The 260,662-nt window shown below is 40.5% G+C and overlaps 29 protein-coding genes and 3 long non-coding RNA genes across 71 annotated transcripts; 20 read left to right on the forward strand and 12 right to left on the reverse strand.

The window, feature by feature from the left end:
* Positions 1-1,463: 1,463 nt before the first annotated feature.
* LOC120321018 lies at positions 1,464-5,420 on the forward strand. Its single transcript, XR_005560573.2, has 2 exons — positions 1,464-4,751; positions 5,133-5,420. It is a non-coding gene; the product is annotated as an uncharacterized LOC120321018 (long non-coding RNA).
* An 18,078-nt stretch (positions 5,421-23,498) lies between these two features.
* On the forward strand, positions 23,499-24,929 carry LOC6529446 (casein kinase I). Its single transcript, XM_002090412.4, has one exon. The coding sequence runs from the start codon at positions 23,649-23,651 to the stop codon at positions 24,819-24,821; it is 1,173 nt and encodes a 390-aa protein (XP_002090448.1). The 5' UTR covers positions 23,499-23,648; the 3' UTR covers positions 24,822-24,929.
* A 21,101-nt stretch (positions 24,930-46,030) lies between these two features.
* Positions 46,031-49,055, forward strand: LOC6529447 (cilia- and flagella-associated protein 91). Its single transcript, XM_002090413.4, has 3 exons — positions 46,031-46,352; positions 46,414-46,651; positions 46,704-49,055. Exons 1-3 carry the CDS (start codon positions 46,130-46,132, stop codon positions 48,901-48,903), a joined length of 2,661 nt encoding a protein of 886 aa, XP_002090449.1. The 5' UTR covers positions 46,031-46,129; the 3' UTR covers positions 48,904-49,055.
* Positions 49,056-49,212: 157 nt separating this feature from the next.
* Positions 49,213-52,707, forward strand: LOC6529448. Its single transcript, XM_002090414.3, has 4 exons — positions 49,213-49,604; positions 49,668-49,748; positions 49,811-50,045; positions 50,104-52,707. The coding sequence occupies exons 1-4, from the start codon at positions 49,328-49,330 to the stop codon at positions 52,607-52,609; spliced, it is 3,099 nt and encodes a 1,032-aa protein (XP_002090450.2). The 5' UTR covers positions 49,213-49,327; the 3' UTR covers positions 52,610-52,707.
* On the reverse strand, positions 52,693-77,220 carry LOC6529449 (dynein axonemal heavy chain 7). 2 transcript variants are annotated; one of them, XM_039373037.1, is made up of 25 exons: positions 76,614-77,220; positions 76,329-76,553; positions 74,346-74,508; positions 73,969-74,202; positions 72,339-73,918; positions 72,149-72,271; positions 71,735-71,888; positions 70,332-71,627; positions 69,826-70,272; positions 69,650-69,763; positions 68,076-69,589; positions 67,171-67,957; positions 66,911-67,093; positions 66,313-66,659; positions 65,364-66,203; positions 64,947-65,312; positions 61,527-61,814; positions 61,049-61,464; positions 60,781-60,959; positions 58,369-59,745; positions 58,247-58,255; positions 58,155-58,172; positions 57,701-58,073; positions 53,383-53,534; positions 52,693-53,318 (listed from the first exon to the last, which is right to left on the reverse strand). In XM_039373037.1, the coding sequence occupies exons 1-25, from the start codon at positions 77,144-77,146 to the stop codon at positions 52,812-52,814; spliced, it is 12,225 nt and encodes a 4,074-aa protein (XP_039228971.1). In that variant the 5' UTR covers positions 77,147-77,220; the 3' UTR covers positions 52,693-52,811. The 2 variants fall into 2 exon arrangements, with proteins under 2 accessions (XP_039228971.1, XP_002090451.2); XM_002090415.4 differs by lacking the exons at positions 58,155-58,172; positions 58,247-58,255 and having other exon boundaries at positions 57,701-57,950; positions 76,614-77,219.
* LOC6529450 lies at positions 53,608-57,316 on the forward strand. The gene is made up of 3 exons (XM_002090416.3): positions 53,608-53,990; positions 54,051-54,288; positions 54,340-57,316. Exons 1-3 carry the CDS (start codon positions 53,786-53,788, stop codon positions 57,149-57,151), a joined length of 3,255 nt encoding a protein of 1,084 aa, XP_002090452.1. The 5' UTR covers positions 53,608-53,785; the 3' UTR covers positions 57,152-57,316.
* Positions 77,221-77,488: 268 nt separating the features above from the next.
* On the forward strand, positions 77,489-79,214 carry LOC6529451 (elongation factor Ts, mitochondrial). Its single transcript, XM_002090417.4, has 3 exons — positions 77,489-78,074; positions 78,196-78,444; positions 78,549-79,214. Exons 1-3 carry the CDS (start codon positions 77,898-77,900, stop codon positions 79,077-79,079), a joined length of 957 nt encoding a protein of 318 aa, XP_002090453.1. The 5' UTR covers positions 77,489-77,897; the 3' UTR covers positions 79,080-79,214.
* Positions 79,215-79,366: 152 nt separating this feature from the next.
* Positions 79,367-80,861, forward strand: LOC6529452. The gene is made up of 2 exons (XM_002090418.4): positions 79,367-80,189; positions 80,311-80,861. Exons 1-2 carry the CDS (start codon positions 79,646-79,648, stop codon positions 80,541-80,543), a joined length of 777 nt encoding a protein of 258 aa, XP_002090454.2. The 5' UTR covers positions 79,367-79,645; the 3' UTR covers positions 80,544-80,861.
* Positions 80,862-81,320: 459 nt separating this feature from the next.
* LOC6529453 (villin-like protein quail) lies at positions 81,321-91,957 on the forward strand. Of its 2 annotated transcripts, none has more exons than XM_002090419.4 (7): positions 81,321-81,813; positions 88,656-88,865; positions 88,923-89,125; positions 89,189-90,101; positions 90,165-91,163; positions 91,250-91,447; positions 91,507-91,957. In XM_002090419.4, the coding sequence occupies exons 1-7, from the start codon at positions 81,787-81,789 to the stop codon at positions 91,618-91,620; spliced, it is 2,664 nt and encodes an 887-aa protein (XP_002090455.1). In that variant the 5' UTR covers positions 81,321-81,786; the 3' UTR covers positions 91,621-91,957. The 2 variants fall into 2 exon arrangements, with proteins under 2 accessions (XP_002090455.1, XP_015052357.1); XM_015196871.3 differs by lacking the exon at positions 81,321-81,813 and adding an exon at positions 86,367-86,679.
* On the reverse strand, positions 91,699-92,753 carry LOC120321185. Its single transcript, XM_039373038.2, has 2 exons — positions 92,682-92,753; positions 91,699-92,567 (listed from the first exon to the last, which is right to left on the reverse strand). Exons 1-2 carry the CDS (start codon positions 92,740-92,742, stop codon positions 92,524-92,526), a joined length of 105 nt encoding a protein of 34 aa, XP_039228972.1. The 5' UTR covers positions 92,743-92,753; the 3' UTR covers positions 91,699-92,523.
* A 173-nt stretch (positions 92,754-92,926) lies between these two features.
* LOC6529454 (mitochondrial inner membrane protease ATP23 homolog) lies at positions 92,927-93,977 on the reverse strand. Its single transcript, XM_002090420.4, has 2 exons — positions 93,260-93,977; positions 92,927-93,205 (listed from the first exon to the last, which is right to left on the reverse strand). Exons 1-2 carry the CDS (start codon positions 93,905-93,907, stop codon positions 93,005-93,007), a joined length of 849 nt encoding a protein of 282 aa, XP_002090456.1. The 5' UTR covers positions 93,908-93,977; the 3' UTR covers positions 92,927-93,004.
* Positions 93,978-94,195: 218 nt separating this feature from the next.
* Positions 94,196-96,310, forward strand: LOC6529455 (glucosidase 2 subunit beta). Its single transcript, XM_002090421.3, has 2 exons — positions 94,196-95,321; positions 95,391-96,310. Exons 1-2 carry the CDS (start codon positions 94,319-94,321, stop codon positions 96,032-96,034), a joined length of 1,647 nt encoding a protein of 548 aa, XP_002090457.1. The 5' UTR covers positions 94,196-94,318; the 3' UTR covers positions 96,035-96,310.
* A 332-nt stretch (positions 96,311-96,642) lies between these two features.
* LOC6529456 (ragulator complex protein LAMTOR3 homolog) lies at positions 96,643-97,246 on the reverse strand. The gene is made up of 2 exons (XM_002090422.3): positions 97,086-97,246; positions 96,643-97,026 (listed from the first exon to the last, which is right to left on the reverse strand). The coding sequence occupies exons 1-2, from the start codon at positions 97,127-97,129 to the stop codon at positions 96,696-96,698; spliced, it is 375 nt and encodes a 124-aa protein (XP_002090458.1). The 5' UTR covers positions 97,130-97,246; the 3' UTR covers positions 96,643-96,695.
* A 52-nt stretch (positions 97,247-97,298) lies between these two features.
* LOC6529457 (conserved oligomeric Golgi complex subunit 5) lies at positions 97,299-100,012 on the forward strand. Of its 2 annotated transcripts, XM_015196872.3 has the most exons (5): positions 97,299-97,317; positions 97,399-97,481; positions 97,546-98,169; positions 98,223-99,293; positions 99,352-100,012. In XM_015196872.3, the coding sequence occupies exons 3-5, from the start codon at positions 97,564-97,566 to the stop codon at positions 99,928-99,930; spliced, it is 2,256 nt and encodes a 751-aa protein (XP_015052358.1). In that variant the 5' UTR covers positions 97,299-97,317; positions 97,399-97,481; positions 97,546-97,563; the 3' UTR covers positions 99,931-100,012. The 2 variants fall into 2 exon arrangements, with proteins under 2 accessions (XP_015052358.1, XP_002090459.1); XM_002090423.4 differs by lacking the exon at positions 97,299-97,317 and having other exon boundaries at positions 97,394-97,486.
* A 391-nt stretch (positions 100,013-100,403) lies between these two features.
* Positions 100,404-103,579, forward strand: LOC6529458 (apoptosis inhibitor 5 homolog). 2 transcript variants are annotated; one of them, XM_015196873.2, is made up of 8 exons: positions 100,404-100,612; positions 100,700-100,861; positions 101,176-101,709; positions 101,785-101,985; positions 102,049-102,251; positions 102,320-102,506; positions 102,571-102,831; positions 102,893-103,579. In XM_015196873.2, the coding sequence occupies exons 1-7, from the start codon at positions 100,544-100,546 to the stop codon at positions 102,829-102,831; spliced, it is 1,617 nt and encodes a 538-aa protein (XP_015052359.1). In that variant the 5' UTR covers positions 100,404-100,543; the 3' UTR covers positions 102,893-103,579. The 2 variants fall into 2 exon arrangements, with proteins under 2 accessions (XP_015052359.1, XP_002090460.1); XM_002090424.3 differs by having other exon boundaries at positions 102,571-103,579.
* Positions 103,580-103,735: 156 nt separating this feature from the next.
* On the reverse strand, positions 103,736-105,015 carry LOC6529459 (small glutamine-rich tetratricopeptide repeat-containing protein beta). Its single transcript, XM_002090425.4, has one exon. The coding sequence runs from the start codon at positions 104,903-104,905 to the stop codon at positions 103,907-103,909; it is 999 nt and encodes a 332-aa protein (XP_002090461.1). The 5' UTR covers positions 104,906-105,015; the 3' UTR covers positions 103,736-103,906.
* Positions 105,016-105,286: 271 nt separating this feature from the next.
* On the forward strand, positions 105,287-117,876 carry LOC6529460 (protein bicaudal D). Its single transcript, XM_002090426.4, has 8 exons — positions 105,287-106,380; positions 114,224-114,589; positions 114,652-114,789; positions 114,873-115,723; positions 115,798-116,015; positions 116,070-116,324; positions 116,395-116,569; positions 116,881-117,876. The coding sequence occupies exons 1-8, from the start codon at positions 106,147-106,149 to the stop codon at positions 116,996-116,998; spliced, it is 2,355 nt and encodes a 784-aa protein (XP_002090462.3). The 5' UTR covers positions 105,287-106,146; the 3' UTR covers positions 116,999-117,876.
* LOC6529461 (myosin heavy chain) lies at positions 112,113-127,917 on the reverse strand. 5 transcript variants are annotated; one of them, XM_039373144.1, is made up of 6 exons: positions 127,861-127,875; positions 127,539-127,763; positions 127,266-127,475; positions 126,840-127,129; positions 119,990-120,270; positions 119,856-119,929 (listed from the first exon to the last, which is right to left on the reverse strand). In XM_039373144.1, the coding sequence occupies exons 2-5, from the start codon at positions 127,749-127,751 to the stop codon at positions 119,991-119,993; spliced, it is 993 nt and encodes a 330-aa protein (XP_039229078.1). In that variant the 5' UTR covers positions 127,752-127,763; positions 127,861-127,875; the 3' UTR covers positions 119,856-119,929; position 119,990. The 5 variants fall into 5 exon arrangements, with proteins under 5 accessions (XP_015052166.2, XP_002090463.1, XP_015052165.1 ...); XM_015196680.2 differs by lacking the exons at positions 119,856-119,929; positions 119,990-120,270 and adding exons at positions 112,113-112,378; positions 112,439-112,494 and having other exon boundaries at positions 127,539-127,917; XM_002090427.4 differs by lacking the exon at positions 119,856-119,929 and adding an exon at positions 116,800-117,072 and having other exon boundaries at positions 127,539-127,910.
* On the forward strand, positions 122,271-123,910 carry LOC6529462 (phenoloxidase-activating factor 2). Of its 2 annotated transcripts, none has more exons than XM_015196874.3 (3): positions 122,271-122,496; positions 122,550-122,813; positions 122,907-123,910. In XM_015196874.3, the coding sequence occupies exons 1-3, from the start codon at positions 122,344-122,346 to the stop codon at positions 123,852-123,854; spliced, it is 1,365 nt and encodes a 454-aa protein (XP_015052360.1). In that variant the 5' UTR covers positions 122,271-122,343; the 3' UTR covers positions 123,855-123,910. The 2 variants fall into 2 exon arrangements, with proteins under 2 accessions (XP_015052360.1, XP_002090464.2); XM_002090428.4 differs by having other exon boundaries at positions 122,273-122,490.
* Positions 125,055-126,671, forward strand: LOC6529463 (phenoloxidase-activating factor 2). Its single transcript, XM_002090429.4, has 2 exons — positions 125,055-125,253; positions 125,314-126,671. The coding sequence occupies exons 1-2, from the start codon at positions 125,083-125,085 to the stop codon at positions 126,619-126,621; spliced, it is 1,479 nt and encodes a 492-aa protein (XP_002090465.2). The 5' UTR covers positions 125,055-125,082; the 3' UTR covers positions 126,622-126,671.
* Positions 127,918-131,721: 3,804 nt separating the features above from the next.
* On the forward strand, positions 131,722-144,747 carry LOC6529464 (embryonic polarity protein dorsal). Of its 4 annotated transcripts, XM_002090430.4 has the most exons (9): positions 131,722-131,791; positions 138,648-139,004; positions 139,087-139,265; positions 139,330-139,724; positions 139,787-139,865; positions 142,330-142,437; positions 143,363-143,425; positions 143,566-144,131; positions 144,240-144,747. In XM_002090430.4, the coding sequence occupies exons 2-9, from the start codon at positions 138,667-138,669 to the stop codon at positions 144,528-144,530; spliced, it is 2,019 nt and encodes a 672-aa protein (XP_002090466.1). In that variant the 5' UTR covers positions 131,722-131,791; positions 138,648-138,666; the 3' UTR covers positions 144,531-144,747. The 4 variants fall into 4 exon arrangements, with proteins under 4 accessions (XP_002090466.1, XP_015052361.1, XP_015052363.1 ...); XM_015196875.2 differs by lacking the exons at positions 143,363-143,425; positions 143,566-144,131; positions 144,240-144,747 and having other exon boundaries at positions 139,787-142,438; XM_015196877.2 differs by lacking the exons at positions 131,722-131,791; positions 143,363-143,425; positions 143,566-144,131; positions 144,240-144,747 and adding an exon at positions 133,110-133,325 and having other exon boundaries at positions 139,787-142,438.
* On the reverse strand, positions 132,568-133,062 carry LOC120321192. The gene is made up of 2 exons (XR_005560782.1): positions 132,728-133,062; positions 132,568-132,669 (listed from the first exon to the last, which is right to left on the reverse strand). It is a non-coding gene; the product is annotated as an uncharacterized LOC120321192 (long non-coding RNA).
* A 95-nt stretch (positions 144,748-144,842) lies between the features above and the next one.
* On the forward strand, positions 144,843-145,784 carry LOC6529465. The gene is made up of 4 exons (XM_002090431.2): positions 144,843-145,026; positions 145,077-145,235; positions 145,293-145,457; positions 145,513-145,784. Exons 1-4 carry the CDS (start codon positions 144,964-144,966, stop codon positions 145,666-145,668), a joined length of 543 nt encoding a protein of 180 aa, XP_002090467.1. The 5' UTR covers positions 144,843-144,963; the 3' UTR covers positions 145,669-145,784.
* On the reverse strand, positions 145,692-147,672 carry LOC6529466 (golgin subfamily A member 3). Its single transcript, XM_002090432.4, has 4 exons — positions 147,373-147,672; positions 146,765-147,311; positions 146,240-146,706; positions 145,692-146,180 (listed from the first exon to the last, which is right to left on the reverse strand). Exons 1-4 carry the CDS (start codon positions 147,531-147,533, stop codon positions 145,841-145,843), a joined length of 1,515 nt encoding a protein of 504 aa, XP_002090468.1. The 5' UTR covers positions 147,534-147,672; the 3' UTR covers positions 145,692-145,840.
* Positions 147,673-148,356: 684 nt separating this feature from the next.
* Positions 148,357-168,301, forward strand: LOC6529467 (dorsal-related immunity factor Dif). Of its 6 annotated transcripts, XM_002090433.3 has the most exons (7): positions 153,095-153,649; positions 161,550-161,603; positions 162,522-163,085; positions 163,228-163,610; positions 163,903-163,978; positions 166,276-166,395; positions 167,320-168,301. In XM_002090433.3, the coding sequence occupies exons 2-7, from the start codon at positions 161,576-161,578 to the stop codon at positions 168,015-168,017; spliced, it is 1,869 nt and encodes a 622-aa protein (XP_002090469.1). In that variant the 5' UTR covers positions 153,095-153,649; positions 161,550-161,575; the 3' UTR covers positions 168,018-168,301. The 6 variants fall into 6 exon arrangements, with proteins under 6 accessions (XP_015052364.1, XP_015052365.1, XP_015052366.1 ...); XM_015196878.3 differs by lacking the exons at positions 153,095-153,649; positions 167,320-168,301 and adding an exon at positions 148,357-148,674 and having other exon boundaries at positions 163,903-166,307; XM_015196879.3 differs by lacking the exons at positions 153,095-153,649; positions 167,320-168,301 and adding an exon at positions 148,357-148,674 and having other exon boundaries at positions 161,556-161,603; positions 163,903-166,307.
* On the reverse strand, positions 168,029-170,909 carry LOC6529468 (putative E3 ubiquitin-protein ligase UBR7). Its single transcript, XM_002090434.4, has 2 exons — positions 169,943-170,909; positions 168,029-168,753 (listed from the first exon to the last, which is right to left on the reverse strand). The coding sequence occupies exons 1-2, from the start codon at positions 170,778-170,780 to the stop codon at positions 168,377-168,379; spliced, it is 1,215 nt and encodes a 404-aa protein (XP_002090470.1). The 5' UTR covers positions 170,781-170,909; the 3' UTR covers positions 168,029-168,376.
* On the forward strand, positions 168,866-169,912 carry LOC6529469 (radial spoke head protein 9 homolog). The gene is made up of 2 exons (XM_002090435.4): positions 168,866-169,316; positions 169,371-169,912. The coding sequence occupies exons 1-2, from the start codon at positions 168,969-168,971 to the stop codon at positions 169,866-169,868; spliced, it is 846 nt and encodes a 281-aa protein (XP_002090471.1). The 5' UTR covers positions 168,866-168,968; the 3' UTR covers positions 169,869-169,912.
* Positions 170,910-171,172: 263 nt separating the features above from the next.
* LOC6529470 (DNA-directed RNA polymerase II subunit RPB11) lies at positions 171,173-171,884 on the forward strand. Its single transcript, XM_002090436.4, has 4 exons — positions 171,173-171,331; positions 171,406-171,495; positions 171,550-171,724; positions 171,781-171,884. Exons 1-4 carry the CDS (start codon positions 171,279-171,281, stop codon positions 171,814-171,816), a joined length of 354 nt encoding a protein of 117 aa, XP_002090472.1. The 5' UTR covers positions 171,173-171,278; the 3' UTR covers positions 171,817-171,884.
* On the reverse strand, positions 171,874-197,549 carry LOC6529471 (restin homolog). Of its 20 annotated transcripts, none has more exons than XM_015196675.2 (18): positions 196,791-197,548; positions 196,394-196,688; positions 187,577-187,639; positions 183,405-183,524; positions 183,233-183,274; positions 181,289-181,444; positions 181,010-181,225; positions 180,781-180,946; positions 180,549-180,726; positions 180,262-180,327; positions 179,418-179,528; positions 177,141-177,251; positions 176,465-176,531; positions 174,937-176,393; positions 172,882-174,879; positions 172,686-172,816; positions 172,296-172,504; positions 171,874-172,228 (listed from the first exon to the last, which is right to left on the reverse strand). In XM_015196675.2, exons 2-18 carry the CDS (start codon positions 196,656-196,658, stop codon positions 172,182-172,184), a joined length of 5,403 nt encoding a protein of 1,800 aa, XP_015052161.1. In that variant the 5' UTR covers positions 196,659-196,688; positions 196,791-197,548; the 3' UTR covers positions 171,874-172,181. The 20 variants fall into 20 exon arrangements, with proteins under 20 accessions (XP_015052161.1, XP_015052160.1, XP_039229068.1 ...); XM_015196674.2 differs by having other exon boundaries at positions 180,262-180,324; positions 196,394-196,726; XM_039373134.1 differs by having other exon boundaries at positions 196,394-196,726.
* A 437-nt stretch (positions 197,550-197,986) lies between these two features.
* LOC6529472 (leucine-rich repeat and calponin homology domain-containing protein) lies at positions 197,987-214,901 on the forward strand. 4 transcript variants are annotated; one of them, XM_002090438.4, is made up of 8 exons: positions 197,987-198,642; positions 207,508-208,025; positions 208,095-208,672; positions 208,745-209,354; positions 209,413-209,550; positions 209,614-209,691; positions 210,468-211,430; positions 214,028-214,901. In XM_002090438.4, the coding sequence occupies exons 1-8, from the start codon at positions 198,324-198,326 to the stop codon at positions 214,217-214,219; spliced, it is 3,396 nt and encodes a 1,131-aa protein (XP_002090474.1). In that variant the 5' UTR covers positions 197,987-198,323; the 3' UTR covers positions 214,220-214,901. The 4 variants fall into 4 exon arrangements, with proteins under 4 accessions (XP_002090474.1, XP_039229075.1, XP_015052368.1 ...); XM_039373141.2 differs by lacking the exon at positions 214,028-214,901 and having other exon boundaries at positions 210,468-213,590; XM_015196882.3 differs by lacking the exon at positions 210,468-211,430 and having other exon boundaries at positions 197,991-198,642.
* A 3,115-nt stretch (positions 214,902-218,016) lies between these two features.
* Positions 218,017-218,822, reverse strand: LOC26534885. The gene is given in 1 exon segment (XM_015197363.3): positions 218,017-218,822. A coding segment is annotated over 1 exon segment (636 nt). The 5' UTR covers positions 218,710-218,822; the 3' UTR covers positions 218,017-218,073.
* Positions 218,823-226,539: 7,717 nt separating this feature from the next.
* On the reverse strand, positions 226,540-227,261 carry LOC120321175. Its single transcript, XR_005560765.1, has 2 exons — positions 227,040-227,261; positions 226,540-226,950 (listed from the first exon to the last, which is right to left on the reverse strand). It is a non-coding gene; the product is annotated as an uncharacterized LOC120321175 (long non-coding RNA).
* Between the last annotated feature and the right edge of the window lie 33,401 nt (positions 227,262-260,662).

A 260,662-nucleotide genomic window follows, 5' to 3' on the forward strand; every position in this document is an offset into this window, starting at 1 on the left:
GTCTCATAACCAGGCAAAATCAATTTCGCTTTGTCCACGTGCTCTAAAGCCAAGTTATTAAAATGGGTATTGTTAGATAACTTACAAATAATGTTCGGCAGCTTAATGTGCACAATATGCTGACCTCCAAGGCAACTAATTTACCTGAAACGCATTAACAGCAGAATGATAAAATGGAGAAGTCCATCTAGCTGAGAGGCTTAGTGTTAATGCCATTTTACAATTGCCAACTTGGAGCAAAGCCTGTACAGCCTAAGGATTTGCATGTCTATGCTCGCATTTATTTATTGATTGATGTGGACGTGTGCGAGGATGTTCGCATACAAAGGACACAGCAGTTGGCCAAAAGCCGAGGGGTGGCTACTTCCGACCACACCTTCGCCTTGGCCATAAACGCAGCAAAAGCCCCTAGCTTAGCAGCAGTCACTCAACAAAGAGGTCCGCCCATCTATCCCTGAGCCTCATATGTATATCTTCCATCTTCTCAGTTGCCATGACGGCGATTTAGCTTTGAGTATGTTGCAAGCAGTGGAAAAAATTGAGATTGCATTGGCTCTGAGTTTATATTCCATTATTAATACTTTGTTACGTGGAACTAACACCGCAGAACATTGTTGTAACTAAATATAATTAGGCATTATTGTCGTTTTGCAAAAGGTATCCATTTCGTTTTTTTTCAGTGCACTTTTGGTGTGGGTGTGCGTAGAAGTAGTTGCTTAGCCAATGGTGATTTGTGACGCAGTACGGCCATTGCTGATGAAATGCGCCCACCACCAATGTGTGTGCCACCTACCTGCTGTCAGTCTGTCCATCTATCCTGTGTATTTGTCTGTCGCTTTGGAATGCCTGCCATGGTAGCTCAAATTATTATTGCCAAGTGCACTCGGGCGTATACGCAATGCTTTTTTCCACTTGAGCATGCCAGATGCAAAAACAATAACAATGCATGTCTATCGCTGAAAACTTCAAAAGGGTATGGTGGTCTTTTTGAAACAGAATGATACATGGACAAATATATTAGCACTTGCTTCAATATTCAATAAATAGTATCATCAAATATTTATACATATTTCTTACTCATTGATTAAGATTTCAATTCCAATCATCTTCATTTAAAGAATCATTTTAATTGCAAGGAACCAAGTTGCTCAGAACCTTTTTCTGTATTTTCGAGAAAGGTGAAATATCTTTTGCTCCTTTTAGAGTATTTTCATTTTCGACTTGTTTACGCTCAACTCATGCAGAGATTCATTTCTTGACTGGCTGCAAGCAACAATAGCAATTTGTGCTCCGACACACAATTGTGGATTATTCATTTGCAAAGTTTTTCTCGACACATCCCACATATAATTCCCCCAGCCATTGTTCTTGTTGTCGCTGTTGTCAACGTAGATGTTGCTGCTGCACCGGCACCAGCAACAGTAGCAACAGCAGCAGATGATGATGATGGCGATGTGCCGATGCTGCAGATGGGATTCCTGGTCTTCGGGCTGTTGTGATTCAGCTCTGCCATTTTCTGCGAATTAAGCCAATTTATATGCAGTCAGAGTACAAAGCATCATTGAGAAACGACGGCCAAAAAAAAAGAAAGAAACACAAGCTATGGAAATTAACAATTGATTATGAAAATATTCTTTTTTAATTGCTGGGCGGAATATTGAAATATTGGAGGGCTGGCTGCCGCACTTCATTAGCGCGCAAAATTCGCAATGTTCGGAAATTGTTTCCCATTAGCAAAGGATGCAGCATGTAGGGTAAAAACTCCCGGCCGCTAAGCCTTTATGCATTTGATGGCTTTGTGACGTTGGAACGGCAGTCTTGCCACATGTGGGCTGGCTTATGAGCAAAACTTTTGGCCCGCACCAACTCGTTAGACAAATTGAAAATGTTGCCGTCAATTGGCGCTTTAAGCAAAGCACAACAGTTTTCCGTGTTAAAGAGAGAACGTTTTTTAATAAGGTTCCAACTAGAGCCATTTACTCATATTTCTGTAGAAGTAAATTCCCTTTTCAAGAGAATTACTTATACAACCAGTGGTCAAAATATAGGATGTTTTTTTTCCATGAACAAGATAATTGCTTTTGGTATAATATTAAAGCTTAAATATATACTATCACCACGCCCAGCTACTAAGCCATTCCCTTTTTCCCCGTCTCATAAATCCTCGGAGCAAGCAAATTTGATATTCCTTGTATCTTTGCATCTCACAAACGCCAGCTGTCCGAGTCCTGCCTTGTTGCTCATAATTCAATATTTATTTGCGCATATTAAAAATACTTCTGCCATAGAGTTCAAAGAGCAAACAGCGAGCCGACAAATATATGAACAGAAACTTACTGAATAAATATTTTTGCAATAAAGAGCATAAACTTACACAGACACAGCTGTGTGCGTGTTTGCATGTCCGAAAAGGAGAAAATAGTAGTCTGAAACTAGAATTCACCGCATGCACATGTCAGAGCCAAGATGTACTGGATAGAATCTTTTGTATTCTTGACCAAGCTTATTTATTCTGTTGCATGTTTGCCCTGCTTAAGCAAAGGACAAACAAATGAATCTCAATTTTAAAATAGATTCCATTTGCAGAGCCATTCAAGTGGAAATTGCACAGAGCAAATAAGCGCTTTTATACTCTTGATTTAAATATTGGCCAAACCACTCGAAGCTTTGGTAACCAGCTAACCTACAAAATTGTTACCTGACCGCATCTTGGCACCCGAGAAAATCTAATAAGCAAATGCCTGTCAACGAGCCTTCTACCTACGTACATACATAATGCTGCTATGTACTATGGGTAAAGGCAAAAAAAGGAATCACATAAGAAGCCATCCAGCGGCAAAGAAAACTTTTTGGGCCCCACAAAAAAGGATGACAGCCCACAAGTAAGCCAACCAGCCAGAGTGCAGAGCACTCATCGATCCATTAAAACCCAAAGTCTGCACACGAAAACGAAAAATGGCAAATGGCAGCAGAAGCAGTAGGAGTAGCAGGAGCAACATCAGCGTCAGCAAAAGCATCCCAAAAAGGACTCAAGGACTCGTAGGTGGATGCGGCATATTTGCAGCTGCGGCCGCAGACCGGAGCGCCTGATGAGGTTAAGCTGCCAGGGCATGAGCACCAGGTAGTCAAGGTTGCCATGCCAACGAGAGCATTTGTGTGCGTTGCCCATACGCCATGTTGTGCGCAGACCGACAAGTGGGGTTTGGGTCGTAGCTGTGAGGGCTATAAAAGCCGTTGCCATGTACAGCCCGCCGCAGAGATGTCTCGCCGTTGCCGTTGCCAGGTACACCTCTACATCCAATCGCATCCTATCCTATCCTTTCCATTATCCTGTCATGGGTCCTGGGCGACTCTCAAGTGGTTGCCGGCTTCAACATTGTTTGCCCTGCCCCGTGCAAGTTGGCAAAACTGTTGGAAAAAGTAACATTTCAGTCGACCCGGGAACTGAAGCGCTCAAGTGCCAAACAAGATTTAAAGTTTGATTAGTTGTAAAATAGAAGAAGAGGGATTAAAAAATTCTGATAGAATTCTATCTAATACATTTATATTTCAAATAAAATGTATATTTTACCCTTTAATTCTCTTTATGAACTGAAGCAAACATAAGGGACAATTTAAATGTTTAAATGTATGAAAATATTTGTGGATGTATACTAAAATAATATGATTTTAAATAATAATTTAGTTTACTCCTATATATATCTCTCATCTATATCTTATCTTATCTTCTTATAATATTGTTACTTAAAAAAGGTTTAAAAATGTAATTCGAAACTAATAACATTATAAGTAGCCACAACATAAAATTGTTATTTTTGAAATATACTACAAAAAGCACGGTTTTAATAAAATGTTGTATTATTTCCTTTTCCGATTCCCCAAATTTCTCTCAGTGTTTGCAATGGCGCCTGCGCCATTTGTCTCGCTGGAAAAAACATGGCTGCGCTCACGGCCAACAGGCACTCGCACACAGGCACCGGTGCAGGTCCCCAAGCACACCCGCACACCCACACACACACCCGCACACATCAGCTGAAGACAGACAAAGGCCATTTCCCCTTAACAAATGAGCAAATACAGGCACACACTCACCCACACACACGTACACAGCGAGAGAGCAATTTCTTCTCCGAAGTGTTTTGCTCACAGTCATGCAAACGATTTTCAACACATTTACAATTACTGTAAATGTGTGCAAAATTTCAGACCCACACCCATACATCCACGGCTTGCTCTGTGTGTATATATGTACATACATACATTGTGTGGGAGTGAGCCATTAGGGAGTGGGTATCTGTGTGTCTGTGTGCAAAGTGAACATTCGATTTTACCGGTTGTTGCTTTTTGCCGGCTTCTTGCCACCACTGGGGAGTGGCGGGAGATGCGAATGCCAAAAAAATGTGGGTCGGGGGGCACAATGGAGGGGCAGCGAACCCCAAGGGTTTTGGGGTTCATACACCGCTCTCTGACTCTTTCTTCTCGTTGTTTTGGGCATTTGAATTCTCCTCCTTTCTGGTTTTTTTTCTTTTCCACTGTGGCATGATGTTTGCCTCTTGTCCTGTTTCGATTTCTCGGCAAAGCCACTCCAGGACTGCGATGGTCCATCACCATCTATCTAACTACTGGTCAGGTCCGGGACATCCCCACGGAAATACGTTTGCAGCATGCTGATGCCGAGCGATTTATTATGGCCAAGATAATGATGCTTCTGCCAGCATGGTTCATTGGTGGAAAAAACAGCGAGCATCAGTGTAAGAGTTGCAATAAGGGGTTGTTGATTTTTTTTTAAAGTGGTAATAACAATAAGATTATGAAATGAGGTCAAAGGAGAATTCTGGTAAATTGACAAATGAAAAATATGTAATTTCTTGTGTTTGCCATTTGTCATGCAGCGTTATTTGCAATTAATTTCCTTACCTTACCTTGTTTTTCATTTTATGTTGCATATGTATTTGGGTAAATTATTTTCATGAATTTTCTAGTGTTGAAATCTGTAACACGCTATTAGCTGTCAGTATATTTTCGTACGAAATACAAAATATGGAATAAATAAGTAATCAAATAGACTGATTCGCAATAAGCAATTAATATTTTAGAAGCATACCGATTTATTTATAAATAATTTTCCACAGACATGTTGCTCCACCAATCGATCTGTATCTCTGCCAGTGTGTGTGTGCTGTGGGTGTGAGACCCTCTCTCTCTGTGGTCGTTGTTTCTGGCATACTAATGGCCGGCCAGACGCCATTGGAAACACCAATACAAAGGCACTTAAATCGCAACGCGATGGCCGCCATTGTTGTGGCCGCGTTGGCGTGGCGCGAAAACAACAAAAGCGACGATAAACGGGCACCAAATACACTTTTCGACAAATTTGACAATTTTTAATTTAATATAAAACTAGATAGCACCTGTTTCATGTTGAATATACGTATTAGAGGCATAAGAATTAAAAAAAAAAAAAAACGAAAACAAAGAGAAATATTTCGTACATTTTTAAATAGTATAAAGAATTTATTATTGAGCTGACAATATTTTAAAATGGTTAATCAAAAATTATAAAATTGCTACTTTTGATTAAAGCCAAATGTTTTCCTACAGTGTTAAATCCACATATAGTCGACAAACAACAAATACTCCGACAGCCAAATGCAACGAAAAAAAGTTGCATTGAGTCGACTAAATGAAATGAAATCAACAGGACGACCCCAAGGATACGAAAATGGAAATGCAACGTTGCCAATTTTTCGCAGGAAAATTCGTTTTGCTTTTCAGTTGCTGCGCCAGCCATGTGATATTGGTAGTGCCTCCTTTCCAACAGCCTCATTAAGGTTCACTGAATTTAATTGCCATGTCTCTGTCTCTTTTTTTAATGATTTGTAAATGAAAAATAAGCGTTTCATTGTTCACTCTTTAAGGGCAATTTTTGTATGGTTTTACTGCTAGGCTTTGCCCTTTCATTAAATTAAATTATTTTTACAATGGTTTGCGTGTTTTTGAATGGCAATTAATAAATTGAAATTGTTGTATTTCCGCCGCAGCACTTTTAGAAAAAATGCAGCCTAGTTGTGGCAGTTAGTTGGCCAATTTTAATAAATTAAATTGTTGCCTGTAGAGCCAATTTTATAACATTTGGTCAATTTATAGTGGTTGTAAAAGTTTTACCTGGAATTTCCTGCCTTGCTCTCTGGCAAATTGATTACAAAATATTTATGGCACGGGTAAGAAAACTGTAAAACAATTGTGTACAATTTTATAAAGCAAAGTAGTTCACCAACGAGTTACTTATTACTGTAATGATAAAAAATCCAGTGAAGACATTTTCGTACATAGATGTAAAAATAGGCCCGCTTAAAGTATTAATAATTAAGAATAGAAGTTGCTCAAAATTATGTAGAGTTAATCAGTTCTCTGATTGCAATAAGTTGACGGCAATAACATTGACTGTCTTTTCCCTAATTTTTCAAGATATGTAAACGAAGTAATTAGAAAATTAACAGAAATACGTGTTCATTAATACAGCAAAAACTAAAGCCTTTCTGAACAGACAACATACATGTGAAGAAAGTATAGTATACTCTATGATGTGAAAATTTACAGAATAAAGGTTGAGAAAATAGATGGGAAGTTTTTGGTAAAAAAAACTTTTTGGTTATACTTCAGTTACACATGCGGTCTACCAGTTTTTTATTTTTCCCAACGGACTTCCGCTGATAATATAAAAATAAATTTCGGTATGAACTTTAGCGTCCAGACCAAGGAAGCCAGTTACATGTGAAAGACGATGTCGGCGTTGGCGTCATTGCTTTAATTTATAGTAAAACTGTGAAAAATATTTCCACACTCCTCAGCACTTTTCTTCTACATATTTTTAGCAGTCCGTGGCCAAGGCGTTGCCAACATTTTCTAGTATTTTCGCGCTCCAAAAACCACTTTTCATGCCCGTCAGTTGCAGCTGTTACTATAAAAGCGAACCGAAAGTCGACAGCCGGGGCCAATTCTTTTTGGCCCCCTTTTCAGCATTCTAGCCCCATTCCTCGTTCGCCGTTCGCCATTCTCTGTGCCTGGCTTTCTATTTGCACTGAGTGGTAAAAAGGAAAATTTCCAACACCAAACTAAAGGCATTTTTCCAGTGGCTGCCTTTGTCTACCAAGCATTGGATAGAATTTTGTGCCGAAAGAGGGAAAAGCTTGTTATCACTCGGTGCCCACATCTGTCACCTTCTATAAATCAGCCAAGCAAGCACACATCCACTGGTTTATATAGACATTTTTATATGGAAGAGCGAAGCATCCTTTATTGGGTGTGTGCATGTTGTGGCATTCGAAGTCTGTGTCCTGGACGCTTTTATTATTTTGCAACTAATTCCCTTAATGGAAACTTGCACAATCATGTTAAGAAGGAATTGATGTTGCAAATAAAAGGAGTGGCATTTCAAAATGTTGCATGCATACGGCATATACTCTTATTGGGTTTTTAATGAAATTCTGGGCCTCATATTATGAGAAACATAATAGAATTAAGTTCTTTTTACCCCTTTATTTTTAAAGGGGTTAGGAATGGCAATTATCTGAAAATTGCTTTTTGGTTAAAGCTTTATTTTATTTTATGTTATTTGGGTACAAATGGAGGATACACTTATGCTTAACACTGTAGTTTTGTATTTTCTGACCTCGGTCACGTCTCACGATCTCTATCGCTCACAATACCAAGCAAATACCTAGAAGACCCGTCTCGTTGTAAGCATAGGTACACTTCTATACACTTGAAATAAATCACTAAAAATACCTCAAATTTGACCGTTTACATTTATATCCCTTTAAGTATTCTGTCTTCTCGGAACAGCGTGGCTTAACTATGCAAATGTAAGTGGATTGCAACTCCAAGAGCAATCCAATGGAGACGTAAAGCAAGACGAATCTAAGGAAGAGTATGCCCGAGTATTCTACATCCATTTGTTTATGGACGGAAAGTTGGCCGCGTCTGAATTGCTCTTACGCATAAAATATTAGATGCTGCATTGCAATTGTTGGCTTTCCATGTTGCGGGCGTTGCATTGTCTTTGGGCTCTGGAAAGTGGAATCTGGGCCTTCCCCCAGCCTATATATTCCCAACATTTTCCTATATTTTCCGCCATTGTAAGCCAGCCACCCGAAACCCATGCCAACACCGCCCGCCTGTTGTTCGTGCTGTCGCATTATTCTTCCGCATTTGCTGCCACTTTTCTTTATCTCTACGCCACAGGAGCAGCTCAGAGTCCCTTTTGCCCTTTGGCCCCCACTGCAGGATTCAATATCTCGTGTTACATTTCATTGCATGCACAGATTTATTGTAGCGTAATGGGAAACGGAGCTTGTTACTCGGAAATCTGTGCGAAATTCCTCTTATGCCCCCGTGTTATTAGATTTTTGCGAGGGGTTACGAGATACATTTTGGTGTTGCTGCTCTGACATTGGCCAGAACAAAGTCGTAAGCCTTTTTAGCTTAGCTTGCAGTTCTACTTTTAATGGCCAGGCGGAACTTTTATGATTTATTTTTCTGTTTCTGCTTTTATGGGTTTATTGTTTTGAGCCGCACATGCCACACACGCCTACACATGGAGCCTAAATTTTGATTTGGCTTTCCTCTCAATTTAATTGCCTTGAATATATCTTATCCATTTATTCACGGCAGAATTCAATTAGTTTTAATTGGAATATCTACTTAGCCAAAAGCTATGAAAATCTATATTAATATGCCAAATTACTTTCTTTGAAGCTTTATATGTGTGAAATTCACTCATCCCACGGAGTATGAATGGATGAAATTCAATCGACTGTCAGAGACAGGCGGAAAATGGTAATTTTCTCTTATGCAAATATGCGATTTATTTTGTAAGGAAATTATTGAGCTACATCAAAGGAATCCACCCATTGCAATTTCCATTTTCATTTGATGCTCGCTCTATCGATGTAATCGAGAATTTATTTCAAAAACTCTTCATTATTCGGGCTGGGCAGACATTTCAAAAGGAATCTCCGGCCGCTCCCACTCAGTTGTAAGCCATCTTAATTATAGGCACGTCGAAATGGTATGTTTTTCCCAGCCAGAAAATGCAATATCCAGTAACCCTTTTGCGCCTGTGTGCAAAATTTATATATTTTCAATTTCCGCTCTTATGAGTGTGCATTTTCATGCATGGCCAAATCAAATGGTCTCGGTATTCATAAACGGCAATAACTATGTGAGCAGGGACTAGGACTATGCAAACACTGCACACAGCACCACATATGCTCCAACATGCCATTGGTTAGGGCACTCGAACCGCCGAGGAGGAAGTCAGATCCTAACCCATTCTGCGCCGCAATGGAAATGCATTGAACTGCTTATGCAAATGCCAATCAAAATGTGGTTGCCTTGGGGCGTGGGGTGGTTAAAGCACACATAACGAGCAAGCAGGCGGGAAAATTGGTTGGGAAATCGTTCATAGTTAGCTGTCGAAAATTTTCCATGAGTGCATCTTGAAAAGTTTGTGTGGAACAACTTATCGACTAGCAATTGTTTGCAAAGTGATTTGACGCAACCAGAGGCCTTTCATTAAGATAAAATGAGAAGGGGTATAAACTTCTTACAAAAATAGAGTAAAGCTACAGTTTTTTAATAAAAACACCGGGGTTAAGTTGGAAAAAATCTCTCTATATACATATATTCAAAACTAGGAAAATTTAAGAATGAGAGTTTTTTCTTTAGGCATTCTAGGATAATCTGATTACCATTTCCATTCATTCAATCGATTGCCAGTAAATGAAAACAACTTGCTTTGGGCATCCAGCGAGTAATCTACATTGAACGGTTATTAAGTTTTCACAACCCCAAAAAGAGAGAAACCCATGTGGATCAGCATAAGCTAAAGCTGCCACTGGATCCCAGAGACACAAAGGAGCCAGTTGAGTTGCCCGGGGCCAAAAAACAAACTCAAAACTCTGCAAACCCCAAAGTGCTGGAGCATTTTATGCATATGCGAAATGGAACGCATACGCCCGACTGCTCAGCGCGTACTGCTTCTGAAAAGGAGCGGAAGGAGCCAGGACTGGAATCTGTAAACTGAGAACTAAACCGGAGACCGGGGAGCCAAGAAGTGAAATGCGAAATGCGAGTCAGCCTTCATTTCCATGCAAATAAATTTGCATGCCAAAGCGGTAAGGCCCAAGGAAAAGCAAAAACAGCAACGACTACTGCATAAATCCCTCAGGCAAGCAGGCATACACACATGTACACCTTTTTTGTGGGTTCTAGCATCTGTGTGGGTGGAAACACAAGCACTAGGAGAAATTCTTTAAGTTATGGCAAGAACCGACCAAAACGAAATTAATAATTTACGAATTTAATTGGCTTAAGCCTTAATTTTCTTAGACGATTACGAAGTAATCGGTAGCCTTTAGATTTCAAAAAAATTTCATCTTTTTTATCGTTGCCTTTGAACGTTATATATTTTCTTTTCTAACAGTATACGTTATGTAGAAATAACTTATGATAGGTCGGCATAAATTGCAATTTAAATTCTCCTTAGTGAGTAACTCCAAATCGTGCCAGGACTGCGTCATTGTATCTGTGATTTTATGCAAGGATATGCGAATCTGAGAAGCGCCTAGAAAAGCGCAAAAAATGGAACAAATTGCACTGATGCGTGTGTGTGCATTATTCTGTATGCGCGTGGGTGTGGCCTCGGATGTGTAACTAAGTAAAACTCTTTCATCGCCCCCAAACCCATTCCACCTATCACCAACTAAGGCGCAGGACTTTAGAATGTTGTTTTTACTTTTCATACGCGTTACTCGTGGCATAGAAATGGTATACTAGACTCGTTATGAAGTAGAAGTAGTAGATAGAATGAAATTGTCACCCGATAAAGTTCATAAATTCTTGATCAGGATATCAAAAATACAGTTTTCCGTTTTAGTTAGTTATATTATTCGTCTGGCCCATTTTTATCGCTTTGCCAAAACGTAGTTCTATGAACTACACACTATTACACAAAATGCAATTAAATTAAGTTTAACAGCCAGCAGTATTGAAAACTGTATTTTCATGTTTCTGCTGTGCATATTTACACTAGCTTATTAACGGGTATCGGGCAGTTGGTCACCTTAAATATAGTATTATATCTGTTTTTATCAGCTTCTTGCATTTTTGAATTTCTTTGGATTATTGAGCAGATTTAATATTAAATATTTTGTAGTAAATTTCTCGCGCCCTCGAAGTAAGAAGCTCCTTCCTACTTACCAACTTTGCTGCTCCCTCTTAGTTGCTCATTCTTTTGACAACTTAGAAGCTTGACAGCGTCATTCGTTCAGTTTATGGGTGGCAGGTGGGAGCTAAGGTGGGAGGATGTGCCACGCCCTTTTCCACCTGGGGTTGTCCTTGCACGGTCGTTGATTCTCATCTCATCTTGTCGTCTTGCCAGCTGCACTAAGCCCCGTCTAATGCATATTTGTGCGACGGATTTTGCATGTAGCTGACGTTAAATTAATTTCCGCTAAAGAAATATTAATTTCGCTTCGTTCGCTTGCTTGGCTGAGCTCGTTGGCATTTTTTAGACGCCATCTTCTAAGTTATGCCTGCGATTTAATAAAAAACATTCGGCAAGAAAAGCCCTTACCTTGGGTGTGGGGCTTGCGATTTAAAGCCATCTAATTTATAGCAGCTAGAGTATAAGGATAAAAAGGATAAGTTCACCCTTTCTTTACTGTTTTGGTTCTTAAATACTTTATTTCTTATTACTTTACTAACTTGTGGTACTCAACATCAACATCTTAATGTAATACTTTAAAATCCAGTTAATAAGCAATTTGAGGAATTCCTTTAAAAATATGTTTGGTAAATAAATAAAGTAGTTGTCAAATGCTTCTACTTTTTAACATTTACTATTTTGAAAATGAATATTTTGAGTGCACAGATAGATAGATAATCAGTGTCAAATAGAAGCAGGATAAACACTTTTCGAAGTTTTATACTAAAATATAAAATGTTCTTCTTTTATGGTAAATATAAAAAAATATTTTGTGTTGTTAGTATCGTTTCACATTACTTAGTATTCAATATTTACTTTTCCACACTTAGTGAACTTTTGTATTATTTTAAAACTTGTTTATTTTATTTGTCGCTGAAGTTTTAGGGCTGTCAGGCAGTTTTGGTCTATCATTGGGTATGAGAAATTTGTAGAACTGCGTTCGCTCTTGGCATTCACCGCGTGCCTTATGGTGGAAATACATATAGGCCTACAGTGGATACCAGGAGAAAAACGTACCAAATGATGAAGAACACTTGGGCTTTACTCATTGCATAACGACGAAACTCACTGAAGTTTAGGAAATATCCAATGACGAGAATATCCTTGACCGAGTCGAAACCGCATGAGGTCACCGAACGAAAGTGAAACCGAGACCCGAACCGGTTTGAACTCTCACGTTTTTCAAAGTTTATTGTCTCAAACTTAAACATTTCAAAGGACCCAGAATGGGAGATTGGAGATCCGCTCGGCACCAAAGTCGCGATCAAACTGCCCGGATTGGCGAATGCGCTGCGATACAAGAACCCCGATACCGGCCATGTCCTTAAGTACTCACGTTCGGGATGGAAAGTGCTTGGCACATTTAGGGGATGAACGGTAACAGGATCACGATCCTTTTCCAGGGAGATCACAGGCTCACGCTCGCTCTCTTCCCCTCTCTGAGTTTAGGCCACAAATCCGGTTTTGCCTCAGTTTGCGTTCTCGTCCTGGCGGGCCAGCTGCCAGTGGGTTTCATTCACCGATTGCCTGGCATATTTGTTATCCTTACTGATTTTACGATTATGTTCATCTGTGTGCGTATCTGAATGGGAGTCGTGTGTATCCTTTTGCGTTTTGTTTTTTATAGCACTGCCAATGCACTTTTTATATCCTGTTTATGCGCCCGTCTCCTCATTGAATGCGAACCGTGATTTACCCCTCACCTCCAAAGGTGGCAGCTGTACAGCGGCAAAGGTGATTGAGCCCACGGATGCCGCGATGTCATTATGTTTATAGTCTCATATTGTTAGCCTGCCGTTAAGTTGGTTTTGTGCTGATTGTAATACCTTGATAAAGGCAAATTGTTGGGTTGTATTTTAAATGAAATTTAAGCTTACTCTATGCAAATTGTGATTGTTCTGATATCGTATATATATTCCTTAGAGTATGATATTAAAATAGTTCCTATTAATATTATAGAATATATTCAAAATATAATTATAAATGTTATATTCATACATCATTGCTAAAAAAAATTCAATATCTGTAGCTTTAACAGTAACTGCGTATGTTTAATTCCACGAATTTGAATTTTTCGCTGCACAAATATTTAAATGCCCAATCGTTAGTCTCCTGCGCCTTTTACAGAGTCTTTCATTTTTAAATAGTTAAAAATAACAAAAGTTTCAAAAAATCTACCAATTTTTATGTTCTTGCAATTTATTACAATTATATTTTTAGTTTATTCAACCGTATTAGTCACATTTGTGAATAATTTAACAGCCATAAATCAAAGTGTAATCGCTTTTCCGATCGATATCCCTTTTTCAAATGCTCTCACTCACACCGAAACGCCGTCATACAGACCTAAAGAAATCCCGGTTGCATCTGGAAAATGCACAACAGAGGAAAATCGCACAGAGGACACAGGGCGGCTGGAGAGGAAAATGGGGATGGGGATGGGGATGGAAAATAAAGCGGCATTGTGTGCATTGTTGTCTTGCAGCAGCTGATCGGCAAACAGCAAGCTGAATAGGCCGTAAAGAAAACGGTGGACCCCGTGGCCCGTGACACACATCCACATAGAAGGGACAATAGGCTGAGGGAAAATCTCTCCCTGAGCGTTTTTCCTGCATCACATTTGGCGCCCAAAGCAGCGGCATTGAAAATTGCATGCAATCAGCTGTGGAAAGTGTCAGCCAGCTGCCTTTGTGCCGATGAATGGAAATTAAAACAGCTAACAAACTCCCAGCATCCTTGGCTTTATAGATTTTACCCTATATGCTCGCTGTAGCTATTTAAGTTATTTGCTCCGTCTGTCAGCGGCATTTCATACTTTTTTGATGGCATTTATCGATTGCCAGCTGCCCTAGAATTCGCTTCATTGGGCAACACACAGAAATTACAGAAATAAAATATGCATTTTAATTGGTGATATCCCAGCGACGCGAAAGATGAGATCATAGATTTCTCAGAACCTTCTAGCAATATGCTAGAAATTTACATATTATTTGGATTAAGTCAAATACATTATTATTATTCAACCAGCTTAAAAGGTATTTATATGTTAAATGAAATCCATTTTAGATAATTAATTTATTTCGAATAGCCTGAAATATTTCAGTATTCTTCATTAAGAAAGGGTTTGTTCTGACTTCAAATACCTAAAACCAGAAATACCAATATCTTGGATTTCTCTGTTAAACTTGTGAATTAGTCAAATTTTTCGCTTAGTTAATACTGAAATGATTAAATAAATCCTTTACTATCTATGCGTGCCATGTTTTGCATTTTTTAATAGACGACATGGAAAGGTATATTTTCCCAATGGGTCCTTTCCCTTTCACTGTCTGCCCCACTATCACTTTATTTCAATGCCTGGCAATTAGCCCCCTTTGTTGTAGTTGCTGGTGGCATCATCACTGTCGCATTGCCGCCATATGAGCACTTATGCATGATTTTAATGTCAATGGTTTCGCTTCTGCTTTGGGTCCTCCTCTTGCTTTTATTGCCTCAGACAGCAGCAGGACACCCAGAGGAGCAATGTCGAAATGGAAAGGATGTTTCCATGCTAGCCAAACAAGCTGTTTGCCGAGCTAAAGGATGAAAGTGTTTGAGGTCAAAGCGCTTTTCTTATGGATTTTTCTTGGCCTTATTTTCAGCAATTTATTTTGCGTAAATATTTGCCCGAACAATTTAATGATACACAATGAAGGCTACGTTTTAATAGCGCTGATCGATTTTGTAGGAAAACACAAACTGGAACGAAACAATTTTAACGACAACTTAAAGTACATTTTTTCTTACTATAACCCATTTACTCTCCATTCATTAGTGATTTTATAGTTACAAATATTAAACCTAAAATATTACAAAACTAGACATAGTTTACTAGTTAGTATTAAAAAAAAAAAATATATATACCAAGAAATATTTTAAGTCTTGTCATATTTTTCGAAAACCTATCTCCTCTGTATGGTACGACTTTAAGCTTACACAAAGCAAAAACAAGCGAACTGAATAAAACTATTTCCTACCTGACAAAAAGAGCATGAAGCGCCAATTGCACAAAGCTAAACCCTAGCAAGTGCAGACAACCAAAAACGAATTGGACAAAAAAGCAGAGCGAATGCACCCGTGATGGCAAGGCACTCATAAAAACCAGAACCCCCAGAAATCTCTGAAAAACGAGCAAAAACAACGAGCACTCAAACATATTTGTACGCAAGTCGAGCGAAAGAGATAACGAAGTCCCGGCTAAATAAAGTGTGCGCAGGATAATAAAACACGGGAATCTCGCTTTCCATTCACTCTTATGTTTTTTTATGGAAAGAACAAAATTCTTTAGCTTCGGAGACGAAGACTTTGTGGTACATCAAAATGTTGTTTCCTTCCGCTAACTAACGTAACTTGCCGAAGAATACTTGCATATTAACGGTGCACTACAAAAATTGGGAATGTACATACCTAAAATTATAGATATATCATCTTTGCAGTAACTCCATATATAGTAAAAACATTATTTTATTTCATTAAAATAGTTAAATCCTAACTATTAAAACATTGGAAATCCCTACCCATAGATTTTTCTGTTAAACCAAAATGTAACCCCTTCACCATTATATTCTTCTAAAATATACTTCATGTTCTAATTTCCCATGAACAAGGGTGCCTCAAACTAGTATATGAAATCTTAAGTGGAGATCTTCGTTTTCGATTTACCAGTTTCCTATTTTAATCGCCATTATAAAATCACATCACAATCGACATTCTAGATCAAATTCAATTCATATTTTGATATAAGGATGTATGTGTTTAGATGTTTAAGTACTTTTAAAAATCTTGAAAATTTGGCTTTGAACCACAATTTCGCGCGGTGTACACTCCGCGAAAAGAGAAGCTGCTTCTACAAATCATCGGCAGTCGGCGGCACCCAAATCCCATCCATCCGTCCATCAGAGCTCAGAGCTTGTCAGAAATTCGCGTTGCGAGAAAAAAGTTTTTTGGGTGCGGTCCTTGACATCGCGTACGACGCATGACACTCGCTTCAGTGTATTGGTGTGTGAGTCGGTCTGTTGGTGTATGTGGGTGTATGTGTGTGTGTGAGCGTTTGCAAGGATAGCCAGCATCCTGCGAGTGCTTGAGATTCGCAGGGTTGCCTGCCGTTTGTGGCTTCTCGTTTCGAATTCACGATGAACTCGATTTTACGACAGGCTGCCCGCTCCCCACTGGCAACCTTTCATTCCCTCGAAGCAGAAGGACTCGGCGTTGCCGATGTCCTGTGTGCTGTGCGCTGTCCTTGCTGGCCCTGCAGTTGCCGTAGTTTCAACACACGCCCACACAGGCCCCAGCTAAGGAATATTTGATGAGTTGTACAAATTCAGCTCGTTGAAACTTTTCTGTTTGCACTTTTCCGTTTCTGCTGTTTTCCCTTGGTTTTCACTTGGACGTATACTTGATTTCATTCCCGGCCTTTTGGACAACATTTGATTTGTAATTCCAGCAGCAAATTGCGTTTGATCAAGAAACTTTTTTCTTTGGGTCGTTTCGTATTTCCAGAACCCTTATTATTATTACATAAGAATTTGATGATGGTAGCTACGTGGCTACAAAACATTACGTACGGTTAGGTAATCTTGTTAGTACTACTTTTTATGATAAATATCTTTTACTTCAAGACAAATGATAAATTTAGAATTATTTACCAAGTTAACTAAAACATTGACAATCAATGAAAACCTATTTAACTGAAACTAAGGTCATTATTAGTAGTAGTGTTTTTCGTATTAAAAACCTTTCTTACGGTACATAAGAATAGTCTGATTGTAATGTGCTTATATAAAATATCATTCATACTCACTCAATATCATCATTACTCTTTATCGTGGTCAAAGGGTCTGATTTTTTGTTGTTTTCCTTCGGACAATATTTAACAACGACAATAACGAAAATAACAACGACATTGACATCAAAGGACACATCAAAAATTTGCATTACATAGAAGACGTATATTCCATTACAACATCAAGTACATACCCATGGAAATATTTTATATAACGCGCACATTTTCGAAAAACGCATTAAAATCAATTACTGATTTAATTATTTAGGAGAGAGAGCTCATGGCCATTTCCATATTTTGGCATCGGGCCTTGACACTTTTATATGAATTTATTTTTAATTTTTGGCACACCATTATCACTTTTTGTATTGTTAAATTCTACAGATGATGTTAGGATGTTTTAAAAAATAGTGTGGCTGTCGAAATAAAAGTCTGTCACTTGAAATAAATGGTCTTTGTTTAAATTAGGCTTTACTGGTGAGTGTGGGTCTCGGCGTTTGGGTGTTAGTTGGTCGTTGTCGCCGTCGTTGTTTAGTGGTGTAGGAGGTCCTGGCAGGACTCAGTCTCAGGCTGAGCCTCTAAAGATTCAAATTAAGCGTTCTCCTCAGCAGAGCGTGCTTTACGTGTAAGCGCAGCACCAAGCGCACTAGTTGACGCCTAAACGTCTACTACGAAATGCGTTTGTTGTAGCGAACCCCAATTTCGAAAAATTCCAAATGGCGGCACACTCAAACTCATACCTTTACCCACACGCACACACACAGATGTGTCCTGCGAGCAGAGCAGAGCAGCAGCTGCGCAGCAGCATCCTGGCGTTCTCAGTCCGTAGCTCGCAGCCTCAGTTCGCTGCTGGTGATTTATGTACAAAATGGCAAAAGGCAAAAACAAAATAATACAAAATACGCTCACAGCATCCTGTTCACTCACACACTCAAGCCCACTCACACACACACACGCCCAGTGTACCGCTGCCGCCGTCGACTTAATCCCAATAGTGCCCTGTTTTCCGAGGGGTGGTGGCACTGGCAAGCTCTGCCATCCTGGGCCTCATCCTGTGCCTGGTCCTCTTTATTACATATATACTTATGTACTCCCTCTGATGCTGGCCATTGTTGTGTGTGTGCGTTTGTATCTGTGTGGGGCTTGCATGTACATACACAGGCAGACTGTTGCTGCCGGCTTTAGATCTGAGTGGAAGCTTGCTTCAATCGAGACTGACTCAAATACTTCGAGTGTATTATTTTAAAGGGAACTCGACAAAAGGGCATTTTATAGTTTTTTTTTATAATTTTCGATAGGCGAATAGAATAGATTTATTGGGTTTTCGCCATACTGGCGAAATGGAAAAAAGCTTAATGGAATTCTAACAGGCTTGTGGGATGAAGGGATTGCCCACTTTACGATCGAAAGTCATATTTTCGTAAATCGAAGTATTAAGTGAGCGGGTTTCTGTAATTTTAAACTGTTTAATATTAGCTCTCACTAAACATTTTCAGATTTGAACTATTTAAGTTACTGACTAGTTAATGTAAAGGGTTTATCTCTTCTGTTTTTTTTTTAATGAAGCTTAAAAACATAACTATCTAACGATAAAACTTTTACAGCCTCACCCTTCCATAATTTATTTCTAAAATCCAACTAAAGTGTATTTCAGCCTCTTCAAAAATCGCAGCTTAAACAGCAATCTCATACCAACAAGCACTCAAAAAAGAGCGCTTTAACTATATGCACACATACTCATATGTACATACATACACTCCTGCGAAGCTGGAGGAAAGTTTCTCTGGTATCTCTGGCTTTTACCTACAAACACCAAGGTGAGAGAAAACTCTGCCAGCAGAGATAACAGCAGAAGCATCAACACGCAAACAGCAGCAAGCGCAACAGCAACAGCAAAAGCAAAAGCTACGGCAGCAGCATAATAAAAATCCCTTTTTATAGTCCCGACAGAGGCTGCGGCTGTGCCTCTGGGACGCACCACAGGAAAACCAACCCCACTTCTGGCAATACAAAGCCGAAAAAAACTGATTTTCTGGGAGGTCGGAGTGGGGTGGGGTTGGCGGGGTGGTGCTGTTGATGTTGATGTTTCAGCTGTGTGCGGTGGTGGTTGCCAAAAATGTTGTTATTGCTTTACATTGCTGACGTTGCTTTTGTTGCAGCTGTTATTGCTGCTGTTCTTGAAAAAGTTGTTGCTGTTAAGAATTCCTATTTTCGATGGCGCTGCTGTTTTCAATGTTTTTGCTGATAAAGCTGGTTTTGGTTTTCCTATAGATATTACCTCTTTTGTTGCTCTTTTTCAGTTGTTATTGCTGTTCTCTCTGATGTTACTTCGCTGTAATTGCCGCTGATGCTCATTTTAAATTTGTTGCTGCTATGTGTTCATGATCATGTTGCTGCTGTTAAATAATCATTGCTCCTGAAAGATTTGATTTCTACCCTCTCGCCAGTCAGTTATTGTTGCTGATGTTTCAGCTTTCTCTAATGTTGTTTCGCTGTTATTGCGGCTGTTGTTTCTGTTGCTGCTGCTCTTGTTTAAATCGTCCTTGTTGATTTGCTAAACATTTGACTTGTGCTTCCTCTTTTGCTGCACTTTGTCAGTTGTTGTTGCTGCTTTCCCTAGTGTTGCTCCGCTGTTATTGTCGCTGTTGTTCCTGTTGCTGCTGCCACAGCTGTTGTTGCAGATCCTGCTGTGCTTTTGATGTTGCTGTTGCCGCTGCTGCGGCAGAGTAGCTTTGAGTGAGCGCGAGGAATGTTGCCATATGCCGCCATCGTCATCTGTATGTATTGCACGTCTGTACATACCAATCTCTCTGCTCTCTGCGTCTGTGTGCATGTTGTTTGCGTACTATAGTACTACGTTTGGTACAGTCGCTGCCAGCAGCAGCAACCTCGACTGCTGCGTCAACTGCGACAGCGACTGCGGCAGCGACGCAAGCAGCAGCAATAATGTCCGTCCAATCTGTCCAGACGAGCAGACTTTTGACTGTGCGGGGTAACCACGTTTTTGTGCTTCACATTGTTGTTGCTTCTGCTGCTGTTGGTGTTGCTGCTGCCCTTGTTTGATCGCTAGAAAACAGGGTGTTTTTCAGCGACTACAGACACGAATAGAAACCTTTGTGGTACAATGTAAGATTTCAAATTATTGAAGCTTTACTTAAAAAAATTACTTTGAATCAATAATATTTTATGCAATACCTAATGCAATCAGTAAGCATTTTTAACAATTTATATATTATAATACTGTACACTATAATTACAATTAAAAATAACTATAGGAAATGTTATATTAAAATTAAAAATTGTTGGCTTATAAAATTATTGAAGACTGTTCGTTAGACAACTGGGACACCCTGCATTAGGCTATATTTAAGTTGAACAAGTGTGTAAGCACATAAACAGAGAAATGGAATTAAGTTTGCATAGCAAAAGAAAATAAACTGCTAAAATTATAATAACACGACGAGCGGTGGACTGGCGACGACAAAAAATGGAAACTAGTGTAAAACGGCAACAACAGAAACAGCAACAGTAACACACCAAATTACACACACCCACTCAGCTCACACATACGCTGGCGAACACACACGGCCTCGACGAAGCCGAATGAAAAAAAAAACAAACAGGATTAAAAAAGAGAAAACTTGGTATGTAATTTATAATATTCTTTGTCCTCAGCCGGTTTTTGTACCCTACGTTTTGTGAAAAGTGAAAATGTCCCTGCGTATGTGTGAGTAGCTTCTGTAGTTCAATGTTTGTATGTGTGAGCGAGCTTTGTTTGTGTGTATCAAATACTTTGGCCCGAAACACACAGACACAGTTACAAATGCAACGACATCGCATTACATTTGGCGTAGCTTTTTCGCCGTTTGTCCCGGGCAAATAGTTAAAACTAAAATAAATTTAGTTGTTGTTGTGAGCGTGAGCCAACGCACACAAGCACACTTGCCAAAGAAGACGGACAAAAGATAGCGGGCGACGCCATCTTTGCGCTGCTGACGGCGCTGATAAGTATGCTATGCTTTTCAGCACTGCAAGAAATCCTATATTATTTATTTATGTACATATTTTTGTTCTATTTATTTAGTGATTTTATAAACTTAAAAATCAGTGGTACTATATATTACATTTTTTGAGAATTCGGGAGAAAGGATGTTCTTAAACGATACTTGGAAATCCTCCCATTTATTTATATTATATTCTTGCAATACCTTTTTGAAGTTATGTAAAATAAATTATTTTATACGGAATCAATAATTTTTCTTAAAAACGACTTTAATAATTATAAAATTAATAATATTTTTCATATATTTTTATTTTTGCGAGTGCTGTTCGGCTGCTGTTCTACCCGGTGCACGAAATCTCATTATATTTGTTTTATTTTATTTGCTGCCACGTCTTCGTCGTTTGCAGCAGCTTCTTGGTACTTGTGCTGCTTCGTTTTGGCTTTTATGTCTATTTCCTACGTTTTTGGGCAAAAGCACTTTTGTGTTCACGTAACTAACTTCTTTGGCCATTCAGCCCAATCCCGTTTTACTCATCTTGCGCCAGCGCGAGTCAACACCCCATCACACCACCCACTTGATGTTGTTGCTTCCAGGGCATTGTCATCTACTTACTTACTACTTAATGCGTGCTTAGTTATTGTTTTAGTGTGGCCTTTTGTCTTCAAAATTATTAACAATGGACGTTGCCAAGTGAAAGGTGCTTCTGCCTTTGAGGCGTAATGGGATGGGTTAGGTGAAGAAGCAGTGGTAATAGCATTTAATGCACCTGCCCAAACACATACACTCACACACACACAGTTGCATTTAAGTTGCTTTGTTCTGTCCGGGCATTGTCTTTACTCACACATACCCAAACGCACCCACACTCAAACAACCACCAACACGAACACTTCAGAGACACCATCACCATCACCACCATCATCATCATTATCAAGATCATTATGTTGATTGTAAGCGGCTTTATAAATGCTTTATTTTGCGTGTGTTTGTTCATTGTTTATTTACTTTTAGTAGCGCTTAATTTTCACTCTCTGCCTGGACTCTTTACCACACTTCCAACTTTCTGTCTCTTCCCAAACTGCTGAGCTAATGATCTAATTTCATATTTATATCCAGCTTAGTTCCATTAAAATGGTGGCGCTCTTTTATATATAAAATTTTACATTACCACTTTTCATATTTCAGCTGTCGAATGCATTTCGTTTTTAAATAACTTTTTGTAGTGCAGTGAGTGAATTGCATTGTTCATGAGCAATAAGTTATATGAATCTTTTTATAGGTAGAGATGAACAAAAACAGAAAGAAGCAAATTAAATATATTAGAAAAACAAGAGAAAACGCTATAGTCGGGTTTCCCGACTACCTGATACCCGTTACTCAGCTAGTGGAAGTGCGAAGAAGAGTCTTCAGCACAGACAATTTTTGGCGGCTTGTGGGCGTTGGAGTGGGCGTGTCAAAAGTTTTTTGGCAAATCGAAAGAAATTTACAAAACTAATACATAAATAAAAAAATATCAATACATTCTTCAATAGTGTAAGCGTGTCAGCTTTGGGCGGTTTGTGGGCGTTAGAGTGGGCGTGGACAAAAGTTTTTTGGCAAATCGATAAAAATTTACAAGAGCAATACAAAAGTGAAAAAATATCAAAACATTTTTCAAAAGTGTGGGCGTGGCAGCTTTGGGCGGTTTGTAGGTGTTAGAGTGGGCTTGGCAAAAAGTTTTTTGGCAAATCGATATATACTTACAAGAATAATATAAATATGAAAAAATATCAAAACAAAACATATTAAAATTCAAAAGTCCAGGCGTGGCAGTTTTGGGCGGTTTGTGGGCGTTAGAGTGGGCGTGGCAACATGAATCGACAAACTTGCGCTGCTTCTATGTCTCTGGAGGCTGTATGCTTAATCTTAACTTTCTAGCTTTTGTAGTTCCTGAGATCTTGACGTTCATACGGACGGACAGACGGACGGACAGACTCTACGAGTAACGGGTATAATAAAATTGCATTATAAACATCTATTTAAAATTTATAGATATTGTTAATATTATAGTTTTGAGTATATCGTTATATATCGTTTCCTTAAAAGTGTATAATACTATATTCGTTGAAAAGTATGCAAGCCTTAGATAGAAGAGTTACCGACTTAACAAAGTATAAATATTCCTGATCAGTACGTCGAGATCTCCAGAAAAATTTGATTAACCAAGCATTTGCATGCCCACTCCTATAAACTGCTCAAAACTGTCACGCCCTTAGATTTAGTATTGCCTTAGATTTTAATATTTTTCTTGCCAAACTGTATCGATATTTAAAAAGAATTTTGAAACTTCTTTCGTTGTGTCTTGTTTTATTCTGTACTTTTATACAAGTAGCTTTAGTATTTAGTCAGAGTGGCTGACTACGGAGTCAACTACGAAAAGTTTTCCAACAGTACTAGTCCTGGGCAGACAAGTCACAAAATGCCTTAAATGTCAAAATCGTTGTAGAGTTCCCATAGAAAATTTAAAATAATACCTCAGAGAAGACATTGAGGCGAAAATCCGAAAGCCATAGCAATGGCCAACCAAGAAACAACCAATGGCAAAGTTCGTAATGCAACTCTTCATCTGGAAAAGCAGTTGATCGGTGGAAAATATCGCCTAGTGAAGCCCATTGGGTCGGGATCCTTCGGTGATATTTACCTCGGACTGAGCATCACGGATGGATCCGAGGTGGCCATCAAGGTGGAGAAGAACGATGCCAAGTATCCGCAGCTGATGTACGAGGCGAAGGTGTACGAACAGCTGGCCCGCAGTCCGGGATTCCCGACCCTACTTCATTATGGAAGCGAGAAGAACTATAATGCCATGGTTATGGACCTATTAGGTCCTTCCCTGGAGGAACTTTTTAACCTCTGCAAACGCCGATTCTCGCTAAAGACCGTACTCATGTTGACAGACCAACTGCTAATGCGAATCGAGTGTGTCCACGAACATGGGTTCATCCACCGTGACATTAAACCAGATAACTTCCTAATGGGTTCGGGGAACCACTGCAGTAAGCTGTACCTCATCGACTTTGGCCTGTCCAAGAGATACAAGGACATGGAGTCGGAGATGCATATTCCGTACCGCAAGGATCGGAATTTAACGGGTACTGTTCGATATGCCTCGATCAATGCACAGATGGGCGTAGAGCAATCCCGGCGAGATGACATGGAGTCCATGTGCTATTGTTTGATGTACTTCAATCTGGGAAAGTTACCCTGGCAGGGTATTACGGCCGCCAACAAGAGGCAAAAGTACGAGAAGATATTGGAGAAGAAGACAGGCGTCTCTATTCAGCAACTCTGCAAGGGATTTCCCTCCGAGTTTTGTCTGCTTATGACCTACGTCAGGAATCTTGGTTTCAAGGAACCACCAGATCACATTTATCTACGCCAGTTATTCCGCATACTTTTCCGATCGCTGAATCACCATTACGACTATATATACGACTGGACTTCTTTGCAGCAGCAGACAGATCAAATCCGCCGCAATAGAGAACGAGAACGGGAACGGGAACGGGGACAAGACCGCGAACGGGAACGGGAACGGGGTTGTGAACGTCAGCGGGACAAGGAGCGACACAAGGATTGGGAGCAGGATCGACTGCACAGAACTTCTACCCAACAGGCAAATCGCTCTAATGGACATCTGACAAGCCGATATGATCGCATTGGCGATGGAGCCATTAGCAAGCAAAAGTAACATCTAACCAAATTATTTCCATTTAAAAATGTACTACTTTACGTCGGAGCCCCACTTGTAGTGGTTTTGTTTCCCAAATAAACCTTTTAAAAACCTTTATTTCGCAAATATAATTTGTAATATATAACCTTTCGGGTTTCTCATATCAGGTATTTTTCAAAGGTTACGATTAAGTATTGATTGACGCTTACAGTTTGTATTTGTCTACTTTCGGACTATAATTTTTTATTCACGACCAAACTTTTTTACTTCACTACTTAAGACTTTTCCCAGATAAAAATCTAGCATTTCTGGTAAAACCCAATCAACCCAAAGTTGTACAGCACCAACACATGCGTGATTTTACTCTGGAACGTAATTATGTGGCAATCAACGCTTTATAAATTACCCCGTAGACACTCGAGTCAATTGAATAGTTTATGGCTTAGTTCGGTGTCCTGGTAAAGCTCCACTCTATTCCAAGTTTTCCATTAGGAGGGAACCCTACCCTTTTGCACTGACAAGACTCTGGAAACTTAATAAACTGTCAAATTGTCATGTAAACGGGACAAAGCTGCCAACCGAAAGTTTTTTACCTCTCGAGAAAAGCTGGTCAAAAAAGGAGGTGGGTTTATTTACGCTACTTATTTATTGAGTGGCGGACAGAAAAGTGGGGAAAAACATGCTCGAGTTATGCGAAAACAAAATAAATTTTATAGTAGTGGAAACCGCAAAGAAACCCAAAGGAAAAAAACATTTTATTAGTTTCTTCTCTTGTCCGTTTTCGTGGCAGCAAAAATAAGTGGAAAAGTTTCGTTTTATTTTCGATATATTCTTGCCACGATGGCTTTGCTTAAAGACGGGGTCGCGACTTGGCACCTGGTGCAAATTAAATTCCCAGCTGCAGAGCTGAGAAAGAGATGGAGGTAGAGAAAACGAAAGAGAAGGAAGCTTGAAATGAAGAGGGACGGAAATATAACTACATGGCTATGACAGACTGGCAACTTCAATAATTTATGATGCAGCAGCCAAAGGAGAAAACAGTGCCGGAATCATTTTGCCATTTGGAGTAATTTTTCTTTCTGCTCTCATCTCCCGGTTTTCTCATGTTGCGAAACTTTTCAGAGAAACAGAAAACATAATTAAGTGTTGTCTTGAGTTGGGGGCATAGTTGACATGGCAAACAGTAGATAGAGAAAAAAGGAAGTATACAGCGCTACTAAACACGGAAAATAACAAATACCAATGGGAAAAATAGTTGAAAATCCCGGACAATGTGGCTAATAAAGCCACTCGACAAGTGGCGAGTGGAGGACAAAATTCCAGACATTCTGGCTGCTCCGGTACCTCGACGATCCTCTGTCTCATTTCCGATACCTTTCGCGTATTCTGACAGTGACAGTTGGCATGTCAGCATATGATAAATTACTTCACCGACAGGTGATGCGAGTGTTATGGAAATTTCAAAGCCAGGACCAGGCAGCTGGCACCCCTTTCAGGACAAAACGATACTTCTAGTCGGTAATGTAATTGCACATTTCGTTGTGTGAATGCTAAGAGAGGTGTTTATTTAATTTGCCGAGTGAATGTGTCTACGTGAATGCCATTCGCCTGCTCAAAGTTTGTCCAATTCGATGTGACAATTTCCAGCGTTTTGCACTTGAAAGGCAAATAGTTGGGAATGGAACGCCGTCCATGGAATATAAATTGCCCGGACTCGAAAGAAATTTGCCGAAGTCATGAGAAATGTGAGCTGAATGTTGGACATAGTCAGAGCTAAAATGCAAGCTCCAATTCATTCCGTTGCACCTTTAATAATTTAATAATTCAGAAAAAATGAATATTTGACTTTTATATATATAAAAAGTTAAAATCACAACATAGTTAAAAAATAACCATTAGTTTTATTTTATTGCTTGTCGCCAAATAAACATTCGAGTATAACCGGTTTGAGAGCGTACACAGACAAGCTTATCCAGACTGCAAAAATTCCCATTAATGTATATTTTAATTATGTCTGTTGGCGGTAGACATCCATTATAAATCTGTTGCTTGGCCATCATGGCCTTGCCTCCTATACCAACTAATCCTCCTAAAGTGTTGAGCTGAAAAATTGCAGTACTAATCCATTTCACAAAGCCTCCTTTAACCGCATCCGCAAAGGTAAGCCATTAGTATTAACAATAAAAGCAAAGCCATAGAGCAAGTTGTAAAGTGGCTGTGCCAGCCCTACTTTAGCAGTATTTACTCGTCTATTCAGTATCAACTATATACACGAAATTGCTTTTACTGGCATTAATAGATGGGGATTTAAAAAAGTGGGCGAAACTCCCACTCAGCCCGCTGTGAGCTGCCCCAAAAATGCTGCAGCATAATCCATTTGGCCAGATAAGTCGCAAGCACGAACCGAACTTCTGCGATTCAAGTTCTTTGTTGGGGATCTGAACTTACTATGTTTCCTGTTTTTAGTCTTACATGCGCTCTGAATTATTTATCGGGTATTTTGCGAGCAAAAGCAAAGTAATTATGTGTAACGCGGCGTATGCGCAATGTTAAGACGTGGCCAAGACATGAAAATTAATTGGTTTACCTACAGCGATTGCCTCGCTCTGTATTTAGGAGGTATTTGAGATACAATCGATTTGCAGCTCAACTTCACACTGAAAACAAAAGCTAGTTAAAATTTATTTATAAATGGCTATTGGTAAGTTTAGTAAGTAAATAATAGTGTTTTATATATTTATAAAAACTGAATGTATGTATATTAATTGATGAGAAATTGATGAGAAATCCTATCTCATGGGTAAAGTGTCAGCTTCGATATTCAATATGGATTCGCACTGTGCCACCCCACAGAAACACATCTTGGCGTGCACCTTAAGCAGATTTCACCGTTGACTGGTCGAAAATTGTACGAAATTAAACGAAAAGCCCATCAAAGTGGTCGTAAAGCAAGGGGGATTCCGAAACAGTCTCATGCTGTCTAAACAAAGAGCAGACTCAGCAGGGTACGGGCAATACACGAATCGAATGTCATTAAACGATGGCCCAGGGAGATGAGGATGCGAGTGTGGATGACTGACTGACTGTCTGAAAAATATAGAGACGTTGCGCCGAAGGGGGCATCATGTTGAGGGCTCATTAAAACGAATACGAATTTAATGGTACTTAAAGCGGAAATTGCCTGGCAAGCTTCCGCCATGGTGAGCACACAAGCATGGTGAACCGCCTCACACAGACACTGATTCGGATTCAGGAACAGTGCGAAAACTGAACGGCAAAGCAAAGCCAAGCCGATTCCAGTTGCCAGCCAATTTAGATCGAAGTGCCAGGCCAAGACACTGCAAAAGCAATGTTTTACGAGCTGCAAGACAATAAGTGGCAACTGCAACAACAGAATGTAAACACTTTCCGAGATGCACACAGAAAGGAAAAGGTAATACTTTTAAATACCAATGTTTACCGCATTAAATTAGAAAATAAAGTTCCTTGAGAATACTCTCATTATGGTACGAATCCTGTGGCTTAGTTTTACAAATTGAGCATATAGTGTAAAATAATTATATTTTATTTCGATGTCTCGATTTGTAAGATCTTTATTTATAATCTTTATTTCATAATACAACTGTATTTGATACCTTTTTGAATTTTTCTGGTGCACAAATCACAAGCTAATACGCATACGAACCAGAGTTAGTAGTATACTCACACTATTTCTCCTAAGGACTCACTAAAAATGTTTACTTTTAAAAAGCATACATGATAAATTGAAAATGAACCCCAACTCAATATGTTATTGAATAATAGCAAAGGAATATTAAAAAGCACGAACAGGAATTGGTCTCAAAGCAATTGCCAAATATTTAAACCCGTTACTCGTAGAGTAAAAGGGTATACTAGATTCGTTGAAAAGTATGTAACAGGCAGAAGGAAGCGTTTCCGACCATATAAAATATATATATTCTTGATCAGGATCAATAGCCGAGTCGATCTAGCCATGTCCGTCTGTCCGTCCGCCTGTCCGTCCGTATGAACGTCGAGATCTCAGGAACTACAAAAGCTAGAAAGTTGAGATTAAGCATACAGATACCAGAGACATAGAAGCAGCGCAAGTTTGTCGATTCATGTTGACACGCCCACTCTAACGCCCACAAACCGCCCAAAACTGCCACGCCCACACTTTTGAAAAATGTTTTGATATTTTTTCATTTTTGTATTGGTCTTGTAAATTTCTATCGATTTGCCAAAAAACTTTCTGCCACGCCCACTATAACGCCTACAAACCGCCAAAAACTGTGTTTAAGACCCTCCTTCAGGACCCTCCTCCGTCATTCCATTGCAATCATACAACAGAATAGAATAAAAACCTTACTACAATGCGTGAGTTTCCAGCGATCGCGTTGTCCTTACAAAGCGGCAATTGTAAGGCATCATTCTCTTAAATTGAATTTTTAAATGCAGCTTAAATAAATTATTTATTATGACTCAGTAGTAAATCGATCATATTATAGTACGTAATACATCAAAAATGTATTACAAATAAATAATGAGTTTTAAGTTGTCGTTCTCCATGCTGCGACGCCATTTTGTGGTGTACACAAGTATGCTTTAATTGAATGTTTGCTTGCCAGCCGAATATAGCAACCTTCTACTCCTCCACTCTCCTTGCAAACAGGCAGCAAAATGTTTGAACATTTTCCGTACATATGCATGTCAGTGGCGCCCATAATGGCAATACCATTCCGTGTACTTTGAGTATTCAATATCAGCTTTTTGCCAGTCGAATTGCCGAAAGAGTGGGCGGTAGAAAACACACAAATGGGGGCGAAAGCATGTCCTACGAGCTTTCTGTTCCCATATTCCTGCACTTCTCGTGCAAACACATAAAGGATTTTTCGCCAATTTGCTGCCCATATTGCGTATTGTAAAGAACATGTGACTTCCAATTCACGGAGCCTCAATCCAAAAATGTGAAATCACTTTCACCTATATTAAAAAAACATCTAATCCGTTTTTTTTAAATTTCTTTAATTTGACATTTTAATTTTAAATATTTCATAAACATAATGAACAACTCAAGGAATAGGTTTTTATAAAGAAAACATAAATTTCGTTTAATACGAAAATACGAAACTCTCACATGAAAGCAAAAAAAGGATGTACCCTATAATCTATTGCCGAGTACCGAAGCAAAGCCATCATCAACCTTTTCGGCGAGCAATGCCGTTGAGCTTACCTGATGAGTCAGGTAACTTTCTGCAAAAGTCAGCCAAAAAGTTTCATCGATATGATACATGATTTCGGTTTTGCAGCAGTAGCTTTGTGCTTGTGTAGGCAACTTTAGATGCCAAATCAACGATATGAAATTTTTCGCTTGTTAAAGATTGAAGGGAATAAAAACCAAAATTCATCCTCCGTTAGCAATCAATATATTAAATTTTCATATTTTTTTCCTAAATAAGACCATTTGTTTTTATAGAAGTATTGAAAACTAAGTTAATATATTTACAGTTTACAATTCTTTTGGCCAACCAAGAAACCAAAGAAAAATGCAGCCACCCAAGGCGACGAGGTACATATGGCAACATCCTGTAGGAAAAGCACCCACACACATACCCAGAAAAACAACCGACATTCAAGTGCACTTGGTTGCCAAAAAGTTAATAAAAATAAGTGCCTCTTGGCCATTGCCTAAGGGTCCTGAAGGAGATGAAGATGGCGACCCAAACTCCGACCGTTTCATATGAAGTACCCAACCGACTTCGCTAGTTAGTGGCATTAGTAATTTAGATTGCTGCCGAATAACTTTTGCCATTCCCGTCCAGCAGCCAGCTTTTCGCCCCTCATTTTCGGGCCAGGATAAGAAAATACCACAAGCTGGTATGAAAGTAATAACAGCTTCGTAACGGAAACCCTCGAAGGCAGTCAACTGGAAATTTTTTTATGCTACGCAGGATGTTGGCCAGCCATTGACAATAATTGTTGTTGACTGTGAATATAGCAAGGAATTAACTGAAAAGTTTAAGCTAGCCAAATGCGATGAACAATCTCGTTAAAGTATGCAAATAAACATGAGTTTTAGACTGGTCTAGCGAAACAGTTTCCATTGGGCAAATATTTTCTCACTTAATTGTAGTTGGGCGGTATTCTGGGCATATTCTGTCAGTTAATAAAATAATTTAAAAATATTATAAGCAAGACCGGCATCTAGTCCTAAAGGCCGAATTTTATAGACCCTAACAGTAATTGTATATTTCAAACAAAATGGTAAAACTATTACATCTTTTTAATTTGATTTTTAATATTCAGAACAAAAAAAAAGATCTTTGGAAGATTTTCATGTAGTATACCCTTTACTCGTAGAGTAAATGTGTATGTGTACTAGATACGTTGAAAAGCAAGTAAGAGGCAGAAAGGAAAAGTTTCCGACCATACAAAGTATATATATTCTTGATCAGGATCAATAGCCGAGTCGATCTGGCCATGTCCGTCTGTCCATCCGTCTGTCCGCCCGTTTGTTCGTCCGTATGAACGTCGAGATCTCAGGAACTACAAAAGCTGGAAGGTGAGATTAAGCATACAGACTCCAGAGACATAGACGCAGCGCAAGTTTTTTGCCATGCCCCCTGTAACGCCGACAAGCCGGCAAAAACTAACAGTGTTGAAGAGCCTCCTTTGCACTTTTTACCTGCACCCCGTCTATTCGCCTGGGACCCCGCACTCGCTCTTCCACTAGCTGAGCAACGGGTATCAGATAGTGCAGTATCAGTTCCATAACCTCTGGCTTAACATTTTCAGCCAAAAGGAATATAAGCATATTTTTTTGTATATCGGTGTTAAAATGCAAAACATAATAGACGGCTACTGCCAAACTTCTTGGCCCACAAAATTTATGTGTCCCAAATAGGGCGCAAGAATTTAATTTACTTTGAAAAAAGTGCCAACCGGCAAAGAGTGCAGAAGTCAGCTAAGACCCGGTAATCGCATTTCTAATTAAGTGCGAATTTCTAGCACACGCAGCACCCTCGTCTCGTTGGAAATTGTGTTGTCGCCTAGTTTATTTCTTTCTGCCCCACCGCTGATTTTTTTTTTGTCCTTCGCCAGCTAAATTTAATTAAATTTTCACACTTCAAAGCGCTGGCAATGTGTAAAATGTCCCCAAACCAGACCCAAAATCGAAAACGAGAAAAGCCAACTTAAGGAAGAAATAGAAACGCTATGCGTGCGGAAAAGGAACTGGGGGCAACGGGAAAAATGGTTATAATAAAAAGGAAATCTTAATTTTTCGTCCTTCTAGTCAGTTTCCTTCAGGTTACAAATTGTTGAAGCTTTCTGTAATTTTTTTATATTTCTGGGTCCTTCTCTTGCTTTGTTGGTTTTGCTTTAGCTTCCCTTACTAATTAATTTCGATTCATTGAGCACTTTTACAAGAAATTGCACAGCCACTAGAGACGTCAATAGGTAGGTTGGGTATTCTGGCTACACAGTAAAGAATACAGGCTTTATTATTTTTAATAGTTGTCCAATCAATTGGAAAAAAAAGTCTTAAACAAAACACTGGAGTAAACCTAAATCTTATAAGTAACCTTTATTTTTAGTAATCTTCCTTTTTAAATAATATTTACATTAGCAATTATTTTCTTCTATTTTAATAAATAAACCAATATCGTAACTCTTGAAAAGTAGGTATTATTATTTTTTTTTGAGTGAGCGTCAATGTATTTACTACGTGACTCATTCCGTTACACTTCCCACTTCCAATTCGCAATCCGATTCCCATTGCCATTGCATTACATTTCACGACGGCCCGGCAGGTTCAGTTCTTCCATTTTCCATTTCCCATTTTCCGTTTTCCCTTTTCCTTAGCTTTTCCCTGCTTTCACTTGCAGCAGCTTCAAAGGAGGTCTCTGAATGCCTCAGCAAATGAGCGTTTCAAATTGTTGGCAACAAATTTGCTGCCATTGAAGAAATTGCTTTCAACTTCCAGCAAAAGTGGGAAAAGTAGTAGGGAGCTCCTTCGAGGTTAGCAATGGTCCTCTGTAGGTGTTACTTGCCGCTTTCCTATATCGTCACTCCCCCATCGATGTGTCAATTAAATGGTTTTAATGTAATGCATGTGCTAGATGCTGGCATTAAGCTGAAAGTGTACATATCGCAGGCTGACAGAATCTAACGAGCTTAGCACAATCGAGTGAGACATTCCCTATCCCAGGCTGACATTTCAAAAGAAAAATGGAAAACTCAGGAGCCACTTGTCAGGCAGATGAGAAATCGAACAAAAGAGCCCTGTAAATCAATCTAAGCATCTGAAAAGTAACAGAAGTTATTTATAGTTTTATTTTCTGTCATTTCTCGGATTACAAATTTGCTGAGTACTTAATAACTTACCAATCTAAGTAAACGAGAATCTTTACGATACTTATCTAATATTCTAAGACTAACTTTTTTGTAATCTAGATTTCTTATTTTATGTTAAGCTTGAAACAAATTGAACACACCCGAGCTCCAAATATTTTTCCTGAATTCCACGCACTTATCATTATTTAAAGCCGCCTCCACTTTCTGGTGCTAGTTTCGTTAGCTAGATTCGGATTTTCAGTGGCAGAGACTCCAAACGAGTAACCCTAATATAATTACCATAAAGTTTACTCTTCTCCTCAAAGAATATTTAATTATATTCGTATATTTATATACACTTTCCCCCCACTCAAACACGGCCAAATCATATTTCCACACATTGTTTAATTTAAGTTGCTCATTCCGCCTTTAGTTTTCGAGGAATACCGAGCGAAAGAATATACTCGTATATTTAAATAACTGGCATGCCAGTCGGGCGCTCAGTGAACGAAAATTGCTGGGCCAAAACTTTACGTTAACCAGAAACCCCAAAAACCTCGGTCCCGAATCTACGCAGGCATCCATAGGAAAGTATGCAGGCAATACGAGAATGTAATAAAAATGCAAAACCCAAAAATACAAATTAAAATAAAGTATCACGAAGGCACATTGAATGTAGTCGAATGTAGAACACCCTAACTATAATAATCTGTCAATGAAATGGTTTATTAACTGTGCTTTATTTTTCGTTGCAATAAAATACTCTTCGCCACAAGCAGGCATGTATTGTTTTAAACCAACTTTATAACTATTTCATCATCCCCAACTACCCCTTAGAATATGAAGAAAGTGTAGCGAAAAATGGTGAAAGAAGAACAGATGCCGCCTGCGCGAAAATGTATTAAATTTTTAGCATGCTCATTAAAAAAATATTAAATAAAATTTCTATGGTTACCGCTCCTTGAGCTCACACACACCCACTCAAACCTGCTCTAGCGCACTCATAATGCCCACATGTATTGTAAAAACAAAGTTAAAAAAAACGTAATAAAATGAAGTAAAATGTGAAATTGTCTGCCTGATGGCAAAAACATGAGTTGGCCGAGCCCCCGTCAGTTTTTGGACTGCGATGGGTGACCCCAAACCCGAGACCACATTAAAATTGGCATCACACAAACATCAGACATACACACACACGCATACGCACACACACACAGCCACATACACATACACATATGCAGCGGCATGTGCACATTTAAACAACGCCATGTTGGACCAGCACCCACAAAAAGGATATCACAAGGGTGCAGAGAGGGCTGTAGGTTGAAGTCTGAGACAGCGATATGTGAATATCAAGATTTAATTTAAAGTTAACTAAGTAAGATTAAGCCCTACCAACGCACACATACACACACACACACAAACAGACAGCCATTTGCAGGGTGCAAATGTGTAAGAAGAGGCGGCTGCTGGTGGGGTGGCAAGGGGGTTGCTGGGCAGACTTTGGGGTGGGACGGTTTTCTTGTATCAAGTAGAGCAGAAACTCTTAATAAAGCAATTGCCTCTGGCAGTCAAAAAGTAAACGCCGACGTTGTGCAGCAACGTGATTACGGCGGATGGAGCAGGGGGGGTGTGTGGGTTGGAGGTTGGGGTCTGGGCGTTGGGCATTGGGGGTTGGAGGTTGGGGGTGGTGCTGGGCAGCGGGTGGCACCTTGGTTTCTGTCCAGGACCACGACCCCCCGCTAGATGTGTATGTGCCTGCATTTCCATTCACTCTGTTAGCACGGCAAAAAATTATCTCTGCTTACTTTCAGGCAATTAGCAGAAACAACACCTAAAATATTTGTAGTTTGTTGTTAAGTATGAATTAATAATTAAATACAAAACGAAAAAACTCGGAAATAACGCTTCCTGATCATAATAAATTTACTTAAAGGCAGTCAATACAAAATAAACTTCACTCCCTTAGCATTCAGAATATTATAAATCCATACAGTCAAGTTTTGTATTTATAAACCATTAGGAATACTTCATTTAATATGGAAATATACATACACATAAATATGAATTTATACAAATATATTGAATGGGTAAAGCATTCTTTTTTTGCGTTATTTTTTTCCATGTTCCTTCAATGTTACCTTTTTCCACTCGATGATTGTAAGTGTGGTCTGCAGTGGAATACCTTTTAAAAATTTTCCCTTCTCCTTGGCTTTTCCTCGCCATAACAAAGCCATCTGAAGACCAAAGGGAGGGGAATGTGAGGTGGGTGCAGCAGCTGCAGATGAAACTTACTCACGCCCTGAAATATCAACTAACCAGAATACATCATAATATATTGAATAGAGGAAAGCACTAGAAGAAATATGAAACCACAGGCGAGGCGAAGCATAACGAGACTATGAAGTGAATTTAATTAGGTTCTGGAGTATGGATTGCAGTATACAGTGGCAAAACGAAACGGAAATAGCTATTAAAATGTTGGATTAAGGTACAATATATGACTATATCGACTAATTTAGAGGTGCTGAGTCCCATTTATAGTTCAAAAACACATTTTCTTGTATAAGTTCAAAGTTTACTCGCAAAAGCTTCTTGCACGCATTTAATTCATTATATGCGCTATTAGTTCCACTGTAACTTGTCTATGCTTTAAACAGAATCTCTGCAGCTAAAGGCAAATTACACAGCGAGCAGCATCATCGGAATCACCATATTATTTGCAGCACCCAACCGGGACCACAAGTTGAGCATATAAAGCATGTGGCACGGTACAGCACCATTATAACTACCCGGGCAACTTCGGGGCATTAAAGGGCCAGCCTTGGCCGAATAAATTGAAATCCCTCTTTTGTTATTATCTCGAGCAGAGGGGGACTTAAATTTAAACATAAACATAAAAGCAAGTTTTCAAAATCTAGTTTTGCATTTCATAATCTGGCGGGGGTTGTGCAACCAGCACGGGTTGATAGACAACGGAAAAATCAAAAAGGGGTTGGCCTCCTGCAGTTGATGATGATGCTGCTACTTTGTGTGGTAGGAGGTGGCAGGGGGTGGCGATTGCACGAATCGAACTGGTGACAGTTGTCAGATACATATAGTCAGTCTCATCGCCGTGGGCCTTAATAGGGCTGGGACTACTCGATTGGGTCCGGGGATCAGACTCATTCCTCGTTTATCTGCCGGAGCCCCTGGCTTTTTGTGTCGCGTCAAAGGGACATTTTTTGTACGCTTCTCAATGCTGCGCGCTTCATAAAACAGTTTCCTTGGAAACTGGGCAATTGGCCGTGGTCAAAGCTTTAAGAAGAGGTATAATTTTTTATTCAGGGCTTTGCCCACCGCGCTGGCCTTTGATTAATGTGTCACAAAAAATGGTGAAAAGTCAATTCTGATGGTACCCAAAAATTTACATGACAAAGTTATTTCATTGAAAGTTTTTGCATACATTTAGATACAAAAAAGGCACCGAAACGGGAAGGGAGAATTCTTTTTGAATAAAGAGCCCTGCCTATGCTCTGCGTTACGATGAATTAATAAAACTAATCAACGTAATAGAAAGAATATTTATATTTTTTAAGAACTTTTTTATGAATAGATTAAGCATTGTTGGGCATTTGTAGAATATTTTTAAATATATACGCGAAAGAATTTAACTTCAGCCATATTAATAGCTGCTCGATTTTTTTATGTACATTGTACACCTACATCAAATGCTTTTTAACGCTCTTAACGCAAATGTCTTTCCGCTTGCGTAAGCAAATCAAACTTCCCATTTGATTGCCGACTTTATGGATAATATGTTTATACATGAGTGCACCCGAGTATTGGATAACTTTTAGGAAATGCAACGGAATGAATATTTAATCAAAATAAATTGCATTAATTTTCATATTTAATGAAGCAACACTTCATTTAAACCAGTTCTTGGTCGGATGGCTGGGTAAAAATTCCCTTCTTAATCGGAGTGTGGGCGCAATGCTCATTAATGCTGCATGGCAACCGTCTCATTATGAGGCCGAAATAAAAACACAAAGTACAAATCCAACAGCAACGAAACCAATTAAAAATAAAAATAAGTTCGTTGAAAGCATAATACACGAATAAAATCCATATACGCCCGGGAGCAATAAACGCTTACGCAATTTAATTGCGCACAAAATGGCTGCCAGGACATGCTATACAAATGTACATGAAATAAAAATAAAACACCAAAAATCCCGTCTTTCAATAAAGCGATAATTAATATAAAATAAAGTCCGGATGCTCGGAAATGGCGGAAAATGGTGGAAATGAGTGCGTACAGTTCGAAATTGCATGTAATTGTTATGTTAAATTCTCGGCATGGCTTTAAGGTCATCCTTGAGGCCTCTTTTCCTGCCATATTTAGATAATCCTTTGCAAATTTAATATTCCCGCTAGGTCGCCGTGATACATGAGCAAACATTAAATGGGGGCCCCGGCACAGATTTCAATTAAATAAATGCCTGGACTATTTAGTGTACTCAATCCGCTTTTACAGGCGGCATTAGTGCGTACCCCAGGCTTTCTGATTATTAGGACATATCTTTCGCTGAGACCAGGACCTTTTTGTGCTCGAGGCCCGCGGCCCCAGTGTGCACTGTTTTTCTTCATTTTCATATTGCTCTTTGCAGGCTCATCATAATATTGCCCCAGCCGGGAGCGGCAGCCCTGGACCAGGAGTCCCCCAAAGGCCATTCCTCAGTGTCAAATCCTTGGAACACCCTCGCCACACTGAGAGGCATACACTTTTAATGCGTGTCGCTCACATTTTATGAGCTGTCACAAAGCACAAGCAACCGGAGAGGAGAGAAAAGAGCGGGGAAAAGGCAAAATATTACCAAGGAAGTGCGCACTCACGCAGCTGTGACCAGCATGGCAAATAAATGAAAAAAGTTGAGCAAATAAACCAAAAGGACCAACATGCTTCAAAATGTAGGTGGAAAAGTTATGCACTTACTCTTCCCGCCGCTGATCGAAATATATATATATTTATATATATATATATGTACGAGTATACCCTCAATTCACCAGGACCAACTGCGACTCTTATTTAATTAAATGTCAAATGCTGGCCGACAGTCCGTTTGATTTGAACAGCATTTGGCGGCTCTGGTCGAGTGGACGATGGTCCACGGATATATTTGATTTATTCCATTTCGTTTGTCTGCTGGCATTGGAAGCGAGCGAGGCATAGCTAAAAATTTTCATTTAATTTGATTTCATCCATGGGAGGGAGGGCTTAATTTCCATGACGAGGGGCTGCAAATGGGTTCAATAGGTGGGAACCGAAACATATGACTTCATTTTCGGCATTTTCGGTTGACTAAGTCAAGTGAATTAAATTCGATTTTTCCATCTATTCCATTTGGCTGCGCAATTTCATGCAATTGAAAAACCACTATTCAAAATAGCTCAATATTTAAACATAACCTTCATTTAACCATCATACAACCATTATGGAATATTAGTTCGCAAATTGCTCGCTTAAGAAATAAATGATTTGTAACCACTCAATTATTCATCCAAATTTTGGTTTTAATAGCCCAGCGTGCAAACCAACTTCCTTTAACTCCTTTGCATATTGAAATCATTCACATTCCGTAGTGATTATATTTATAAGTTTATAAATTAGTTGTTCTTGTCAATGAAAAAGCATTTCAGCACACTTATTGCGGATACGCATCGTTGGCAATCGACGCATCGTTCGTTGCTATGTGTTGGTCAGAAACGGATTTAATTACCAACTAATTAATTTGGGTGCCGCTAACCATTGTTCATTCTGGCTAAATATTTCGCGAATTAGATTTCAATTTGTAATACATGCTCTACGACCACGCCCTCCGGCAAAAAGTTCTCATATTCCGTACTGTCAAAAATTCATGTTGAGATGTGAGCTATTATCCCTTTCCCATATAGAATTTCACGCTCCAAAGTACCAGCAATGTCCTGTGCAATGGTAACCATTGAAATGCTTCTGTTTTTCATTAATTTCATAAGTTTGAACAAAGCTATTTTTTCTGCGGGTATCTGGCACACTTTGTTTTTGCTGAAATCGTTAAAAACAAACAAAAATGTTTCTGCGCTTTCACACAAGCTGCAGAGACGACGAGTCGAACTGTTTGAAATAATCCATGTTACATGTGAGTACATTTAATTAACCACATTTGTCAAAGAACATTTCGCAAACATCAAAGACAAGCTGCAGAGCCCCACCACATCCCCACATCCGCTAATTAGACATGCCTTGACATTCAGCAAATTATCAATAATGCACAGAAACTCTGGTTTGGTTCTGTTCTCCGGCTTTTCGGTTGATTAAGCAAGGGGCAAACTGGCACCAAATGTTGCTTTAATTAACACTAAACACCAATGCCACATTCGATCGGATCAAATCACTGCGATAGTTAACACAGCTCAGTCTGCTTGTCCTTTATTTCCCCATTTCGTGTCCTGTAATTAGTGTAATGCACTGGTGGTTCACAATTCGGAAATGGCTGATGTGCTGAGAAATTTCTTTCTGGCTAATAAGTTTAGTCAGTTGAGATGCACTTTGCTGGGGAAGCATGCGTTTCTCCCAAATTAAGTTGAGCACATTTATTAGGCTTAAATTTGGTATGTTTAATTAAACATAATTAGTTACCAACAGAAGTTAGTCATTGCCGAATTTTTTTCTATTCAATTTGCTCAAAGAGGCCAAAGAGTCTATATATTTAGATAATATAATAGATTTAAAAAGTGGCAGCAATATGAACAATAATGAACCACTATCACGCACCAATTGAAGTATTAGTTGAAAGAGGCAACTGTGAAAATGTAAAGCCAGCATTGATTTAATTGTTGGGTAAATAAGTGTTTTTGTCATTCCAAGAAAAAGCGCCTGTAATTGCATAGTATTTGTGTAACAGCTCTGACCACCTAAGAAAAACACAGCAAGATGTTGCTTAGGCCTGCGGTGGTCAAAACAATTTTCCAAACTAATACCCCGCTGGGAAAAACCTGAGAGCTGGTCGGCAAAGCGATGGAAAGGGCATACAGAAAGCAACGAATGAAACGAAGCGGAGCAAAAACCGAAATCCCAAAAATCCCTTGATTTATTTCTAATACTTATACACACATGTACACATGGGGTGGTCAGAGGAAATATCCTGGTAAATAGAGCAAGTGAAAAGTTCTCTTCGCCAAACATAGAAAAAAGAAAGGCAACAACAAGGGGAAAACTTCAGCTTTTCCCTGAGGAACTAAATTGTGCCACCGGCGGTTTGTTTGCTTCCTTTCAACTCCACAACTTCACATCTCCACATCCTGCCGCCTTTGCCAAAAAGGCCTCCGAACCACTCAAGGATATGCGGCAATGAACCGACCATGCAAAGTGAAGCTAAACGAAAGTGCCTCAATTTAAGTTGTAAGCTGATTTGCTAGGGCGTACACAGCCGCAAAGCCCTATATACGTATGTATATATATGAACATATATGTTCATACAGGATATTCGCACATATGTGTGTGCCGCACTTCTGCCTTCACCCATTGAAGTGGAAAAACTTTCTGGCAGGAGTAGCAACAGCAAATGCTTAAAATTAAGGCAAAACTTTGCCATGAATTCCCTTTTTCGGAGATGCCATTAGCGAGGGTCTCATACATTTCAAATGAAGTTGGGTGAGTTGGCCAAAATAAGGAGAACGATCATGTTTTGGTTGAAGGATTTATTTAAGATTGTGACCTGTGAAAATTATCGTTATGCTCAGTACAAAAAATTTTGTTTGATACAACCCTTGATTGACTAACGACATTTCCTACTGTAACTTTGAATAACAAATTGTCATAATTTTTTAGATCTTTTGAAGTTTTTTGAGGTGGCGTAAGTGGGAGGTTAGATTAACAATAGAAAATTCAACAGAACACTTTTCTTAAGTGTATTAAAAACTACTTTGCCACATTATAAATTTCAATGGGACTATTACAATCTCAGGGGTTTTTTAGTCTACTCTAAAATCTGCCAAGCCCCAAGAAGGGAATAGCAACCTCATCATAACATAACATCCATAGGCACTTTTTCTTATAGACAGCACTCCGGATAAGCGGAGTGAAGGCTTCTTGTCTTTGAGCTGACTGTTTCGGTCTGATTTTGACACAAATCCCTTTGGTGCTAAAGCAATTTATGTGGTTTTCAGCCTTTGGGGTTGGGAAGTTGCCGCCAACTATTCTCCCCGGCCGAAAAACACACATATACCCAGCCAAGCAACTCAAGATGTGCGCTTCGAATGCGAGAATAGTTTTTCGCCAAAAGGACGAAAAAGGATCTGGGATTAGGGGGAGCAGCCCACATGCACTTGGCTGGGCTTTGGTTATGGCTGGTTGGTTATGGTTAGATTGGTTGCTGCGCTGCCGCTGCCACTGGAACTGCCACTGCCTGCATGAGTGCAATTTTATGTTTGGCCCCAAAAAGTTGCCGGCGAAGCGAAGTAGTTGATAAATGGCACACCGACAATATGGCCGATGGAATACTCAAATCCAAATCCCTTTTATACCCAAAACAATTCAGAGCAGCAGCACGAGCATAAAAAATGCAAATTTCTGTGCATAAATCTAAACAAATTTTCATATATAAATATGGTTGCTGTTTTTTATGCCTGCCCCATATCGAGAATAAAAAGCAAGAAAGGGGCTGGCCCCACCAGATGCCACGCCTAACGAGACGCCCACCTTTTCGAGTGCTACATGGCCGCAGATACACCACCCGAAAGTAATGCCAAAACATTTCGAGTCATAAATTTTACGACATACGCGCGAAGGGCAAAACACCACAAAAGACAACATTACAAAAAACCACAATATAAGAAAATATCTAGAGGTTAACCGGATATGGGTCGAAAATTGTATACCCTTAAGTTTGAATCCCTTTCCTGTGATAACATAAACTGTGTATTTTCGGAGTTTGATATTCAAAATGAATAAAAACTATGCTTTTATTTATTATTTTATTTTCCTTACTTTTCTATAATTTAGGTGTCCCATATTTCACTACTTGGAAATATCGTTTCTGTGTACAACAACTTATTATCGAAATACCCATTTAGCTGGGGGCATCCACAAGCAACGTGCATTACAATAAATATTGATTTACATTTTTTTGCGCTGAAAACATTAATTTAGGCAAAAACAGGGGTGTAGTCAAGGGCAGCTTTGCATTGGGCGGATGTAACCTTGCTTAAAGTTTAAATTAAATTGAAATTAATGAAGTTTAAACAGAATTCCGATCAAAATGCTGCCGGGCTTTAATAAACATATAATTATCCACCTCTATAAACAGAAATTCTGGAGTAAATTTGATTGATATTTAAACTCCCATTGTTGCGCTTCTGATAGGAAGCCTCTATCAAAGGGAATTATATTGATATTTAGACTTTTAAGGGGAGCCCATTGAGCTATAAATTAATTTAAGTGCCTGAAAATATTTTTGATAACCCAAAATGAAGCCAAGCGAATCCCTGAGATCCCTTTTCTTGTTGTTATTTTCCGACGAGGCCTGTAAATTTAAACGGCCTGGCCATTAAGCGAAACGAGTTGGATATAGTTTAATGGCTTCATTTTTGGGAGGAGTTAACTGTTTCCTTGGTTCTGGCTGGTTGGGGTGGTGGTGGTGTTTTCTGCCACCATTTCCCAATATTCAGGCGCACTTTGGCCAATTCTATTTGTCTTCTGCCCGAAGATTTAATTAAAAAAGTCGAAAGCATGCAAACGAAGTTTTTTAAGGGAAAGCAAAATGTGGCTGGCATTAGCCCGAACTTTCCGGACCCGCCACAAAGGATGCGCCAAAGGAAGAGACGCCACAAGCTTGGCAAACTTTAGCGGAGCATCTCGTTATCATCGCCCATCATCAGCGTCGGGATACGAAAATACCAGAAACAACAAAAAACCAAAAACAAAGTCGATGCCAAGCCACTCGTCTTCGATTCCTTCGTTAGCAATACTTTTAAAGTAAATTGCGGCAGACCCAGGAGCAAGGACATTGTGGGTGGGGGTGTGGATGTGGGTGTGGGCGAGGGTGTGAGTTGGGTTGGCATTTTCCAAGATCCCGGAAGAGTGCGGCTCTCTGCACACGTTACGGCACTTTGCCCTCGCTCCATGCTTCGTTTGGTTTTGATTTTTCGCTGCTCGTCATGGTTTATGATGGCTGGTGGCCACCATGCTTATGCTGCTGCCGCCGAGGATGGGAAAATTAATTGCATGCAAATATTGACACAGCAAGAGTAAATATAATTTCATTGTTTACTCATAAATACGCATTATTTGGAAAATGAAAATAGAAAAGCACCTCCTTTCCAGAAGCAAACAAAATGGAGAAAAGCAAGCGTAGAACTTATTTTAGTTAGCCAGAGATTGCAGGGGTTTCCTCTTAGATTTTAATGAACTTTAAGAAAAAGTTCGATATGAAGCGTAAGCGAACAAGGGAAACCCATGATAGCTGCTGCTCCTCTTTTTCAAAGGCTATTACATAGAAACTCTGGGAGATTTCTGTTCAATAAAAGGAATACTTAAAAGTGTAATAATATTGGGTATACATTAAAAAAGTTATATTTTTATACCCGTTACTCGTAGAGTAAGACTAGCCTCTAAGCCTAAGACTACGGAGACATAGGCGCAGCGCAAGTTTGTCGATTCATGTGGCCACGCCCACTTTAACGACCACAAACCGCTCAAAACTGCCACGCCCACACTTTTGAAAAATGTTTTTATATTTTTTCATTTTTGTATTGGTGTTGTAAATTTCTATTGATTTGTCTAAAAAGTTTTTGCCACGCCCACTCTAACGCCCACAAACCGCCAAAAACTGTCAGTGTTGAAGACCTCCTTCGCACTTTCACTAGCTGAGTAACGGGTATCAGATAGTCGGGGAACTCGACTATAGCGTTCTCTCTTGTTTATTTTTGAATTGGTCTATAGCGTTCTGTCTAGTTGATTTTAGAAAAATTAGCTCATTTATTTATTTTTGTTTTTACCTTAAGTCACTGATTGAACACAATATATTGGCTGATACCTTGTATTATAACTTAAAGCCCTCAGGCCAACATTACTATATTACATATTCTAGACTATGCGATAATTAAAATATTATTGAAGATCACAATAAAGGTTTTTCATTAAACTTAGGTCCAATAGTATTATAAATTGTGTTAAAATGCGATCTCGTGGGTTTGACTTTGTTTCTTATGATACACGAAACAAGTAAATCAACCAAATTTTTAGTCGTACCGTTAAGTTGAGTTCCTTTTTAACAGCTTGTTTGGCAAATCTTTTAAATGCGATTATACAAGCAAATGTGTACTTAAGTAGTTATGTACTTAGAACTGTTATTGGTCATCAATACATTTTTTACAGTTGACGTAGATGTACTTGACTGTGAAAACCCTATTACAATACGAGTGATGCAAAAGGAGAGGCGAACGGGTGGATAAATTCAAGCATTGGTTCTAATCGGCTCAAGTGTTTGCCGAAAAAGCTGTTGCCTAATTAGGATCATTACTTTTGATGGGGTCACGCAGGCAGCGAATAGCGCCGTGATACCCTTTACCGAGCAGCAAAATCAGGACGGAGGGGAGTCTGATAAATGGGCCAAATGCTTAGCAGAGGTAATTAATGGCAAAGTGCAAGAGGGAAGCTGAAATTGGACGGAGATGAGGCTTTTAAGCGATAATTAATGTGCCCGCTAAGCTCGAACATGAGTTCGCAATTGCACCGTTAAGCATCGGTTCCGGAGTTGATAAAAATTAATGCCAATTAAAAGTTGGCAATCTGTGAAGCTGTCAAAATGGGTCAAGTTTTCAAGCGTTCCCCAAATAGGTGCTCCCCAAATTTCGCCTTTTCAAGAAACTTTTTCCTAACAAGAACAGTCCTAAATTGCCCACAAAAGAACCCTCAATGTTTAAAGCCCTCGAGCTGGGACTGAAAAAACAACAATTTACGCCTCACAGCTTGCTCGAGTGTTGCGCTTAATCGTCAAAAGCACTTCTTATCGAAAAGCATTTCCTTCTACCCAAGAACCGAGCAAACTTCGCTCATAAATTATTACACAAAATTAGTTGCGCCCTCGCCGGGGGAAAATCAGACGAGCCAAGAACCATTTTCAATGACTTCAAAAATTTTAAGCCTGCAAAGAAAATGAGTTATAGCCGGGCCAAGACAAAAAGCTAAATAATCACAGACATGTCGGATAATAAATGATTAACGTCCTGTCGAGGTGGTGGGTCAGATTTTAAGGAAGGCAACCCATTTGGGGTCATTTGTACACATCTCACTATTGCCTCACTTTCTAAGCCCAGATATTTCTTTAGACCGAGAGGAAATTTTCGGACTATTTTCAATGACTCAAATTGATATTGATGAGTTAATCCCATTATGGGGGTAGGCTCTTCCATGCAAAATAAAACAAAAATAATAATTATATGGCTTTCATAACAATGAATTCCTTTTTTAACGAGAGCAGTGGTCGGGAAAGAAAGTGGTGGCAAAATAAGTGTACACTTTTTCCAAAAACGTAGAAATTATGTGTCTTACATAGGTAAGAGATTACAGTACTCGTAAATGATGTTTTAATTTTAAAAGTTCCCTAAACGTGCTTAGCAAAAATTTAAAAGCAAGATTCATAGTCCATAATCAAGAATATATATACTTTATATGGTCGGAAGCGCTTCCTTCTGCCTGTTACATACTTTTCAACGAATCTAGTATACCCTTTTACCCTACGAGTAACGGGAATAAAAACTTTAAAAATGTCAACCCCAGCAGATTAGTCTGACTGCCGTCCAACGTGATTATGTGTTTCAATTAATTTAAATTTTAGGTTCGAAAATGGTAAACACAATTCGTTATTAATAAATTCATAGATTGTGAACAACAGAAGGCTATGCAAACTACTCCTCAATGAAAAATCAACTTCCGATACTCAACTTTCAACAAAATATGCACATTAAAAATGCGAGAACGCAAGCTGGGCAAGAAAAAGGCTTTAGCGGAGGAACGAAGGGAACGGATACTAAAATTTCTTGAAGAAAACCGAGAATTCCAACCTATGGATGTCCCAAGGGAAAAAACTGCGATTCAAAAGAAACTCCCTCAAAATAAGATAGGAATTTCGAAAAAGAATCTCAAATCATGTGTAATTGCAACTCCTTTACAGGACCAGCGATTGGCCGCCGGTGAGTTGCACTTGTTCGGCGAAATGTATTTTCATAAGCTAGCAAATTTGTAATTTCTAAGGCGAGAATAATCCCTTTGCACGAAGAGCTGGAAAGCAGCCGCGCGTAGATGAAGAATGCCAATTTAATGCACCGGGTGTATTTTTTCTAAAAGGACGTAGTGCAAACATCAGCTGCCAAGAAGTTTTTATAAAGCCCACCAAGCCGAAACGAATGGAATTGAGGAACAAATGCGATTTCTTTCCGAATTATGTGGACCCCTCGCCATTCAAGGATGAAACCACTCAGACCCTATATAGGTAACAGAATTGAAATACAGTAAAGGCGGGTATTAACCAGACCAATCCTTAGGGAATCCTCCGCGCAGACCTTGGCCTATTTGCCAGAAATCTACAATAGAGATGAAGCCCGTACCCTAGAGCTGTTTACCCTGCCCTCAGTTCTGCCGGGCAACAAGCCTCCTGGTCTGTACGAGGTGGAATTTTTCGAGCGAGCTCGTAGACGGCATAAATTTCTGGATGCAGTGAAGACTAACCTGAAGCAGCAACGGCTCGATTGCAAGAAACTTGACATTAATCAGTACGCAACCATGGCGGAGGCCTTCGAATGGGAGCACTGGATAGAGCGGGAGGAACGGATCCAGGAGTGCCAGATGATGCGACTAGAGATCGTGATCAAGATGTTCGATAAAAGGGAGCGGGAAATGCATGCTGCATCCAAAACGCGTATGGAACGTGGATGCGAACTGATCGAGAAGCGTCGTAAGGAGGCATTGCGTAAGAATGAAATCGACTACCAGCGCGGCATGCGCCGTATTAGCAAGCAGTTGGCCAAAACCTCGATTAAGTGGCAGAAGCAGACACCGATGCACTCCTTGGGATCTCCTTGCTCAGATTTCTACGCTCCATCCATGAGATACGGAGTGGATCCAGAACGTCGAAATTTCACCTCGACCACCAAAACACGCGCTTTCAATATGAGAATTGACGAGCTTGAGAAACAAATAAATATGAAAATAATTGAGTGTCCATTCGGCAAACTGAAGCAATGGTCCCAGCCCAAGCTACGTATTACTGAGATAGAGAACCGATTCTGCGATGAGCACCATCTGGAGGAGCTCCACCGTTTGCTAAAAACGCTGAGAGTCTCACCTAAAGACCAGAAGCCTAAGCCCCAGTGCCTTAAAGTAATATTTACACAAAAATCAGACAGACGAGGCAGGAGGTCACTGATGCCCCTAAATAGGTACAGCAATCTGTACGAGAGGAACATGTACACTGCACGGTTTTCGGAAAAGCTCACACAAAAGGAAGCTATTAAGCAGCATCTCAAGAGGCAGAAAGATCAGCTAAATAACGATCACCCACAAAAAATTGCCAGGGACGTACAGAAAAACGACCTGAAAAACATGCTTCTGGCCTACGAAGGCAGTTTAATTGGTTTTATGATGCAGTTCCTCAGCGAAGAAATGAATCGCTTAAAGGAGCAACGCCGGCTGCACTTCTTCTCACTATTGGTCGATAAACAACGCTGGCAACGTGAAGCGGCCGAGGCGGGTTTGAGGCAAAAGGAGAACAGCATTAGGATGCTCTACGAGGAGATGTTCCAGTATACGAATTCAGTCAACACCGATATAAGTGATCACTATGTGTACAGTATTCTGACCACCGATCTGGGCTACATGGCTGCCAACGAGGCAGCGGAAGCAGTCACAGAAATGGCCAGACAAATTGATGTAGACATAGAACGATGGCTGGAGAGCTTCAAGCTCATACAAAATCCACTTAACTATATTCCACTCCGACTTATGCTGCACGATATGGTCTTTCCGGATCTGAATGCTGCTCTGCAGCGGCATGAGATCACTATGATTGTGCAGTACATAGTTGAAGATGTGGTCTTTGACAGAATTTGGAATGCACTAGAACCCTATGACATTTCCAGCACGCTGACTAGCGACCTAATCGATCGCCTCATCGACAACGATCTGTATTTGTTCTCTTCTGACAGTGAAAGCGAAACGACCCAGAGCACTTCCTGGTGCGAAGCTCATGCCATTATTAGAAAACTTATTCGACAATCGGTTCCCGGCAGACGTTGGAAGGAAGAAGCCGAACGCATCGTTTATGAAAACTATAATGACCTGCTAGATATTGTTTTTGATGAAATGTTGCACAAGTTCGAAGCTTCATCAAGAAATAATGAAAACCGTATCAGCGACAAACTATGCTTTTGGCAACCACTACCGGAAATTCAATCTGATCTCAGTTTTGTTTCTGGTAAGAAGATAAGCAAAAATGCGTGGTTTAGCCTTGAAAGAAAAAGTAGTAAGCGACTCAAGGGTCTTGAACCAGATAAAACCTACAAAGGATCTCCCCCAAATTCTCTTGATTCAAAGTTCATCGAAATAGAATCCGACGTCGAAGACGATGCTTGGCCATGGCTTCCAGATTGTATGAGTCGATCTTCATCCCAGGAAAACCTAGAGGAAAACATAATAGAAAAAGTTATGTATTTTACAGAAAAAGAAGAGGAAAACAAGAAACTATAGCTTATAAAAATAAGAAGTTTTGTTTTCTGAAATGTGTATAAAAGCTATCTACTTTATGTATATTTTTAATAAATATTTTTGACAACACGTGTATCTTAGCCTTAATTAGTATTCATAATTAAGGTTAGATGGCGTTTTGATTTTCGACTTTACAACTAGTTTTTATGCGCCGCCTATCGATTGGCAAACAAACAACGTGACTCCCTAGCAGCTAACTGGTTGCCTGGCGAATAATATTTGCTCCGAATTGACCGACTTACCCACAATCCAATAGGGCCTGGGCATTATAGCGAGCTAGTTGGGAAGTTAACTTAGTAGGCCACTTACATAACTAAAAAGTAAGCACACTTCTAACAAAAACCCTAGGAACACACAAAAACCAAAAAGATATTAGGACGGAATTTAAACACAACGTAAGCTAAAAATGCCCTCGGCAAAGGAAAATCGATTGAGGAGGGAAAGAATCCTGCAGTTCATACGCGAAAACAGGGAGCTAATGCCCATTAGTTCGACGACAGTACTTAAGCCACCTTCGGTGAAAAAAGAGGACACTTTGAGGCAAAAAAAACGCGTCACATTTACCCATGGCAAACAGCGGAGCATTGGGGACTCGGCCAAAACTAAGGAAAACGAGCAGAATATTGGGCAGGGCCTGACGTCCTGTTTGATTACCAGGTCCTCGGATACCCGATTATCGAGCGGTGGGTTTACTCGGAAATATAGTGTTTTATTAAGTTTAAAATATCGGTTTTCCGTTTTTCCAGGAGCCAACAACCCAACAGAGAGTACTGTGGAAAAAGTCCAGCGAACAGACAGCAAATGTCAAGAATCACGTCTAGCGGCTGGTGGGTTTATCCTGAATAAGATCATTGTTTTAGTAAATACGATTATAATTAAAAATGTCCAGGTGCCAATAATCCAGCGGCGCGAAATGTCGGTAAATTACCTAGGACCGACAGCGAGTGCCAGTTCAAGGAGCCCGGAATATTTTTTCTGCAAAAACCCCATTCCGATTTTACCACCCAGGAAGTCAAGCTGAACTCGAAGCCTCTAAGAAAGGAGTTAAAGAACAAGTGCGACTTCTTTCCGAAATATGTGGACGATCGACCATTCAAGGATGAGGCCACACAAACCCTCTATAGGTAGGATAAAGAAGGGAAAGATCACTGAACCCACTTAATACCAGCTTGTCTTATTTAGGGAATCCTCTGCGCAGACTCTGGCTTTTTTACCACAAATCCTGAGCCAAGACAAATCGGAAACTCTTGAGCTTTATACTCTGGCCAAGTTGCTGCCAGGTGACAAGCCACCCGGATTGCATGAGGTGGAGTTTCTGGAGCGGGCCCGTAAGCGATGGAAATTCAGTAAGGCACTGAAGGATAACTTCAAACGACTTCTTCGTGAGGCGAGGAAAGTGTCTATAAACACGCAGTACAAGGAGATTTTGGAAGCCTTCGAGTGGGAGCAGTGGATCCAGCGAGAGGAGGACATACAGGAGTGCCAGATGATGCGACTGGAAATCGTGATCAAGATGTTTGACAAACGAGAGAAGGCCATGCACACCGCCTCCAAGGCTCGAATCGAAAAGTCCGTAGAGCAAATCGAAAAGCGGCGGCAGGATGGTCTGCGCAAGAACGAAATTGAGTACCAGCGGGGAATGCGACGCAACTATATTCAGTTGGCCAAAACCGCTCGAAAGTGGGAGAAGCAGAGCCCCATGCAGGCTCTTGGATCACCATGCTCCGAGTTCTATGGCCCCCTGTTAAGGCATGGCGTTGATCCAGCCAGACGATGCTTTGAGTCTCACACTGGACGCAAGGCATTCGACATGAGGATCGATGAACTGGAAAAGCGGGTAAACATGCGCAATGTGCAGTGCCCCTTCAGCAAGCTGAAGGAATGGTCCAAGCCCAAGGAGTACGACAGAGAGTATGAGCGCAACTTCTGCAATGACGGAAATCTACAGAGGCTGTACGAGTCCTTGAAGACGTTGCGAACGCAGGCGGACTTGGCAAAGGAACCACCGCAGTGCCTGAAAACACGACTGCGAATTGAGCATCGAACTTCTAGTACTAGTTCCGGCGAATCCTTCCGCAACTACAATTGGCAAACTCGCAAATCTCGCTTTGTGGAACTTCCCGAGGGCTTCCGTCAGAGCAAGAAATTAAAAAAACTGCTGCCACCAAAAGCTGAGAAGTCAGTGAGGGGCTCCGTCATCAGGCGAGAGGATTTGGAGACACTGATATGCTCATACGAAGGCAGTTATATTGGCACGATCATGCAGTTCCTTGCGGATGAAATGCAACGATTGAGGGAGCAGCGCAAGCTGCACTTCTTCTGCATTCTGGCCCAAAAGGAACGCTGGCGCCGTGAAGCAGCCGAAGCTGGATTGAGGCAGAAGGAGAACTGCATGAGGATGCTCTACGAGGAGATGTTCCAGCATACGAATGCCATCCACAGTGAGATTGCTGAGAAATATGCCGACACCATACTGACCACCGATGTGGGCCATATAGTAGAGGAGGAGACTGCGGAAACTATTACCGAGCTGGCTAAGCAAATTGATGCCGACATAGAGAGGTGGCTGGAGTCCTTCAAGCTGATCCAGAATCCACTCAATTTCACCCCACTGCGCCTCATGCTGCAGGACATGGTATCTCCGGATATGGGCGCCACGCTGCGCCGCTACGAGACTTCCATGATTGTCCAGTACATTGTGGAGGACGTGATCTTTTACAACTTGTGGCAGGAACTCGAGCCATTCGACATTGCCAGCACTTTGACCAGCGATCTCATTGATCGCCTCATTGACAACGATCTGTTGTTGTTCTCATCGGATAGCGAAAGCGATAGTGGACATGGAGTTTCCTGGAAGGAGTCCCATGCCATTATACGAAAGCTCATTCGCCAGGCCGTTCCGGGCAGACGCTGGAAGGAAGAAAACGAGAGGATTGCCAGCGAAACCTTCAACAGCCTCTTTGACGAAGTGTTTGCCAATATTCTATTTGGCATTGAAAATCCGGAACCAGTACGGGGCACCGATCTTCTGCAGCTTTGTGCAAGTAAATCATTTGCTTTCTTTGCCCACGAGATTCCGAATAGAGTGCCTGAGGGGCGTTTGGGGTCTTCTCAATCGGATTCATTTGAAAATGCCAATCTTCTACGAATGCAATTTCTGTCTCTCATTAAAAAAATTAAAGAAGATAAGGTAACCAAAAAGTTGGAGAAAAGTGGGGAGAAAGTGAAGTTGACTGAAAATGATGGCGAACTATTTGACGACTACATAAAGAACGAAGTGCTCCAAAGCACGAAATTCCTTAACTTCCTATCTCCAGTGGCTGACCCCGACCTATATTCCATTAAAAGTGTTGTCGATCTTGCCGAGTACGACAACAATCTAAACGAACTCCGCGGATCTTCGACGATGCAGCTTGCGCAATTAGCAGAAGATGAGAATGACGCTGAGAGTGGAGGCGCTGAGAGTAGAGACGAGGAAGTTAATGCCAACAATTTTGAACAAGAAGTAGAGCCGGAAAAAGTCGAAGCTGAAGAACTAGAACAAGAGGACGTGAGAGGAAAATCCCTAAGCATATCTGATGTCTTAGAAACCATAAATACCGAAGAGCTTGAGGAGGAGCATACCGATGTGGCAGCAGAGGTAATTGTGTACTCCACCAAAGAATCGCAGGTCTTCAAATTCAGATGAATGTTCGAATTCCAGATTTTAATTTCTCGTTACTTTCATACGCATACATAAAAAAATGTATTATTAAACGTAATACGAATAAATTGTGGTAAAATATATTTATTTAGCTCGCATGTTCTTGGGTAACTGTTTTGAAGGTGACGCCTCCTGAGCCTCAAGCAGACCCTAAAAAATATACTTTAATCGAATAAATGTGCAATCCCTAGAAACTCAGCTGACACAACAAGGCTGTGCCGCGAATAATCCAGTGCGAGACTGGTGTATTGGGATTGCAGAGTAGCAACATGGCCACCACAAAGTTGGTACTATGTCCTGTGGTGGACAATACTCCCCGCCGTTCTGCAGTCTTGTACATTGGACACAGATAGTTATGACGCTCGGGTAGATCCACGCGCTTGAGTGGCTTTAGCCAAATCAATGGCATCGTATCAAACAGTTCCCTTGGCCGGGACTCGGCTAGATACTTTCCAGTGCGATCCCAACGTGCACCTTCTAGGAAAATGCCATATACATAGACACCATCTTCGGGGCCCGATAGTCCCTGCCTTTGCGACTCTTCCACCGAAAGAACTTCATAGTCGAAGGCTAAAAGATCTATGGATATGACATACTTCCGCGCGTAGTTCTGCTGGGCACCCGTTAAGAAGGCCTGAGTGAAAAAGAATCCAGAAAGCCAAAAGGTGGAAGGAGCTCCATTATCATACCAGTGCTAAAAATAAAGTTAAAACTTGCTCTTTGTGATTCTATCATTGCATACTTTCCATATCGCTCACCTGCAGAAACTCAAGGCGACGCAGAAAATCGTTCACATAACTGCCCAATGGCTTTAGACTGGGGTATGATTTTCCAGCCCACATTGCAGGTATTTTGGCTATCAGGACGGACTTGTAAACGGCCTCAACAGCGGCAGACATTACAACCAAACCTGTTGGTGAAATGAAAGTATTTCAAAGATCAATTGATTTTATTATTATTCGTTTTTTTAATAAAATATACTGTAAAATGTACTTGTCAGAGAAGGTACTATTCCTAATATAAATGAGTTAACTTAGTAGCCCACTGAAATTAGAAATCGAAATTAATTAAATATGAAACCCATTTGCTGACACATCACCCATCAAAACCCACACTTAAAACACATTAATACAAACAAAAAAAAACCAAAAAAAAAACACAATGTCCAAAAACAATACGCGACTCGAAAAGCAGGTTAAGTTTAGGATTCATCAAAAGGACATATCATCTACATCTCTAAAATCACCGAGACACAAAGAGGTTAATATCAAACGGAAAAAGAACACTTCCAAATCTGAAAATCTGACTGAACATGGCCTTACATCTTGTCTGATTACCAGCTCATCCGATCTACGGATCGGAGGAGGTATGCAGAGTTAAAAAAAACATTTCTGAACTTTTAATAATTAGATGTTCCATTTCCTAGGTGCTAATGACCCAGCACAGCGATTTGCTGGGAAGTTGCCTCGCACCGACAGCGAGTGTCAGTTCAAAGCGCCGGGACACCGATTTCTTACCGAACAAGATACGAGTGTGAACACCCATGAGGTCAAGATGAGCCCCAGGGTAGTCAGGAAAACGGATTTAAGGAACAAATGTGATTTCTTTGCTAAGGACGAGGACACGCGTCCGTTTAAGAGTAAGATCACACAGACGCTTTACAGGTAAGCTGCAAGATAAATTTATAAGTTATTATAATTGAATGATATTTTCAGGGAATCCTCTGCGCAGACAATGAGTTATTTGCCTGAGATTTTAGAGCCAGACGGTGTAAAAACTTTGGAGCTCTTTTCCCTGCCGTCTATTTTCCCAGAAGCAAATCGACCAGGACTCCATGATGTCGAGGTCCTAAGCCGCGCCAGGAAACGATGGGCCTTTAGTAATGCCCTAAAGATCCACTTCAAAAGACTGCTCCAAGAGGCTAGGAAAGTGGCCATAAAAACAGAGTACAAGGAGATACTGGAAGCCTTTGAGTGGGAGGAGTGGATACAGCGCGAGGAGGACATTCAAGAGTGCCAGATGATGCGTCTCCAGATCGTGATTAAAATGTTTGACAAGAGGGAGAAAGAGATGCACGCCGCCTCAAAGTCACGAATTGAAAAAGCTTGCGGGCGAATCGAGCAGCGACGCCAGGCGGGTTTGCGAAAGAACGAGATCGAGTTCCAGCGGGGAATGCGTCGACTGGAGTACCAAGTCAATAGGAATCCGCGAAGGTGGGAGAAGCAAAGTCCCATGTATTCGTTGGGATCTCCGTGCTCCGAGTTTTACGCTCCGCTTTCAAGATACGGTGTTGATCCGGCGCGACGCAACTTTGTGTCAAAAACAGCACAAAATGCGTTCGACATGAGGATCGACAATTTAGAGAAACGGGTCAACATTACCGACCTCAAGTGTCCGTTTAGAAAGCTTAAGGATTGGTCCAAGCCCAAAAAGTATGACCAGGAGTACGAGCGCAACTTCTGTAAGGAAGACAATCTGCAAAAGCTCTTCGAGTCTTTGAAGGGCCTTAGAACACAGGCCAATACGGAGAAAGAAGAACCAAAATGTCTTGTTAAGCGGAGAAAACCAGAACTAGGTAGAGCGGCATCCCTAATGACCCTGGCCTATCTAACTGACCTCTACGATAAAGGGAGTGATCCCGATAATTTTGGTACTTTTACACATCACTCCAAGCCGGCGACGAACCAAATGTCAGACACAATGCTATTGCATTTGAAAAACGACAGGAAGCGCGAGGAAATGGAACACATGTTGAACATATATGAGGGCACCTACGTGGGCTGGGTGATGCAGTTTCTATCGGAGGAGATGACTCGTCTCTCGGAGCTGCGAAGGCTTCACTTTTTCTCGATTATGGCGCAAAAGGAGCGCTGGAGACGCGAGGCCGCTGAAGCTGGACTGCGACAGAAGGAGAACGAAATGAGACTGTTGTACGAGGAGCTGTTCCAGCATTGCAATGTGGTCCACAATGAGATCTCCAATAAGTACTTTGCTAGCATGCTGAGCTCTGATATGTACAATATGGCAGAGGACCTTGCTGGCGAGACAGTGAGTGAATTGGCGAAGCAGATCGATACGGATATAATGCGATGGCTGGAGAGCTTCAAGTTGATCCAGAACCCCCTAACCTATGTTCCTTTACGGGTAATGTTGAATGACATGATTTCGCCCAATATGAACAAGATTCTGCAGCTCTACGAGAATTCCCTGATCGCACAGTACGTAGTAGATGATGTTATTTTCCCAAAGGTGTGGAATGACCTGGATCCGTTCGACATAGGAGCTACTTTAACGAGTGACCTCATAGATCGCCTAATCGACAACGATTTGTATCTCATGTCCACGGACAGCGAAAGTGAAGCCCCTCAACAAACTTCCTGGCAAGAAGCTTATGCCATTATTAGAAAGGTCATCCGACGGGCAGTTCCCGGCGATCGTTGGCTTCAAATAAATGAGCGTATTGTAATTGAAAACTATAACGATCTATTCGACGACGTGTTCGCAAGCATCTTTGACACGATGGAAAATCTTCCAGCCGTCAAGCCTTCCGATTTAATAGAACTCTGTCAGACTGTCTCTCATAATTACATCCATTACATGGACAATATCCGCGAAAAGGAGAATGTTAATATCGAATATGATACCTCACTGCCAGGGTCAGAATTTGAAAAAAAACAGATGCTAAACATATTAAAAAAAAACAAAGTTGAGAATATTACAAGAGATTTAGAAAACTTTGATAAGCCCCTAGAGGGTGACCTGCCATCTGCCAGCGATATATTTATAAGGTCTCAAGTAATCAATCCCATACCGATCCCAATCACCACACCAAGTGATTTGTTCAGTCTTAGAAGCACTCTCGATGTTTCGCACGCCTCTAATTTGGGCTCATTTGTAGGCAGAGGCTATAGAGTAGTGCTTCCCAGTGAGGACGAAAGAAATCCTATTATTGATGTGGTAGAACATCCAATAGAAAAGAAGCTTTCTGGGAATACAGTGACGAGTATTGAGTCACCGAAAGCATTGTTTCATAAAACCCAGTCGGCAATAGAATTAAGGCCGCGGAATTCAGCAGCATCTCCATCCCACGTTGAAAGAGCGCAAGAAGACAACTTTAAACCATTGGATTCATCAACCATCCCATCTTCTGGTGATGCGGAACCTATAGACTCCACTCCAGTTGAATTTAACCCCGTTAACGAATCGACTGCTCAGAATTTGATACCCGTTTCCTTGGCTTCTAGTGTCATAATATCCAGCGATACAGCCATAAACGATTTAGACCAACAGAAGGAAACGGAGAGGGAAATACACTCGACAGTTGAATTCAATCTCGAGCCCCAAGCCGGACCGGATTCCGATATCGGAGTGAGTCCCGAGGCCGGACCGGAACTCGAACTTTTGCCCTGGTCGGAGGACTCGTTGTCCTTCATCCCACCCGTACGTTCTTCGGGAGTCAAAAATTCCAGTCTGATTAAATCTGACAAAGGAAACCATTTTTCTAAGAAGGCAAAAACCAAAAAGTAAACGATCAATATGAAGTATATTGGCTCCATGAGCTACATGACGCAGGTCCTCCCATTCAAACAAGCAAAGACCCTACCCCTATTAATTACAATACCGTGAAGAACACAATTGATATTGTAGAAAAATCTGAATAAAAACTAAACATGGCGATTTAGTTTGAAGTAATTATATGGTGATTTATCTGAAATAGATTTGTAGGAAGGATGATGACCTCTATGTTTCAGCTTGAAAATGAAAAGAAGAGAGAGTAATAATAAGAATATAGAGTCGAGTTCCTCGACTATCAGATACTGATTACCTTGCTAGCAAAAGTGCTGGCGATACAGTTTTGGGCGGTTTGTGGGCGTTACAGGTGGCGGAACAACCATCTGAAACAAATTTGCACGTGCTAAGAGTTCGAGATCAGAAGGACATGGCCATATCGACTCAGATACTTGTACTGATAAAAAATTTAAATATTCTTTAAATGGTCAATAGTCTTCCCCACTGCGATGCAAACTTCTGACCGAAAGTAATATGCCCTCTGCAAAAGTATAGTAAATAACTCACCCTTGATTCCCTTTCGCAGCGTGATAAGGCTGGTTCGGATCGTGTTCAGTAGGACATTGAAGCGCACCATCTCCTGGACGAGCACCGTGTTCATGCTTTGGTGGTAGCGAGTTGGATATTTTAGCAGGGCCGCATCTCGGTCGAATAGCTTTGGCAACTTCTCCAGGATATCGGTGGCCACATTAGTGACAACCTCTTCGGGAGTTAGTGCCTTCGAACCACCGCTGTCCTCCGAGGTGGCACTAGTATCCTTCAGGGGAATTTGGTACAGGGCAAGGAAGGGAGGACAAGTGGGATAAGTGGGTAGGGAAAGGTTTTCTGGAAAGCGTTTACTAAGCGTTTCTGCATAGACCCTTTGTTTTTTCTCCAATTTCTAAAGCGCGGCGTGTCAAACAAGGGGATATTAAAGTAGCTGTTTCAAATGTTAAAGCATTAAGGACTAGCCAGCACTTACGCGTCGATCATACAGGTCCTGTGTAGAGTGTGACAACAAAACCGTATCAATTATTATGTGTTTTCGTTAAAGACAACTCTAAAATGACTTACCCAACGTTCCTTTTATAGCAAAGCAGGCAAATACGAAGCAAGAATATTTAACAATCAGAACAACAATTACAAAATCTACTCAAGCTAAAGTTCTTTTTCTCCACCACCAATGTTGTACTCACCTGCGTAAGCAGAGTGTGCGAAAGTAACATGTCTGTCTCCTTTTGGTCCTTCATGATATCCGCGTTGGCATGGAATCCAAATATGGCAGGAGACGAGATCTGTGGCAGGTCTCTCGTGAAGTTTAGATACAAGTCCACCTCCTTAAACACCGGCACATAGTACAGACCCGTTTCATCCAGATAGTACGGCTTCTCTAAATCAATAACCGCGGGACAATAATACTTATCTAGAATGGTTTTCAGAGTGCGCCGATCCCAGTCATCCGTAACCCGTCCTCCGTAATTGCACTCGCCCGTCAAATATCGCAATGCATCATAGTTAACAGTCTCGTATTGGTTGAGGAACATCCTCAGCTGCATCAGGGATATCCTGAGGTCAGTTTCGTTAAACTCGTAGGGAATATTCCAGCCGATCGGGCCAAAGTATCGCCTTTCTTGAATAACCGCGTGGAAGAAGCACAGCGAGTATATCAGCTGCTTGAAGATCCTTGGCTGAGTGCAGGACTCATACCACTCCGGATCGCTGATCGGATCACTTATCATGGATCGCAGAATGTTGGATCGCAGACCCTTTGGCGGCTCATTGGTCATCTTAATGCCATTCTGCAGAACCACAACCGGAAAATGATCCGCCGGATAGGAGGTGAGCCACAGCCTGAAGTCTGGATGCGTTGCATCTGGCAGGAGGTTCTCACAGATCTTCTCCAGCAAGGGCATAAAGCTAGCTGCCAGATGGCAATTCTGCAGCACCACCCAATTACCCATTTTGACGCCTTCGTCTATCATCTTCATGGCAATGGGACCCTGACCCTGACCCAAGGACAGCGAAAACAATCGATTCGTGCCGAAGCCCTGATCCTCGGCAAACTTCAGAAGTGTGGCCGTCGGATCCGAGCCAGGGGTCAGGATGAATATCAAGGGCACACAGCAGTGGGAGTCAGCAAACGAAGCCATCAAATCGAACTGAGGCGGATCCACAAATCGCTCACCCAGTTCTCCGTTTACAAAATTTAACACAGCCGGAACCAGTTTATCCGGCCGAAAGACGCGGAGGAGCAAAAGTTTCTGAAATGTGCTCACTCGCTTTTCCCAGGACTTAGGTATGTCCTTATTGTCCTGTGGCGTCTTCGAATCAAAGAAAGGCTTCCATTGAGCCGCATTGTCATTAAAGTCCTCGCGTAGGCCCTTAAAATTGGGCAAATTAGTCAGGCGACAGAGCTCATCCCAATTCTGGACGCCCAGCCAGGTAGATGGATTCTTAAACGGATTCTCCAATCCAACGCCTCCAGTCAGCAGAAACATCCATTCGGCATTGTCAATCCGATTGTCGTGCTTCATCATGTTGATGTTCAATATGAGCGAAAACAGCAGCTTATCCTGTTCGGAATTGAAAACAATTGATTACACTCGGAAACTAGCTACAATAATACAATAATAAAACTACTTTTTTAAAATGGTGTCTAAATCTACCTTATAATAATAGAATTTCAAGCAAGTCAAATGTTCTGATAGATTTCTGTGAGTGTACAATTGTACAAGAAGTAAGGGACAAGAAGCTATGTAATGTGATTGGGGTCTTTCAGGGTCAGGGCTTAGAGGCTCACTTTCACATTAAATGGGTTGCCCGCCAAAATCAAAGCATTTCCAAGCCAAGCTGCGATAGCAATTCACTTGGTTTCATTTTGAGCGCAAGAAAATTAACAACTGGGGATCAAAGGTTACCTGATGAAAGGGTCACCACAGGAGGCGAAGGCAAGGGCAAAGGCTAAGGGACGGGCAAAGGCCATGGCATAATTGACTGAAAACAGCATAAAGCTAGCTAAAACTTGTTTGGATTACTATTTCCTTTTTGCCTACCTTCCTTTGGCTAGGTACATCCTTTGATTGCACCAGCAATGTAATAACATTATTCAAGCAGCTGCACAGTGGCTTTAAACGATGCGAAAAGAAGAGTCCACACGTTGTACAAGAAGCAAAAACTAATTTAAAACTGGTGATATCGCTGGACACTGTTCATTCCCTATTTAAATTTGAGAATGCTTATTATTCATAAGTGAAAATATACAAATAGTTTTCCTCAAAGATTTTATGAAGGCTATCCACAGTATCCACTCAGTTTTCAGCTACGACAACTGCTTAAACTCCATTGTTCGCTGAAGTGGCATCACAGTACCGTGTAGTTGTGGAGCAGTAATGCTTAAATATTATTTAAAAGCAGTGAAGTCAAGTCAAGCTGAGCAGGATGCACAGCCACAAAGCAAATGAAACGCAAAGGACCACGCTTCAAATGTCACATTATCAGATTATGCACAATTACGGGACTAACGAGGCTAAAGGTCCAGGATACTGGACAGCGGACGAATAAACGGACCAGCGTTTGACGATAATTGCGTTAGTCCAATGGGCACTCACACGCTCGAAGAGACTGCGACAAATGTTGACATAGAGGCTGTAGGTGAAGTGATTTCGCAGATCCAACAGACGCGCCGCTATGTCGTCCACTTTCTCTGTATTATCGATGGATGACATGTACAGGTTGACGAACCAAACCAGACTGTACTGGTACATGGGATCGATGTTGGCCAGTTCCACTGCAGATAAATGGTTTAATTAGCGGACAAGCCAAATTATCAGTTAACTAGCCAAAAAAAAAAGAACCAAAAGAAAGCAAAATGCCCACCTATAGTGAAGAACAATATAGTTGAGTGCTCGGCTATAGGCACGTAACTTAATCGGGCGATATCAATCTGCTTTTCGGTGGCCTCTGTGATGACCTGCTTCTCACTAATATCATTCGCCAATGCCTTGGCTGAGCTCAGAATCTGAACGGCAGTCTCGTCCTCTAGAATATTCTCGGCCGATGAGAGAACTTCCAGAATCTGGTCTTCAGTCTCCTTCAGCATCCGCTTGTTTTCGGCTCCCTGCACTATAAGGTTGTTCTTCTCCGCCTCCAAATCAGGTCGCTCCCTAGCCACCGTTATACCCAACAATTGATCCTGTAGTCCTTGAGTGGTGATCATAAAGTTCAGCAGGGTAACCTTGACGGCCACCTCGGGCAGATAGTGTGGATTCCTCAGTTTGGTTGTCATATAAAATCTGTAACAAAGCAATTTAATCGGTATAAACTTCAGTTTCCATCAATGAAGGATAGTACTGACTTAAAGTTATGATTATACTCAATTACAGAGTCGCCCAGTTTTATGCAGAGTGCACCGCCCTGTTTAAAAAGTGTCTTTTGGAGCACTGACTCCAAGACGGGATCCAATTCTTCTCCAATGTTCTCCAGGAGCACGGGCAGACCAAATTGGATGGCATTCTCCATGACACGGGTGTAATCCGCTTGGTTGAGCCGAATCACGCAGAGTTTGTTGTTCTTCTCATAGTTCTTGATCCATTTGTTGGCCTGTCCTTGTGGGTCAATCATAAGGGGCCAACGTCGGGCATTTCTGAAAATCATTTCAAAAAACTCGCTTATCATTTGTACTTTAAACGACACAAAGTAAACAATTTGTCAACATGCAGCACCAACGGGCCACCGCAACAAGCTCATCAGTTAGTTGAAGTTGGAATATTAAAAAAGAAAATACCGCAGAAATACACATTCAATATTTACGTCAATAATTCATTAGCGTAAATAATGCTATAAAAATATATATTTTCTGCTCGCTTTGTGGGTTTGAAATGGGAGCCAAACCTCTGGCTTCAATCATGCCAATACATCATGCAAACGTTAAGCCACAAACAGAACTATATCACAAAGGACTTTAGGCAGGGACCCAGCGAAAAGGGGTCTTCTCTTTTTCCACTTATCAGTTACAGATTATTTAAAAATAAACTAAAATGCCGAATAACGATTTCACAGTCATGCTGAACTGAGTGGTATCATAACAAAATTTCAGATAGTGTGCAAAGTTCATCAATTTCCCAGACTGAGCCCCTGATTCATAAATATACATTTATGTACACTTCGATTGCGGCTGTTGGGTGTGCCGGGTACTGCATATACACACATACATACATATATATTTAACTGATGCGATAACTCACAGCCAGAGTGGAAAAATACATGGAAGTGGAAATCGGGACACAAGGAAAATAGAGAAAGCGAGAAAAACAGCCAAATGCTGCAGCAGGAGCAGCCAACACATGACAAATTCACACCGAATACAAATTGCTCGTGCGAATGAATGAACATTTTTGTAAATTGAAAACTTGATGAATGAAAAATATTTTAAGGGAAAACAAAAGACCAATATGCCTTCGCCGTCGCCACAGTCGGCACATGTATCCAAAAATCCAAAAGCAAAAATAAAAGCCCCAACAATTTTTTCAACAGCGCAGTCCAGCCGAAAACCCTATGCAATGTGCCAGCCAGGACACGGAATACAATAGAAGCGCCATAGAGGCTGGGAGCTCGGTGGTAGTCAGTCCATGTATACCCGGTTAAAGTTCAAAGCGCATCACCAGGGAGGAATAAAGAGCTGGGATTGGAACAGATACAAGTTTTTGTCACGAAATAAAAGCGAGCATTTTCCGGCAAATAGTTGGAATACTGTTAAAAATGCAACACAACTTGCATTGTAAGCCGGTTGAGAATCTGGTAAATGGAGTTTGGGGATTTCAATGGGGAGTTGGTAACAAAAAGAAAAGCGCAAGCCCTTTAGCGATCAACTATCTCAATAGAATCGCACGTATTGTCTTATATTCATTCGTATTCAAGGAGAATCCACTTTATACTAAGCTTAATTGTTTACTTTTACTTGCATAGAAATACTAGAATTAGTCAACTTCTAATACGATTCCATTCATCTTATTTGCAAATGCATTTAATGTAAAACATACCCGCCCAAAACTCCTTGCCACTACTTAAAATTCAAGCCCCAAAAGGGCCCAAAACGCTGCCACATCTACAAATTGTTTTGCCTTTTTCAAATTAACATTATTTAATCAAAGGCACGGCACGGCCCTCAAATTTCACAGTATCCCAAAAACCCGCTGGCCGAAATGGAAAACATGCACACCTGATACCCAATACACAGACATCGCCTTTTACGAGGCTAGAAACAAACGAGAATGGTGCGGAGGTCACCATATGTGCTACGTGTCACCCGAAATATTAGGCAAATGAATGTTAATAGTAAGGACAACAACTTTCCAGCCAGCAGGATGGCCCTCCGGATATTTGCCAAGTGCAAATACAAATTCGTCTATATAGACAAAGGATAGACAAAGGCCCAGAAACTAGAGAGCAAATCCCCAGGGATGTGCAATCGTCGGAAGCCATCGCATCGCAGCTACCCCTCCGGCTGTATAGAAATTAAACCTAATCCGCTCTGGGCGCACATTAATCAATTGCGTATACAGAGCGATTCTGGATGCTGGATTCTGGATGCTGGATGCTGGAGTTACCCTCCTGCCCGCAGATGCCTCTCCCTCCCGGAAAACCAGGGGACCCTCAGGTATTTTCGGGCATGCTCCAAATTACTTTGAACACTTTCGTGGATAGCGGCCAGGAATTTCCTTTATTAAATCGACTTGAAGTGGCATGGAGCGTCGTGGAGTGACATGTGGCCCGTTCCCTGACCTCCGAGAAACCCACCAGATGCGTAATACACGCATCAAACATGAAAATTTCGCCTGCCAGCCTCCCTCCCCGTTTTACACGGAGAAAAAAGTACTTTGGAAAATTGATAATAAAGGTGATAATAAAGGGGAAAAATTATATATAAAATACAATTACATACTGAACTGTTCTATTGACTAGAATAAAGCAGTTTACCATCTTAAAAATGTTTAAGATGAAGAAAAATATAATTAATATAATTTTAAATCAAAGTCGCTGTTTTTGTCCCAATAATTGTGCTAATACTTTATAATATAATTGAATAAAATAGATCATCGCTTTTTCCAGTGCACCACATCTCGGTTTATGGTGCCCTTTGTACCTTTGACTGGCACAGCAGCCACCACCGAGATGGCGTGTCCTGGCAACGAGTCCTTTTAGCCACATGCGGGTACGCTGCTTAATGCGCGCATGCATCCCTCCCCCTTTCCGCCTAAACACCTACCCCCAGCTACTGTTTTCATTCCCATTCCCGTTCCCGAATCCCGAATCCTCCCCCACTCCCGACTGCGTTCCAGTTCGCGGTCCTGTGCAGCATCCGGTCCCGTTCCCACATCCTCCACCCGCGTCCGCACGAGGCGAATCTTTAATTTTCCTAATACGCGTGAATTCTAACGTTTCATGTTTGTAATTAGAAAACGAAGAAACACAGAAGCCGTGGCGTGGACTCGGAACTTCCGTGCCGCTGACGGGCGAGGCAGGACTATAATTACCGTGTCAGGTTGTTTAATTGATGCGATAGCTGGCTTAGCGATCACCACGGGGGATTTTCCAAGGGGCCAGTGCCAGCTGTTGCCATAGCTTGTGGTTAAAGTGGCACATGGATATACATTTAAGTACAGATTTTCAACTACACATATATACTAAAGCAAACTCGCTTTGTCAGTTACTCAATATGATTATTGAACCTAAATTTCAAGCCCTGAATATAAAGTATAGAACTGTTTATACTCACTTCATCATAATGGCACTCTCGATGGAGAACGCATCCGTCGGCAGACCACATATGTTCCAGAATCGGATTTCGACCGGTTCTCCCAGGACGACCGCCAATTGAAAATCAGGTGTGCATGTAACTCCGAAATTAAGGCACTTGGTCACCCACTTGCGAATCTGATCCAACCGAAAGTCGATGGTGAAGGGGCCCAGATACGAAACCACGCCAGATGAGATGAGGACGTCGCCGGTTACACTCTTAAAGCTCGCCTGCAGCATCTTGGCCGTCTCAGACCATCGGGTTCTCTCGCCTCCCAAGCCAGAGATGAGCTCCTGTGCCCGCTGTAGCTTTTTGGTGCAAGCCTCGTGCTCCGCCAGCAAAATTCTGCAAGGTTTGCCATAGGGTTTACACACAACTAATCTCTCTTGGACTCACCCATATTGCCGCAGCTGCTCGTCCAGAATCTTCTGGATGGCGGCCAGGTTGGCCTCCACTTTGGCCAACATGGCCAGTTTCTCGTTGAGCGTCTTCATGGCCGCATTATAGGTGGCCTCGGCCTCGGCCAAAGCCAATTTTTTGGGCGCCACAATCTTGGCCACAACATCGTACTTTGTCAGTGCAATTACCCAACGGCACAGACCTTCGCAAGCAGTGGACGCGCTCTTAATCTTGTCGGGATCAAAGGCCTCATTGCTGAGTATGCGCTGCGCCAACTTCTTCATCACCTCGACCGGAATGTTATCCTTGTCGAAATTGAGCAGACTGTCCAGGAACTTCATGTCGCTCAGTACACGCTTCGAGGGTCCCCAGTAATCCTCCACAGTGCCCAAGCCACTCGGATTCGGCACCTTGTCGGGCTTGACGTCCTTCAGGATGCAAACCGCCTCCATGACGATCCTCACACCAATTGGAGGACTCTTCATGGTCTTGACCACCGCTATATCCGCTGTGGTTAGAGTATTCAAAGCGGCCAACGCAGATTCCAAGATGGGCAGCGCTTCTCCCAGCTTGGCGTCGCATTCGTCCTTAATCTCTTGGGCTACAGCCGCCTGTTCCTTGGCCGCACTCTCATCGAGCTTCACAATTTCCCGCTGCTCCTCCGCCAGCTTGCTGTCGGCTGTCACCTTGGCCACCTGTTCAGCCACGATCTCTGAGGCTTCCTTCAATTTGGGCTCCAGGGCGATCAGTTGCTCCTGCATCACAGCGACTTGCTGGGCAGCTATGTCTAGCTGGGAAATGCCGGTCAAGTAGCGATTCCGATTAGTTGTAATGTTGCTAAAGCAAATATGAATTTCATGAATAAAATTGATCGACAATAACGAATATATGAATATGAATAGAATGTAGTGTCGATCATAAGATACCCCTCCACATTTACACTCACTTCCTCTTTTGGCCGAGCAGTGACTTAAAGGTCTGGATCAACTCTAGATACGAAGTGGGAGTTACGTAGTTGTACCGATGCAGCCGTGAGAAAAACTTTGCGGAAAGCTCTTGAGTTGAGGTGTGAAACTCCATGCACATGTCAATGGCTGTGCGACGCTCTAGGGCGGTGAGATCCTCGTTGGCCAGGAAGCGTGTCGAAACGGCCAGAAGTGCATCCTCCGGCCAGGACTGGAACCAATCAATCGTACAGCAATTGACGATCGAGGGGAATTTGCGGATGCGGTTCCGCAACGCATCTCCAATGGGGGACATGGCCAACACAATATGAAGCTGATCCTTACAAGTCTGTGGTGCAAATTAGAAACAATTATTAGCAGGAAAATTATAACTTATTAGTCTGTGATAGTTATTATGGAAAGCTGAATGAATTGCTACTTATTATTATGCTAGTTTTCGCATCAGCAATAACAACAGAGATCATAATTGAACAACTATTTAACTTTGAAACTTGATTAAATAAGCAAATGGTGGAGTCAATACGGGATGCAGATTTAAATTTGTTGTATGAGCTATGAAATTTTTTCAGAAGACCCCACCGTGACAAAAAAGTTAAACAAGGCCACGGGACTGCCATCCGTCTGTACGGCCTTATCTCTCTGCTTGTCGATTTGGGCCATCTTCTCCTGCACCTCGATCTTCTCCTCATTGGAGAAGAGATTGGGCACCTCACCGGAGTTCAGTAAATTGCTAATGTCCTCCAGGAAGGATTCGTCTTTGATCTGAAAGAGTCTAGAAGAGTTAGCGAGACCAAGGAGAGCCCAGGACACAGTCGTATATGCCAATTGCGGTTCCCCACCTGGACGTCCGTAAAGAGGAAAACGCCGTGCATCTCGGATGCCCCAATTTTGCGTAGGATCGCCTTGATGTCCTCGTGGTACTCGTACGGCCCATACAATCGCGTGATTTCCACCTGGAACAGCTCATAGTCGCATATATGCGAAGCCAATCGAGTCAAGCTCTGGCGCCCGGAGCCTCCAACCCCGATGAGTAGAGCATGACTCCTCGGCTGCTTTATGATGCGGCATATGCGCGACAAATGCTCGATGGCGAAACGGAAAAGCACCAGATTCATGGGCTTCTTCGACATGTTGTTGTACTCCACCAGATATGCCTCCACCACACGGCGCAACTCCTCCAGGTCCTGCACCTCCACATAGTTCTTAGTGTCCGCCTTGGGATTGGTAAAGTCACAGTAGATCAACTGACGGAAATCGGACTCCTGCAGGGATTTGTCCTTCTCCACAAGACGGCTGAAGAGGCGGGAGGGGTCCGTATTGAAGGAAGATTTCACCGTGCTGCAGATATTCTCAAACAGCCAGCTGCGATCGGCATCTTCAACCAATCGATCCCCATACACCCTCAACACCTCGTGCACCCACAGTCGCCTCATGGAGTTGACATCTTCAGTTGCCTCGGGAACGGACAGCAGGACACCCTGTATCACCCTCGAGAAGTCGCGCAGATTGAAGAGATAGTGGGATTTGGCCGGGGTGGGAAGCAGATTAAGTTTGGCGTCGTTGTATATGGTCAGGGTGGCGCCTACGATCTCGTCAATGCAAGGATCGAACTCCTTGGAAAAGCCCCTGGGTTGGTTGAGTTGCGGAAAATGGATTATCAAGTGTACTTTAAAGTGAGTACTTCGGACACCGAAGCTTGAAATGTACTATTAATCGGACAGACAATAATCGTCAAACATCTCACCTCGTGTCCAGATGCCACAGCACAATCTTACCGAAGATGGTATTCAATATATCGTTGTTGAAATCATCAATGGATATCACGTTGAAGAAGCGTTGGAAACGAGGAGTCACCGTGTTTCCCGTCGATGGAGGTCCCATGGCCACGATCATTTGCAAGTCGATTAGCTTCATGGGCACGATGTTCTTGCGATCGTACCACATCATGTGATCGAGCATCATTCGCAAGAGTTCAATTGGCGGCTGGGCTCCGTAGTTCTCCTTCAGCGGCATCGAGACATCGTCCACGAAGATGACAAAGCGGCTGTTGAGGGGTGGGCCAAAGACGCCTTTGCGACGCTTGTCCAGCTTAGACATAATGATGTCCTGGGTTTGATTGGCGGACGTCTGGGCGGAAAAGCTGATCAGCAGGGGCTTGTAAATGGACAAGTCCATCTTCTTGAGCATATAATCGATGACATAGACACTTTTGCCAGTTCCGGTTGGACCCACCAACATTATGGGCTTTCCATGGCGATTTAGCAAATCTAAAACAGCTCCGATGCGGACACTTTCGTTGGTCTGGATGATGATCTGATTGACCGGTATATCTCGAGGAATGGGTGGAGCGGAGTTGACATCATCCTGCCATGGTTTCCATTTGCCTTTTCCCTCTTTTATATACCTATAATCGAACACTGAGCCTTGTTTGGGAATAGGGAATATGAATGGCTTCGCCAAGGTCTCCACATAAAGATCCTCGGTTACTCCATAGGTGTCGTATAGGCTTTGGGGGAATGTCTTCTCCATCAGTGCCCTAAATATTATATTAAACTTCTCCCTGCTGTCCGCATCCAATGAACCGCCCAGTGACCAAATGCAAGAGAAAAGGAATATTCCCTCGGTTTGGGCCCTAAAATCCAAGTCGGAAACATTAGCCACATACTTCTCATCCCGAAAGTCATCTATAAAGCACTCAAAGAAGTTCATTAAGCTGACCATCAGATTAGCATCCGACGTTGGTGCAATTTCCTTCAGACTTTTTCGCAGGATAAACAGGAGAATAGGACAAAATCGAGAGATTAGCATCGATATCAGTTGCTTGCTGACCGTGTGGAAAGCCGGGGGAAGGGTGTTCTTCCAAGAGGCCACCAATGGCTCCCAACCCAATGAACTGGGCTCCAAATAGATCATTCCACAGCGAGAGACCGTGGCTGGTGAGGCCACCTCCAGGTCCATGGGTTCAAAGACCAAGTTTGTGGTATTTGATAGCTGGATAATCTCGCCGGACATCAGACACAATTTCTTATTGTCATCCAGCACGGTATTCATGTTTTCGATCCAAATCGCGTCCACTGGTCCATCGAAAATTAGCCACTTCCGATCTGGCGAATCTGACACAGCAAAGATGCGATAGTTTACCGCCAGGATTCCATCACTCCACTCGTGGGAAACTGCATCGAATTGACCGTAAAGCTGACCCATTGTAATGGCCTTTGGATTTATCACCGTGTAAATAGCTTTGTTTTCGGAGCCATCCTTGTGACAGAAATAAAATGTTAAATACCTCCCAAAATCAAATAGCAAGTACTAACGAACCGTTTTCTCCATACACTCTAAGGCATCTGCTAGTACGCGATATGTGGTTGACTTGCCCCCAAATGGATAACCCACCAACATAAGACCATGGCGCACCACTATCATCTCATACAACTGAAAGGATACGAGAAGTATTGTTACTTTTCAAAATCGAAAGATCTTTAAAGGATACGCACCTGTTGCACCTTCTCCAGCACAAATGGAGTGCACTGCTTATTTTGCCTTTCACAAGCCTGCTGTGTGCACTTATTAAATAGAACGTAGTCGGCTTCCGGCAAAACGGTTCCAGGAAACAGATCAGAGGTGATGCCCTGGAACAGTGGAATGTCCTGGTTGAGGAACTTGGGCAAATTCACATCCTTGATGGAGCGCAGCACCAGGATGTCCTCGTTCTCATCCCGATAGCGAAGTTTCAGGGCACCGGCTGCTTTCAGCACCGACTTTACAGCTCTCATGCCATAATCGTAGTGACACTGTGTGCTCAACTGCTCCGAGCACAGACGATAGGTGGCCACAATCTTAACGGACAGTGGTTTGGCGGTCAGGAAACCATAAGAGTACAGCTCAATCTCCGAGATCAGGGCATAATCCGGCACCATCATCGCCACCGAACGGAAGAGGGCCTAAAATGACAGAATGTTTTCATTATATAAAAGAGATAAGCTGAGTTCTAAAGTCCTACCTTGAGGTTATCAGGCAACTCAGAACGTCCGGCGTATCCGGGATTCATGGTGATGAACACAGCACAAGTAGGATCCAGTGTCAGAGTGGTGCCCTCGAAGACCAACGTGGGACTGCCCGAATTGATGCCACGCTGAATGGTCAAAATCTGCTGTGCCACCACCGAGAGCACCTCCAGATCGATTCGATTGAACTCGTCAAAGCAGGACCACGCGCCGCAAGAAGCCAGTCCCTTAAAGAACTTACCCAAAGCGAGGTAGTCCAATCCATCTGAGCAATTAAATACCACACACTGCTTGGCAACAGCCTTGGCCAGATCCTTTGTGGTCTCGGTTTTGCCAGTGCCGGCAGGACCTTCAGGAGCACCACCCAAATGCAGATTCAAGGCAGCGAACAGGGTACGATAGCAACGATCTGTGAGTGGAGTAACCACCAGCCGCGTGGTGTTCCCCAGATATTCATAGCCATACGGCAAGGAGCAGTTTATCATCCTCGTATCTAGATTATTATCCTCCCAATAGTACCGCAGCTGGCATAGCCACTGGAAGTCTTGCAGGTCTTCCACTTGATTAGCCACAATTTCGGCCAGGACATCCCGAGCATGGACATCCAACACCACCAGGGCACCTAAAGTGATACGATTCTGGGTATTAAGGTCACCACGCACCAAATCCACAATCTTGTTGATCTGCAAGACGCATTTCTGCAGATACTTGGCTAGATTCTCCTTAGGCTCCTCGCTCTCGAAGCACTCGGTGATTTCCAGAGTCCAGTATGTAAGCGAGATGGACTGGACGCACTGGCCCGGCCAGGTCAGCACCCAAATGTGCCGCAACATCTTCAAGTAGCTGTAGAAGGCTTCGGCTACCTTGTGGTGAACGCTCTTCTTCATATCGATCTCTAGCTCCAGCAGCCACTTCTCAACCTGGCCGCGTGCCTTGGAGGTCGAGATCACATCCACCAAAACGACTTCCTCGCGTTCGGAGGATCGCATCGCAGTCACGTCCAGCTCCTCGGTGAAGTTCAGCGTGGCGATGCCTTCGAAACATTTCTTCAAGTGTATCTGGACACGAGTCGGATCCTTTGTCTCCGATAGTATCTCCAAAAGTTCGTCGTTGGAGAGGAAGAAGAATCTCGGGAAATAGAGGCGTTTCTTCTCCAGGTAGGCGTTCAGACCCTTCTGGATGACCTCCAGCAGACTGTACGCCTTCTTCAGCTTGTCGTTCATCTTGTCGATTTGCACCACCACCATGACTTTGGGGTCCTGCGCCACTTGCTTCATTAGTTCTTTCCATATCTGCAATAAAGATACGTTTTTAATATTTAAATATTATACCCTAAAAGTACATAGACTGAAACCAAATTAAGATACTTACACCACTTTAAAACCAATGCCAAACTTACCTTATCCACGGCACTGAACCGCCGGCCCTCCTCAGGCATCTGCTGCTGTATGTCAGGGCTGCTGAAGATGGGCTCCAGGTACATCCAGGTGGCCTGCACACGCAGCCACTCGTCCAGGATCTCCTGGAGCAGCATGAGCTTGGCCTCCCACTTGCTGCAAAAGGACAACAAGGATTAGCGACGTGTGACTTGTCTGCCGCTGACATTGACGGCTCAACAAAGAGGTGAAGAAAAATACGAAATAACACGAATGCTTATTACTCTGCGTGCTAAACAAATGAATGGGAAGTCTTTTTTTAAGAAATAGCAAAATGATTTAAAGGGAGCTGTTGTTCTACCAGTTCTGAAAACCCATTGCATATAAGTATATAAACTTTACTGGCACACGTCAAAGCCACCTAACACCTGACTCACATAATGTCCGCCTCGAAGGGCTTGATGTAGGGTGAGCTCTTCATCGTCTGCGTCTTGATGATTTGATCGTCCAGCAGTATTTGGATGTCATCCACGGCAGCCAGCTTGAATGTGCCGGAATCCCTGCGGGAGGCATTTCAATTATAGGCCATATCCCCCCAAAACAGAAATGAGAAAGCAGATTACTCACCTGTACGGGGAAATGGAGAACTCTACACCTTCCCACTCGTTGACCATCTTGGCCATCGCCCTCTCCAGATTATTCTCCTTGGTGGCGCTCTCCGAGATAGCCTCGAATTTGGGCACATACTCGTCCAGCTGGTACTCGATAATCTTCTCCAGTGTCAGTTCGGGCGACACCTTAATGGGGAACCCAATAATCTCGGAGACCAGCTCCCAATGACGAGCCTTCATTCCCGGATTGCCCAGCGTATTGATGATGGGCATGTGCTCGCGGAAGGCTTCGATTTGGGCCTTGACATCCTGGATTAGCTGCATCGTAATAGGATGATCGCCCATCTGTTTGTCTAGTTTCTGGATGATGCGATACAAGTTGGACACATCGCCATCGATCTCATCGGGGTCGAAGGAGCCCACTTGCGAATGCATCCACAGGTCCCACTTGTCCATGAAGTCCTGTCCTGCATCGAATAGTGTTTTATACGGCTTAAGCTGGTCATGGGCTTTCTTTCTCATGGGATATTGGGATAGATCCCAGCCGTAGGACGTTTCCTCTTCGTTAATTTGATCAATTGTCTCCATGGCCTGTACTAATCGCTGATCCAGCACCCCAGCCCGCTTCTTGTACCTAGAAAGCTGCTTAATGTCGCCCCACGTGTCGTAGGTTTGCACCTGTTCGTAGTAATTTTGCAGCTCCCGTCGGAAGAGCTCGATGCGCTTCTTGAGAAGCTCCTGGTACTCGATCACCTTTTCGGCAATGATCGCGCGATGTTGCTCGAAAATGGACGGAAGCTTCAGATACCACTGAAAGGAGTTACTGTTGTTCTTGATCTCCAAGGGGGAATACAAGGTGTGATCCATCAGCCAAAGAATTTCGCTCATATTCACTTTCAGTCTGGCCTCCATCTCTGGCACTAGATTCTCTTCAGCATGGACCACATAGGCCTTCAATTGCATCAACTCCGCCGTGTCCTTGGGCACAGTTAACGCCTTCTTGGCAATAGCATCGTACTCCTTGCCCAATCGAGTGATCCTCGCCTGCTGATCGGTCACCATCCTAGCCAGCAAGTCCAACTGCAACTGCCTGCACAAGCTTTCCAGGTGAGTGATGAACTTGTCCCTGTGAAACTCGTAGAAGCCCATCCGGATGACAGCCCACACCTCCCTGGCAATGCGATCCTCCTTCTCCTTGTACTCGTACACCATCTCCGCATACTGTTCGAAGGTGGCATCGCTTTCCATAAAGTTACCCACCCGCTCTGCATCGCTTCCATTGATCAAATCGATGAAGGGATCAAAGTCCTGCAGCCGCAGCTCTGGACCGATGCGCTGCTCCTCTAACATGGCGCATATCCGGTTCTTCGTCTCCTGAACGATGCTGTCGGGAACTGTGGGTGTGAGGAAGATCTTTTTTGACACGATCAGGTCGGTATATAGCTTGCTCTCGATGCGGGGCAGCATTTGAATACTAAGCATGATCGAATCGATGACACGGAGCAGCTCACTCTGGACCTTTGAGAAGCTGGGATTGAATTGGATCGTGTCCTCGTCGGCCAGCATTACAGAAATCTCGAACCCAGGATTTGAGTGCTAGGTAGGATATTTGTAATATTATTTTATGATTCATTCACAACTCTCACCCCATAATCGCATATAAAGTCGGCGTACTCCTTCAGACTCCTGATGCATATGTCCTCCAGTTGCTGAGTCATCAAAGCGGCCACGCAGTTAAAGAATCGTTTAACCAGAGTAAAACGCCGAATGTCCGGCAACTGTCCTCGTTTACTGGCCTTCAACAAGGACGAGTGGATCTCACCATACCAGCTCTCCTCCAGCAAAGTCTTTCCATTGTCGATGTGGGAACCACACAAATACTGATAAAGAGCAAAATACGCAGATATATATTATATATGAAGCATGGAATCCGTTCTATACATGTTAATAAAACTTTAAACATCGTACGAACAAAAAAACAACAAGTTAAATGAATTACTGGATAGTCCCAATAAAATCTTACCACAAACGTGAATAATGAAAAGGGGCTCTCGACTTTGGCCAACTCCTTGCTGTCGATAAGGGACTTATCCTTATATTTCATGCTCCACAGCTCCAAGATGCTGGCCACACTTCGATGTATGCAAAAGAGCGTCTTCATCAAAACGTTGCGGTTCTCGTCGTAGCTGCGGGATAAATTAGTTGGTATGGGAATGTAGATGAGCCGGTGGGGCGATGGCGACTACAGTTAGTACCGTCTTTTTATGCAAATTATCTCGAGAGCAAGGGAAACTTTTCACTCCAGCTATTCCGTCACAGCCCATTAAACAGTGCAGGGAACCGCAACCGCCCAGCCACAGGGGCACCCAAAGGAGCACCCACAGGAGCAGCCAGCGGGCAACCACCCAACCACCGAATCACAAAAGGCATCCAGAGGCCCCTTCTTAATGATGCCAAATGCTCGAAGGCAATAAGTTAGCAAACCTCACGCGGACCTGTACATCGATGGTCCTTTGACCCACTTCGGAACCAAAAAAAGTTGGTTGGAGTCGCACGAGAGATGTAACGAAGAAGGAACAATGAATATGCTTGCATCACTTCTGTTAATAAATAAACGCTTTAAACAAGAACATTTTTAAATGTTCGAAGAGTGTTCATCATACTATAAAGTGATAACTTCCGCGATAAATTAAAAGTGAAGACCAATCATGACCGCTAATAGGTCCATTGTTCAACTTTCAAGCAGACAAACAGATAACCCAAGTTGTTGGATGTTTCCACAATAGACAGCAAGCCATCGCTGATAAGCGTACAATGCGAGATGATGAGCCCCAAAATCGCATCCCCTTTGGTGCCCCAAACAAGTACAATTCATATTTAAGCATATCCTTTTTGCAATTTCTGTCGAGCGGAGTCTCTGGGCCCCATTCTCCTCCAGCTGCTGGAGCTGAGCTGTTGCTCATCAAATGTCAAACCAATACACAGGAGGACTTAACTTTCTGGAGCTTCCATTTCCACGTTGCACAACCACGCAGCCCCTTCCACGGTTCCATTTCCGCGGCATTGTAGTTGAAAAAGAGCGGTTAAAAAGTTTTTGGCACGCCGCAAAGCGATTTCTCGCGTTTTCCCCCAATCGCAAGAAGCTTTTAATAATGTCGCACGACTTTCGTTATTTTCCTTATTTTCTTAACGCCATCCCCACCGTTTTTTTCCCTTTGCCGGGCAACTTTGTCAGTTATTTTCATAAGATTTCGCGCGCGGTAGACTCAAAGAGCAATTCATTTCGCGAAATTCGCATCGGGTTTTTAATCCGCAAAAAAGCCAAGGCATCCGTGAATACAAAAGTCCATATGTGGGGGCGTGATCCTGGCCCGGGTGTAATTTTCGTTTGGTTGGGTGTAATTGCATGTCAATTGCACGCTTTTTGTGCCAAATGCGAAGCTGGCGGTTACGGGGAAGTACACACAACGCAGAACACACAACACTCGCATTCAATTATGGCAACTTTTTCTTTTACCCATTTTTTGCCCGCCTCCCTGCCTCCTCTTTACAATGCGCACAATTTACTTGGCACTTGGTGCGGGTGTAATTTATTTTAATTAAAAAATTTGAATTTCCCACTCGCCGGGAAGCTTCTAACTTTAATTTCGCCCTTCACTTGCATTGGTTTAAAACTTTGTCGAACATAACAACTCATGCATTTCAATATCAATTAGGGCATTCTATGTTTCTCTCTCAAAATCCATTTAGCTTAACAAAAGTTCCGATGTTATCTGCACTAAGGCTTCACATTATCGAAAAAGTATTTTTGTTGTGAGCTCACGAAAAATGATAAAAACCTAATTTGCGCTAAGAACTTTTCAATACGTTGCCTGCACAAATAAACTCTTCCATTTGTACGAAACTACATATTAACTGATAAATTTTCTAATGAAAATCAGACCTCTGTTATATAATCTTATAATCTTATATAATAGCTCTCATAATAATCTCCATAATAACTCACCGATATCGCCAAAAGTTCGTCATGGATTGCACCTCCCTCCGCTCGGCGGTGTCGAACTTGCCACCCATTCCCTCCTTGGTCAGACGATCGAGGACCGTGTGCCGCAGGACGAAGTCCACCACGGCCTTCTTCATGGCGAACACGTAGTCCGCCCGGACCTCGGCTATGTTTTCGTTGAGGGCCGTCTGCCATTTGTAGAGCAGCGGCGGTACAAGATCAGTTATCCTGCGGACAGAAATCACACAAATAAATCAGATTCTTTTGGAGGAGTTCAATGGGGCGCACCTCTTAAGGATTTTCTTGCTCAACGGCGACACGTGAATGGTGTCGATTCCGTGCTTAATGTAGTAGTAGTATCGCAGGATCTCGCGCTCCTCCTGGTCGGGAAACGGCACGGCGCACTGGGCGGCCAGCTCGGGATCCTGGTCGTCGTCCATGTGGAGGATGAGATCCACCAGCTTGCGCCTGAAGTGCTCCCGCTCCAGGCGCATGGTCATGTAGTTGGCTTTGGCCACGCCGCTCTCCCGCTTCTTCTGGCGCTTCTTCTGCTCCTTCTTCGCGCAGAGTATGTTGTCCGGCAAGTCGGACTTCATCTTTCCGTCCAGCAGGGAGCTGGCGCACTCCGGCATATTCAGTTCGTACCACAGGCGTCGCGACTTGTACTCCGGATTGGCCTTCGACTGCAGGATGCTCTGCAGCACATCCGGCTTGGGTCGGGTGTACAGCATCTTGGACTTCTCGCATAGGCGGCGACCACCGCATATGGACGTGAAGCTGGGTATGCTGAACTCCCGATTCGGGTTTTGTCGGCCCTGCATGTTGAAGCCTGAAATCGCTTGAAAGTTGGAATCAAAATGTGACTGGAGAAACGAAAAGTGTTTTCAATTTTCGAAACATAATTATTTTTGAAACTTAATGCAATTGTATCGTGTACCTCTTTTGAAACATTTGTCCAATTAAAACTCAAAATAATTATTAAGGCACAACACTACAATAAGAAATTCGGGAATTTACTTAAAAGTTTTAAACATTTGGTTTCAAGCCGTTTCGAATCGGTTGTAACCGGTAATGGGTTGTGGCATTCACTAAACTCATGTGGCAACCGATAGAGCACGACTATCGATAGCACGTGAACAGCTGACTCGCACACACGCGCCATACCGGCTCTTTTGCCATCCCTAACACCCGAATTGTGCAACACGGAAAATTGACAAAATTTCCAATTTTCAAATTATCTGCTCGATTTGAACGCACACAAACTCCGGAAAATAACCAACCGACACTTACCACACGGTTTGGTTTAACTCGCGCCGCTACGCGATTAATTCAACTGACTCAATCCGAGCATAAGAAGGAGTGGAAATCAGATGCAAGTCACACAAAGGCTTTCCGTTGTTTAGAATGAATTGATTTTCCGGGCAACTACATAGCGACAAGTCGGAAAACGGAAAAACAAACAAGCCGGCGAGTTGCCCTTGGCAGCAGGCAAAGAGCAACAGTTCAATCCACACACAACTCACGCTAGAACCCCAAATCATTTTGGCTACACAGTAAACTTCGGCTGGAGAAATGCTGCTTCAAAAGATTTTTACCAGAGCGCTTCACTCCACGAGGCAACTTTACGCCGGATCTGGTGCATCCGGAGGGCTGGAGAAGAGTGCCCTGGCGGCCTTGAGGAAGAAGACCGGATACACCTTCGCCAATTGCAAGAAAGCCCTGGAGAAGCACAACAACGACGTCGGATTGGTGGGTAGTTGACTAATGTTTCTTTTGTAAGCGGGGCAACGAGCATTCAATTATATAGCTGCATCGCTTACAAACTTCTTTATGGTCATATCACCCCGTCTAATCACCTCTCACCTTGCAGGCTGAAAAGTGGCTACATGAGCAGGCCCAGACGCTCGGCTGGTCCAAGGCCACCAAGGTCGCAGATCGAGCCACTGCCCAAGGTCTGATCGGAGTCCTCATCCGCGGCAATCGGGGCGCCATGGTGGAGCTGAACTGCGAGACAGATTTCGTGGCCAGGAACGATACCTTCAAGCGGTTTGTAGACCACGTCGCCTGCATGTGCCTGCACTACACGGACCTGACGGACTTTGATGGAGATCTGTGGAAGGTGAGAGTGAATCTACAGATAATGCGCGCATTGTGTGGCTAAATTCAGGAACCATCTCTAAGAGAACGAAGTTGCTAATGAACGAATTTGTATATCCTTTGCAGCTTGGCTTCGATGCGGACGCCCTCAAAAACTTGCGCACGGAGGAGGGGCGCACACTGGGCGATCACCTGGCCCTGCTGATCGGCGCCATCGGAGAGAATGCCACCATCCGACGGGCCCTGTGCTTTAAGGTCAACAACGACCTGAGACTGGTTGGCTACGCCCATCCGGCACCCACCAATGTGGGCACCACGGAAGGCATCACTCAGGTGGGCAAATACGGAGCGATCGTAGCCTACCGATCCACGCACAATTTGCTGGACTTTGAGTTCCACAAGAGCATCTGCCAGCAGATCGTTGGCATGAAGCCGTCGAAGATCGGCGAGTATGACAAGGACAAGCCAGCGGAGAACAAGGACGACGAGACGTGCCTGATTCACCAGGAGTATCTGCTCGATGCGGACAAGACGGTGGGCGAGGCTTTGCAGGAACACAACTGCGAGATCGTTGACTACCATCGCTTCGAGTGTGGCGAGCAGACGGAACGCAGCCTGGAGGCGATCATTCGCTCCCAGCACCAGAGCAGCAATTAACTAGCCATTAAGCAGAGTCTAGATCACTAAATTGTTATTAGCACCAGCTCAAGATTGTTGAAACTAAAATTCTGGACAAAGTTCTGGTCAAAATTTGCATGTGAAAAAAGTATAACAACCACGACGATCAGATCAGATCCGCCTCCGTTATTTGAATACTCCATGAGTCATGGCAAAAAATTGGGGTGACCAAGGGGAATGCGTCTGCGCAGAACGGGAAGCACGCTTGAGCGGCTTCCGGCGACCGAAGCAGTGGAACCCGCGGGAAGAACGGGCGACTGGACAACGCCAGCAGAATAAACTGTTTACAAACGTGTTTTATTTTACCGCTCGTAATTACCCTCTTGGTCATGCGATAGCCCAAAAGAAAGAGCAAAAGGGAAAGATCTTAGGGGGGCAAAGGCAAAACAAGCACCAAAATTCCAAGGGGGGGTACGCAGTGCCCCTCTTGCTGCTCTATCTTACTGCTCTACTTGCTATAACTTAAGCGAGCCTTTCGCTTGTGCCGCAAATTATTTTAATATGAGTACATTTGGTCAGGGAAGGAAATCAATTGCCAGGAATAAATGAAATACTTTCCTGCCCTAAGAAAGTTTGCAGCACTGAGCTGTCATGAAATATTGTCTATACGTAAAGTATGCCTGTCAAACCCCTACTGTCATTTCAGAATGACCAATCATCAAACTCCAATCGTCGTGAGAGATACCATTGCCGACATGGACTACCTGGACATTGAATCCTTCCGTTCCAAGTACAGCGACATTACCGTCACGGCCGTGCCAACGCGCTCCAAGGCGGACGATGAGCCTGCAATGGCCACCGACCAGGAGACGACAATCAAGCAGCATGTGCCGCGCGTGGAAATAACGAGAGTGAATGGAGGTGCCTCTGCAGGTAGTGGCTCCACTGCGAATCCAGCGATGATGCAGCGCAACAGGCAGCAGCCAAACAGCGCCGCACTGGCCTACGCCAATGAGTATAAGGAGGTTATGGCCAAACTGGAGTACACCAAGTACATGCAGGCCCAGCTGCAAATGATGTCCGCGACAAAGGGAGGGGGCAGTGCTGGTGCCCCTGGCCTTGACTTCGATCTGTATGGCACATCTACAAGTAAGGAAATTAAGAATGGAAGCGAGTTTTTAAGTTATTAAAATGTATTTTAAGAATGAAGTTCTAACTTTGCTTAGTGTATACAACTATAGTCTTATCCTCAAGATTCCACACTTTTCAGATATCGATGAGAACGCCAACATAGTGGACAAGTACGCCGAACTCCTCAACGTCCTGGGGGAAATGCGCTCCAATGTGCCGACCACAATGGCGGGCCTAAGGGCTCCCAAGGAGCGCCTGCAGCGCGACATAGCCCAAGCCAGGCTAAAGGTGCGCCAGTGTCTCCTGCTCCTGCACCAGGGAGACGAGGAGAGTGACGATGCCGACTTCCAGGGCGCCCCCACCAAAGAGTGACGTCATGGCTCACATGTACACATCCGCATTGTTAACGACACCTCTCCGGGATCGCGAGTGGCACGACAATAAAAGACTAGAATAACAAAAGCCATCGGGAAGTTCTGGGAACCCTCGGTGTTCACGGCTTCGACTATGATGGTGGGGCAATGGCTTTGGAGTAGCCAAATACTATGACCAGGTGATACTAGGTGGCCGGCATTCTGACACAAGCGAGCAGCGGAGCGCGAAACTTGTCCACCTGAATGCTGGGAACGCTAACTATCATTTGATACCCTGTAACTGGTTTATTCGGTTTATAAACTCGCATACTAAGGATCTACTTGGGGATTATTACTGTTTGTACTCCGTTTTTTAAAGAACCATCTTTTATCACATGTTTTACTATTGGATTATAAAATCAAAAAACTTATTGCATTCACAAGTAAGTTTATACATGTTAGTTATATTTCAATTAATTATGGAATTTCGTATCTAACCTATTTAGTGTTAATAACTTTTTACATCTTTTTGTAAGACGTGAATGTACATTGCGCTTTGCACATCTTGAATTTGCGACTTATGCCCGACCGTTATATTTATCTAACTTTTCCTCAGTCAGTTGGTATGCGAAGTCTTGTAATTGTCGAGTATACCCTTCGAAAAAGTTGGCCATGGTCAAAGTGGAACTCGAAAGGGTCACATTCACCAGCGTCGGCAGAGAAACACACCACTGTACATAGCAACATACATGTATATGTATTTATTTATGTATGTATGTATGTAACTGCGATCGGAGCGCTTCAATTGAAGTTCAGTTCACGTTCAGTCGCCAGCCGACTTTTCACGGGTTAAGTTAGACTTAAGTCAAAGACACCGATCAGCGACCGGATTGCACGAATATATCCTTTTTTTAGCTTCCGCTTTCGAGGCGTTTTTGACGTTAATTCGGGTTAATTTGTTTGGAAAGTGCGCAAAAAAATAACAGTGCCAAAAAACGCGTTATCACTTGAGTGGCGCTCTCTTTTCCCACTAACGGTAAACTGCGCGAAGAAGCGCGCGAAAGCGATTTGCAGAAAAGGCGGCCTAACAAAGCGAATGCCAAAAGGTGACAGCCATAAACACAACAAATAGTCCGCGAAGTGCGAATAAGTTAATTAGATTGTTTAGTTTTGAAGTTGCAACCACAATTGCGGCTGCACCAGAGGAAAATCAGCGAACACACTTTAATTTGCATTGCAGCAGCCGCAAATTGGACCGCAAAATGCCGCCGTTTAATTTCATCAAGCAGGTGAGTGCGAAGTAATTAGGTGTTGCCACACATTTATGGTGCAAAGAAATTAATTGAGCGTTTGTGCGGCAAGAAATCGGCGCTGACGAGATGCATTTGCTGCAACTGACGCTGAAATCGATAACGAGATAAGTTACCTAATCAAATCAAACATGTGCGTGAACATACATATGTACATGTTTAAAGGATATTTCGAGCTAAGTTGAAGTACAGTGGTAGTTCAATAGGTGAATTTAGGCAAAATTATAACTTTAACGAGCTTAGATGTCCTTTTGTCCCTAAATAATGATCACTCACAGACATCTTATTACGCATAAAAGTCATTTTAATTTGTCGTATGATTGTTTTCCAATAGTGCAATTGAGATCACCCAGTTTCCCTATATCAACATGCCACAGGTGTTTCAAATGTAACAAGGTCATGTCTCTGATAAGAACTCACTACTCTCGACCTTGCATCTGCTCATCAATTAATTGCAATATCGCTACTGTTCCAAGAATAAAAGTGAGCTGGGACAAACAGATGAATCAGAGCACACAAAGTATCATCATTACTTTCCGTTCAATCTGAAACTACGGGGTCTCCAATTTACCATATCTCTGGAAGACAGGCAGCACACAAGAGACGTGTCTAAATGGCCAACTCCAGACAAAGAAAACGTAACACGGGAAATGGTTTACCAATTTGAATGGACTCTAACCAAAACTAATGAAGTGCACAACGAAAATGGACTGTGGCGCCCAGCTGGAGACCCCGAGATGTGGTGACCCCAAAAGAGATTATGCGTAATTAGGCGGCTTCTGGCGATGCTTGAAGATAGCATCCGGTGATTAAACGTCGTGATGTGAAACGAGATCTTGGAAGAACTACGAACTACGCACCAGCACGAAGCCAAAGAATCTCAACCAGCATCTGCATAAAAAGCCAAACAACCCATAAAGGTGGGAAGAATTTCTACGCAGCCCATCCGCAGCTTTCTTTATGTTTTTATGGCTTTTCCCCCACTAATTTGGATTTGTTTGGATCTTGGTCTGGGCCGCTGGAGAGTGCTGGACAGAGGAGCGTTTGATTATAGCCCGGCTGTCTTTTAAGGGCCTGCCTAATGAATTTCCGAGCAAACGCTTTTCCCAACCCGTGTGATAATTAAGACGAATGACCCCTTAGTTAGAAAGTTATTGCAGCACAGCTGCGTGTAGTCCGAGTGTTTTCTTTTGTTTTTAATAGATTATCTCAGCATTTGCGCAGCTGAACTGAACCCGAACCGAAACCGAAACCAAATCTGGTTATATTTGCATTATTCAGTTTTTAACTCCGGGTTAATTGCATGTGGAGTAACAGTTAGGTAACCGTTAGGCAGGGATTACTTGCTTATGGCTCCCAAGTGCTCCGCTTCCAAAGCAATTGTTGTCCAACTCTTCACTTCCTACGATTTCAATGAAGAAATTATTTTTGAACTCTTCGTGCTTAATTCACCCACACTTTAGCTTTTCGTTTATTGTTTTTTTTTTTTTTTTTTGGCGTGGGAAGCCGACAATACCAAATTGTTGCTCCCAGTAGCAAACAAAGAGGGGGAGCGAAAACCGCAGAAAAACTGGAAAATAACATCTGCAGTAGCTACTTTGTGAAAAGTGCGGCAAATCGACTGCGGCTGAAGAAAATCCAATTCGATTTTCAATCTAAAGATCGAACGCCTTTCAAAACCATTGTGATTTGTGGTCTCCAGCTTTGTGCCCGCCTATCACAGCTAATTAACCATTTATTAATGCCTAATCAAAAGCACTGCCAGCCAAACACCTGTTGTTGTTATTAATATTCGGCTTTTGCCAACTGATCTGTCGACGTGTTTGGCTTTAAAAACGGCTACAGGTGGCAAAAAGTGCAATTAAAAGAGCGTAGATGCAATGCTCTTCTCTTCCTGGACATATATTTTCATTTTGTAAATGTTGTTTTCAAATTACATTTCAATTTGCAGTTTTGTTTGAAATCTTTAATCATAAAACTAATCACTTCATGATTAGAAGCATAAAACTATTGGCTTAAGATTTTCGATGCTGAAACTTGTAGCGCTTGAACTTTATATTATTTAGTTATCAGCAAACTTGTTGTTTGTATGTTATATTAAATTCGTAATATGGTTCTGCATTTTTACGAGTTTGGTATATCTTTATCAACTGTTGAGTATATACTTAAAATGTCACGTAAAAGTTCTTCGTCGAGAATGGTATACTATACTGGTATACTATTTCTATCCCACCTCCATCCCATCGATCATGGCTCAAACTGCCAGGAGGTTCCCACTGAGACGAGTCGGGTGGGGCTTGGTCTGGACCCGAATCTGGACCTGCGTCTGGATCTAAATCTGGAGCGGTTGGCAATTAATGTGGTCTGCTTTCAGCTCGAACATCAAGAAGCCACTGACAGCGGCATGATTGCCATTCCTTGGCCATCTTCAGAATTGGCTAATGAAAAGGCTGGAAAAGAGCAAAGATCCATTGGCACAATCACCGCTAGGGTAAAACGGAGGAAAACAATAAGAGAAAAACTAAGATACAAAAGCGGTACATTGCCGGCTGGCAGTTTCCCGTTGGCAGTTGCGGAAAATGAAAATGCCACCAGTCGATGTTGCATTATTGTGGCGCTTTTCAGACGCTTTTCCAGACTTTACGTAAATGTCGCGTGTGGCCACAAAATGGTCTTAATGTGTTTGGCAACAAAGAGAGGCAAACAATCAAATAGTTTGTTGCCTTTTTTCGGCCTAAAAGGAAAAGTCAATTGGCCTGGTCGTTTGTCTTCTTGCGGGTTGACGTGTGTAATTATCATAAATCGCAAATTGCATTTTTCATCATGCTAAAAGTCGCACATTTTCAGCTGGAAAAAATGCTTTGCATTTACATTTGCCATTTACATTTTCATATACCATGGTACAATTGCTTTCATTTTTTAGTTATGTTTTCGCTATTTCCCCAGTTCACGCCTCAACCTCAACGGTTGATTGAACTTGTCAGAGTTTTGAGTTGGCCAGAGTTGGGGAAAAACATCATGGAAACATGAAACATGGCCAGCAAAGAGAGTTGTGTTTTTGTGTTTTTGGTTTTTGAAAGGCATCGCATTGTCTTGCCAAGATGCGGATACGTGGATACGCAGATACAGAGATATAAAGATACAAAGATACACGGTTCTCTGGGCCAGACCCATTAGTGTCTTTCACGCTTTGGAACACACTGGAAAACCATTTCGACTCATTACCGAGTCATACACAAGACATTTTCGACTTAATTGAGTCGAAACTCGGCTCCGAATTGCTAAACAAATCGCTGCCAAATTGTTACCCCAAAATAATTTAAACGCTTTTCTTCCGCGCAGCTTGTACCCCCCATGCTCGATCCCCAAAATCACCCTCCAGCCGTGTTAATGATCGCCGTCAAATGGCCGTCTGCCACTCTCCATACATAAATCATAAAAGTGAGGACTCAAGCCAGTCGAGCGCGTCAGCTCGGTTGACAAAAGCCGTAGGAAACCCGAGAGATGCAAATCGATGGAGTATACAACACCGATATGGACATAAGTACTTCCCCCATCGTCTGTTTGTGCTTCATTGCCTGTGGAGAATGTGAGTGCAGCGGAAAGTGTGGAGTCAACGGGGAACAAGTCGGTTTCTGGATACCAAATGACGAAATGGAGTCCACTGAGCAGAGGCAGTGATACTCTTTTCGTGGGGCATCGAAAGTTGCTGGGTCTAAGTAGTTTAAGGCGCGTTTAAAGTTCGGTTAATCCACATTGCATAAGTTTCCTTTGGTCCATTGTATTTGTTATTTAAAATTCGAGTTCTTAGAAATGCCTACAGATTAAATTTGATTATGAATTTGTTTCTGAAAAAAAACCTAGCAATTTCACTTATGATTATATAATCTATAATCTATTGATACGAAACGCCTGCCTTTAGCTGATGGAACTAGCCAAACTCCCTCATTTAAGCAAATCTTAAACCACAGAGAGCTAATAGAAGGAATTAGCAAACACCCCGCAAGAATTTGTTAAGACCCTGTTGCCACCACTTCCCCATAGCCTCTAGCCCTAAGCCATGTTTCGTTGGCCCAAGAGAAAGAGCACAGCCCAGGCCAAGTTAAAGAAACGGGAAGAAACCGCAACCAAGTGCGCTGCGCTTTCTGCTTTTCTCAGCCAGTTCGGTTGGAAACTGAAAGGTTGAAGAGGAAAACCGACAGTCTAACTGATAATTTTCATTCATTTCTGAGTCACACAGTCGCTGGTGCTTCCCTCTTGCTCTTTTGGCTCGAAGCTATTGGCCCGATACTACTATACTGCTATACTTCGATACTCCGGAGCTGGCCTGGCCATAAACTTGGAGCGCGGCATTTCGTGGCGACCAGTCTGCAGTTGGCTTTCTGCTGGCAAAGACGCTTCGCCAGAGACTCGGGAAAACCTCCAGGGGAAAAAGAACGCGAATCGCGAGTGCCTAAACACCGAATACGAACCGTATCAAATCGAATCGAATCGGATCGAATCCAGGCTAACATTTGGCTTAACTTTCAGTTTCGGCTTTATTTCGGATAAGTTTTTTGGGATATCAACACCCATTCAAAATTTGTTCTGATATTTTGATCCATCGGTTCGCTATTATCTGCTGCGCGTGTGTATGAAGTGAGTGTGTGGAGACGTTCGCTGTTCAAAAGCGCTGGGAAAACGAAAACTTGCAAGGATTTCACTTTGAGCCGCGCTGCTGCCGGCTTCCATCGGAATTGCCATCGGTTTTGAGAGAAACAAAACTAGTTCAACGCAGCTCAGCAGTATCTTTCAGATACAGATACATCCGCGCACATGGAGCTATCGCTGTCACCAAAAGAAACGGTAACTACAGGCTTTTCATTATGCATATTTCGAGTCTCGAATCTCTCCCATCAGCTCTCCTGTATCTTGTACAAGTTTATTTAGCAAGTTTCAGCTGTTAATTACGAGCTGGCCATTATTTGTTTATCAATTACAATCCATTTTGTGCCTGACGATGGTGTTTGCCCAGGTCTTGTAAAAGATTTGTTGACACAATAATTAGGCGGAAAATTAATAAAGATTTTCCCAAGGAAATTGACAGTCTTCTATTCGATATAATTGGACAAGTTTTGTAATATCATTTGCGGCAATTAAAGCTTCAAAATAAAACTTCCCATTTTTACAGAACTTAGTTCGAACTTAGTTTGTGTAGTAAAAGTAATGTGCTTCCTCGAGCGTTTAAAGCAATCGATGGCATGCAATTAAACTTTTGAGCATCATCCATCAAGTTAATAGCTGTACCGCAAGGAAAGTAAAAATTGAACACAATAGCTGTCGTTGGAGCTGAGCGCCAATCTGTACCCAAAATATATGGGTATCTGAAATTATTTTTGGCATTCGGCACCCTATTTAGAACATTTCGTCGATCAGCTTTCGCTTAGATTATTGTTGCTAATTAGCGGCTGTGAAAGTCTTCTATAAAAACAAAGTGTGGAAAAAATGTTATAATTTGCAAAGCGGTCGGCAGAGAAAATTTACTGGTGGCTTTTTTTGTGCGAGAGCATGACAAATGTAGTTTAGCTGTCAACAGTGAAGATCAATCAATCATGGAGCCAGAGAGCTGGAAAACCTGGTTAACCCAAGCGCCCAGTTAAAGTAATCCGAGTTATTTCACCATTCGCCGGCGACAATTAAAATGCCTTTGTGTTATGTGGTGTGCAGCGCAATTTATGCATTGCTTATTTATGAGTAGTAGGCCCAGAAAAAGGTAGTCATTATTATTGTAATTTCTATGAAATGTCATTTTGTGGGAGTAGCAAACGTTGCCCGGCGAAGCATGAACTTGTTTTTGGTCACTGAGCACGCCACTATGTAATCATGTAGCTATGTAGCGTCCAAATGAATCGGCTCCAGACTGCAGACTCCAGACTTCGAAGTCAAAACATTAATTAGCCAAAGGCAGCCTAATGACCCCAAACCGCTAGCCGAGATCGAAATGGAGATCGAAATACAGATCGAGAGGTAGATGAAGATGCAGTGCATCTGTGTCTATTGTATGCGTATAAGCACCCAATGGCTGCCAACCACTTTCCACTTTGCTGCGTTTCATAAATAAATAAAAACATAATGTTCGACGGCGGCCAACAAAAACTGGCTGCACCACCAACGTAATGTGGTTCACGCCCGCCCCTGTTCACTTTTGGTTTTCACTATCACTTGCGCCTCCAGTCGGATGCAGAGCACTTCTGCAGACGGGTTCGAGTTTCTGGTTTTCATTTTTCTTTCGCTAATTTTGAGCAATTTTTTCTCAATTTTTGCGTTCATCCTTGGGGTTGTGAAAAGTGTCTCATGACAGCAAAAATTGGCGATCGTTTGAAAGGTGTTTAATGTCGTGCCAAGTGCTGTTCAAACAACTTGCTTGTGGCATTGTCACCTGGCAGAGAAAACAGGAGCAACAAATGGTAATTGCGCCTGAAATTTCGTTTAATAAACCTGACTTATGCGATTGGTTGCCTTCAACCTGAAGTGCAAAACCTCAAGCTCAGAAAGAGAAGTAGCCAAGAAAAGGAGTGTCTTTCTCAGTAGTTTTAACATGAAACAGAAATGTGATTTTAAATTCAACTATAAGGCAAAATAGGTAACACCAAAGATGATACAAAAATCATTCAATTTAGGGATCGACAATCTAAAAATCTAAAATATTTATTTACTTAAAGGAGGTCTTTTAATTTAAAATTCAACTATAAGGCAAAAAAACGTAACTCCATAGATGATACAAAAATCAATCAATTAAGGGATCTACAATCTAAAAATCTTCAATATTTATTTACTTAAAGGAGGTCCGTCCCAACACCATTCCGGACTTAAAGGTGGATGCCACATTTCGGAAGGTGGCTAAACATGCGATCACCTTTGCACTTTGGAAGATAGACGAAGATCGCTTGGAGGCAGTACCAAGATCACATTACGGAACCTTCTACGATGGCTGCGCATACATTATCTACGCAGCAAGTTTGTCGGGGCATTATGCCAACCACGAAACCATCGTAAGTAGTTTAATTGGCTTGTTTAACCAACTTTAAAACGAATATTCATGTTCACAGACACGCGAACAGAAGCCGAATGTGCTTCTTGAGCGATACATCCACTACTGGTTGGGGAAGAATGTTAGCGAGCAGAATCGATCCAATGTGGTCCATAAAATTCAGGAGCTCGACTCGTATCTGGGAAACATATCCTCTATTTACCGGGAGACCCAAAATCTGGAGAGTGCGAGATTCCTTTCTTATTTCAAAAAGGGTTACGAGTGAGTTACGGCTTTCCGGCAGATGGGAATAAAAATAATAATAAACAAATAATTCCGTTTCAGTGTTCGATCGGGTGCTCTTATAAACGCGCCCAAGAGGCCACGCCTTTTTCAACTGTACGCCCGCAAGTGGCTGCGATCCATTGAGGTGGCCACCATCGATTGGTCTCACTTCAACTCGGATTACATAATGGTCCTTCAAACGGAAACCCTTACCTACGTATGGATAGGCCGCTCCAGTTCGGGAATCGAACGACGAAGTGCCCTCGGCTGGGTCCAAAAGCACTGCAGTGGATCGCCAATCACTATAGTCGATGATGGATATGAGCAGGCCATGTCCCAGGAGAGCAAGGAGCTGTGGAACTCCCTACTTCCGCTCAAGAAACGGATGGTCTGTCAGGCCAGCCACTTGGTCAGCGAATACGCCGACTACAACAGCAATAAATTCCGCATCTATAAGTGCAATCAACGGGGAAGGCTGCACCTGGATCAATTGGATGTGGGCATGCCGGCAAAAGATGATCTAAGCGATGCCCATGGAGTCTATTTACTGGACAATTACGGCCAGAGCATTTGGATGTGGGTAGGAGCTCAAGCACCACAAGCAGATGCCCTTTCTGCCATGGGAAATGGAAGAGCTTTTGTTAAAAAGAAAAAGTATCCGGATAATACGTTGGTGGTGCGAGTTTCGGAGGGTCACGAACCGGTGGAGTTTAAGCGCCTCTTCGCCAACTGGTTAAATGTTTGGCAGGAAAACACCAGGGGACACAAACCAGTATCCACAAAGTTTGGAAAACTAGATGCCCATTCCTTATGTGAACGCCCTAAAATGGCTGCTGATACACAGCTCGTTGATGATGGCAGGGGTGAAAGAATAATCCACCGTGTTTTTGGAGATCAGGTGCAAGAGGTACCCATCTCAAAAACGGTTGTATTCACCACCAATGCCAGTTTCGTGGTCAAGTACAGTGTGCAGGTAAGAATAAGCCCAAGTTGCGTTTACAAAATTAAAATTCACTTTTCTGGCAATAACTTTCAGTGCGCTACTGTTGTTCCCGCGGATCTGGCCTCCGTTGGCATTAAAACAATCATCTACCAGTGGAATGGTTCGGAGGCCTCTGCGGAATCTATTTCCCGGGCGGACAAGTTCGCCAAGGCCAGTTTTGATGCTCTCAAAGAGCCTGGAATGTTTGTACAGCTCTATGAGTTCGATGAGCCACCGCACTTCCTTCAGATCTTTGAGGGAAAACTTATTATCATGCGCGGTCAGCGGAGCGAGATGCCTTACAATGGGAGCTCTAACGTCTTGCTGGATACCTTTCTACTGAAAGTTTACGGCGATGCTAGCTACAATGCTAAGGCTGTGGAGGAGACACATCTGTCATCGATCAGCTCCAAAGATTGCTATGTGATCAAAACGAATCATGTTTGGGTGTGGTGCGGGCAAAGTAGCACGGGAGATGCCCGTGAGATGGCCAAATCGGTGGGCGCACTACTGGGGGAAAACTCTCTGGTCCTCGAGGGCAAAGAAAGCAAGGAGTTCTGGCAATCGGTCGCTATGTACTTCAACCAAACGCTAGTGATCAACGGAAATGGGAACTCGTGTTCTAGCAGCACCAGTAGCAGCAGTGGCGCTGGAAGCATGTGCAATGGCAGCATCAACGGTGGAAACATTTCACCGACTCTCAGCAATAATTGTTACTTAAACACCAGTGTTCCGAGTAAACCGAGACCTCCTGTCCAACTATTTTTGGTCTGGTGGCAACAGAGTTCGCTGAGATACGAGGAGATTTTCGGATTCGATCAGCAGGATCTCAGTTCCGATTGCACCTATATTCTGGACACTGGCAGCCTCACCTACGTCTGGCTGGGATCACAGGCTCCAAACCAGGAACGCTACACAGCCATTGCCCAAAGTTATGTGCAGAATGCTCCATTCGGACGCAGATCAGCGACAGCGTTAGCCGTGGTCAGGCAGTTTCAGGAGCCAAATGTTTTCAAGGGATTCTTCGAGTCCTGGCAGAACGATTACGGCAAGGTAAATATAATATAATATTCGGAATTTTCCATAAAAAGGGTTTTTAAGATTTCATATGCTAACCTAATTATTTTGGTTATATTTAGAACTTTTTTTCCTACGAGAAAATGCGAAAGGATCTGGGGAATGAAGTGCCCAGCACCTGTAGCCTCACAAGCGAAGGATCAGCTCAGATCCTTAACAACAGACAGAAGGACTTCGATGGTCACAAAAAGTATCCATTAACGGTGCTCATCCAGGAGATGGATATGCTGCCAGCAGAAATTAATCCCCTAAAAAGGGAGGTGGGTTCAACTAAACATCTATTTCCGTATCTGTTTTTAAAAGTGTCTTCCACTCGCAGGTTCATCTCACGCACGATGATTTTGTGTCAGTGTTTAAAATGTCTTTTTATGAATTTGACGAGCTGCCCAAATGGAAGAAAATGGAACTGAAAAAGCAATTCAAACTTTTTTAGGCTCATTAACTTGTTGAAATGATTGTAACGAGTGCGCACTGTAAATACTCCTCACCTATAATGAATACTATGAAGAGATAGTAGCTGTTGAAGCAATTCATGTTTAATATATAAATTTTACGTAGATGTAATAAAGCAAAAACATGGAAATCTTAAAATTGAAAAAATAATATGTTAGCCCATGTAGGCCATCAAGTGGTTTCCACCTCCTCGGAGTCTGGTTCGTCCCCACTACCGGAACCTGGCAACAAAAACAGCTATAAAGGTATAGGATTAATGTAAAAAAACTTACTAGGAAACAAGAGCCCGAAAATAAACTCAAAAATTCCACCGAGTAGATCCCAAAACATTTTTGATCCGGTGTTGTCAACGTTTTGTAACCAAGTATAATGGCATAGCAGTCCCAGAGCTGTTTTGAATCAGATCCCTTTAATGAGCCATGACAAAAACGCTCAACCAATTCGGACTTAATTCGAATCAGAAATGATTGCATGATTTGGGTCAAATACAGAAAATACACGAGTATATGCCTATTGAAAAGCTTTTAAAGGTAAATGCTCATATCAACTTTATTTGCTCACGATCACTGGTCTATTTCAATTGTAGTTGTCGTTATAATCGCCAAAGTACTCCTCATCGGCTTTATAAACAATAAATAATATGATTACAGCTCTATTTGGTAATATTACAAATTCATTACTTATATCTGAGAAGAAGAGGTCGTTAAGGAAGCTCAAAAATATTTCCGGCAGCTCACAGCAGTCCATATTGTAGGTTGTACTTTGGTAGCTTTACAATTTTGTTTAGTATTTATAGCTTTATTTTGAAGGTTAATTGTATTTTGTATATATTAGTGGATTAATGCACTTGATTACTTATATTAGGCTTGCGGATTATAATAATCTAGGTGCTTGACGAATCATAGTCATCATCTGATGAGGTATCACCTGCAAAAAAACAAATGTTTAGGTGCGTTCCTTTTATTTATTTATAAATTGGCTAAAATGTCGGTTTTGTATACTACTTATCCAGCTCCACTTCTCCTAAATCCTCCAACTTACTGCCAAACAGCACGTCCCCAATCATTTCGAATATCATTCCAATAATTTCACAATCCTCCATGCCTTTGTTTCTTCTGCTTTTAGAACTTACACTAAATGCATCAGTCTCAGCAGTCTTTTTATATACGATCTAGTGCGATTAGTACTAATTGAATTTATCTTATGAACTTGGTACATTGGCTAATCGTACATAATTTAATAAATATCCAAGCGATTAGGTTTAAATATAAAACTGTCTGGCAGCGTGACATTCAAAATGCCCAGAGCATAGTTTTATTAAACATTATGAAGGTACTTAAAAAAGAAAAGCCATATAAAACAATTTAATACACATCATAGCCATACATGGGTGCCTCCATGTAAGCCTTCTGTTGGTCCGTGGAGTTGCGACGGATTCTCCGCCCAATGGGCTCCAAGTCTGCATAGCATTTGGGAAAAACTCGTTCCACAGCAGCGATGGCATCTGCTTTAGACACATTGCGCACAGCGAGCACTGACGCCAGGGCTTTGGACTTGACGCAGTTCTGAAATTAAAAAAGTTATATGTTTAAGCTAAAAGGGCAACGTATGGAACCCACCTGATGCGCTTCCTTGACATTAAAGGGCGAGGCATCTCCTTGGAACATTGCGCTCAAAAAGGAGCAATGCGCCAGGTTGGCTGCCCTGATTTCCGTGCAGGCTAGGTGGTCCACGTTTCGGAAGTCCATGTCGTTATTGCAGTAGTCGAACATGTGAATCATTTCGTGGGTAAGCACTCCATGGACCATGCTCTTATTCTTGGCCATATTCTGGCAGACCACGATCTGGTTGAGCTTGGGATCGTAGCCGCCGGTGACCGTGGGGTCGCACACTTCGCAGGAGATGTGTCGGCGCAGATCGATGGGACAACCGGAACTTTTCAGGGCTCCCATCATCAGTTTCACCAGCGGACCATTTTTGACACACCAGTAGACATTCTCCTCGCACTTGAAGCGATCGATGTTCTCCTGCCCCTCCATTCCGAACAAGACCCGTGTCCACTTGGGCTTGAAGGTTTCACCCCTCCGCTCCGGATAAAGGTCATAGCCCCAATCCTTCTGAGCAGTGGTGGTTTCATCGGTGGGTTCCGTGCTGGCAGACGCTTTTTCCGCCTTTGGTGTTGCGTTTTTCTGGGCTGCGCCGGTGACTGCTTCTATTGCTACCGGCGTAGTTGCCTCTTTGGCCCACACTTTAGTCAGGAACTCCATTATTTCATGGGCTCTTTGGTCCTCTACTTTTGTTAAATAACAAACCGGCAGCTGATTTGGCAGCGTTGCCACATTGCTGAATAGAATATGGGTTAACAGTGCTTGGAGTTCTTAACCCATTGAAAGGCATTTTGCATCATACCAAAATACGTAAGACGTCAATGGATTATAATTAATTTAAAATACACTAAACAATTTTCCCGTGCTGGTCAAACAAACTAATCACCTTCAGCCTGTTCAAAGCCCGCCACTGGCTGCTGTTATCGATAGTCGTCTCCATTGCCATCGATAGTGCTGCACCGGCATTTTACGATTTGTAAAAAACCAAAGCAAATTCCACGTAAGATTTACAGCACTCGGGAGGCAGCTCAAATAAAAGATTAATTAGGAGTAGTACTAAGCACAGCCGAAATGCAAAGCTTGCAACTGAGCCAGTTGGTGCTGGTGCCGCTCGTGCTGGCCCTGGTGGCCCTGAACGATGGCTCTGCCGGCGAGGTTCCACGTCCACTGGGTGTCTCACTGGCCAAGGCTTCACTGTACCAACCACGGGCGGGCGAGAACAGCTGGACCTGCTTGGATGGCAGCCGGAGCATTCCCTTCTCCCAGATCAACGACGACTACTGCGACTGTGCGGATGGCAGCGATGAACCGGGCACTTCGGCTTGTCCACAGGGCCAGTTCCATTGTCTTAACAAGGGTCACCAGCCGGTGAATATACCTAGTTCCCAGGTGCAGGATGGCATCTGTGACTGCTGCGATGGCAGCGACGAGTCACAGGTGGTCGGTTGCCCCAATACCTGTTTGGAACTCGGGGCAGCAGCTGCTGTCCAAAGGCGGAATGCAGCGGAGCTGCATAAGCGTGGAGCTGAGCGGCGTCTGGAGATGATTTCCCGTGGCAAGCAGATGAAGGCCGAGCGGGAGGCGCGCCGCCTTGAGCTGGACCAACGACGCAAGGAGCAGGAACTTCTGCGCGCCGAAAAAGAGCAACTCAAGCAAACCGCTGAGGCTCAGGAGGCAGAGGCCATTGAAATCTTTAAGGAACAACAGCGGGAGGTTGATGCTGATACTGCTCAGGCGGAGCGGGAACCGCAGCAGATGCGCCAAGAGGCTTCTCTTACCTTCGTGCGCTATGACACCAACAAAGATGGCTTTGTTGAAGTCACCGAACTGATGGTCGACATGAATCTGGACAGAGATCGCAACGGCGTGGTCACTGTGGAGGAGGCCAAGTACTTCCTGGACGAGCGAGAAAGGGTGGATCTAGATGCTTTTGTAACGCTGGCCTGGCCACGAATTAAGCCTCTGCAAATGCTGGCTGAGGGTCTGTTCCAGCCGCCGCAGCCGGAGGAAGTTGCCCAGCAGGCAGAGGTCACCACCGAAGCGATCCAGCCCACTCCACCAAAGCCAAGCGAAGGTAATGATAAGTGAAAATAGTTTAGCTTGTAAAGCAGGGATAAGAATAATATTTGTTGATCTATTCCAGAACAAGCTGAGCTCGCCGGCGATGATGATATTGAAGCCGACGAAGAGGGTGAGGAGGATCAGTACGACGATGAGGAACCCGATGTGGGCGTAGGCGAAGCCTCTCCGGATGTGGAAGAAGTCACGCCACCGAACTACGATCCGGAGACCCAGCGTTTGATCCAGCAGGCCAATGAGGCACGCAATGCTCTTGAGGAAGTGGAGCGCAGCCTGCGCGAGATCCAGCAAGAGGTTAGCGAGATTGACGACCAGAACAACAAGGGCTACGGCCTGACCGAGGAGTGGGCTGTGCACGATGGCCAGTGCTACAATTTTGAAGATCGGGAGTATGTGTACACTCTCTGTCCCTTCGATCGGGCTTCACAAAAGTCGAGGAGTGGAGGGCCTGAAACCACGCTGGGTCGCTGGGATAAATGGAGTGGAGAACCCAAGCAGTATTCCCAGCAACAGTACACCAATGGAGCTGCCTGCTGGAATGGGCCAAACCGTTCGGCCATCATCAACATCAGTTGTGCCCTGGAACCCAAGATCACTGCCGTCAGCGAACCCAACCGCTGTGAATACTACTTTGAATTCGAAACTCCCGCGGCCTGCGACAGCGAAGCTTTCCAGTCTGAGTCGGAGAATCTGCACGACGAACTCTGAAAAGTTGAACCATCGGGGAAGAGCCAGAGAGAAATGTGTATGCTTGGCATGACCAGAGTTTTGGGGATTGTATTTTAGTTTTAAAGGAGAATATCAATTTTTTCGAGATCATTCCCAAACTGCAGCAGGAAAACCATCAAGAAGTTTAGCAAATTAACTCAGTATATGCATTTAAGCAAAAAGTACATCAAGTTTCATTCTGAATAAAGTGTAAACACCTAGTATTTTTTAAAGAGAATAGCGAAGCACATCAATAAAGGAAAATGTTGGAATGGACGCTGAGCAATTTAAACAATGGGATGCATGATTCGGATAAAGACGGTTTCCTTGAGCTCAAACATATAAGTATTCTAGGTTACCCTGTACTTTCCTGATTCTTGATACACAGACAATTTTCAAGGTGTAGTAAAAATATTTTATAAGGGAGAAACTATATAAAGAAAATTTAATTGAATGTACACACTTGGCAACAACTAGTTGTGACCAAAACGGGCGACTCGGAATTTTGTTCATTTTTCAGATCACCCTTCGAATAATATGAAATAAATTCCCGGAATTGTACAATGGTGTTTTAGACTAGTTCCTAAGATTTTCAAAAACTCATTCAGTTCTCAATAAAGTATAAACATTTAGTAAATCCATATTACAGTGTAAACTAAATTCAGGCCTCGGTGACGGCCTGTTTTATGTCCTCCAAATAGCCATCCACCTGGTGCTCCAGAGCGAGAATGTGTCCCGTGTTACAGTTCTCCGCGCCCACAAAGGTCAGGATGAGCGGCAGCTTGTTCATCTGCACCACTTGGTAATTTGAGTACATGGAAATGATGGTCTTGTTCCTGCCCAATCCCAGTTTGCTGGCCTGATCGCAGGCGGTAGTGAATGTAGGTATGAACGAGGGCATCAGGGCGAAGTCCACGCTCTTCTCCTGGCTGACCCGCAGGAGGGGCACTCCGTCGCGATCCGTAATCTGAATAACGTACAGCCCGCTGACCCTTTGGGGAAAAATGATAAGCAAATTGCAGCAGAAAAGCCTTTCTTGTGGAATGTTTACTTTTGCAGCAGGCCATCTAAATACTTCTTGATGTCGTCCGACATGGGAAACGCGCTAAAGTGCAAGACTAGAAAACTTATGGCAACAAAAATAAGTTTTTCTCCGCATCCAATTATTTACACAAAACAAACTGAGCAACAGCTGACCCAAATTATCGATAAGTCCAATTTTCAGTGGCTAGTGGGGGATCAAAACAGAATAATTGCAACAGGCGTACAACGTTCAGATTAAAGTACGCAGTTAGGTTTTCAAATTATTATTTAAATACTAGCTCATTATACTTTTAAACCATATATACCTTTTATATGTTTAGCTAAAAACCCTGCAAAAATCGTTACCGCGTTATCGATTACAGGTCGCTTTTGGTTGCGTGGAAAAACAGTTTGTTTGTAATACGTAAGGTCAATGCAACTAATGGAAATAAAAGTGTAGTACAAGCTTTTAATTCGAATTACCATAGATTGAACCTTATTACACCATGGTGACTGGAGACCCGGGAGCAACAAAGTCCTCAAACGCCGCTGCTTCAGATGATTACGACTACACCGCATCCATGTCTCACCTGACCATTGGCCAGCAAATTCAGGAGTTGTCAAAACAACTGCAAAACACAAAGGAGGAGCTGCACCAGCAAGTGCGGGACAAGCACGGAGCTCTACTGCAGCAGGCCACTCACGCAGGACGCTTCGATGCGGCCTTAAATGCGCTTTCCGAGGATGTGCAACGGGTCAGGGAAACTGGACACCGGCTGAAGAACCAGGTGGACACGCAGTATCAGCAGGTGGAGAACCAAACGCAAGTGCTAGGGCGTCTGCACGATGTCAGTCACCTGCTACGCTCGGCGGGCACATTACTGAACCTCACGGCCAAACTAAAAGGGACCAAGGATGTCTTACGCCTGGCCGAAATCCACTTTGAGTTGGGCCAACTTATTGAGGACAAGGAGCTGAAGGACATTGAATTTATCCAGCAGGAGCGAGCTTATGTGATCAGTTCTGCTCAGAAGATAAGAAACCTCACGCAGATGCAGTTGGTTACTGGGCTCCAGGAGCGCAATGAAAATCAAGTCGTTAATGCTTTGAAGGTGGATATAACAAACATTTTTCATGCATATACTTTACAGTTCCTATTCCTCAGATCTTTATGAATTTTAATACGCTCGAAAAATCGCTGGAGAACCTATTGGCTACCTTTATTGCCGACATGGAGCAATCTCTTAAAGAGTGCTTTGCTGGCAACGATATATCTGTGCTGAACAAGTCGCCGACGCATAGCGTGAGCAAACCAGGTCCCTCGAGGGGACCGGGAAAAACTCCTCAGTTGACAACTACTCAAAACTTCCGGGCCAAGTTCTGGAAATCTCTTCACTGGCTGCTTTATGATGAACTTTTTGAGACTTGCACGCAAATCAAGCTGCTTAAAACGGCTCTCGAGCAGATCAACCAGTTTGGTTATACATCAGAATTATCTGATCAGTGCATTCCGCAGCGTTTTTGGAAGCAGGTGCAGCAGCTCCTGCGGAAATCCTTTGACGAATGCCCCCAACATGTCACCCAGACCCTTCAGGAGGGACTCTCGAAGCTCCTTACCTCCGCTCGTGGCTTGGAGCAGCGTCTGCATGGCGAGTTTCAGTTTGACAACGAGCTATTTGCTCCCCTGGAAGTGGGCTACGTCAGCAAGTGTGCTGCCAACTTTAAAGCCTGTTTAGCGGGAGTTGATTTACCCGGCAACGAAACTGTTGACAATTTCATTCGTGTAGCTTCAGCAGAGCTCAGTGCTGCTTTGATCGACTCCCGTCTCACGAATGCCATAGCAAATGTTTTTGCAGCCTGCGGAAAAGAATTGTGCACAAAACTAGAGGCTCAAATCAAGCTGGGAGCGGATTCTAAGCAGGTCGTGGATCTGCCCAACCTGCAGCAGCAGCAAAACACTCAGCTGGCAAATGTTCTTTATTACTATAAGGATTCAGTGCGTCGCATGCTTAGTGATCTCCAAGTGCAATTTGAAAAGACACCGGGAACAGCCAGGGAAATTATATCCCGTTCCTTGGAACAGGCTGATTTGCTGATCGGCACCATTCTACAGCAGATAATGGAGTCGATTATTACGACGATTAGCATCATTGTATTGAGTATGCACAGGGAGCCCGGATTGAACTCGGAGAGGATGTCTACCACAGGTCCGTCGATGTACATAAAGGAACTGCAGGTGGGTGAAGTCTTGAATTTGGTACTGTGCTAGTCATGTGTCTCAATAAAACTATTAGGAGTTTGTCAACCGCTCCTGGTCGCATCACATCGCCCTGTTCGATGACAAGCTGATGACAAAAAAGTGTGGACACGAACTGGCCAAACGTTGCATAGAGCTGTTCCTGCACAACGTGTGCATTCTGCGACCTCTGAGCTCCTCCGGAAGGCAGCGTTTGAAGCAAGACTGCCAGCACATGGAGCAGGCTCTGAAACCTCTTTGCCCTAATCTCGCCGAGCTGGGCAAGCCCTCGCGTCTGCTAAGAGCCATGTCCTTGCTGATCGTTCAAACGGCCGAGGAGCTGGTGAAGCAAACAATCGGGGAGAACTCTCTAGTACCCAGTTATATAGTGCTGCTGCTGCTCTTTGGACACGCTGGAGCTGATCTGCAGTCGCCACACACCACGGCCAACTGGTCCAACGAACGTCTGATTGAATGGCTGGATGGGCACACGGCTGAACGGGAGAAACTGGAGCTGATCTCCGGTGCACTGCAGCGGTATCGGGACAATGCCAGGCGGAAAAATATTCAGCAGTACGACGAAATATACCCCATGATGGTGGAGTATTTTGAACAGGCCTTGAAGGCAATTCCATAAATACCTAATGTATTTTGTACCTAGAACTATGTATGTAAGAGTTCGAATGTGGTTATAATAAAAATCTACATGGATACATTCACAACAGGCAGTTCAATCAACGCACTGGAACCGAATTGAATTGACTTAGTTCCTCGAACTAAATTAAGTCAAGTTGTAGAAATTTGGGATTTTGGCTATTGTCAATTGGTTAAATTATCAATAGTCATAGTAGATACTTTTTTGCTTATGCAATATCAATGAATAGAACTGCAGTGCTTTAAAAGCGTTTCGTATTAAAAAAAAGAATATTTATAATTATTTTTTGTTTAAATAGAGGTAAATTCAGTAAAAATAAATCATTTCGAATTACATCTTTTGAAAATAGTTCTTTTTGAATATCGGTAGTTCTATATTTTCTTATAATCGATTATCGATATGGATTCAGAACAACGGTAGTAATAGGATTTTGGCTCTCCGGTGCTCTGGTCACATTATCTCGCTCACCATTTTGTTTGCAACGTGAAAAACTAGGAGAAAAACGCTGCCACTCAGTTTATCTAATTCAAAAACGGTGTAAAGTAACTACAGACGCTTAAAAACTCCGCAAATACAGTGTTTATCGGCCAAGAAGATGGACAACATAGAGCGACTGTACAAATGCTACGAGATTCTGTCCGAGGCGGGCGAAAAAATATCCGAAGTAAGCCGCCATTGCAAAACGTGCCGCAAAAAAACGGTATATGATATATGTACATACATATGTACGCTTTATTTCGCCTTCTTGCAGCATGTGGATGAATATACGGAGATACTTAAGGCCGTGAAAGGCACGTCGAAGGAGAAGCGCCTGGCATCGCAGTTCATTGGAAACTTCTTCAAACACTTTCCAGATCTGGCCGACACAGCCATCGACGCGCAGTTTGACTTGTGCGAGGATGACGACACACAGGTGGGTGAAGCGGAAGTAAGCCTATGAAGCTACACAGATGATACACTGGGCTTGGAATCGTCAGCCTGTATGCAACTAATGGGCTTAAATATACCGACATCCCCTGAATCCTTTTAATGGGGGGTTCAAAATTGTTTAATTCGAATGAAGCGGTAAACTTTAGTCTTGCAAGTGGAAAAACCGTGTTTGATGAAATGCAAATGTATGGCATATATTTACACACAGCCAGTATCTATCTACCTTCCCTTACTTATTTAGAAGGAAACATAACACTTTAGCAGAAACCCAAACTAACCAACCTTTTATCCATTTAGATCCGCCGCCAGGCCATCAAAGATCTGCCGAAACTGTGTCAGGGAAACGCAGATGCCACCATCCGAGTGGGAGATACTCTGGCCCAGCTGTTAATCCTGGACGATCCCACGGAACTGCAGCAGGTCAATAACTCTCTCCTGGCCATCATAAAACTGGACACCAAGAGCTCCATCACCGGATTGTTTCAACAAATCGCCACCGGGGATGAAACGACAAGGGAGCGCTGCCTCAAGTTCATTGCCACCAAGCTGCTGACCATGGGCCCCACAGTTATTACCAAGGAAATCGAGGACTTCATCGTAGAGGAGATCAAAAAGGCTCTGCAGGATGTTACCGCAGATGAGTTCCATCTGTGCATGACAATTCTGGGAGCCACAAAACTGGGAAACACTATTACAGGACACGCTGAGCTCGTCAAGCTGGCCACGGAGCAGGCGGAGCTTAATAACACAGACACGGATATCATTGCTGTAGACGATGAGGTGGTGGAGCGATTTATTCAGTGTGCCACGGCTGCGGCGCCTTACTTTTCGGTAATTTTTTAATAGCTGCACATAAATTTGCAACTTTGGCGATCTTCTAAATCAAATCTATTGCCGTTTATATAGAAAACCATAAAATCCACGGCCTTTGTAGCTCACGTTTGCGATAAACTGTTGCCCATCAAGACCTGGAACATGATCGCCACCGCAGTGTCGCAAGATCAAATTCAACTTAGATTACTAAAGGTATTCGCCGAGATGATAACCAACACAGACAAGCTGGACAATGCCAGCGAACGCATAAATGCAGTCTATCATGTATTACTGGTGAGTATTTGGTACTTGGTAAATCGAGAAACAAGAGAATTTAATGTATATTTTGTTTTGCAGGAATACATGCCTTTGCCGAAGCTGAGCGACGAGGATCTGGGAGATACCCCGCCCTCGTTTCAGTTCTCGCACGCCGAGTGCTTACTGTACGCATTGCACACACTGGGAAAGAATCATCCAAATAGTTTAAGTTTCGTCGAGGATGCGGAAAAGCTAAAAGACTTTCGAGCTAGATTGCAATATTTAGCAAGGGGAACACAGGGGTAGGTTCCCACAAAAAGCCGTTCTTTATCTTTAATTTATTATACCGATAATACTTGCCTTCTTCCAGTTATATTAAGAAGCTGGAGGAGGCGCTCAAGGGCAAGACCGGAGAGGAGCTTAAAACGGAGGAGAATCAACTGAAGCAAACGGCACTAAAGACGACATCAAACATCAACGTATTGATCCGGGATCTATTTCATTCGCCGCCCATATTCAAGCATGATATTGTGCTCTCCTGGATTGTACCAAAAAATGTAAGGACATACGTTATTTTTACCACCTAACATGATAAAAAACGAAATCTTTTTGTACGCTCAGAACAAGCTTGGAAAGCGACATGCACCCATCACTTTTGGGGAAAAAGCCGCTGCAAACGGGAAGGAAAAGGATCAGGAGCCGGAGAAAAAGGCGCGAGCATCCAATGATCAGAAGTTCTACTCGCCGCCATCCGGAAAATACTCAAACAAGGTGAACCAGAACTACGGAAACAACAATCGCACGAGACAACGCGGTGGTGGTGGTGGCGGAGGCAATGGCGGCGGTGGAGGCTACAGAAACAGGCGATTCAACAAATACTAAGTAAAGAATATAGAAGCAGAAAAGCAGCAAAGAACTCTTCACTTGAATGGTTTGTCCCTAGTCCGTAGACATACAAAAAATTACCAGATATTGGATTCGTGCAGAATAAACAAAACTGAAACGATGCTGCAACCAAGCAATTGAGCATTTTAAAGGAAATAAAAGAATATACTTTGCCCAGAAAATGGTGAGTATTGCATGCAATTTTCAATTAACTTTCTCCCTTTTGTCTCCTTTCAGCGAAACTTATTCTTACGAAAAGTAAATACTGCATTTTTACATCCATTTTTCTCACACACTCACGCATTGCTTTGATTTTTTTCGTGAAAAATTGTTTTTGCTAAAATAAGTGTGAAATTTTCCAAATCACCCCACGCCTTTTTTTTCATGCATTTCCCAAAAAAGGCGCTGGCATTGTTTTGAATTTATATCACACTCCGGTTTCTACTTTCAATTCTGTCAAACGCATAAATATAAGATTATAAAGATAACCAGTTATTCAACATCGCAATATCTATATATAAAACATAGTTTCAAGTCGGCGGAAAAACGAGTTGACCGATTTGAAGAAAATGATTTTCAATCGACATATTGTTCTGAGAATCGACATTTGTTTTAAACCTATTAGTTTTTATTTAACATGTAATCAAATTAACAATTGTACCACTTAGAGATGCAACTCAGCAAGAAGCCACATAGAAAGCATACATTTCTTGAATTCAATAAAAGCAACATTAAATTACATGCACTTGCGGATACTTGTTTATTTTCTTAACGACGGGGAAGACCTCACGTAAAGGGAACTAGAAAAAATGAACTAAAACTAAGCATCAATCCCTCGAGGAATATGCAGCAACCCATTTGCTTTTAATATCCATTGAAAATTCGATTACAACAGCGACAATTTGCACCGTCAAGGATTCTCGGCGTATTCTATGCATTTATTTATTACCATTAATAAAAATATATATGTAAATATGCGTTAATAGAAGCCTTTTAAACATTAAAAATACATTTATAGTTTCAGCTTAAAAACTTAATCTGTGTGTCGCCGATCCTGGGGATGTCCAGCCCCCTAGATGCTCGGTGGAGGTTGATTGCCCGGCTGCTGTTCATTGCCAGAATTGGCATTCGGATTGGGAGCACCGCCCGCTTGCTGACCGGCCGCCAGTTGGCTGGCGATGCTCTGGACCATCTGCAGCATGTCATTGGGCAAGGCCGGCATCTGGCCCATGTTGGCGAACTGCTGGCCAATGGTATTCATAACCATCGGGTTCTGGATCATCGACTGCAGCTGCTCCACGTCGAGCTCAGCGTTACTGAACAAATTCCTTACCAAGGGATGGGCCAGTATGGAGTTTAGGTCGTCCCTTATTCGCGACAACGGAGGCATCTGATTCCTGGCGTTCCTGGCCTCCTCCAGGTTGCTCTTGTAGACCTCATTGTCCGGTTCCAGCTCGATGGCCTTGCTGTAGGCCTGCTCCGCCTCCGCAAACTTGCCCATGTTGGAGTAGGCCACGCCCAGGCGGCAGTACGCCTTGCTGTAGTTGTTGTTGTAGACCAGGGCGGACTTGCAATCGGTCACGGCGCGTTCGTTATCACCCAGCCGGATGTGGGCCGCAGCCCGGTTGCAGTAAAAGATCGGATTTTTGGGATCGAAGGCAATGGCCCGGTTGTACTGCAGCAGGGCCTCATTGTACTTGCTCTCCTTCATCAGCCGGTTGCCCTCGTTCTTGATGGAGTCGGCCAGGGCCAGGGATTCCGGATTGCGCTCGGTGTACAGCGACTGGAAGAGTTCGAACATGTCGATGTTGTTATTGGGGGCGACGCCGGCGCTGCCGCTGGCCACCGCATCGCCGTCGGGTGCACTCGCAGTGCTGCTCTGTGTGGTGGCCTGCTCCTGGCCATCCGCATCCGGCACCGCCTCCACATCATCGCCCAAGTCAAAGGCCGCTTGCAGGCACTGGATCGCCACCTCGATGCTTTCGCTCTGGTCCGGAGACATCACGTCCACCTGCTTCTTTAGGTAGTCGATGAAGCTACGCACGAAACTCTGCTGCACTGCGTCCGGCATGTTGGCTCTGCTCGTTATATTTCTGCTTGTTCGATTTCGAACGACCAAGTTGAAAAGTAAATGTGATTAGGCGAAATGTGAGTGTGAATTCAATATCGAAGTGCTAGAGGGCCCGATAGTCGTGAGACGTGTATCGAATATCGTATATCATTCTGATGGTGGTCTCCCAGTTTGCAAAATATGCTTCGAATTAAGATTTAGACACAAACGGTATAAAAAATTGTATAAAAAATTGTTAAAATTCTTCTTGCAAGCTATAAAAGAAATCCCTCCTTAAAAATAGTGGAAACACTTATTTTGTTTCACACGAGGTTGGAGTCCGAACTAAAGGAATTTTTAACGCTTTTCCCCAAACCTGTCGTTATCGAAAGTTTCGCCTGCGGTCGCACTGAAATTCCGTCACAAACATTGCCAAGAATCGACGTGATTGCGGACAAAATTTTGTTTTTGCACTTGCTTGAAAATTTCGCCTCCATTGATGACCGGACGATTAAGTCTAATATACCGCAGCCGTCTACGCCGCAATTGTGCAACGGATAACGAGAATACGTAAAGAGCAGCGAACGGGGAAAGCGCAGGGAAAATGGGAAAAACTCCCACTTCGCTAGCGAACGAAAGGAAAGGGGAAATTGTGTGATGTCATTTCGGCTGTTTCTTTTCGAGTTAATTGAAACAACTTCCTGCGCTGCGTTTCAGTTTCTGGTGCCAACTGTTTTATAAGCGCCAATGTGTGCGTGTGGCAGTGCGCTGGTGTGTGTGTGTGACGAACATATATAGTGCAGAATTATTTGCCGTTAAAAGCGCACGGTTAATTGGCCATTAAGCGCTGTTTAATTTATTAATTTAGCACGGTGAGAGGAGAAGAGAGGAGAAAACCCACACAGATTTCATTCCACACACGCACACACATTCGCATTCACACGGAAAAGAGAAAAGGTGAAACGCACGCACACACACGCAAAAAGCACACCGCGAGTGGAGTTGTGTGAGTGCGGGGTTTCGATAAAAAAATTAACAAAAAAGCACTGAAATACAACAAAAAAGTGCGGCATAAACAAATCGACTTTTATCGATTTCCCTCCAAAACATAAAATTGTATAAACAAGATTCCGCCCAGGATAGAAGCAATATCAGCAACAACGAGGAGAATCACCTGCCACGCCCACGGGCAGCTGTACCGTCCACCACCAACACCACCACCCTTCCCCGGCCACTAAGGATACCATCCATCCATCATCACCATGTCCAGCTCCAGCAACGCGGACAACGGCCCATTGCCGGGGCAATCCGTGCAGGACCTGCAAATGGAGGTGGAGCGCCTCACGCGCGAACTCGACCAGGTGTCCTCCGCCAGCGCCCAGTCCGCCCAGTACGGACTGTCCCTGCTGGAGGAGAAGTCCGCCCTGCAGCAGAAGTGTGAGGAACTGGAGACGCTCTACGACAACACGCGCCACGAGCTTGACATCACACAGGAGGTGAGTTTGCTGCAGGGATGGTAGAGGCCACAAACTCGCCATTTCTAGACCTTTAATTCAATGCCTCGATGGCTTGTAGTGCCCCCCAATTCGCTTCACTGTTGCAGGTTTTTTAATCTGTTTCCAAGCAGTCGGCTCTTATCGCCCAACTAGCCCACACTCGTACTTACACACCTTCGGGCGCACACCTACATAGACAGAGCAAACCTTTCCACAACGGCCATCAATTTGTCTTGCTGGCAAACTAACTCGCTCACCTGTTGGCCAGTTTGACTCTCTTCCAGCGACTCTGTCGCTCTGTGCAGTCCGTTGTCTGGTCTAGCAGAAGTAATTGGGATCCGCTCTCTGATCGTGTAGTCGGAAACTGGCCATATGGTCACGTGCTGTTTGTATACCCACACATACAGTGGAACCCCCTTAGGGCGGTGACTCAGTCTTGAGATTGAACGAACTATTCAAGTCCGTGCTTTAAGGTACAAACCAGATTTCAAAATGTTCAGCCGCCTGCGATGTCGTGTGTTTTGCTGACCAAAAAATGAAGAAATGTAACAACTTTAAACACAACTAAATAGATTAGATTATGAAACAGCTAGAAGGGAGCGTTTCCCATTCATAAAGTATATATATTTCATTTAATATGCATTTACCAGCTAGAATTATTTAATCATAATGATGTTTTTCATTATCTTTCTCTTGCCTACACTGATCTCGCTCAATTTGTCGGTCGTATAAACAAAACATTGTTTGGGCCCAAAGCTTTGGGCCCCCTCAGCTTTTCGTTGGCCGATTGCAACACGGCCAATCTACTCTTGGCATTTCATTTTGCACCTTTATTTAGTGCCACATGCGCCTCATTTCCGCCTGCTCTCCCATCGCATCGTTTTTTTACCACCCTTCCTTTCCAATTAGTCCTCGCCTTCGCCTGGCATTTCCTCTGGAATTTCCACAGGACGTGGATTTCTGGGCTCCGAACTGCATTGCCAAACGGAAGGGGAAAGTTGTGTCCTTTCCTCGGTAAAAATCAAAAAGCAGTCCATAATCATTCTGCCGTCTATCATTTCGTGCTTTAGCTTTTCCGACTGTTGTCCCAATCTTCTTGTTGCTTTGTTTTGCTTGTTACCAAAGAAAACATTGGTGTGAGCCGATTTCGTTGGAGGATAAAAAAAACAAGGGGTTGAATTCTTTTTAATCAAAGCATACAGTAAATACAATTGCTTAAACAAAGATCGGAACAAGTACACGCATATTTATTGTATTACGCAAATAAAAACAAGAGAGAACTCTGTAGTCGAGTTCTCCGACTATTTGTTACCCGTTACTCAGCTAATGGCAGTGCGAGGGAGAAATTTCAAAACTGACAGTTTTTGGCGGTTTGTGGGCGTTAAAATGGGCGTGCCAAATCAAGAGAAAGTTACAATACTAATAAAAAAAATTCAAAAATATCAGATAGGGTATGTAAACGTATCACATTTTATATATTTATTTTCTTTGGGTATGTTAATACAATAATACATTAAGTGCATATCCTTTGGTATCCCCCAGTAGCTAGCAGTGCAGTTAAAGTTCCATAACCCAATGGGCTGAAAGTTAGATGAAATTAAAATCCAACGAGGGCGTTAACACCTGCACACACAAACACACACACAATCTAGCCGGCAACACCTTTTTACCTTTTATAAATGGACATATGTGCGTAATACGTATATTCATGCATTTCTATGCGCTCGGAACAAAAAGCCTGCCAATTAATTGTTGGACAGGTGGCGGTGCACTTGTACGAGGCTTGATAGTTTCCAGCTTGTTGGATTTGAACTCAACTGAACTTTTACGAGAACAGAAAAAGAGTGCGAGGCCAAAAGAACCCACTCACCCACTACCCGCACACACAACCATTTTAATAGATGCTTAAAAATTACAAAAAATTTCCGCAACGGCGACTAGCACGTCACTGCGGGCATTTTGTGTCCCCACAAACAGTGTAAGAAGGGGTGTGGTGTGGTGGGGTGGGGTGGGCAGGCTTTGTGGAGACGGGGGACATATTTCCACTTGCAATCAAGATATCTGCCGTGGGCGACCCCAGCATGAAGTGACATAAATCAGTGGGGACGGACGGCAGCGAAGAAGGGCAGTTTCCATCTTCGGTTGGAAATTAGCTTACTGAAATTAACAGGGTATTTTCCAAAGACCCCAGGCACGAAAAATTTTCCCATCGACTGCGTTTTAATGCAATAGAATTTCGATTATTCCTAAGTCAGGCTAGAGGGCTAATTCCAAAAAGGCTTGCTAGGTAGTTAATATGGTATCTTAAATGTACTTTTGAGATTGATTGTAAAGCAAATGGGATACATTTTAAAAGTCGAGTTTTCAGGTGTAGATGCCAGCTTCTATAATTTATCATTATTCTTAAATTTAATATGTTCTTATAATATTAAATAATATTATATATTTGTATTGGGAATCCTTGATCAGCTTGTTTAACTGGAAAAATGTAATTAATTTAATCGGCGGATAAGTCCAATAAAGAAAGTGCTAATTCTCGTGCCTTTACTGTGACTGCAAATTGGCAACTGCAACTGCAGGACCGCAATACAAATATTTACCCAGTTTTCGGGACGTCGGGCGGTTGAAACTGTCAGCCGCATTTGGCAATTTATTCAGTTAGCTGAATCAGAGAGTTAGTGCCACAATGCAATGCGGATGCGGATGTGGATGTGGATGGGGCGGAAAAACACGTTGTTGTTCGGGCGATTGTAACTGCGGCAATTAAAAGGCTCCAAAACAAGGGCCATAAAACGAACGACGAACGCAGTGAAAATAACACATGCACGCCCCGTATATGGGCGATGTCCTGCTTGTGCCACATTTGAGTGGGTTTGGGTTTGGGTGCGGGTGGTGGCCATACATCATGGCTCACATCGCGCCACCGCCAAGGACATCCCGTCGTCCGGTGGTCACATTCCAGAGTGCAGCGTAGTTTGGCATTCTGCGGCTGCCTGACTTTGCTACTTTCCGCCCCAAAAAGTTTTTAACACAAATTTAATAATTAATGACATTATTTGTTCAGGTTTTTGTTTGCGGCAGAGATCCCCGTGGACCGTGGTTAGGGGGGAAATTTATAAAAGTTTTCTGAAAACTCTTTAAAAATTTAATTTCATTTCTGAAGATTTTTATAAATTTAATACGAGTGCTAATCTTGCCGTTCAAAATGTTGAAAACAGAAGCAAACAGCAGATTTTCAAACGGTTTTTGCTTCACGATAATCAAAGCAGTTATCAAAGCCCTCCAACACTTTGCCAAATGCTTCCTTAATTTACCGTCCTTTGAGTCCTGCCAAATGCTTATCCTTTCCAAATCCAAGCTAGACAATAACAATTAAGAATAGCACCACCAACATCAAAGCCAGAGCTCAGAGCTGAGAGGAAACGGAGTGGGAATGAGCAGAAAAAATGTATAATGATTTGACACTGATGCTCTGTTCTTTTGGCGCAAATTGCAATTCTATGGCAATCAAACTGGCAGTCGGAGGAGCGGCAACTCCCGGAGAGGAGCAACTGCAACAGCCACAATGGCTGCCGGGGCCGTGGATGGGTTAAGAGGACCGGCACTCGGGCTGGCAAGGGTTAAATGCGCCGCTTGAGCACTGACAAAACATGTTTCCGTCGCTGTCTGGCCTGACTGCTGGGAAATGAGTAGGAAAAAAGTGTTGTATTTCCCGCCAACTGAGGCCATCTCGCCCGCTTTTCCGCAATGGCTCCTCCTCCTATTTTCCCCAATGAATTGCCAGCAATGAAAATGTAAATGCACACACAGACTTGTACTTTTCTGATGACGACGACGTCGACCACCATGATGATGATGATGAGCGAAAATCTGGGGACGGATGCAAGGGAAAACTGGGGAATTGGAGCACTGCCAGATGCAATGAGCTCGCAAAAGGATGAACCGCCGCCATCAACACGTCCTGGAAAGCGCTGCGCTGACTATTGGCTCTTAAATGAGTTGAGCTTGAGTTATTTGCCCTGCATATACATACGTACTTTATATTTGCACTGTATATGATGCAGCCCAGGCACAGATACTCGCAGCGGGACAAATGGTTATTATTCCTTTTTATAGTTCTTCGTTCCTCCTTAAAGGATTTCCCATGGCCCGCTGCGTCCATTTCGCATTTCCTGATGATGTTTGCAGCGCATTATTACACAGCCAGTGTACTTTTGTGTGGAATATTTCTGCCGGTTACCTCTGAGTGCTGCTTATTTTTAATCAATGTTAAGAATCTCAAAGTATTCCTCCAGGTCTATCTTGTTACGTGCATCATCATTTATCATTTACTTAATGATATTTCTCTGTTTAAATATTAAGTTTCTTTGCTTTCTTTTTTTTGGGGGGAATATACAAACAGGAAAACGGTACAAAAGAATATGACACATGGATATACATACATATGTACATATCTATCAATTTCTACAGCACATTTTTAACATGATAAACTTTTTAAAAAATATCTGGGCCGTGCGGCATTAAACGTCGTTTAAAAATCCAGTTTCATTGTTAGCACACTCGCGAGTGCGGTTGCATTTAACAAGATTTTCTTTGCATCCTGTTAGTGCGAAATTCAAAAGGTATTCTTTTCAGCTTTCTTTGTTTTTCAACCACAATATTCGGGCATTCCCATTTCGTTAAGAGCTTAATTTCAGTCCCATTGTGGCGGTTGGGAGGCTACAAAATTTCCGCAGCATCAGCATTTGCACGCATACAGGTTTTCCCATTTTCCCGCTTGCATTTTTCGTCGTTTTTTCGGCCGCCGTTTCTTTTGTCGATTTAGGCGACATTTGAAATTCAGACCGAGTGTCAAGCTCGTGCATTGACATGATGGCCACAAATGCGCCGTTCTCACATTTTCCATTTCCTATTCTTTTTTTGGCTCTTGTTGTTTGCATGTGCGTTGTGCTTAAAATTGAGCACAGCCTCCAAAAGGGGTGCACTGCGAAAAAATGGGACAATTTTAAAAGTGGAAGTCATTGAGCTAAGGTTTTTACTTGTTAAAATTATTTTTCCTTTGCAAATCTACTGTCACGATGAACTCATTTCATTTATTTTGTTTTAAGGAGGAGGAACCATATTCTTGGTTTTATTTAGCAAAGCTATCTAATTATTAGTTATGTTTTTTCCTCTGTGCACGCGGTTATTACTGCATTTGCAGGCTGTTTCGCATTTAAATTCGCCTGCGTTCCATGAGAGTGAAGCTGCCATTTAACGAAATGGGCGTGGCATCGCCCTCGCCCTCGCTCGGCGCAATCTGTTCAGTCATTCATGGCATACTTTATCAGCATTGGGGAGAATCCAGCCCAAACCACCCACATTTGTGACCAGGAGGAAATTGTTATAGTCTCGCCCCTCGACGTCGTTGATGCTGTTGTTGTTTGTACTGTGGTTCTGCCACCTAAGTGCTCTACCTCACAACACACACATTGCGCACCAAAATTCAGCTCATCGGCGCCATAATGTGGGCAATCTGCTTTATTTTTAGTGCTCCCGACCAGGAGGAGTTCGATTGCAGTCATCCGGAGAACTGATGGCAACAGCTGCTTTTTCTGCTGCGGGGAGTCCATCCATATCTGCACATGCACAGGGAAAACTTATCCGTGTTAATTGTTGGTAAAGGCAAAGTGGTTTTTATGAAAACTGTAGAAACGCATATTTTAAATGCATGTTTTGAAATTTCCAAAAAATATTTTTTTTTTTTTTTTATATCGCTGATTTTTTAACAGCCCGAAGTATACAGTATTTGGTCTGCGTGTACATAGGCTACTTAGGCGGATAGTCCTCCTTTACTCTAATCGAAACCACAACCACTGTGCAGCTGTCCACCAGATGCAAGGTGGGGCAGGGTGCTCAGGAAGGGGGTTGGCTAAGTGGAGGGCAGGAGGAGCAGGCCCGGTGTCTGGCCTATGCCAAGTGGCGTGCGGTTGCTCTGCTCTTGTCTGGCCTCTGTGAACTGTGTTAATATTTACGCAAGTTAATTAAAAATCTTTTCTAATTTGCATAAAGTTTATGCCGTCATTTGTTTGTGGCTTGTGTCCGATAGATGGCGTCACTGAAGAAACTAGGGCACTGTAAGAAATTAGGCAGACGCTTATATCAATTTAATCGTTAGCAATATTTTTGAAAGCACCAGCGAACAGGGCACATTGGAGATAATGAATATAAAAGTATAGGAAATAAAGTAAAATGTTTGTTTTATTACGAAATTATTTCGTATTCCTAAGATTCTTTGTTTTACCACTTTGTCAATCACTCAACCTATAAACAAACTCGAGTTAATTTAAGTCGGATTATAACTGAATAGTTCAGATAAGAGATCTGAGATACGCCGCCTCTAGTGTAGAGCCTTTGTTCCATTATTATCTCACACTGCCTCTTCCCGTCTCCCTCTAGCCCTTTTTGCCCGTCTCTTTCTAACAGAAGAGGCGCCTTGCAATTTAGTTTCATGAATGTGTGACAGCTTTAGGCAGCTGAAATTCCATCCGAGGCTTTGGAACCGCCTTGGCCTTTTGTTTGCTTTCTCTGGTAGTACAGCCCATCCGCTTCTCCGCTTCTCTGCTTCCCAGTGGCCACACTCTTCCTCCCCTTCGGATTACACTAATTAACGAAATGCACTTGGCTCAAAGTGGGTTGAATGCGGGGTTTTTTGGGTTTGCTTTGTGGGCGTGTGATTGTCAAATTGAGATTGCAAAAACAAGAACGGCGACTGACGTCGCACAACTATAATTATATGGCTAGAAAAAGATAGAACCGAAAGAAGGGAAGGGGTTATGGTGGGTAATGAAGGAGGGGAAGGAGAGATGGGTCTGGGAGCTCCGTAGCTCATGAAGGGGTTAAGGATGCGACGTGGAAACTGAGACTCATTTGTTTGCCGCCTGCTAATTACACGGCATTTAAGAGAGTTACACCAAAGGAAAGTTTTTCCCAGGACTTGATGCAGTTTCCGTTTGGCCAAATCCGTGAATCGTGGTCATTCCACTCGTGCCACTTGAGACCTTCGTTTGGGCACAATTTTAATGACGATGATGATGATGCTGATGATGGTGGAACTTGCGAAGCACGTACTCCAAATGGACGCCATTCAAAATAAAATCCGTACGAGTGGCGTCGTTAGGGGTTGAGATTTCAATTAAAGCCGCCGCAGGATTATGTACCTCCACAAACCACTTCACTACGCCCGACTGTCCATATGGACAGGGTCTCCAGCGCCCAGTTAAGGGCTTGGTCCGGCCCCATAAACATTCTGTATTCGTGTTTACCTCGGCTGGCTTTTAATCCTGGGTGTGTCCCTGGTCGCCGTTAACCTTTATGTGCTCTTGGGCGGTTATAACACGACCAACAGCGAGACAGTCGCAATTAACAAAATCCAATAATTGCGGGCTAACGCATCCTCCTATTCCCAGTGGCGCATCTGGACTACTGGGATATCTGAACGAAGGATAAATAGTGAACGTTGGCCTTGCAAACATTCCAATGCCGCAACCAAAACAAAATTATTTCATTCCATAATTGATAGGAAAATGTATTTATAGTACCTTGTGTACTATTTGTTGGGGTATCTTCTCAACTCAGATAGGGAATATAATAACACAGCGTAGTGAAATGTAAAATGCGGGCAGACTGAAGCGCTTCCCCAGTGGCCAACGCCCCCAAATTTCCACCCTTGTGCTGTGGGACATGCAAATGACTGTAATAAAATCGCTGGTATTCGGTGGGCAGGCAGGAAACTTTTATGATTACTTTGCTTTCCGCACAGTTACTCACATAGACCCCTTTCCTCTATTTGTGATTTTTCCAGGCGCTGACCAAGTTTCAAACCTCACAAAAAGTGACCAACAAGACGGGCATCGAGCAGGAGGACGCTCTGCTGAACGAGTCCGCAGCTAGAGAGACATCGCTCAACCTCCAAATCTTTGATCTGGAGAACGAGCTTAAACAACTGCGCCATGAGTTGGAAAGGGTTCGAAATGAGCGCGATAGGATGCTGCAGGAGAACTCGGATTTTGGCCGGGACAAGAGCGACAGCGAGGCGGATCGTCTACGCCTCAAGTCCGAGCTGAAGGACCTTAAGTTTCGGGAGACGCGAATGCTCAGCGAATACTCGGAGCTGGAGGAGGAGAACATATCGCTGCAAAAGCAGGTCTCCAGCCTGCGCAGCTCACAGGTACAGACAAAATAAAAGAAATTGTTAGAAATTTCAATTGACAATTTGTTTCAATTTCTTAGGTGGAGTTTGAAGGTGCCAAACACGAGATCCGTCGTCTCACCGAAGAAGTTGAGCTTTTGAATCAACAGGTCGACGAGCTCGCCAATCTTAAGAAGATTGCCGAGAAGCAAATGGAGGAAGCTCTAGAGGCCTTGCAGGTAAATATTTGCTCCTTCCAAGAACTCTTGTTAACATTTTACCAATTCTTCAAAATATTTAACTCTATTTGGCTATCTAATAGGGTGAACGGGAGGCGAAATATGCATTGAAGAAGGAACTGGATGGTCACTTGAACCGTGAGTCTATGTACCACATCAGCAACCTCGCCTACAGCATACGCAGCAACATGGAAGACAACGCCAGCAACAACTCGGACGGTGAGGAGGAAAATCTAGCTCTAAAGCGTCTGGAGGCTGATCTAAGCACCGAACTGAAATCTCCCGATGGCACCAAATGCGATCTGTTCTCGGAGATTCATCTGAACGAACTTAAGAAACTGGAGAAGCAGTTGGAAAGCATGGAGAGTGAGAAGACTCATCTGACGGCCAATTTAAGGGAAGCTCAGACGAGTCTTGACAAATCACAAAACGAGCTGCAGAACTTTATGTCTCGACTGGCCCTTCTTGCAGCCCATGTCGATGCTCTAGTTCAGCTAAAGAAGCAAATCGATGTAAAGGAGCAGGGCAAGGAAGGTGACCAGAAGAAGGATGAACTAGAGCAGCAGCTGCGAGCTTTAATCTCGCAGTATGCCAACTGGTTTACGCTTTCCGCCAAGGAGATCGACGGCCTTAAGACTGATATTGCCGAACTTCAGAAGGGACTTAACTACACGGACGCCACCACAACGCTGCGCAACGAGGTGACCAACCTTAAGAACAAGCTTCTTGCCACGGAGCAAAAGTCACTGGACCTGCAGAGCGATGTTCAAACTCTTACGCACATCTCTCAAAACGCTGGCCAAAGTCTGGGCTCAGCTCGCAGTACTTTGGTGGCGTTAAGCGACGATTTGGCGCAGTTGTATCACCTAGTTTGCACAGTCAACGGAGAAACACCAACGCGCGTTCTGCTCGATCATAAGACCGATGACATGAGGTAATATAAATTGTATCAAACGTATCAATTTTCATTGCGACTTATTGTTGAACTCCTTTTTTTTACCATTTTAGTTTCGAGAACGATTCCTTGACTGCCATCCAGTCGCAATTCAAATCGGATGTCTTTATTGCCAAGCCCCAAATCGTCGAGGATCTTCAAGGCTTGGCGGATTCCGTGGAAATTAAGAAGTATGTGGATACAGTCAGCGATCAGATCAAGTATCTTAAGACGGCTGTTGAGCATACCATTGATTTGAATAAACACAAAATCCGCTCTGAGGGTGGCGATGGTATGTGGTTGCCTTAAAGCCATTGAAATTTCCATTAAATTAAATATATTCCAGCTCTGGAGAAGGTCAACACAGAGGAGATGGAAGAACTGCAGGAGCAGATAGTCAAGTTGAAGAGCCTGCTGTCCGTGAAGCGCGAACAGATTGGAACTCTGCGCAACGTGCTCAAGTCAAACAAGCAAACCGCTGAGGTGGCCCTAACCAATCTCAAGTCGAAGTACGAGACCGAGAAGACCATTGTCAGCGACACCATGTCCAAGTTACGTAATGAGCTCAGGCTTCTTAAGGAGGATGCAGCCACTTTCTCAAGTAAGTATCTGAAAGATAGTTTTTATGCGACATGATTCATATATGCTTATTATGATTCACAATTGTTTAGGCCTGCGTGCCATGTTCGCCGCTCGATGCGAGGAGTATGTGACCCAGGTGGATGATCTCAACCGCCAGTTGGAAGCAGCAGAGGAGGAGAAAAAGACTCTAAACCAGCTGTTGCGCTTGGCTGTCCAGCAGAAGCTAGCACTCACTCAGCGACTCGAGGAGATGGAAATGGACCGGTGGGTGCACTTGGGTCGTTAAATGTCAGCTGCATCACCACTCGCAGTCACAAGCAAAAACACATTCATTCTTTTCTTGATAAGGGCTCCCAATATCCCTGTTTTCCCCCTGAAACTTCCTTAAGAACCCAGCAATTGGTAAGCCCCTGCAAGTGGCAGAAATTTTGTTGCATGCACGCCCGCCTGCTAACCTGCTGCTGGAATCCGCCTAACCTCATGATAAACCGTTATTTTAATTTGATTCAGCTTAATAGCTTAAATGTATGTTTCCAATTAACAACTAACAAATATTCTATATTCACTCCCAACAGCGAAATGCGTCATGTCCGTCGGCCGATGCCCGCCCAGCGTGGCACGAGCGGCAAGTCCTCCTTCAGCACGAGGCCTTCGAGCAGGAATCCAGCAAGCAGTAACGCCAACCCATTCTAACATAAGATCAGCGTGCAGCGTAAACTTCTGGCTTTGGTTTATACTTTGCTTAAGTTGTAAAATCGTTGGAGTTCCTGCGGAATAGAGAGATTCCCAAAATCACATGATATATTGCAAACGTATTCGAGAACGAAGCTATATCCCAGCTCTATCCAACTACTATAACTATGTTTGTATTGTACTTGTATTTATTGAAAGTTTAGTTAGACGAAAGTTTTGTGTTAGGCAAGGGAGAAACAAACGGTTATTAACGGTTAGTTACTTAAACGTCCAATTAATTTAATTAAAAAATGAAAACGTTAAGGAAGATTAAATAATAACGTAACGCATTGTATTTTTCTATACACCAATGGCGTGCTGGTCATGAAGACGTCTGATTGGTTTGATCTAAGTTTGGTTAACTTTCGCGATGATTTTTTGATTTTTGTTAACAACGCTGTGCGCAAGCGAATAAATTGACAAACTAAAATGATACATAAGGTATTGATATTAACAACTGAAAGATGCATTAATTGGCCAGCCCGATAACCTAAAGTATTTTTCCAAGGTCCAGTTGAAGTTAAGTGGCCAACAAAGGTGTACGTAAAAATCGAGAGATCAGTTTTTGCTCGAAATGCTTGCAGCCATTGAACCTAGAGTAGCACCAGGCTACGTCTCAAAGACGATTCTGAATGATGATGAAGATTTTTGTATTTATTGAGCGGCATTTGGTCGCCATGAAATGAAAAATTGTAGGAAATTAATTATAATTTGCAATTGAGAAAAACGAAGTTTTTGTGTTTTATTTAGTTATATTAAGTGCATACAAAACTTATGATTTGTGCATTATTATTTAATACAATTAATAAATTGCAACACAACTAAATTAAGAATGTAAACACTTTAGTTTCATTTTATTTTTATATTTTAGGGCGGATTCCCCAAATTATTGTTCAAGCGTTGTTTAAAAAGAAATATTATAAATCAATGCCTAAAAGTAAACAGGAGGATGTTCTCCTGTTCATAATAACGTAATGGACGGAGGTTTTTGTATCTTACTTTAAAATTCATAACCTTTATTTTTGCTTAAGTCAAACATGGCATAAATAATTATATGTTTATTTCAGAAATAAATAACTATGATGATTACCAGCAGCTTAACCAACATAAGAATAGCAAGAATAGCGTTAAAGTTTAAAGAATATTATTATAGTAGCTAATTGAACATAAAAGGTAGAGATATCAGTCAGAGCACTTTCTGTAGTGTTTTTAAATTAATCCACCCCAAAAAAGCCTAAGACCTACAAACCTGGTTGCTTCTATTTGGGTTCACGATGTATTCGTTGTCAATCGGAAAAGATCGATATTCTACATGAAATTTATATATACAAGATCGTATATTGTGTAAATTACCGAGCCATTAAATTGAATTTATATTTAAATAAACACAAAGACACACATACTGATACACACAACGTCCATTCACGCATTCACATATTAACTCTTTGGAGTTGCCTACAAATTATGCAACGTGCCAGAACAGTGAGGAGAAGGCCTCTAATTAATTGTAAATATATTTATATACAGATTGAAGTCAGTAGATATTTCGAATGATAAACAAGCGAAAAAAACAAATTACATATTTCAAATGATTTTATTGTAATTTTAACCGTCCCTTTTTGCGAACAAATAAAAAATACAAAGTCTATTTACGCAACTCACTGAACCAATAACGAACGAATGAAACAACTCACTTTAAGTTTCGTGTCCAACCAAAAGTCCGAGATCACATTCAACTCATACATCGATCCAACAAGCCAAAGTATTGATAGCCAATATGCGTACTACATAAATCATAAAATAAACTCGAGACTAGAGTACTTCAATTAGAGATTATTGATAGCCAGAAACGAAGTGGCAGCAAAGCAAATAGTTTTCTATTTCACGAAAGAAAGATTAAGAAAGATTGTAATAGTAAAACAATTGAATTTAAGATTTGAAAGATATTTAATGTAAGTTTTATGATAAAATGCCGGCAAACTGCACTAACTTTGCATGTGGTAACTGTGGACATATGAAAAGTGCAACCGAGTGTGCAAGGGATAGACCAGAAATAAATATAAATTATACAAAATACTCATTGCAAAATATGTGAAAATAAACAAACTAGCAAATATGAGTTTAGATTTTTTTCAATATTATTTTTACAATCTGATTCCTTTTTTTTCGGCTTACGGGCGTTAGAGTGGGCGGGGCAAAATGCTTTTTGGCAAATCAAAAAAAATTTACAGCTACTCAGCTAGTGTAAGTGCGAAGGACAGTTTTTGGCGGTTTGTGGCGTTAGAGTGGGCGTGGCCAAAAGTTTTTTGGCAAATAGATAGAAATTTACAAGACTAATACAAAAATGAAAAAATATCAAAACATTTTTCAAAAGTGTGGGCGTGGCAGCTTTGGGCGGTTTGTGGGCGTTAGAGTGGGCGTGGCAAAACGTTTTTTTGCAAATCGATAGAAATTTTCAAGACCAATACAAAAATGAAAAATATTAAAACATTTATCAAAAGTGTGGGCGTCGCAGTTTTGGGCGGTTTGTGGGCGTTAGAGTGGGCGTGGCAGCATGATTCGACAAACTTGCGCTGCGTCTATGTCCCTGGAGTCTGTATACTTAATCTCAACTTTCTAGCTTTTGTAGTTCCTGAGATCTCGACGTTCATACGGACAGACAGACGGACGGACGGACAGACGGACATTGCCAGATCGACTCGGCTATTGATCCTGATCAAGAATATATATACTTTATATGGTCGGAAACGCTTCCTTCTGCCTGTTACAATGCCTTGAACAATTTTGCCGATTGAGTTCTAAAAATAACTATAAATAATTAGAACAATTGCAACTCAAATGAATCCAGCGTAACCAAAGCAGTGGTCGCGCAACCCTTCTCCAAAATGATTCCTGGGGGATTCCATTCATTTGGTAAGTGTCTAAAATATTTTTATACAAAAGTCAACTTGCTTTATTTTTTATGATGATTGACGGGCATTCCGGGCAGCAGATACAAACAGATCAAATACATCACGTTGAAGGTACATCGTCGAAGTTTGGTCCACGTTTCGTTTCTTTGAAAAGAGCTAATCATATGGCCTTGGAGACGTTTGAGACTTTGACGACTACTGGAATCCCCGAGGACGCTGAAGAAGCTGGTGCGAGATTGGTTGATCTCCTGGCGCAACTCCGTGATTTCGTTTGACATTTGTTGAGCACTCTCACGCATTTGATCCAATTCTCCAGTTCGACTTAAGTACGAAAGTGAATAAGAATATGTAAACCATAAAATTCAAGTTTTGTTTGAAAATAATGTTTCCTAAATTGTATCTATGTCTGTATATATGTTGCTCACAAAAAATTTACTCTGTTAGTAATGAATCGTTTTAATTATGATTTAGTAAAACTTAATGCAGTAAATCGGCTTCTTATGGGGATTTCGGGTAAATATTATTATGGGTCTTAACTTTTAAGGTATTATAGCCGACATATATACTTAATAGGATCGGATACATGAGTCCTTTTACACACTTTACCATGAATCTAGTACACCCTTTTAGACAACAAGACGTGAGTATATCTTTTTAAAAATCATATTCGTAAAATATATGTTTATACCCGTTACTCGTACAGTAAAAGGGTATACAAGATTCGTTAAAAAGTATGTAGCCGGCAGAAGGAAGCGTTTTCAACCATATAAATAGCCGATCACTAGTCGAGTCGATCTGGCCAAATATCCGTACAAACGCCTCGATTTCAGAAAGTATAGAAGCTAGAAAGTTAAGATTAAGCTGGTATGTAGATTTTAGAGACAGACACTTTTAAACCGAAACTGCCACGCCCGCACTACCAATAATAGACCAGACTATCTAGATTAGTTTAGAACTTAATTTACCCAACAAACTAGAAAAGCTCCATAAAAACGATTTACCCAATCTAATAGACACATCACTCCGAACCCATAAAAACAAAAAACATCATCAGAATCATACCGAAATCTGTACGAACCCCCAAAAACCCGGTTCAAAAATTAACTCCACAATAACATTCGCCATCCCAACGGAAACAAGCATTTTGAAATACGGGATACTGCCCCTATATTCACCTTAGAAACAATCGCTATCCTAGAAGCAATTGAACTTACGAAAACCCACAAAACCAAATTCATTATCTGTTTCGACTCCTTATCAGCAACAGACTCAATTACCTATTACCCAAACAGATTAGGACAAAAACAATACGCTACCTAAATTAAAACAAGAGAGAGAGTGCTATTGTCGTGTTCCGACTATCTGATACCCCAAAAATTGAAACACTAACAGTATTTGGCAGTTTGTGGCCGGTAGAGCAGGCGTGGCTAAAAGTTTTTTGGCAAATCGATAGAAATATACTAGACTAATAAAAAATTTCAAAACATTTCTCAAAAGAATGGGCGTGCCAGTTTTAGGAGGTTTGTGGGCGTTAGAGTGCGCGTGGCAACATGGGTTAACAAACTTGCGCTGCGTTTATGTCTCTGGAGTCTGCATGCTTAATCTCGAATTTCTAGCTTTTATAGTTCTTGAGATCTCGACGTTCATACGGACAGACGGACGGACAGCCGGACCAGCCAGATCGATTTGGCTATTGATCGTCGGAAACGCTTCCTTCTGGCTGTTACATACTTTTTAACGAATCTGGTATACCCTTTTACTCTACGAGTAATGGGTATAATAACTCACCAACACTACATAAGCCCAAATTCTATACCAAAATGTCCGTTTTGCCAAATTGATATTTCAATAAGCCATATATTTCACACGTGCCCATCCATCATACAAAAAACAAGCCTGACCCAGATAACATACAAAAAATCTAACTTTTTCTCAAAAAAACAGAATTATACCATAAATTCTAAAAATAAGACAAATGTACATAATAAGCACAAAAATCATTTATCCAATTACCCAATATGATAAGGATACAATGCAATTGTTAACCAATATACTTGTATATTTCTATCGATTTGCCAAATAACTTTTTGCCGCAGCCCACTCTAATGTCCATAAACCGCCAAAAACTGTCAAAGTTTAAATTTCTCCTTCGCACTATCACCAGCTGACTAACGGGTATCAGATAGTCGGGGAACATGACTATAGGATTCTCGTATTCCAAGCGTTTAAAAAAAAAACCCAGATCGAGCTATGTTAAAACCTTTTCGGAATTATCAACAAATTCAATTTTACTTATTATCAATTTTTTTTTTGATAAGACTTCCTATATAAGGTGTACAAAACCATTGAAAAGCCTCCTGTGCGTCTCAGTCTATTTAATTATCCCGAGCAAGCATGGGATCGATCGTTGCTACAGCAGCCATTCTTTTAGTCTGCGTTCTTTTAAACGAAGCTTGCAACCATTGTGTTCCCATGGAAGGGTGTTTAATCCTGAAAAAAATAACAGTGTGCAAAAACAATGAAGTCTATTGTGACGTTACCGTAGGGGTGCATATATTTTGTTGTGCGCAGATCTAGTCTTAATATTTGATAATTCGCAGATGATTCATAGCCCAGTAGGAACGCATGGACAACCGGATTCTTGGTCTGAAGAGGAGCGAGTACCCATTATGTATTGGCCACCCAAAGCATATTTTGCTCAGCAAAACAATATCCCCCCGAAAGCTGACATACCTATTGCTGCAGTGGCCCCATCTGGGAACAATGTTCCCACAGAAATCTGTGTTCCCATGGACCAGTGCCTAATCCGGAAAAATGTAAATGTGTGCCAATACAATCAAGTCTGTTGTGAAGTTCTCATAGAGGTTAATATATTTTGATAAGACGCCCTGTGCGCAGATTTCCACTTAATATTTGATTGTTCGCAGAATCCTAATTACATTTTTACCTTTTTTCAGTCATCATTCTCGGAAGAGGAGGCACCGAGCAATATTCCCTTCAAAGCTAATATTCCGCCCACAGTATTGGTCCCAACTGCTCCCCAAAACAATACTTCCATAGAAGATGGCATACCCACTACGTATTGGCCACCCAAAGCATTCCCCCAAAACAATGTTTCAATAGAAGCATTGACCCCAAAAGACTTCGAGCCTAAAACAAATGATGATGGAGACGATAAGCAGCCAAAGCCTGGTCAATATCCCTGGGTGGTAGCCATCATTTACAAAGGAGTTTACTGGGCGGGCGGATCCCTTATTCACCCAAAAGTGGTCCTAACAGCAGCTCACATCACGCTGAACATAGTCGCTAATGAAACTGTTGTTAGGGCCGGCGAGTTTGACATGAACTCCACAAATGAACCCTTTCAACATGAGGAGCGTAATGTGGAGAGGTTTTTAAGACATGAAGGATTCGTTTATGAGACAGGTGCCAATGACTTGGCGCTTATTTTCGTAAAAACGTCGTTCGAATTAAAGGACCACATTGGAGTTATTTCGCTGCCAAACCCGCAAACGTCGTTCGAGGGACGTCGCTGCACGGCAGTCGGTTGGGAAAAGGAGAGCTCCCAGCAACGAAACTTTGCGGGAATCATGAGGCAAGTTGAGTTACCCATTGTGGACAGGGCGACATGCGAGGATCAGTTTAAAAAAACCAAAATGGGCAGAAACTTTCATCTTGCTCAGAGCCTGATTTGCGCTGGAGGTGAACGGGACCGGGATATCTGCTTTGGCAGTGGAGGTTCTGCATTGTTCTGCCCCCTCGGAGGAGATACTCCACATGCCTATGTACAGGTTGGGATCGTAGTCTGGGGCATGGAGTGTGGAATAAACGACATCCCGGGAACCTATACAAATGTGGCAACGTTCAAAAGTTGGATTGATCAAAGGCTGATATTCGTTGGCTAAGGCTATAAGACCAGTTTATGTATAAATATACAAAAATATCTGAACATTTTCCAAAAGTGTGGGTCTGGAAGTTTTGGGAGGTTTGTGGGCGTGGCAACATGGGTCAAAGTCTGCCTAATATCAACATTCTAGCTTTTGTAGTTCTGAGATCTCGACGTTCATAAGGACAGGCGGGCATGGCCAGTTTGACTCCAAGAGTATATACTTATACTTTATATATTCGCAAACGCTTACTTTTCAACGAATCTAATATACACTTTTACCTCAACGAGTAACTGGTATAAACATTAAATTATACCCCTTATCTTAGTCGCGGCACTCGACCATATCGCTCGATGTTTTTATAAACCTTCAAGTATTTACAGAAAAAAATTAAAATAAATAATAAATAAATATAATATAAATATTTATATATATAATATAATATAAATATATAAATAATAAGTCCACATTAACACCTCGATACGCCTCTCCCGAATCCCGAAATAAAAACCAAAAAAGAAATGGGCATTTTACTCAGCGATAAGGAATGCACCCTAAGCTCAAAATTATTTATATACATGAGTATATATTTTAGATTATTATTTCTTTTTATATATTTGTATTTTCCCCTTATTGTAAAAAACAAAAGCTCGTTTGATATAATGCAATTGTATTATGTTTTATACCCGTTAAACGCAGAGTAAAAGGGTATACTAGATAAGTTGAAAAGAATGTTACAGCTAGAAGGAAGCTTATTAGATCCTATAAAGAACATGGGAATATAAACCTTATAAGAATCACCAGCGGAATCAATTTGGTCATGTGCGTACGTCAGTCCGTATCAACGGTGGGATCTCGGGAACTATACAAGTTCCAGATTTTACATATGGGACATGTGAAAATTGTCACTCCAGATATGTTTTGATACTTTTTAATATTATTTGTTTGGCTTGCCAATTTCCATTGATATGACCCCTCTAACGTTCACAAACCGCCAAAGACGGTCACAATTTTAAATATTTTTATTTTATACACTTCTTGCGTATTTTAATAGATATTTAAAAATGTTCTCCCTCGTTAGGAAACGGGAATCTGAAAGTCGAGGGACTTGACTTACAGTTCTCTCTCGTTTCTTTGGAAAAAACCACATAATACGAATACATCTTTGACGGCTGATAAGCTTTAGCAATCAGCATATAAATATAATGAAACCCACGGCTTGCCATTCACTCCATCTGTCGCAAACATGGGGCATTGCTGGGCAATCGGAACTCTACTCTTAGCAAGCCTCCTTATGGGCAATGCCTGTAGGCATTTCTGCGTTTCTGAAAACCTTTGTTTGTATGAGGAACCAATTTTTGATTACCGCTCAAGTAATTGCGGATCTAATCAAGTTTGTTGTGCAGTTTTGCGAGAGGTAAGCTAATAAAATGTTTTTCTTTAAGATTAATTGTAAACAACCGTTGACTATCTGCAGAATTTTTATGAAGTGCAAAAGCCTGGTAGTCCGATTTCAATTAAACCAAATGGCCCCAAAGATAATGAGGCAGTAACAAATATTAATCATAAACAACCATCGACTTCACGCGGACCCGCCGAGAAACGACCAAATATTAACACGAGAATCTCATTTAACCAAGGAGAACAGGTTTTAATAAATGATAAACGCTGGAAGCAAGCAGAAAATCGACCCAATGATAACACAGCAAACCACTTTATCCAAGGAGGACAAACACCAGTAACCAGCACAAATCTTCCGATTGCGTCACAAGGACTAGGAATCCAACACTACGGTGGATATTCAACAGCCAATGTTAAACCCTTTACGGAAGTGGAAAATCGCTCCAGTGCTTACACGCCAAACAACCTTTTCCCAGGTGAACAAACACCAGTAACCGACACAAATCTTCCAGTTGCGTCACAAGGACTAGGAAACAACCACTACGGAGGGTATCCTACAACCAACGTTGGAAATCTACAGTCATTGTCTACAGATTGCGGCATGAGCAACCCAAATGGCTTGCAAATTACAGAAGAAGTTACCTTGGACCAAGCACGACCAGCACAGTATCCCTGGGCTGTTGCTCTTTTCCACAAAGGACAGTACTTGGCTGGCGGATCCCTGATTACACCAGATATCGTTCTAACAGTAGCTCACAGGTTGGTGGCAGTCAAAAACAGCCTTTTGGCCAGGGCCGGCGACTGGGACTTGAATTCCGATCAAGAGTCATTTGTGTCTGAGCAGCGCGAAGTGGTAAGGACAGTGATCCATGAAGGATTTATTTTCTCAACAGGTGCCAACAACTTGGCGCTTCTCTTCCTAAAATCGCCCTTCAAACTAAGTGACCACATTAGAACTATTTGTTTACCTTCACCAAGTAAATCGTTTGAAGGACGGCGTTGCACGGTGGCCGGTTGGGGAAAAATAAAATTCGAGGATCAAACATATTCGAGCGTTCTGAAGGCAGTTGAGGTGCCCATAGTAAACCGTGCCAACTGCGAAAAACAATTGAGGAAAACCAGGTTGGGCGTAAACTATCGGCTCCCGGAAAACATCATTTGCGCCGGAGGAGAGATCGGCCGCGATTCCTGCACCGGGGATGGAGGATCGGCCCTGTTCTGTGAAACCGGAGAGGAAAACTCCGGTATCTACGAGCAGGCTGGTATAGTAAACTTTGGCATTGGTTGCGCCCAGGGCAACATTCCGGCAACATATACTGAGGTGTCCAAGTTCTTTTATTGGATTAAAGAGAAGACACTGCCTTTTAATTATAGGAGTGCATAGTCATAGAGGACTAATTGATTTAATAAATAATAAAAGCAATCTAAAGCTGATGAACAAATTGTATTTGTCAAACCTCAGTGGCCTAATAAGCAAGACAAATGAACTAATTTACTTCATTGTTAGTTGAATATACATACAACTAGGCAGAAATAGTGGATGTTTCGATAAGACATAAATTTTTAGAACAACGTTATCGTAATAAGCACTATTTATCTTACTCTTTGATGTCACGAAGTTTCTCCTCCAGCAAAGCCATTCTCCTTCTCATGATATGAATGCACTCCTTCTTTTCATCCAGTTGATGCTGGTACCAGTCCCTTACCTGGCGGTACTTGGCTTCTCTGCTCTCCGCCAGCACCACTTCCTGGATGAGCTGCTCCTTTTCCTCCTGCAGTTTCCGCCTGATACGCTGCTCCGAGATCAGTTGCTTTTGCAGGTAGGATTGTTCCATGTAGGCGGTAGAGAGCAGTCGTTTTGTGTTGTTAGACATCTTCTCCAGGTCATCGTACTGTAAATAAAGGAATATTTATATGAATTTTATCATTATTAAATTGTAGTGGAATAGTGAAAGAATTTTCCTAAAATAAGTACCCCACAAAATAAAGGAATACTTCCTTGTTGTGTTATGGATTAATCCAACTTACCTTCTGTGAGCGCTGGTCCAAATCGGTTTGTAATCGAATTTTCTCCGTTGTAAGGTCACGGACGGAGTTCACGAGAGATTCGCAGGAGGACCTTACTTGGTCAATGCTCATCGTTGATTGCTTCAACTTGATTTGAAGTTCCCTGTTCCTCTTTTCCTCCACTCGCACCAAAGTGCCATATACGTGCAGTTGATTTTTGGTCTTCATAGACTGAAAAGTGGTAAAATTATTCTATAATTAGCATACAAAATTGATAAAACCGTCAATACTAACGTTATCCTGAAGGCGTTGCACCATATCTTGGAGTTCACGAACCTCCTTTCGCCGTTGGCGCCACGAGTGCAACATTACTATGGTGAATACCTTCAGGCTGGCAACCGTTTTCCTGTGGGTGCACAGTTGCGGTGTGGATACCATCAACTGTTGCTGATCCTCTGAGGCTTCCGCTATTGGCCAAGAGCTACTGTAAACACCCTGCCTATCCATTAACTTACACAACTGAGTGTTAAAAAGTGTTAAAAAAAAACTTAAATTTTCTTGTATAGCGTTTGCGTTTGCTATAGCAAATTATAAAATATACAAAGATTGGCCTTACATTCCCTACTGGATATTTTGGCAATTTAGAAAAAGACTGTAAATATCATGACGTTTTAAACAACGCTACCTCAGTTTACAAAAGTTAAATCTTTTGCTTGTCTTCGTTTTTTCGCAACAAATACGAGGAATCGGACAAGGACATCAGGGGTTAACTGACGATTTGCACGCACACTCGAATGGTTCTCAAGGACTTTCTGGTTGGCATACTTTGTCGAAATGAAAATACCCCCTACTACATTATTTTATTTATTTATTAAACTAAATACTTGGAAAGCTTGTTACTTTTATTATTTAAGTAAAAATATTAATGGATTTAAAAAATAGGAATTATGAGTTCAATAACTTATGAATCGAGGCAGATAAGTTAGATTAGTCAAGAGTATTTAAATGAAGTATTTGCACAGATGACCTACAACTGTGTCGTTATCAATACATTTTTGATTCGACATATACATACTTATTGTTTTTGAATATTGTTTTAAATTATTATTTACCACGTTCTGTGATTCGGTCATGGTCTTTTTAAGTCGTCGATTTGCTTATGCAAATCATTGACTGAAATACCGGACGAGCTGGCCGCCACAACCTGTGCAAGGTCCTTGGGGCAGAGGCGTGGTTAGCCGTAAGTGAATGGGCTTACATGCAGACGAATCGTAGCACAGTTCTAGCAAGTTAAAGTTACTCTGCATGTACTATGTTCATAGCTATGGGGGTAAATACCAACTTCACTGTCGCCTTCACACTGAATGGAGTACCGACAACATTGTCGGGTTAGTTGCCCTACCTCTTTCAAGGACACGTGCCACAGGAAGTTCAAAGAGTTTAAGGCGAAAGTCCGACAACCGGAAAAATCAATAATGCCGTACATATACACAGGGTACACATGCACATGAAAATGACTGCCATAGCACGTGTCAGCTTATAAGGGGGCAGGATCCATTAAAAATTACCTCGCGGGACTGGACGAATATCGCGTGATTTTCATGGAAAACCCGCTGCAATTGGTTGCTGGCTTTGAGAGTGTGGGAGCTTTTTTACCATTGTTTGATCGATGTCTGGACTCCATTAACCGGGTTGTTGTTCTACGTTCGTGCCATCAAGACATTGCGAGTTGACTTAGTCCCGCGATTCCCACACCAATTCAACGGGTGGCAATGGCAATTGATGTGGAATTTCAATATTAACATTTGACATAATTCTTATTTACTTATGTATGTTTACCAGGCTGCATGACCTTCGTGCCCGAGTGGCTTTTGATAACGATTTACGATAATGCCGGAATGTCCTTTTTTTTGTAGGTAGAGGTAGAATTGGGCTAAATTATTTAAGAATGTAGGTTTTGTGTCCAATTAAAAAAAAAATTTTAAGTGTTAAAAGCTCATAATTCAAGACATTTGTGTTTACCGTAATACGTTTCAGTTCGTTTTTTTTAATACACAAAAAAAAAAAAAAATACCATACAAATTAATATCTGCCATATTATAAACGTACGCATATTTCTTACTGATAATATTTCGTTTTCCACAGAATGTGTTAAATGCATTTTGTATACATCATTTATTTTTAATAATTTGTTTTAATTACGAGGAAAAACACAAGCATACAAATCCTTATCTAACTTTTGACGTCAATTATCAACAGTATTGACCCCATATTCCGAGAAGGTGAATCAGAAATATTATCAAATTTCACGGAACAGGCCATCTTGAATGTCAGAGGTCCTCCGCCCGGAAGGTGAAAGCTGCTCCGGAATGCTGAGCACGAAGCCAGTGAGTCACGGCATTGAGACTCTGCCAGAGTGGAAATTAATGGCACAACAAATGCCGTCGCAGGATATTATCCTTTTCCAGGAATCGTACGCTGATTCAGACCAACCTCATGGGTGGAAGGAAGGGGGGTCAAAAATGGATGGGTCCCAGCCACACACACAGATAGTAAGTGCTCCATGCTGTTTCATTCATAAAAGCTGAAAAAGCTTTTCGGAAGCGGTCGCTCGTGGAGATGAGTCACAAGTGAAATACACTGAGACAAATAAGCTCGACTATGACAGTTAGGTGTTCATATTTTCATAATTAATAAACCATAATTAAACTTTTTGTAAATTTATTTAATTTGAAGAAAAAAACGACTAGTAAACAAAAAAACTTTTGCCTATTTAAGCAAAGCTTATTAGTATTCTTCTTGGTGGATTTTGTCGTACTCTTCAAATAGTTACGTAAACTATTTTTAATGTTTTCGGAATTCACTATTTAATCGAAATTAAAATTAAGCATTAAAATGTATAATTTATACTTTCCTCGTGTTCTGCTTCTTTTGAGGTCCCATTAAGAAACTTCCGTGAAGGTGATTCATTCAATTTGCTAAGCACTTCTTCAATACAGTACCTGTTCTAGATTGAAGTGGTGACACATTTTAAAAACTTTAGATAGAAACAAATGGTCTGCATACCGATAAAACGGTTTCAGTCAGATAAATGCATTTGTATTTAAGTATGTACGTATTTATATATGTATGTGTATATATATGTATTTATATATCTATATATATTTATATATATTGTTTCGTTTTAATGGAATCATCGCGTATTCCTCGAAACTCGGATTTGTGGAAGATGTAGGCATCATTAAGCTGTAAGTCGCAAGTGGAAAACTTCGAACGTACGTGACTCAGCACATGCTGATCTCGCACTCTTCGGATTTTCTCTCTTCTGAGCTTAAGTCGAGTCTGCGAAGAGCAGAGCTTGTGGCCGACGGGTGCCGACTTAACTCCGTTGAAAGCTCCGCGATCTGCCACTTTTGCGGTATTTTTCAGTGGCGCATACGTTATTAAAAGTTTGGCTCCTCCGTTTCTTGTTGGAGGGCAGTTTTTTCAGTTAGTGTTTAAATCGCAGGCGTCGAGATCGGTTGGTTGTGCGTGCGGTGCGGGGATTTTATCTCCACCTCCAATTGTGCCTTATTTACCTTTTTTCGCTGTGCTTTAAGCTCCCGCTCTCTTTTGATCTGCTAGAGTTCGAAGGCAGGTTGAAATACCAGTAGATAAAAATAAAACGTATCAGAGTAAAAGAGCTGCATAAAAACGCATAAATTCAATTGAGCTCTAAGCAAGTTTCACTTGCTTTATCGTATTACGAGTGACAAAAAGAGACCCACAAATATAACGGAACAAAAAACGAAAAAAAAACTCGGGCGCACACGTATTGATAATTTCGATTAAAACTGAATGTTTCACCGATTAGATTACACGGCACATCCACACATTAACCACAGACATCGCAAGAATCACCAAAGAAAATGGGTGCGAGAGCGCGATAACAAAAAAACCCTAAACTATAAAATAATAGTAATCGAATAAATCGAAAAACAAAAACAAAAGTAGTATTCAGTCGATGATCACATAAGCATAAAGCCCGGAATTCCCTAGAAGAAATCGACGTCACGTCTCTCTCGCGCTCTTTGCTCACTCTCTCTTTCTTCGGTCTTCGATTTTTTAACTTTTCATTAGTTTCTTTTCGAACTGTTTTCCCCCATCCGTTGTTTTTGTCGTTATTATCGATATTATCGCACCCGCGTTGTGCGCGCGCAAAAGTTAAAAAGAATAAAATAAAAAGAATCAGAAAGAGAGAAAGTGAGAGAGAGAAGGCAAATATTTTATATATGAAAAATAATAAATAAACCGGTTCCTAACCGTGCGTGTGTGTGTGCGTGTTAACATTAACATGAAAAAAGCGCCATATTTCTCAACTATAAATAAATGGGTTATTTAGCTCGCTTTGCATCTGACTAAGTTTCCAATTAAAAGAATACAATTTAAACAAATAATGCAAATAAAAGTGTACTAATTGGTTCGTGTTGAATTTCAGGTGTCCGATTTACTTAACAAACCCAGTGATCAATGCATATAGCAAGTTTTCAGATTACTCCTTGACTTAGGTGAGTCCCCTTCTAGAGCCTAGCTTTATTTATTGATTCTGAACTTTGATAGCACGGATTAATTAAGTGCGGTGGAAAATCCTAATGGCTGGGTTCTTCAAAAGGGTCTTGATATTTGAGTTTGTAATGCACATACATACATATGTGTGTATGTTTGTACACAACTATTGCTTTAAACGTCGCAAAATATCTTTACAAAGAAATTCATCTTTTGTTAAACAAAATATAACCTTCTTGAGTCATTGGGATATTATCGTTTCGGGACAACAGCAATAACGTTGTGATTTATCAACCATTATTCACACATTTAAGGTTTGATAAACCAAGACTTGGTCACATTGCTGGATACATATTTTTCAATTTTAGTTGTTATTCCCCTTACTCGTAGGGTAAAAGGGTTACTAGATTTGTTGAAGAGTATCTATCAAGTAGAGGGAAGCGGTTTCGAGTCTATTAAGTGTATATTTTCTTAATCATTATCACTAGCCGAGTCGATCTGGCCATAGTCGTCTGTCCGTTTGTCCGTATGAACGCCTCGATTTAAGGAACTGTAGAAGCTAGAATGTTAAGATTAAGCATGTATGTAGATTCCAGACATATACCATAGACGCAGCGAATTTATGTTGCCACGCCCACTCTTACGCTACGCCCACACTTTTGAAAAATTGTTAAATTGTTTTTAATTTTATTATTTTCAACATTATTTATTTATTTTATTATTTTGGGTACATTTTTGGTGATGATAGAAAGTTAGAAAACTTCTCGTTCGCACTTCCTCTAGCTGAGTAACGGGTATCTGGTAGTCGGGGAGCTCGACTAAAGCGTTATTTTTTGACTATGTAAATACATACGAGTATGTAAAAAAATTCCTGGAAAAACTTTATTTAATGAGGCTAGGATTAGGGTTTAATGTCAGCTCAACTTGTAGTTGCTCACAATTTCTGCATGACAATTAAATGTTTAGATTTCCCAAAAACTTATAGAACATCCTTTGCAGTGTAACCGCAGTTTTTGTTGAGTTTTTTTGGCTGCAATTACCCACCTGCGTATTAAATAATCTACGATGAATGCAAACGATAAACTTAAATAATACAACCGAAACACCTGTGTACATGGCAGCGCAGTCGCAGTGGCTTTTCGACGTCGCCATAAATGAAAGTTTCTTACGAGCACGTGGGCGGTGAGGGGCTGGCGTTCCGAGGGGGTGGGGCTCGTGGAAAAGCTTTTGCCCCTTGTATTTATTTATTTGTGCTGCCACTCAAATACGCCGGAGAGGTTTTCAATTGTTTCATTCTAAGATCGACTCGATGCGCCTTCGGTCGTGTGAGCGCAACATTCTGTTATTTTTATTTATACTTTTCAAATTTCCCTTGCGGTTCGATGTTATTTTGTTAGTCGCAGCAAACTGGTCGATTGAAAGTACAATTTTTTAAGAACAAGGTGACGTTATTGTTCGTCTTGTGTTGGCCATATAAAAAGAAAATAGAAACCGAAGTTGTCATGAGTGTTCAGTGGTCGATGGATTAACTCGCAGGTAATTATGAAAAGAGTCTTTTAGCTAATACGGTGTAATCTCGAAAACTGCAGCCAAGATAAATGCAAACCGGGTGCTGACTCATAATACCAGAGACTGGTCTCGGGACCAAAGAAAAACAAAGCGCTAAAATTGCTGAAATCGTTTCCAGCAAGTCATCGGCGATTTACAAAGCTCGAGTCGAGATTTGTGTGCTAACAGAGATCTAAGGCCAAGTCAATAGATGATATTCCGTATATCTACTGTAGTTTCCCGTATGCTAAATCCGAGTCATGATTGATACGATCTGGCGCTGGGTAAGACCCTCTATGCAAATCATCAATCAATAGGGATTCTATTTTGGGCAAGTATTATTTAAACCACTCGATAAGAAAGCGTGACCGTTTTAATTGGAGATACGGATAAGATATCTGCATTTTTGCCGGAAGTCACATGTGCACAATAATCCCCTATCAGCTTATTAAACAAACATATTTTTGCGTGGAATATAAGGATAAGGGACTACTTGTTTTCAGGCATAACTTAACTTTTGGCAACTAGTTCCACCGATTTGTCAGCATATCGGTTATTTATTTTTATTTAAGCTGTAAATTGCTTGACGCCAACGATCGTTAAAAACCATTTGACTGTCTGGAGTTTTTTTTTAATTTTGCGGAACCCGTTTCACAGAGGAATTTTTGGCTGCTATTGTTGCTTTGATGTTGATCTTAATCTTAATTTGTGGTGCTGGCGCCAAAAGAACTTTTTTCTGTGTGTCTTAACTATTGGAAATTGCATAAAATTAGCATGTTAAATGATCGATACGAAATGTTTTCGTTTTATTTTGTTTACTTGCCTTTTTTATTTTTCGCCAAAAGTAGTTATCGCCAAACGATTGGCTTAGGCTTGAGAGCATAGGCCTTTTTCTGCTGAAATTATCGTGTTGATTGTTCTGAGCAAATGAAGGGCAAAACGATCAGAAATTCCAATATATCCCCCCTGCACAACACTTAAACAAACTATCGATACAGGCTCAGGTTATCGTCATTCAGTAGTATTTTTATATTCTAATCTTATTTTTGGTTATCTTTGAGTTTTGTTCGGATTTTATTTTCGTTCACACCTGAGCACTACAGACTAAATACCGCCGCTCTGCAGGTTCTGTCTGACGGGAATATGATTGCAAATAGTTCTAATCTCAACATACATAGCAGCGAATAAAACAAAACTTAAAAAGGTCGTCAACTCGTATTGCATTTAAATTGCTAGCAGGTTTATTCTTTTTAACCTTTGAATGACATGTTCAATTGGTTAATTGACCGTAACTATGGGAATTTCCGGTATTCTGATATGCTCAACCTATGTATATGATCTAATTTTCAGGGTAACTGACCTATTCTTGTTCGATTCCATACGTCCTCAATGAGAAAGTCACGTAGTTAGTGAATGATTTTTGCCAACAGTGGGTGGCACACGAGCAAATTCCTGGCATATTTTAGTATATACATATGTATGTGTACATAGCATGAAATTTGTTTTGTGACTCATTGTGCTTCGTGGAAATTGTGGCCCAGTCAAAATCGAGATATTTTGTTTTCAAAAATCTCTTGGTACGAATATAATGCATCCATTCATTCTGGCAGAGGCATATGTACAAATATCTTATATATCCTCTGCCCAGCATACATAGATCGTATAATTGGGTTTTACAAACTCATTAGAGAGCTTTCTGAACTGGCGCCAAGTGCTCAAGGCAGATTGAACGGTGACAAGTGGCGACTTTTCTTTCTTTTTTGCCGTAGATATTGAAACGGAAATGCCAATATATCCCATAGCCTAAAACCATATGCCTACTCTATACAGCAAATGTACTTGAATAATTTGTTTATATTCACTGCAAAAACAAACAATCCACTGTTCATGCAGTTTATGTTAATTTTTAGATACCTTTGCATCTTTCGCTTAGATTAGGCGCATTTAGTACGATTCGGTTTTTTCCCTCAATGAAAGGTGACTCATTTTCGTTGGGGTCAGCACATTGTAAAGTGTGAATAGCGACAAACATAAGTGCAATTTTCGATGGAATACATGATTATCCAATATTGGTTGGTTTTCATTTTGATCGCATGAATACATCACCCGGCAAATATAAGCATGAAATTTTAACATTGTAATATAAAGTAACAATTTTTGTTAATATTATTATTTCTACTTGTTTACGCAATTGCCAGCAAAAGTTTATTGACATCGAACATTAACTCTGAATATCCATTTTCTTGCTACACGTCGCGAGTAAAGGAAGTCAACATTTTGTTCCCCAAAAACTGGGACAACTTGCTCGTCAAAAGAGAAAATTCCTTGCAAGCAAAGCAATAAATTCATGACAGATACAAATGTACAAGTACATATGTACGTACATACGCGTGCTCACAAGTCAAAAATGTTAAGAAAATACATTTTTAAAATATTAGTGAAAATAAAAATAGCAGAAAGCTCGACGACAAAACTTTTGCTAGGCAAGCGTGCATAAAGAATTCTGTGTTTCTTCTCAAAGAGATTTTCTCTGTTCAGTGTTCAGACATTTGGCGAGAAGTCAGGACGGTTTCCGCGTGTGTTCGGTTCTACAAAAACATTTCTCTCGGTAACACCTATATATACGAATATATAGGAGCCCAGTTTAAGACCAAAGCTAGAAACATAAAGACGGATCGTATAATTAAAAACACATCTTAACATTATAATTAATAAATAATAAAGCCTATTGAATATCCGAAAATTTTCTATTTTATCTGTGTGGTGAACTTTTCGCACAAAAGTTTGGCCGTGATAACTGAAAGGTGATCAATCGCTCAATTCTCATAAATTAAATACATATAAATACGTATGTGTAATATATACATGAACCGACTTGCATATGTATTACATTTGTTGGCATTTGGCCAACTAGCTTTTCATATTCGCTGAAACCTAAATTATTTTATGACGTAATTCTTTCCCAATATTGTGCACGCTGATTGGTTTGTGTCCTCACCAATTAATTTTCAAGCCAAACCAAATTTCTTTAAAATAATGGAGAAATATCGGCACGTGGGAAAAGTCTTTTGATTTATTATATATCTGAAGCTATAAAGGCTATCGTTCTGCTGTGTCCATTGGTTTTTTATGTCTTTAATTTAATTTTCATCATTGTCCCATTGGACTGGGTTTATAAGGAAAATATTTCTAGTTGACGCACAAAAAGCGTTTGGCAGCTGCGAAACTTTGATCGGAAAACCGAATGCCTCTAGAAATAAAACAGATGTGTATGGTATACATATATACTTTGATAACTCAAAACAAATGTTAAGGAAAGCATAAGTCTTATAGAAATTCCCATGAAAAACTACACTTACTTAAAAGGCTACAAGTAACACATACATATATGTACATATGAGGACATTAAGCTTAATCGCAATAAAAACGTTGTGATATTTATTAAAATATTCACTGCCACGACTATGTTTTTCTTTTGTATGCATATAAGATAAAAGATTAAACTTTTAATGAGTCTATTATTTTCGTCTTTATGACGATGTGGCTTATAAAGGATAAACCAAAATTTGTTTTATGGCATCAATTTAGCACCATCCTAGGTCCTCAAATTTTTTAAAAATATGTTTTCCTGTAAGGTATATTATTTTCCTGTAAGGTATATCATTTTCCTTAAATTAGCGTATATCAACAGAATTGGCACACGTTTCCTGGCTTCCTCTGTTTTTACCCCGACAAACCAGCTAAGTTTGGTTCGGACCAATGCATGGGCATTAGTTTTTTTTAGCCATTGACGTCTTTGGCCCACGGCAGACCAATGTCTAGACACGATCAGAGAAGCAACTCTGAGGTCACATAGCCACTTAGTCTTCATATTCATGTATATCTAGTAGATCTTGCGTATTGGGATGATCGGAAACCGAGTCGTTGACAATGCTCCCCGCCATCATTGATAACATAAAATGTTTTCCAATCTTGCGATAAATAAAACAAACTATAACGCCAGCTCCGGGGAGGCCAGTCTGCGAGGCAATCTATGTATATGTTTGTACATACATGGGGCACCTATATATACCACCTGATATATGGGAGGCAGAGTTTTTGTCGCTTTGTGGCCGCGTTGCGCAAAATGTTATTTTTAAACAAGGCGTCCGGAGCTTTAGCCGGACTACACCGGACCAGACTGGGGCCGGACCCGGCCAAAAGAAAAAAACATATTGAAAAACGCACCCACTGCAAATGCATCAGATGCCGATGAGAATTATGAAAATATACAATTTTCCTAATGACCTCTAGGAAGTGTAATTAATGCTGTCTATCGCACCAAATTCGACCACCCACGCAGAAATATTGGGTCTGCGGGAGAGTTTTCCACCTTTTTCGTTTTCTGCCAGACGTGTTACGGTCCGGTTAGTCATAGCTAGTGGTCAGGAGAATCTTTCTTATATAGCAGTTCATTGCACGAGTCTTCGAGGCTTTATTTTCGATCAGCGTCGTCATCGTTTGGCGTGTCTGGGGGCCTTCGATTTGCTTGCCAAGGAATTGTGTCTCGTTTGCCATTGGCCGTAACATGAAATCAGATGAACGGAAAATGTAACGAATGATACTATTCTAGAGCATTATAGCGACACAAAAGCAATATGCATTACGAAAAACAAATATTAACAAAATTTCATCGCAATAAATGCAAATGAACAATTGGTTGATCCTATAAGAAATGTGTAGTGTGTGAGATATTGGAATGGAATAGACACATGTTTCTATCCAAGCTTTTCTCGTATTGTAAAAATTAAGAAAGTCTATAGGGATTAAAGTTATATTTCTTATCTAAAAACAAGAGAGAACGTCTTAGTCAAATTCCCCGTCTATCTGATACCCATTACGACGTTCGTGGCCAGATCGACTCGGCTATTGATCCTGGTCAAGAATATATATACTTTATTTGGTCGGAACCGCTTCCTTCTGTCTGTTACGTACTTTTTAAAAAATCTAGTATAGCCTACGAGTAATGGGCATAACTAGAGAGAAAACTGTAGTCGAATTCATTGACAACCAGATACCCGTTACTTAGCTAGTTAAAGTGAAATATCGATGGAAATTGGCATCCCAATATCTTGACGTTCATTCGGACGGACATGGCTAGTTTAATTTGGCAAGTGATCCTAATCAAGATCTACATCCTACACTTTACAATCTAGTATACCCTTTCACTCTTATAGTGAGTAGTGAGGAGTATACAAAAATGTGTATAAATATTTATAAATAAATATTTCGAAGCTCTTCATAACGTATGTTCCTTTTTTTTAATTTCAGTTAATATTTTGGACACGTAATGTTTCCCAATCAGAACAACGGAGCCGCTCCTGGGCAGCTTCCAGCGGCTGACGGCCAACAGAGCCTCAACTACAACGGACTGCCCGCCCAGCAGCAGCAGCAGCAACTGTCACAGTCCACGAAAAATGTGCGGAAGAAACCCTACGTAAAGATCACTGAGCAACCGGCGGGAAAGGCTCTGCGGTTCCGCTACGAATGCGAGGGACGCTCGGCGGGATCCATTCCGGGCGTGAACTCTACGCCGGAGAACAAGACCTATCCGACAATCGAGATTGTGGGTTACAAGGGACGCGCCGTGGTTGTCGTCTCCTGTGTCACCAAGGACACGCCATATCGGTGAGTTGGATACATAAAAAGCCTAAAACAGAGTACACTAGAACACTTCAATGTATGGTATTAAAAATACCTTTCATTTCAGTCCCCATCCCCACAATTTAGTTGGCAAGGAGGGCTGCAAGAAGGGCGTCTGCACACTAGAGATTAATAGTGAGACAATGCGAGCAGTGTTTAGCAATTTGGGTATCCAGTGTGTCAAAAAGAAGGACATTGAGGCGGCGCTGAAGGCGCGCGAGGAGATCCGTGTGGATCCGTTTAAGAGTAAGTCTTGTTAAGCAAAAATGATTGGTCTTTAAGGCTCACAATTCCCATTTGCTACCTTCAGCTGGCTTTTCGCATCGTTTCCAGCCCTCGAGCATTGATCTGAATTCGGTGCGATTGTGCTTTCAAGTATTCATGGAGAGTGAGCAGAAGGGTCGATTCACCTCGCCTTTACCGCCGGTGGTTTCCGAGCCTATCTTCGATAAGAAGGCCATGTCCGACCTTGTCATATGCCGGTTATGCAGCTGCTCGGCCACTGTCCTTGGCAATACCCAGATCATCCTGCTCTGCGAGAAGGTGGCCAAGGAGGACATTGCCGTGAGATTCTTTGAGGAGAAGAATGGCCAGAGTGTTTGGGAGGCCTTTGGTGACTTTCAGCACACCGATGTCCACAAGCAGACTGCCATTACCTTTAAGACGCCGCGCTATCATACCCTGGAGATCACAGAGCCCGCCAAGGTGAGGAAATGATAATCAAGTACGGTTCAGAGCAGCACTTAAAATAAAATATGATTCATTAGGTCTTTATCCAACTGCGACGTCCCTCGGATGGAGTTACCAGCGAGGCACTGCCCTTCGAGTACGTGCCGATGGACTCAGGTAAACATACATTCTGGAATCTTCATCGGCACCTTAAGCGGAAGCCGGACGAAGATCTCTTTCAGCAGATCCTCAGGTTGGACGCCAGACGGGAAGTGCAGGCACCAACGATTGAGGTTATTGATTTGGATACACCGAAATTAGAGGTCCAACGTGAGATACCTTTGGAAATGGACTTTAATCAAGAGGTATCTCAGCAATCGGAGCCACCTCTTGTCCAAGAGCCGTCAGTGCAGCAGGAGCAATACGCACAAGAGCAATCATGTCAGCAGGAACAATATTTACAGCAACAACAACAGGAGCAAACTTTTCAGCTGGAGGAACCGATGCAGCAGGATCAGGAACTACCAGAGCAGCAATCTTTCGATCAGGCTTTAGATAATTTGCCCGATCACGCCTCTGATCATATTACCGAGGACATGGAGGCGGCGGATGTTCAGGCAGAAGCCGAGGCCCATCGCCTGCGATCCGAGCAGGAAAAAGAGATTGACACGATAATCGATGAGAAGGTACGGGAACTGGAGAAACTGGATTTGGGTCAGCATTTGGAGCCACGTCCTTTGACGGGCAACGATAAGATCACCGAGTGGATGAAGTCCAGCGAGATTGAACAGCAAGTCCATGAGCCCAGTCCCACTGCTGAGGCAGATGTTTTGGACTCCGCCCTTGAAATATCTAAGACAGATAAGACCCTTGACGAACTCCTTGAGACCGTGGCTGAACTGGATGAAATATATACGGACTTCAAAGTGCAGAGGGATACGTACAAGAATACCATACAAAATGAGTTGGCTGGTTTTGAGGGTCGTGCTCCGCTGCAGGTGGAGGACAGCTTCGATGACGCTGCCACCTACACAAGCTTGCAGATTGCCTTTAAGAATCCCGTTCTTATACCCATGGAAGACATAATGCCTCCAACTCCCCCCATGTCGCAATGCGCTCCCGAAGATGCCCATCAGCATTACGATCCCGTTGAGGTGAACTCACAGGCCCGTAAGCCGGAGACTCCATTGCGACCAGTTCCTCCAGTTCCGCCGGCAATTCTAACAGTTCCATTTCCACCAGAAGAGGAGAAATTGCCGCCATTGCCACCGAAAAGAATTCGAAAGCAGGACAGCAATGCCGAGAATCGTTCAATCGAGGCTAATACGGTTCAGGCCAGGCCATCTGCAGGAGAGTCTCCGCTAAACAAAAGACTCCCTCCCGCTCCAAAGAACCCGAACTTTCATACTCTACCCAGGCAGAAGAAACCGGGATTCTTTTCGAAACTTTTTTCGCGACGCAAGAGCAGACCAGATCTGGTCCAGGGGCAGGAGAACATCGATTCCAAAGTAAATAGCAGGGAGCCGAGTATAGGTCATTTTAACATGCAGGACCCGATGAGGGCATCTCTGCGCTCCTCCAAGTCAGCAGCTCCGTTCATCTCGAGTCCAGCGCCTGCAAAATCAAGTCCTGTCAAGGCCAAGAAACCAGGATCAAAACTGGTCAAGCCCGTGGGCAGAAGTGTGAGCAGTGTTTCCGGAAAGAGACCTACATACCTAAATGCTGATGTGGTGCACATACCACTGAAAGGTGACAGTGCCAATAGTTTGCCTCAGCAGCAGCGAACAGAGGGCTACTCCCAATCTAGCACCGTTTCGGTGGGAGCAGGATTGGATAGACGCACTGCCTCTGCCCTACAGCTGGCGGACATACCAATTAGCGAGGGCGGAATGGAACTTGTTGCCATTGCGGATCGACAAAGTCTGCACAACTTGGTCAGCTCCATCGAAGGTCACTTCAATGTCCAACTGGACCCCAATATCGACCTAACCGAGGCCGAGCACTTTGCCCTGTACACGAGTATTCCGCCACTTGCGGCGGCCAGTGAATTTGATGAGACCTCCGCCTACTATGCTCCTGTGGATGCTGGCGAGATCCTAACGCCGGATGAGGTGGCCAAGCGATTGACTGCTGCAAATGGCATCTAGATTTGTTGATTTGATTGTTTATATTCTTTATAGGCAAACGAACCGAGGAAAATCCTCTAACGAAACTCAGTAACGAAGCACGTCGGCTTCAAGTCAATGGAAATTGTATTGTATTTCTCGGAATATTGTATTTCCATAAACTCTGGCACCACAAATTGTCCACTTGTTGTAAGGCCGGCTGGAGCGTAATGTCTTCAGAACCTTTATGAATTTGTATTTGTTGTATAATTGAAAATTGTGCTAAAAGTATCCTAAAATAATTTGTAAGTGATACCAGGCAAAAGACCCCAGAGAAATGGGTCAAACCCAATAATTTGTTTGTTGTCCAGGTGGCCCATTTAAAAGGGGCCAACCTAACTATTGTATTTAAGCGAAATCACTCAATTTTCAGAGTAGTGTAAGATTTTCCAATGGAATCGAATATTTTGTTTAAATTGAAACTGAAAACTCGATCACATGTACCTACAACACGGTGTGTATATTTTGTCTTATAGATCCAGCGCACTTGAGGCGGAAACGTCAGAAGACTGGCGGTGATCCCATGCACCTGCTGCTCCAGCAGCAGCAGAAACAGCAGTTGCAGAATGACCACCAGGATGCCAGTAAGTTGACTGTTGAGATTTTTCCTAAACTGGTGTCGGTCTTCTCTATCCTCTATTGTGTCTGTCTCTACTTTGAGTAGACTTTTTCCCATGCGTTCCATTCGGATCCACTTGGGTATATACTTTGTTTTGAGATGCTTGTCATCTAACTGAATCCTACCTAGTCAAATCATCATATATTTGATGTTTTTTTGGTATACCAAAGACTACTTAACAAATCATCGCCTCAGATGACGTATTACTTGAATAGACTCTTAGAAGCTATTAGAAAGCACTCAATCAATGCACAAATCCACTCACCCAAAACACCACGAAATCTACGTAAAGGGAAGAATGTCCCCGCTATATTTATATATTGATTTACACGAATAGTCGAAATTATAGTGAAGAAAGAGAAATTGATTCAAAATCAATATGAAATTTTTGTCGCTTTTCTACTCCTTATACATGCGAAGAATATTTGATATTTTTATATACGGAAAATTACAAATTTGGTAAAAATATTTTGTATAAAATATTGTAGCTTAATAAAACAGAAAAAAAAACAAAATTTATAAATAAAAAAAAAAAAGGTTTTTTTTTGTATTAAAAAGGAACTGGTTGATGTAAGTTTTGCTCTAGAATTACTTACTTCGATGAAGTGTTTACAGTTCTGAGTAAGTTTTTATCAAACTTCGAAACAGTTTATTACGGTTTTTGGCTTCTCTGTTTTATTTAAAAAATTTATATGCATGACTGGCAGAGTTTTTGATTTTTTATGCCGCACTAACGATTCTGATGACTACTTGGTTTTTAAGATTGCCTCCTGTTTTTGTCTTTTATCTGTTTGCATGCACTGTTTATTGTTTGCTTTACTTGTCCTGTCCGATTTGAACTTTATTTTTGATTTGCTATTTGCTAACTTTGAATGCTTGTTTTATTGTAGGACAAACTAACATGAATTGCTGGAATACACAAAACATACCGCCCATTAAAACGGAACCAAGAGGTGAGTTGAGTGCAATAGTGCAACTAAAAAACCGTAGTTCAAACGTCAAAACACATTATATTCCCAACTTGTACCTCGATTACCTTGATTCGTCTGTTTTATGTACAAGTACATTAAATGCGGCTTGCTTCGTCTTGCAGATACCTCGCCACAGCCCTTTGGGCTTACCTATCGAGCGCCTCCTGAGCTCACCCCCTCGCCCCAGCCGCTGTCGCCATCGAGCAACTACAACCACAACAGTACGCCCTCGCCCTACAACATAGCCTCCGCGGGGACGCCCACCAATGGCCAGCAGCAACTGATGTCGCCCAACCACCCACAGCAGCAACAGCAGCAGCAACAACAACAACAGCAATACGGAGCAACTGATCTGGGGAGCAACTACAATCCGTTTGCCCAACAGGTCCTTGCCCAGCAGCAGCAGCATCAGCACCAACACCAACAGCAGCAACAACAACATCAACAGTCCTTGCAATTTCATGCCAATCCCTTTGGCAATCCCGGAGGAAACAGTTGGGAAAGTAAATTCTCGGCGACAGCTGTTGCAGCAGCGGCAGCAAGTGCGACAGGAGCAGCACCTCCCAATGGCAACAGCAATAATCTCAGCAATCTCAACAATCCCTTCACCATGCACAACCTGCTGACATCAGGCGGAGGTCCTAGCAACGGCAACAATCTGCACTGGAACCTGACTACTAATCATCTGGTGGGTTAAGCAAGATATCTACTTTGAAATACTTAGAAATTAAATATGCATCTATTGAATTTCTTGCGGAAAAGGCTATTTCTAAACCTCAAACCTGTCATCTTACAGCACAATCAGCACACGCTCCATCAGCAGCAGCAGCTTCAGCAGCAGCAGCAACAGCAACAACAGCAGTACGACAACAATGCGCCCAGCAACAACAATCCCAACAACGGCAATGCCAACCTTAATAACAATAATAATACTGCTGGCAACCAAGCGGATAATAATGGGCCAACGCTCAGCAATCTGCTCAGCTTCGATAGCGGGCAATTGGTCCACATAAACTCAGAGGATCAGCAGATGCTGCGCCTCAACTCGGAAGATCTGCAGATATCAAACCTTTCCATATCCACGTAATACCTTCTTAAAAACGAATCCAATGCAAACAGAGCAAAAACGGGGAAGGCAGTAGGATGATGATATGATAGTAAAATTAAACCTAACCGACCTGGTCGTCGTCTAAATGATTGTTTAGTGCTGTAATAACTAGTCTTAAGGCGAAATGTAATGTGTTTTTGTAGGAAGTAAGGTTTTTTAAATGTGAATAAATTAATCGTTTTAGCAGAAAGTAAAACATATAATAGATCTTGTTGGAAATCAATTTTTTTTTGGTTGGCAAAAACAATACTGTTATAAATATTTATCTGCTAGTAATGATGCCATGCATATAATTGAATTTTAATTAGCCCTTGAAATAATGAGTAGTTAATGGCTTTAAGCAATGTAGACTGATTCAGTTCTATGTAAAACTCGTATGAACGCTGTTGTCAAATCGGAATCATAAGCTAAGATGACCTTACAGTATACTGCGGTAGCAGGTGTGATATTTTTGATGTTTTACAAAATGCATTTGGTAAGTACAATTCATATTGCAAATGCTTCCCTAATAGCATTGCTTTTTAGCTGGAAAGTCGCCGTATCGAATTTACCAATATAAAATGTACTTCTGCGGACGAAGAATTCTGTGATTTTGAATATTGCTTTCTGAAAGCTGCGAATCGCACTTACAAATACTTATCACTCAAGGTCCGGCTCCACAAGATACCAATACATCAATTTACGGTGCGAGATAAACATTATATTATCTTCAGTATTTTAATAAACTAGTATTTGTTTTAGGTGAATCTGGCATTACGCAAGCGATCAAATGGCCTAACACCCATTAACCAAAATATAACTTTTGACGGTTGTAAGATGGTAGCAGATACCGGAAATACCATTATTTCATTTCTCTTTTCCTTGTTTAAGCCCTACTCAAACATCAACCATTCCTGTCCCTACAATGTAAGCTTATTCATATCTAATGTCGATCATGTACCATTTCTGAGATATTTTTCAGCATGATCTTCTTGTGGATAAGCTGCCCACCCACTTTATACACCAACAGTTCACCAAATATGTTCCGTTGCCGGAAGGCGATTATGTGTTCAATAGCAACTGGATTTCAAATGGCACAAATCGAGCCACTGTTAGGGTTCACTTATCGTTTGCGTAATGTAATAAAATAAATGCTTTAAATTTTGGTTTTAATTAGGGCTGTGCGCCATATAGATTAATTGTTAGTTATTTCGTATTTTGAACAATAAAGTCAACAATTATTTCAATCATAAAGAAAATAGGAAAATCCAAAACAAATAATACTAACTACAACAGAATAAAAGAAACTTTTAGGTGAATTTATCTTGCTCTTGACCTTTATCGACCTCCTCCAGATCTTTAAAACCATCTACATCGTCCAACTCATGTTGCGACCCCCGTAAGAAGAAACCCTTTAGCCTGCTTACCGCCCCTGGAAGCGAAGGTCCAGGTGGCGGTGTACCTGGTAGCATATAGTGGGCTACGAAGTGCAGCATGCGATAGGTGGCATGCTGATAGGCCTGACTTTGGGCGAAGCATTGACGAATCCTTTGCCCCAAAGTGGCAGCCAAGCAATTCTGGAGGGTGACCAGTTCCTCCTCCTTCTCCTTAATTGCTTGCTCAAGTTTTAACGTTTGTTCAAGCAGTTTGCTAATGGATTCGATTGTTAGGTCATTATGGAGTGCCATTCGGATGTATGGTTTCCTCACCTGAACTGCTCCTCAGATCCCCGCTTGAGATCCTGCAGAGTGGCCACGTTTTCGCGTAACTGGTCAATAAAGTCACGCTTAATGGTCAAATCAATTCGGAGCAGATCCAATTGGCGGACCAGTTCATCCTGAGCGGATTGGCTCGCCTGGTACTCGCGTTGCAAGCGGGTCAACTGCTCAAGATCCTCCCGCTGTTGGCAATGCACCTGGAAGAGTTCGCTTTTTAGGTGCTGCTGCATTTCCTGGAGATTCGCAATATCTAGGTCCTTGGTTGCCAGCTCTTCGGCAAGCTTCTCCTTTTCGGTTCTGATTTGCACTAGCACTACACTAAGTTCTTCGTATGAGAGTTTCGTTTGAGCATTTTCACGATAGGACTGCCTTAGCTGATCATTTAAGGTTTCGTTGCGACGTTTCTCCACGGAAAAGAGGGAATTGTAGACGTGCAATTGATTGCGATTTTTAACGAACTGAAGGATCACGGGTTTAGTATAAGGATTTACAAATAGGAAACTTTAATTATCATACACTTTTTTTGTAGTCCTCCACCTGATCGGTAAGCTGACGGACCTCCTCTCGCCTCCTGCGCCAAGCGTGCAGCATAATGGTGTTAAAGATTCTCAAGCTGGCCACTCGGGCATCCTGATCTGGACCAACCACAAAGCTCATCTGTCCCTCAATTAGGGCATTGTCCTGCAGCACCAATCTGGCCATCTTGGCCTCCAACCCCGAGTTACCATCCACTTCCTGCGACTTCTGCTGAACAGATTTCCTGGGCGATCCCACATGGGCCACCAACTGATAGTTTCCCGTGCGACGCGCCTCTTTGAAATCCATTTGGGAAAGCGATTTGCGCACCCGAAAATTGATCAAGGTCGAGGTCTGTTGACGCTTGAGTGTCAAGTAGGGGATCAAGGAGGTGGGCTCTCGGAGCAGACTGGCCTTTGGCATCTCCGAATAGTTGGATTGGCCAAAACTGGACACTGTGGTGGTTAAGGAGTTGTCCGAGGAAGAGGGTGTCAGTAGCACCGCATCGGTTATTTCTTGCAACTGTTGCTTGTTTTTGTCTGGTAAGCTGAAAGGCGCCTACACAATGAAAACGCAAAAAGGCGTAAATCATAAATTTGTTAACTTACGCATTCTCCTTTTTCAAGTTCCGCTGTCCCAAAATGGGCCGCTTTTTTGCCTGTCCAGAAAAAAGAGATTTGGAGTAAACGGTTCTGGGCGACCCCTTCTGAGGGATTCTGGTCAAACCAGTCTGTTTGCCTTGGCGAATTCGTGGACTTTTCGGCAACATACTGAATAAAAATAATTTTCAAACTTGTTAGGAAACAATGAAGCTGACAAGAACTTTTGTTTATTGCTCAAGACGAACAGAAATCTATAATAAAACTGAATTTAAGCTATAGAAGCACACGAAGCATCCAATGAAGTCAAGGGAGGTGCCTACTTAAAGTTGCTAGTTAAAATATTTGTTTTCATAGACTTCGCCTTGAACAAAAGTTTTACGGGACTGCTTAAAATAATATAATGTCAAAATAACAAATTTCTTTATTTTCACTACGAATTACGCAATTTTGTAAGATACTACTTAGTCGATACACGAGGAAAAAAATTGAACTATATATTCTTATTACATTAGGAAAAATAAATTGTAAGCATAGGTACAAAAGTTGTTTACTATATAAGCACATAAGCATAAGCATATATTTGTAACGTCACAGCTCAAATTTCGAACCAGCAAGTGAGCATTGTTCAAAGGCAAACAATATCCTGCTGAGAAGTCCCCGACCCCCTGGCCGGCACATCCGGTTTGGTTCTCACACATTGTAAGGAAAATGATGCGGTAGCGGCTTCCGCCTTGGCATTTTGCGGCTCATTTTCCCTGGGCGCCAAATGTGCGTTCGAACCGAGTTCACCACACAGAGCTTTTTCCCAAAAACTCACCACTGCGGCGGCGTGTGCGCAGGCAGAACAAGCTTTCGGCCCTACGACAACTTGGTACGCTGTCGTTTTTGGCTTTGGGGGTGGCTGGGTGGTGGGATGGTCGATGTGCAGGAGGTGGGTGGTGGGTGAAAGACTACTCTGCGTGGTGGCCAAGGCGTCGGCGGCTTCATTAACTGTTCGTCGCTGCTGGCAAACGGTTGTTCGCCTGCTCAACAAATTCACCTGAAAAAGTACGACCAAAAATTACGATTTTGAAAAAGTAACGTCCAATTAAAAGCGAAATACAAAATCATTGAATAATTAATCTACATAAATTCAGCTGAAAAATCTCATTTAAAAGTGCTAAAAGTGTATGTATGTACATATCTGTGTGAACGTGTTTGTGACTACGAAATATTCCAATCGAACATAAAATTCGAAAGCCTCAAATAAATATCGAAAATCAAACAAAGCATATTGAATTATTGCCACGGCTGGAAATTCTGATTTAGGTGAGTTGTGTCTATAAATAATATAGCGCTGTGCGATTACAAAATTCCGTTTTGTTTATAAATAATTAAGAGCGTATTCGCCTAAGCCAGAACATCAATGAAATTGGGTTTATCCCAACAGATCTATTAAAGCCTAAACAGGTCTCCTGGGAACTTACTCATTTTTGATCTCAGTTACCAGGTGCTGACGTCTTGGGGAAAACGTTACTTAATTACGCATATTAAATCATCAGTCGATCGGTTACCAAATCAGCGTCATTTTCTGGTGACCTGTTTTGCCGTTCGGTCTGGAATACTATTAAAGCCCATATCTAGATACTGACGTGTTAACTGGAATCAATTTTATCAAACCGGCGCGCGCCTCTATTTCCGAGAATTCTCGTTGTTTAATTCTAGGAAAGTAATGCATTATTAGGGGTTAAAAAGTAAAACGTTTCAGTTGCAGTTGTAATATTCGCAATCAGATTATCCTATAAATAGATAATAGTAACGTAAATTTTGTATGTTCTACCGGTTTTAGATCTGGTACTCAACATTTAAAAATGAACAAAGTAAATGATTTTTACACCTGTTTCTCATTAAGTGTGCTATGCTATATCATGTTATGCCGTGATCAATGCCATTTTTGTTAATAAGAAGTCTATTGAAGGTAGATTAATTTTTTAGAAAATAAAGGGCATTAAAAAATGTATTTTTTTCGAAATTTAGAATGTGAACGAACGACTTTTGCCACAAAGTTGATCTTTGAACAATAAATGCACATTCCTGGATTAAACAGCCATGCACAACAGCAAATTCAGTAAAACTTAGCAATTGCTGTTGCAATTGAGGATTCGACTTCAGTTTCTGATTTAGTGTAAAATGCCAATATAATCCTCGTCCAGTCCACAGTGCTTGCGCTCTGAGTTGTAGTTTTCCTGAAAATGATGTCGTTCTTTATTCCTTAGAAGATTAAGACAACGTAAAAGTTGTGTGTATCTCCAATTGTGTTTGCGTTACCATAACTTGTGAAATTATGAAGTCGGTGCGTTCGAGACTTGGGATCAGACAACCTTGATATGGTCACCAAAAAGATGTGTGCACAGGGAGAAATTTGTGTAACGAAACCAGTTGGTGAAATGCTTTAAAAAAGATATGACCTTTTGAAAAAGATGTATTTTAAAATATTTCAACATGAAATAAAATTTATGAACATTGATCCGTAAAGCATTTACTATTTTCGTAACATAAAAACACAAACACATTTTTTGTGTTGAATTTTTTTTTAACGTATTTGCACCTGTAAAAAACAGCATACCCATTATCGGTAACAACATCTGCACATTGCATGCGGAACTCCAACGCCTTATAAACTCCTGCAGTTACCGCTTATGTAATGCTGTATGGTAACTGGAATGACAGCCTTGCCTCCCGGTCGAAATTTCCCACTCTCCGGAGCTGATGATCTCGGTAGAGCTCTCCCAGCGCTTTTCTCTCACCATATTTCCGCATGGGCAAACAACAAAACACACAAATGCACATAAAAACGATAAAAGACCCCAATTGAAAGTGATTGTGAGAGAGCGGTACAATTGTGTTTGCTGAGCCGCAGAAATTACGTATACGTATATAGGTGAGGCGATGATTCATTCGCGATTCGGGGAATCCAAAAGCCAATCAAGTGCTGCAAAGCCAAAAACCAAGACAAGGCAGACGGACAGGTTTTTGTTTTACCTTAACGGTCTTCTTGTATACCACGCCAAAGATTTGCAAATTTGTAGGGTGTTTTCTTTCGGCCAAGCTTTTTTTAAAAACTTCGTCTAAAAGGAAGAAATTACACATTAACTATTTGACTTAGATGACATTTATTATTTGGAAATGGCGATAATATAATACAAAAATAAAATCATTGCAGTATAATTGAATGAAATTAAGTAGAAATCACAATTATATTAACCACAAGTTGACAAATCTTCGTCGCTTAGTACACTTAAACTTAGCTTATAGCTGGGATCAAGCAATTGCAACACACAGTTTACTAGCATATATTGATATCACTCTGGGCTATGCTAGTTGTCAAAGAGCATCTGAATTCGGCGTCTAGGCTGAGTCGTTTTTAATCATAGTTTTTCTGCTAGTCAAACATTTCGAGTTCGTTGGTAAATTTGCTGTTTGTGTTATTGATACGCCGCCCCTTCATCCGCTTCTTTGCTTATCATCATTATTCCTCGCCGAATGTCTTGAATGTTAATGCACTACGCGCTTTGTTTTTTTCCCCCTTTTGAGGGCGGCGAAAACCTTTTGACTTAGTTCAATCACTGACAAAAAGGTTATCGTTAAATTCGATTTTTTTTTTGTTTAAATAATTAAAGAATGCTAAGCTTGGATTACTCGATATTTAAATTTAAAGTATTAGTTCAAACACTATTCATTTTATAACACATTTTTTTATGTATATGTAAGAAATTTGTACATGCTTCAAGCATCTTTGAAAAAATATTTAATTATTAAAAAAAAAATTCATGTACAAATTTAGCGTGATCTTTTTTATTTTGGTAAAGTACTTCAATAAAATGTAAGCCAGTAAATTGAACAATAAAGTGCTATTTGTTTTTCTCAGCGCATATGGTGGCCTTAAACTGGTGCTGGCTGAAGAGGAGCTATAAAAGCGGCAGCAACAACAAGTGGTTGCTCAACTATGCGCTCCACCGTTAAGCCCCCTTCGCCCCTTCTCACCCATCCACCAACCGATTTCTTTGGGGCTTGGCTTTGTTTTTTCTGCAGTCTCTCTACCTCGCTCTCTCTCACTCTCTTTCCCGCTCACTCGCGCGACCTTGAATCGCACATGTGTCAGAATTGCAGGGGGAGTCACTTGGGCGGCGGTAGAGTCTTTGACTACCTTCTTTTTTCTTCTCTTCTTGATAAAGAGTTTGAGTTTTCTGTGACGTCTGATATATTTACTGAAAGTGGCTGCTACGTAATGGTACATTTGGCACACATGTATGGATATGGGCCCGATCGCATACTTTTACAGTGGTCTCTAAACAAATTACAACATATAACACATTTATCAGCTATATTTTTGAATAACCCTTCTTATTAGTATATATTAAGTTGAATGCATAAATTCTTATTTTATTTCAAGTAGCCAGTATTTATTTTTCTTACTCAAAACCTCGCAAAAACCAGAGCTGAAATAGTTAAGTTGTCTATTGATTGCATTTTTATTTAGTCCTGAGCTAGTTTTGGTTTTGTTGCAATCCGATATAGATGTAAATTGTAGCCAGGAAATTGGCTCGCAAAATACATTTTGTCCGCAGATTTCCCACGCTGCATGAAAACTGTGTATTTAGCTCAAAAATTCGTGGGCTAGCAGAAATAAATTATACTATTTTCATTCATGCACAACAATAACGAAATATTTCCACCCGATTGGCAATGTTAACTGCAAATATTTTTCGAGATTGGTCTGCACTTGTGTTTATTTAAATGACTAAAATCTGTCTATGGAATAGAAGCCAAAAATTGAGTTAATACCTCACTTTGACCTTAGACGTTGGCAAATCTTTTTTCGGTCTTATTTGGGAATTTTGCTTGCTTGAATTAGTAACGTTGTATGGATTTCATAACTTACATTTGCCGAAAGTCAAGCTCGTTTAAGGTCTGTCAATTCTTGGGAAAATCAATAAAAATATTCAGCTGTCATACCTATATTAAATAAATGGATCTATTGTTATGCATCTGTCCAAAAGTTTATAAACAATTTTGTGACTTTTCATTCTAGTATCGCAAATGAATCACAAAAAGAAAAGCTTTTCCTCACATCTGATCTTTTAAAATACCTTTGATCTCGATTTGTCCAGAAACCTGTGCATTATTTAAAAGAATTTTTAATGATTAAAGAGTTCATGTGAAATAACATCTCATGGATTTCGAACTTTTATGATATTTCCAAACCATTCATAACAATAAAGTTTCATTTTCAGCAAAAAACACACCATTCTTAAAGGAATCAATGTTTATTTATAGCCTAAAATCGAAATTGGAACACCTGCAGAGCGTTATAAAAATCTCATCACTTTTCCAAATCCACTTAAAAATCTATAACCATTTTTTGCTCGATGGCGTCATAGGAACGCACTTGAACAAAAATATTGGAGAGAACGAAACGTTGAGTACGCACAACGGAAATGAAAATAAATAAAGGAAAAGGAAAAGTGAAGCAGGGCTGAACATAAGCACCAATATTGGAACCCCCATGAGTTGCGATCCACTACCATCATATCAGCAGCAGTACCTTTTTATCAAGTATACGTATCAAGTATACGCAATACGTATCAAGTATCCGCACCAAGTGCAGGCGATCGCAGAGAGCGAACAGCTGAGAATGGAACCTGAGCAATCGAAGCCATTCCGAAGCTCTCTTGCAACCGAGTGTGAGGCGGACCGCTCAGTTGCAATCTGAACTTGGCCGCCGACGGACGTTAACCGCCGACTTGAGCACACGGCATTCATATAAATATATATACATATAACGCATATTGCGCATATTGTGCAAGCCGCACGCGACTTTATAGATGCAAGTGTATTGGTTAATGATACGCAGCACGCCAACTACAACGTGAACTACAGATGTGTGTATAAATCAATGTCCGCTCTAAGCAGGCGGCTGCAGTGTCGATAACAAAAATTAAACAAACCTCAAAACTAATATACATGAACTGAGCAACAACGGCATTTGCGGGAGCAAGTTTTGTTTTTAATTTCTTTACCATTTTTGGCGCGCCTTTCGTGAGTCGCGCGCGACAAGTCCGACAAACAAAACGAAAACCTGCCAATCATAAAAGACAAATTTAATCAATTACTCGTGTCGACACAACGATGAGATAAGTCGATTTCTGCCTGACCCAGTGCATTCGGATCAAGAATTCCACTCAATAAAAATAAGGAAAAATTAATAAAATTGTTTTGCAGCAAGCCTACTACACCACAAAAGGTTAGCTATAATAAATTTTCTGAAAGTAAAGCCAGCTAGTTTAAGGCGCAGTTTGTAAAGACCCCGGTCCGCAAGCCGTCTTTAGAAACATAGGTACAGACAGCTTCTCGAATCAAGTTCGATTGCAATGACACTGCAAAAAAACTACCTGCCAGCCACTTCGCGGAATTCATAAATGTTAATCCCAGATACATAAATAAATACACAATTTTTGATGCGGGTATTTACTTATCTAGGGCCTCGTGCAATGAAAATTTAATTTATTAAATAGTAAAAAAGGGATGCGATCGGGTTCACTGGACTGCGCTGTACGTAGACAGACAAGTCATTATTTTTGAAATATATTTTTTGTAGCTCTGTTGATAAGAACCACATGGAAATTATATAATTAGATTTGGTTTATTTCATATACTTCCGGTTTGCTTTGAACCTTAACACCCAAAAAAATATATGCATAGCTATATCTATGTAAATATATTAAATGTAAGCTTTGTAAAATTATTTAAAAACCTTTTTTTTTGTGGATGTTCCATTATGAACTGATAATATTGTATATTTTTGCTTATCAGCAAAAATAATATAATATAATATATAAATATATTTCTGCTAGTGTAGCTGCACTTTTTCAACTTAACAGACGTATAATATATATGTAAATAAATCTCAAAACAATGACGGCGATTGACTGCGATTTATTAAAAGAGAATAACACTCGGTATGGTTTTTACTAGTAATCCGAATGTTGCTTTCTTGTTTGATTAGTCGTCTACGAAATATCATTAACATACTGGTTCAGATTTCGTACTTGGCTCATAACATATGCCGGAACTGCACCCCAGAGAATGCATTTCCTCCTGAATATTTTCAAATATAAACAATTAATCGTTTATCGCATGGAAAATGTTGCCCAAGCTTGCTTGGGTTGCTTTCTTTATACTTCAAGTTATTTTATTATATACATTTGAAAAAAGTAAGGAGGAGGGCAGCCAGTTTCTTTTTAATTAATTTTCACATGAGAAAATCTTTTTAAGAGGAGCCTAAAAGAGAGGAATTCAATGGGCGAAAAAGAATCTAGGCAAATGATAATATTTATATTAACAAAATGTAAATATTTTTACAACTGAAATCGGCACGGAAAAAGTTTATAAAAATTTGCGGTGGCATCTGGAAGATTTCGTTTATTTCATTTGTAATCAAAGGAATATACAACCTGAACGTGGAACTGGAACTGCAATCGATAGACACGAAATGCCATAAAGTCTTAAAGACTTTTGCCTTATCCGCACGCACACATAAGGCCAGTTGGGCGGTTCGGAATCCATAAAAATAGAATGAAATGGAACAGTCATGGTCAAAACTTACTTAAATATCGATTTATCTGCGCCCAGCCAGCAGCTATCTAACTTGTATTGGGAGATGAACCGATGCCGACGGCAGCGGAATTGTTTTCGGTAATTGTAGAAAATAAAACACAAACAAAATCTGCACTTTTCACACCTTTTGGTCCATGTGTGTGCGATTGCTTACATACAACATAGTCGCAGTCTTGCTTATAGCTATAACTTTGCCAATTGTATTAAGCAGACTTGTTTCCAATTGAAAGTTATTGTGAATTAAATGCCAGCAGCAGAAGGAAGGTCACAGGCTGTACACACATTTGTGTGTAGGGTGTGTTTGTGGTGCAAGTCTAATCTGAAAACGGTCTCTGGGAAGCGAAAATATTAAATATATGTTGCTAAGTCTGATTAAGAATTTTTGCACCACTCATTAAGTAAATCTTTATTCAAAAAATGTATACTTTTTTGTTTTGAACTTAATCCAATTAACTGATAAGGCTTGAACTTTAATCTGCAAGTAGAAATTCCCAGTGGCTGTATATTCTAGTCTCTCTGATAGCCCAGCGTAGGAATAAGTAATATACTCGTACATTATATATTTTTTTCTATTTTCCGCATGAACAAAAACCAACTAAACTTTAAACGGATCTGTCATTCACACTTACATCCCCAACCAAAACCCAAGTTCTACAAACAATTCACACCACCAAATTTCACAAACAATGGAAGGAAAAAAAATATCTGAATCCCATTACGCATACGCCATGTTGTACCAAATCTGAATTGATTGAATCGCGAAAGTTTTATAGCAAAATAATTAAATGCTGCGGTTTCCTCCAATTTTCGGCCATCGCGTGTCGGTCGTTTTTCTTGGCTGAAAGCGAATGTACGTACGAAAGATTTGTCTTGGCCATTAGAATGGAAATGGTGCGATGTGGTCTGGCTTGGTATTTTGGGAATATTTTTTGGGTGCTCGGGCATTATTTACTTGAGTGCAAAAATGTTTTCTTTGATTTGCTTGAAAGGCAATGAAAATCGATTTCATTTTGGCTGTACAATTTAACTTTTGACTGCAAATATAGGTAGGTGGTGATGAGCGAAGCCAAGATAGATGTAACCGAGCTAATTACTCTTTAATTAGTTTTATGCATAATACTTTTTATTTACTCTTAAGTTACACAACGCACAAGAGTTAAAATAGCAAACAGTTTAAGCAACCATTCGCCATATTGTTATAGTTAAAATAGCAAACAATTTAAGAGACCATTCGCCCTATAATTAAAGTACGCTTCCGGAATTTGTTTTTGATTTTATTATTTGTATTGTTAATTTCTTTCGGTATAACAAACATTTTTTGTCACTCATATGCCCACAAACCGCACAAAACTCCCACGGCCGTACTTTGTTTTGTTTTTTTTTATTTTACTAATAAAAACTAATTCTAGTCCCATTCAAAGCTCTGTACTGAACGATTTGAGCTGCTGACTGTGCAAACTACATAAATAAAACAAGAGAGAACGCTATAGTCGAGTTCCCCGACTATCTGATACCCGTTACTCAGTTAGTGAAATAGGGTATAAATATAGGGTTAGGGTATAAATATGTTTGAGCTATCATAATAAGGACAGGATTTTCTCAGTACTTTATTTTGTTAAACCAAATACCTTTAAATATATTATAAGAACATATATATTCGCGGAAGTTCTGCAAAATCATATAAATTTAAAAAAGGTTCCTTGTTTAAGTGCGTTAAAGGGCAGCATTTTACAGAACATAAAACTAGTAAACTTAGTAAAACTTGATGTTCAATTTCTGATTTATATCAAATAGGACTTGCAAGCTTGTTAGTCAAAATAGTTTTACACCTGACCGACTGCCATATAAGTAGCATAGCCAACCAAAATGTTGCTTGTATTAGCAACAAATTCAATCGATTGTGACCTCTGCAAACTTTGGATCTAGGGTAAACAAACATTAGTTATTTATATATGCCGTGCATACAGCAGAAAGCCAAATGGATTTCCTGCAAATGACAGCGGGGGGATGGCCCACTGAAGGACACAGTCAAAGAACTAGAGGAAAATCATAATTTGCAGCGCATATTGATTTTTCCGGGTCTGGGAGACGTTTTGGTTTTTTTTTTTCGACGACAGGCGAAATTGCTGCTGAGGAGAAACTTTTTATTTGAATTTAATTTTTTGTGCACAAACCGAATATAATGCAAGGCACTCAGGACACCGGCACACATGTTAGTCTGCGCACTTGAGGTGCCAAATGGGAGATTGTGGGGATGGATTGGGGCCAGTTGTCTGTGTTTGATGTTGAATTTTGTGTGTGCGACTGGGTGTGATTAGGACATCGGTGTGAAGTGTGTGTGCGAGGTTTGGGATTGTAGCCATCCCATCTCATCAAATTCCACCTCCCATTCCCATTATATTCTCCTATTTAGCTGTGTTTATTTTCGGTTCAGAACGCGATTTTCCAATCGATTGGGCCCGTGACAAGGTTCTAGCTACTGAAATACTCGTATGTGTGTGTGTCACATCGCCATCATTACTTTCCAGTATACAGAGACGATCCAGCGACTTTATCGTAACTCAAAACCGACATCTTCATTCCCGATGCCGTCTATTTTTGACAACATTTAATTAACATTTTTCTTTTACCTTGCTCACATTTTATTCGCCTGGCGACATCCTTTCCTGTTTGCTTTATTTATGCATCAATTTGTAGCTCTGATTTATGCCACCAGAATTTTTCCAACCCTCCATTCAGCCCCGCCCACCTCACTTGAGCCTACATTAATGCGAATTAAATTTGTGCGTGGCGGTTTTTCTTTTTCTCGTTGAGAGTCGGTATCCCGGTCTGTCTTAAAGTATTATTCAGCTTAAGATTTTCCCAAATTGAAGAGCTCCGGCAGAGGAAGTAACTCGAAGCTAGACAAGAAAAATGGTGGGCGAAGGCCCTGAGGAGTGACAGGAACTTTGGAGATGAACCAAGTAATTAGGCTCTTTGAAAAGCTTTTTGCGCTTATAGCGCTTAATAAAATCTAAAAAACAAATCCGGAATAACGATTTTAGAATATCGTTGCTTGAAGCAAAACATTAAAATTGTAGGAAAATTGCTTAAGAATGGAATAAGAACAAATAATGTGCTACAAGCCGCCAAAAACTACCGCACCGACACTTTTGAAAAATGTTTTTATATTTTTTCAGAGTTTTGTTAGTCCACTTTGTGTAAATCTTTTTGCGACGCTCCCTCTAACTCCCAGAAACCGCCAAAAACTGTCAGTGTTAAAAATTCTCCTTCCCTGAGTAACGGGTATTAGATAGTCGGGGAACTCGACTATAACGTTCTCTTGTTTTCTAAATCTTTCCATTAAAACAGAACACCAATATCCTAATCTCCACGACAACAAACCGCTTTCGGCCAAAACGTTCACTGAAGGACTAATTGACATACTTAAAATTCTATATACACATATAATATATCCTTTGCGCCGGATCTAAGTCAATTAGATTCTCCATTAGCCTATTTTGCTATTTTAGGAAAGTGTTCCTCAGGCCACTCATGACTGTGAGGATTACGTTTTGGGAAGGGATTTAATGAATATATTGCTCATGATTGTTATGTTGAGCATGTGAAAGAAACTACTCCTTGTTTTACTATATTCCCTATATTAAATGTATTTAAAGTTACTTGGAAAAGCAAATTTTTCGTTCATACTGCGTGAGTCACACTTGAGTTCCTTTATTATTTATGCCCATAAGCAGGACAATCGATACGTTTTAACTTTTTGCTACCCCTTTTGCATAAAAATTTAAACGGTGCCGCTGAAATGACCCCCTCCACCCCATCGCCAGGACATCCCTAATGCTCGTCCATTTGCCCATTGTATGGTGGTGTGTATAATGCTGTGTGTAAGAGAGATTAGCGAGTTGGGGAGAAGCGATGCTGCTGCTGTCGGTGGCAGTTAAGCCGCAGATAGCGCCAAATACTTAAAAGTTTCCTGATGTCATTTGCCCACGTCGTCTTCTACACTTAAAAAAAGATGCGACACCAAAATTAAAGATATTAAAAATAACTTGTATTAAATAATTTGTGTTCAAAAATTCAGAGTACAGAGTAAGAGTACAGTATTTTTAAAATAAGTAAATAATAAATATAATTCTTTAGGATCTAAGCTCTTTACTTAGAATTTACAAAATCCTTCACAGCATATAGGAAAGTGGTTTTGTACATACCACACATGAAATAATTTGCAAATTACCTTTACCTTAATTTATAACGCTCTATATTACTTTTTTTGTGGCCACATTTGCTTATTACTCAGCTTAGATGTTCGACATACGTCAAAGGGGTGGGGGGTTGGTTGTCCTGACGAGGAGAAGTGCGTTTTCTTTTTGGGGGGTACAAAGGCGGACGTGTAAAGCGCCGTGTGGTTCGTAAACAAATCCGGAGGACATGCCCTCAGTGGGGAAGTGTGAGTGTAGGCGAGTGGTGTGAATTGCAAAAAAACCAAAACAGAAAATAAAAACTGGAAAAAACACAATGACAGCAACAACAAAGGCAAATCCAGTGACGGACAAATTGTTTTTGCATGGCTATAAATGTAAACAAAATTAACATATGCAAATTTTTCAAGCCCCCACGTGTGTGCGAATGGCTCTGTGAGCTGTTGTATTGGTGCCTACACTCAAAAAAAAGGACTCTAAATTTCTCTTACCCTAATAACAATAAATTACAAAGTAGTTACATACTAGGTTTTTAAATTGGTTAGCAATTTAATTTAAACGATACCATTAAATTGCTTAAAAACTTGTGCATATCCTCTCAGTGATCTTCTTTTGTTGAAAAGTTGAGTAATGTGCAGAAAATGCAAAATACTCTCGACATATTTTGACTGCAGTGCCGGAAAGTAGAGCGAAATTGGGAAAATGTGTCTGAGAAAATGACTTGTTTGGCCTTTTTATAGTCTGCGGCTATTAAATACACATTACACCGACATTGTTATTATCCCCAACAAGCAACCAACCGTGATAACCTTGATCGATGCCGCAGTAGCTGTTATCTTAACACATACCTACATAAAAGAAGGACGAAGGTTAAGGGAAATCGTTGGTGGTAAAGCCATATGTTGGACTGCTTTATTGGGAAAGAAGAACAAAAAAGGCAGTGTACTAGCCAAGAACAACTGTTTATATTAGTTTATCTTAAAAACTAAAAAAAATAATATCAATATTATTATTTGTTTTTATGCAATGAGTAATGTAAATAAAAGTATTTCGATAAGAAGACGGCTTATTGTTATAATATAAATAAAATATTTTTTTATGCAAATCGATAGCGAAATTGGCTAGATTGAAACATGGAACACAGTACTTAAATAAGAGAGAACGCTATAGTCGAGTTCCCCGACTATCTGATACCCGTTACTCAGCTAGTGGAAGTGTGAAGGAGAGTCTTCAAACACTGACAGTTTTTGGCAGTTTGTGGGCGTGAGAGTGGGCGTGGCAAAAAATTTTTTGGCAAATCGATAGAATATTACAAGACCAATACAAAAATGAAAAAATATCAAAACATTTTTCAAAAGTGGCGTGGCAGCTTTAGGCGGTTTGTGGGCGTTAGAGTGGGCGTGGCAATCGACAAACTTGCGCTGCGTCTATGTCTCTGGAGTCTGTATGCCTAATCTCAACTTTCTAGCTTTTATAGTTCCTGAGATCTCGACGTTCATATGGACAGACGGACAGACAGACGGACGGACAGACGGACATGGCCAAATCGACTCGACTATTGATCCTGATCAAGAATATATATACTTTATATGGTCGGAAACGCTTCCTTCTGCCTGTTACATACTTTTCAACGAATCTAGTATACCCTTTTACTCTACGAGTAACGGGTATAATGACTATACTAGTTTTCCTTGAAGTAGACGTGTATACCTACTGATAACCCTATCACCAAAAAGTAAGAGATTCCCCAGTAACACCTTTAGTAGTTTTCTTATCGGACACATTTTGGAAAAGAAAAATCACAAAGATAATACAACTTTGACGATGGAAATGGGGGGTTTCTGCCCAATAAATCAGATCATGGATTGATTTTGAAAATCCCACTGTACTTTGACTTCTTGCAAAAGTTTTGGGAGTTCTCCCACCTCAATAAACTATAAGTACCTACTTAATACAAGTGAAATGAACGGAACAAAGATTAGCGACTTAATCTAGGCGTCACAGCTAAAGGTCTCCCTCTTTAAGGTGGAAATGATGGAAGATATAATTGACACCTTTTGGATACTTTTTACTAAATTATGTGATATCTTAAATGTGATGCTGTATATATGTATTATGGGGTTAAAAAGAATTTTTATGCTCGTAGTCCATTGTAAAACATAATCGATGATAGAATACGTCAAATTGAAAATCCATCAAAAATTGACACAGAACCAACAAACCGCAAGTGCTATCTATAATATATATATATATATATAGGCTAAATTAATCTATTATTGTACACCAGCTTAATGCGAAAAATTAATGACATTCTATCATTGCTTTAAGTTTCAGGCAATCAACAGTGTAAACCAATGTTTGAGGAGGCTTTTGGCGATTTAGGTATGTACAAACACCCATAAATTGATGCCACATACTAACCCCAGTTAATATTACCCTACTCCCATTTCGAGCCCTCATAATGACCATCCTGGTTTAAAAAAAAAGAGAAAGAGCTCTGGGTAATGAATAATATGTGGGCATAAGTCAATCGACAATGCGCCTAATTAGCCCATCTAGAAAATATCAGATTTGTGGGGAATTTTTAGTGGCTAATTGAACATTGTTATGCTCTTGGTGTTGCTGTTGCCATCGGAATAAAACGCCAGCAGCAACAACAAATATCGGAAAAAGTGGCATAATAAGTCTGGCAAATAGCTGCGCAAGTTTTGACGTCAGACCTCGTCATCGCCTAGTCGACATCTGGCAAAAACAAAGTTGAACTGAATTGGAAGAAGGAAGCCTTCGAGCCATCACCCTTCCTCAATGAACAATGGCAGCCTAATGCCCCTCATACATGCGTATCTGATGGATACAAATTACCCACAATTCCACTTCTCTATTTCGATTTAGCAGGGTGAATTATGTTTTGTTGGAAAGACGAATAAACCTTAAAAAAGTACATTTTTGCAAACACTATGGATTTGTAGGAATGTTCAATATTCATAACACATTCTGGATAATAGAAAAGTCATAAACATTACATACTTATAGTATTTATGATAGGAAATGAATTTAAAAATCATAAATGTATACCAATGCTAAAAAGAATTTTATTCTTGTGAATGAAGGAAAATATTGTTATACTTTCCCAAGAAGGGTTGTTACCTGGTTGTGTAAGGAAATTGGTATGCACAGGCACTTTATTAATCTTTAAGGGCGATTCGAGCTTTCTTTTCTCCAGTTCTCCTTCTTAACTTAAACTAAATTGTTTCTGCCACTCTGACTTATTGATTTATGCTTTACACTTACCTTCCCCAGAGGAAATTATCAATGGTGAGAATGGTGGCGCCATTGGAGAAAGCAATGTGGCAGGCGCAGTTGGCAGAGGCGGTGCTTCACATAGCATGATATCGCCGTCGTTTTCCCTGCCGGTAATGCCCGTAATGCCTCAAATGTCGCTTACTCCACGAAACCTGCTCGAACCGAATGAAGGTGATCCCCAACTGCGCATCGTGGAGCAGCCGACGGGCAATGTAATTCGTTTTCGCTACGAATGCGAGGGTCGCACCGCCGGCTCGATTCCGGGCAAAAACTCCAAATCAAATTGCAAGACCTTTCCCACCGTCGAAGTGCTGAACTACCACGGAAAGGTCACCATCATAGTATCCTGTGTGACGAGCAACATGCCCTATCGTCAACATCCCCACTGTCTGGTCAGCAAGGAGGAGGCTGATGCCTGTAAGTCGGGCGTCTACCAGAAGATATTGCAGCCAGAGGAGCGGCGGCTGGTGCTCCAAAAAGTGGGCATAAAGTGCGTCAAGAAGTCGGATATGTTCGAGTCGCTGGCGGTGAGGCAGAGGAGGGGAATTGATCCCTTTAATGGTGAGTCTGCTGACTGGCATGTTATTTAAACAAATTTCAGAAAGCTTAGCAATAGGAACAATATGATTCCTCCTGAAACTCCAACTTAAAAATTTTTGTACACCTTGATAAGTAACCCCTTTTCTTTTCTTTTTTCGCCCAGCCAAATTCGATCACATGGACCATGTCGACAAGATCAATCGGTATGAGCTGCGCCTCTGCTTTCAGGCCTTCATCACTGTGGATAAGAAGAAAGTGCCCCTCAAGCCCATCGTATCCTCGCCTATTCACGGCAAGAGCTACGAGCTGACCATCATCCGGCTGTGCAGTTGCGCAGCCACTGCGAACGGCGGGGACGACATCATCATGCTGTGCGATAACATTACCAAGGACGACATCGAGGTGCATTTCTATGAGACGGACGAGGATGGGCGGGAGACGTGGATCGCCAAAGCCGATTTCAAATCCACGGACGTGTTCAGGCAGATGGCTATAGCTTTTAAGACGCCGCGCTACAGGAACACCGAGATCACAAAAAGTGTTTATGTAAGTTTAGTTTTATTGATTTGTTACATATTGGGAATACAAATAATGCTAAAGTCAAGCTGTAATAATTTTAATACTTTATTAAAGCTTATGTCATTTATCAACATGCTCGTATGACTGGAATGACATGTGCAAGCCAAACAGAAATTTAAAATGTGCAATTAATGAATAAAATAGTCCAGTTCGCGATGTTTTATATAACATTTTTTTCCCTATATCAATACGTACTTCTTTTAACTTCTTTTATTAATTTTAGTACGCAATATATATTCTCCACCTTTTTCCCTTACAGGTGAATCTGAAGCTTGTGAGACCCTCGGACGGAGCGACGAGTTCCCCACTGCTGTTCGAGTACTTCCCGAATCCAGGTACAGTAACCTTTGCCCGGCTACAGCGAAAGTTGAAGCGCCGCCAGGAGCTGGATGTGTTCCAGCAGATCCTTTCCCTCGACAGCGAAACCACGGCCACGAAATACTCATGCCCACCGATGGATCTGGAGGAGGATAATAACACGGTTTCATCCGATGACCAACAGAGTTCGGAAACTCTCAACGAATTCGAGATAGCCGTCAAGAAGATGCAAATGCGTCAGAGGGGTGAATCGCACGAAATGGATGGTGGCACTGTCACCGAGTACACGGATAACGATAACGAACCGGACATGGAAATAGAGCTGGAAGTGCCGCAATTATTGCCTCAACTAGCCGACGACTCCACCCAGACATCCACGCCCATGGAAGAGATTCTGCAGCATCCGCAGCTGCAATCGCGACCTCTGTCCAATGTGGAAACAATCACCGAGTGGATGAAGAGCAGCGAGTTCGAAAGAACGGATAGCCTGACGGTGGAGAACGGGGACACGCAATCCCTGTCGAATAGCACGGCCCAAACAGCTTTTACCAATGTCAGCAGCTTGACTGCCAATACGACCATAACGAACCAATTGGACGAGGAAGCCCACGGTCTTTTGGCCAATGGTTCCCGCAGGAATACCCTCGAGAATCCCGCAGTGAAAGAGCTGCCCGAAAATGAAAAGGAACCGGAAATGGTCTCAGCCAGTGCCCAGGCCTCTATGGATTTGGATGAAAACTTCGACGAGACAGCCACATACACGAGTCTGCAAATCGCCTTTAATAATCCTATAGACATAGGATTGCCCAAAGAAAGCAAGCAGGCAGCCCCGACTTATCCACCCACAAATCCGTTTGGTCAGCTAGATGATGCAGAATTGGTGGTCCTGACAAACCCACCAGCTCCCAGGATAAAAGTGAACGCTGCTCAGACACCAGCCACACCCCCCTCTTCACCGCCCCTGCCATTGCCACCCAGAACTCCTTCCCCAGTTTCCGATCACAGACTACCCCCCTTGCCACCGAAACCGCAAAGAAACTCCCAGGATCTGAGTGCTGTCAGTGATTCCATATCTGTAAGCCGATCGCGAAACGGCAGCCTAAGCTCCAATAGAACTACACCTTCGCCCATAATTATAATGCGAACCCCTGATCAAAGTCCCACAAAAAGGCAACCAACGCCAAGTGCGTCGCCTAAGAAGCGTCAGGGATTCTTCTCGAGATTCTTCTCCCGCCGAAGGAGCAAGGCGGATGACGAGGAGTCTCTGACGCCCGGTGGTAGTCCTAATAAACAACTACCAGGTGGATCGAAGGCCACGACCCCCACCGGCAGTAGGGAACCGAGCGTTGCGCACTTTTCTCTGGGAGATCCCAATCGAAGCTCCACGAGATCTATGCAGCCTCTGGGAAAAAGCGAGGGTAGAAATGGCAAGCCAGTCGGTCGTAGTTCAAGCAGTGTATCGGGAAAAAGACCTGCCCATCTGGATGCAGATGTTATCCACATACCACTGAAGGGAGGCGATAGCGAGAACAGTTTGCTACGACCGGAGAGCTACTCGAATGCCAGCACCCTTAGTTACGGGCGACCCCTGGACAGGAAGACCCTGAGCACTCTGCAATTGGCGGATATTCCCATTAGTGACGGCAATATGGAATTGATAGCCATTGCCGACAGGCAGAGCATCAAGAATCTGTGCGAGGGAGCCTACGGTGTGGTGCTGGATCCCAGTGTGGATCTTTTTGAGGCGGAACACTTTGCTCTGTACACCAGCAAAAGCCCGGAGCCACCATTTGGAGGGGAGTGCGGCGAAGGTGGAGCAGCAGGTGGTGCGGCAGTCGGCGGAGTGGATACAACCGATTTTCTCAGTGCGGATGAAATAGCACGGCGCTTGGCAGAGGCAAATGGATTGGAGTAGAAGAATAGGATTACGGATAACTGATTTGAGGACACAATGGGATAACGAGATAAAGTAAAGAAATGTTAAAAAAGTAAATGAAGATCTTGAATAGTTTACAACTACAGTTACATCTACCTTTGCGGAACTAATATTTCTTTAAAAATTACATTTCTGAAGCGAAATCAAATCAGTTAACCGAAACCCTAGCATTAGCGCAAGACAAGAAAACACACAACTGCACCAGCAAACTTAACTTTTCTTGTCGTCTTCTTTTTCAGTATTAATTACAAAAACAAATATATATAATATATTGCTTACAGACCTTTTCAGATTAGAATCCCTAAGATCGCTCAATAGGATCAATTCAATTGTACATGTATTTTTTCTAATCGTCCTATAATTTGAATATCTTTGTAGAGCTCCTTACCATGCACAACCGCCGAATTGCCCAAAAAACAGTTGAAAACCTAAAGCGTAGTCTCGAAACCACCGATTTCTATTCCAATATCTATCCATCCAAGCTGGTTAAGCCCTCCAGTAAGTTTCCAAGAATTTTCCATATTTATACTGGTGCCGGGACTGGGTTCCTTCATAGAAGCTCTTCATCTATGCAGTTCCTAAAAAAAAACACATTTACCACACAAAAACACACAAACTCATTTCTCGATGGTTATATTGATTATATTCATTAGCAAAAATTTTTGCTGAAAATGCACTATGGATAGTACAGGATTTTATAACTTGTGGACCAATGGATAAAGTTGTTGTCGACTCAGAATTGTTGCGAAATGTTACTTTGCAGTTGAAAAACCATTTATTAATATACATAGGTCGTTCGAATAGAAAAATTTTTGATTCACCCATTCTTATTGTATTCAACATTGATGAATAAAAGATTTTCTTAAAAGTCGTGGAGTTGAACTATTTTGTAATTTGTTTAAACTGGAAAATGCCCTTGCCTGTAACGAAATTTAGTAACGAGGTGGTTTATTTTCATACATACATAGAGTTTAATGTTTCAATCATTTAAAGCGATTATATTTGTCCGCCGAATGTATTTTAAAAACTTTTGCTGCCACTTTTATTTTTTATAATTATTTTTAAGTTATTAATTAGATCACAAATCTTAAATAAAATTAAATAAATATGCAAATGGTTTAAAGGGCAAGGGTATCTTTAAATACCCTTTTCGGACAACCGAAAATATGTATACCACTTCAATTTTTGTCTAGTTTTCATCAAACTCCATTTTTGCCACCAAAGTTGGACATCAAATAAAGTAAGTTGATACTGCCAAGGCAAGTTGATGTTGTGGCTTGCTGTTGTCCTTTTGTTGTTTTCGAAAATCGCTTTAGTTTCACCTCAGTTTTGCCTTAATTATGTTAATGCTTTTCCGTTTTTAAGAGCTCTTCTCGTTAATACTGCAAACACACGGCTAACACTGTTTTATTTATTTTCTAGGCCAGTATCCCACTCCACAAATTGTGACCACAGCACCGCAAACAGAGGTGTCGCCTGGTATGCCTTTGATCTTTCCGAGCAGTAGTCCCAAATTTGAGCAGGCTATCAAGATTGAGAATGGATTTCCGGATTTCGACAGCCAGTGTCCATCAGTGAATTCCAATTTCCCATCGCCTACGTCCAACAACAATAGCATTCTGCCGATGCAAATCGTGCAGCAGCCAAATCATTTCTATGGGAATTTCGCATCACCTCAGTTCAACGACAATCAAATCAATTATCAAATCGGAAAGAGCAATAACCCTCTATATCTGCCGGAAAATCCTAGTTTTATAGCAAACGACGGTAGTACTACCAAGTTCAGTGGTGGCTCCATGACTCCAATCAACGATAACAACACACTAGTTAATAACAATAACAATGACATCTTAAGTCGAAAATTAGGTGCCATAAGCTTACCGCCACAAGGATATTTTGGTATTGAACAGACTCTGCAGATCCAGCCTCAATTACCAGAACCCATTCAAAATGTGGACCACACCCACGATGAAACGCAGGTCAACCAGCAAAATCAGCTACAGACACCATCGTTCAGTGATCTAATTACTAGCAGCATAGACATGGCACCCATTGACACCGACGAACTTATACGCGGCATTGAGGAAGATCTCAACTTCTTGGGACTTCAAAAACCATAATGAATAACGACTTTGCTAAATACTAGTGTACATATATTCATAAAATATACCGCAAAATAACCAATTAGAGCTATGTAAAACGGTCTCAATCCAAGATGAACTTCAACAGAGAACCAGTCTTATATAGTTCTACTTCACTGCAATGTACATAAATTTGTTTTGATATTTAGCAGATAGAGGGAAATGCGAATCTCATTGCCCGATGCCTTGTTACGACTTTTTGATGCTAATACAAGTAAATTAAAAATGATTACTGTTTAAATAAAAAATAACTTAAGAATTTACATGATGTGTGTATATATGTTTCTCTTTCATGGGGGAATGTGGGTAATACTATAATGATTTAGAGTGGTAACTGTTTAGCGACAGAAATAGGGCTGACCCAGGTTAGCATTACTCTCATTGCGCATGCCGGCAAAGAACCGATTGATATCCTCCTCTGTCACTACCTTCTTGCTGGCGGCGAATGCCTGCAGGTATTCCTTTAGCTTGTCCTTCATGCGGTTGTACTCGGTAATAGCATCGATTTGCTGTGTCCGGTCAATGGAGGCCAGTGCCCGGATTCCTTGCTCATAGCTGGAATTCTCTTCCGCTCGCTTCATGCCGCGCTCTTCGTACGTCTTCGCCGAGTCCTCGGCGTCCAGTAGAAACTCCACTGCGAGTTCCTTATAAAGCGACAGACATTCTGAGCACTGGCAGAGTGATTTTCGCCAGTCATTAGTCCAGAAAGAGGCTCCTTAAATGAGGAAGGGCAGAGATTATTAAATGAGTGAAATTGGCAGTTTAAAGAGTTTGTGCCGAGTTTATGCATGCCATGTAATCAACAATCCATTATTCCATCAAATTCGTCTACTAATTTTTGTGGTTTTGAGATTTCTTTCAAATATTCGTAGCACTGAATCCACAACTTATTTAAACACATCACATTTAAATTTCTAAGACCCATTCGTCATGAATTTAGAGTTCTTCACTGAAGGCCTCGACTGCCTAATGTACTGTGGCATGAAGTTTTCGCCGGAGCAGCGCATCTTGATTGAAAACTCGCTGATCGCGCTGCAAAATGACAACCGCTTTACGGGCATGTATCTTTGGGGTCGCATTACGGCCACCAAGAACGATTACTACATTGCCTTCGGCTACACCAATGACTGCCTGAAGGATCGGAAGTATTTTTACAGTCTGGACCAGTTCCAGTGGCAGTTGCTACCTTTTGTGCAGAGCCCTAAGATCTTTCAGGCGACTATATTGGCAAGGGAGCCATTTATAGGAGATCCCAGCCTCATGACTTACGTTAAGCTGGTGAGTTGATAGTGCAAAATACGGTTATAATGGCTTTATATCGAACCCGCGCAGGACCCAACTTTTGACATTGTCGGTAACCAGGTGGCTGGTATCAGCCGCCCTGAAGTGGTCAAGCTGAAGGAGGAGGAAAGGCTGGCAGCCATTGTGTTTATAATAACAGAGGAGTGTGCCATTTGTCCACGCGGAGCCTTTTACAAGATGACCGATGGCCGTGTTATACCCAACCAGATGTTTCGTGGACTGAATGACTTGCAGATCGACAACCAATCTTATTACCAGCTTTATCGCTTGCCCCGAAATGATCTCAAAGTCAATTTGGCCAAGAGAAGCGACTATAACTATGCTATTGACTTTCTGGACACCATTGATTGTGTTATACCACTGTGTCAGGCTTTTGCCCTGAATATGCAACGAAACGAGGATTTGGTGATAATCAAGTCATGTCTTTGGTTGGGCATGACATTCTTTCACAAAATCAACTCCCACAAGCATGGTTTCCTTTATTTGGGCGATGGCAAAAAGAACTTTGACTTACTCTTCATGTATTAAGTTTTCTTTTGCATAAAAATTTTGTTTTTTTGAGCATATATAAATATATTTGTGTATTATTTCAATTTACTTACCTCGGTGCTCCTTGGGCGGTCTGGGCCTACGACAGTCCTCCAATTTGGCGCGCTTCTGGCTGGGTTCGCCCTCTCCAGGTTGAGATTCACCTTCAGGAACTTTCATAATATCGCAGATGCTGCGGTCCAGCTCGTTCTTCAGCTGGTTATCCTCAGCCTCCGGCTTGGCCTCCTTTACATCTTCAACCACATGCTGCAGTGCTAGTCCAGAGTAGTCCTTCAGGAAGGGTTTGGCATCCATGCAGCCATCGCAGATCATTTCGCTGCAGATATCCAGCCACTTCTCGCTGGCACCGGGCGCTTTCATGTGCGGCAAGTGAAACCAGTCCTCGCAGATGGCGCACTGCAGCATTACCTCCTCAACGGTGCGATCAGGATCGGGATAGGGTCGCTTGCACTTGCAGTACAGCCCCTGGAAGTTCTGGTTATACAGATTGCCCTCGTTGCGCGGTTGAACGCCCTCTACTTGTGGGTTGAGGGAGCACTTGCCCAGACGCTGGGTGGGACAATCGCAGCGGAAATTCCGCTTGGTATACAGCTCCACCAGTTCGTGGTGCTCGTGACAGCGGTAGGAGCAAGCCAAGCAGACTCCTGCGGCCTTGTCCAGATCCTTGCGAGCCTCGGGGCAGCAGGTAAGGCAGGAATACAGTGCCTGCCGACCAATGGCGCCCTTGCCGTAAGTGCAGGACTTCTCATCGGAGGCGCCCAGCACTGCGGCGTATTCGTCCTCCAGCTCCTTTTCCTGTTCCAGGACATCCAGCATCGTAATGGTCGACTGCTCCAGTGGATTGGCCTCGTCGACCTCGTGGGCACCATCTGTGGCATTCAACTCGCTCATCTCAACAGTTTTACAAGGAATTTTTAGCTTGACTTCGTGTCAGTTTCTCGGAAGTGGCGGAATGCGCAGCGTTTGGCGCGATTGGATGAAAATTGCAAATAATTCAACCACCTAATATTAGGGATGGCCAACAACAGCTTGATTATGCGATAGCTATCGACTGAAATGTTAGTAGCAAGAAGTGGTTGAGTTGCAGGGAACAGCCGTGTTTTGAAAGGCCATAAAACATAGCAAATTCAATTATTTCCAATTACAATTTTTAAAAACAAGTTATATTTCATTTATACATTGCGTATGTTAAAAATGAGATGTAGAATGCCAAAAGAATTAGCTATGGGTAGTTTCTAGCTACTTTTAGCTAGAAATACATAGCTTCTCCAGCGTGCCTCGCACTTGGACGTTGTTCAACACTGTGCCGGAGAATTTGGCTGAGCGTGCTGCTGATTTTAATAAACAATTTTTATATTTGCTTTAACTAACGAAAAATAAGGCATCAAAATGAACGCACCTCCGACCTTCGAGTCATTTCTGCTCTATGAGGGCGAGAAAAAGTGAGTAAACATAACGGACCTCTCCAATTGACCACCTGTAACCCGTATTTGTGTTTGTTTTGGCGCATCTGCAGAATAATCAAGGAATTGGACACCAAAGTGACCAATGCGGCTATATTCACCATAAACAAAGAGGATCACACTCTGGGAAACATGATCCGCAAGTATGTTGCTGCATAAGCCCTGCTGATTACAAATTAAATTTGCATTCTCTACAGCCAACTGCTGAAGGACCCCAATGTCTTGTTTGCCGGCTACAAGGTTCCCCATCCTTTGGAGCACAAGTTCGTTATCCGCATCCAGACTACGGCCGATTACTCTCCGCAAGAAGCCTTCATGAATGCCATAACCGATCTTCTAGCAGAATTATCCCTCTTCGAAGAGCGTTTCAAAGTATTACATACCATCTGTCCCAGAAATATCCCTTTAATAATAATTTCTTATTCAAGGACGCCATCAAGGAGAAGAAGGAGGGCGGCGATTAATTATATAATTACCAATAAATTCCTTAGTCTTATGAATACCCAATAAAACGATGTACGTTCTTTTTCCACGTTCTTGATTTTATTTTTTTACACTATGTTTACACTCAAAAATTACGAAAACAACTGATTGTGTGTTTGTTTGCCACGAATCGCATTCAATAAATAAAACAGTTTAAAATAGACTACTATCCATGAATGTGTGCATAACGCAAGATCACAATTTGAATTAGAGAATGTTCTTTGTGTGATTGAGTGAAGCGCTGCTGAGGTAAAAGTTATCTCATCTGATGGATCTTGCAACATGGTTATGCTATGGAGTCTAAAACAAAGTAAAATGGAAATAATAATTTAGAATTTAACTAGAGCTAATAGGTTTCATCATCGGCACATTCGCTAGTATCGTGGCCAAAAACTGCAATTGAGAATTGTTAGATGTCGGTCAACTTAGATATTTGTATGGCATATTTAATTGTATTTACCCTCGCAGGAATCACAGTATTTCCTGGGTGCAGGGAGCTTCCGTTCCTTCTCGTTGTTATTGGACTCGGAAGGCGGTGGGGAGTAGTCCCGATCCTCGCTAGCCTGGATTGGACAGTCCTCTGTCTCGTGCTGATCAAACTCATCGCAGATGTCGCAAAAAAGTCTGGGAGCCGGCTTGCGCTTGGTCAGGACATCGAAGGCATGAGGTCTTAAATATAGCATATGAATAACAAATATAATTTCAAGTCACATTCCACAAAATCCATTATTGCGATACTTAGATACCAAATTGCAGACATTAATTTTAATAAATACACCTTTATCTTTACAGAGTTAAAAACGGAATTGCTTAAACAAACCACATCCTTAAAGAAAAGAAAGAAACTCACTTGGTGAAATCCATTGGCAAGGTTTCAAGGGTCTGCACCTTAGCCTTGAGTGCATCATTTTTCTGCTGCATGTCAGCAATAATTGAGTTCAGGAAGTTGATTTTGGCAAGACTGGTTTCGGTGTCCAGCGACTAGAAATGAGCAAGGCCCATTATTTACAAAATATTTAATATTTTCTTTAAAGAAAGAAACCCACCTCTAGTTCATCTCCCTTTCCGGACCGACTGCTCGCTCCATTCATCTCAGACTTAAGGCTCAAAATCTCCCTGGACTTCTCCAGTTCCAGTGACTCTAGCTTGCGCCTCAGTTCCTTAGTTTCCAAATAAGCAGTCTTTTGGGACTCGTTGGCTTGATGAAGTGCGGCCTCCAGTTCCACAACTCTACTTTGAAGCTGTTCCAGCAGCTTAGCCTTAGCGGAGGAAGCATCATCCATTTCGTCGATGACTTTCTGATATTCTGCCAGTTGGGTGTCGAATTCATTACCCTTTTCTAAAAGTGACTGTTTTTGCAGAAGGGATTTCTGGAGCTCCTCATTAGTCTGCTTTAATTGGCTCAGTTGCTCCGCCAACTTGGATGTTTCCTCTTGAAGAAACCTCTCCTTTTGCTGGGCCACTTCTAATTTATCCTGAAGTTCGTTGTGGCTTTTCAGATGACTTTGTAATAAAGCACCACTTTCTTGAAGTTTCCCCTCAAGTTCCTTAAGACTGTTCTCTTTTTTACCTAGAGACTCCTGAAGCTCCCCATTTGCTTGCTCCAGTTGATGTAGTTTCTCTGTGACTGCCAGATTTTCTCCTTGTAAATTTCCCTCTTTCTCTTGAGATTTCACCAGCAACTCCTGGAGTTCCCTATTTTCCGCTTGCTGGGACTCTAACTGGGAGGTGGCTGCTTGGAGTTTATCCTCCAACACCTTAACTAGTTCCTCCACTTTTACTAACGAATCCTTTATTTCTCCATTGGCGTCTTGTACTTGCTGCAGCTCACCGGATAATTTAGCAGCCTCTTCCTGCAAGTTTTTCTCCTTCTGCTGTGCCTCCAGCAATTTGTCTTGGGTTTCCTTTGAGCAAGAAGTTTGGCTTTCCAACTGAACACTGCTTTCTTTTAATTTTGTCTCTAGGTTCTGTACAAGTTCTTCTTTTTCCTTAAGGGATTTAGACAGTTCGACATGGGTCTTTTGCAGCTGAAGCAGTTGGTCGTTCAATTTGGCACCCTCTTCAAGTAGCATCTTTTCATTCCTTTGAGCTTCTTCTAGCTTTACTTGTACTTCCTGAGAGGAAGTGTTTTGGCCTTCTATGATGGAACTGGTTTCCCTGAGCTTTTCTTCCAGGTTCTGGACAAGTTCTTCCTTTTGCTTTACTGAATCTTGAAGTTCTCGCACAGACTGTCGTAATTCATTAAGTTGCTCCTTGGAAGTCAGAGACTCCTGTTGCAAATTTTGTTCACTTTGGTGAGCTTGCTTGAATTTCTCTTCGAGCTCCTCGAACATTTTTTGTCGCTCATCCAGTTGCTGATGGGTTTCCTTTAGTTCCTCCTTCATCCCAGTAACTTTTTCGATCAGCCGCTCTGAATTCATATCCGCTTCCATTTCAAAGAGCTCGAATATGTGATTCGTTTCGCTTTTCTCCGCCTGAAGAACCTCCAATACGGTGGAGAGCTCCGCATTGGTAGCTGATATATTGGCATTAGCCACCTGGATGGCTTCCACAAGGGTCTTAAGGTCGGCAATCTTTTGCGCATCTTCGGTAGCCATTTTTTCCTTGTGCTGAAGCTCCACATTGTTGATTTCCAAACGCTCCTGCAGGTCTTTTATGGTTGCCTGTGTGCCAGTGCTTAACTCTAGATTCTCCATCTTGGCCTTAATGACTTCTTCTTGAAGATTCTTAGTAGATTCTTCGAAAGCCTTTTCTTTCCGTTCTCCCTCTGCTTTCAGCTTTGTTTGCGAGTCTTGACTATCTTGAAGTTGCTGTCGCAGCTCCTGCAGTTCTTTCTCTTTTTGCAGCATCTCCTGGCTCCAAGCATCGGCTTTGCTCGTCAGTTCCTTTTGACCGGTAGCTAATTCATCCGAGAACCTGGACAACTTAGTGTGGAGAGCGCTGGAGGACGAACGTTCAGCTTGAAGCTCAGCATGCAGCGTATCGGTGATTTCCTTCACCTGATCCTGCAGATGAGAAGCCTCCGCTCGGGATTCCGCGTAGTCCTGTTTAATCATAGGAGTATAAGAAATATAATATCTTTGTTTGTAGCACGGACTTACCTTGTTGACCTTTTCCAAAGCTGCATTTGCGGCCTCAAGTTGCTTAGTTTTGGATTCCACATCCGTATGACATGAGCTGAGTGCTGCCTGCGTCTCCTCCACTTCAGATTTAAGTTTGATGATCTGTTCCAGCAGATTGGCGGACTTCTTGGCTTCCTCTTTTAGGCTGCCATTTGCAGACTCCAATTGTTTGGTTTTAGCTTCCAAGTTCGATTGCGTAGATCTTAAATCAGACTGAGTTTCTTCAGCCTGGGAATTAAGCTGGCTAATCTCATCGTGCAATTTTGCTACAATTTTGGATCCCTGTTCTCCAGATGCGGCGGCCTGTTTCTGAAGTTGCTCTAGTTGAACTTGTACGGCCTTTAAAGAACCTTCGGATTCAGCAGACTTGCTTTCGATTTGCTGTAGCTCCTGTTCCTTTTGCTTTATGATCGTCTCTTGATTTTTCTTTAGCTCTTCCCAATCAGCGTGCAGTTTTTCATGGGCTTGCGTTTTCTCCTCTAATTGCTGTTGAATTTTTTTAAGGAACTCACCAGATTCAACTAATTTTAAATCCTTCTGGGTATTAATATCTTTGATTTCCCGAAGATATACTTCTGTTTCTGACTGTTTCTTTTGGAAGTCCTCAAGTTCGTTTTGTTTTAATGCCAATTGCTGTTCTACGGTTTTTTTTTCTAATGCTATTTGATTGACTTCAGTTTCAGTCTTTTCCCTGACTAGTTTTTCCTGTTCTGCCAATTGCTTTAACTCTGATAATTGTTTTTCAAGTTGTTCTTTTTCGTGTTGGTTTTTCGAAGCTTCTTCTTTGATTTGAACTAGCTCCTTTTCGGTTTTCTCTAAAAGAGTCGACTTTTCTTCAGTGCCTTCCTTTTGCAACCGAAGCATATCATCCAGAGCGGAACTATCCGCTTTTTGTACATTGAGTTGTGTGGTAACCTCATCAAGTTGTTGGGCAAGCTCTTTGATTTGCTCATCCCGCATTCGGACTTCGGTTTGAAGAATGTCGCATTCATCGGTTTTGTTAACCCTTTCGCTTTCCAGGGAATCGGTTGCTGCTTTCAAGCTCTGCAGTTCAGAGGTTACTCTTAACACCTCTTCGGATTTCTCGGCCAGTTTTCGGGTGAAATCAGCCTGAGCCTCCTCAGCTTGCTTTTCGTTTTCCTCCTTGAGAAGTGCAAGTTCCCTCCGGAGATTCTCGATACCACACTCCGAGAGGGAGAATTTTTCCAGGGCCTCATCTTTGGACACCAACTCCGTTTGTAGAGTGGCGTTCTGTTCCTGTAGGTACTTCACATTTTCCCTCAATCGCTGCTCCTCTTCCAGCTGTTCCGCAATCCGCGATTCAATCTCCTTCTGCTGAATGCTCATCTTTTCCTGCAGCTTGACAATTTCGTCCTTCAACGCCATATCATCTGAGGGCGGAGCGGGAGGTGGTATACTTTGTAGACTTGGCGTAGCTAAGGAGGATGCACCAAGGAAGGTATTACGATTTTTCGCATGAAATTAAAACATAATTGTTCTTTCTTACCTGACACCAGTTGTGTGATTTTTGACTCCAGATCATGGATCTTTTCCTTGTACACCTGGGACTGAGCCTATTATACAGGAATTATGCTATTAGTAGAGGTTTTTAGTTTAGTATGGAAATGCACATTAGCTAGCTCTATTCATTTATTTCCCCTGAAAATATATGACCTATTCCATCTTATTACCGTAAAAGACAATATTATTATTGGAGACTATATTTCAATTTTTATTTTGCATAGTTTGTCATATTCTATTGTATTATCTACGATCTTTGAGGGGGTGGCGTAATGTTTAGCCGCCACCAATCATTTTTACCTAGGAGAGTTCGCTTGCCAATTTTTATATAGCATACTTTTGGATTCAGCTAACGCAATAAGCTTGATGAGCTTAGTTTACAGCTTATAATATTTAAACAAATTTTACAAAACTTATTTATCAAAACTGTGTTATGAGCCTTGCGTCTCTTAATGATTTCAGAATTTAAGAAAGAGATTAACGACATTCAGCATTATCAAATATAACAAACTAGATAACGAAATTAAGGTAACACTTTAATAAGAGCGAATATAGTTAACAAGTAAGGATATCTGAACCCCACTTTTCAATTCCACAAAGCTCTTACTCTACCTATTACAAAACAATGTACATTTCCACACACGACTTCTGTTCGGCCTTACATTCATTTCATCGCCACAAAACTGGGCTTCGTCTATGGAGAACTGCAACTCTTCAGTTTTCTTTCGTTCATCGCCCAGTGCCGACTCCAATTCAACGATTCTTGCTTTCAGCTGAGGATCGAAGGGTCAAAGAAATGGGAAAGGAGATTAGCACGCATGTTTAAACCATAAATAAAACAGCATTTGAAGATTATAAAAATGATTTGCATATTGTTAATGTATTTTTCTTTATATATGTAGATAGTATTTAAGTGTATATCGTATATATCGTAATAACTAAACCAACAGCAAGAAAAATTCGCTTTCGTCAAAACAATCGAAAATTGTCAGTCAACTTTTCCACTATCCGATTTTTACTTTTAAATTTCGATTTTATTTTTTTTCGGCAATTAAACCATTTAAGTTTATTTTATTCGTTTTGGTTTTTTGCTTGGTTTTCGGTTTTTAGGGTTTCCTTTTTTCATTATTTTAAAGATCTTTAATTCTTTATTTGGTTGTATCAGCTTAAAACGCTGTGCAGACTTCAACTTTGTCTTCAGTGGTTCCTTTCTCGGTGCGAAGAAAGTTAATTCAAAAATCATCGAATCGAATAGTTTTGAGCACTGTGGTCGCCCATTCCATCCCTCTCTTCCGGATTTCTACTTGATGCGCAGCGGTGTCAGGACACTGTGCAGGATGCAGTGACTCTCGTGTTTTCCGGACCAGCCGCGGAACTCGCGTCGCAGATCGGATACCTTTATGCTATGTCTCGCTATCAGGCGTCTCCAGCGATCCGCTTCGATCAGTATTTGCTATAAGAATCATACAAAAATAATCTTGTGCAAACAGAATTTCAATTCCAAAGGGCCAGCTTAATTTTGGTCAAATTGGTAGTCAGATTATCTTTTTGGTTTTGCGTTAAAAAGGATGGATAGCTCAGTGGATGAGAAGGGTAAGGAAATATGGATTTCGTGTGGCGTGGACCTGGAATTTCAGGTGATAATTTTGTTGCTAATTTAACACTCAAACTCAAAGTGCGCTCGACAAATAGAAAAGTCTAACACGTATCGGCATATAAATATAAACACAAACAATTTATTGAAATCAAAACCAAACAGAAAGCACAAAACTCCATCATCCAAGACAGTCGTATTCTAGAAAAACCCCAAAAGCTGTTGCGAAAAGCACATTTATATAGGGAACTTTTAGCCATAATAGGGTATATTTGTGTGCCAGATTTTTTCTCAAAAGCACTGTGTGGGTAAGCTAACAGTGCAAAAGTGCTAACAAACAATGCAAATAATTAACAAGAGGTATTTTGCGTTTTTCTTGCTGTAATTTTCAGATTGCGTACATGAAAATGTAGGTGTAAAATCGGTGTATCTGCACTGAGATGGACTCATAAAAATTTCCTTTGGATGGAAAATAAAACAAAATGTTATCTTAAGCACATTCAATCTTCGCGGATGCAAGTTATTGGTAAAAAAAAAAATTTTGCGCCAGCACAAAATGCAAGAATATTAATTATAAAATGTTTGCATACAAGTTGATGTAAAATCAATTTAGGTTGTATACATTTCAGCAATAACCTTAACCCAATGTTAGACGAATTTTGACCGAGTTAAATGCTGTTGAACCCCCAAAACCTTTAAAGCCTAGTTAAACCTATGAAATGTGTACTCGTCTCAGCGTTCCAAGTTAATTTGATGAATCAATTTGGGAAAATGACTGACAATTGGAGATGAGTTGTGTCTTCACTGTGGTTAAGAAACAAAACAAAACGTGCGAAAAATTAGATGAGTTTCAGTTAAATCAACAACAAATAAACACACGACAATGGACAAAATCATAAAAACATCTGTGAAAAATCAAGAAAAAGTGAAAATGACGGGTGCAATGCAAAAATAAAATCAAACGAAAACAAAACACAATTAATTGAAACCGAAACTGCACAAATGACTGAGCAAACATTGACTGGGCCCGACACTCGAATCAGCCAACTGGAAAGAGTTTCTTTTTATCGCAAAACCAAACTTTCTTTGGCTTGGCCTGCTGTTGATGCAGATGTGGATGTTCCTGCTGCAATATCTGTTGCTGCTGCTGCAGAGGCTGTCTGTTGCATGCGGCTGCTGATATGGTTGGTCTAGTACTGGTGGTAATGCTGCTGCTGAGGGTGGTGGGCACCCAGACGTGTTGTTGCTGTGGAACCTTAACCCTCGACTTCTTGGCGGGTCGATAGGGTCGCGATCTATCCGCATAGGGCAGCGGAGCGTACATGGTATCGGTGAAGATAATTACCTCGTTGATGTTCTTTTGCAGCTGCAGCGCCTGGTTCTGGGCATCCTCGCGGTCCAGGTCGCGCTCCACCATCAGCTGCTCCACATGTTGTTGCTTTTCGCGCAGCAGATCCTATAAAGTCGATTGATCGACCAAAAAATAAACAGAGCACAGAGAGGACAAAGCAAGCTTTTATGAGATGCCTGGGCACACAAATAACGATTCAAGAAGAGATACAGGAGAATATAGATACAGAATCGGATACATATATAGTGTGGGTGTATGTACAGGTATATAGGGTGCGGCTGGTAGCAAAAACACTCATAACTTTGTCGGGGCTTTACCTTTTACCGGCGACAGCGAACACACATGCAAAAAAAAGCAAATTTAACAAAAACATTGAACAATCAACACTTGAACAGCGAAAGCGTGCAGGAAGTATTTAAATATTTTTATTGTACATTGTGATATATATAAACCAACTCAAACACATGGCATAAAATGCATTGAGACTTCATAGGCATACATTTATTATTAATTTACATAGTTTGTATTGGTGGGGTTTTTTGTTTGGGGATGTGTCTTTAGTGTTGTGTTCTGTGTGGGTTAGTGTCTTATGTTAGTTATACGCTTACTATCTAAGGGTTAGACCACTTTTATACAGAAGAATGCATTGCATAGATCCAATAACGTCAAAATCTTTATACATTTTATACCCTAATTTGAAATAGGTTATAGGTAATAGGTAATAGCCAAACCATAAATTTTAACGTTAATGGGCTGGGTTTGCTAACAGCGACTACGGCGAAAAGGAAAAACCAACAGCGAATACCATACAATTTATTTGTGGATCTTGTTAGCATACCTGCATGGAAAATTGGCTTTTCGGCGTCGCTAAAATTGGCTTAACGGGCGTGCTCGACTTGCGCTGCTAGGAACGGAAGGGATTTTGCGATTAGAATTGGAACGCGTTAGTAGCAGGGCTTGAAATAAATTAACAAGTAGGTTAATGGGTAAAATATATAAATAAACAAAGAACAGAACCAGAACTTTTAACGGTATTTGTGTGTGTTTTTTTTAAGGTACTATGGGTGTTCTTTCTGTGGGAGAAGTGGGCGGTGAGGGTGATCCTTTCGAGGTCACCGCTTATACCTGAGCATTCATGCGCATGCGCGACGTGGCCGTGGTGGCGATGCTGTTCATGGTGCCAATCGAGGTGAGCGACTCCCTTGATCCGGTCCTCGAAAGTCGCGTTTTCTTGGACGACGGCGATAGCGAAACCTTCGCAATAGGTACAAACACCCCGTACTTGGGCTTGCACTCAAAGTATCTGCAATGGGGGTTGGTAAGCTCGTGGATCTCCTGTCACTTTTTATGGGTATACCTTATATCATCCACAGCTCCATCGTTTTTGCCGCTAGGCTCATCCAATTCCACGCCGCACCAGTTGCCGGGAGCAAACTGTGTCTCTCCCAAATAGCGTAAGATACCAGGACGACTGCCAAATCCAGAGGACACAATCACACGATCACCCACAGCCATTCCATTTTCTAGAGATCCACAGGTTTTTGTAAAGTTTCAGCTTTATCCTATTCGTAAATCCAATAACTTACTGCCTCCAATGCCGGGACTGCGAAGCATCGAGCTGCGAACACTCGCAGTAGGGGAAACCGTGCGCGATCTGTCCGGGGAGTTTTTGGCCAATGGAGAGGTCGGTGTCTGGGCTCCGGACATGGGATATGTGGTAAGACGAGTGAGGCGTGAGAAAATGCCTCGTTTCGGCTCGCACTGAAAGTACCTTTTGCCCGACACACAGCCATCGTTTTTACCTAGAAAAAGCATTGACTTCTAATAAGGTCTTTTGAGAGAGATAATATAGAGCCCATCCTCACCATTAGGTTCGTCCAGAACAACACCCGCCCATTCGCCGGGTGCAAAGTGTGTCTCTCCAATGTAGGCAATCTGTCCGGGGCGAAGGCCACCCAGCCAAACCCGCTGGCCAATGATGAACTGCTCTGTGTTTGCTGTCAGCACGGCGCTGTTGTGATCTGTCCGATGGGAAAGCAATAATAATATCAAGTTGGGGGGTCCATTAGTATCACCCGATGGGTCATCAATCATAATACTGTCTAAAAACAATGCTAAAATTGGCTAGACGGCGTTTTCATTTATCTCTCCCATACAGTTCATTCTTTATCTGGGTTCCACTTGGGTATGATGTCATTTGGCATATTTGCATATCGCCTGCTCAATGGAAAACCATTGAGAACGATCCCCCGCATAATGAATATAAATTATTGAGACGGATTTCAGCAATGTAAACTTGACATTTGCAAGCTGTTCAATATCCCACATTTATGTTAAAAGTGGCAATGAAATCCCTCCGATTTCACTTTTAAATACCCATTTATATTTACTGTGTCTGGGGGAAAACCATTAAGTGGAAAATTACAGGAAACAAGCGGATTATAAAGCTAAATAAAAATTGCATCCAGCTCAGTGAAGTCATAACAACATTTTTCCAAGTTTGGCTGTCGTGCCAGTTAATTTAATTTTGCTGTTGACTGCATCCACCCACATCTATTAGATATGGCAACTTGCTCATAATTTTTCCATTGCCGTTGCTAAAAATGAACTTGTCTTCAAACTGCATTTCAGTGACATTACAGATAAGTTTATATAAAATATATTGGTATTTTATTTTAAATGTAAAATTATAATGCTAATTGTTGAATTTATGAATAGGTTTTTGCTGCATTACTAAAAAAAATATGGCATAGCACGTTTTACGCTTAAAATAAAAATTAAAACAACTGGTTATTATTTATTTTAACTTTTTTAAATAAATAAATTGATGCTAACCTATTATATGAATATATATTTCTGGTGGCATTGAAAAAATAGAAATAATCAAATCCCTTCACTAAAATTAACATAAACCCAAGAAATAATAAGTTACGCCAATCTTTTTTTTTTTTTTTTTTTTTTTTTTTTTTTTTTTTTTTTTTTTTGTGCTTTATCCCTTATATATATATGTACATTTCATTAAAGCTAATGGTATAATTAGGTATTTACAGTGTTTAGCTAAGGCTTTCATCTGAAATATTTATTAATTATGTCTAGTTGACCTGTTTTAGTTTTTTGTATAAGTTACGCCAATCTTGTTCAAAGTTTTCCCCATTTATTTTAATAATTTTTCATGTTTTTTTATGGATTACGTTTCCTCATCAATTTGATGAACATTAAAACCGTAACGATTTTGCCCCAAATTCGTTAGTCTACAAACGTGGCCAATTTAATTTGGCAACTATAAAATAAAATAAAGTGCACATAGTTAACCCCATAAAGGCCTTGACTTGATACGTTAATTCAGTGTAAATATTGTCACAGCACTGGCTCATTAGAGGCGCAATTACGCCCACAGTGAGAGGTAACATTAAACACGTAGTGGTTCATTAGGCCTTGTTGATCTGACAATACTTGGGGCTACCGAAGATGCCGAGATATATGCCACCTGCATGGGAATTATTTTGACGTTTGGCCATAAATTTGCGCTCCTAACGTTTCTGCAGAATGACCGTTTAAGGAGCGAGCAACTGGCCTAGATGCATAGATACATAGACGCCAGCCACCTGCGCAAATGGTTAGAACTAGACACGCTCTGCAGCTACAAGATACAGCAACCAAAAGTATTTTCAGTACATGTTAAAAAAAATACAAAAAAAACGTCAACAATGGTTTACCACACATGGCTTTCCCATTCAAAATCCTGTGGATAACTCAAATTTACATTTGCGTTTCATTTATGTCCACCCACAATTGTAGCGAATGCTTACCTGAGCTGCGACGCCGCCCAGTGGCTTCTAGATAATAATCATCTTGGCGTTGGAAAACAACAAGCAGTAACGAAAGCAAAACAAACAAACAAAAAAGGTACAGATACAGATACAAAATACCATTTAAAGATACATGCGGCTGGCACAATGGCGATGGCGGCCAAGAACTTACAAGATGAGCGACTTCCAGCCTCCGATTTTTGCGAGCGTCGAGCGGGCGAAAAGCGATCCCAGTCGGATGTGGGTGAGAGTGAAGATCGCGTAAAGCGCCTGACAGTCTCTTGATAGAGATCTATAGACAGGACGGGTTTGTAGATATACAGATGTACATATATACACGAAGTCGCCCCGAATTTCCATTAAATGCATTTGCAATTGTTTAGCATTTCGCTGTGTTTTTGTGTTGTAGGTGTTAACTGAGCAAGCTGTGCAGCAAGTTTTCCTGACATTTCCCCCATTGTTATATATGTATTTTGTATATATATGTATATATATTATATTGGTATTGGTTAAAAATTAGCGCATTTGTGTTAAGCCCAATTTGCTCTTTTGGGTTGTGAAAGTTTTTCGGCAGCTTGTGTGCTAAGGTTTCTTGTCTTTAATAAGATCTTGGCCGCAAGCAGTTATGGTAAAGGTTAGATGCCAGCACAAAAAATAGCGAACGGTAATCTGGGATGTTAAGCGCAAAATATATGTATGTATCTATAAGTATGGATTGAGAAAGAGTTGGCGTGTGCTTGCTATATGATTTTGATGAAAAACGCTTATAAAATTTCTCCTGGTTTGCCGTATAGATGTTATAAAAACAACACATGCAAAAAAGTACCTTTTACGTTTTTTTTTAATTACAAGATGACATGCTATAAATTCAATTTATGCATCAGTAAATCATTGTAACATTCTTTCACTAAATTTTGTGTGTCCAATGCTTATTGATATTGGTGTGTAATGTATTGTCGCTTTTAACTGCAACTTTCAAAATCCATTCACACTTTTGCCAAAACTCCACGAGAAAGAGTTATAAAAGCATAAATCAATTAAATTGTCGACAGTTTGGTAACGTTTTCAAAGCCATTGAATGACAGACAGCTGCAGATTTAAAAGCACAATTGCAGCGGACAAAAGATATGCTGCCGAAAGGAAGGAGATCGAGAAAAGATTTCAATTTATCAATGGCACGATTTCGGTTTCCGCTTACTCTTGGAAAAAAAAAACTGCTGACAAACTAAAAACATGAAAGTTAGGTTTTTAAAATTGGCTCTCTCTACACTAGCACTCTCTCTAGCACTAGCGCCATTTTCAGTTGTGGGATATGAAAACCTCAGCGGGTCTACGTCATGTAGTTAATTGTGTTTTGCCAGTTCAAATTGCGCTTTTTTTCCCCCGTTTCTTTTTTAATTTTTCTTCATTTGTAATTTACGCCAGACATGCTCCTCTTAAGTACGAGTGTGTTGAAGATGCTTTCGACCGGCTTCATATCTCGGAGACCACTGCTTTTGGCTAATCAACCGATTGCGTTGGCCCAGCCGTGACATGACATGAGTTGGCCAGACCAGCCGGCTTCAAGGTTCAATTGCGAGTATATTGTATCTGGCAGATACATATATGCTGGCGTTCGCTACCGTTCGCCAATCGTGCAAGACAATTTGTTATTATTTGCTATTATACACCATGACGGTAGCAATTTATTTTCTGTATCCTACATGCTCGTAACAACTTTTTTTAATTATCACAATTGGGCGTTGTAACAGTTTGTATGTGTATTTTTGTGAGTTGTTCCCTATTTTTTCAAATAAATGTTAAAAAAAAAAACAATTATTTTGCAAACTTTCACTAATCACTAGTTTTTTTGTTCTGTATTCATATCGGTTACTAGTATTTTATGTACTGGTATTTATGTTATGAAAAAGCTGCCAATGCCAGGCAACAAATCCGACTTGACTTTACCTTCGCTATATGAAACACCTTTCCCCCTCCTCACTTAATTTGCAACATTTAACTGTGAAAAGTCGTCATTCTAAAAATACGCACGCACATAGATGACAAACAATTTCCTTGCAGTTGACATTCAGCGTCAGTGCTGCTAATGAACTCATGTATCTGACAGATGAATCATCAAAGAGCACCGCTCACCAGGCCAACGCCAAGTGGAGTGTGGCGCCGTCGATAGTTGACTTGACTTGGCCAAAAGGCAACCCGGCCCGGCTACGACCCACTTTGCTCACGATTCTGGCCAAAATGAAGCAACCAGGGAGATACGTCGAAATCGAAAACAAATATTTCGCCAGCCATTTATGGCGGATCGATCGCGCGCTAACCGGCGATAAATCAGCCAACAGTGCTGGCCATGTCAATAGCACATTATCTTTTAAGATGATTAACCAACATTTAATTAAACTAAACTGTGCAGCTTTGTGAACCACCTTCCCGACTCCTCCTCATCGTTTCTATCTCCCTGTGTAGGCTGCAATGCAGTTCAAAGCGATTCGTAAACCGTTTTAATGTGGGTTTCTACACGGCGAAAAAGTCTGTTAATCCTTTTGTGAATTGTGAACTACACAATTATAAATATACACAATATATAGATTCTGCTATAAATGAAGGATACTTTCATAGGATAATTGGATTCTATTTTTTCCCAATCCTAAATATATTTGTCAGTGTATTACCCTGCCTTTTAAACCTGCAGCTTTGGCTACCCACATGTCAAGTAGTTTTTCACAACCCCACAATTCGTACTGTGTATAATTTACATGACTTTTCGGCATGTTAGATGCAAATCCGTGTGCGAGTGTTTGTGGGAAATGCCGACGAAAACTGATTTTTAGCTGCTGATTGCCGATCTCTGAGTCCTGATCACTGTGGGCTGAACCAACATTTCAACTGAACTGCACGGGTGGTTACAGTGAAGCTTTTAATGAGGAAAGCAATCTGGGTAAATATAGCACGGTTATAAATACAACTTTTACTCAGGGGTGTGGCTTAAAGTAATTTACTTACAAGCCCTGATTGTATCTTTGTATTTCCGGGCATCTTGAATCAGTGTTTTCCAATAGTTATACATTCGCTTTAAAACATGGCCACTGTTCCTGATCTAGCATTTTTTATCTCAATCGATTTAATTTGCTCATTGTTCTGGGCACACAATAATTGCATCGACAATGCATATATCTGAATATTTATTTGCCATTACGTTAACTGCTAAATGTTTTCAACAGGAATCTTTGTGCGACAAACTAGAATTTCACCAAATAGAAAACTGGTTTTCCAGATGAAGATGCTTACGTGAGCTGATCGGGCTGATCGCGTAAAGGCGTGTCCCATATATTATAAATTATAGATGTATACTATATAGTAAATACCCAAAAAAAATCCGGTTGGGCGTCTGTTCGAGTCGCGTATTTCGCATTACAATTAAAATTTGTTTAAGTTTAGAACGTGTTTCGAATGCGAAACAATACAAAAACACATGTGGCAGAAGGGCAGACAGTTGAATGAACATTACAATGAGCATTGCGACTTTAAAGACGTTTTTAGCCTAATGAAGTTGCCCTACGGCTAAGGTTAAAAACGATTAAAATTATGACTGATTGACTTTGATAGTTCTTTAATTGGTAGATACAATCTGGGAACTAGACTTGACATTTTTCCTATCTGAGGGAAAATGTTGCATACACAAGTAGATAGAAAATGGAATGCCTGTTTTTCGTTGGGAGATCACTGAACCAAAAGTGAGGGGAGGAAGGAACAGTGTATTTTTCAGGGTTAACAAAAATTACATTGAGGTATTCGAATTCTAAATTAAATGGAAATGATTCCTAGGTCGGTAAACGTAAACATGTCTGATAATATTCAATATGTATACAGTTCCATTTATAAATTTTGGTTTAACTTTCTTATTTATAGAAACTATATCTTCGGATCTATTTCGCCTAAAAGTGTATAGTTAGTTTCTTCAGATAACTGTAGTTTCAGTTTTTAAAAAAATTTTAATTCTTGATATGTTTTTATTTGTTTAGATTATTTTGGAACCTTTACCAATTGTTGATAAGTTTTGACCTATCTTAATATGTCAATGAATTAATAGGGGCGTAATATTCAACGATATGGTTAAGACGTCGTTATGCATTGCAAATTAATATCATTAAATTCCGAAACGAACAATGTTATGCCCAAAAAACTGTTAACACAGATGTGTTAATTTCGCCCACATTAACAAGCAATTAATTGAAAATTAATTAATCATGGGAAGAGATTAAATGAAACTCATTGAAAAGAAGCCAATTTAAAATAACAATTGAATGCATCAGTCCAAATATAAGTGAAACGTAAAAACATATTTACCTGTATAAGCCGAATTGATCGAACTTAAATTGTCATCGCTTTCACGACTCATGCTGGCGGTATCTAAAAATAGAATGAAAAACGGAAAAAAGGAAACAAGCGCAAGGAACGCAAAGTGAGCATGGCAAATTAAACAGCACAAAACATATTAACTTAAAATTAAATTATAATTACAGCTAATGGCTGGGGGCTAAGCCAAGCGAATTCAGGCCATGGTAACGGGCCAAGAAAGCTCAGCCAACAAAATATGTGTAAAATAAAAGGCAAAAGAAAATGTAAAGTGCAAAGTGGCAATTAGCTATGGGTCGCTCTGGCAGATCAACCTCCCCACCCCAAAAAGAGTCTTATTTCATTTTAAAGAGATTAGATAACTGCGAGAGTGTTCGGTGAAGGTTTTCTTGGAATGGCTTCAAGGAAATAAAACTTATAGGCAGCTTTGCAAACCGTTTTCGCAGACTCAAATGTCTGCAGTTATCTACAACATTTTTAACTCTGTTAAGGAACTGCTACTCCTTTTATTGTGCCGAATTTAAAATTTGGTTAGTTTCACACGAGAATATGAATAGCTAAAATTGATTTTTTATAAATGTATTTTAAACGTATATATATGTATGTACATATATCCACAATCCCCTGATCCACCATACACAAAGACTATAAAATTGATCTTATAGAATTCCCCTCGGAAACACATCTTCAAGACGTTTAGGCAACATACATTTGCATCTTACCTAAAGCAATCCATCAAAATCTAAAAAAACAAGTTTATTTAAGAGAATGAAACCAGACACCCCTTAATGACCTACAAAAAACGAAAGAAAACAGAATTTTAAACTCAAATTGACATTTGACTTTTCCACCTGCAATCAATATTTTTATTTACCATACCCATAATTAACAACCTAACGAGGTGAGTTAGGCAAATAAGCAACTTGAGTGTTTTTATGTTTTATTTGTGAATAATTAATATTCCAACGGGCGCGTGTGTTTAAGATTTTCAGATAGGCAGCAAAAACAACTTAATTATTGTTTGTTTGCTTTTTCAAATTATGAAAGAGACTCTTCAGAAACTTATGGCTAAAAAGCCACCGCAAAGAATGCTGAAAGTAATTTGGTTTGTTTTTGGTCAGTTCCCATAAAATATGACGGTTTTGCAACCCACACATAATTACGATTGGAATTTTTTTTTTGGATGGATGGCTCGATCGGAGACTTAAACAAGTGGGTGTGTCGCAGTTTATAACTGTATTTAAAAGTTCAAAATGGGCATTAATGTGATAATTAAAGAAGAGTTCATCATCCATCATCTGAAATGGGAGTCACTAAAGTTTTAATTATCGTGGAGTTGCTATTGAATTATTTATTTAAACATCTAATTAGTATTTTGTTTATACTTTGAGTAGAAATAAATTATCAATAATTCTTAGGCTTTTAAGTCTTAATCATGAAGGTCTGTTGATAGGAAAGCGTTTTCTCGTACTTCTTCAAACCTCATTTATACATTTAAGGCACTTGAGCAGTAATCATTAAATCGTTTACTACAAAAAATATATTAAAGTACGCATTTCTGTTGAACATTTTAACTTAGCACTTGAGGCTATTCCAAGCGAGACTTTAAGTGTTCGGTCCGAGAATTGTGTAAGTGACGTGTTAATTTATTTGACTTTTGCTGTTCTTTTATTGCATACGAAATAATTAAAAGCATTGAAAAGTAAGCAAAACAATGGACAAACATCGAGAACACTGAAAATTACCAAAAAAAATGAGAAAAAGTGATTAAAATTGTTGTTTAAATTTTATTTGTTAAGCATTTGAGCTGAACTTGCCTGGTACTTGATTAAACCAGAAAAGTACTAAAGAGGGAAATGTATTTCTTGTATAAAAAGTATGAAATTTATTTTTTAGTTTCCTTTATTCTACTACTACATTCTAGGATCCATTAACTTTTCTTAATGAGCACTTTCATTAAGCTTACGAAAATTTATTAGAAGCAGAAAAGTACCTTCACAATGAATCCAAACAAATATGCTGGCCAAAACTAAGCTAACAAAAAAAAAGAGCGGAATAAAAATGGAGGCAATAATGGGATTGTTTACACGAAAATCCAGAGAAAGACTTGGTTCACTCAGTTGTGACAATAAATCATTTGAAAAGATTTTCAAGCAAAACAGGTGAAAACTGAAATATCATTTCATAATCGAAAAAAAAACCGGGTGCGGACCATAAAAATTAATTAACCAAAGGTGGTTACACCTTTTTCATTTTTTCTCTTTTCATTACCGATTTGTGTTTAGTCAAAGAAACTGTACTATAATTGCCGGGGAAGTCAGTGAAAAAGAGTAAAAGGTGCCGCCGGCGAAAAAGCAAAGAAAACAGGCGAAACAATAAATAAAAATCATTTTCAAGGCGTGTGAAACGCAGTTAGGCGGGGAAAATTTACCGCAATTAAATGCTCTTAAATGAGTGTCATACAAAGTACAATGCAAACTAGCAGGGTGCAAAGGTGCGTATAGGTGATCAAACAGCAACGCGCATTACTCATACGCCACATAAACCACCCACGAAAAGTTGCCCTGTCTATGGCAACAATTCTAGAACAAATACCAAGCTGAGCTCATTGAGGAGCTTAAAAAACATATATAAATATAAATCAAATATAACAAACGCCAACGGCAACAATAAAATTGTGTAAACAAACCGACTAAATTGAGTGGAATGACGACAGATCATTATTGCCGGTGGCGGGATCCACAGCAAATATACAGAGGTATATAGAATGTGTTCGGAACTTGGTGTGAAGTATATGGGTATGTATCTCAGTTGGACAGATGGGATGATCAGTCTGTCAAGGTGATGCCTTCAAAAGGCTCTATAACATCGCTCCCACACGCCCACAAGTTTTTACAGGTGGATTGTGTAATCTTTATGTGAATGTCTGGTGCTAAATACAAAGTCTCCCTGTTTTTATTCCATTTGTGTAAGCCGCAGTAGCCTCGAACTTTTGTAAACTCTCTTATTAATCAGCTTTTACGTTTCAAACTGTAAAATGCCTTATTTACTATCAATATTTACCCATAAATATTAATTATTAATAATAACTATTAAGCATACAAATATATACCTCTGTATATGTATATACATAATTTTTACATATCCAGAAACTCATTTTCAAGACCTTTTCATTCTAAAGTAAAATCTCTTCAGATACGGTAAGTTCACTAAAATTCTATATTTGCTTATAAGATTTTAGATTAAATTCTCCTTTTATTAAGACATCTTGCATTCCGATTCTCTGTTATTTTAGAAGTAATCAGCATCCAAAATGAGTAATTATTTCACTACCTAGCGAAATAATGTGCGGATCTCACGCTCAGTTCTAATTCAAAGATAGCGTGGCAACAGCAAAAGTTGTAGAGTTTCGGGCTGGCAATGTCACAGAGAGAATGGAAGTGAGAATGAAACCAAAAAAAAAATACGTTCTCCTTATCAGCAAAAAAAAAGGCCATTGCTGCGCCGGTCCAAACGAAACCAAAATAATAATAACAGCTGATAAAATACCAGTTAACAATAGCAATGCCGAGGCGAATGAAAGCACTTGAGTTGGCCTGGTCCAAAATGTTTAGACAATTGACAGACAAAATGTGCGTTATGCGAACGGAACGTGGCAGTGAAAAGAAAGCCGCAAAACGGAAAGAAAGTTAGCTGCAGACAACTAAATACAAAAATTGAAATTTGCATATGGTGTTGGCTGCCAGTGGAAGCTAAGTTGATTTGGCAATCAGACGTCAACGTTGAGCCACAAAACCACAAACAAATATAACAAAAACCGAATTGCACTAAAAATCAAAGTCTTAGGCAATATGCAAATATTGCTGCTGTGAAAGTCATTCCATTTCGCATATATATGTACGTATTTTTAGACCGATCAGCGCTTCTGTCTCTTTCAGTCAAAATACGAATCAGCAATAGCAAATTTGTATATCTAATTAGCGGTTAACCGCAAATTTTCAATACAATCCGCAACCGAACTTTGTTATTGCTGTTTCGGCAAATAAACTTTTGTTGTCGCTTAGAGTTTATCGTAGATATCGGAGATATAGAATGCCTTAAGGTTATCTTGGCGATTTAGCCGACATTTCAATGAGAGAGAGGTTGGGGACACGTGCTTAGCCCATTTACAATTTTTAGTGCGTCAATTTACTTATGTAAGTACTTGTAAACAGGAACGAGCGGATGCCAACGGAAAATCCGTAATTAGCTTCGTTTTCTGTACATCCACAATGGCTAATGGAAAGGGCCAAGAGTACATATGTATAGGGGCAAATGCCAAAAGCACAACCTAGCATTTAAAATCGGTTCTTCTATTATTTTCATATTTCTGGAAAAAAAAACGTTGCTTCTAGAAAAACAAATAAACAAATGGTTTTTAAAGTACATTCCTACAATATCTTTACCGTAGCTCGCTTGCTTTTAGTTTTAATGCGCTACAAATAACTTCTTGCTACCTTAATTATATTTAAATTAACCACGTTTTCCTGCAAAATATAGTCTAGAGCTACAAAAAAAAAGGAAGTCATACTGCTGTAAAAATCAAGTAATTTCGGATTTATTGGCCTTTTTCGTTTGCCGAAACATAGCAGCCATTAAATTGAGTAGACAGAAATGGGCCAAGCCTAAAAAAATTTGCTAAGTGATAAGCACTTAAACATGTTATAATTAAAGGAGAGATATCAACTAACGCCGTATCTTATCTTTAAACTCAATAAAACCAAATGAAACAAAAAAATGAAAAATTCTGGGTTTGGTTAAGACACAAAATTAAATAAATATTTATGAGGCCAGTGTGTTGAAAGCCAAAACATAGTTTCACATAGGAACAAAAGAATAAATTTGATCAACAATTGGTTATCAACCAGACCAAGCCAAGGTCAAAGGCTGTCGCCTGAAATATGAAAAACAAAAGTTTCCGAAAATATCTTGCACTGAAGTAAACTCGCATCCTTTTAAGGCATCGACAAGGACGGAAGAAGAGGTTTACAAAACTTTTGCCTTTACAGTTCATTGAAAGCCTTATATTTTAATTGCGTTTTCGAATTTAAATATTAACATTTGTAAGTTTCCTGGCACGCCAAATCACCTTTTGTGAGTTGAATAACAAAAAATTACTCTCTGTTAAAGTTGGCTTCTATTTTGGATTTTTCAATTTCGTTTGCGTGTTCACTATATAAGCTATAGTATAGAGCCGATCAAGTTCAATTGGTTGCCATCTGAGCTGCAATTCCGCGTCTGAAACACGTCCGCCACGCGAAAAGTCGTTTAAGTAACTGAACGTCGAGAGCCAATCGCGAAGCGAAGCCAGCGCAAACTTTGAGAAACTTTTTTTTCGCAGCGAGAGAGCAACGAAGCCGATTGCCAATCCGGCTCCGTAGCTTTGTTGGTCAGTGTTAAATAGCAGACACTGTGGCAATAGCTCCACAATTTCAGTGTTTTTATTGAATAAACGTCGCGTAAAATAAGAGCCGTAAAAAATTGTTTTTATTTTCGACTTTTGCACGGACGCGCAAACTGAGTTAATCCAGCAATCAAAGAATTACCACATAGCTTCAATTGCATTTTCCTTTATCTCGATTTTATATTGATCGATCGCTCAATGGTTTTTAGCACTTTATCCGAAAGCGCAGTAAAAGCAGAAAAATAATGAAGATAAGTCAAGAGATTGAAATATCAGGATATCCCTTGTTGGTTTGGGGTATAACTTTAAAAAAATAAGTTAAGATTAAACATTTTTATTTTAATTTAATGAAAATTTATTTCCTTATTTGTAATTTTTTTATTTAGAATTTCAGGGAATCTTCTGTGTATACTAATATCAAATATTTATTAAATTAGGAACACTATTTTTTAAATTATTAGACGTTATTTAGACTGTTTGTGTTCATTTGATTCAGTTTTTCGCATTTATTTTAATGATTGCTGAAAGTTACGATTCACTTGGTAAAGCTTATAACAACGCTTGAGCTTTATTAAATTTCCCCGTAGTAGGACAAATTAACAATTGCTTAACGAGATTGTAATACAGAATCCAGATGCTAAATGCCAGTAAACTAGAATCCATTATTTTTAAGCTTGTCTGTGAATCAGCTTTTAAGACAATGCACAAACAGCGCATAGAAATACACTTAAGATATACGAAAAGTTAAATAGAAAATGTTATTCACATAAGCATGTATTTAATAGAATGAATTTACACGACTTTTAAATCGCATAATTTAAATATATTCCTTTTGGAAAAGATACTGTTTTTCTGTTGGTTGAAACCCGAGACGTTTTCGGTATAAATATTCAACACGTGTCTTCAATTATAAAGATTTCAACGACTTAATGATGTGAAGTCAAATAAGTAAGACAAAAAGTGGTTAATCATAACATCAATATTGACTCTCCCACAGAGTCGGTGATGTAAACCGAACTGGGCTCAATCTAGAATCGAATGGACTAATCCCTCGCCAGACGATGCTCACCCATTAGACGCTAATCTCGAACGCGATTTTTATTCTATCTTAATGCGAAGACAAATGAGCTTTCTGTTTTATGGGTGGCTGAGAAGTTCACTCCACTTATGTTTCCGATCGAAGCCAATAAAAGTGACATAAGCTCATCCACGAGCTCCACGACCGCAATGCTCATATCAGATCGGTTGAGAACGGAACCCGGCATCAAATGCGCAGCGCAAAAACACCTCAAAATATCTCAACTCACGGACATACTAGCAGATACTTTTTGAGTATGTTTTCTGTGTCATCGCCAGAACAAATTCAATTAGGGAACGACGTAGAGAAAGATTGCCGGCCGGTCGCCAGGTTTTCTCGAGCTTTCGAGCTGATCGAGATTTTCGCAGACTTTTGGCACTGAGTGTTGCCGGGCAAATGACGGGACTTGGCAAATAGTCAAACAGTCTGTTTTAAAATGCTGGGAGAAATTTTAGAAAGCTGATCTAGCAGCGGATCAATGCGTTCAGATTGGAACTGATTTGGCTTAAAGCAGCGCGCAAAATCTCTATAAGTAAGAGCATACAATTGTCCAACTAGTTGTGTCAAGCTTGCTCATCACTTGGTTTTCATCAATAGTATTAATAATAAATCATATAAAATACAAGTAATACGAAATAAAATATACTTCTACTTGGCATGCAAAAGTAATATACGCACTAGGAAAGAAATTATTTTATTATTATGAAACCGAACTAGATTTTCCTTTAATACCTTTTGCAAACAACTTAATTTCTTAAATAGGATCAATAATTATGTGCAATAAACCATTACTGAACGATTTTAAAAATAATTTTTAAATGGGCCAAATTGGTAATTATATTACAAACTAGTTATAAAACCGTATAATACAAAGCTCAATCAAAACAAACACAGTGCTCAAAGGCCCGTGTAAACTATTTTGATGGGTGCGAATAAAAACACCTCATGACTCAGTTTTATCTGTAACCTTACAATACACATTTTTGCGTTTTCGGGTAAAATTGCAGGGGGCTTTCTACGATTTTGCGGTTGCGGTGCGACTGCCAATCAGATATGGAACGTGTGTGCCTGCGAAATAGAAAACCCGTCAATCGATCCATGGATCGTTTGGCAGATCGTTTGGCAGATCGTTTGCTATATGGGCTAGTGGGTCGTCGAATGTTGACTGCTGCGGTGTGGTTACGTGCCTGAAATGAGCCGCATTGGGCGGATCAATTAAATGGTAGCAGCACTTGCCTAATTGGCCATAATTCTCCTTCCCAAAAAACACTTTTCGGGGCAGCTCTATAATTATGATCGAGAGTTGAGAGTGGGCGGCAATTTGTTTTGTTTATTTTTGACCTGCGCGTTGGTGTTTTAAACGATTAAATAATTGAGATAACTGAACTGAATTTGTTTACCAAACAAAACGCTTGACGGTGGGAATTTTAAGATGATGTTATAAATGTTTTCGCTCTTTCAGAATAATTTTCATAAATCTATCCTTGTATTCCTAAAATAATTGCAAAGTTCAATGTAGTGCAAAAAGTTCACTCAAAATGGGTGGGGTCAGCGCGTATGTATGTATATTTTTAGCAAGTGAGTGGGTCTGTCATCGTTTACAATAGATCATTGCATTCGCCTATAGTATATAGCAATCTATATCTTGTGGGTGCCCATGTGGGTGGATGATCAACTGGCTTGAGCCAAAGTTGGAAGGTAGAGTAAACTAGATATTATGAATGACCCCTTTTCAATGTCGAAGTAAAGTGCATTATGCAGTCCGATGTTAAACTCACCATTCTGTTTGGGTTTCTGTTTTGCCACAATTTCCATTTTGGGCATGTTTTTCAATATCAACGTTCATGAGCACTTGGTGAAAATATTATCGGTTATTTGTAACTAGTTAAACATATTCTAAGGCGATTTTATCGCAAAGCAAATCTTTTTTTAGGCTTTCGTATTCTTCGCGTATAAAAATGGTAAAAATCCTTTTCTTTAATTGTGAAATTGATGTACTTAGTTGAGATGTTAAAATTTATGTGATGTTGACAATAATTCCAAAGGAGATCTTGTTGAATACCAGTGGGTATGTCCAATATAGTTAAATTTTCATCTCGCCCTAAATGATGGACATATCTAACTGGTAGACTTGGTTATAACTAAATTAGGAAGCCAAGGGATAATGTAGACCTTTGACAACTTAAAATTCCGCGCTTAGTCATCCGTGTATGTAATGACATATGTATTTCCTTTGAGCCATAATACTAACTGGTTCGCAATGTTGCACAATACGACTGAAACTTACCTCTTGGTGGTGGACCGGATTTGGGAGTAGTGTGATTGCAGCACGGTCTTCCGATTTTGGAAACGGAACCCGTCGATCCAAAACTAGATGGTGCCTTCATTTTGCTGGGCTGCGGGATTCCAGTGGCAGAAGCAGCGGGCGTGGGAATATTGGACCTGATGGGACCCGGTAATTTGGAGGCAGTGGCTCCCTGTTCCGGATCCGCAGTAACTGGCGATGGAAGAGGAGCACTTGCCCCGCCCGAATCGTTCGTTTCATCACTCATTTTTCACTTTATTTTAAATACTTCACTTATCTGGACACACGCGTATTAAAAGTAAACAATTTAAAAAACTTGGGGAAAAACATGTGAAAAATAACCCTTTTTGTTAGAATTAGTTGAATGCTGATCACTTACCTTAACAAATCTATGTACAATTCGCTTAATTTCCTTTATTTTATATTGTTTGCTACAAAAATAAATTGATTTATTAACTTTAGCTAGGTTTTGAACCACTGTGCCACTTTTGGTGTTGTTGTTTTAATTTGGCGCGCAGACAGCTGTTTCACTCGCACTTAGGCGGCTGCTATAAAACAGCTGATTGAGAGCGAATTTCTTTTTTTCTTTTTTTTTCGTTGAGCTTGAAAAACAAACAAAACCGCTTTTTGTGGCTGCTCTTGCTGGGCAGATCTTCGTTATATTTTCAAAAATGCGGAACCAAAATATGTGCTGAATTAATTGTATGCGACTAACAAAATCACTCAAGGGTATTCTATTTATATGGATTAGTAATTTGTTATTTATAACTGTGTTTGGCTTGCGCTGATTTTCATCTGATGGAATTAAATCAAATTGCTTATCAATTTGTGCATTTCACACACACGCACACATACACACGCGCGCTTCACCTCTAGAACTGTTCTATATTTTATTGTTGTTGCTGATATGACACAGTTATAGAAGAGGAAGCAGGAGAGAAGGGTGGTGAAAGGGACGCGAAAACGCACTCTTATTGATGTGTGTTTACCGCACACACGCAGTGCTTAGATGAGCTTGCGTACTATACATACTATACGGCAAAAACGATTTAGAAATATACGCGATTTTCGTTTTTATACACTAATTTTAGATTTTTTTTTTTGCACTTCGTTAGCGTTGCGTTGGAATTTTGTTGTTGCACTGGGCTAGGTATGGGAGCACAGCCCCAATGCAGTGCGCCAATCGATAGTTGCGCCGATATTTTGCTGAGGTATTTTCAGCCTAATGCGGTCCTACAAAAACACCCTGTAGGAACTGAGCCATTCAAACCCATCTGAATCGCTTTGGTAAGTCAATAAAACTATTAAAAGTGTAAGTGGGTTATAACATACCATAAAAATGTTTAATTTTCTTAAATTTTAAGGTGAAAATACTTAGACGTGATGAAATGACAAGTAAATAACTTATTCAAAGTAATATCATACAAAAAGTAACATTGCTGATATTTTAAATTGCGATAGGAATGGAGCGCTCGTGTCATCGGCGCATTGTGGTATTTTATCGATAGTGCTCAAATGCACGCTGATTTTAAACATACAGCGACGTTTCCAGCGCTGCCCATGTAGCATCGCATAAACCGATTCAGTTGTTTTTCGATTTTCGCAGTGTTTTGACGCTCGTACGCTGCGTGAGTTTGTGCGTGTGAGTGCGCGTGTGTGCGAGGAGGCAAAGAAGAGGAAGCAAGAAGGAAGCCGCAAAAGGAAAAGCCAATTCCGAGAAATCTTATCAATGAGCCAAGAAGACGAACACTAAATGGAAAATAATCGAGATGCGTGTGTTTCAATAGAGCGAATTTAGTTTCTAGTTTCGGTTTCTTTCGGCACTTTGCTACGTTTCCTTATCGGTGTGATAGTTTAGCGCGTGCGTGTGTGTGTGCAAGTGTGTAGAAGTGTCGCCACGCCTACACGGGAAATGGCAGCAACGGTTTACCAACGCCTACATAGCGTCGCAGTCGGCGTCGGCAGCGCCGCTGGCAGCGCCATCGGCGGCGGGTCGGCTTCGTTTCCAGGATCTGGAGCGGGATCGGGTTCTGGATCTGGAATAGGCAACACTGGCAACACCTCCTCCTCTACCTCGTCCGCCCTGCTCAGCCACTCCCAGCTGACGCGCTCCCTGGAACGAATCCTGGAAGAGGCGCACTTCAGCGGCGAACTGATCCTGACCAATCGCAAGCTGAAGGACTTTCCCAGGACTGGAACGAAGTACTCTCTCACCGACACCGTCATCGCAGGTGGGTACTACTTTTGTACAGTGTATATTCGAAAGGGAGAACAAGGAAAAGGTGTTTTACAAGCAGGTTCCATGGCCGCAGACACAAGGGCTTAAAGTGTTTAGTTCACGAATCAAATTTAATAATGTAGAATTGCATAAATTATTTTTATTACTAAATACTAACAGAAATGTTGTTTGGTAATACATAATACTTAATACTTTGGAAATGGTCTTTAGGACATTGCTAGTTCTTAAATTAGTTTTGTTTTGACGTCAGAAAAAGTACAAGTACTGATAAATTATCATTATCATTTCATTAAATTGCTTATCGCAAATGTTTGGCGTATATGTATACCTTTAGGGTGCGGCATTTAAGAAAAGGAGGTGTGTTGCTGTTGCCGGTGAGCCACCGAAGTTTTTCCATCTCCGTTGCAGTGGCGAATTTTCCTTTTGTTGTTTGAAAATCAATAATTCGCAGCAGCCGTCGGAGGTTCATCCTTTTCCTCCTTTTCTGTCCTCCCATCAGCTGCTCTTTCTCTCTTCGGCTCTCCCATTCTCTCCCTTTTTGGACTGCGCTCAAGGACAATAATTACCGCCGTTTTTCGCTCTCCGCCACTTTGCACTATTCGTGTTATCCTTACTTATGTATTTTTATTTTCGCTACAGACGGCACGGCAATTTCGTCGAAGTTCAACCAACTTTCGTTTTTGTTAGGGCCAAAAAATATGCACCAGCAGAGAAATAGTAAGTGGGAAATACCCACCCAAAAGTCCACCCTCTCCCAGGACCCCGCCCCCTCTCACAGCTGCTGCTACCCTCGAACAGATGTTCTCACAACGGGACATGTCTCTCATCGATTTTCACTTGTGTTTGTTGTATACACATACAGTAAACGCTGTGAAAGGCGAAAGGACACGTAGATAAGGCTAGCTGTCATTTTCTAATCGCTGAATAAGCAAGATATGCCAATTTATCTATATCATTTTACTTAACCATCTTTCACAGATCGAAGATAATGTTCATTATTATATGATAAATATAACAAACTATGAAATACTATATACTACACTTTTAGTTTCTTGTTTTAATTACTTGCGCGAAGCAAATTCAAACTACATAGTTGTTATTATTCATTTGTAATAATCAAGACTGAGTTAAATTATGAACCAGAAATGTTTCAGAGGACGCACTGTATTTTGATGTATTTTCGGTGGAAATTTCTGGAATAGAAGGGAACTTTTTATTTTTGGACTGCGAAGATTAATTGCCTGGGCAGAGAGATAAAAATAAATTGTGTCATAAATTGAAAACTAATTTGGTATAGAATTCGGAAAGAACTCAATAAAAATTCCACTTAGCCCGTGCCTTTTATTTATCATCCAAAAATTGAAAATTAACAAAAATAAACAAATGAAAATTTTCAAAACGTATAGTTTGTCTATAGTTAATTCAATTAAGATTAAATATGATTAACGTCGTCACAAATTAATCAATTAAGTTAACTGCATGGAAATCTGCACTTCGTTATTTAAAAGAGAACGTAACGATTTTCTTGTAGTGAAAGTGAACATTAGGATATAAACAGTGTTTAATTTATTTAAACTAGAGAGATCAAATATACGAATATTTTAAAAGAATTTGAAAAAAAAAGTTTAGTTTTTCCCTTCCTAACCTAGGAATTATATTTTTAACTTCCTTCCAATTCGCTCCGCTCCCCGTTTTCCAACTACGTGACTTGGCTTTTGAATTAAGCTGTACAATCCGTGACTTATGGTCACGCGCTATCTGTTCGAAATGGGGAAACGATCCCTTCTTCTTTGGAAAACCCTTCCCCACATGGAGAGCCACAGAGCTTCCGGTTTTTCGTTCATAAGTTTCATGCGTTTTCTCACCAGCAATTGAGTCATTGGCTGCGAAGGCGTGACTAATTACTAATTAAAATGCTGAATTTGGTGTGAATGGACATGTGGAAAATGGTAAACATGGGGAAATCGAGATACGTTGAACCTCTCGTTAAGGGTAAATCTTTAGGGAAAATATTTGTAAATACACCCTAGCAAAGAACCTCTACAAATTGCCTCTTCGAGAACAATGAAGCCACCCTCTGCGAAGGGTTTTGCATGTGGGGGCGGTGGACTTTAAGAGGTGGCAACGGCTCTTAGCCTTAATGGCTTGCAACCACAAGGGTTTTGAGTTTCCAAGAAATCGATGATTCTAAAGCAAAAGAAAGTCAAAGAAACAAGAACAGAAACAGAAAAAATGGGGATACACGACCATTTTCCTTTCTTTATTTGCACGCATGCCATTTGCAACCCCCGAAATGGCATGAAGTTAAGTGGAATGGGCAGGCGCCTGTCAGCATTTCCTAAAATCATTTGTTGTTGCGGACACCCACCCACACTTTTTCGCATTGCATTCCTTTGGGGCGTTTAATTAACACGCGTGTCACGTAAATCAAACAGCACCATAAACAAAACCTAGACAAAGGCCGGCACAAGAAAGAGTCAATCGAGTAGAGAGAAAAATCAACAGCAGGAAATTGTTTAAAGTAATTGCATCGAGAAGGAAAATGCAAAAAACGAGTACAAAATTGCAGCTGGCCTCAGCAGAAATTGTGAGAAGAGAAGCGCAAGCAAATGCAAGAAGGTAGCAACAGAAGCAGCAACATGCCGCAGCAACTTCAACTCGCTGCAGCAGCAGCAACAGCAGCTGCGCAGACCGCAACATTGGCGCCGACTTAGGAATCAGCAGCTGACAAAAGTGCTGTTCACTGGGACTTTTTATAGCCATAAACAAGGAAGTTAGTACAAAAAACCTCGTTCTTGGTGTCCTTTAGCACATAAGTGGACAGCTGCTTCCTTTATTCGAGCAGCTAAGGAAAGTGCTGTCCACTATGATCTTTTATAGCCAGGGAGTTTTTGGATTACTTTTTAACACAAACTTTATTAACCTTTTTTTCATTATTTTGGATTAGTTTGTCGAAAGATAACTGCTGGTTTCCTTCGTCACTAAGTGGTTTCACAGTGATATAATAAAACCAAAGACCTTAGAATAATGTCCTAATGTTTCCTTTTCTTCAGCAGCTGGCGAACAGTTCCCAATCAGACTTTTTATAGCCACAATTCAAGAATTTAAAGATTACTTTATAAATTATACATATATGTATTACCAATTTTAATTTGTCTGAATGTAAGAGTTTTAATAAAAATTAAATATTACATTTTTTAAAAACCCTTTTAGTAGACCCTTGGAGAGAATTTTCTTGTAGTCATAATACTTTTCATGAATACTTTCGTAGACTGAGTGAAATGTCTGCCAAGTGACCGAGAACAAAAAATCTTTTCTGTTTGGAGAAGTCAAAGTACCGGCAAACAAAACAACAGCAAACTTATAGAGCGAGGGGAAATGCTTTTGTCGTGTGTATCCGACGCGTATATTTGTTGTTTGCATTGTAAATATGATGGGGCATAAAAAGACAGCTAGTCTGGTTTTTTGTACTTTTATTGCTATTTATTCTCTGTCTGCAGCAGACAAAAGAGGAAATGCGACCGCCGCAGCACGTCGCATATCTCCAGTGGCTGTCAAACTGCACGGTTCATGGCTTGCATGCACAATGCAGAAAGAAAAACATAAAAAATCATTGGACTTAGCGATGGTATCATGATAAAGTACTTCCCCAGAATTTCGATTGTGAAATAAATACTCAAGAAATGGATATGTCAAATAAAAATTAAACTATTACATTACAGACAATTGAACAAAACACACTACCTTCGGTATCCACCTACCTTCCCACAGAAATATTTTGTAATATTGAGTTGAATAGTGCCAAAATAAAGAAGACTTAGATACTTGGAAATTTATGGTATGGACTTTCCCACACTATTATAATGCCTTGCTTTCAGCTTCTTGGTAAACAAATTATTCAATGAGCAGGAACTACATATGTACACACACAATTTCTGGCCATTGCATATGGATCACGTACCCCTTATACATACTATATCCATTTCTAAATGCACCCCATTCTTATTGCGGGTTAAAAATAACATTATTAATTCAGCGATAAATGCAATTTGCTTGTCTCCTCGCTTGCTTATCTGCAGTTGAACGACTTATGTAGCTATATGTACATACATATATGTATATATTTATATATACGAACATATCTTGGCAAATTGAGGGCAGTACAAACTTGACACAGATAAACGCGTATTATGCATTGAGTCATTTCCATTCATTTATAAATGTAAGCATTATTTAACAGGCGACAGGCACTTGTTTCTAGTTTCTTAATTGCTGTGCACAGCACGCGCTCATAAAAGAGAATCTAAGAGAACAAAAAGATAGATCTGATTACAAGAACTCATTACAGTGGGCACACACTGCAATGAAATTTTAGCTCACATATTGTTAATACTTTATAAGAAATCACGCAAAAATCCTGTGCTTAGTCCAACCTTATCTACATACATATTGAGTGGTTAAATTTTGCCTAAAAACTATCATATCTGAGCTTCAAGAAGTGTTTTACGGATGAGGTACTACTGTAAGGAAAACCTTTTGTTCATTTGTTTGTTTTTGCATTGGAAATATGAGTGACTGAGGAAAACACAGCTGTTTGAATTTGGAAAAAAAACATTAATCAGCAGCACCAAGAAAAAAACAACGAAAACATACATAGCTGCTTCCAAATATTTGTTAAATTTTTGTTTTCCTGGATGTTTACACTTGGCCAACACAGATTTCCACTGTTTGCTCTGTGATTAAATGAGCATGGAAAACAGGCTGGAGATGAAGAAGAAATGCTACGCGAAATTACAGAGTCTTCAGTAAACAAAGTGGAACAGACTTCTAGGGAAGTGGGCGTGTGTGCTTGTCTTGGGAATTAAAATCGGTATGTATTTATTTATATACATAGTATGTGTGTATCTGTGTTTTGAGTGCTTCCAGCTTTCAATATCAAATAGTAATCAATCGACGGAGCAAGGCCCAAACGCGATTTTCCATATTATTTATTTTGATTAGTTTGATGTGCGCATTTAGTTGGGACATTGCCCTATATATGAGAGTGCTTCTCAAGTGGTTAAAATACAGTTCCAGAGAGTGTAATGTAAATAAACAAAACTTTATTGCTAAGTGGCTCGTTAGGGGTTTTAAGTCTGGAAGAATTGAGCATATTTCCATTCTGGGAAAATGTTATGCGATAAAAAATAGTTTAAGGAATGCCAATAATGGTTTGGTGGCTTATCAGCATTTATGTGTGTTTCCCATTCATGTAAGTATATACATATGTATAGTTGGCTCCCTACAGCATTTGCCTTCTAAAAATTACCATTAATTTTTTCCTGCCCTATGCATAATGATTCATATTTTCATCGCCCCACTTAAGGCACACCAATTTAGCAATAACACTCAGACAAATTAATTTCAATAAATCCATCAATAGAATCCACTGTTCCCGTTTGTGCCCCTTCGTTTTCCTAATGGTCAGTCAATATCAATGTACAGACATGTGGAGGCTTCCACATCCACATTCATATTCGGCAAAGTCGAAATAAAATACCCCGCGAGCCAAATAAAGTAGCGACGGCATGGGCAACGAGCTCCAGCTCCATTATGTGCTGGTGGAGAATCCGCCCACATGGCTACACCAGTAAGTTACGCAGAAGGCAACAGCTGAGGGAAACGATATAAAGCTCCATTTGCCAATACCGTTGGAGCGCCATCAATTTAATTTTTTGCTTCTTCCGGTTTGGGCCCACTCCCAATAAAATGGAAATGCCACTCAATGTCTGCCACATGATTTTTTTTTGTGGTTTGCACCTATTCACTAGCAGGGTATGTGCGGATATAAACTGTTAAGGATGATATTGATAGTTTTCTGAAATATTTTAATAAAGGCTATCATACTATTGCTTTTATCAAACAGATAGCAACGTTATCTTCATATCTATCTATTTATGGCATAATCTAGTCAATCGTAAAACTGTAAATATATTGCAATAATATATATGTTGCAAATGTTTTTTTTAGATATTTATTTACAAAAATGCCTAATTTTACGTGTGGTCCAAAATAAGAAATGTCTAAATTGACATTACTTTTAAATTCCACGCGCTATTTAGTTTTCTAGAGGAATTTATGTAAATGCAATTGTTTGAATATCTATTACCTCCAAGGAGCGTCATAACCGAGACGTTCCCTGCTCCACTAACTTCAAATTGTTCCACGGCTGTGCGTGCTCGTTGGCAAAGTTGACTTTGGGAGTTGCTTGAATCCATGCTTGTTCCAAATCCCAAGGCGCACCCAGTTTTCGGCTGGATAAAATGCCTGCCTGGTTCGAGGACAATTTCTGCAGTATTTATGGCATTATGGTGGGCCTCAGGCGGTCGGATAAAAATGGAAATTATAAAGTAACGCGAATATTATGAGACGCAAACAAAACAATGATGGCACTTTGCATTTTTTTCGGCGTGTCAAACAATTTGATTTATTTTGCGAGACGTAAAAAACACATTTTCGCCTGTCGCATTGCGTTGAAGTTGGCCAAAAGCCAGCTGGGGGTCAACAAAAGGGGGAATGAGCGGGGAAATAGAGTGGAAACTCTTGGAAAACTGCCAGTGAAAGCAGAATCGAGCAGGTGTCGGTAGAGATAAAAAATATCTTCGTCACGGGTCTGCAGGTTCAAAGTACAAAGTCGCTTCTGGTCCCATTTTGTCCTAAATTGATACCTCCGCATCAGGGAAATCCAATTTCCGCATCCTCGAACAACTTTTCAACCGAAGCCATCTCATCCCGACGTCATTGGCCGGCAAAGGTTTATTCAACTCAACAGGATGCAACAAAAAAAGGATTATGCACTCGTGAAAAATGTTGCAATCTTTATAGAAATGCTAAGATATATAGTTTGTAGTTTATTACTGTTAGTATACGTTGCTTTTTTAGTCAGAATCATTTATAATTTTTTGTTTGTAAAATAAGTCTTTCATAAGACACACATGTTTACCTTTTCTGTTAGTGTAGAACTGCTGCAGCTTTTTAGCGTTGCATCACTGTGAGCTCATATTGTATGCAACAGAAGTAGGAGCTCTCCATGTGGCAGGTTACTGTCTAGAAGCTACCGAAGTCAAGTTCCCATTCATTCAACAGCTTTGTTCGAAGGAAGATATATGTGCATAGTCTACAAAGTCTAGTCTCAGCGACTCCCCAGTGCGTAAATCAGTTCGCAGCTGTCGCCAGTCCGCAGTCAGTTATTCAGTCAGTTAGTCAGTCAATCAGTCACTTACCCAGGCCAGCCAGTTTTAGTTGCCCCATCAATTGCTCATTTCTGGTTTTCACTGTGTTTTTGGCAAGTTGCGTAAAATGCGCCTAAATGAAGGTGGGGGGCAGTACCAGACTGGTCCGCGGGTCGTTAATTTTTACGATATGGCTATTAAAATTCACCAACTTACGCACTGTTTGCCAAGCACTCTAACTACTTGAAAAAGGCGAAGAGCAGCAGACACCTTATTTAAATTTAAACATACTGGATTTCTACCATTTAAATATTGTAGGTATACGCAGTATTGTAATTAATAGTAAAATCAAAAAATTTGTTGTTCATCTGGCTCTAAATGAAAGGCAGAGATCCAAGTCCAATACATCCGCTGACTGAAAATCATTTCTTTGTTTGATCTCATTTTCCTATCGAACTGACTATTCTTGGAAGTAACTTCTAAACAGGCTGTTGCATATTGGATAATATGGAACCCCCGTTCCAAACTTCACTCCTTCATTTGGTTGGGTTCAACGGTATCCACTAGCATGCACATTATCATCATATTCCAATAGAGAAACAGTTATACCTATAATATTATATGAGTATATTAATATACACACATATATATATTATATAAATATATTTGTATTTGCATTGGTTAATACATATTTTAATTATCTCTATAATGTTAATGTTTCTTTTCTTACAATAAGTAGAAACGGAATTAAAAAAAGCATACTCATTATAGCATTATAGCAAGCATTATACTTTTGGATAATCTTAGTCATTTTGCAAGTGCAAAGAGCTTTCAATTAATAATACTTTTCTGTAAACGCTTATCTCGATCTGCCCAATTTTTCATTTCGTTTCATTACGCGATTTAACGTTGATTACGTTTGCTTTGATTTGCTACACAGAAAAAACGATTGGATCGCATTGTCTTCTAAATTAATAGCTTCCAATTTATATTTTACTAATGCTACGAACCTCATAATAAACAGAAAAAATAGTTCTGTAAAATAAATATTTAATACAAAATTAAAACAGTGTGCCAACGTGTCCTGTCAGTGTGCCACGGTATTTTTTATGTTTTCCTTCTTTTTTGTTGATTTATTCATAACCACTCCCCCACAAAGCCGCAGTTTTCGTGCTGTTTGCGCTCATTTTGCATGCGAATTCATTTAGTAAATTAATTGCCCACTCCAAACGCACTTGCCCACTTTTGGGAATTCTCTCCGGTATTACAAAGGGTATGCTGGGATTTCTAAGTCTTCGACTCTCCCCAAAGACAGCAATATCAAATTTGGCATAACATGTTGGGTAAATCGTTGCGATGCTAGTTATTATGTAGTTATTATTTGATGTAATTCTATAAAATCATATAAATAACACGAAAAGACCAGAGGGCATTCAAAAGTCGAGCAATGCGGTCTTACTTGCATTACTCTTCCTGTTGGCTGGAATGAGGCAAACCAAATTGCCGGCAGATTGAGGTCAGGCGCTCCACTGTGGCGTGGAGTGCAAATGGAAGTGCGTGTCAAATGGAATAAGGGTTCGGGTTCACTTAACATCCAACAACTTGAACCAAATTAGTGTATGTATGCCCTCTGCTTCCATTTACAGATCTTTCCCGGAATAGATTCGCCGAGCTGCCCGAGGAAGTGACTACGTTTGCCTTCCTAGAGACCCTGCTACTGTATCACAATACGATTCGCAGCATTCCGGAATCGGTGAAACAGCTTTCATCGCTCACCTATTTGGACTTGCGCAGCAATCAGTTGTCCTCGCTGCCCCGGGAGATATGTTTCCTGCCTCTTCAGGTTCTGCTGGTTTCCAACAATCGATTGTCTTCGTTACCAGATGAACTGGGTCGATTGGATCAGACGCTGACCGATCTGGATGCTTCGTATAATCAGTTGGCCAATCTACCCGCTCGTCTGGGGGAGCTTAGATCTCTGCGTTCGCTGTCGTTGAGGAGCAATCACTTGCTGTATCTGCCCAGGGAGCTTACCTGTTTGAGTTTGATTTCACTGGACGTGAGCAACAACAAGATCGCTAGCCTGCCTCTCGAGATTCGTCACATGAGCACTTTGGTAGAGCTCCAGCTAGAAAACAATCCTCTGACCTCGCCTCCAGCTAGTGTAAGTTTATATCATGAATATTTAACAAGAATACCATATATTAAATTACCCTTCCTTAATACCTTGTAGCTATGCATGCGAGGCCTGGTGCACGTGTTTAAGTTTTTGGAAACGCAGGCCACCAAGGACGAGAAGGGATCGCGCTCAGGTGGAAACTATGATGGATACACTACATTGCGAAGAGCTCCACGGCATAATTCCAGCGGTAATGTCCTAGAAGCTAGCACCACTGGCAGCACTAATAACCAGCGGAGACATCAAGTCGACTCGGGATATAACACAAGCGATGGTTTGGACAAGCGCTGGTCGCACGATGCTCCTGCTAAATCGAAAACGGATTCACCGCTGCACTGCGTTTCCAATTCGGCAGCTGCAACTTTGCCCAGGTCGCTGCCAAGTGCGGTTCATTCGCAAGCAGATCTAATGGACGCATCCCTAACCTCCAGCACTAGTACCATTGTGGATGAAAGTCTCACTCTGAGTCCCACAGCTTCGCCCTGCAAGTTGAGCTATGCACACTCAAATAGCTCCAGTAATGGCTCGTCGCCAGATCAGGACGACGACATAATGCTGGACCACCAGGAGCGAACTGTTCACCACGCTAATGGAAAATCCGGAAAAGGCCTGGGCAATATTCAGACCTACAAGTGAGTAAACTAGTATTTTTCTCATAAATTTATTGCTTTTTTTTAAATTTATGCATTTCATTTTGAAAAAAGGGAGTACAAGGAGGCCCTGAAGCAGCAGCGGAACCAGGAGAACAGCGTCTATAAGCAAAAGCATCCGAATGCCAACCACAGTCCCAATGACGACGAAGATCTTTCTCCCTCACCGACGGGCATTTCAAACGGATCTTCCTCGAACACATTGCCAAAGTCTATCATGAAACAAAATAGCAACCAAATTGGTCACAATGGGAATGGAAATGGAAGCGCGAACGGAAATGGAGTCGATGATGTTGTTATACCAAAGAAACCCATCCAGAAGGTGATTCCCTCTCGAATTACAGAAATAAAGCCAGCATCCACAACCGGCATTCCCTCCGCAAACTCATCGGATTGTTTGGGCTACGTAAAGCCACAGAGTCCCATGAAGAATGGCACAAGCAAATTTAATACGTCCAATGGTGGAGGGGTGCCCCCAGTGGGAATCGCCAGTAGCACCACCATCAAATCACCAGTCAGCTCCACCACAAAACTGGGCACAGTAAAGACACATCGCTCGGTTACCTGGAACCATGACATCCCCGCGGAGAAGCTTAGCTTCACCATGCGCCGGGAGTTTGATCGCCAAAGGGAAGAAACCGAATTGATGTCGCAGTTAAGAACTGTAAGTGTGAAGGGAATTCTTAAAAATTATGACTATAGTTAACACATTGCTTATATAGATAATTGAAACGCGTCTGAAGATGACGTTGCCTGTGGATATAGCCTCTGCTTTGACGGATGGTGTTATTCTGTGTCATTTGGCCAATTATGTGCGTCCGCGATCAGTGGCCAGCATTCATGTGCCATCTCCCGGTGTCGTAAGTGTTTTGGAATTTTCTTCAATTTTGCATTTTATTTTATTCTTGTTTTCTGCCTTTCAGAATAAGTTGACGATGGCCAGGTGCCGGCGGAATGTGGATAACTTTCTGGAGGCGTGTCGACGCATTGGCGTAGATGAGGTGTGTAGAAAAATGATTTTCTTATTATAGAAGTATAGTGCATTTTGAAACGAGACTCTTTGAAATATATGAAGATGAATTATTATTAACAAATTCTTGTATACCCTTTCAAAAAGAAAATTTATTTGAATCAGAAGTCCGTGCGTTAGTTTCTACGCAAATTAGTATTTTAGTTTTAGAGTTGTATTTCTATTGCATATCATATATGTAACTACCATACAAATAAATGAAAATAACTGTAACATCGATGGTTTTGATGAGAAAATTTCCTTATTCAGTATAAAATAGATTCTGACAGTAAACAAATAAAATCTTAATTTGTCATAGGAAAAAAATTAATTAAAAATAATAGAAAGTTGTTTTAGATGCTCTTTTTTTATGCATCACTTAATTTTCTAATAATATCTTTACTGCGGGGGTATATAAACAAACTTCGGCTTGTTATTGACTATTTATTGAAGTAAGTGGCTTAAAAATGACTGGAAGTAATAAAAATTCTGTTTTAATTGACTCAAGATGCACTGTACTCTGAATTTGTTTGTTCTGTAGTTCTAGTTAATGTTTAGCTTAAAGGTTCAAGGTGGCGTTGGTTGAATGCTTTATTATCCTGAGTGCTTTCGATTCGCTTTTTGGCCTAGACAATTTTAGTTTACATTTAAGTGTATTTGATCCCCAACACACACACAAAGACACACAACACAAACACATACACCCACATAAATTACCCCAGTATACAAACAAGAAACTGATGCATCTGTTATTGGTGTTGGTTGCAGGAGTTGATTTGCTCCTGTGAAGATGTTGTGCCACAAATTGAACCGCAACAACCACAATTGCCACGTGCTGACGATGACTATGATGCTGATGTTTATGTCCAAGATGATGGCAGCAGCAGCAATGACAGCAGCCACATGCAATGCAGCGACGATTGCAACAGCAACAGCAACCATGTTTATAGAGTTCCCAATGCATTGGCCCTACTGCGCACAGTGTCCGCTCTGATTGCCATGGATGAAAATCCGTATCATAAGCAGCTTCATCATCATCTTCAGCTGGAGCAGCAACACTTCGAGCAAGAGCAACTCAGTGAGCCAACTACCTGCAGCCAACAGCAAGAACAGATGTTGCAGTTGCAGCAGCAACAGCAGCAGCTAGACCATGTATTGTATGAGAATGGCCAGCCAAGGGCTGAAAATGATGATGGGGTTGAGGATCATGATGATGATATGGGCAAACGCCAGCAGCAACTAGCGACAGTGGGTCAAATGCTGCTGAAGGCCAAGCAAAAAACATATGAAAAAATAAAACACAATCTGCTCAGTGCCCATGGTCAGCATAACTTCCAGGGCAATAATAACAATAGAATGTTGCACACGATTGTGGAGAATGAGCATGATGTGGCCGCTGCAGGACCGGCGGGTCATTATCAAATAATAGACGAAAAACAAGAGGAACCGCACCAGCAAAAATTAGAGGACTCGAAGGATGCAGCCGCACTGGGAAACGCAACCAAGGAAGCCATCAGCAAGCGGATCGAGTTCTTCGAGCAGCAAAAGAGCGGAAAACAAAAGCTAGAGGTCTTCAGCATCTACTTACCGAAGGAGAAAACCAAGGGACTTGAGCTTGAGCAGAAAATAAAAGCAAAAACCAACGAAGCTGGATCTTCAATATTAAAGCATGACTCCCACACATTGACAGTGATCCTGTCATGCGTTTTCATCGCCACCTTCCTTTGGCTGGTATTTTTCCCGCTGCCTGGCTAGTCTATATAGTACAGCTTCATTTCAATAACGCCTTGGTTTGCCAGTAGAGTTAAGATCTAAAAACAATAGAGTTAAAGCTGCTTTTGCGCTTTTTCATTGGGTAGTGAATTCTTGAGGCTGCTTTTGTTTACTGCTTAGGATTACGTCCCATATTTATGAAAAAGTCTATATCAAGTTTTTAACCTAAGAAATTGAAATTCCCCAAAAAGACAAGCAGAAAACTTTGAGGCATTTAATGAGAGGAAACGTAAAGACTTCAAATCAATATTTGGCTCCTATTTCTATATAATTATTTAAGGGTGTGCGCAATCATATATAAAATATATTCTCATTGATTAGTTCAAATGTAAGTTCCATAAATTACGAATGCTCTATTTGCGTTTCAACCTAAAGTTCCTTTTAAAATATCTTTCTAGAATTATCATGGTTTTTATAAATTAATTTTATTATTTAAAACTATTTATATTATTCATCTGAATATAACTAACATCCACAAATACGTTATGATAACTAATAGAGACTGTTCTAAATTTAACAGATTTTATAAAGACCTCCGGACTAAATATTTGTATAATATTTATATTATTAATATGTAACTTTATTTAGCGTTTTATAAATACATATTTATTTTTATATTACCTACATATAACTCGACTATAAGCAAAGCTATCTTTCAACAACTTCGATTGTGCATACCCGCAGAAAATAATTAAAATAGAGCCGTTTTATAAGTACCCCCCGAGTAACCGCATATTCCTAGTTCATGTACAAGCTATTGAACTCTAAATTGGATTTAGAATTAAAGAAAGAAATTCCAAACGTACATTTGCTTAACCACGTCTCAAGTCGTGCTGAACTGAAAAAACATTAACAATGCGCTTCATTTCACTAAATTTTGCAAACCGTTTAAAGTGATTGACTTAAGTTACAACGAAACTAAATCGATTTAAGTTCCATTCATATAGAACATGAATTATTGTAGAAATAGGAACGATACAATAACAAACACATGTACTAGGTAGAAAGTTACGATAAAAGAACAGGAAACACACTTGTTACAGATTGATGGACAGCGAAAACTCTTGTAGTAAGTGTAAAAGGGAACTACTGGAGGAAGGTGAAGCTGTGAGGTTTTACTTGAAGCAGGGACACTCAAAATAGTTGTAGCAGTTATATATGAAGAAATAAATCTATAGCCCAACAATTTACCCGTTTCAAAGGATTCGTTTGACCAGAGAGAAATTAGAGAGAAGTCTATTTTGTCAAGTACACAGCATTAAGTGAGTCGTGTTGTGTTTAAATGATTTTTTAATACATAATAGAGCTAGAAAAGCATTCAAAATTATTCCATCGTGCAAGTACTTTTTATGTACAAATTAATTGTGTCAAAATAACAAAATATGTGAATATTTAAAAAGTGCACACCCAAACGTAACTTTCTATTGTGAATCAATTCAAAAGCGCACACTTTTATGGAACGACCACGTAAATATAAATAATAATCACAAAACAGTGCCTTTGAATGAAGAGCGGCGACAGTCTAGTCTGCCCAAATGATCTATTATAATCTATCCTTCTAAAAGCAATAATTTTGAAAACGACGCATTTCTGTATCTATTTAATTTGCAACCCAGTTCACACAACCTAATTTCAAAATGTGCTTAAAACATTCCTAACATTATTAATAGTTTATTAATTTAGGCAAACTAATGTACTTAAACGATGAAAAATGAAATCTAATCAAATTTCTAAAAGAAACACTATCTCCAACACTCAGAAGTAAAAGATAAAAATATATATTTATCTAGCGTCTAAAATCAGAAATATATATTTTGTCTAACAAAATTATTAAAGGGAAGACAAAGCATTGAGGCAGCTGTAATCAGTCATACATTTTTATGAAGAACAACACGTATTTAACATGCATATACTAAAGAATATATAAGAAATCTCCAAAATAAGAATTAAAGCCAAAACTTTTTTTCAACATTTGTCAGTGGAATATTCCATACGCATATACTTCCAAACCAATGAAAATGAAACCCGTTGCATTTAAATTTAAGCACAAAATGTCAAATAAGCGCTATATATACAAGTGAAAGAGCAAAATATACGACAAATATACCAAACACAAAACGTTTACAGTTTTACAGTAATTGTGTCTTAGCTAAGACTCGAACCATCGGTGCAGATTATTATTTCACTGATACCTGATCCAGTTGCTTCCAAACTGTGAAGTTTAATAAATAAAAGCAATTTTTGCAATCATTTATAAATTTACCGAATTTAATTTAAACATTTTAAAATACTGTTGAGTTTACCACAAACTTATATTCTTTAACAAGAATCAGTAAATCAGGAATCAATATTTATATATTTAAGTATAGTAAAAGCGTTAAATCAGAGATACTTAAATAATTTCATAGATTGCATTGATATACATATCTGACTTCCGTAATAGGAATAAAATAATAACACTTTTCTTTATTAAACGACTGGAGGAGTACAACAAAGCAGGATTCCCAAATTTTTTCTTAATACTTAATGTATTTGTGTAAATCTTATTTTTGTAGAATCTAATTTGCTGCGCTGCTGACGTGCTGGAGGGAAAAGGTGCCGTCCAAGTGGCCATTACGGTGGGTGAGCTTTTCCGACTTCATGGAAATGGTGGCTGCGGCAGTGGCAACAGCAGTGGAGCCGCCACGCCCACGAAGTCGCCCACCAGAACGACACGTACCACACTGTCGCCAACGCCATTGGCTTAGGATCGGTGGAAGCAGGACATGGATGTTGAATCGGTACTCTAGGATATTCCGCTCATATCTGGATGAGTTAGCGAAATGGGTTTCCTAATGGCCGCCATATACGAACTTACATAAAATACATGCCAAATGTATAATTTGTTGACACATATATCTCACTCATTTTTCTAGGTTCGTAGTTCATTTATGTAGATACACAACAACACTTACAAGGAACACTTAAAGAAACCAAAATACAAAGAGCACAAAGCAATCCAACATATATCGAATCAGATCACACAAGTCACAAATTATTTATGCGAGTTTTTGTTTTGTGCAATTGTTTAGATTTAATAATACATGTGCTACAATCGTCGTCATGTTTTTTTGTTACAATTTTCCTATCACACCCATACGAGCGAAATATCGGGCCAAAATTACGACTAGCGATTAGTTGCATATTGAATACTGTTTTAAGTATGAATCACATATGTATGAACATCCAAATATTTAGATATTTATCAAATTATTATTATGGCATATTTATTATGTAGCTTAGATGTAGATCTACGATTAACTGTGGTACACATTTTCTACCGGCGCTGCATCATTTCTACGAATCGAATTGTACTAGACACCTAAGTCTTGGATTATACAAATACTATATATATATCAAATAAAAGCAAAGGAAAACTGTCATACGTAAGAACTATTTTCTTTTTATCGGGGGAAATATTTTGTTTGCCTGCTCGACGAAAATTGGCAGAAAATGCCAACAGCTGTGGCGCAACAAAAAATGGCGTAAAAATCCTGAAAGTTTTCTTTTGTAGTTTCAAAATTTGCATAATGCGCCAAACAAACCATTGACTTTTTGGGGGGTGGGAGGTGTAAGCGGAATCAAAACTGCTCAAGCGAAAATTAAAAACACTCGACACATCCGCCAGTTCTGTTTAGCAGCTGCTCCAATGGCAGTCATTTCGGTAACTGAAATGTTTGGAAAGTTGACTGTAGAACAATATCTATCTTTCTAAAGTAGTTTTTTAATAATAATACATCTTTTGTATGAAAGAATTTTATTTTGGAATTATTTAGTAATGGTTAGTGAATAGTTTATCACTTTTGTGCTAGTAGCAAAAACATCTGAAACTTTCAGCTATTTGTGTCTCATCAATTAGTCAGGACGTAACCTAAGCAGCACCTATTACTAATTTACGCCTACGGCATGAAACAAGGACACAGGACAAATAAAGAGACCTGGGCAAGAGACAGTTTGGGAATCGAGTGGCTCTGAGTCATTTATCACTGTGAAATTTATTAAAATGATTATCTCGTATCTACATTTCGCACGGAATGCCTAATTTTTTCCAGGACAAAACAACACGCGCCTTCTTCTGAACTTCAGTTTGTTAGGACTTTTTTTGTGGTTTCCTATTAGGGGTACTCCGGCAGTTTTTGCCATTTCCAGCCACTGATAAGGAACAAAGCGTCCCAAAAGTGAGAGGGTGCACTTAGAAAAATCTTTCCGATTTTAGTCTTATTATTAGTTTATTAGTAGAATTTAATCATCAGTTCATGAAAATATGATTATACATATATGTATAATACATGTGGCTTTTAATAGTTACATATGTACACATATGTGAATATGTAATGAACGCTCACGTATTTGGTCACTCAAAATATAAATGTCTCAAATGTCTTTCAGTGTTATGGGCGCAATTTTTGGTGTCCCTCGGCTGGGGCCATAGTTTAATTGTGACATCCGAACAACTCCACAACCCCTCCGCTGGAATAACGCCTCAGGAGAGGGCAATTAGTTGAACTGCGCCCTGGGGAATTGAGATAATTAAAATGACTTCCAGTGCTGCTGCTACATGCGGAAATATTTTTTAGCCAAATAATCTGATTGCTCCTACATCAACTGTGTCAGCTCTGTGTGTTCTTGTGCGTTTGCTCATAGACCTTTTGAGAAACGAAACAGAATCAACATTTGCATTCAATTCAATGGCAAAAAGCACTTTAATTTATTTACCCCCATTGAAAGTCATTTCGTTCTAATCCTATTAATTCAAATTCAAACACTTTTACCACCGCATCAAACAGAATTGCTTTTTGAAAGAGCAAGACGAGGGGTAGAAATGTTTGGCTGTTCTTTTTGTGGGCGAAAAAATTGCATTTCATTGTTTTCAGCAATCGGAAAATATTTTACCTTGGCAAGGGATAGCTTTTCAGCTATTGTGTTCCGAATTCAGGAATTCAGTACTACCACGAACTAAAGTTAGACGCAATGAAAAGTAAACTAGAAAATGCAATCACGGCGACAGCTTTTGCCAAATGACATTTCCGAGTGTTTGATGTAGATTCGTTATTTTTAATTCAAAATGAATTTAGAAAAAAATGCTGCAGAAACCAATTCGAAGACATTTTTAATTTTACAATCCACAGGGCGATCCTTAATTTATTTTCAAAGTGATAAATTATTGGTTTTGTTAGCCAGTAAATATTACAATGAGTATTTAAAAATCCAATCCCTATTAGTAAGTTAAGTGAATATATATAGAGCTCCTACATTGAATTACACTAATTACAGCTATAAATAAATCATTTAATATTTGCGAAAACCATAAATCCTTTAATTTTATTTATACCTAAAGTATATAACAATTTTAATTTGTTTGTGGCTTCAAAGCCGCCGAATTATCCACTTGGCTATGCCCTATTTTAATGCATTTCAGCCCACTCCATTTATCCCCAACAGGCATCATAATGAAGATGAATTTTTGTAGATTGTGTATTTATCCGGTTCGTGAAGCAATTTCATGCTATTTGTTTGGCCAAAGTTCCAACTGAGTTGATTTTCCGGCTTTCATTACGCCTTGGGCCACAGTGTAGGCGAAATTTAAATAATACAAAAAAGAATATATATATACATATATATATAGATCTAGGCGTAGGAAAGGGTCTTTAAAATGCCTTTTTGTGGGGGCTACAGACACCATTAAATATGCAGCAGACGATCCTAAAACACGTATCATCCTCTGATGCCGCCACAGTTTCGCACTTTCGTTGCGCTAAATGAGTTTCAGCGGCAAAATTAAAAAGTTTATCAGAAGCAGCAAGCAGAGGTGTGTGTGTGGCAAAAAAACTTGAAACTTTTTCATGAAGTTAAAGCAAAGTAAAATCAAATTATTGTGGTTGCTCGCAGGCTGGCAAAAGGATTACGCGATGGTGGATCTCCGCCTTCCCGCTCCACTACCACCCCTACCCTCCGCCCCACTTTTCGCCCCATTTTCCTTTTCCACCCCATCATCCACCCTCTTCAGCTCCCACCTGTAATAAAACATGCCGCCACTGCATTTTGGGAAGGCTGCCAGACAGAGGGACGCCGTCTCCATAGCCAGACAGTTAGACTCGCCTGGCTGCCTGTTCACATGAAGTTGGCGCATTCTAATTGAATTTTCACTTTTTTCAGACCGCCCCTACCGCCCTCCAGCTCACCTGTGCGACTACGTGACGATGGCCTGGCACAGAAATTGAAATAATTATTTTTAATCTTAAGTACGACTTGCGCGTAATGAGATTTGGATTATCCCTGCGCCCTTTTTTCCAACTCCCCTAGACTTGTGGAAAAAGAAACTGATTGCTGTGAGACGCATAAAAAGTATCTGTGTGTTTGCGGAGGACGAACAAGATGCAAAATTATTTTTCGAATGTGTCGCAGATCTTTTGGGTGGCTAAAGAATATAATTGTGAAAACCAGATACTTACTTGATAAGGAAAATTTATCTATTTGTTAAAAACTTAAAACAAACTCAGGGACATGACATGTACGGTTTTATCTTTGTTTATATGACACATCCAATTCTCCACATTCCTTATTAATATCTTCTACGTTTTGCCATATGAACTGCCGATGGACGTCTTCCACAACCTCTGCACCGTGTTCGGCAATCCCTCCAAAGACCGAGAAAATCCCTGGGTGAGAGATCCTGCATAGCTTGCAATCGTCGAGTACTTCTTTTGACTGAACCAAACCAAACCAAAGACTCGGAATCCATCAAACATTCGCTATCACTGCTATATTTGCCCTCGAAGAGGTCTAGCAATTTCAAGGCAGTTCGCAGACGACGTTGTGTTCCTTTATTGATAGTTATGGTTCGGGATTCATCCTGCTTTTCGGAAGTTCCTGCCTGCGAGACCTTATAAAATTTTTTTCCTCAAATATGCATTGTTTCTAAATTCCTTGGCAACTTTTGTTTCTGTGGTTTTTCGGCAATTCTAAGAGTTCTTTTAAAATCTTCACAAGCTTTCGACATTTTGGGTTTAATTTCCGATGATGTTATCTTAGATCTTTGTCCCTCCTGAAAATTTATTTTTTTTTTGTTTGGCTTACCGAGCTTGGCAGCTGCATCCACAGCTGAATGCACACGATCGGCTTCATTTTGGCTTAAATCGATAAAGTGTTTCAATTGAAGGAAGTACTGTCCTTCGTTCGATCTATTTTTTTCTGCCATAATCAAGAGTATTTGACTTTTTTTGCCTTTTGAAAATCTTACTACACTACGGATTTTGATTGTGTATGGTATAAATCAGGGACACCGAACAGTGAAACTTGATTTCTTTTTGATTTTCTTGACTTGGCCTACGTTGGTGCATAAATTGCCAGCAGGCAGGAAAAGTTTGGCAACCCACAACCCTCGCAAATATTGCATTTTCATTAAGTTAAAGTTTGGTTTTTAGTTTAATTTTTTCGTACCCTTTACGGCTTTCCTCCCTTCGCTTACTTAAAAACTTTTTGCGGCAAGTTTTTGGCCCAAAGTTTGCATGTGTTTATCTGTCAGTGTGTGGGTATAAACGGTTCTTATGTATGTATGTATATGTGAGTGAAAGAGTGTGTGTGAGCGCGTGTAATAATCAAAGCAAAATGACGATAGCATTGACGCTTCGCTATAAACTTTTGACGGGCCAAGTTGCTTTGGGCCAAGTTTCAAGCTGCCAACTACAGCATCGCCTCTTATACCGATTTCCTAGATTTCTCTGTCTGCCAAAAAGCAACTTACTTAGTTAGTAAGGCTGATTAGAAGAGTCTTTAGTACAAAATTTACTTAAAGGGAGTTAAGTTTCTTAATTGATCTGATTTTTTTTATTAGCATTATATATAAAGCTATTATATAAATATCATATAGCCAAACTATGACAACAATAAGTAACAATAATTAACTTTTAATATAGGTAACTTGTTAGTTTTTACTTCTTTATAGTTCTATATCAACCTTTCAAATTGTTCCCAATAAATACCATATGTGATTCTTTAGACTTAAATTTCCAATTTATCGGTGATCAAAAGTGTGAGGGCTTTAAACATTTCCACTTTTCGATTTCGCAGTCAATTTTCAGCTTCAACCATTTTCTTTAATTATCCATGGGAAATATCTGAAATTTCTGTTATCGCGCTCGTTCGTTTGCAAAACTTCGACGTTTCATAACAATAGTAAAATGCGAGGGACAAGAAATTTTAATAAACTCAAAGTCGAACTGAAAACCATTTTCACACTTGGCCGATCGTTTACAATAACTAAAAATTGAACAATTCTTTCTATCACCGCACTTTTCACAGTTTATGTCAAAATGAAATGAATAAAATATTGGCTGGCCACCCGGCGACACTCAGAAAGGGTGGATTGCCATCATCCTTTTTTTTAATAAACTTCACCCAGTTTATAAAAAATTTTTTGAATATCAATGTGAGGGGAGAATATTGTCTATTAAAAGAAATTGATTTTTTTGTGTGTATAATAATGGTAGGTCCATTGCAGATTCCGCTAAAATATTCTTTAGTGGTTTTTCAGCCTTGATTTTTTCTTGTTTTGCTGCAGTTGGGCAGTTGGGCAACTGCATATTGTGGGTTATGAAAAATGAATTAAATGCTAAAGTTATTGTTTTCGTGGCGTCATTTCATATTCAATTGTCAAGGTGAGGCACTAATTTCAACTGTATGACGCAGTGCATTACAATAATAGAGACATTGGACAGAAGCTAAGCATTAAAATTTATGTTTAGCCTTGTGTGGGATGGGTAAACTTAATTAGCCTTCATTTGGACTAAAAAGGTGCGCCATTTAAATTTATTTAATAACGCTAAGCGTCTATTTTTTCTTTTAAAGTTGTACAAATATGAATTACATTCAATAAGTATGGGTATTGCAATAGTAAATATGTGTTGTTGAAATGCACATCATGTATCCATGCTCACCTTTAGTTGCTGCCCCATTTTTTATTGCATTTGTGTACTCCAGATGTGAGCTCTGACTTGTTGACCCAAATATTGGCACAGGTCCTTGAGCACTCAACAACTTGTTGGGTCATCGTCATCTCTTCTGCCCAATGAGCAAATCATTTTTACTGGGCAATGGACACGGTACTGGCAACCGGGCAGCTGCTCTTTACTTGTACTAAGCACATCATTATGTTGGCTCAACTTTCCGATCATTTTTAATTACCCACCCAAGCCCTCTTTCCGATTTTCTCTTTAGATACTGCTTGCAGCACCCTTACTTTTTGTTCGCCATTATTTTCTTTAATGGAATGCTGCATTAATAAAAAATACGTTATGAGCGCATAATAGAAATAAAAGCTAATGTAATTACATGCCGCACTTGTTTCGCCTTGTTGCAGTGGAAAGGACGAGAATTTCCCACTCCCAGTCTGCAAACTGAAAATCCTAAAAATTTAATTCCAACAGTTAGAGCCAGTTGAGCGTTAAAAGGTGAAAAGAAGCGGGTATATGGGCATTATAAAGACTCGTAGAAGTATTAGCAGTGTATGGCGCGGAAATAAAAATTAAGAGCGCCAACTTACTATTGCGCTTAATGAAGTGAACTGAACTAAAAACAAAGACGCTTAAACTATAATGCACCTAAATACGTGTAAGCTTCTCATTGTTAATATAGACAATTTGCGAATTTTCTACTTTATTATTAGGTCTGCTTAACTAAATGAACATATTTTATTGAAAGGATTAAAAGGTTCTTCGCACTTACTTAATCACGTTGTATGCCAATTCAAGGGTATGGGAAGCTTTGAGTTTCCCCGCATGACTTTTGGATTTCTTGCACTGGTTTTCCTCGTTTTTCATTTATTTATTTTTGTATTTTTTTCCATGTTGCTCTTGTTGACTGCTGTTGGATGCTTAAAAGCTTTGCATTAACTATTAAACGCAACTTGAATCGCATAACGGCACTTGGCACACAAAGAGGGCGAATTCAGAGGGTGACGGGTAAAAAAGGAATAGAAATTCGTGTCAGAAAAAGTGGCCGCGGGTCTAAAACAATTGCAGCCAAATTATGGCTAAAAGCGGAAAAGCTGCCACGCGAATTGTACCGCGATTTGGGCCAAAAAATTTGAAGTCTGCCGATGCCAGGTGAGCATGTATACATTTCAAATAAACGCTTAGGTGCACACAATAAGCATGTGAAAATTTGGTTATTGGATTAAAATAAGATTGTGTCTCACCTGAATAATTAAATAAACATATTTCATTATAGCGTTTATTTTCCAATCAGTTAAAGTGCAATAATATGTTTTATATAGATGCCATTTTAGTTTACCTTTATCTGCCATGGGAGTTTCAAAGACAAAGCGGGGTCTTACATAAAATGCTTTACCATTTCTAGGATTTCTTTAGTTAAATATATAAATCTTAAAGAATTTTATTTGGAAAATATATGAGGAATATGCATGTGATTGATCTTATTTTTAGTTAAGTGTACCGAAACTATAGGTTTTACGCTAAATAAACTTTTATTTATTTTACTGCCACGCCTGGTCTTTAGCATCTTTTTTGCTCTTTCAGCTTGAGCGCAGCACGCGAGGGGTGCTAAAAAATTCATAGAGCACGGGTGGCAATACTGGCCAAAAAGAAGGGGGGATCGGGTGTTGTGTAGCTGAAAATTCTTGGGCCAAAGGAGTCGAGAGTTTGAAGCTGTTAGCCTGACAGGTTGCAATGCTATAAAATGCAATCAGCTGCAAAGAAAATAGGTTTCGCTTCACCAAACAGACAAACTGTGGAAGGTTTTAAGGGGAAAACGAAAAAAACTGGTGGAAAACAGTAGAGTGCATCCACAGGAGCTGTTTCTACTGCTGCTGGATGGCATAAATTAAAGCGCAACAAGAGCAAACAGACGCAGGACATATTTGCCAACGCACACACACACAGACACATACTGCAGGGTAAGAGCGGAGAAAATGCTCATGGAGTTTCCGGAATGGATACGAAAAGCGGAGTATCATCAGGTATATATATAGACAAACAGATTGTGGGCTGACTGCGGACATTCAATGAAATTGCCACAGGAGAAGACAAGACACGATGATAATGCTTCAAAGCGCTGACAACTTTCCGCTAAACAATCCTCTCCAGTTTCCTTGATAAATTTTCATTTTGCTTTTACGCCTGTGGCACTGCCATGTTTAATTGCCGGCTGTCGCTCAGCTAGACAATTGCAAATTGGTTAAGCAAAACGTTTGCGAGCCAGATAAAATATTAACATAATAACATATCCAAATTAAGTTGGTAACCTATTTGGGATAAAATCAACTAGTTTGATCTGTTACTAAATAAATGGTAATCCGAATGGTTTAACATCAGCACTGCACACACTGGAGGGCTTGACGAACAAAAAAAAGTGGCGCCCAACGTGGAGTGTTTCCGGCTTAAAACAAGTAATAGAAGAAAGCGTTGTCAATCCTATGACGCAAATACATGTTCTTGATCAGCACCGCATGCCGAGGCGATCTGGCCGTTATTTTTTTTTCACTTTTCGAAATTGGCTTTAAATTAATGAGTATTTAAAGAATTGTATGAAAGTTAAGTTAAGTTGGCTTGATATTACTTTTTATTTAATGAATTTCTTTCGGCATTTCCGAAACATTCGTATTTCTTAGCTATCCTTACAATTTTATCTCAATCAATCAATAAAGTAATTTATTAGACGCTACGCTTAACGAAAAACCGAACTGCTTTCCTAAAACCCAGGACAGCTATTCAATTTCAGCTCCGCCAGTGGCTTTGATGGACCAAAAATTGAGGAGGAAGTTAGTAAGCCAAAACCCCAACCACGCCCACACTCCGCCACGCCGCCCAATTACAACGCCCACGTCGCCCCTCGAAAATTCCGTTGCAATGTGAATTTGAATTGCAATTGCGAATGGCCGCGTGCTGGAAATTAAATAAAACACTCGCAACGAAAGGACGTTAGGATGGGAGCATCCGCAGATACAAACTTTGTCATAGGGAAAAGTTTTTCGCTGCACACTGAACCAAAATGAAAACGTAGCCGAGCGTGATGAACCATGGCAGGATGCAAAAGGGGTGGAATCTCGGCTGCGAGAGGAGCGACACCGGGATGTCCTGACATCTGCACCCAGAACAATCAACCAAAAAAAAAAATTTAATAAAATGGGGCCCTCACTCTGGTGCTGCATCAAGCTCAATTTAATTGCGTCTGACCAAAAGTAATACACAGCAAAATGTAAACAGCGATCCATCGCTTCAAGCTCGATAAATCATATGGCTCACTCATTTGTGTACTGCACTTTCATATTTGAATTATCCCATGGCCGAAAACCATCACCAACTGTCGAATCAATTGCATTTATCGGTTAGCAGCTGTATGCGATTTTTGATGGAACGCCGTAGAGCAACCACTTAGTCCTGTTATTAGCCGTCATAATTCTTGTGTAGACAACGAGCAGCTGCCACTTTGGGGGGACGGACGGACACATCTATCAATTTGCTACTGCCGACCCACATGAATTTCTCACCCTTCCCCGTATACTGTGCCATTCCGTCAATCACTTTTTGTACGAGGGGCTGCATAAGAAATTTAAATAATTTTCGGAGGAAAAAAACGTAGATAAAATGTGAGAAAACGGTATGAATAAGCAGGTTCCAACTGGCGATACTCTATATTTTATTTTTACTTAATGCTTGTTTTTTAAAAATAATAAAACAAGAAACATGCCATTAATAATTAAGTTTCCTAGAACAAACCAAATGGAAAATATTAATAATTTGTAGTATTATTTGCTTAATTGTCCATGATTATTCGTTTTAAGGTATTAAAACATATTTCTATGAGTTTCATATTCTTGGCACTTTTATGACATGTAGCGAATTTGGCAAACCATCATGAAGAAACTTCAGGGGGTATCCAGTGAAGAAAAGAAATCACATCAACACGTTGATAGGTGGGCAGGACGAAGGATGAAGTTGCGGCCATTTATCAGAGTCATGGACCCATAAATAAAACAAATAATATGAAAATATGCAAAATAAAGAAAATAAAAAACATTGAGGAACAGCAAAGAAGGAGAGAAATGTGAAAACGGACCCAGGATACATTTTCTCTAATAGATGGACTGCATGAAATGGGCCCTGAGCCCTTGGGCTGTACCCACTTAACCACCAGAACACCCTTTCTTTCCTTTCTTCGCATGTGGATAGCGTTAAACAAATGGCCAATGACCCATAATAAAAATTATTATGAATGAAACAAGAACAAGAAAAACCCATTGGGCTACTGCCAGCCCCCTCGGCATTTTACCGTCCCCTTGTTCCACCCAATAAATTGGGATGCGTGAGGCAAAGGCATGGAGAAAATACCCTGTATCCTTTGGGACCGGGGATGCCCTGAATGCGATGCCATCGCAATGTCCACTTCGGAATTATATTTGGGCTCTGTGCCAGGGCACGTGCATCAAGATTCAATTGAGAGTTCCAAACACAAAAATGGAAGCTGCTCTACAATGTCGCTGCACACTCACACTCTTACTTTCTTCTCAGTCCTTTTCTTTGAGTGTGTGCGTGTGCGCGGCGTTTCCGTTTTCTAGCACACTTTGTAGCGTCCAAAAGGAGAGATTTTTAACTTTAGAATTACATTATGTAGTAAACATTGTGTATTTATATTGTATTGTTGGGAAAGAATTTAAAAAATAATTTTATTATAATTTAATTTAATTAAGTTACCCACTTCTAACAGCTATAATTTAATAAGGAATTAAAATATATATTACATTTTATGTTATTTGTGGTATGTATTAAAATGAAAACAAAAGGTTTAAAATCAAGTAGATGAATTCTAAAGCCAAGTTTTATAATATTTAATATATTATTATTTAAATTTTTAAGAATTGGAAAAAATGCATATTGCGTATACGACTGCTTGGCTCGATGAAAGACCTATATTTTCCCTATATTTTGTTGCTGGCCCAAATTTTCTTACTTAATAATTTGTAGTAATGCAAAATCGGAATGTGTAAGCTTTAAATTTAACTCTAAAAGTTTTTGGATGCCCCACAAAATTGCCTATAGCGTATCGGGAGCCACAAAAGGGACACATCTTGATCCTGTCTCCAGACTCTGGCTAAGTGTAAAATATGAAAAATATACATAGGAGGAAAAATCAAAAAAATAAAAATGGAAACTAAACACATTTTGCACGCTTCATTGTGCCTTCACCTCTCTTAGTTCCCTTATCGGTGTTAGGGACAGACGAATGCAAATAGGGAGTGTGAGTTAATAAATAATAGAAATATTTCCTCTCAGCTATTTTGCATATTTCCCATGACCAGTTCACAACTGTTTAGAGGGCGGTGAGGTGTGCTTTTAGGGGAAGCCGTTGAACCGCTCTACGGATATGTGAATTGAAATGTTGTTTGGTATTGTTTACTTTGCCGTTTCGAGTACTTGGACTGTAAGTGAAAATAAATACATAAATATGAGACCAAAAAAGTACATACATAAATACAATATCTCTCTGTATCTGGAGGGAGTGGAACTGAAATCCATTAGCCGCCGAGTCTCAAGAGCAATGATAAAGGGCGCAGCAGCGGCGCGGAAAGCGAACCTAATAGCCTCGACTCGACGTGTTGTCCCTTTCAATTATATAAGAGGCGACCACCTCCTCCCAGGGCACCCTACCGCCCACTACACCCCACCTCCTGACCTTTTCGAGGACCCTGCGGTTTTCTTTTCCTTCCCCTGCTGCCAGCTACTTGAGAGAATTTTTCAATTTTACACGTTGCCGAAAAGAAAAGGCGTTTCCACAACAGCAACTGAGAATCGAAGCCAGCTCATTGTTATTGTTCGTGGGAGTTGGCCACGAGTCGGGGGAATATTCACTGAGAAAAATAATTCTGAAAATATGAGCTTAAGAGAACTTTAGTTTTTATACGACAAGGGTTTAAAATTTATAAAAGCACATATAGCATTGAACAGTTTGGCGAAGTCGATAAGAAAAATTACCAATTCATCAAATTAAATATTAACTAATTTCATATGTTTTGAATTAGGAACCCGTTGTTTATAAAAAAATTGCAATTGTATTCGCATTATTGTTGATATTGGAATATATGACTTTTTACATTTTCTTTGAATATTTTTAATGGAACTTAATTTTATTAATCAAAACAAAGATAGTTATTTTACCGGTCCGAACTAGTATGTATTACTATTATTCTCACTACCAATTCGCAATGCAGGACGATAAAATCCCGTGGGTGGAAAGCCCCGGCCCCCGAAAAGTAGTATCCAACAACCATTGGGGACTGGTATCCAATCCTCATCTATTTGCCTGGTGAAATTTATTGGCAACAGAATAATGCGAGGCACGTTCATTTGATTACATTAAAACGAAAGTGGCTAAAAAGGTTGGACCACAAAGAGGGCTCAGAATAGAGCGGCTAGCATACCGGAGACTGGGAGGAAATTTTTAAATAAATAAATAATAAACGCAGAACGAATTGGAATGGGCTGCTGCTTATTATGCTGCAGATAAGGTTGATACCTTGAACAAGAGGATTTTCCCATTGTCTATATTTGGCCAACAATGGATAAAACGCCCTCTTTTGTAAGTGAGTTGCGCTAATACAGCAGAATCTGATTGAAAAAGCCACGACATAATTAATTCAGTCGCAAATCAAGTGTAACTATATACGTGAATGCCAATTTGCTTATGTGCACGTTTTGAATTCGGTTACAACGTCAACAAACTAGTCGCTAATACTTCATTGAACAATCAAAATATCTTCCTATCGATAGCTAATTATACCCGTTACACGTAGAGTAAAAGGGTATACTAGATTCGTTGAAAAGTATGTAACAGGCAGAAGGAAGCGTTTCCGACCATATAAAGTATATATATTCTTGATGAGGACCAATAGCCGAGTCGATATGACCATGTCCGTCTGTCCGTCTGTCTGTCCGTCCGTATGAACGCTGTGATCTCAGGAACTACAAAAGCTACAATGTTGAGATTAAGCATACAGACTCCAGAGACATAGACGCAGCGCAAGTTTGTCGATTCATGTTGCCACGCCCACTCTAACGCCCACAAACCGCCCAAAACTGCCACGCCCACACTTTTGAAAAATGTTTTGAAATTTTTTCATTTTTGTATTGGTCTTGTAAATTTCTATCGATTTGCCAAAAAACTTTTTGCCACGCCCACTCTAACGCCCACAAACCGCCAAAAACTGTGTTTAAGACTCTCCTTCTCCCTTCCACTAACTGAGTAACGGGTATCAGATAGTCGGGGAACTCGACTATAGCGTTCTCTCTTGTTTTTAATTGATTTTTAAAAAGTTCAACCATATGAGAATTCAAATTGAAATGCTTTTCGTGCCATGATTACATTATAAAAGTCCTCAATTTGTTCATCGTGCCATGCATAACTACCCTAACCCTGCTACATGTTTTTCATTTTTACTTGAAGTTTTACAACCATTAACATATTAAAATGTGGTCTATTAAAAGGTCTTCTTGTTTTCTTTGCACTGTTGCAATAGTTTTAATCATAGCAAACCGGTGTAAATTTCCTATAGGTTGTAAAATTGACAAGCATATCATGCCTTTGTAATAATAAACAATAAATGAGTTAAATGTTTTCTTCTGGGATTTTGTTTTTACTTTGCTGCTATCGAGTACTTAAGATTATTGAAATGTTCTATGCCACGCCTGATAAGTTTTATAATCCATTAACGACACATCCAGTTTAACGACACATTTCGTACTTTCCTGTTAGACCTTAACCAATTGTATTATTTCACCAGAATTTTTTTAGAAAATGGAGTATCTTATCAAAAAAACAGTTCCATTTTAAGTTTCAGAAATATGACAAGGCACCTAATTTTTATTTGGATGCTAGCAACAATTACAAACATTGTACAGGCTTTTGCAGGGTGTAATCCAGGTTGTGCGGGGTTTGGAAATTGCTGTCCACAACACTAGTCGTCATTGAAAATTTATTTGTTGACTGTTGATTTATTGTATGTAATATACAAAACAGGCATTATGTATAATGTGATGTTAAAAATAAATAAATAAATTTATTTTAATGTGACAAACAAAATGAAGTGAGGTTAATGTTCCTGGTGAATTAATAAATAATGAATATTTAAAACAATTTTGGGAAGGGTGGTCTAGATCTAGTCACACGCAGCTATATCTCCATTGCGTTATAAATTCACAATTCGATTCACCTTTGCATAGACAAATGTATCAATTCGAAATAAAATGCACAACTATTTGGCCACAAACATCGCATCATAGTTCACCGAACCAATAAAATCAACAATTTAACTGCAATTTGATGCCAGAAAAAGGGTATCAATGCACATCACGCCGTTAATTACTGCTCTTTAAGCTAAGCCAAATAAAACGGCAATTAAAATGCATATATTTATAATATAATTTGAAATATGTAAGTGTTGTTATTTGTATAAAAAATTGAGTTAGTAACAAATCAAACACTGTAGTTAATTGCAATTAAAATTAATTAGCATTAAATGCTTACAAATTTTGTGGCAAAACGCAGGGGCTTGGGTTGGGTAAAATACAGGGGATTAAAAGTTAAAAGTGTGCAGATATTATACATATATATGCGTATAAATAAATCAATATAAAATTCACCTAATTTGTATTTCATTAAATGCTTTGTTCATATTTTTGTTATATTTTGAATGGCCTAGCCGGAAAACCACAACCAGGATGTAGATTAGCGTATATTGATGGGCAATAAAATATAATATACAGTCCTACATAGAACTATGTTTCATTGCTATTGCCATTGTATATACGTATGTATATACGTATATGCCCGCTCTTTATAGTAGGTACACAAATTTAACTTGAAACAGCGGAGAGTGCATAGAAAATTCCGCTTTATGTAAGTGTTTTAGCTCTTTACGTATATTTTTTTTTTATCTGTGTTCAGGGGGTTGTCCATTCGTGTAAATGGCAATGATTTATGGATCGCACAGTTTTGTTGCTCCCTTCATCATAGCAGCATTAAAGTTATTAAACAAAGTGCATAAATTAACATGCTATATATGGCGAAATATGAGCCAACACACGGATTAATTTACATGACTCGTCTCTGCATAAATAAGAAATAAATAATTTCGCTGGCTCATTACAATAGTAGCAAACGCCACAAAAAAAGCAAACGAACAGTTAATTTATCTATCGACTGGACTATAAAATGCAAACGAGTAGTAAATTTAATAAATTCATTATCAGCTCATTAACAGCGGACACACGGGGCGTATGCGCAACGAGCAATTTGCAATTAAAGTGTTGGCCCGACAAAAGTATATACAGAAAAGAACGACTGCGAAATGAGTTATGCCAGTCGGCTATAAAACCTTTAAGCCAATAAATGGCTGCTTCCTTTTGGATTTCCCTGCTTCTTTTTTTTGTGTTCTTCGTTAAGCTAAAAGTATATGGGCGTTGCTTTGAGGCGAAGATTCTTAATTGCAAAATAATACAGACACAGGGCCGATGCTGGAATTTCGGCAAGGCCTTTCATCAATGCCACGCACACATACATGTGCACATTTCAGGACACGCACTAACACTTGCTCATGTGGGCGGAACAAAGGGAAGTGGCAAAGTAAGGCGTAACTACAAGAAGCGCATGTTTCGGTTAATTAGCAAACATCGGAAAAAAGTATTGCCCGGCAGATGCAAAGAGTAGAGTAGAAGGGAAAACGAACAAGCACAAGGTAGTAAAATGGGGGTACCAAACGGGGAAAAATACTGGTTGCCATAACGCTTCGATATTTTTAACAAAATTATTATTCTTGTTATATATACGTATATATGGATATTAAAATTTATTCAATTTATTATGGATATTAAAAATTAAATATTAAGCTTATTAAAAAGCGTTTTATTGTAATTATTTATTTAAGTAAGAATTTACATAGAACTGTATTTAAATAACTATTTGGCATACTTTTAGCCTACTGGGTATTGCATGGCCACTGAATATACTGTTGGCCAAGTAAAATGTAACTTTGGCAGGTGGTTACGGGTCGGAGCTGGGCAAGAAGAACTCAGACGAGTGGTTGGAGTGTTAAGCCCGAACTGTGCTTAAAGTGCTGCTGCAAGTGCCGCTGAGCTCCAGTTCGCTGTCCCTTTCCTCGGACCAGCATCCATCTCTGTCGCAGGATAGTGTAGTCGTAGATGTAGTCAATGCTTAATTTGTTGGCGTAGCCAGAGGATCTCCTTCTGCCTGCTGGCAATTGAATAACATGTGTGCGAATATGTAAGCCCATGAGGCATTTTATTAAAGCATTAAGCTTTGTATTTTATGCCAGCCATTTCTGTCTTTATGCGTGGCTGGGGGAGTATTTTGCGGAACAGCTTCATTAACAATAGCATTGAACTAGTTGGCTGTTCAATGTTAACTTGTGCTCCGCAACTTGTTAAGGCAAATGTTTTCTTTGCTGGGAAGTCAAAGGACAGGGAAGATCTATACTCATAATCAAAATGTTATGTTAATATAAGTAGTATATTGAAAGGTCGAAGAAAACGGAAGGCAGTTGAAAATGCCAAGTAGGAGATCTTTTATACATGTAAATATGTTTTATAATTATGCTGTAGATCACGCCATCAAATTAGTTGCCATAGAAGAGTTCAGAGTTCGCATCTCAGTCAGTCATTAGTTCTGCGAAGGACTGGCCAATGCACTTAGGGCAAAACTTTCGTTCCGGCGAGTATTAGGTAAATGTATGAGTATGTGTAGGTGTGTGTTGTTGTAACGAGTGTGCGGGTATGAGTGTGTGCTTATGTGGTTATATGTAAGTGAATGTCTGAATAAATTGCGAGCAACGTGGCGTGTACACAACGCTCACCGCAAACTAACACAGGCACACACGTATTTCTCGCCTTATGAATTCGTATTTCATATGAAATTTTTTCATTCTGGAAGGACGAAGGGAGGATGATGCTGGATGTTGTTGCCGTTTTGCGAAATGCAACACACCAATGAATAAAAATGCCATATTTCAGAATGCAAATATATTCCTTTAGCTTTTTTGATAAATGACAACGCGGTGTGCGCACTGCGCTGATGAAAATACTGCACTGGAAGGGCTTCGGTGGCAAAAGGAAAGCTCGTCCTTCGTCCTTTGCTTCAATAGAAGCGGAGCGAAGCGCGTGAGTAATATGAAGCGTGCCGAGGCTACTATTGCCACTCCTTCTGCCCATTTCAGTACTGCTCCTCTATTTTTTCATACCCATCTGCTGGCCAAACCAGTAACCACACTCGCACACTCACATATCAAAAAACAGCAAAAAAAAAACTAACAAGAAAATACATTTCTTTTGCCAGCTTTTTGCGCACTGGCATTTTAATTTAATTTGCACACACTGAAATTCCTCATTGATGGAACGTTTGGTCTGGCGATTCTTGTTTTTATCTCTATCTCAATTTATTTGTGTTTTTTTCTTGCTATTATCATGTAACAATTTAATTTATTTAACCCGATCCCAAACACAACAAGAGAGAACGCTATAGTCGAGTTCCCCGACTATATGATACCCGTTACTCAGCTAGTGTAAGTGCGAAGGACAGTTTTTGGCGGTTTGTGGGCGTTAGAGTGGGCGGGGCCAAAAGTTTTTTGGCAAATAGATAGAAATTTACAAGACTAATACAAAAATGAAAAAATATCAAAACATTTTTCAAAAGTGTGGGCGTGGCAGCTTTGGGCGGTTTGTGGGCGTTAGAGTGGGCGTGGCAAAACGTTTTTTTGCAAATCGATAGAAATTTACAAGACCAATACAAAAATGAAAAAATATTAAAACATTTTTCAAAAATGTGGGCGTGGCAGTTTTGGGCGGTTTGTGGGCGTAAGAGTGGGCGTGGCAACCTGAATCGACAAACTTGCGCTGCGTCTATGTCCCTGGAGTCTGTGTGCTTAGTCTCAACTTTCTAGCTTTTGTACTTCCTGAGATCTCGACGTTCATACGGACAGACGGACAGACGGACAGACAGACGGACGGACAGACGGACATGGCCAGATCGACTCGGCTACTGATCCTGATCAAGAATATATATACTTTATATGGTCGGAAACGCTTCCTTCTGCCTGTTACATACTTTTCAACGAATCTAGTATACCCTTTTACTCTACGAGTAACGGGTATAAAAATGTCAACTGCAGAGTTTTGCTTTGCGCAAACCAAAATTATTGCAGAATTACATTTGGGTTTTTCGTGAGGTTTTTATACCCGTTACTCGTAGAGTAAAAGGGTATACTAGATTCGTTGAAAAGTATGTAACAGGCAGAAGGAAGCGTTTCCGACCATATAAAGTATATATATTCTTGATGAGGACCAATAGCCGAGTCGATATGACCATGTCCGTCTGTCCGTCTGTCTGTCCGTCCGTATGAACGCTGTGATCTCAGGAACTACAAAAGCTACAATGTTGAGATTAAGCATACAGACTCCAGAGACATAGACGCAGCGCAAGTTTGTCGATTCATGTTGCCACGCCCACTCTAACGCCCACAAACCGCCCAAAACTGCCACGCCCACACTTTTGAAAAATGTTTTGAAATTTTTTCATTTTTGTATTGGTCTTGTAAATTTCTATCGATTTGCCAAAAAACTTTTTGCCACGCCCACTCTAACGCCCACAAACCGCCAAAAACTGTGTTTAAGACTCTCCTTCTCCCTTCCACTAACTGAGTAACGGGTATCAGATAGTCGGGGAACTCGACTATAGCGTTCTCTCTTGTTTTTAATTGATTTTTAAAAAGTTCAACCATATGAGAATTCAAATTGAAATGCTTTTCGTGCCATGATTACATTATAAAAGTCCTCAATTTGTTCATCGTGCCATGCATAACTACCCTAACCCTGCTACATGTTTTTCATTTTTACTTGAAGTTTTACAACCATTAACATATTAAAATGTGGTCTATTAAAAGGTCTTCTTGTTTTCTTTGCACTGTTGCAATAGTTTTAATCATAGCAAACCGGTGTAAATTTCCTATAGGTTGTAAAATTGACAAGCATATCATGCCTTTGTAATAATAAACAATAAATGAGTTAAATGTTTTCTTCTGGGATTTTGTTTTTACTTTGCTGCTATCGAGTACTTAAGATTATTGAAATGTTCTATGCCACGCCTGATAAGTTTTATAATCCATTAACGACACATCCAGTTTAACGACACATTTCGTACTTTCCTGTTAGACCTTAACCAATTGTATTATTTCACCAGAATTTTTTTAGAAAATGGAGTATCTTATCAAAAAAACAGTTCCATTTTAAGTTTCAGAAATATGACAAGGCACCTAATTTTTATTTGGATGCTAGCAACAATTACAAACATTGTACAGGCTTTTGCAGGGTGTAATCCAGGTTGTGCGGGGTTTGGAAATTGCTGTCCACAACACTAGTCGTCATTGAAAATTTATTTGTTGACTGTTGATTTATTGTATGTAATATACAAAACAGGCATTATGTATAATGTGATGTTAAAAATAAATAAATAAATTTATTTTAATGTGACAAACAAAATGAAGTGAGGTTAATGTTCCTGGTGAATTAATAAATAATGAATATTTAAAACAATTTTGGGAAGGGTGGTCTAGATCTAGTCACACGCAGCTATATCTCCATTGCGTTATAAATTCACAATTCGATTCACCTTTGCATAGACAAATGTATCAATTCGAAATAAAATGCACAACTATTTGGCCACAAACATCGCATCATAGTTCACCGAACCAATAAAATCAACAATTTAACTGCAATTTGATGCCAGAAAAAGGGTATCAATGCACATCACGCCGTTAATTACTGCTCTTTAAGCTAAGCCAAATAAAACGGCAATTAAAATGCATATATTTATAATATAATTTGAAATATGTAAGTGTTGTTATTTGTATAAAAAATTGAGTTAGTAACAAATCAAACACTGTAGTTAATTGCAATTAAAATTAATTAGCATTAAATGCTTACAAATTTTGTGGCAAAACGCAGGGGCTTGGGTTGGGTAAAATACAGGGGATTAAAAGTTAAAAGTGTGCAGATATTATACATATATATGCGTATAAATAAATCAATATAAAATTCACCTAATTTGTATTTCATTAAATGCTTTGTTCATATTTTTGTTATATTTTGAATGGCCTAGCCGGAAAACCACAACCAGGATGTAGATTAGCGTATATTGATGGGCAATAAAATATAATATACAGTCCTACATAGAACTATGTTTCATTGCTATTGCCATTGTATATACGTATGTATATACGTATATGCCCGCTCTTTATAGTAGGTACACAAATTTAACTTGAAACAGCGGAGAGTGCATAGAAAATTCCGCTTTATGTAAGTGTTTTAGCTCTTTACGTATATTTTTTTTTTATCTGTGTTCAGGGGGTTGTCCATTCGTGTAAATGGCAATGATTTATGGATCGCACAGTTTTGTTGCTCCCTTCATCATAGCAGCATTAAAGTTATTAAACAAAGTGCATAAATTAACATGCTATATATGGCGAAATATGAGCCAACACACGGATTAATTTACATGACTCGTCTCTGCATAAATAAGAAATAAATAATTTCGCTGGCTCATTACAATAGTAGCAAACGCCACAAAAAAAGCAAACGAACAGTTAATTTATCTATCGACTGGACTATAAAATGCAAACGAGTAGTAAATTTAATAAATTCATTATCAGCTCATTAACAGCGGACACACGGGGCGTATGCGCAACGAGCAATTTGCAATTAAAGTGTTGGCCCGACAAAAGTATATACAGAAAAGAACGACTGCGAAATGAGTTATGCCAGTCGGCTATAAAACCTTTAAGCCAATAAATGGCTGCTTCCTTTTGGATTTCCCTGCTTCTTTTTTTTGTGTTCTTCGTTAAGCTAAAAGTATATGGGCGTTGCTTTGAGGCGAAGATTCTTAATTGCAAAATAATACAGACACAGGGCCGATGCTGGAATTTCGGCAAGGCCTTTCATCAATGCCACGCACACATACATGTGCACATTTCAGGACACGCACTAACACTTGCTAATTAACCGAAACATGCGCTTCTTGTAGTTACGCCTTACTTTGCCACTTCCCTTTGTTCCGCCCACATGAGCAAGTGTTAGTGCGTGTCCTGAAATGTGCACATGTATGTGTGCGTGGCATTGATGAAAGGCCTTGCCGAAATTCCAGCATCGGCCCTGTGTCTGTATTATTTTGCAATTAAGAATCTTCGCCTCAAAGCAACGCCCATATACTTTTAGCTTAACGAAGAACACAAAAAAAAGAAGCAGGGAAATCCAAAAGGAAGCAGCCATTTATTGGCTTAAAGGTTTTATAGCCGACTGGCATAACTCATTTCGCAGTCGTTCTTTTCTGTATATACTTTTGTCGGGCCAACACTTTAATTGCAAATTGCTCGTTGCGCATACGCCCCGTGTGTCCGCTGTTAATGAGCTGATAATGAATTTATTAAATTTACTACTCGTTTGCATTTTATAGTCCAGTCGATAGATAAATTAACTGTTCGTTTGCTTTTTTTGTGGCGTTTGCTACTATTGTAATGAGCCAGCGAAATTATTTATTTCTTATTTATGCAGAGACGAGTCATGTAAATTAATCCGTGTGTTGGCTCATATTTCGCCATATATAGCATGTTAATTTATGCACTTTGTTTAATAACTTTAATGCTGCTATGATGAAGGGAGCAACAAAACTGTGCGATCCATAAATCATTGCCATTTACACGAATGGACAACCCCCTGAACACAGATAAAAAAAAAATATACGTAAAGAGCTAAAACACTTACATAAAGCGGAATTTTCTATGCACTCTCCGCTGTTTCAAGTTAAATTTGTGTACCTACTATAAAGAGCGGGCATATACGTATATACATACGTATATACAATGGCAATAGCAATGAAACATAGTTCTATGTAGGACTGTATATTATATTTTATTGCCCATCAATATACGCTAATCTACATCCTGGTTGTGGTTTTCCGGCTAGGCCATTCAAAATATAACAAAAATATGAACAAAGCATTTAATGAAATACAAATTAGGTGAATTTTATATTGATTTATTTATACGCATATATATGTATAATATCTGCACACTTTTAACTTTTAATCCCCTGTATTTTACCCAACCCAAGCCCCTGCGTTTTGCCACAAAATTTGTAAGCATTTAATGCTAATTAATTTTAATTGCAATTAACTACAGTGTTTGATTTGTTACTAACTCAATTTTTTATACAAATAACAACACTTACATATTTCAAATTATATTATAAATATATGCATTTTAATTGCCGTTTTATTTGGCTTAGCTTAAAGAGCAGTAATTAACGGCGTGATGTGCATTGATACCCTTTTTCTGGCATCAAATTGCAGTTAAATTGTTGATTTTATTGGTTCGGTGAACTATGATGCGATGTTTGTGGCCAAATAGTTGTGCATTTTATTTCGAATTGATACATTTGTCTATGCAAAGGTGAATCGAATTGTGAATTTATAACGCAATGGAGATATAGCTGCGTGTGACTAGATCTAGACCACCCTTCCCAAAATTGTTTTAAATATTCATTATTTATTAATTCACCAGGAACATTAACCTCACTTCATTTTGTTTGTCACATTAAAATAAATTTATTTATTTATTTTTAACATCACATTATACATAATGCCTGTTTTGTATATTACATACAATAAATCAACAGTCAACAAATAAATTTTCAATGACGACTAGTGTTGTGGACAGCAATTTCCAAACCCCGCACAACCTGGATTACACCCTGCAAAAGCCTGTACAATGTTTGTAATTGTTGCTAGCATCCAAATAAAAATTAGGTGCCTTGTCATATTTCTGAAACTTAAAATGGAACTGTTTTTTTGATAAGATACTCCATTTTCTAAAAAAATTCTGGTGAAATAATACAATTGGTTAAGGTCTAACAGGAAAGTACGAAATGTGTCGTTAAACTGGATGTGTCGTTAATGGATTATAAAACTTATCAGGCGTGGCATAGAACATTTCAATAATCTTAAGTACTCGATAGCAGCAAAGTAAAAACAAAATCCCAGAAGAAAACATTTAACTCATTTATTGTTTATTATTACAAAGGCATGATATGCTTGTCAATTTTACAACCTATAGGAAATTTACACCGGTTTGCTATGATTAAAACTATTGCAACAGTGCAAAGAAAACAAGAAGACCTTTTAATAGACCACATTTTAATATGTTAATGGTTGTAAAACTTCAAGTAAAAATGAAAAACATGTAGCAGGGTTAGGGTAGTTATGCATGGCACGATGAACAAATTGAGGACTTTTATAATGTAATCATGGCACGAAAAGCATTTCAATTTGAATTCTCATATGGTTGAACTTTTTAAAAATCAATTAAAAACAAGAGAGAACGCTATAGTCGAGTTCCCCGACTATCTGATACCCGTTACTCAGTTAGTGGAAGGGAGAAGGAGAGTCTTAAACACAGTTTTTGGCGGTTTGTGGGCGTTAGAGTGGGCGTGGCAAAAAGTTTTTTGGCAAATCGATAGAAATTTACAAGACCAATACAAAAATGAAAAAATTTCAAAACATTTTTCAAAAGTGTGGGCGTGGCAGTTTTGGGCGGTTTGTGGGCGTTAGAGTGGGCGTGGCAACATGAATCGACAAACTTGCGCTGCGTCTATGTCTCTGGAGTCTGTATGCTTAATCTCAACATTGTAGCTTTTGTAGTTCCTGAGATCACAGCGTTCATACGGACGGACAGACAGACGGACAGACGGACATGGTCATATCGACTCGGCTATTGGTCCTCATCAAGAATATATATACTTTATATGGTCGGAAACGCTTCCTTCTGCCTGTTACATACTTTTCAACGAATCTAGTATACCCTTTTACTCTACGAGTAACGGGTATAAAAACCTCACGAAAAACCCAAATGTAATTCTGCAATAATTTTGGTTTGCGCAAAGCAAAACTCTGCAGTTGACATTTTTATACCCGTTACTCGTAGAGTAAAAGGGTATACTAGATTCGTTGAAAAGTATGTAACAGGCAGAAGGAAGCGTTTCCGACCATATAAAGTATATATATTCTTGATCAGGATCAATAGCCGAGTCGATTTGGCCATGTCCGTCTGTCCGTCCGTCTGTCCGTCTGTCCGTCTGTCCGTCTGTCCGTCCGTCTGTCTGTCCGTATGAACGTCGAGATCTCAGGAACTACAAAAGCTAGAAAGTTGAGATTAAGTAAACAGACTCCAGGGACATAGACGCAGCGCAAGTTTGTCGAATCATGCTGCCACGCCCACTCTAACGCCCACAAACCGCCCAAAACTGTCACGCCCACACTTTTGAAAAATGTTTTAATATTTCTTCATTTTTGTATTGGTCTTGAAAATTTCTATCGATTTGCAAAAAAACTTTTTGCCACGCCCACTCTAACGCCCACAAACCGCCCAAAGCTGCCACGCCCACACTTTTGAAAAATGTTTTGATATTTTTTCATTTTTGTATTAGTCTTGTAAATTTCTATCTATTTGCCAAAAAACTTTTGGCCACGCCCACTCTAACGCCCATAAACCGCCAAAAACTGTCCTTCGCACTTACACTAGCTGAGTAACGGGTATCAGATAGTCGGGGAACTCGACTATAGCGTTCTCTCTTGTTTTTTTGTATTTTTGTCAATTATACATAAGTGAGTGATGGCATTTGCATTTTAACTTGTTTACAGAAACAATCAATTGTTCTGTAAAGATAATATTTGATTTGATATGGACACCAAAAAACTAGTTAAAAAAGAAAGTAAAAGAATAGGTAATTAAATTGAAGTCAAATTAATTTTTAATTTCTATAAAAATATAACAGAAAGCATTTGCTTACGCTTCCATTATAATTGCAAGGTTATTTGGACGATTAAGTCCGCTTGAGACAACGGTTTAGCGTTTTCTTTGTTTTAAGTACATATATTTATTTATGTATGACCAAGTAACGCAACAAATTAACGAGATTTTCATCTGATCTGCACACGATTTTAACCCCCTCGGCTTAAAGCTTCAACAGGAAGATTTGACACTTCGTAAAAGTGTTTAAATGCCCAATGAAATATAAATACAATTTTTTCGCCTGCGTCCGCAGGGTGTTTTATAATTTTTAATTTTTCATTCTGGTGGTTGCTCATTTTTGTGTTTTATTAAATTTCACCATTTACTGTTGACATTTGAGTGCTGACTTCAGCCGCCCATGGTGCAACGTATGCGTAACATTTATGAAAAAACATTGAAACAAGAGAGATTGGCTCACATGACGTATGAGAAATTTTTTAATTACCAGCCGCAGCAGCAACATCAGCGTTAATAATATTTCATGAGGCGTGTGTCTGCGTATTTACGGGCTTCATTATATGTACATTTTTTACGGTTAAAAAAAGTGAGTGGAAAATCTCCGAGCGTTTGGCATTTCGTTCAATGATTTGCATGCCAAAAGTCACACAAAGCATTGCTTGACATCCTTGCAATTGCAGCACGTAACCGAGGGGGAAAATTGGCTGTCTTTAAAATCCGACAAAAGATTTGCCCCTCACAGTTGCCTCAGTGTCTCTCGGTGTCTTTGTCGGCCAAATGATGCAGATGATGATTCATGGCCAGCCATTTCTTTGCCAAGACCAACCGCAAGCCACAAATGCAAAGCAGCCACAGCGTAAAAGCCAACAAAAATAGCACGGGAGCTGCGAGAAACAAAAGCACAAAGACAAATTCATGCAAAATGACATAAGTCACCGCAAAGTAATTTTTCACTAATGAGCTTGCCAGGTTGCAGTGGAAGATTGTAAAAGGCAAAGCAGGAACTGTATCGGTGGTGTAGAGGATTTACAGGTAAGTCTCTGGTTGGCGGTTTTTCATATAATAGTGATAAAATGTAAAATATATTAAACTAGTTTTGTAAAGTGTTTTTCAGACATATAAAGCATAAAAAAATAATAATTTAACCTTAAAAATTATGTATGTATATTCTTGACAATTTTTTTTAGCGTTGAGCCACTGTACGGAAAAGCTAATCTCCACCCCTTTTTGATTTTTCGAGGCAACCTCTCCTCCTCCCGCGCTCCCCCTTGTGTTGTCTTCATTGCGTGGTATCTTTTGTGTTTAATCTAATGATGTATCTCAGGTGTTTGTTTGTGAAATTTATCGTGAAAACTTTTATGCTTTTATTCCTCGGCTTAAGGCGGTGCGCGCGTCCAGATTTATAAGCAGCTATTAGTTTGGATATAAATATATACACCTTCCAAAAAAAAGGAACAGCCATAAACAGCCTTGAAGCTATGAAAGGGGCCGTGGGTGGTAGGGTGGTGAAAGTAGAGGTTTAATCGGATGAGTTTCGGCGGTTTGCCGGTATTTGTATTTGCATTGCCTGTAATTAGCTTGCAATCTGACGCATCCAATTACATGCACTGCATGCCCATCTCCCTCTTCTATTGCATACTGCCCTTTCCCTCACTCCCTCACCCCCTCTATCCGGGAAACATTAGCACCTAATTACCACAGCTGCAATACCAACAGCTAGTACTACAAAAACACCTACAGCAAGCACTAATGCACAAATTGCAGAATAAATATTCATATTTCGAGTGGTGGGAGATTTGGATGGAGATTTAGCTGAAACTGGAGCTGCAATTCCGAAAACTTATCATAAATATGGGGAAAGTGCGGATTCGTAGCTTATTGCAAAAAAAACTGGTTGATTTTCATTAGCTTTCCGATGCTTCTGCCTTTTGCTATTATCTACTTAGTTGGTTCAAAACTGTGTGTCTGAATTTGTTCCTTTGCAGAGCTTAAATTTACATGCTATGTCAAAAACAGGTTAATTAATTTAATAAAATATGTATCGTAATATGTATAAATACACATAATCGAGAGCTTAATAAAATTGATTTACTTGGATACATTAAATTATATTAAAGTGCTTAAATACATAATAATAAAAGCACAAACGATAGAAATTTACAAGACTAATACAAAAATGAAAATATATCTAAACATTTTTCAAAAGTTTGTGGGCGTTAGAGTAGGCGTGGCAACATGAATCGACAAACTTTCGCTGCGTCTTGTACTCTTGAGTCTGTATGCTTAATCTCAACTTTCTAGCTTTTGTAGTTCCTGAGATCGCAGCGTTCATACGGACGGACAGACAGACATACGGACATGGCCAGATTGACTCGGCTATTGATCCTGATCAAGAATATATATACTTTATATGTTCGGAAACGCTTCCTTCTGCCTGTTACATACTTTTTAACGAATCTAGTATACCCTTTTACTCTACGAGTAACGGAAATGAATAATAATTACTTGATTATAAGATCATTTTTACTTGACTCCTACGAGAAGTATGAATGTTATTTAGGTGTGGTTGAATGTTTCTAAATCCCTTTCTTTGCGTTAAAAACTATACCTTAGTATAAATTAGGGTATTTGTCCTTCGACGGGGACAAATTTCGTATGCTGGCGTTTTTTTTTTGTTGCCGTCAGTCCTTTTAGCCGTCTGTTTGGCCTGCGAGCGAACACCTGCGCTCAACTGAGCTGCTGCAATTGCCCTTTGCATGGCTTTGGCTTCGGCGCTTAACAATGAAATTTGCGCATAACCACATGCAAATTGCGAACCCACAACGGCAATAACACAAACAACAACAACTTCAGCGCACACAAATAACCTGCACACACACAAATACAAACGGCTTGCATTGGCAAATGTACAAATAATAATCTACGAGTTTTGCATCGAAAAAAAGGCGGAAAAGTGGGTTTGGGGGTAAAAGAGATGTCAAAACGAAAATTGCTGCAAAAACCGCAGAGAGTACACAAAACAGAAAAGGGAAAATTTTTCTAGGTGATCGAAATCCTTTTTCCTTTAAATTTAAATTTATTTTAAATATAGAGATTTAAAATAGTTATAGCTTTTTGCTTACAGAAGTAAAGCTGTATATAAAATAAAAACATTGTTTACCATGTTAGAAACAGGTAACATTTTATTGGTTTAAATATGCCGAAGTCCAAATTAACAAATAATTTAATTAGGCAAGTTAAAATTGCACAATTTCTGATTTTCTAAAATTTCCTTTCAATAAAATAACTAATAAAGAACATTCGACATTTTATGCGGTCTAAATAATGACATCGCATCATTGTATACAAAATTATTAAAAATCTAAAGTGACCTTTTTCCGATTATCGATTGCCTGCCAAACAAAAAAATTATGTTGGTCAAACATAAATTTGCCATGAAAACCGCTTCTCGGTCAGAGGAGGGGAGTATGCCCTGGAAAGTCAAATGTGGGAGGAGAGCATATGAGAAATTATTACATGACTATGCCATTTTCAATTGCGGAGGGCGGGCGAAAAATGGTGCAGAGATGGTCAGTGGTTGCCTCTTGTTTTACACATTAATCGATAAACTTTATTATAATTTGTTATGGTTGCAGTCGGTTTTTCTGCTCTGCAGTGGTTGAGTGTGTTTGTTGCATATTACACATACGCCATGTTGTCGGACCTTTTGTTAGCGTCTGATCCACGCTGTCTGCTGCAGCTTTTTTGGCTATTTGCACAATGTCAATAGATATGAACAAAATTCCATTTTCCCTGGGGGCCAAAGGCCTGTCCCAGGACTGGCGGGTGGGCTGGTAACGCAGACAACTTTTTGTTTATCAGTTAATTAGAATTTCGGCGGATTGAAGTTTTCGTCAATTGAAGTTCGAGCGGAAAACGGTTGAAAGTTATGGCCATTATTTTTTGGCAACATCCGTTTCGATTTAACTTTACGGGGCCACTGAAAACTCTGGACATGCAAACATTGGTCACGCTGAGTTTTTCTTTTCCCCTGTTTTTATTTTATTTTAGTATTTATACCCGTTACTCGTAGAGTAAAAGGGTATACTAGATTCGTTGAAAAGTATGTAACAGGCAGAAGGAAGCGTTTCCGACCATATAAAGTATATATATTCTTGATCAGGATCAGTAGCCGAGTCGATCTGGCCATGTCCGTCTGTCCGTCCGTCTGTCTGTCCGTCTGTCCGTCTGTCCGTATGAACGTCGAGATCTCAGGAAGTACAAAAGCTAGAAAGTTGAGATTAAGTATACAGACTCCAGGGACATAGACGCAGCGCAAGTTTGTCGATTCAGGTTGCCACGCCCACTCTTACGCCCACAAACCGCCCAAAACTGCCACGCCCACATTTTTGAAAAATGTTTTAATATTTTTTCATTTTTGTGTTGGTCTTGTAAATTTCTATCGATTTGCAAAAAAACTTTTTGCCACGCCCACTCTAACGCCCACAAACCGCCCAAAGCTGCCACGCCCACACTTTTGAAAAATGTTTTGATATTTTTTCATTTTTGTATTGGTGTTGTAAATTTCTATCTATTTGCCAAAAAACTTTTGGCCACGCCCACTCTAACGCCCACAAACCGCCCAAAGCTGCCACGCCCACACTTTTGAAAAATGTTTTGATATTTTTTCAGTTTTGTATTAGTCTTGTAAATTTCTATCTATTTGCCAAAAAACTTTTGGCCACGCCCACTCTAACGCCCACAAACCGCCAAAAACTGTCCTTCGCACTTACACTAGCTGAGTAACGGGTATCATATAGTCGGGGAACTCGACTATAGCGTTCTCTCTTGTTATACCCGTTACTCGTAGAGTAAAAGGGTATACTAGATTCGTTGAAAAGTATGTAACAGGCAGAAGGAAGCGTTTCCGACCATATAAAGTATATATATTCTTGATCAGGATCAGTAGCCGAGTCGATCTGGCCATGTCCGTCTGTCCGTCCGTCTGTCTGTCCGTCTGTCCGTCTGTCCGTCTGTCCGTATGAACGTCGAGATCTCAGGAAGTACAAAAGCTAGAAAGTTGAGATTAAGTATACAGACTCCAGGGACATAGACGCAGCGCAAGTTTGTCGATTCAGGTTGCCACGCCCACTCTTACGCCCACAAACCGCCCAAAACTGCCACGCCCACATTTTTGAAAAATGTTTTAATATTTTTTCATTTTTGTGTTGGTCTTGTAAATTTCTATCGATTTGCAAAAAAACTTTTTGCCACGCCCACTCTAACGCCCACAAACCGCCCAAAGCTGCCACGCCCACACTTTTGAAAAATGTTTTGATATTTTTTCATTTTTGTATTGGTGTTGTAAATTTCTATCTATTGCCAAAAAACTTTTGGCCACGCCCACTCTAACGCCCACAAACCGCCCAAAGCTGCCACGCCCACACTTTTGAAAAATGTTTTGATATTTTTTCAGTTTTGTATTAGTCTTGTAAATTTCTATCTATTTGCCAAAAAACTTTTGGCCACGCCCACTCTAACGCCCACAAACCGCCAAAAACTGTCCTTCGCACTTACACTAGCTGAGTAACGGGTATCATATAGTCGGGGAACTCGACTATAGCGTTCTCTCTTGTTTTTTTTTGGTTGCTGTTAAAAGTCCACATGAGCTCATAAATTTAAAAAATGTAATATCCCTCTTACGGAAATGACAATTTATTGGTGGTTTTTACTATTCGCAATTTATTTTAACTCCGCAAGGAAATGCATTGCGGATGTAACACCCCGACGGCGCCCTCTGTCCATCTCTCCACCCATCCGTAGTAAAAGTTGCCAGTAAACAGAGAAAGCGACAGACGAGCAGACAAACAAACAAACAAACAAGCGCTGTCCAGTGTAAATACAACATAAAGGGTGGACTGGCCAGGGCCCAGGGGAGGCGCCTGGGAGTAAGGAAAATAAAATAAATATAAATATCGGCTGCAAAGTGGCCAGCAGCCGTAACCGTTACTGTAGAGGTGGCCAATCAAGGCTTATTCCATGGTGAGGCTATGAAATACCCTGTAAAATGAGGAGCAGGGAACAGCAAACTTATTTATTGTTCCTTAATAACACGAATAATTGTTTTTTTTAGGAAATATAACGTAAAAGTGCAAAAGCTGAGATGTCGAACTACATCCGAAATGTGAAAATAATATTTATAAATCTGAGTATAATATCTAAGTATAACTAAAACTGTTACCAAGTGTGTATTAACCCAATACACCCTGCTGAACCCGTTGGCCAACCTCAGCTTGCGCTGAGTCCTGCAAAGACGAGGAGAAATGTGGGTGGAAATGGGGGTGCAGCGCTTGAGATTGAAAATCCGTTAAGTCATCGCCACTGCTAACCGCTGTGTCCATGGCGGGATATCGGGTTTTCCGACCCACCAACGTCCACCACCACCCCCCAACATCCTCCACCACCCACCTGCCACCCAGCGGGTCACCTTTTTTAGCGTTCTTCCTTTCGGTGCGCCTGTCAATGCGCTGTTTGTATTGTTGCTTTGCTGCCGCTCCGTCTCTCCCCCTTTACTGTACTTTTGCCGCTTTTCCCGCCACTCTGCTTTTGGTCGCTGCTTGGCTGGTCGGCCAAATCCTATGACAAATAAACGCTTCTCCTGCAATTTGAACTCGCAGGCGAGTCTGACTTTGCTTTTAATTTAAGCAAAGCCGGGCCGAAAGCTCGGGGAATTGAATTGCACGATGAGATTTGGCCAGACTCATCCGCGTCCCTTATTTGCCACTGGTCATTCCAGTCTGTGGTGGAAACAAGGCAATGACAGGCCAACATTCATTTCCAGCTTCAAGTGAACGGGGAGAATATATATTTTTTTATGGCCAAATTTCAATGCAAATAAGAACGTTTTATAAGAATGTCCCTATGTTCCTTATGAATGTTCCTTAACATCAATAAACTTGATCACTTCGGATGGCTTGTGATCTACCTACACTGTAGAAGATAATCTAAGAGTTACAAACCAAAAATTACATTTTTGAAAACAAAAATGAAAAAGTAATACAAATACCTTAACCTATTTCGTGTTTTGTTCAACTGACTTCCATTTGGCTAGTATATTCAATTATTAAAGGGCTTACCCAGGACCGCCGATTATCTAGCAACTATATTTCAAACAAATAGTATCTGAAATGTAATTACGGTCTTATCATATTCCTCAATCATCTCCAATGCTTTTTCACATGCTTTACGCGCTGAACAAACATACGGCAATCGTCTGGATCTACAACATGCATCCTTTCCATCATATTTACCCAGCTAAATTGCATTTTCCATTTGACTTGAAAGCGAGGAAGAGAAATATAAATTGGAGGATGGCAACCCTGACGAATACGATTAATTAGACGATGAACTAATTGAATTAGAATAACTTAAATTAGGTAAACAGACTGAGTGGTGGAGTTGATCTGAGTGCAAGGAATGCTAATGTTGTTGACAAACTCCAGCAAAAGCAAAAAAATATTTTTCAAATCCAATTTGAACTGGCAAACGTTGCCGTCTCCTTCGCACTCCATTTCTCCGTCTCTCTCCAGCGCACAGGGAATTAATTAAGTGCATTAAAACTTATTGAACTGCATGATGGGTGGGTGGGAGGCTGATTCCTGGCAAAAGGAGCTTCTCGATGTGGATGCAAATTACTTAACTAGAGCATGGGCGACCAATCCCCCCTGGGCTGAAGCCCCCACCGCCCCTGCTCGCTCGACGGACTGCAGTCAAATGCTAAATGCCGCAAAGTGTAGAGCAAAGGAGTAGACTCTTCAGGGGCGTAGTTCGGGATGGGGGCGAATGCAAAAAAACTAGCAGCACAGGTATTCCTATGTATTTACCTATAGTGCTCTTGAAAAGCATTCGTTCTCATTGAATTGTGATTGTATCCCATTTTATAATGATAAAGCTAGAGAAATCGGTTCCCCAGTAATCCGCGTGGAATCCCTTATGGTCATGACCATGACCTGCGATCCTCCTCACGTATCCGTCGAAAAACGGGACGTGGATATGGCCACTAGGGACATGCACATATATCTCTATATCTGCATACAAATGTAAACGTTGGATTGGTATGTGAGTGGGTATGTGTGTGGGTATGTTGGTGGAATGCGTGATGGAAAAGTTGCTGCTGGCGCGTGATTCCAATCGAGTTATTACAGAAATTAATCATGTTGAACATGCATGGGAATTGCACTCGCACACACAAGAGCACAACCCGTGCAGCAACAGCATATTTGCATCAGCATACGAGTATGCACACATATGTAATGGGAGTCCAAGGACGCACAGGGGCCACCGAAAAGATTATATCATTGTAAGCATTCTTTGAGTGAGTGATTAAAATGCGAATGTTGCGAAACTGTGCGGGTTGTGTTTAAAAATTATCATAGGAAGGGCAGTCAACTTCCCAAATGGTCCCTTTTACAATGGTCCCTGTTAATGTTTACATTTGCAATTTTCAAATTAATTTACAATATATTTTGAATATTTTCGTTTATCTGAAATCTAAAATATTCTTCAAAAATGTTAATTATATTTAATTTTTAACCGATTGAATCGTACTATTATAATGAGTTCCTCGAGCTGCAACATAATTACAGCCCAGTCCAGTATCATCTCGTTAAGCCGCCAGCTTCCCGAAGAAGCATGTGTTAAGCATCGAGGGACGACGCAAAGCTGGTGAGAAGAAAATGCAAAGGCGCCCTGAGCATTGGCAAGTGTAATTTCCATTGATTTATGGCCGGCAGATGGAGCAGGCACAGCAGCAACATGCAGCATGCACAGCGGCAACTAGCAGCCTGCAGTGGGCAACCTGCACTGCAGCAACAATGGAACAATGTCAAGGTGGGTCAGACACACTGCCACTGTTAATGTGTCTACGGCCGCATTCCATTCGATGCCGATCCATTCATGGCTCGGGCCGTGTCACGTACATTCAATTAAACGCCCTTGGGTGCCGCTGCCCAGCCACGCCCCCACCTCCATTTGGATATCATGGCCCCCGTCTCTTTAGGTCCTGTTTATTGGCATCGGAGTGCCTGCGATGGCAACGATGGCCTCGAGAGCAATGGGCTGCAGATAAATAACAAGCCGTATAACGCATACGCACTGTGTGTCGCAGGACCCTGCAAGCAGGACTTCGTTTGCCTTTGCCATTTGCTGAAAAGGAAGCGCATTGGGCGGTTAAGGTTCGGCTTGGCAGTGCGAAAATTAAAGCATTCGGAAAACGTATTTTTCAGCAAACACCGAAAAGTATTTTCATTTAATGAGATATTACTGATTTGAAAATACATAGCTCAATAGGAAATAATTAGGCATGCTAAATTTTAATGAAAACCACAGTCAGTAAAATTTGTGTATCGAGTTTTTTTGATTATTAAGATGTCTTATTCAGTGTTGTGTTTCTTACGGTTCTTCTTAAAAGTTTTCACTGTAAAACCATCGTGCTATGTGCCTTTAGAAGAGTCCGGACACCAGTAAAGAAGCTCGACGATAAGGGGATAAATTAACCCCCCGACAGTCTCTACATATTCGGGTACACCAGGGGAGGGAAAACCGCCCTATTTCCCTCAGTGTATTAGTAGCTCTCGGGCGTTGATTTCCACAACTGCCAAACGCTTGTCTTTTGATCTTCAGCGAACCCCAAAACACGAAATCCAACAGTCCCCCTCGATGGCTCACAGCAAACGCAATTTCAATTAAATTTTAAATATTTATGCAAGAGCAGCAGCACTCCCAACAGTCTGCGAGAGATAGAGAGGGAAAGAGCTGACCAGAAAGAGACAAATACAAAAGCCGATGCAGACCAAAACAATTACAACAAGGCTTAATCCTTTTTTACTGTTGTTTCCGTTTTTCGCCCCCATTCAATTGCATTTTCCGCTCTCCAATACGCACATGTGCCATGTGCATATGTGTTGCAATGGTTTAGTGGCTGTGTTGGGCATTTGCACTTGATCAACATTTTTTTTTTGTGGGATTTACATCTGGGATGTTCCTTTGTCGGAGCTGTTTACATTCCGAGAGAATTATTTGCATAGATGCGAGTGGAAGTCAAGAAATTCCAAACTTAGCTGGAAATAGTATTAAAGTTACCCCATTTTTAGGTCAAAAAATGCCAAAAAGTTTACAGGGCTTAAATTTAGGCCTCAAAGCTATTAAAAAAAAAAGACAAAAATATTGGATATAATATATATATTAAACTATGTACTATATTATATTAAACTATATTACTATATTTTTTGCCCAATACTACTTCATATATCGAGAAAGAAGTATGACATATTCGGCAATTTCCTTGTAAATACATTTAAGGGAAAGTATTAAATAGTTAAAGTCTTCTTTGGTTAATGCCCACACTCTTTTGTTTACCAACTCTCTTTTGCGCCCACTCCGCCACGCCCACAAAAGAATGTCACCGCCACCGGCAGTCATAATTCACTGTCTCATAAGCGTTGTTCGTCGCAGTCGGAGCGCGTAAATCATTTCCCGGCTTCCCAATAGCCAGCAAACACTCGCCGTCTCTTTCGCACCCCTCTCTGTCGGCCAGCACGTCTATTATTTGGGCTCTCTGTCGCACATTACCCCAACACTACATGACATCCCTGTGGGAGTTACTTAAAACAGTGGAAAGCGGTGGAAAAAGCCAGGGCTCACACATGCACAGGTATTTCTGAAAGCCACAAATAAATCTAATAAGGCCGCATAATTTGCATAATTTTCGTATTTAATAGAGAGGTGGAAAGAGTGAAAGGGGCGGGCCTTACATGAAGAGGGAGATAGCACCACGGGGAGATAAGCTCAGGTAGCAATTGAAGCCAGCAAGCTCTGCTGCAACATAAAACACTCAAAGGATATGCTGACAATGAGGCTTAACTCTCGCATACAAATACACAGGAAGCACACACACACACAAAGCCATAGGGATAGCGTGGGAAAGAGGCAGTGGAAGGGAGCTAGAGCGAGACAGGGAGCTTAAAAGAGCCTTGCCCGTTGGTGCGCCTAAAAGCGCGCTTAAATAAATTCAATTTAACGTGACTAATACCATTTTATCGCATTGTTTAAAGCATGAAAGCCTTGCACACAGGATCTTCCTTCTGCCAGTCACCTCGTCCTCTGCCCCTTTTACCTCGCCCATAGACAGTGTCTGTCTTCCTTACCTGCGCGGATGTTGCCTTTTGTATGCCAACAATGTTGTCGAATTTCATAAATACAGTTGAGGTGATTCGGTGGCGAAATAAAGGCCTTTATAAAATATTATTTATTATTTAGCTTTTTTAGCTTTACTTCTGCAAATTTACATTCGGGTTTTTCAGGTATTTTCCTCTATCGAATAATAAAAGTATTTAATATAAATAACTAAAACAATTTCTTGTAGCTTATATTGTGGCCCCAGCTGTGCCTGTGCGCTCCCCTCTGTTAGCCCCATTCCCAACCAACCCAACGTCTCGGTTGCTTAACTGTTACGATTTACGGACCAACTCCACCGACGACGTCATCGCCAAATGCAATGAGGAAATAATAAATACGGCATTTTGAGGAAATTGAATTGTATGTGCTTATACCTATCTGTGTGTGTGTGTGTGTGACGCATGTGTATGGGTATGTATGCGCAAGTATTTGATTGTCGTTCATGCGTTGGATAGTTGTACAGACCACAAAATTTGGCAACCCAATATTGTATATATTATACTAATATTTATAATATACTATTACGATTATAATATGATACGAATTTTTCAAGTTTATTTTCTAATAAAACAGAATAAATGTATTTTCGGTATTTCGCTAATCTAGCATCTAGATTATTTTTATTACGAACATCTTTAGGAGTTTTTAAATCATGAAACTTTTGTCACCTGAACGAGTGCCAGTTCGAGTGCCTGCTTCTGTTGGCTGATGTGCTTTTAGGCCACTTTGTTTCCTGCCGTGTGTTGTATTGCCGGAGGTCCTCCGTCCGCCTCAGTTCCTCCTCAGATGCTCCACCCACTGAAAACTCCCACTACCAATGTGTTTGTATGGAAGCTAATAAACCCGGCTTTTATGGAGGCTATTGCTGCCTTTTGTTGCTGCTGCTCAATATGTTTTCATGGTCGTTTGGGCGTCTGAGCGTATGCAGCAATCAAATTAAATGTTATGTAAGCTTTTAAACAAAAGCTGTGCGATTATCGAATGTACTTACATCTGGCTGCCGGCGAAATCAAAAATTCCACTCACTCGCTCTTAAAAACGAAAAAGGAACGATAATGAAAATGATAATCCAATCATTATCCTCGTTCGATTTTTCTTTTCTGATTTCGATGTTCTTCTTTCGAGCGATTTGCATTTCAACTAATTGAGTTTGCCTTAAGCTAATCGCGATATAGAATACATAATTTGCTAGAATATTCCACTCCACGATTTGCATAACAATTTTTTGTCAGCGAAAGCAAACTTAATTTAGCGAATTTCGCACGAAATGCGGTTGGCAATTCAGGAAATATTACCAACCTAAAACCAGAAAAAACCCAAACCACATTTGTCAATTTTATTTATGGTCACGTAGAGTTCGCATTGGATTTTAACTGCACTGGAAACAAATATTCATCAAACTGAATATTAAGAATCTAAATTGAATGCACTTAAGCATTTTACTAGCTAAATTTGATCCCCATTAAAAATTTCAAAAAAAGATTTCAAGCTCTTTTCATTTGACAAGTAATAAAATACTTATTACTAATTTATTTAAAAGAGTGCTCACCAAGATCATAGAATATTAAATAATACTTTTAAGACTTAAGACATTTTATATAAAAAATACCCTCGCTTTGCTTTTGGGTGCAGCACTAATGGCTGCTACAAACAGGACAGAAACTACAGAGGACATGACACAGACAACAACTGCAACCATGTTGCACCTCCAACAACCTGCAACATCAGCAGGTGTTTAAGGCCACTTAAGTGCTGAAAAATGTAAGAGTGGGTGTGCAATAGGAGGGGGCGGTGCCCCTGGGCGTCCGTTTGCCGTAATTACGTCTCCTTCACTATACAAACATACACACACAAAAGGAAAAAAGGTACCAACTTCCAAGGTGTCCAAAGGAGCCTGCTAAGTCCAAGGGTTAATGCACAAACAAGGACGAAAGTGGAAAGATGAGAGAGAGTGAGTGGAGAATTCTGGGCTTAAGTTTGAAGGATAGTCTAGACCAGCGCATTAGTACGGCTGCATTTATCACGGAATATGTTTAAGTATTTAATGAGAGTTGGGAATGGTATTTATATAGATTACTTTCATTGTTAACCGAACCAATAATTAAAAAAGCAATAAGAGTAAATATTTTCTTGTAAGAAAAAATATAAACCTCACCTAATCCAAATCCTAAAACTCGAGCCTTTCATTTTGTTAATGGCTTAAGGCATTTAAACAAAATTTTAAATTACTAAATACAAAAAGGAGCTTTAAATTTTTTACCACAGTTCTTTAAATATTTGACCAAATTAAAATAGTTATTAGACTTCGGAAATTTAAATCAAAATAGTTCATAAACATTTTGGTTTAAACGCAGTGTACTTAAAACTTGTTAAATTGTATTCATAATTTTCCTTGCCAAGAAATTTGCATGCGTTTGGCATTCGGACAATTGGAATTTCTTTGAATTTTTTCTGAACACTTTTGAGTGCAAAAATGTCGTTTGATATTTGCACCGACCGATGCAACAATCAAAAGTATTTTGAGAACCAAGGAAAACCACTTGGGCGACTGTGTGTGAGTGGCACAGAGTTATGCCTTGTTAAAAATGCCCGTAATTTGGGACGTTGGGAAAGGCTGACAAGCGGAAAATGCCTGAGCGTGCCCCAGCATCATCATCTTTTTCATCATCACCCAATTCATCAGCATCGTCATCGTGTTAACAAAAGAGCATACTCAAGTTACATACGAAATGCAATTCCACTTTGACGCACTTTGTGTCAACATTTTGTACGTAAATCTTTGTGTAAAACTACACCAAACGCTCACGTCCTGGAATCAGAGGTGTTCCAACTACTTTTTCGTTTTACTTTACTGTTTGATATTCAATTTAAACATTTTTATCATTCTTTTTATTGTATTTACTGCTAAATTCAGTTCTGATCCAAATCATTTAAAATAGGTGCAACTAAAGCTCTTTATCTAAAAATATGCTTAAATGAAAGAAATTTTTTGCAATCGTTTTGAAATCATTATTGATCTTACATCATCAAAACGAAGAGTCTAAGAACCAAACAAAGACATTTTCTCTCTGTGTAAGCTGAAGTGCTTGAATTTTCAGCAGGCTTTTTTCTACTGCCCGGAAAAGAGTGCCATAGTCAAGACCGAGGAAAGCGGAGAATGTGGGGAAAATCCAAGCTGGTCGCTTGACTGTCCTGTGCATCCTTTGAATCCCCTTGCCACACTTTCGTTTATGCCCAGCAAAGCTCAAATGCAGAAATCACGCTCATATGCTCAGTTGCACGCAAAGTCAAAAGTCCTTTGAGTGCGGACACACAAACACATTTAAACTCGTATGTGTTGGTGAGAGCTTCTCCATTTTTTCGAAATGTCCTGCATTTATACACTTTCTCTCTCGGTTCGGCTCTACACTTTCCTCGGTTTGCTGTTTGCGCTGGTAAGAAATTTGATATGCGTATTTGTGTTGCGCTTTTATTTTGGCTGCCGTCCAAAAAAAGGAAATCTTGCATCCTCCGCTTCTCTAGTTTTCCCGTTTGCTCGCCTTGAAACGAGCTGTTTGGGCGATGCAAATAAACAAGCCTACACTTCTATCAAAGCATGAAATATTGTACGAGTGCTATACTAAAGAACATGTTGGTTAATGGTATAATATGGTGCCATGAATTTGACTAATCATATACTCGCTAGGATAATAAAACGCAAGTTAAATAATTGTATATACATTTTTGTTCTTCCTTTTTTTTCCACTGTAGCGATGTAAGTTCCCGCAACTGGATCCTCACTTTTGCCTTTCTTTGGTGTTCGTTGGTGTTTGTAGTTTCCCCCATGAAATATTTGGCGCTTGTAGCGTTTCTCACTTTGTGGCTGACAAACGGCGGTTCTTTGGCAAACGATGTGTCCGTGAAAAATACAACAAGTAATCGTCGGCAAAGTGGAAAACTCTATTGAAGGTCCTAACGGTAAGCGAGCCGGCGGCTTGTGATAAACTTTTTTTTCCACTTCCTGATGGTCGATTTTTCTCTTCCAATTCTGTTGATTGTCGACTTGGGCTCAAAAAAAGTGTTTCCTTGCACTTCCATTCTATAGGACCCATATCTCTAAATAGAAAACATATTTTTTTAAGGTACCATTACATTTTAAGAGGAAATTTAACGACTGCGTTAGTCTGTAATTTATTTTTAGCTAGATCAACGCAATAATTAGGCAACAAACCCGTTCATCCCCAAAGGAAAATTCCCCGAACTCATCAAGGCTAAAAGAAATACCCCTTGTTCTCGTCCTGGCTGCTAACTTGCAGCAGACATTCCCTCAATTGAAAGTGCATTGCTCCTGGGAACTTAATACATCCTTTTCTCCGTGCCTTTGATATTTTCAGGTATGCAGTCACTGCACTGGTGTGTGGGAAAAGTGAGTGGTAAATATAAAAGCGGCAGTGAGTGGTAATATACTGGCAACTGTTATTGACATGACATCATATTGAAAATATGAACATGGTTTTTAGCCACTTTTTCGCCTTTTTTTATTTTTGTGTCGGGTTTCCGAAACTTTTCCGACTCCGTTGGAAGTTTGGTTTGGGTAAATAAACGCGACACATACTCGAAACGATATATCAAAAGTGCAACAGCAGCGTTGGTTGAATATTTTATACCCCTGTCGGCACTTGCTAAGTGTGCGTGTGTAAATTTGCGTGTGTGGGTTTTTGTGCCACGCCCTCGTCAAAAGCGGGAAAAGGCAAAAAAGCTATATCATCATGTTGCACAGATAAACGCCTAAGGCAGCCGCCTGTCACACGCAGAGCATCGGAAAATTCGTTTAAAAGAATATCGTCGTTGGGTCTACACTGCCAAAAGAATACGTGGAACCCCAAATTGAGATTTCCAAATAATGTAACATTAATTCTACTGGTTACTTGTAGTATTTGATTCTATATATTTTTGATCAGAATGAATAGCCGAGTCGATCTGGCCATTTACGTCTGTCCGTCCGTATTAACGCGAGATCTCAACCATTTTTATCGATATACCAAAAAGAATGTTGCTTGGTAAATTATTTGTATATAAATTGTAATCAAATATATTTTAAAGATATTTACAGTGCTGCACTGTTGTGTATGTGTTGACAGGTTTTGATTTTGTAATTAAATGATGGAATAGGGAAGAGCAATGGACGTGGGGAATGGAAACCACTCAAAAGCAAGTCGACCGATATCAAAACCAACCCAATTAAATGGTTTGCTGTCTTTAAACCACAAGCCGGAATCCAAATGTTCGGCACCAAATACAGATTATTTAATATTATGATGATAAAGCATTGGTTAATCAATCAATCATGAGCTGCAAAATTTATGGTCGCCAATGCCGAAGATTCCGGCTGCCTATTTGGTCGTTTTCTAATTAAAGTCCATTAATCTTACAAATGCGCCCGCAATTATGCAGCATATTTGTACTATAAAGCACGCAGACGCACACAAGTGCACTTCCATAAGCAGAAGTAACATCAAACCAAAGACATCCTGTATCCTCTATGTCAATGTGTGTGCAGTGCATCCGTGTGTGTCAACTTCGTTTCAATATTACATTGATTAGGTGTAAATTGACTCACTTCCACATGCACTTTTGTTATTGTTTCCCTTTAAAGAAGCAGATGTAATTAGTGATAAGTCCCAAAATTGACACTCAACACTGTCGCTGGAAACTGGCACGTTTGGTTAATTAACAAGCTATAATTTAATTAGAAACTTATTCATCACCCAATGACTTAGCAAACTTTCAGAAAGTGATTGATATGGTCAATACGTTTTTGAGCATTGATAATTTCTCGTTAGTACTCATTGGCAAACTTGGTAAACTCAATGCTTAAATTCATCCGGTTTATTTTATCTCCGAAAAACTGCACAAAAATGTGAATTTGGAACTGCAAACCCTAGTCCTTGGTGGCTGGAGACCTGGCCTCAAAGCTCAGTTCTGATTCATGCCGTCTAGTAACCGCTCCTGGGCTAACCATAAATTCTCTACTGACCCACACCGAAAACAAAAAAAAATGGAATGGAATGGAAATGGTTGCATTGTTAACCCCTTTTTACAGTCCTGCCCGGGGACATGCTGACTGCATAATTTGCCTTGACGTTGTCGTCGTTGTCTCGGCTCTGAAAAATTTTCGTTTTAATTTTCGTGTCTCTGGACTACCCGAAAAGGGACGGGTGGAGCGGGCGGGCGGGGCGAACGGGTGCTGTCAAATAAATTATTACAATGTCGTGTAAGAGCCGCAGAGATTAAGCAATTATGTGCCACTTAATGTTGCACTCGGCCTGGGTTTATTTTCCACTCCTCTCGTTAGTCCTGCACCGCATGAAAGACATTTTCTTTCTCAGATTTGGCTCTCCTGCATTTTTGCTGGGCTGTTCAGGCCTTAACCACCAATTGAATTGGAAAAGTGTGGCCAACAGAGAACTGCAGCAAGCCACCAGCACTCTAAGTGCACTCGCTAAACACCGGATGGTGTTTTGCCACCCGGGTGTTTTTTGTTACATGCACAAAAACACCCGGGTGCCTGCTGTGGAATAAAGCCACGATCGGCCGCAGGTACTTTTCTGTATTAATAAAATGTGTATGGGTAGAATCGAGATGGTCTCAGAAATGAAGGGTGAAAGGGAACACCCAAGAAAAAGGTCGTGCAGTGTCTGAACAAAAAACAATTATTAAATAATATTTATACTTATTTAAGAGTATTATATTTATATTTTTCTAGCTGGCATTCAAAGTGAAATTATAAAATTATAAGTAAGATATTACGTTACATAAAAATAAAATAATGAATAATACTAAGTACTAAATAATACTAAATACTATATAATACTACATACTTAATACTAAATACTATATAATACTACATACTTAATACTAAATAATACTAAATACTATATAATACTACATACTTAATACTAAATACCATATAATACTACATACTTAATACTAAATAATACTAAATACTATATAATACTACATACTTAATACTAAATAATACTTAATACTATATAATACTACATACTTAATACTAAATAATACTACATACTTAATACTGCGCTTCTCAAAAGTCCTACGTAAGCAAACAACTTTTTCGATGTTTTTTTTTCAAATACTAATTATGGCAGCAGAGGATATTAATAATGTGATTTCGACCTATTGGAGGAAGTGCCTGAGCTAGCTATTTTCCAGAAGCTACAACCAGCTGTCAGCCCTGACGTGGAAAGAGCTTGAGGAAAAGGGTGAGTACCTGGGGGGAAATGGAGAGGGACGCTTAACTTTCTGACTTTTGGCTGCGGCTTCTGTTGCTGCTTGTATTTTTAATCATTTTAAAAAGAAAAATTATACATTCATAAATTTAAATATGGGAAGCAATAATTGTAAAAAAGCAAATATTATAATATATAAAAAATAAATGCATATTTCGTGTTGTTAAAATTTTTGTAAAATTAGAGCAAAAAAAAAGGCCTCTATCTACAGATTTTGGGCATATTCTATTTCAATTTTCAGTAATTACGTTACCACAGACAGTCGAGTGTCTAGTAGACACCCGGGTGTTTACGAGACATAAATGAGTATTTTTGCCACTAATCCCTTTTTGGGCACTTTTTCTGCCTGTTTGTTTGCCTTCTCTGTTCTTCGAGTGTGATCGGCACCAGAGAACTGCAGCAAGCCACCGGCACCCTAAGTGCACCCGCTAAACACCGGGAGTCTCCGCACCCGTGTGTTTAGAGAAACCCTATTTTTAGCAATGACAAACACCCGGGTGTTTTGCCACCAGGGTGTTTTTTTGTACTTGCACAAAAACACCCGGGTGTCTGCTGTGCAAAGAAGTTTAGGGTGAGTGACGCGCAAGCAAGGATCGTCCGCAGGTACTTTTCTGTATGCATAAAAATGGAATGGAAATACCCAAGAAAAAAGTCGTGCAAATGTTTTTGGGTTTTGATGTATCCAATGTCTTAACAAAAAACCAACTTATGCATTATTAAATAAAAATTATATATATTATTAAATAATATTTATACTTAATTAACACAATTCTATTTCTAGTGCTTTTTTGCTTGTTTGATAATGTCTATTTCGTGTTGGTTAAATTTCTGTAAAAAGAATGCATAAATCTACAGATTTTGGGGATAATATATTTCGTTCGAACAGCCGGGTGTTTCCGAGAAAAAAGGCACTTGCCTTTTTCTGCATGTTTGCCTTCTCTACCCTTCGTTATGAGTGGCGAGTGTGATCGGTACCCGCGACGTAGGGTGCCGCATTGATTCGGGTGCGCAGGCACCAGGGTGTTTGCAGACACCCGAATATTTTGAGCGGGTGTTTGTATTTTTTTAGTGTGATTGGCAAAAGATGCCACACTTGCAGTTGTCTGGTGGCCAACTCCAAAAGTTTGGTTAAAAGTTTTCTGTTGGTGTTTCAGAATAATGGGGGAAACCTCAAATGCAATTGCTGCCCCTAATGCAGCCGGTGTGCAGAATGTTGCTGTCGTTCAGGTTTAATAGAGTCTAATTAAACCCAAGGAAAAATTGAAGATCCGAGGATCTTCTTTGCAGATAATATTATATGAATTTGTATACTTTAATATACGAATTATTGCCTTACTTGTAGAAGTTTAGCAGTGCTTTTAATATAGTACATTAAATATAAAAATATATTATTGAAAATCTATATCCATAGATCAAAATCTACTTCGTAGGTCTATTTCATTTTATGAGTACAGCAAATGGTCCGCTTTACCAATGATTACCGAACATAATGAACATTTCGTAGTTCCTAAGTTGGCAACATTCGAAGAGAGAAAGTTGCCGATGTTGTTTGCTGGTAGTAACTGGCTTTGGTGTGGGTCTGGTTGCTCCTTTTGCTATTGGTGCTGCCTGTTTTCGCAAAAGTTTTGTGCGTGCGCGAAACCATAAAAACCAACGATGTGGCAAGAGCCCTATTTACAACCCCGCCCCGTAGCTCTTGCCACAAAATCGTTTTTTAATAATTTCCCCGGCTGATAGTGTGAAGGCAAACGGGTTGGGGTGTCTATTGAATTTACTGGCTAAACTGCAAACAATTTAATCAATTTTATTCCAATTTTTCTCTCATATCTTGTCCAAGTTAAATTCCATTGAAATTTCTTGGCAAATGCAAATTTTGCCTTTATTTTACGGTTTCGCTTGTTTCTTGTTGCTTAAAATAACTTGAGTGAAAAATGAATTAAATGAAATGAAAACATTTTCAGGCAGCAATGGAAAGGATGTGAATTTAAATTTTCTAATTTCAATGTTGGTCAAGGGATGCGGGAAATGTGTTAGAATAACAACAAGCGGACCACAGCAAAAAACAAGTAATTAAATGAACATTGAAATTGAGGCCAAAATGTCTTGTCTTCGAGGGAAATTTCAGTAAAAAAAATTTTAAAAAATGTAAAAATTTATTGTACAGTGATTCGATATGTTTATTTTTCTTCTTTTAATTAAAATAAAGTGGCCGAAATTTTAATGAGCATATTTGAAATAAAAGTATTACTAGTTAAACTGTTTTACGCCACTTTAGAAATTGGAATTGAAAAGTAGTCTGTAGTTTTTCCTTGTGTAGCAGCATTGGCAACTGCAAAACAGGAGCAACAACAACGTCAGGAAAACATCAACATTAGCAGCAGCAGCAACTAGCAACTGTCGCCTGCAAATCAATCTCAGCTGTCTTCCTCTAGACAATTTATGCATACTGTCACAGGACCGCACTCACACACTTGAAGGATGCAGGACAAGGCATCTTCTAAACTTGCTGCTGTTGTTGTTGTCTCTTATGTTTCATTACATTTTTTGTGGGTTGGAGCAAGGTTATTCATCTATGCATATGGAAGCAGGAAAGAGCAATGCAAGTAGTGACGGAGAGAATGATGGGAGAATCTGTGCAGAACGATTATACACTAAGAAAAACTTCAAAATGTATGAAAAGAAAGATTTAAAGATTTCAATTCAATTTACATTAATTTACTACAAATTTCGTAAATATATCACATAATTTTAAATAATAAAAACTAATTTTAATT

This window comes from Drosophila yakuba, chromosome 2R (genome assembly GCF_016746365.2).
Source record: "Drosophila yakuba strain Tai18E2 chromosome 2R, Prin_Dyak_Tai18E2_2.1, whole genome shotgun sequence".
NCBI classification, from domain to species: domain Eukaryota; kingdom Metazoa; phylum Arthropoda; class Insecta; order Diptera; family Drosophilidae; genus Drosophila; species Drosophila yakuba.

Coding starts and splice junctions, on each gene's coding strand:
- LOC6529446 (XM_002090412.4), top strand. CDS start 23,649: ATGGCCAACCAAGAAACAACCAATGGCAAAGTTCGTAATGCAACTCTT.
- LOC6529447 (XM_002090413.4), top strand. CDS start 46,130: ATGCGAGAACGCAAGCTGGGCAAGAAAAAGGCTTTAGCGGAGGAACGA. Junction 46,353..46,413: donor GGACCAGCGATTGGCCGCCG/GTGAGTTGCACT, acceptor GTAATTTCTAAG/GCGAGAATAATCCCTTTGCA. Junction 46,652..46,703: donor ACCACTCAGACCCTATATAG/GTAACAGAATTG, acceptor ACCAATCCTTAG/GGAATCCTCCGCGCAGACCT.
- LOC6529448 (XM_002090414.3), top strand. CDS start 49,328: ATGCCCTCGGCAAAGGAAAATCGATTGAGGAGGGAAAGAATCCTGCAG. Junction 49,605..49,667: donor GGATACCCGATTATCGAGCG/GTGGGTTTACTC, acceptor CCGTTTTTCCAG/GAGCCAACAACCCAACAGAG. Junction 49,749..49,810: donor AGAATCACGTCTAGCGGCTG/GTGGGTTTATCC, acceptor AAAAATGTCCAG/GTGCCAATAATCCAGCGGCG.
- LOC6529450 (XM_002090416.3), top strand. CDS start 53,786: ATGTCCAAAAACAATACGCGACTCGAAAAGCAGGTTAAGTTTAGGATT. Junction 53,991..54,050: donor CGATCTACGGATCGGAGGAG/GTATGCAGAGTT, acceptor TCCATTTCCTAG/GTGCTAATGACCCAGCACAG. Junction 54,289..54,339: donor ATCACACAGACGCTTTACAG/GTAAGCTGCAAG, acceptor TGATATTTTCAG/GGAATCCTCTGCGCAGACAA.
- LOC6529449 (XM_039373037.1), bottom strand. CDS start 77,146: ATGCAGGGCCGACAAAACCCGAATCGGGAGTTCAGCATACCCAGCTTC. Junction 76,554..76,613: donor AGCAAGAAAATCCTTAAGAG/GTGCGCCCCATT, acceptor TTCTGTCCGCAG/GATAACTGATCTTGTACCGC. Junction 70,273..70,331: donor AGTTGCCTGATAACCTCAAG/GTAGGACTTTAG, acceptor CTGTCATTTTAG/GCCCTCTTCCGTTCGGTGGC.
- LOC6529451 (XM_002090417.4), top strand. CDS start 77,898: ATGCTGCTTCAAAAGATTTTTACCAGAGCGCTTCACTCCACGAGGCAA. Junction 78,075..78,195: donor ACAACAACGACGTCGGATTG/GTGGGTAGTTGA, acceptor CTCACCTTGCAG/GCTGAAAAGTGGCTACATGA. Junction 78,445..78,548: donor TTGATGGAGATCTGTGGAAG/GTGAGAGTGAAT, acceptor TATCCTTTGCAG/CTTGGCTTCGATGCGGACGC.
- LOC6529452 (XM_002090418.4), top strand. CDS start 79,646: ATGAAATACTTTCCTGCCCTAAGAAAGTTTGCAGCACTGAGCTGTCAT. Junction 80,190..80,310: donor TCTGTATGGCACATCTACAA/GTAAGGAAATTA, acceptor CACACTTTTCAG/ATATCGATGAGAACGCCAAC.
- LOC6529453 (XM_015196871.3), top strand. CDS start 86,650: ATGGAGCTATCGCTGTCACCAAAAGAAACG. Junction 88,866..88,922: donor ATGCCAACCACGAAACCATC/GTAAGTAGTTTA, acceptor TCATGTTCACAG/ACACGCGAACAGAAGCCGAA. Junction 91,164..91,249: donor GGCAGAACGATTACGGCAAG/GTAAATATAATA, acceptor GGTTATATTTAG/AACTTTTTTTCCTACGAGAA.
- LOC120321185 (XM_039373038.2), bottom strand. CDS start 92,742: ATGGAGGATTGTGAAATTATTGGAATGATATTCGAAATGATTGGGGAC. Junction 92,568..92,681: donor TGGGGACGTGCTGTTTGGCA/GTAAGTTGGAGG, acceptor GTTTTTTTGCAG/GTGATACCTCATCAGATGAT.
- LOC6529454 (XM_002090420.4), bottom strand. CDS start 93,907: ATGGAGTTCCTGACTAAAGTGTGGGCCAAAGAGGCAACTACGCCGGTA. Junction 93,206..93,259: donor ATGTCAAGGAAGCGCATCAG/GTGGGTTCCATA, acceptor TTTTAATTTCAG/AACTGCGTCAAGTCCAAAGC.
- LOC6529455 (XM_002090421.3), top strand. CDS start 94,319: ATGCAAAGCTTGCAACTGAGCCAGTTGGTGCTGGTGCCGCTCGTGCTG. Junction 95,322..95,390: donor TCCACCAAAGCCAAGCGAAG/GTAATGATAAGT, acceptor GATCTATTCCAG/AACAAGCTGAGCTCGCCGGC.
- LOC6529456 (XM_002090422.3), bottom strand. CDS start 97,129: ATGTCGGACGACATCAAGAAGTATTTAGATGGCCTGCTGCAAAA. Junction 97,027..97,085: donor TTAGATGGCCTGCTGCAAAA/GTAAACATTCCA, acceptor TTTTCCCCAAAG/GGTCAGCGGGCTGTACGTTA.
- LOC6529457 (XM_015196872.3), top strand. CDS start 97,564: ATGGTGACTGGAGACCCGGGAGCAACAAAGTCCTCAAACGCCGCTGCT. Junction 98,170..98,222: donor AAGTCGTTAATGCTTTGAAG/GTGGATATAACA, acceptor CCTATTCCTCAG/ATCTTTATGAATTTTAATAC. Junction 99,294..99,351: donor TGTACATAAAGGAACTGCAG/GTGGGTGAAGTC, acceptor TAAAACTATTAG/GAGTTTGTCAACCGCTCCTG.
- LOC6529458 (XM_002090424.3), top strand. CDS start 100,544: ATGGACAACATAGAGCGACTGTACAAATGCTACGAGATTCTGTCCGAG. Junction 100,613..100,699: donor CGGGCGAAAAAATATCCGAA/GTAAGCCGCCAT, acceptor GCCTTCTTGCAG/CATGTGGATGAATATACGGA. Junction 101,986..102,048: donor CAGTCTATCATGTATTACTG/GTGAGTATTTGG, acceptor TTTGTTTTGCAG/GAATACATGCCTTTGCCGAA.
- LOC6529459 (XM_002090425.4), bottom strand. CDS start 104,905: ATGCCGGACGCAGTGCAGCAGAGTTTCGTGCGTAGCTTCATCGACTAC.
- LOC6529460 (XM_002090426.4), top strand. CDS start 106,147: ATGTCCAGCTCCAGCAACGCGGACAACGGCCCATTGCCGGGGCAATCC. Junction 116,016..116,069: donor CCGCTCTGAGGGTGGCGATG/GTATGTGGTTGC, acceptor AATATATTCCAG/CTCTGGAGAAGGTCAACACA. Junction 116,325..116,394: donor GGATGCAGCCACTTTCTCAA/GTAAGTATCTGA, acceptor ACAATTGTTTAG/GCCTGCGTGCCATGTTCGCC.
- LOC6529462 (XM_015196874.3), top strand. CDS start 122,344: ATGGGATCGATCGTTGCTACAGCAGCCATTCTTTTAGTCTGCGTTCTT. Junction 122,497..122,549: donor ATTGTGACGTTACCGTAGGG/GTGCATATATTT, acceptor GATAATTCGCAG/ATGATTCATAGCCCAGTAGG. Junction 122,814..122,906: donor GTTGTGAAGTTCTCATAGAG/GTTAATATATTT, acceptor ACCTTTTTTCAG/TCATCATTCTCGGAAGAGGA.
- LOC6529463 (XM_002090429.4), top strand. CDS start 125,083: ATGGGGCATTGCTGGGCAATCGGAACTCTACTCTTAGCAAGCCTCCTT. Junction 125,254..125,313: donor GTTGTGCAGTTTTGCGAGAG/GTAAGCTAATAA, acceptor GACTATCTGCAG/AATTTTTATGAAGTGCAAAA.
- LOC6529461 (XM_002090427.4), bottom strand. CDS start 127,751: ATGGATAGGCAGGGTGTTTACAGTAGCTCTTGGCCAATAGCGGAAGCC. Junction 127,476..127,538: donor TGCAACGCCTTCAGGATAAC/GTTAGTATTGAC, acceptor ACCACTTTTCAG/TCTATGAAGACCAAAAATCA. Junction 120,271..126,839: donor AAACTTCGTGACATCAAAGA/GTAAGATAAATA, acceptor TTCGTACTTAAG/TCGAACTGGAGAATTGGATC.
- LOC6529464 (XM_015196875.2), top strand. CDS start 138,667: ATGTTTCCCAATCAGAACAACGGAGCCGCTCCTGGGCAGCTTCCAGCG. Junction 139,266..139,329: donor CCGTGTGGATCCGTTTAAGA/GTAAGTCTTGTT, acceptor TGCTACCTTCAG/CTGGCTTTTCGCATCGTTTC. Junction 139,725..139,786: donor AGATCACAGAGCCCGCCAAG/GTGAGGAAATGA, acceptor ATGATTCATTAG/GTCTTTATCCAACTGCGACG.
- LOC6529465 (XM_002090431.2), top strand. CDS start 144,964: ATGACCTTACAGTATACTGCGGTAGCAGGTGTGATATTTTTGATGTTT. Junction 145,027..145,076: donor TGTTTTACAAAATGCATTTG/GTAAGTACAATT, acceptor ATTGCTTTTTAG/CTGGAAAGTCGCCGTATCGA. Junction 145,236..145,292: donor TACCAATACATCAATTTACG/GTGCGAGATAAA, acceptor TATTTGTTTTAG/GTGAATCTGGCATTACGCAA.
- LOC6529466 (XM_002090432.4), bottom strand. CDS start 147,533: ATGTTGCCGAAAAGTCCACGAATTCGCCAAGGCAAACAGACTGGTTTG. Junction 147,312..147,372: donor AACTTGAAAAAGGAGAATGC/GTAAGTTAACAA, acceptor GGCGCCTTTCAG/CTTACCAGACAAAAACAAGC. Junction 146,707..146,764: donor TGGAGGACTACAAAAAAAGT/GTATGATAATTA, acceptor GTGATCCTTCAG/TTCGTTAAAAATCGCAATCA.
- LOC6529467 (XM_015196878.3), top strand. CDS start 161,576: ATGTTTGAGGAGGCTTTTGGCGATTTAG. Junction 163,086..163,227: donor GGGAATTGATCCCTTTAATG/GTGAGTCTGCTG, acceptor TTTTTCGCCCAG/CCAAATTCGATCACATGGAC. Junction 163,611..163,902: donor AGATCACAAAAAGTGTTTAT/GTAAGTTTAGTT, acceptor TTTCCCTTACAG/GTGAATCTGAAGCTTGTGAG.
- LOC6529469 (XM_002090435.4), top strand. CDS start 168,969: ATGAATTTAGAGTTCTTCACTGAAGGCCTCGACTGCCTAATGTACTGT. Junction 169,317..169,370: donor TCATGACTTACGTTAAGCTG/GTGAGTTGATAG, acceptor GAACCCGCGCAG/GACCCAACTTTTGACATTGT.
- LOC6529468 (XM_002090434.4), bottom strand. CDS start 170,780: ATGAGCGAGTTGAATGCCACAGATGGTGCCCACGAGGTCGACGAGGCC. Junction 168,754..169,942: donor ACCGCCCAAGGAGCACCGAG/GTAAGTAAATTG, acceptor TCCTCATTTAAG/GAGCCTCTTTCTGGACTAAT.
- LOC6529470 (XM_002090436.4), top strand. CDS start 171,279: ATGAACGCACCTCCGACCTTCGAGTCATTTCTGCTCTATGAGGGCGAG. Junction 171,332..171,405: donor CTCTATGAGGGCGAGAAAAA/GTGAGTAAACAT, acceptor GCGCATCTGCAG/AATAATCAAGGAATTGGACA. Junction 171,496..171,549: donor CTGGGAAACATGATCCGCAA/GTATGTTGCTGC, acceptor CATTCTCTACAG/CCAACTGCTGAAGGACCCCA.
- LOC6529471 (XM_039373140.1), bottom strand. CDS start 196,658: ATGAGTGATGAAACGAACGATTCGGGCGGGGCAAGTGCTCCTCTTCCA. Junction 174,880..174,936: donor CTTTGGAAAAGGTCAACAAG/GTAAGTCCGTGC, acceptor ATGATTAAACAG/GACTACGCGGAATCCCGAGC. Junction 172,229..172,295: donor ATACTGTGATTCCTGCGAGG/GTAAATACAATT, acceptor TCTCAATTGCAG/TTTTTGGCCACGATACTAGC.
- LOC6529472 (XM_002090438.4), top strand. CDS start 198,324: ATGGCAGCAACGGTTTACCAACGCCTACATAGCGTCGCAGTCGGCGTC. Junction 208,026..208,094: donor TGACCTCGCCTCCAGCTAGT/GTAAGTTTATAT, acceptor AATACCTTGTAG/CTATGCATGCGAGGCCTGGT. Junction 211,431..214,027: donor TCGCCACCTTCCTTTGGCTG/GTATTTTTCCCG, acceptor TTATTTTTGTAG/AATCTAATTTGCTGCGCTGC.